The sequence below is a fragment of the Schistocerca gregaria genome, chromosome 7, assembly GCF_023897955.1.
Source record: "Schistocerca gregaria isolate iqSchGreg1 chromosome 7, iqSchGreg1.2, whole genome shotgun sequence".
NCBI classification, from domain to species: domain Eukaryota; kingdom Metazoa; phylum Arthropoda; class Insecta; order Orthoptera; family Acrididae; genus Schistocerca; species Schistocerca gregaria.
In genome coordinates, this window is record NC_064926.1 from 385,624,119 (window position 1) to 385,912,476 (window position 288,358).

Below are 288,358 nucleotides of genomic sequence, written 5' to 3' on the forward strand. Positions count from 1 at the left end.
ATATTAGGTACTGATTTCGCCTACGCTGTCACGATCTGCAACTTGGCAGCACCCTGTGCAGTGATGAACACACAGTGGAGCAAGCAAACCGGCTCCACGTTAGGGATCAAAAGGCACGAAACAAGCCCAGGGAAAAATGCCTCCGATAACATTGCAAAGACGACGTGGTTAAAGTATCGCTAAATTAAATCGAAATTTCATGCTTTGTGTGTTCGTATGTGCTTTGTTAGTACCATATTTAGCTGAGATCTGCTTGTTTTTCACCAAGTCTTTGAATGCACAGTAAAAACTCAAAGATCAACAACTATTACCTCATGCAGTTTTATGGGCAAAATGAGGGTTCGATCATAATATACGAGGTGTGTGAGAAAACTAATGAGACTGACATCTTTATCTACAAAAGTCTTTTCTTTCTCAAAAACCATTATCTTTCCCTTTCCCTTCTGCAGCTACGCACCAGTGAATACGTTATTACCAGTCTTGTTATCACCATTAAAAGGCTTCAGCAGGTGGTTACTCAAACACGTTGATCATATTCTTTTGAATGTTCTCTAGCGTCTCAAAATGACGTCATTTTAAGCCATTTTCCAAATTTGGGACATGAAAATAGTCACGACGATTCAGATCATGTGAATAGGAGGTTTTAGTACAACAGCAATGCTTTTAAGGTCAAATATTCCTTCATGGAAGTGGCCGTGTGACATGAGGCGTTGTCTTGACGCATGATGCATGTGCTAAACTTTGATCAAAATGTTATGTACGGTGTAATTGTATAAGTACAACAGGTTATTATTCATCTTTATTGTTAAACGTTTGTGTGATCTCACAAGAGCGTGCACACTTTAAACTTGAATGTCTCCCTGAACGAGGTTTACAACGTGCTCTCACCCTTCCATAAATTATTTATTTTTGCCTACGAAAATGTTCTCCATAGACCTGTTTCAACTTTCGAAACATCACAGTCACGTTCTTCCCAGGCTGAAAGCAGAACTTGATGGCATAACTTTAGTATAAATTCTGCTGCAAGCAACAGAAAGACAACTTCACTGAAATGTTACTGCATGAAGTTTAGCACTAAATTTGGACATCGGATTCTATATTAACTGACGTAAAAAAAAATAAACATAAATAATATAAATTCACTGTTTATGCTCCTCTACATATATTTTCTTTCCAATAAATAAAGAATATGATGGGGACCTTTAAAATAGTACAATTTCACTAGTCAAGCTCTCTGATTATTCGAGCAGAATAGACTAACACAAACAAAGCTTATCGTTGGCTTCACTTGGAGCAGTTCATAATTTACTTTGGAGGACAATGAAATTCAACACCGACCTTAATTAACTTAAGAAGGGAACCATTACATAACAGAAATCAAGACCACACTATTTTTAAAATTAGCTTGATTTATTTACATTTTTATCACCTGTGAAGCAGATATTTTTGTCAATAATTTTTACACAATCTTGCACTGTATTCCTGCAAAACTATACTTTGTAATAAACTAAGGATACTTTATCAAAATCCTGTCTAACTTCACTTTCGTGGTTTCACATTTAACTTCTACCAACACTTTTACATTTCATATAAAAATCACTTTTAAGCACTTGAATGCAAGAATTGTTCATTTAAATCACGATACTCGCTTTTAATAGCACTTAGGTGAGGAACCTGCATAGGTTAGTGATCAGGATAGAAAATATGTTTCGTAACACAAATTGGTTCTTGTGCTTATTGTTAAAACCACACACAAATTAACTGGTCAGTGCACACATACACACTGAATATATGAAGTTAGTGAAGCAGTGGCGAAAATTGGTGGCAATCTACATGACTATTAACTCTACTCACGGCTCTTGATATTCGAATGCTCTAAGTTCTGTTCCTGGTGTCGGATTTTCACCATATTAGAGTCATTCTTTTTTGCTGAGAATACCATAACCGAGGCAAATCCTGTGTAAAGCGGCGTCCAATTTCCGCTCATAGCCGTGCTACGGCTAGCCACATACTGCGTACTGTTCACACGAAGGAGCCGCTCAGTTCGACCGCCGAAACCACCTCTTACATCACGCTCTGCCACTTCCATTCCGGAGGGAATTCCCTTCACCTTTTATATATTATAAATATAAGTCCCCTAAGCATTAACCAGCTCTCAATAAACATTTTCTTTCTATGAACATGCACATAATAATTTATCATTTCAGCAAATAATTTTCCTTTTTTACATATATACAACACTCAATTTTTTCTGTTTCAAATCAAGGACTTAAAATACCAAAGAATATACACTCCATAACTGCAGATACACAGTTACGTAATATAAACCTACCTCTAACCGTTATACCTATTACAGTTAACGAGACCTTCTGTGTGGAGGGTAAAAGACAATTAGGCTAACCTGGCGCTGTCAAGAGCAACAACAGATAAATGTGGAGGCAAAAACGAGCAAAAAATGCTCAATAGTTTTCACAGGAAAGTAAAAGTAGTCAATGAAGTAAGCAAGAAAATAAAAGTAGAAGGCCGGACGGTGTGGCCGAGCGGTTCTAGGCGCTTCAGTCGGGAACAGCGTGACCGCTACGGTCGCTGGTTCGAATTCTGCCTCAGGTATGCATGTGTGTGATGTCCTTGGGTTAGTTAGGTAGAAATGGTTCTAACTTTTAGGGGACTGATGAACTCACATGTTAAGTCCCATAGTGCTCACAGCCATTTGAATCATTTTTTAAAAGTAGAAGAATGGAGGGAATATGGGTCAACACAATCGAGTAAGAAGTCGGCGACCTACAAACGTATAAAATACCGTAATGTGGATAGGTGTATCGCTATCACCTGCGAAGGTAAGGCACTGGCTTATTTCAGTAGAGGATCGATAAGAGCCCGCAACTAAAATTTACGTCTAGCGTGGTATCCACTTATGTACTCTATGTGCAATATTATTGTATGAGTTACAATTTACATACGGGAACTGTAAGATGATCAAACTATATGATTTGGAAAGAAACAAATACTAATAGAATACAAACTGAACTCAAGATGATGTGAAACTCATTTTCTTTCGACGACATGCTACCCAGTGCAAAGCAAATGTAGGACATTGGGACCTCCGCAGAAGCCTTATGACTTGGCTTCTTACCTTTTTTTCCAAATTCATTTTTGTTTTAGTTTATTTATTCGACGCTGAAATTCAGAAATAATTTGACATTCGGTACAGTTCACTGTACGTAAGAGTTACGTGGAGTCGGACCCTGTGAAGAGCGGTGCCTCTATCTGATGGCTCCTGCAGCTTTCTTCCCTTCCAGGGCTTGACGCGCTGCGTTGGTGCGTCTTGATGTTACGAAGAGCCAACCTGTTTGCTGGTGTTTTACAACCTTTTATTTATCGATCTGTTTGTCGAAATTATCTACAGTTCTTTTAAAGGTTTTGTGCAATGCAATGTTTCAAAATTCGAAAAAATTTCTCCGTATTCTTGTACTTCCTTTTTGTTCTCATGCTCATCTCGCATATAAGATAGAAATCACAATAATGGTGTGCTGGAACTGATACATCGATTGTTCGGCGTGGGCGACTCTCCATGTGGTGTGAGAGATCTCGCAGGCAGGCGACGGTTCAAACGTCTGATGTGATTGTTGTCGCGACGAAATGGTTCGGCGACGACCTTTCCATCATGCTGAGTATTGGTTTACAAATTTTCCAAACGCCTGCTACCGTTCGACCTTGCTCCAGAATTACAGGTTCACTGCGCGTCTCACGAGTCTGCCTTGATCAGTTGCAACACTTGCTTGTTTATCATTGGCCGGTACCGTCCTATGAGTAACCTTGTAGCACTTGCTGTGGACGTCTAATGATGAAAAATGCGTTGACACATTTTTTCCAAACGTTGTCCCACGCGTATTCTAGAGATTTTTACCCTGGTATCCTTCAGTGAATTGTCTCTGACTGCGTCGTACTTTTTCTTTGCAGTTTTCTCTGTGGGAAGGAGGAGACCTCCAGTTATGTAGCTTCATAGCATGTAGTATTGCCACATGTAGCCCAGTGCAATGGAATATTTGTGAGATCCATGTGTTGCCTCTGGTCTGTAATCGTCGAAAAAGACCGCTACAAAACTCTATAAAGCAAGTGCGACTCCTTATCAGACCATTTCGCAGTGTTCATTTGCCGAGGCGGCATTCTCCGTCTTTGCGTCCTCGGGTGGCGTGAGTTTTCAGCGGTGAAGAATTTAATAATCTCTCTCTAGACGGCGGGATGCACCCGGGCCGTATAGCAGACGTACGGGAATTCAGTCGGTCGGCATTTCTCCGAGACCTTTAATACAGCGACTGACTTCAGATTTGGCGAGTGAGAAATAGATGTGTGCGTTTCAGTATGCGGCTCACATTCAAAGGCACTTCGGAAATTCGGCGCTTCCCCCTCTTTTCACACTGCAGCAATTGTAACGAAGAAACGTAAACTTGATAAAATATTTGCCAATTTTTTTTATTAAGGAAACGCTTTGAAAGTCGATATGTCAGTTATCCATCGTATCGAGATGTTAAAAGTAAACTTTGTTTCTTAAAATAAGAGTAAAATAATGAAGGTTTGTCATGACTGTAAAGACTATAATATTCAGGACTTAAATTTAAAATGTTACAATATTTGTCCATGGAAAAAGCAAGAGATTCCACTATGGGTTCTCAAGCTGAAGCAGTGCGGCGGATGACCTTGGCGCGAGCACACACACACACACACACACACACACACACACACACACAGAGAGACGCGCACACACATAAATACATACACACACGCACACACACACACACACACACACACACACACACACACACACAGTTTTAGAAACATTGACAGAAACTATTTCTGTTCCTATACTTCATGCCAAGTATTCCTCACAGCTCTGAGTCTTATTTTGCACACTCATCCATCAACTAGCTGAGTACCTGGTGTTGCCCCAGTATGTATGTACTCCAATTTTTAGCTTACCTCCCCTAAACACCTCGGTTCATCCATTTTCTCTGCAATCCTTCTCCTTCTCCCCCCTCTTCCTATCCACTCGTTCACCACATCTCACTGTTTATCTCCTCCTCTCCCTTTCTCTGTCCATTTGCTACTCCCCCCTCTCTATCTGTCCATTTGTTCCTCCCCACTCTCTATTCCACCTGTCATGTTGCTCTACTCTTCATCTACTCCTATGCCCTCTGTACATCTCCTCCAAACTCTTTGAGCCCTCTTTCTGGTGGCCCTCCATCTTCACCTCACTCCCTTTGCCTCCTCCACCACACCCCCTGTGTCCATCTTTTCCTGCCCATCTATTTGTCCTCTTTCTCCTTTTACTCCTTGTCCCCACTCCTCCTCCTGTAGCAGTCCGTCTCTTTCTTTGCTCTATCTGTTCATCTCCTCTTCCCTTTTCTGTTTATTTCCTCCCCGCTGTCTCACTGCCCAGCTCCTCCTCCATCCTTCAGTCCATCTAGTCCTGCATCCTCTTTCAGTCCATCTCTTACTCCCTCCCTTCCCTCTCCATCTCCTCACTCCCCTTCTCTCTGTCCTTTTCACCCACATGATTTCTATGCAGTTTACAATTAAGTGCCTGGCAGGGAGTCTCCTCATTGTCTGTCTGTGCTCTCGACCACCTCTCTTTCTGCTTTTCTCTCCTGTCCCCTTCTCTCTCCATGTTACCACCCCCACCTGAAAAGAGGTTTCTGGTTATAATATCCACAGTAGGTCCTTCCAGACAGTAATGTGCGCAGAATGTTTAGTTTAAATCGATTCTGAGGTTTAGGAGCAACTTTTTTTGTGACTCTCAGAGTTCTCAGATTTCACATGTATTTCACATATATTTAATATACTTCACACATATTTGTACACATCCATCACCTGCTTCTGTAGTAAATTTCGTCCTGCAGTTTCGATTCCACGCAGTTCAATATCCATTTTGTTATGTCTCCTGAACAATATATAGAACAGTGATTTAATTTTAGGCTCCATTCAGTGGCATATTTTTATTCTGTATAATAAATGCTTTGCAAACAGAACTAGTATTAAAGACGAAATTAATTTTAAAATCTTGTGTATGATGCGGAATTTTTTCACGTGTCTCAGAGTTTAAGAAGGTATATCTTCTGAATTATGTGTCCGGAAACGATATAATTTTGTTGGTACATTCAGTGGTACAGTAGAATATTCTCCGCAACAGTGTCGTGAATACAGTAAGTAGTAAGGAAATAACAGACTAAAGCGTCGTGCATGATGTTGCACTTCTTCACATATCTCATTGTTTATGACGATATATCTCGTGAAATTGGCCTCGTATACTGATATTATATTTTATGTACGTTTAGCGTAATACCTTAATACCGTATGCGACCCTTGTGGCGAACAGACTTGATATCGGACAAGTAGTAAATTTACACATCATGCTTCATGCGGCAGTTTTAGTGGATGAACAGTGAAAATTAAGTAAACGATATACTTTTTTCTTTCATCATTTTGTGGTGATTGTCATCGAGCAAAACTTTTGTAAAACTTTGAAGTTATGTATAAGGTTTCTTGCAATCTACCAAGTGCTCTCTTTCTCAAACACAGAATGAATGGAAGTCTGTGAATTCGCGGGTCGGGAGCTGTACTACTCGTATTATTTCACTCTCACTCCCACTCCTCTGATAGGTAAGTGATTCTTACCCCTACATCGATTCACTCCGGACAGTAAATGATATGTGTACCATATTTGGTTGGAATCGGTCCAGTGGTTTATTAGGAGACGTGAACATACGTACATACGTATATATAAACGTACATGCATTTTTATAAAATGTGTCGATACCACGAATGTGAATCATTTCACTGAGCGTTACTGGCTCAGCTTTTTTTATTTATTTTTTTCAAAAATTACGGAGTAAAGCGAACCTATACCGTTTATTTGTGACCAGTGCGGAACCTATAGACGCATGCTTTCTAGAAAGTCAAGATTATGGTACCGTTTTTGTGAATGTAAGCGTAATTGGGCTTTCGCAGGACAGCCTATTAGCTTGACATTCGATTATTTGGAGGCTCATATTTCATATAAAGTACATATGAGTATTTTTTTATGTACAAAAGTACTTTTCCTTCAATTTAAACCTGATTTGAATAATAACAGTAGCTGAGTATATTAATACAAATCATATTTTGAAATAAAGCAAAAATTTCTATCTTCTGATGTTTAAAAATACATGTCTTAGCTTACATTTTCGTACCAACGTAACTTCGTTGAAGCCTATCTTGGCACACGTGTAGTTTTGGTCCTATGGTTGTGGATTGGTTCAAATGGTTCAGATGGCTCTAAGCTCAATGGGACTTAACGTCGTAGGTCATCGATCTACTAGACTTAGAACTACTTAAACCTAACTAGCCTAAGGACATCACACACATCCATGACCGAGGCAGGATTCGAACCTGGGACCGTAGGAGCAGCGCCGTTCCCGGCAGAGGTGCCTAGAAGCGCTAGGCGACAGCGGCCGGCTCTATGGTAGTGGAAGCCTGATCAAGTCAGCCTGTACGTGTGAGAAGGAAATGAGGTAATGTTCTCGTATCTCGAGACTAGCTGACTGTCGGCTGTGGACTGTTGTTGGTTTTCAGATCATATAGAAGAAAGTTTGATTTCACTGTTATTATGACGAAAATACACTCCTGGAAATGGAAAAAAGAACACAGAGACACCGGTGTGTGAGACCCACCATACTTGCTCCGGACACTGCGAGAGGGCTGTACAAGCAATGATCACACGCACGGCACAGCGGACACACCAGGAAACGCGGTGTTGGCCGTCGAATGGCGCTAGCTGCGCAGCATTTGTACACCGCCGCCGTCACTGTCAGCCAGTTTGCCGTGGCATACGGAGCTCCATCGCAGTCTTTAACACTGGTAGCATGTCGCGACACCGTGGACGTGAACCGTATGTGCAGTTGACGGACTTTGAGCGAGGGCGTACAGTGGGCATGCGGGGGGCCGGGTGGACATACCGCCGAATTGCTCAACACGTGGAGCGTGAGGTCTCCACAGTACATCGATGTTGTCGCCAGTGGTCGGCGGAAGGTGCACGTGCCCGTCGACCTGGGACCGGACCGCAGCGACGCACGGATGCACGCCAACACTGTAGGATCCTACGTAGTGCCGTAGGGGACCGCACCGCCACTTCCCAGCAAATTAGGGACACTGTTGCTCCTGGGGTATCGGCGAGGACCATTCGCAACCGTCTCCATGAAGGTGGGCTACGGTCCCGCACACCGTTAGGCCGTCTTCCGCTCACGCCCCAACATCGTGCAGCCCGCCTCCAGTGGTGTCGCGACAGGCGTGAATGGAGGGACGAATGGAGACGTGTCGTCTTCAGCTATGAGAGTCGCTTCTGCCTTGGTGCCAATGATCGTCGTATGCGTGTTTGGCGCCGTGCAGGTGAGCGCCACAATCGGGACTGCATACGACCGAGGCACACAGGGCCAACACCCGGCATCATGGAGTGGGGAGCGATCTCCTACACTGGCCGTACACCTCTGGTGATCGTCGAGGGGACACTGAATAGTGCACGGTACATCCAAACCGTCATCGAACCCATCGTTCTACCATTCCTAGACCGGCAAGGGAACTTGCTGTTCCAACAGGACAATGCACGTCCGCATGTATCCAGTGCCACCCAACGTGCTCTAGAAGGTGTAAGTCTACTACCCTGGCCAGCAAGATCTCCGGATCTGTCCCCCATTGAGCATGTTTGGGAGTGGATGAAGCGTCGTCTCACGCGGTCTGCACGTCCAGCACGAACGCTGGTCCAACTGAGGCGCCAGGTGGAAATGGCATGGCAAGCCGTTCCACAGGACTACATCCAGCATCTCTACGATCGTCTCCATGGGAGAATAGCAGCCTGCATTGCTGCGAAAGGTGGATATACACTGTACTAGTGTTGACATTGTGCATGCTCTGTTGCCTGTGTCTATGTGCCTGTGGTTCTGTCAGTGTGTTCATGTGATGTATCTGACCCCAGGAATGTGTCAATAAAGTTTCCCCTTCCTGGGACAATGAATTCACGGTGTTCTTATTTCAATTTCCAGGAGTGTAGAATGTATCATCTGTGTTCAAAATACAAAAAGAGATTTTTCTTGAATTCAAAAAACAATCAGACAACTGATAAAGTGCCGAGCCATAATTATTATCAAGTCATGAGAAAAAGCCATCCTGAAGGCAAAGTTACAGAGGTTAAATATCTCCAGTCATTATCTGAATGTACTGCTCTCGAAATTACGTGCAAAACAGGTGTTGTCTGTTCTAAAATGCCTTTGTTAACAAACTGCTCTCAAAATTATCATTGTGGCAACCACATACACCTCAACTGCCGTATATCTGATACAACAAACAACATTCTTCCAGACCGTTCAGAGACAGATTCCATTCCTGGCAGACAGGTATTATTGGCAACTGCCTTGCCGTAGCAGTGACACTGGTTCCCTTTAGTTTACCGAAGTTACGCTCTGTCGGGCTTGGGTAGCACTTTATGAGCGGCCGTGCGGATCTGCCGAGGTTTCTGGGCAAGCGGGGTGCACTCACCTTGTATCAGGCCAATTGAGCGACAAATTGATTGAAGAATAACGGCTCCGGTGAAGAAAGTTGACAATGACCGGAAGATGGTTGAGGTAAACACATGCTCTTCGATGACCGTATCGGGTAACGCTTTTAGTTCAGGATGACTCGGCGAACGGTCAGTGGCATTGTGTCTACCACGGCTTGTTCGAACGGAGTTTGGAAAAGGTATTACTGCCCCTAGCGCTGTAACAACGGTTTCAGCCTGTACTAACAACACATGTGCACTCGAAAGGACAGTTACAAGTGGGCACAGTTAAGAAGAGGACGTGTGGCCGTTGGTTATGTGGCCGTAATGTCAAAGCCGATTTGTGTCACAAATCGCAACTAAGCGAAGTCTCTTAAAAATTATTCCATACGTTCTCCGAAATATTTTGAGGATGATACAAGTGTACAAAAAATTTTTACGCACACATTGAACCCCAGACGAATCAAGTGTCATGTGGCCCCACCAGCAACTTCATTGATGTACAATGAGCGTACACCTCTTCTATAGAAAAAATCATTGACGATTACAATATTTGCCCTCAGTACGTACCTAATACCGACTGACAGACTGTCGAAATTCACACAAAGGCTCAACGCTTTGACGACAGAAGAGACATTAAAGGCAAAGTGACGCACGAGTCGAACAACAACAAAACCACAAAAAAGGGTTTTTCTGACAGTTTCACGTGGTTGTATGAACGGTGTGGGCGTGGCGTTATAGTGTAAGGAGACTATTCAGAGCCCCTGAAGCATTAAGACCAGCATCTTATTCTTTCTTTCCGTCTTATTAATCCAGTATCGAAACTTTTCGACTGGCGGCGTATTAACAAAAGTGACTCTTAAATGATACATTTCTAATGTGCAGTGGCATCAAACAGCAAATTTTCGTATCAACCATTCTTTAATTCGAAGAGCTCCAAAAATGCCCCATGAACTTCACCAAACTGTGACGTCATACGAATGTCACTGTGTGGTCACACAAAAAAGATGCCAGCATTTAATGTATAACTCCATTAATAGTGTGATGACTTCTTGTGGAAAGACGTTCAATGTCATCGCGAACTCAGTTATCACTAAATTTAACACTTCGGCCTATGATTTTTTTTTAATTATCAGTTTTCTAACTGGTTTGATGCGGCTCGCTACGTATTCCTCTATCGTGTGAAACTCTTCATCACAGAGTAGAAACTGCGTTCTACATCATCAATTATTGGCTGGATATATTCAATTCTCTGCCTTCCTCTACGACTTCGACCCTCTGTAGCTGTTTCTAGTACCATGGAAGCTATTATGTGATGTCTTAATAGATGCTATTCCATCCCGTACCTTCTTCTGGTCAAGGTTTCCTGTATATTCCTTTCCTCGCAGATTCTAAGGAGGGCCTCCTCATTCCTTACCTTATCGGCCCATCTAATTTTCAACATTCCTCAGTAGTACCAAATCTCAAATGGTTCAATTATCTTCTGTGTTTCACTACCAATCTGTGCTGTGCTTCAAATGTACATTCTCAGAAATTTCTTTCTCAAATTAAGACCTATGTCTGATACAAATAAGATTCTCTTGGCCAGTAATGCCCTTTCGGAAAGGCTGGTCTGCTTTTGATGTCCTTGCTCCGTCCGTCGTTGGTTATTTTGCAGCCTATGTAGGAGAATTACTTACGACCATCTACTTCGTGTTCACCAGTCATCATGTTAAGTACCTCGCTATTTCCATTTCTGCTACTTCTCATTCGTTTAGTATTTCTTCGATTTAATCTCGATCGATATTCTGTACTCAACAGACTGATCTTTCCATTCAGCATACTCCAAAGGTTGTTCTGACTTTTATATATGCCGAGTCAGTCCTCCCGGAAGTCATTTCTTCACGTTTTTCATGCAGCCGTTTCGCCTTAGTTCCCTGCACTTTTTTTTTCATTCATGAGTGACTTCTGTTTCCCTATTCCTGAATATCCTTAAAAACCTTTGTGCTTCTTTCTTTCTTCGATCAACTGATGTATTTTTTTGATTACTACTGGCTTCTTTCCAGTTACCTCCCTTGTACCTATGTATTTCTCTCTAACTTCTGTGATTACCCTTTTTATAGATGTGCTTTCGTCTTCAACTGAACTGCCTGCTGACAAATTTCGTCTCTCAGCATCTATGGCCTTGGAAAATTTTAAGCTTATCGCTTCGAACTTCTTCTTGACTTGTTTCTGAAACTTTAGCCTACACTTCATCACTACTACAGTGTGATTTGAGTGTGCATCTGCTCCTGGATAGGCGTTAGAATACAACCATGAAGTAGGGGATCTTTGCCTGATCATGATGTAATTTAATTTAAATGTAGCCCATTCTCCATGCCATTTCCAAGTATACCTCCACTTCCTTTTTCGAACATATGTTAGGTTTTTTAGCTCAGTACTAACGTATGTGCCTGCCATGCAGCGTGCTCGGGTTCGATACCGTGTCGGGTAGGAGATTTTCACAGCTCGTTGACTGGGTGCTGTGTTATCCATCCATCATCGTCACCGACGCACAAGACGCCCAGTGTGGCGTTAGCTGAAATAAGCCTTGCAACCTCGCAGGCGAACTTCCCCGGGACGGGTCCTCCCGGCCATCAATGTCAGAGCATAATTTCTCTTCAATTCTTCTTGAACATATTACGTATTACACGTTTAAATTTATTGCAGTGCCCAGTTGGTCTTTTTCCTTTTTCTTTCGTAGTACCATGCCCATATTGTCCCATAATCCTTTCTTTCATACCTTGCCCCACAACCGTATCCCCTATTAGACTTCCATTTCCATCTCCATTTACGTACCGAATTATCCTCATATACTCTATCTCTTTTCCTTCCGCTTGCGACATCGGCACGTATATCTGAAGTATCGATGTCGGTGTTAGTTTGGTGTCGATTCACAGTAGCGCAGTTTCTGCCCTGTCTGCCATACGTTCCTATTCATAACGAGTCTTACTCTCGTTTTACCATTTTCGGCTGCTGTTGGTATCATCCCCTACAAATCTCACCAAATATCCTTGTTTTCTTCCCACAACGATCAAACGTTTAACGTTCCACAGACCAGCTCTTAAGACGTTATCCTTTCCTTGGCTATTTAGTCTTTTCCTCATGGTAATCTCCCTCTTGACAGACCTCTCCAGGAGATCCGAATGAGGAAATCTTCCAGAATCTTTTGCCAATGGAGAGATGATCATGACACTTTTTCAATTGCAGGCCGCATGTGCTGTGTCTATGCATTATGTGTCTTTTAGTGCAGTGGTTTCCATTGCTTCTGTATCCTCATGCCGTTTATCATTGCCGATTCTTCTTCAACATTTTAGGGGCAGTTTTTCACCCCAAGGACTAGACAATGACCTGGACCTCTGTCCGCTCCTCCACCCTTTTTGACAAGGCCCTCGGCAGAATCAAGGTGACATCTTGTGCCGGAAGTCTTCGGCCGCTATTACTAATGACTTTTTTATCCAAAATGTAAGCAGTGGGGTCAAAGACGTACCTAGGATTTCATCAAAGGGGCTTAAAAAGGGGCATCTTTTTCATTTATTGTGAAAATATATTTATTAGTCTTTGGATTTTATGCGCATAATTTTCTTTTTGGTGTTGTTCATACCAATATTGTCTGGTCTATAAAGTGAAGCAAGATAATTTTTGTTAAAGGAGGTATAACATGTATATTCCCCAAATGCAGAATTAAATATCTCTTTATTCGGCAATAAAATAACTTTCCTTTATTGCCAAACGAACCAATATTATGTTTTAATGTGTACGCTTCATTGCTAGCAACACATAACTCATTCTTCTACTATACGGTTCACTATCACAGATCGGCGTTAGGATGATTAACTTATAAAGTCGACATAGTTAGTTAAGTAATAATGAGTAAAAGACATTTAGTGCCAGTAACTATATTAGCACTTCCAGGTAAAATTAATCGAGCACAACAACCAAGGAACATTATACACTCCTGGAAATGGAAAAAAGAACACATTGACACCGGTGTGTCAGACCCACCATACTTGCTCCGGACACTGCGAGAGGGCTGTACAAGCAATGATCACACGCATGGCACAGCGGACACACCAGGAAACGCGGTGTTGGCCGTCGAATGGCGCTAGCTGCGCAGAATTTGTGCACCGCCGCCGTCACTGTGAGCCAGTTTGCCGTGGCATACGGAGCTCCATCGCAGTCTTTAACACTGGTAGCATGCCGCGACAGCGTGGACGTGAACCGTATGTGCAGTTGACGGACTTTGAGCGAGGGCGTATAGTGGGCATGCGGGAGGCCGGTTGGACGTACCGCCGAATTGCTCAACATGTGGGGCGTGAGGTCTCCACAGTACATCGATGTTGTCGCCAGTGGTCGGCGGAAGGTGCAGGTGTCCGTCGACCTGGGACCGGACCGCAGCGACGCACGGATGCACGCCAAGACCGTGGGATCCTACGCAGTGCCGTAGGGGACCGCACCGCCACTTCCCAGCAAATTAGGGACACTGTTGCTCCTGGGGTATCGGAGAGGACCATTCGCAACCATCTCCATGAAGCTGGGCTACGGTCCCGCACACCGTTAGGCCGTCTTCCGCTCACGCCCCAACATCGTGCAGCCCGCCTCCAGTGGTGTCGCGACAGGCGTGAATGGAGGGACGAATGGAGACGTGTCGTCTTCAGCGATGAGAGTCGCTTCTGCCTTGGTGCCAAAGATCGTCGTATGCGTGTTTGGCGCCGTGCAGGTGAGCGCCACAATCAGGACTGCATACGACCGAGGCACACAGGGCCAACACCCAGCATCATAGTGTGGGGAGCGATCTCCTACACTGGCCGTACACCTCTGGTGATCGTCGAGGGGACACTGAATAGTGCACGGTACATCCAAACCGTCATCGAACCCATCGTTCTACCATTCCTAGACCGGCAAGGGTACTTGCTGTTCCAACAGGACAATGCACGTCCGCATGTATCCAGTGCCACCCAACGTGCTCTAGAAGGTGTAAGTCAACTACCCTGGCCAGCAAGATCTCCGAATCTGTCCCCCATTGAGCATGTTTGGGACTGGATGAAGCGTCGTCTGACGCGGTTTGCACGTCCAGCACGAACGCTGGTTCAACTGAGGCGCCAGGTGGAAATGGCATGGCAAGCCGTTCCACAGGACTACATCCAGCATCTCTACGATCGTCTCCATGGGAGAATAGCAGCCTGCATTGCTACGAAAGGTGGATATACACTGTACTAGTGCCGACATTGTGCATGCTCTGTTGCCTGTGTCTATGTGCCTTGGTTCTGTCAGTGTGATCATGTGATGTATCTGACCCCAGGAATGTGTCAATAAAGTTTCCCCTTCCTGGGACAATGAATTCACGGTGTTCTTATTTCAATTTCCAGGAGTGTATTTCACATGATGCACTTTGCCGCCGTCTCACGCGAAATATATTGTTTACACAATTTCAACAGCCCCCTTCTAACATATAATTTGTGGTTTGCCTCCACAATCTTTTCAGAGTTCTCTTTGTCCAAGGGTTTTCTCAGAAGGTCAGCCAATATGTCTTCTATGCGCAGGTAGTACACGGCGATGTTCACTCGCTCTATATGGTCCCGAATTAAATGGACCCTTTTATCAGTATGTTTTATCCTTGCACTAGTGACATCATTTATGCTAGGTTAAAGGCTCCTTTATTGTCACAGAAGATCTTTATAGGTTCCACGATTAAATCGGGTTCTATTTCTCATACGAGGGTCGGAACTTTGTTAGTGACCACTATTTATTTACTGCTCGTACAAAATAGATACGGGTTTCAAAGCTTGACTGACCTTCAAAGTAGTCACCATCATTGTGTATAACACGTTGCCGGCAATGTGGAAGCTGTAGGATACTCTTAGCAGTGTCAATTGCGTTGGCAATTCGAGCGGCGCGGTATACATCCCGACGAAATTGCAGCAGTTCTGAAGCGAATGAAGTGAAGGTTTCCTTCAGTTTAGAAATCGAGTTGAAATCACGAGGGCTTAAGTCAGGGCAGTCCAGTAGGTGGTATAGCGCTTCAGGCAAACAAGTCAGTAACAGCTTGCACTTTACATGCTTCAGCATTGTCCAACAAAATTATGATCAGGTACTGCGGAAAGTGTCACTACTTATATCTCTATGCTGTTCATTTTTAGAACATAACCTACGACCAGATTAGACATGAGTGATTACACTTTCTACAGGACCTGACCATCATTTTGCAGGACAATGCCCAAGCACTTAGAGTGCAAGGTGTTCCTGATTTGTTTGACTGATGGGGCTGCTATGTGCTGTACCATCTACTGAGTCCAACTCGACTTCTAAATTGAAGGAAACACCTCATGGCATTTGCTTCAGAACTTCTACAAACTCGTCGGGCAATAGATCGTCTCGCTCCAGCTGTTAACAAAACTGTCACTGCTGAGAATATTGAGAATATCCTATGACGTCCACTTCGCTGGCTACGGGTTATACACAATGCTCGTGACTACTTTGAAGGTCAGTAAAACTTGAAACACATCTCTATTTTCTATGAGGTGTACGTAATTAGTTTCAGCTATTAAAGTTCCAACCCTCGTATTAAAGTTCTTTGCCACAACTATTCCTTTGTGGTGTAAGATAGCGCCATATACTCGGCCTCTACGGTACTCAATGCAACAGGTTTTTGCTTTTGACAGGACCATGAAGTAAGGCCCTCCATTACTTAAAGCAGCAGCCAGTAGTGGAGTGCCTATCTCCCAATTCACTTCCCCATTCCGCATCGCTGTAAAATGCTAGTTTAGTATTACCTTCTCTATGGTACCTCAATTCGTGGTTTGAAGCTCCTCTTGGATACCGAAATATTCTTTTCACAGCTTTCCAGTGCTTTACCTTTGGGTTTCTGTAATATCTGCTCTGTGTAGGTGGTAAAAGCAATATCGAGTCGTGACGCTTGAGACAAGTATAACAGACTCCATACTTCTTCTAAATATGGAACATTCTTATCACATTCCACATCTGTCTCATTTATATTAAACTTCACTCCTTCTTCCATTGCAGTAGTTATGGGTTAGCATTTACTCATGCCAAATTTCTTTAAGATTTTTTCTGTATATAACGATTAGGTATTGCTAAATTCTTGTCTCTCTTTATCCTTCGTGATCTGCATACCTAAATAATGTTTAACCTCTCCCAAAACCTGAACCCTAAAGTTTGTTTGCAGCTGTTTCTTAAATATTTTCATTTGGCGTCAGTCTTCAGTCAGCATAAAGAAGTTTTCCACCAACATTGCTATTATTATTATCCCTTCTCTTCCCCTTTTATAGCACATATTGGTATCTGCCTTAGATTGCTTCATATGCATATTTATTAGAGTTTTATGTAAGCATCGGTTCCAGCAATTTACACTCTGTTTAAGTGGATAAATACTTTCTCACAAATGCCAAATCTTACCCTTTTGGGATTTGGTTTTCAAGACTTCTCTCGGTAGAATGACATACATCTCCTCCTCCAATTTCCCATATAAATATGCTGCTTTAACATCCATTTGATGAATTGTTATATTTCGTTTTGCTGCCAAGGCTAAAGGATATCTCAATAAAGGATACTTGATCGCAGGTGAAAAGTTCCTTTGTAACTACCTCTTGCTTTTGCCAATATTCCATTACTACAAGCCGTGATTTATACCTTGGTACGGAATTTTCAGGGCTCTTCAAAGTGGATACTCAAATAGTATGAAATGGTTTCTTATATGCTGGCATATCTACACATCAAAAGGTTTCGATCTGAGATAAAAATTCCAATCCCCTCTTCATCGCTTCCTTCCATTCTTGAGAGCTTCTTCTACTGTTGCTGGCTCATCTTTAAAGAACTAGGCTGTATACATATCAAAATACGGATATTCAATTTTGGTTTTGGTATGCGAGAAGAGCTCCTTACAGTGTTCCCTTCATTTTGTTCGTAATCAAACTCATTGTCATCATAATTGATCTCCATTTGCCTTTGAATGTCATCTTTCTGTTCTTCACTCTCTCTTTCTTCACATTAGGTTTCACTCTTGGAACTGCATGCAGTTAACTTAGTGACATTGCCCTCATCTCAGTCTTTTCTATTTTCAAAGAATACTACATCTCTGACTGTAACTATCCTTTTATCCAATGGACCCATTAATCGTCAGCCTTTGAATTTCCACATTAGCCTACAAAAATAAACGTTGTAGCTCTTCGGTCCCATTTCCCTCTTAGCTGTTTTCGAATGTGGGCCATTGCATCACACCCAAAAACGTTTACATTTCACGAGGTTCAGGCTGCCGAAGCCACGAGCTGCACAAGGTGGGCGTGCGCAGAGTGAAGATATTAAAGTACTTACCCGGGGTCAGCGTCGACTTCTAGCAGCAGGCTGATATCCCATCGGATGGTTGACAACATTCGTGTCGTACGACCGCTCGTAGCCTTGCTGCCATCTTGTAACTGGCCTTCATCAGCACCACTCAGTAACCTCTGCGACGCACCTTGTATTCATGGAACTGCTTCCTGATAAAAAACAGTAATATATTGTAATCCTCGTTGTGATTCTCCCCCCCCCCCTTCCCCCACCCTGAACCGTGGACCTGGCCGTTGGTTTGGAAGCTTGCGTGCCTCAGCTATACAGATAGCCGAACCGTAGGTGCAACCACAACGGAGGGGTATCTGTTGAGAGGCCTGACAAACGTGTGGTTCCGGAAGAGGGGCAGCAGCCTTTTTAGTAGGTGCAGGGGCAGCAGTCTGGATGATTGACTGATCTGGCCTTTTAACACTAACCAAAACGGCTTTGCTGTACTGGTACTGCGAACGGTTGAAAGCATGGAGAAACTACAGCCGTAATTTTTCCCGAGGGCATGCAGCTTTACTGTACGGTTAAATGATGGCGTCCTCTTGAGTAAAATACTCCGGAGGGCGAGCGGGCGCTACTCAAGAGGACGTCTTTATCAGGAGAAAGAAAACTGGCGTTCTACAGATCGGAGCGTGGAATGTCAGATCCCTTAATCGGGAAGGCAGGTTAGAAAATTTTCAAAGGGAAATAGATAGGTTAAAGTTAGATATAGTAGGAATTAGTGAAGTTCGGTCGCAGGAGGAAAAAGACTTATGGTCAGGTGAATACAGGGTTATAAATACAAAATCAAATAGGGGTAATGCAGGAGTAGGTTTAATAATGAATAGGAAAATAGGAATGCGTGTAAGCTACTACAAATAGCATAGTGAACGCCAAGATAGATGCGAAGCCCACTCATACCACAGTTGTTCAAGTTTATATGCCAACTAGCTCTGCAGATGACGAAGAAAGTTATGAAATGTATGATGAAATAAAAGAAATTGAGGTAGTGAAGGGAGAGGAATATTTAATAGTCATGGGTGACTGGAATTCGTCAGTAGGATAAGGGAGAGAAGGAAACGTGGGAGGTGAATATGGATTGGGGTAAGAAAGGAAAGAGGAAGCCGCCTTGTAGAATTTTGCACAGAGCGCAACTTAATCATAGCTAACACGTGGTTCGAGTATCATAAAAAAAGATTGTATATATGGAAGAAGCCTGGAGATACTGACAGGTTTCAGATAAATTATATAATGGTACGACAGAGATTCAGGAATCAGGTATTAAATTGTAAGACATTTCCAGCGGCAGATGTGGACTCTGACCACAATCTATTGGTTATGAACTGTAGATTAAAATTGAAGAAACTGCAAAAAGGTGGGAATTTAAGTAGATGGGACCTGGAGAAACTGAAAGAGAACCAGAGGTTGTAGATACTTTCAGGAAGAGCACAAGGGAACAATTGACGGGAATGGGGGAAAGAAGTACAGTGGAAGAAGAATGTGTAGGTTTGAGGGATGAAGTAGTGAAGGCAGCACAGGATCAAGTAGGTAAAAGACGAGGGCTAATATAAATCCTTGGGTAACAGAAGAAATATTGAATTTAATTGATGAAAGGAGAAAATATATAAATGCAGCAAATGAAGCAGGCAAAAGGAATACAAACGTCTCAAAAATGAGATCGACAGGAAGTGCAAAATGGCTAAGAAGTGATGGCTAGAGGAAAAATGTAAGGATGTAGACGCTTATCCCACTATGGGTAAGATAGATACTGCATACAGGAAAATTAAAGAGACATTTGGAGAAAAGAGATCCACTTGTGTGAATATCAAGAGCTCAGAAGGAAACCCAGTTCTAAGTAAAGAAGGGAAAGCAGAAAGATGGAAAGAGTATATAGAGGGTCTATACAAGGGCGATGTACTTGAGGATAATGTTTTGGAAATGGAAGAGGATGTAGATGAGGATGAAATGGGAGATATGATACTGCGTGAAGAGTTTGGCAGGGCACTGAAAGACCTGAGTCGAAACAAAGCCCCAGGAGTAGACAACATTCCATTAGAACTACTGACAGCCTTGGGACAGCCAGTCCTAACAAAACTCTACCATCTGGTGAGCAAGATGTACGAGACAGGCGAAATACCCTCAGACCTCAAGAAGAATATAATAATTCCTATTCCAAAGAAAGCAGGTGTTGACAGATGTGAAAACTACCGAACAATCAGTTTAATAAGTCACGGCTGCAAAATGCTAACGTGAATTCTTTACAGACGAATGGAAAAACTAGTAGAAGCCGACCTCGGGGAAGATCAGTTTGGATTCCGAAGAAATGTTGGAACACGAGAGGCAATACTGACTTTACGACTTATCTTAGGATCTAGATTAAGGAAAGGCCAACCTACGTTTAGAGAAAGCTTTTGACAATGTTGACTGGATTACTGTCTTTCAAATTCTGAAGGTGGCAGGGGTAAAATATAGAGAGCGAAAAGCTATTTATAATTTTTTACAGAAACCAGATGGCAGTTATAAGATTCGAGGGACATGAAAGGGAAGCAGCGGTTCGGAAGGGAGTGAGAAAGAGTTGTAGCCTCTCCACAATGTTATTCAATCTCAATAATGAGCAAGCAGTGAAGGAAACAAAAGAAAAATTCGGAGTAGGTATTAAAATCCATGGAGAAGAAATAAAAACTTTGAGGTTCGCCGATGACATTGTAATTCTGTCAGAGACGGCAAAGGACTTGGAAGACCAGTTGAACGGAATGGACAGTGTCTTTAAAGGACGATATAGGATGAACATGAACAAAAGCAAAACGAAGATAGTTGAAGATAGTCGAATTAAGTCGGGTGATTCTGAGGGAATTAGATTAAGAAATGAGGAGTTTTGCTATTTGGGGAGCAAAATAACTGATGATGGTCGAAGTAAAGAAGATATAAAATGTTGACTGGCAATGACAGGGAAAGTGTTTCTGAAGAAGAGAAATTTGTTCACATCGAGTATTGATTTAAGTGTCAGGAAGTCATTTCTGAAAGTATTTGTATGGAGTGTAGCTATGTATAGAAGTGAAACATGGCGTATGAATAGTTTGGACAGGAAGAGAATAGAGGCTTTCGAAGTGTGGTGCTACAGAAGAATGCTGAAGATTAGATGGGTAGATCACATAACTAAGGAGGAAGTATTGAATAGGATTGGGGAGAAGAGACGGTTGTGGCACATCTTGACTAGAAGAAGGGATCGGTTGGTAGGACATGTTCTGAGGCATCAAGGGATCACCAATTTAGTATTGGAGGGCAGCGTGGAGAGTAAAATTCGTAGAGGGAGACCAAGAGATGAATACACTAAGCAGATTCAGAAGGTTGTAGGCTGCAGTAGGTACTGGGAGATGAAGGAGTTTGCACAGGATAGAGAGCTGCATCAAATCAGTCTCAGGACTGAAGACCACAACAACTATACATGGTGATTTGTGCTGTTGTCTAACTGCCCTCATCACTTTCTGGTTTGTACCCGACCGTCATACATTTTACTCAGTCAGCTCTTTGGCCATAAATATATGCCGTAGCATTGTACTATGATATTAGCTGTCGTTTGAAGATTTGTCTCTCTGTTACATTGTTTTTCCTTTCTCGTTGGTACCCGATCATGAAGGTTCTACTGAATCACCTCCTGGATGTAAATACAGCCGAAACATTTGCACTAAGGCACAGGTTGTCATTAAAGAAAAGAAGACCCTTGTGATTAGATTTAGATGTTAACCGGTTCAGTTCCTTGATTGTAATTGCATTTTCGTCATATATTATCATCTGAACAAATGTTTTGTACTAAGGTGGCCGTTGCTTTGTTTGAAAGACGGGGTCATTATTGGTGTATTTTAGCTGTATCTCGTGGTTCCGCCAAGTGAGTTGTCTTGTAGTAAGCGTTCACAAGTATAGTTTTAAGACGTTCCTTCGGAGCGGTCTGTATAAGTGACAATCAGTTTCCGGTTTGGATCCAGTTGCAACTAGGTTGCCGATTGAAATTAGGAAGTTGGTTGCTTTGAATTCAGCCTTATCGTTTTCATATTGTCCCCTAATCTATTTAACATTTAAGCACAGGTGCGCATCTTAACCTTGAACCTTTCGACATACAGCTTGCAAACTAAAAGTGATGTCATCTGTTTTGAGTAATTGAATCACTCTTGTCATCAATGGAGCTTATACAGTTAATAAGACAGACTGTGTCCAGCGCGGTAGTAAACACCACTGTTTCACCCAACAACGGTCAGGCTGCAGGTCCAGCCATATTCTAATCAATGAAATATTGTTTAATGTTTTACAATACAGCACTTCAGACTTCTTTTGCAAAAGCTTATTCAATTTAAGGTGTAAGGTCAAAAGAAATTTGCAAATTTGATAAAGAAAATTTTATCGTTATATACTGGTAAACAAACAGGTTGTGTCAAAAGAAAGTTCTATTGATGGGTCATCCCTTCGACGTTTTCCTTAATTCCAATAAGTCCCAAGTATCACATAGCTCATTGGGGGTTCTATTCCTAAATGCAGCTGCAGGTTATCTATTGTTAAAATGTACTGCCTTTGATACCGCCTTTCCCTAAAAATATTTTGATAATGCATTATCATTTGGTCCTCTCAGAAATCCCATTTTGTGATGGGCTGTACCTTATGGTAGTTTGATGCCTGATTCCTATTTCTCTCAGAAGTGTCTTCAGTTTCTCGTTAATATATTCCCTCCCGTTATCAGACCTGATGATCTTAATCTTCTTTCCCATCCACCTTTCGACCATATGACGATATTCCTCAAAAATGTCACTCACTTGGTCTTTGGAAATAAGAAAATATGAATGAGTATATCGTGAATAATCATCAATAAACGTGAAGGAATAATAACTCCCACCTATGCATTCTTACTCCATTTGGCCACATACATCTGTATTGATGAAATGAATTCCTCTAACCAAATTGACATTATCTGCCTCTCTGAACATCAAGTGAACACTGGTATAGATATGTTGACATTTCAGGATTTAAGCTAGCTTCATGCTTCTGCAGAGCAGACATGGATGGATGAGGAGTTTCCACATTTATTAAAGACTGCCATAAATTCAAGAACATTGACATTAATAAATTCTGTTTAGAGCAGCATCTAGAAGCACTTGCAACAGATGTAGAGTTCCATAACAGATCCTATATAATAGTAACTATTTATGGAGCACCTGCAGGAAATTATAATCCATTCATAAACCATCTAGAAGCTCTTTTCGGTTATTTAACAGAAAGAAACAAAGAAATTCTGATTGCTGGTGACTTTACTGGAAGACTGCATTAGAATATCTATATTAAACGTTTACTACAGCTAGTAAAGTTGTCTTTCAATCTAACTCACACTGTAAACGTTCCAACTAGGTTCACTATATCCTCAAGGACAGCCATTGATAACGTTTTTAATGACAAATCAAAGGAACAAAACCATCTCATAAAAACTGTAATAAATGGACTTTCAAGTCATGATATGGATCTTATTGTTTTAGATATAAATTCTAAGCAGATTATGAAGAATGCTAAATCTGAATACAGAAGAGTATTCAATCAACCAAGAACTGACTGTTTCATAATACTGCTCAAAGATATGAACTGTAAAGATGTTTATAGTGCTCATGACATGAATAAAAAATATAACACTCATGAACAATGTCAGTATCATGTTAAGAAAACTATTTTCCTCTAAAAGTCACTCAAATTAAACAGAAGTCTACAATAAAACCATGGATTACACAAAGAGTAATTATTTCCTTTAAGACAAAAAGGGAAATGTATCTGATTACCAAGAAAAGCTCCAACGCTGATGATTTAGCTAAATACAAGGAATACTGTAAAATATTAAAGTAAAGTAAATCGGACATCTAAACACAGGCACTACGAGAAGAAGATAGCAATGTCAGGGTAGAAAATAAAAACAATATGGTATATAGTGAAAGAGGAGACTGTTAGAACCAGAAAGGTACGGGAGGAAATAGCAATAGGATAGATTACACATTAGTAACCGATGGGCATAGTGTGGCAAATCTATTTATCAAGTACTTTATATCTGTTACTGATAGAATGGCATTGTCAGGATCAGTAAATAATGCTCTTGAATATCTGAGCCTTTAGAAATAGCTTTGGGTACATTAATATGTCACTCACTTCACCAAGAGACATAACCTCCATAATGAAATCTATGAAAACAAAGCATTCTAGTGGTTACTAAACAGTACATTTAACTTTCAAAACCTTTTCTTAAAGAATTTACTTTATTTACTAGTGATTCATCAGTAACATTAACACATCTAATCATACTAGGTGAGCGTGGATGTAGTTTCCAGGAAGTAAATGATGGAAAAAGAAATTACTTTTAACAAATGTTAACTATAAGCAGAAAAGCACCCTCATAATATGATGTTACAATTATATTTAGAGGCACACCGAACACCACTAACAATATGACCCTTCAGGTTAAGAAGCTTGCCTGCTCCCTTTCAACACTGCTGTAGTCATGACCGCTCACAACAACCTCTAAAAGAGTACACTGGTGCAAATCTGCAACACACCAGACCACTTTAAACAAAAACTTTTGAACAACTCACATAAACACGTGCAGTAGGCCTCCCGTTAGAGGGATGGAAATGGTATAACACTCACATTATTTGCCTTTTTTTTAAGGACTCTTCCGGTGGAAGGGTGACTTCCGGAAAGCGTTCAACACAGTTCCGCACTGTCGCCTGATAAACAAAGAAAGAGCCTACGGAATATCAGACCAGCTGTGAGGCTGGATTGAAGAGGTTTTAGCAAACAGAACACAGCATGTTGTTATCAATGGAGAGACGTCTACAGACGTTAAAGTAACCTCTGGTGTGAAACAGGGAAGTGTTATGGGATCATTGCTTTTCACAATATATATAAATAACCTATTACATAGTGTCGGAAGTTCCATGCGCATTTTCGCGGATGATGTTGTAGTATACAGAGAAGTTGCAGCATTACAAAATTGTAGCGAAATGCTGGAAGATCTGCAGCGGATAGGCATTTGGTGCAGGGAGTGGCAACTGACCCCTAACACAGACAAATGTAACGTATTGCGAATACATAGAAAGAAGGATCCTTTATTGTATGATTACATGATAGCGGAAAAAACACTGGTAGCAGTTACTTCTGTAAAATATCTGGGAGTATGCGTGCGGAACTATTTGAAGTGGAATGATCATATAAAATTAATTGTTGGTAAGGCGGGTACCAGGTTGAGATTCATTGGGAGAGTCGTTAGAAAATGTGCTCCATCAACAAAGGAGGTGGCTTACAAAACACTCGTTCGACCTATACTTGAGTATTGCTCATCTGTGTGGGATCCGTACCAAATCGTGTCGACAGAGGAGATAGAGAAGATCCAAAGAAGAGCGGCGCGTTTCGTCACAGGGCTATTTTGTAACCGTGATAGCGTTTTGGAGATGTTTAACAAACTCAAGTGGCAAACTCTGCAAGAGAGGCGCTTTGCATCGCGGTGTAGCTTGCTCACCAGGTTTCGAGAGGGTGCGTTTCTGGATGAGGTATCGAATATATTGCTTCCCCCTTCTTATACTTCTCGAGGAGATCACGAATGTAAAATTAGAGAGATTAGAGCGCGCACGGAGGCTTTCAGACAGTCGTTCTTCCCGCGAACCATACGAGACTGGAACAGGAAAGAGAGGTAATGACAGTGGCACGTAAAGTGCCCTCCGGCACACACCGTTGGGTGGCTTGCGGAGTATAAATGTGGATGTAGATGTAGAACCTTATTGACTATTTAAATAAAAACCATAAAATGCAGACTTACATAAAATGTACAACATACTTTTTGTTACACATACACCACCTCTCAAGATGATAGGCAAGATAAAAACATATTTCAAGGTTTCGGCCTTTAAGCAATAAATTCGTTAACATAGAATCCGACAAACATGAAAGAGGAAGCTATTAACGTACGGCAGACCGACAGACAGACACTAACTGCCAAACAAAAGCGGAGGAGAGACAGATGAACAAGCAGGTGTCGAGAGACTGACCAACGAAACAAGTAGACTTTAACAAGTAAATGAAACAACATATCACGAATCACTTAACTTCTAAAAAAAATTGCGATGTTTGCCGAATACCTGGCGCAGCACCCTCAAACGCTCTCCCTAATCTACGGCTGGCAGCCGCTTCAATAGATGCAGGAAGGCGCGCCGATCTCCCGTCTCACGGCAACGCAGCTCGCGCCGGCCAGACCGATGTCGTAGGTTGGCTCCTGTTGCTCTCATGTCCCCTCGCTATACGGCGTAGCCGACTGGACTGACATGGCGACCTCAAGACTTGCAAGTCATCTTGTGTCGCATTGGGCGACCGACCAAGCGATCGATCCAGCCGCCAATGTCCTTTGCCTCAGCAACTCCAGCCAACTGGCGGCCTAACACATAGTAGCACTCCAGACTACAGACAGATACTGACTACCCCACACTGAGCCAGCTGACCAACAGGCCTGACTCGCCCGGGACTGACAGACTGACAGACTTCCACTCTGGCTCCGACTGACCCACTGCCGAGTTCTTTCTTCCTTTGTTGTTATTTTGAACACCTGTACATCAGGCGGGCTGGCAGCAACATCCTACGCTGCTCTTCAGCCTCAGTATTGGCAATGAAAAATGAAAAGAAGACACATAGACCGCACAAAACGGTGGGCAAAAACAGACACAGATACAAAAAAACGCGAAGCCTCTCACACGCAACGAGAAACACATGAAAAACTGTCGGCACGGCGCATAAACACTGATGATTTCGACGGCACATGTGAACATTGGAGCGTGACGGCGAACACTAAGCACAAACATGATGGCACACACGAGAAACGGATGGCGATGATCTCTGGCCCACGAATGTCCACGTAATATGTTCGAGTCCGGGGGCCTGCCAAGAGGGGAAGAAGGTGGAGGGGGAGGGAGAGGGGAGAGCAATGATGCCAATGGCAGAGGAGATGGTAGGTGGAGTAGAGGAATGGGGTTAGGGGAAGCCCAGGGAAGAAGTGTGGAGAAAGGGAGCAGGGAAGGAAGGGGGAGAGAAGGGAGAGAGGGTGCCCATAGAAACAAACACAGGAAGAGGGAGGGTGGACCAAAGTTTGTATGGAGAGGAGGAGTCCATCGTCAGAGAGAGGGAGCTGACGGAAGCGAGTGGATAGATGGTGAGCAGGTGGGATGTGGAAGTACAGGTGTGGCAGTGGATGGGATGGGAGAGGATGGGAGAGGCCAGCGGGTGAGGAGGATTTAGTTAGATGTAGAGGATCCGAATCAATTCGAGGAAAAGGAGGAGGTGGGAGAATGGAATAAGGTCGTATTGGATCCACATGGGGCAGGGGAGATGGATGCGATAGACAAGGTGTAAAGTATGGCGTTCTAGGATCTGAAGGGATTTGTAAAAGGTAGGTGGAGCGGAGATCCAGGCAGTGTGGGAGTAGTAAAGGATAGGGAAAATGAGAGATTTTTAGGTATATAGGATGGTGGAGGGGCAGACCCCATGTATGGCCAGATAGGTGCTTGAGGACAGTCACGAGCGTGCCTTGCCTTGGATCGTGCAGAGGTGGGGGGGGGGGGGGGTCCAGGGGAGGCTACGGTCGAGGGTGACACCAAGGTACTTTAGGGTGGGGGTGAGGGCGGTAGGATGGCCGTAGATGGAGATGGAGAAATCGAGGAGGCGGAACGAAGGGGTGGTTTTGCCTGCAATGATCATCTGGGTTTTGGGAGGAGTGACTTTTGGGAGGAATGACCTTAAGCAACCACTGGTTGCACCAAGTAGCGTACCGGTCAAGATGGAATTGGAGAAGGTGTTGGGAGCGTTGCAGTGTGGAAGCAAGGGCAAGGGAGGCAGTGGCATCACCGTACTGGAGAAGGTGGATGGGGGGAGAAGGCGGCGGCATGTCCGCCTAAACAAAAGGTACAGAAGAGGGGAGAGGACAGACCTTGGGGCACACCAGCGGAGGGGAGAAAGGTGTAGGAATCCGTGTTGTGGATGGTGATGAAAGGTTGTTGGGAAAGAAAGGAGCCAATTGGTCGGACGTAGTTAATAGGTAGGGCAAAGGTTTGGAGCTTGAAGAGGAGACCGGAATGACACATGTGGTCATAGGCTTGTTCAAGGTCAAGGGAGAGGAAGATAGTGGAGAGACAGGAACTAAGCTGTTCGTAGAGGAAATGAGTGAGGTGAAGGAGAAGATGATCAGAAAAGAAGGACGGATGAAAAACCACACTGAGTAACGGGAAGGAGGCGGTGCTGGCGGAGATAGTGATGGATGTGGCCAGTGACGAGGGATTCCACGACCTTGCTGAAGACTGAGGTAAGGCTGATGGGACGGTAGGAGGAAACAGCAGACAGTGGTTTACCCGGTTTAAGGAACATCAGGACATGGGAGGTTTTCCACAGGTCGGGGTAGTAGCCAGTGGACAGGACTACATTGTAGAGCCTGGCCAGGGTGGAGAAAAAAGAGGCAGGAGCTTCACGATGGTGGTGATAGGTGACACAATCATGACCAGGGGCGGTGTTGTGTTTTGTGCGGAGTGTAGTGAATAGATCCTGTGTAGTGACAGGGGCATTGAGTTCAGTGTTTGCTATGTTGTCCAAGTACTGGTAACCAGGTGTGAGGGGAGGGACAGAGGTGTCAGTTCGATCGTGGACATCTGGGAAAAGGAGTAATCGACCTGGGGATCGTCAGGGATGGTAACAACATCGGATACATAGGAGGCAAATGATTGGCCTTACTAAGGTTGTCAGGGAAGGGTTGGTTATCATGAAGGAGAGGATAGTAGGGGGAGAGGGGCTTAGATCCAGTAAGGCAGCGGAAGGCTGACCTGTACTTGGACGAGATGATAGGAAGTGTAGCATTAAGACCGGTGCATGGTTGTCGGCAGTCCCGGCACCTCTTAGCCGTGAGCAAGTTACGGATTTGTCTCTGGAGTTGCCCGTGGAGTCGTAGCGTGTCCTGGTCACGCGTGTATAGGAAGGCATGGTAGAGACGGCGGGAACAACGTAAGAGGAGGACGGCCTGTGGTGGTATGGTAGGACGGTGGAGGTGCATGGCGACAGTGAGGATGTTGGCCTCCACAGCCTCAGACAGGGTGTGCTGGAGAAAGGAGGCGGCATGGGTAATATCATCAGGGTGGCAGTGAGTGAAAGGGTGGCCATCGACCTGGGTGTAGAGGGTATCCCGGTAGGCATTCCAGTTGGCACAGGAATAATCATGGACATAATTTGGGGGAGGATCATGACGGGGTTTGGGGCGGGGGCGACGACTGTCTGAAATAGTGAGGTGGACTAGGATATGGTCACTACCAATGAGGTCCAGGGCATCCACTATTATGTGGCGAATGAGGTCAGGGAAGGAGAGGATGATATCAGGAGTGGAGTTGGGGAATGGGGACGAGGTCATCTTGGAGTAAGGAGAGTAATTGATGCCACCGCCGTAACTAGGTGGCAGAACGACTATGGATGTTGAGGTCGTCGGTGATCACATAGGAGGAGAAGGTATGGTCAATGTGGGAGAGGAAGTCAAAAACAATAGCGGTGTTAGGGCGGACATAGATGGTGGCGCAGGTGATGGTAAGGCCAGGGAAGAAGAGACTAAGGATCAGGTGTTCGGTGGGGTCGGGAAGGAGAGGTTGGAGGCGTACTGGGATCTGGCGTTGGTTACCAATGGCAACTCTGCTACATGCCATCGGAAAGGGATTGTCGGAGCAGTGACGGATGTAGGGTGAGGTGTGTTTGGTGTGGTTGGGCTAGAGAAAGGTTTCCTTGAGGAAGAAGGCATCCATGCAGTGGGTGGCGAGGGTGTGCATGATGAGGTTCTTGTTGGCAGGAAGGGAACAGATGTTGTTGAACAGGATATGGTGCTGTCGTGCCATGGCAGGGATTTGGCCAAGGGTGTCGAGGTGGGAGAATGTGAAGTGGGCCCAGTTGTGGGAGTAGGTGGCTTACATTTTATGGCGGAAGGTGGAACGGGCAGTGAGGGATATCTGCTGGAGGGTGTGAGGGCGCTGGAAAGGGTGCACATTTTGTAGAACGATGGTGAGGAACCTGATGATGTCCTCTGCGGTGGGGGGGGGGGGGGGGGGAATGAAGGGAATTGGCAGGGGGTGGGGGATTACAGAGGGTGGACAGGGATGGTGAGTTCAGGAGTGGTGGGAGGGGGTTGGGCTTTACATTTCTGGGAGTATTTGGGATGCGGGAGATTACAGGCATTACAGGAGGGAGGGGACTGAAGGTTGGGGTGCTGCCAGAGGAAATGTGCTTGCTTACATTGTGGGCACGTGGGGGCCTCGCATCACTCAGATGTTGTGTGTACATTTTAGTGCAGACACCTCTGGTAGCAGAGGGATTGAGGAGGGAATCGAAGGGGTCGACTTTGTATCTTTGGTTGAAGAGGAGGGCACCCTCCTTCAGGAGGGCCACCTGAATAAGGTGGAGCTAAAATGTGGCGGACTTCCTGGACCTGTAGCGAAAAATGTGACATGACCTCCGCCAACACCTCCTCCTCCGTGATCGTTGGTCTAAGCTGAGTGCTCACGGCGGTGACGGTCGGTGAGCGATGTGTGGGTTGGGGTTGGTCGGTAGGATACGGGGAAGAAGCACAGGTCAGGGAGGCGTTGGGGCCATATCGGGTGATGGGAATGCGGGAAAGGATGTCAGTATGAAGCGTGGGGATTGGGGAGGAGATGAGTGTGGAGTCTCTTTGGGGAGTGAGGAGGGAGATGGGAGCTCCAGGAAAGTGTTGGCAGAGGAGATTCTGGGGCGTGAGGAGGGAAGGATCGGGACGAGAGCGGTGGTATTTGTAGGAAGAGGGGGGGAAGAGGAGGAGGAGGTGGAGGGAGCAGGGCCAGGCGAGGAGACATCTATGGCATCCTGAGTGGGGAGGGGGAAATGAGGATGGGGCGCGGCATGTTTAGAAGCTGAGGAGGTGGTGGTGCCACTAGGGTGTTTGATGGCAACGGAAGGGTGAGTGGAGACATGCGAGACAGAAGCAACAGGGAGGTGGCGGGAAATGGCAGCTCCCAGCGTGGACGCTGGAGCCAGCACCGGAGATGGGGATGGTGATGGTGAAGGTGATGGCGACGACGGAGATGACGGCGATGGCGAAGGCGAGGGTGAGAGCTGGGCATGGGCAGTGGCCTGTCGGGCCACCATCCTAGGGGGAGCTGCAGTAACTGGCTGGGGGAGTGAGGGGAAATGATCAGAGGTGGAAGTGCGGGAGGAAGACGCTGCGGAGGGGGCGACGAAGAGTAAGGGCGAAGGGAGAGTGAGAAGAGAAAGGATGGAAGGAGGGGGGGTGACTCGGCACACCAAGCAATGGTGGTTGTGGTGTCAGAGGGGAAGTATAAACTATTGCGGTGGTGGTGGTAGTGGTAGAGGTGGTTTGGGCGACATCATGAAAAATAGGAACTAAGACAGGACAGGACGAAACGTATAGACGAAAACAGGGGATGGGCGAAGATGGACGAACATGGATGTCAACTGGGGCCAAAGTCCCACGCTGCTGGCGCTGGCGGGAGGCGATTGCTGGCAGGAACGCTGGCTGGCTGGCAGGAACGCTGCAGCTGCTGCTGCTGCGGACTGGACCGCCTCTGCTGCTGCTGCTGCTGCTGCCTGGACCGCTGGTGGCTGCTTGGATCGCTGGTGGCTGGCTATGACCGCTGCTGCTGCTGCTGCTGCTGCTATCGGCTGGCTGGCACCTGCTACATCTAACACTTCGATTAGCAACAGAAGAAACAATCGAAGGGCGGTACTCGTTACAAGGTACCGCCGGAGATCCACTGCCGAGCTGATAGCGCCCCTTAAATGCACATCAACAGGCAACCTTTCCACTTTCTCACCAGAGGGAGACACCAAAGCTTCGACTACCACAGTGGCGCCACAGCCAGAAACGGAGGGTGAGTGCTTCACACAACTAGCTGCAGCACGCTGTTCACAACAGCAATTTCTTGCCACGGTTCAGTTACAATGAAATATCAACAAAGTTAATTAAGGCATTCTCTTGTGTGTTTAGTACAATTCTAAGTTACTTATGCAACCAGTCAATTATAACTGGGACATTTCTTGGCTGCCTAAAATATGCAGACGTTAAGCCTCTGTTCAAGAAAAGGGATAAAGAGAAACCATCAAACTACAGACCAATCTCACTTTCACCAGCATTTTCAAAAAATTTTGAAAAAGTAAAGTACAGGCAGCTTCTCAACCACCTGACCACAAATAACATATTATCAACAACACAGTTAGGATTTCTGAAGGGTTATTATATCGAGATGGCTATTTACACCTACAGTGAAAATGTATTTCATTCATTAAATAGGAAATTACAAGCAGCTGGTATTTTCTGTGATTTGTCAAAGGCATTTGATTGTGTGAACAACAAATTTTTTTAAATAAATTAGAATTCTATGGTGCCACAGGTAGTACTGCAAAATGGTTCAAGTCATACCCCGCGCTAACAGTAAACAAAAGATTTAAGTGCAAGGGACTAGTGAATTAAGTCATCAATCGTCATCAGAACAGGAAGAAATTTCATGTGGTGTCCCACAAGGATCCATCTTAGGGCCATTGCTTTTTCTTGTGTGGATTAAATATTTCTCAAGAGTTATACTGCCAGAAGCAGAGTAGCTTTTGTTTGCAGATGATGCAAGTATTGCAATAAAAAGTAGGTCAAGTGTAGTTCTAGAAACATCTTCTAATGATATTTTCATGGCTATTAATAAATGTGTAGGGAAGCAGCCTACTCACGCCGTATAAAATTCACAGCGGTCTTTCCATTGCGTGCCAGCCAGCCCACTGTAGCTGGCGATGACGTCATACATGTTGCACAGTACTTTAAAAATCAAGTAAATAACCTTGAAAGTTTCTAGCATGTCAGGAGTAATACTAAATCAATGTGTGTTGAATAGCAGTTCAATAACTTTAACCACTTTTGAAATTTCTACATTTTTCTGTAAAAATCATTGGCGCAACTGAAAAGAGCTAGAAACTTTGCATGACAATTTAGTAGTAACAGTATTCTGAATCTCATAAATTAAAATTTTAGTTGAAATTCATGATTTTCGGTTTTGTCTTAAAAATTAAGGAAGCAAGAAAGATTAAGTAGGTGAATAAATAAAGCTAGGATGTTTAAATTTAAGAAGGGAGATCCGCTATGTTCATAAAGATGTGAGAAGTTTCAACTGACTAACTATAAAACTATAGCGATAGCGTATCTCCAATGGGCAAGTTCAGAGCTCGTATACTGCGTGTAGTGTAATTAAATTAGTTCTCTCGCCCAAAATATTGTACTTAGCCACGTGAGACATTTATTATGATTACTTACCTGTGTGCTGACTGCAAATTTAAATTGAGAGCTTCATTGGCCATCAGCAAAGGAAGCAATGATTTATTTGATAACTTAAAGTGGTGTATTACTAGCCCAGCGGCTAGTCGGGACAGCGAATTTAATCAAGCGTTCTCTTAGCCGTCCGCACCGCGGCTTTATATATAAGAACACTGCGCGAGAAAAAAAGGGCTCCAGTTCTCTCCAGACGCTGATCAGCGCACCATGTGTGCCGGGAGTCGCGTCGTGTCGGTATCATTGCTATAAACAGCCTCGGATGCCGTAATAAGTTACTCGGGATACGCATAACCATGAAATCGTTTTCAAGTGAAGTGTTAATTCTGGGATGACTTTAATGATCTATCTTCAGTTCGCGTATGTCGTATTTTCACGTGCGCCGCGGGACAGACATTCTACCATTATTTAGCGTGGCGTTTGATGAACATTATCATCAAATTATGGCGAGCATTCACTTAAGCATTTAATTTGAACAGTTATAGTTGGATCAACGCATTAGACTCTGAACTGATCTGTTAGTTGGATTGTGTGGATTCTTTTTGGTCTGTGACTTTCAGAATATAGTCAATATTTTTCAAAGAATCGTTTTTGATTATGAATCCCAGACAGTCTCCTAACTCCTCAGAGCTATAAGCTGTAGCTGTAAGTGTATTTCTCAGTTGAAGTGGGCACTAGGAATTCTAATTACAGGCTTCACGTTTTGCTAATCACTTTCTGTTTGCCAATATTGTAGTTAGAGAGCCAGTGTTGAGAACGGCAAACAACAGCATTAAATAAATCATAGGAACATTTCAATAACAAATATTTCCATACGCCACCCCACATATGGTGCATCGTTAGGAAAGACATTCCACATACATTCATTTCAATCACAAAAATTTGCACCTGCCGCCCCACATATGGTGCATCGGCAGGGAAACCAAACTGAGTAAAAGTGAAAGTGATTCTTAAATATGCGAATTCGGGAGTGAAATGCGACACTCATCTGCGTAATAGAACAGTGATAGTGTTACGTGTGTATGTGGACGACGCAACTGGATTAACAACGCATCTGGATTGACGGAGCTGGCACGGACTATAGCGGCGCTGCCGGCATTGCGAGAAGCCAGTGTCGCCTCACCGCAGCAACCCAAGCTGCGCCTGCAGTTGCGGGCCACGCAAACACACAGCAGCCGTCGAAGTGCCGTCTGCAGTTCAACGCGCCGCATCGCATCAGTAATCCTGGTACGGCGCGCCGGCAATGCCATACGTCGTGCAGAAGGAACTAAGTTAAGTGAAAAGCTGTTAAAACTTTTACTAACCTGCACTAAAAGACTATCGGTGATGGAACTACCAGAAGAAACCGCGGTTAAACTAAAATTAGAACCTATGTCTGTTGAGGGAACTCTAAATCCAGACCACGGTTCAAGTGTAAGTATGTATGAAAACAGTAATTTTAAAGTGAAATATGAAGTATTGTCTCCTGACAGTAGCGTGAAAAGGGGCAATGATTCAATAATAGAGACCCCTGTAGTAAAGCAGAAATCAGAAATTGTTAATTTATTGGATGATAGTTTCTCTGATGAATTAAAAATGAAACAGTCATCAGAGGTGATAGAGTTTAAACAGGAGAAGTTAGATATGACTGATCGGTCAGAAGTTTCATTTAGTTTTGAAGATTCTGGTGTTAGAGCTACTTTTCCGTCACCTGAGTGTAATAAAAAGCCAGCTAGTGAGCAACACGAAGATACTGAGTCTATGTATTTAAATGTAATATTACAAGCAATAGCTGCCAGTAATGCAAAAATGTCAATCAGTAATGGTAGAATGACAGCTGAATTAAAGTCTGAAATAAGTGAACAGGTCAAAAGCAGTAATGCTGAATTAAAGTATGAGATTGAGGCCAGCCAAAATAATTTTAATAAACCGTTAGAGGCAATGGACAATACATTAGAATCCAATAAAACTGAATTAGAAACTTTCTTCAGGCTGGTTGCAATAAGCTGAAAGAGGATCTGGACAGTTTGAATTATAAAATTGATTACAATCATGACGATATTAAGAAAAATGTTGCTCAACAATTTTCTGAAATGTATAAAACACTATAATCAGAAGTTGCTGAGGGTCGCAAAGACTTCCAAATGGAAGATGCGAAGCTGGAGCACAAGTTAACAGAAAAGATAAAGGCGGAATCTGAACTGTGCTCAAATAGCTTTAAAGATGATAATATTCTTCTCGGGTATGCAGCCGGATCGTAACGTCTTCAAGACACAATATTTTCGCGGTCCAATTGGCCGCCATCTTCAGGTGAGAGTGCTGGTGCACGATCTCGCCAGAAGATGGCGGCCAGTTGGACCGCGGAAATATTGTGTCTTGAAGACGTTACGATCCGGCTGCATACCCGAGAAGCATATTATCAATTATTACGCCGGGAAAGCCTTCGTAGCTTTAAAAATGTTAATATAAAAGTAAACATATGTCAAGCAGAAATAGATGCAATCAAAACTGGTACTACTCATATTGTGCAAAGAGTAGATAATGTTGAAATGAGAGTAGAAAATATTAGTACTAACATTGAGAGTAAAGCAGCTTCAGTAACTTCCGGTAATGGTAGTGTGCAACAAGTCGTAGCAGGAAACGCCGCTTTTATCGGGTGTCGGCAGTTCTTGCGGTTCGATCAGATAAAAATATCCACCCCCTAGATTTATGGAACGATTTTGAAGATGTGATTCCACCAACTTGGTCTGAACGAGAGAAAATCTCATTTATTAGAAGCCATTTGGCAGGTGACGCCATGCGTTGGTCAGCTGATGTTGTGTTGAAGTGTAAAACATTAGCGGAATTTAAAACAGATTTCATTAATGAGTATTGGTCTAGTAATAAGCAAAATGAAGTGTTGAGAGAATTTTAGAGTGGGAAACACTTCAATGTAGGGAAGGAATCTACTAAAGAGTTTGCCAGGTCATGGATCTCACGTTTGTCACATTTGGCCGAAAAGCTAAAACCTGAAATGGTAATACTAGGTCTTGAAACCAAACTGCCATGCTATTGGCAAACTAGAATTATATCTGCCCCTAGAGACAGTCTGGATCGTTTCATTGAATATTTGGAACGTGTAGAACGTGTTGGTGCCAATGAGGAGCAAGCACGTAATAACAGAAATGGTAATAACACTAGTAGTAATTTTAAGAACGAGCAGAATGGCAATGTAAACATCAGAACAGTAGGTGTTCGCCATCCTAAGAGAGGTAGGAATTCGAGAAATAATTATCAGAACCAACAATGGCATCCAAATGATCCTAATTTTGTTCCGAACAAAATTATGCACGTAAACAACAGTGCGGATAGCAACGCTGTCCCAGTTAACTATAATGAAAATAAAGAAAACAGTAGTAGGCCGAGGCAGGAAAACTAATTCCTGTCTATGAGGACACTGGCGACCACCAGGCGGTTACTTTTCCTTAGCCAGTAATTACAGTAATTGATAAGACAGATCAGAATACTCAGACTCAACATGTGGATGAGGGGTCGGTAGCATCTAAGGATACAGCAGAAATATTAGATCACTCACAGTATTTGATAGATACCATGTTAGAGACACTTTCTAAGTGGGAAGAGGAAAAGAAGGCCCAGCAATGTAACGGTAGGGAAGAGCTACAAAATACTGAATTGTCAGGTGAAGAAGCAGAAGAAACGCATGCTTATATTTACGATGAGGATGATGTGCTCTTATCTAAAGTGCCTCTGCAGCATGTTGATACTGTACTAATAGATTTAGGACAGGAGGTAAGTGACAATGTAGAGGATAGCCTGTTGGGGGTCGATGAACCCACTAGCAATTACCAGTTGTCACTTGAGAATGAACCCGATGATAATGGTGAAAGTGGTTTAGCTGTAACTAGTGATATGCCCGGTTTGGAGACACAGAATCGCTCAGACTACAATAATTAGGGTCTTGTTCAGCAAACTAAATGTAATGAAGTAGTGCGGTGTTTCGATTTGAAATTAATAGACCGACTGGAAAAGGCAGCTGAAAATATAGTTCATGAAACCCCTACACACTTTGACCTAAATGTAATGAAGACAGATGTCGATCACTTTAGTGGGAGACAGATCCAAAAGGAACTATTGGATGAGTTTGAGGAACCACCTATACAAACTAGAATCAGCCACCCTATAATAATAGTGAATATGTTGGGTATCAATGTATGTTGTCTCTTAGACAGTGGAAGTGAGGTGAGTGCGATATCTCAGTCCTTCTTTGATGCATTACCTGGTAAAGACAAGCTTACAGTAATGAGGGTACCAGGACTAAGAATTATTGGTGCTACTGGCAAGGTGTCAAAAACGGTAAGGCAAGAAGCTTTGCTACCTTGTAACGTTAATGGTAATTTAATTGATCATCCATGCTTAATTGTAAACAATCTCTTTACTGAGGTTTTAATTGGCATATATTTCGTGTCGAAATAACTGTGTTATTGACTTTGAAAGAAGCCAGTTAAAAATGGTCTTACCGATAAATGGAGTAATTACGGTACCTTTTATTGATAAACATGTAACTAATGATGAGACTTTGGGGCTGCCTATACGAGTTCTGAAAAATAGGAGATATTGGGACGAGGATGTTAATCTTAATAAATGTAAGCTAAACACAGAAGAAGCAATTATTTTGGACAAAATAGAAGCTAAATTGCAGGAAATCGATAAAATTTCAGCTAAAAAGAAGGAAGAACTGAGACAAGTTTTAAAAAGGCATAATGAGGTATTTTCAAATCGACCTGTCATAGTCAAAGGTTATGAAGGTAAATTAAAGGTGAAACCTGGCCAAGTTTTTTTCAGAAAGCCATACCAAATACATGTAGCTGGGAAGGAGGCGGTTTGAAAGGAGATACAGAGAATGCTAGAGTGAGGTGTGATTGAAATTGTGGTCAGTGAGTACAATAATCCTCTTGTTGTTGTACCAAAAAGAGACGGGAGTGTCAGATTGGTCTTGGACGCTCGTCGGTTGAATGAAATAGTGGTTAGGGAATGTGGTAGACCGCAGAACAGGGACGAGTTATTGCAAACTTCCGGGTAGTAAAATTCTTAACCTCTATGGACATCACGTGTGGATATTGGAATTTGCCAGTGGCGGAAAGTTCAAGGAAGTACACAGCTTTCTTGTACGAAGGAGTTTGTTACCAATACCGTATGGTACCTTTCATTCTTAATATTTCTGTTTGTGCCTTCGTACGTGTGATGTGCCACGTTTTGGGACCAGCGTTAAGTAATAAAATCACAGTCTACGTAGACGATATTTTAATAGCAACTCCTACCTAGGAAGAACACACAGTTTTATTAGAGGAAATGTTAGAGACTATTGAGAGAGGTGGCATGAAACTAAAGATTGAAAAGAGAGAGTGCGTTAAAGAGCAAATAGGTTTCTTGTGATATATGATAAGTGGAAAAGGTATTCTGCCTGACCCAGGCAAGCTAGCAGTCACTGAAAAATTTGAGGCTCCAAGAAACAAGAAGCTGTTGAGATTGGTGTTCGGTCTTTTCAGCTTCTATAGGCGTTTTGTTAGTGATCAGGCTTTTAATGCGCCCTGTTTTCACCTACTGCTGAAAAAGAATACCCCTTGGGTTTGGACAGCAGAATGTCAACAGGCGTTCGAGGTGCTTAAACAATCTTTAATTGATAGTACTATTTTACATCATCCTGATTTTGAAAAACCATTCTATATGTCTGTTGATGCTAGTGGCTATGGTATAGCTTTGGAGGTATTCCAAGTAGAAATAGTGAACGAACACGAAGTGCACTAGACTATAGCGTTCACAAGTCGATCTTTACAGGCTGCAGAGAGAAATTATGGCATCTCAGAACTGGAAGCATTGGCAATTGTATTTGGGGTACAGAAATTTGAGCAATATATATTAGGTCACAAGATAATTGTTTACAGTGACTATAAGGCGTTGACCTTTTTAAAGACGTGTAAGTTGAGGAATGCTCGTTTGGTAAGATGGTCATTGTATCACCAGCAGTTTGACCTTGAGGTTAGATATATTCAAGGGAAAGATAATTTGGTAGCTTTTGGGTTATCTAGAAGTGCGGAGCTCTGTGATGTCCGCGGGAATTACAGCTACAGACCTAAGTGAAGTACGAATGTTTGCGTTGCACGAAGTAAAGGAAGAAAGTTCATTAAAGAGGATGATTAAGAACTTGACACGTGAGCAGAATGCAGATGACCAGCTGAAATTAGTAAAGAGCCATTTGGGCGATGTGAACTACCATAAGGTTTCGCAATACTACTGTCTGCATGAAGGTATTCTGTTTAGGAGGAAAAAGGTAGGTGTTTCTGAGTGAAAGCTGTGCTGTCCCTCACAACATGTGGACTTACTAATCGACTATGTACACCTGAGGTATGGGCACTATCGCGCAAAGAAGTGTATTGCAGAATTAAATGAGAGTTGTGTTTCACAACATGTACCGCCGTGTTGCCAAGCGTCTAGCATCTTGTGTAGTATGCCAGAAAGTCCGTGCTGCTAACACCAGAATACAAGTGGATATGCATTCAGTAGAGCCAACTGCAACGCTAGAATTACTGGCTTGTGATTTGTTTAGCCCTCTTCCTGCTTCGAGAGATGGGTGCACCCATGTTTTTTTTTTTTTGTTGTGGATGGATTTAGTAAGTATTTTAAGCTATACTCAATTAAAAGAGCAAATCCAAAAACGTTGGTAGAAAAGTTAGAGAAAGATTTCTTCGTGAACGTTGGTGTTCCGAAAAATTTTCTGTCCGACAGTGGGCATCAATTTACTTCTGATAGATTTAAAGAATGTCTGGATAAGGCCGGAGTGAAACATCTGAAAATATCTGCGTATTTCCCCCAAGGAAATATGAGTGAACGTATTATGAGAGAGTTGAATACGCTTTGCAGGACTTATTGTGCTCGGAAACACTCAAGTTGGGCAGAGCACATGAAGTATTTTGAGAATGTAATTAACAACTTAAGGCATGATGAATCTTGTTTTGCGCCTTGCGAATTGATGTTTGGCCAAGAACCGCAGAATGTTATTGAAGATATGGTAGAATTCACTAATCGAAAGCAAATATCCACAGACGAAAAGAAGTTAAAGGATAGGGCAAATATAAGAAAAAAGGGCATTGGAAAGGAAGAAGCGTCATGACGCAAAAGCTGTACCCACTAGTTTTGAAATAGGTCAGTTAGTCCTTGTCAAAACCAAGGAAAAATCAAAGAAAATAAATGCAGAAACAAAGAAATTAATGTTCGTATACCAAGGACCTTTCAGGATCTTAGGAAAACCACATGCCAATGCATATAGGATAGAGTACCCTAAAAGTAAAAAGATATTAGGTCTCAGGAACGTGATCGACCTAAAGAAGTTCATAGTGAATGATTTCCGTAGGGAGGAGGTTGTACTTTAACCTCCACACAGTATGGAAACTGTGGGAGATCTTTCCTTTTCAGATTTCACTGACTCTTCATCTTTTCTATCCACCTAAAATTTCGACCTCTTCTTTCCAACACATTAAATTTTCACGTATGGCTTTCAAGCCATGAGTTCTGTAACCATTCTATCCACCGATTAGTGAAGAAAAATCTAATGTGAAAAACCTAACAGTGACATAAACAACAGAGAAGTATGATGTAATTAAGATACAGATGGATTTGAGTAAGAAGTATGTATATAACTCTGGTAATATTGTAAGTACAAAGTGTTGATTTATTGGAAGTGGTCCACCAACAGTATTTTAAAAAGATATACAAATTCATGTACGAGCAAGATCTGAAGTGGCAGTGAAGCCTATTGCATGCTGTAATAAATAGTAAAAGAGAGTGCTTTGTGTTATGAAAAATATGCAGGTAAGTTGCAAGAATGAAGTCACCTTGTGTAGCAAGGAATGGCAGTGTTATACAATTGAGTAGTGTTTGTGGTTGAGACGTGAAGGACACGTCCCTGAAGTATTTATAAGGTTGGAGTGGCCGTTATTTGGTGTAGTGTGGGACAGGACACACCTACTTGTATTGAGGTTATGAGTTGGAGGCGTGAATGCGACCATACGTACCCTTATGTTAGATGAGACAGAGCAGCTCATGGTGTCCTATAGGTTTAAGAAATTTAGCATTACGCTCGTCCATAATTACTTAATGCACTTTAGTGTTAGGTCGAGAGAGACTATCTGAGGTTTCAGCGTCCGATCGAGTGGAAAATGGATTGCCACATGAGCAAACTGATCAGCTGCAATACACAAGAAATATGAGATAAATGTACTATCCTATGCTTTAAATGCTAATAGAATGAGTGTTAAGAAAGTACGTACTCTAGCAACATGATTTAGTAACATAATGGCAGACGTGAAACGTTATTTATAGCTCAGCATGAATACACTTCCATGAAGTAAGTACATAATTGCACATGTGGAACTGACACAGCAGCAGAGGACCAATAAGTGGAATTAGTAGTCAACTAAACGTAGTGTGTTTTGAACACTCAGAACTGTACTATTACCACAAGTTAACCAAAGCGGCTACAACCACGTGTGTAAAAATTAAATTCCCTTTCAGGTTTATAAAAGACTGCTAAGATATGTTTATCTGTTTATGTATCATGAATACATGTGTTATTTTCTTTGAATTTGTGTATGTAAAAAGGTGTTTAAGATTTTCGTAGTTTTACATATTTTGGGTGTTTATCTGCCTAAGGCAATATGTATGCCAAAGTGTTTCATTGATTTTGCTTAAATTTTGAGTGATAATGTTACTTAAGAGGCAGTGAATATGACAGAAATTTAAATAATTTAAGTAGGTAATAAGTTTTCTTTTACTATTTCTATATGTTTACATTTAAATTTTATTTCTACGTATGGAGTTAAGCTGTACTCTTGCTTCCACTGTTGTAATTATTTTTTTTTTCATTTACAATAAAAATAATTAAGTAGAGGGTGATGTAGGGAAGCAGCCTACCCACGCCGTAATAAATTTCCATTGTGTGAAAGCCAGTCCGCTGTAACTGGCTCTTACGTCATAAATGTTGTGCAATACTTTAAAGATCAAGTAAATAACCTGAAACGTTTCTAGCATGTCAGGAGTAATACTAAATCAATGTGTGTTGAATAGCAGTTCAATAACTTTAACCACTTTTGAAATTTCGACATTTTCTGTAAAAATCATTGGCGCAACGGAAAAGAGCTAGAAACTTAAAAATTTATATTTAGATTCCTTTTGCATTACAATTTAGTAGAAACAGTATTCTGGATCTCATAAATTAAAATTTTAGTTGAAATTCATGATTTTATGTTTTGTCTTAAAAGTTAAGGAAGAAAGAAAGATTAAGTAGGTGAATAAATAAAGCTAGGATGTTTAAATTTTAGAAGGGAGATCCGCTATATTCATAAAGATGTGAGAAGTTTCAACTGAATAACTATAAAACTATAGCGATAGCGTATCTGCAATGGGCAAGTACAGAGCTCGTATACTGCGTGTAGTGTAATTAAATTAGTTCTCTCGCCCAAAATATTGGACTTAGCCACGTCAGACTTTTATTATGATTAGTTACCTGTGTGCTGACTGCAAATTTAAATTGAGAGCTTCATTGGCCATCAGCAAAGAAGCAATGATTTATTTGATAACAAAGTGGTGTATTACTAGCCCAGCGGCTAGTCGGGACAGAGAGTTTAATCAAGCGTTCCCTTAGCCGTCCGCACCGCGGCTTTATGTATAAGAACACTGTGCGAGAAAAAAAGGGCCCCAGTTCTCTCCAGACGCTGATCAGCGCACCATCTGCGCCGGGAGTCGCGTCGCGTCGGTATCATTGCTATAAACAGCCTCGGATGCCGTAATAAGTTACTCGGGATACGCATAACCGTGAAATCGTTTTCGAGTGAAGTGTTCATTCTGAGATGACTTTAATGATCTATCTTCAGTTCGCGTATGTCGTATTTTCACGTACGCCGCGGGACAGACATTCTACCATTATTTGGCGTGGCGTTTGATGAACATTATCATCAAATTATGGCGAGCATTCACTTAAGCATTTAATTTGAGCAGTTATAGTTGCATCAGCGCATTACACTCTGAACTGCTATTGTAGTTGGATTGTGTGGACCCTTTTTGGTCTGTGACTTTCAGAATATAGTGAACATTTTTGAAACAATCGTTTTTGATTATGAATCCCAGAAAATCTCCTAATTCCTCAGAGCTATAAGCTGTAGCTATAATTGTATTTCTCAGCTGAAGTGGGCACTAGGAATTCTAATTACAGGCTTCACGTTTTGCTAATCACTTTATGGTTGCAAATATTGTACTTAGAGAGCCAGTGTTGAGAACGGCAAACAATAGCATGAAATAAATCATAGGAACATTTTAATAACAAATATTTCCATACGCCCCCCTACATATGGTGCATCGTTAGGAAAGACATTCCACATTCATTCATTTCAATCACAAAAATTTCCACCTAGCGCGCCCACAAATGGCTTAAAGCCAACAAACTGACATTAAACTTCGAAAAGACTCACTATATGGAATTCAGAACCTTTAAGCGGTTTCCACCCAGCATATGCATAAAGTGTTAAGAAGAGCAGATAGAAGAGATTGACAGTATTAAATTCCCCGGTTTATAACTTGATAATAAATTCAGTTGGGAGGAGCACACCACAGAACTGCAGAAACCCCTTAAAAAATCTGTATCTGCATTTCAAGTGTACACAGACATAGGCGACATAAAAATGTAAAAGCTTGCATACTTTGCCTACTTTAATTCCATAATGTCATATGATATAATATTGTGAGATAACTCTTCAAGTCAAACAAAAGCTTTCAGAGTCCAAAACCGTGTAATATGTATTATTTGTGTAGTAAATTCACGGACGTCCTGTAGAAACTTCTTCAAAAACGGGGTATACTAACTACTGACTCTCAGTTTACTTATTCTTTAATGAACGTTGCCCTAAATAATATATCTCTTTTTCCCACAAACAACTGAGTTCATACATACAATACGAGGAATAAAAATGATCGGCACAACGACTTAAAAGCACTTTAATTCTAAAAGGGGTCCACTATTCACGAAAACTCATCTTAAAAAATTGCCAGCAAACATAAAGAGGTTAGTTACAAATAAAGATCAGTTTAAAAGGAGCCTGAATATACTTACTGGTGGCCAACTCCTACTCCATTGGTGATTTTTGTAATAGAAACAAATGATGTATACACTCATACTATTAGTATTGTTGTTTCAGCTTAAAAAAAATGACATCTTCCACATTCACGAGGATCTCCTCAGAACGGATCTATGGATCGAAAATCTAATCTAATCTAATCTAACTGTAAAACCTCTGCAGATTTACTTTTTTTTAGTTTCAAAATGTAGCCTCGCTTGTTTTCCTTTTATGCGTATCTTACAAGGGTCCTTTGATAGACTAATCTATATTCTCTTTACCATAGCCCTTAATAAAGACGTACTCTTTCTATTTAGGTGTCCAAATATGCAGTACCAACAAAATCATTCGCTGAGTATACTGAATAACTAAGAGTTCTATGTTTACAGTCAATGGTATCCAACTAAAACATACCCCTTTCGTTACTTGCTGCAGTTATAACTTCACCATTTTCGTCGATTACTCTTGTTCCGTGCATGTCAAAAGTGATTGTACACTCCTGGAAATTTAAATAAGAACACCGTGAATTCATTGTCCCAGGAAGGGGAAACTTTATTGACACATTCCTGGGGTCAGATACATCACATGATCACACTGACAGAACCACAGGCACATAGACACAGGCAACAGAGCATGCACAATGTCGGCACTAGTACAGTGTATGTCCACCTTTCGCAGCAATGCAGGCTGCTATTCTCCCATGGAGACGATCGTAGAGATGCTGGATGTAGTCCTGTGGAACGGCTTGCCATGCCATTTCCACCTGCCGCCTCAGTTGGACCAGCGTTCGTGCTGGACGTGCAGACCGCGTGAGACGACGCTTCATCCAGTACCAAACATGCTCAATGGGGGACAGATCCGGAGATCTTGCTGGCCAGGGTAGTTGACTTACACCTCCTAGAGCACGTTGGATGCCACGGGATACATGCGGACATGCATTGTCCTGTTGGATCAGCAAGTTCCCTTGCCGGTCTAGGAATGGTAGAACGATGGGTTCGATGACGGTTTGGATGTACCGTTCACTATTCAGTGTACCCTCGACGATCACCAGAGGTGTACGGCCAGTGTAGGAGATCGCTCCCCACACCATGATGCCGGGTGTTGGCCCTGTGTGCCTCGGTCATATGCAGTCCTGATTGTGGCGCTCACCTGCACGGTGCCAAACACGCATACGACCATCATTGGCACCAAGGCAGAAGCGACTCTCATCGCTGAAGACGACATGTCTCCATTCGTCCCTCCATTCACGCCTGTCGCGATACCACTGGAGGCGAGCTGCACGATGTTGGGGCGTGAGCGGAAGACGGCCTAACGGTGTGCGGGACCGTAGCCCAGCTTCATGGAGACGGTTGCGAATGGTCCTCGCCGATACCCCAGGAGCAACAGTGTCCCTAATTTGCTGGGAAGTGGCGGTGCGGTCCCCTACGGCACTGCGTAGAATCCTACGGTCTTGGCGTGCATCCGTGCGTCGCTGCGGTCCGGTCCCAGGTCGACGGGCACGTGCACCTTCCGCCGACCACTGGCGACAACATCGATGTACTGTGGAGATCTCACGCCCCACGTGTTGAGTAATTCGGGGGTACGTCCACCCGGCCTCCCGCATGCCTACTATACGCCCTCGCTCAAAGTCCGTCAACTGCACATGCGGTTCACGTTCACGCTGTCGCGGCAGGCTACCAGTGTTAAAGACTGCGATGGAGCTCCGTATGCCACGGCAAACTGGCTGACACTGACGGCGGCGGTGCACAAATGCTGCGCAGCTAGCGCCATTCGACGGCCAACACCGCGGTTCCTGGTGTGTCCGCTGTGCCGTGCGTGTGATCATTGCTTGTACAGCCCTCTCGCAGTGTCCGGAGCAAGTATGGTGGGACTGACACACCGGTGTCAATGTGTTCTTTTTTCCATTTCCAGGAGTGTATTTCCCTTTTTGACAATATCCCCTACAGACAGCGGGTTAACGCAACAGTTTTTACGTAATGAACATGATGTGCTGTAACCATACAGGGTTCACCATTTACACTTACTTGTAGTTTCCCAGCGAAATTACATTGGAGCTTGCTTTCATCAAGAGTATATTTTCCCATATGTCTTAGCTTTAACAACATAAAGGAGAGATTTGTCTTTAACACTATACATAGATGCACTTGAGTTTGAAATCCCTTCCAGCTGGAGATTACCCACTTCTCCAGATGAATAAAAACATGAGAGTGTCTTATCTTTATTATTGGTCTCTCTCTGGGCTATAAACATTATACCTCATTTTCTTTGTGTCTGACTTCGGGTTTTCTTTTTCTTTGCACGGAGGTGCAATATGCCCCTTCTTCTGTCATCTATGGAACTTCACCATTTTCTTCCTTTTGTTTCCTGAATAAAGAGCAGATGGAGTTTCCTTCTCCAATAGATGACAGCTTGAAGTACTTTTTACATCCCATAGGATTTTCACTTTAACACCGTCGCCATGATCGGTATACCTGAGCTTTCCAGGCCCACAACAAAAGGCGCATACCTCGTGGGCAGTCCTGCCAACAGTAGTGTCCGTAAATATTCGACAGCGATCTCAAACCCAAGGTTTCCCACTCGGTTCGACGTGGATGTTATTTTGCTGACGTATTCGTCTACACACTTCAATCGATCCAGCTGAGTGCAATTAACTCACGTAATGATTCTACTTTCCTTGTAAGGCGTCCGTCCTCAGATGCACTTCGTAATTCGTCCCAGACTTCTTTTGCTGCCGCAGCTTTTTCAATCTGAACATAATTCACTGAGTCAACCAGAAACATCAACTCAGACTTTGCTTTCATGTCCTTACTTGAATAATTCTATTCTGTGGCTTTCATTGTTCCATCCACCACATCCCACAGTTTGCGCTACCCATCAGTCGGAATTTGTACCGCGCTCATTTCAACGGTAACTTGGATCTTTCTTAACATAAAGAATAATACCAAAGAATAATTCAAAAGAGGTCCGTTTGTCATCTAAGGGACGGCCGGTCTGGGCGAGCAGTTCTAGGCGCTACAGTCTGGAACCGCGCGACCGCTACGGTCGCAGGTTAGAATCCTGTCTCGGGCATGGATGTGTGTGATGTCCTTAGGTTAGTCTGGTTTAAGTAGTTCTAAGTTCTAGGGGACCTATGACCTCAGAAGTTAAGTCCCGTTAGTGCTCAGGGCCATTTTTTTGGTCATTTAAGGATAACTCGTTCTACGCGCTAGTGCACTACCTGGAACTTTTCCAATAATTTCTCACAATTGTATTATGTATGCAGTTATTCCAAACACATCGCTGGGTCCATAACCTATTATAGTCGATGCAGTTTAATAGGTAATAGTGACTAAAGACATTTTGTGCCAGTAACTGTATTTCTACTCCCAGATAAAATACATCGAACACAACAAAGAAGGAACAGTATAATATACACAAACTCGCAGCGTACAACAGCACCAGAGAGGTCTATTATGTTTCACATCATGCACTTTGCCACCGTCTCATACGAAATATATTGTTCACACAATGCATACGCCTCTTCGCTAACTAATCGTAACTCATTCTTCTACTATAAGGTTCACTATCACTGAACAGAGGAGACTTGACGTTAGGACGAATAACTTATAAAGCAAAACGGCCTCAAACCTCTTTCCATGACGGGTACTTCCCTGTTACTACAATCATTTATTTAAATTCAAGCCTTACCTCAAACGAAGTCAGAATTTATTTAGCAATACATCCCAAGCTCCTCTACTCAGTCTAAAATTTTATATAAGTATATTTCATTTCACTACTATCCTACATTTTCCTTATGTAAACCAGAACTTATTTTTATACGACTGCGTGGCGTCAGCTCTTTTGGACATGCCCGGGTTCGGGTTCGATTGCCGGTCAGGCACATTTTTTCATTCGTTGTCAATGATTGTGTAATAAGTTCCGATGCACCTAATATCATTAGGTCCTGCCCTTTCTTTTCATTCCTCGCTCCTCGTTACTCCTCAGTTAAAATAATTTATTTGCAAATGTTTACTTCGAAAGTGGAGTTGAAAGTATAGCACCAAAATTTATCTATAATACAAGAGAGGACAGAAATACTATGAGCTACAGTTTTGGAACCTTAACGTTAACGGAAGCACTGATTACAACTAGACTTCTGATGTATACAATCTCAAAAATGATTTCTTACTTTTCCTTCATAATATGGTTACCAAGTCTTCGACGCTAAAGAACTCCTCTAGGATGTACACCATACATTCTCGTTTCTATGACGGTTATTTACAAACACTCAACGGCCATGCAACCTTGGTAACTCCGTCTCTGGCCGGCCGCGGTGGTCTCGCGGTTCTAGGCGCGCAGTCCGGAACCGTGTGACTGCTACGGTCGCAGGTTCGAATCCTGCTTCGGGTATGGATGTGTGTGATGTCCTTAGGTTAGTTAGGTTTAAGTAGTTCTAAGTTCTAGGGGACTGATGACCACAGCAGTTGAGTCCCATAGTGCTCAGAGCCATTTTTTTGAACTCCGTTTCCCATCCTATCACCGCAGTTACCCTTCTCTAAGCCTTAACAATACTGGGGCGGGTGACTCTCCGGGGAAAACTGGGTGTCGTTGTTTTTAAGAACAAACAAGTCATCGACGTGGTGTCCAGTTAAAAGACTTGCCCCAGTCCGTGCTGACACACGACGGTATTTTTATTTAAAAAGACATTAGAGTTGTGACTGTGGTACACACTATTCCAAGGATATTATGAATAAGACATTACACAGAAGTGAATAGAGCATAGTTTTTGTAGTAAAGCTTAATGACATGATACATCGCTGTTCCACGAATGAAAAATCCTTATCCACAAATATATAGTAGAAAAGGACGAACATCAGGTGACTTCAAATGAACATATCCCTGAACTACAAGTATTTTCAAAATCCTGTGCAAACAAAGTTTAAGATTAAATACTCTCTGCCCACGAAAGAAGCGACTATTGTACAAATCAAAATAAGTACTATTACAAAAATCAAGAAACATTTTTATATCGACATCTTGGGTTGTCGGGTGTTCTGCCGGATATCAGAGTCGTATTTGTGTAAGTATGACTGATATCCGGCAGAACACCCGACAATCCTAAGATGTAATTAGATCGCCGTGAAAGCCTGAAGAGTTACATTTTTTATGTCATTGTTTCCTCAATTTAAAAACAATGTAGTTAGAAGGCAATCGCAGAACATTTAAAAAAGCTTCAGTTTTTATATTATTACACGGGCGAAAATAGATTCTGACGTTTGTAGGAATTGTGGGGGGGGGGGGGGGGGGGTGCAGAATCGTTTAGAAACGGATGCCCTCCACAAACTCTTCCTCGCCCTGTCGGAACTCGTTTTCATAAATGAGTACTGTCTGGGTGACCGCAGTGTCCGATATTTTGCCGCTTGGGCAATAAACTGAAGAATTTAGAGCAAATTGTTTCAACAAATGCAAGCTTAGTAATATGGTCGATGTTTCTGTTGACGAACGCTGCTTTAAGGTGATACACAAATCCTAGTGTATTTTTACGCGCTGATTTTAATTTAATGGTATGTGTCATGGTGTTCACAGCTCATTTGCTTTGTTAAACAGATAAATATTGCAAGTCCAGAGTTTTACCACTGTGCAAATAGTAACACTAATGGGTTGGTTTGCTCCGGGGAGGAGGCCAGACAGCGAGGTCATCGGTCTCATCGGATTAGGGAAGGACAGGGAAGGAAGTCGGCCGTGCCTTTTCATAGGCACCAACCCGGCATTTGCCTGGAGCGATTTAGGGAAATCACGGAAAACCTAAATCAGGACGGTCGTAACACTAATGGTAACATTTAAATGCTACACATAGATAATTTGGGTATTTAGCAGTGCTTACACATTCTTAACTTACTCTATTGCTAGTCGACGAATCAATATTGTTTTCCTTCTTCTGCCTTGTTACGAATTTCTCCATATTAGAAACTACCTATCACAAAAGCACACAGCATAAAATCAATAAACGGCAGCATTTAGACTAAATTCAGTTGCAAATGATGTCTGAGCTGATTAAAAAAAAAAGAACAGCTGAGATCAAGTGCGGCCATCAACTAGAGTAATTGGTCTTGGCTTAAGTATGGATGGGAGGTAACAGAGAGTCCGATCGATATCTCGAACCCGATGTTCGACATACTGAAAATAACATTCAATTTCACTACACGGCACATAGATCGTGTGTAAATTTATTTAGGTGACGGGAGAGGGCGAGTCCGTGCCACCCTCCTCCCCTCTGGCTATGTCTTTGGTGGCAAGGTTCGAACTTGGGACCGAAGACGTTTTGACAGCTATGTAAGGACGGTAACGCCCACCTGCGACCCTTGATGCTATGCAATATTCATGGCGAACAACAGCATATCATAACATCATACATCTTTGGTTCTCCATTTCATAACCGAAAAAGATCTTCTAACCTAACCGGAACTTCGTACTGCTAAACAGATCAGTGAATCTCACAAAACACACTTAAAGGAACAGTATATATAATACTGAACGACAGCTTGGGAACCACAATCGCTTCCCTTGCCTAAAGCCACATCTGCATGCTTATACCTGAAAAGAAAAGGGAGTTATATGTAAAAAGAAGAAAGAAAAGGATGCTCCTACAGTCACTTGTAACGGTATTAAAAAATCACCACCCACGAAATTTACTTCATTTAAGACCGATATATGTGGATGGAATTGAAATGAGTATTTATTTGTTATTGTCATTTCTAGATATTGGGAGAACATTCCGTTTTTAACTGATATTCCATTTGTATTCAGATACACAGCTGAATATGTGGCTTTAACGTACGAAACCGGTGGTGTTCCAAATTAAGGATCATAGATACAATTGCTTATAGTTTTCACTCTACAAGATGTACATTCGCAATTGTTGTGGCCTTGAATACAAAATACTGAAAGAATATCGAAATAAACATTTTCTGTGTTCTGTTTTACTGGCATATTTATGTTTCCACCCCCTGCTACGACTGGCTTGTACAAGCAAAAGAAGCAGACATGTTATACGTCTCGGTGAAGCTTAAGTGGTGTATTTAGTGGCTTTCTTTTTTCTTCGTTCACATTTGCTACATGTGAAAATTGTTGAGCAGTGGCTTGAGTATCTCAGTTATACATATCCTTACTAGTTTCTACATCTAGGAGATCGGGACGCTGATGGATGAAGTTATCTCCATTAGAGGAATCCTGTTAAGGTATTTGGAGCGGGACAGACTCTCACAATTTACAAATCCTAATACCACCGAGGAATCAAGCCATTTAAAGATGATCAAAATGACTATTAGTCTGAAAGAAAGTATTACTCCGCTATGTAAAAATGTTCGAGGATTTTAAGGAAGGGCGTACCATGTTTCTGATCTGATATGAGGGCGGAGGAGCGGACAGAGGTTCAGGGCAAGCTCTCGTCCTGGGGGTGGGAAACTGACGCTAATGATCAATGGCATGAGGATGCGGAAGGCAATGGAAACCACTGCATTAAAGACACGTAATCGGTATCCACAGGAAATGTGACCTGTAATTGACGAAGTATCGTAGTGATCTCTCTATTGGAAAAAGATTCCAGAATAGTCCCCCATTCGGATGTCCTGGAGGGGAGTGATGATGGGGTGATTACCATGAGGAAAAGATTGAATAATCAACGAAAAGATAACGTTTAACGAGTCGGGGCTTGAACGTTGTAGGGAAAGTAGAAAATGTCAAAAGGAAAATGCAAAGCCTCAATTTAGATATAGCAGGAGATCAGTAAAGTGATGTGGAGGGAGGCAAGGATTTCTGGTCAGAGGAGTATATGGTAATATCAACAACAGTATAAAATGTTATAACGGGAATATGATTCGTTGTGAATAGGAAGGTAGGGCAGAGAGTGTATTACTGTGAGCAGTTCAGTGACAGGGTTGTTCTTATCAGAAACTACAGCAAACCAACACCGACAACGATAGTTCAGATATTCATGCTGAAAATGAATAGACAGAGAAAGTATATGAGGGTACTGAAGCGGTAATACATTATGTAAAGTGGGATAAAAAATCTAATAGTCATGGGGGCCTGGAATGTAGTTGTAGGGGAAGGAGTAGAAGAAAAGGTTACACGAGACAACGAATGAGAGAGGAGAAAGATTAATTGAGTTGTGTAACATGTTTCAGCTAGTAATACCGAATACTCTGTTCAAGAATCACAAGAGAAGGAGATATACTTGGAAAAGACTGCGTGATGCGGGAAGATTTCAGTTAGATTACATCATTGTCAGACAGAGATTCCGAAATACGATACTGGATTGTAACATGTACTCAGGACGAGATATAGACTCAGATCATAATATAGTAATGATGAAGAGTAGGCTTAAATTTAAAACATTAGTGAGGAAGAATATATACGCAAAGAAGTAGGGTACGGAAGTACTAAGGAAAGACGAGATACGGTTGAAGTTCTCTAAGGCTAGAGATACACCAATAAGGAATAGCGCGGTAGGCAATACAGCTGAAGAGCAATGGACATCTCTAAAATGGGCCATCACAGAACTTGGGAAGAAAAACATAGGTACAAAGAAGGTAACTGCGAAGAAACCATGCCAATAGAAAAATACTTCAATTGATCGATGAAAGGAGGAAGTACAAAAATATTCAGCGGAACTTAGGAATACAGAATTACAAGTTGCTGAGGAATGAAGTAAATAAAAAGTGCAGGGATGCTTAGACGAAATGACTGCAGGAAAAATGTGAACACATCAGAAAAGAACTTTTTGTCGGAGGGACAGACTCAGCATATACGAAAGTCAAAACGGTCTTCAGTGACATTAAAAGGAAGGGTGATAACATTAAGAGGGCATCAGCAATTCCAGTTTTAAATGCAAAGGTGGAAAGAATACACTGAAAGCCTGTGTTAGAGGGGAGATTTGTCTGATGTGATAGAAGATGAAACAGGAATCGATTTAGAAGAGATGGTGGATCCAGTATGAGAATCAAAATTTGAAAGGGCTTTTGAGAGCTTAAGATCAAATAAGGCTGAAGGAAAAGACAACATTCCATCAGAATTTCGAAAATCAATGGGGAGAGTGGTAACAAAACCACTAATCACGTTGGCATGTTGAATGTATGAGTCTGGCGACATACGATCTGACTTTTGGAAAAGCATTATCCACACAATTCCGTAGACGGCAAGTGTTGACAAGCGCGTGAATTATCTCACAATCAGCTTAGCAGCTCATGGATCCAAGTTGCCTATAAGAATAATATGTGAAAAATTGGATAAGAAAATTGAAGATGTGCTGGATGACGATCAGTTTGGCTTTAGGGAAGGTAAGACTACGATAGAGGCCATTCTGACTTTGTGGTTAATAATGGCTGCAAGACTAAAGAAAAACCAAGACAGCTTCATGGGATTTGAGGATCTGGAAAAAGCATTCGACAATGTAGAATGGTGCAAGTTGTTGAAATCGGAAAAGCGTGGGGATAAACTATGGGGAGAGACGGGTTATATACAGTATGTACAACAGCCATGAGGGAATAATAAGAGAATACGGCCAAGAACAAAGTACTCGTATTTAAAAGGGTGTAAGACAAGGATGTAGCTTTTCACCCCAATTGTTCAATCTGTACATCGAGGAAGCAATGATTGAAACAAAAGAAAGGTACAGGAGTGGAATTTAAATTCTAGGTGAAAGTACCGGGTGATCAAAAAGTCAGTATAAATTTGAAAACTTAATAAACCACGGAATAATGTAGATAGAGGGGTAAAAATCGACACCCATACTTTGAACGACGCGCGCAAGAGATCTTTCACGCGTCTAACAATACGGGGTGGAGCGCCATCCTGCGTAAACATCGTACGTTCCTGCATGTGTTTATCAGCCAGGCCGGGGATGAGGCGATTCTGTAACATATCTGCGTACCTCTCACCCGTCACGGTAGCTGTCTAGCACCATCTGTCGGACATTTTGTGAACGTTGTTTTTTTGTTTCTAATAAAACCCGTGTCATTCCACCAAGCATGTGTGTCGATTTGTACCTTTCTATCTACATTATTCCGTGATTTATTCAGTTTTCAAATTATACTGACTTTTAGACCACCCGGTATATCGATGATGCGATTCGCTGATGACATTGCTATTGTGATGCAAGTGAAGAAGAATTACATGATCTGCTGAACGGAATGAACAGTATAATGAGTACAGAGTACGGACTGAGAGTAAATCGAAGACGAAGATAATGAGAAGTAGTAGAAATGAGAACAGCAATAAGCCTAACATCAGCATTCATGGTCACGAAGTAGATGAAGTTAAGGAATTCTGCTACCTAGGCAGCTGTCTTAACAGATGTCCTATCATCCTGTTCCTTCTCCTGATCAGGCAGTAAAATAACCATTAACAGATAAAGCAAGGAGGACATCTAAAGCAGACTAGCAATGGCAAAAGGGTATTCCTGGCTAAGCAGAACAGTACTTAGGCATAAGAACAGTGGCTCGACGTGGTGGCGACCAGCAGCCTTGTTACAGACGCTGTAACTACGAAGCATGTTCTGGTATAGACCGCTCACACTACCTCGTGTGCCTTCGATTTATAGTGCAGTGCTCGGAACTCATGCCACCAGATCTTTCTTTGTTTCTGCCGGAAGCAGGATTTAAGTGACATGCTGTGACCATCTGACATAGTGCACTTCATCTTGTATATCTTATTGCATACCTTTACAAAAGAAACTAAGATTTTTCTCTTTTCCTCAACAGATGTGGACGCTTTGCATATCTGAACTGATAATGTCGTAGAATACAATTCGTACGCTTCCTGGCATCGGTTCATATTCCAAACATTATTTACTCACTCCCCTCTACAAGTCGTAGAAGTTGGCAACGGGTATTTCCGAACTCATCATGTACAGAAATGACAACAGCAGCACATAATGGTGTAATAGAACAAGATTTCGTCGTCAGTAGGAAGAATGGGTATAGCGTGAGTTACTGCGAACATTTCTGTGATAAGATTTCTCTAACCGGAATGACAGAAAACCATCGGCAACAGCAATAGTTAAGACATACATTCCACTTTGACTATCTGAAGAGATAGATCATGTGAAACAGCATGTATGAGAGCAGTGCACCGTTGATTCAGCATGTAGAGCGAGATGAAAATGTAATATTCATTGACATCTTAAGGCTTATGACAGAGGAAGTACGAGAAGATGGAATAACTGGAGAGAAGAGAAAGAACTGAAAGCTTTGTTTACTTCCACAATAAATTACTGCGGGTACTTGCAAATACACTGATGAGAAGAAGAGGAGAAATGGACTGCGAAAGGGCCTGCAGACAGTGGTGGAAGAAACATAGACAGATATACTGAAATGAGGTACTGGACGGTAGGGCTGCGTTCCCAGGGTCATAGACTAGGGATGCCAGAAGTTGTCCGCTAACTTTGTCACAGTGCGCGGCCAAGGAGGTTGGGGTCTATTCTGGCGAGGAGACTAGAATCTGCTCTAACATATATCTGCCTCCAAAAGAACATGTCGTGTACTGAACACTCTTTCCTCAGTCATTGAAATAAGCAGACAAAGGTTGACTAGTAAATGAGATACAAAGAGAAACGTTCTATTACGTACTTAAGAAGGAACATGCTGAGATTGAAAAGCTAGATTATAAACAATTTTAAATAAAAATTCAAAAAATCATATCTGTCAATTAACTTCCAATGATTGTCATTGGGTACATGTTTGAAAGATAAATATAAATTTTAGAAGAAGATTACGTGAACAACTAAACCACTAAACAGTGGAAACACATGCGTAACATTTGTTAACTACCACGTATAACAAAGTCACCGCCCTAACGTAATAAAAACACCAGTAGAAAGAAGTTTCACTACCGAAACTTTAGGTAACAAATTTGACATATGTTACTTTTATGTTTATAACAAATATAGATTGAGGTTACAATCTGAGACTAAACTTCTCGATTCAACTTTTGAATGTGTTACAAATTACGTCCTGCATACAGTATAGAGATAAGGCTCAAAGAGTTAAACAGCCACAGAACACGTTGTAGTTGTGGTCTTCAGTCCAGGGACTGGTTTGATGCAGCTCTCCATGCTACCCTATCCTGTGCAAGCTTCTTCATCTCCCAGTACCTACTGAAACCTACATCCTTCTGAATCTGTTTAGTGTATTCGCCTCTTGGTCTCCCTCTACGATTTTTACCCTCCACGCTGCCCTCCAATGTGATCCCTTGATGCCTCAGAACATGCCCTACCAACCGGTACCTTATTCTTGTGAAGACCTTAAGAGTCTTATTCCCTACTCAAATTCCCTCAGCATCACCCGTTTTAATTATAATATATTACGTTAACCTCGTTTTACTTTTGTTGATGTTTATCTTATATCCTCCTTTTAAGACACTGTCCATTCCGTTACGCTCCTCTTCCAGGTCCTATGTTGTCTCTGACAGAATTACAGTGTCGTCGGTGAATCTCAAAGTTTTTATTTCTTCTCCGTGGATTTCAATTCCTTTACTGCTTGCTCAATATACAAATTGAATAACATCGGGGAGAGGCTACAACCCTGTCTCACTCCCTTCTGAACCATTGCTTCCCTTTCATGCTCCTTGACTCTTATGACTGCCATCTGGTTACTTTACAAATTGTAAATAGCTTTCGCTCCTTGTATTGTACCCCTGCCACCTTCAGAATTTGAAAGAAAGTATTCAAGTCAACCTTGTTAAAAGCTTTCTGTAAGTCTACAAATGTTAGAAACGTAGGTTTGCCTTTCCTTAATCTATTTTCTAAGATACGTCGTAGGGTCAGTATTGTCTCGCGTGTTCCAACATATCTACGGAATCCAAACTGATCTGCCCCGAGGTCGGCTTCTACCAGTTTTTCCATTCGTCTGTAAAGAATTCGTGTTAGTATTTTGCAGCCGTGGATTTTTAAACTTATAGTTCGGGTATTTTCACATCTGTCAACAACTGTTTTCTTTGGGATTGGAATTATTATATTCTTCTTTATGTCTTTATTTCGCCTGTCTCATACATCTTGCTCAGCAAATGGTAGAGTTTGGTCAGGGCTGGCTCTCCCAAGGCTAGCAGTAGTTCTGATGGAATGTTGTCTACTCCCGGCCACAGAAAATTGATAATGCAATATAAGATAACGTTGAATTAATTATAATAATAAAGTGTAGGCCGAAAATCTTGTATGCCTCTTGCAGGGTACTTTGTGCTGAGAAATAACTATTAAGGAAACATTTCCATGCTTTTCGTCGTCTATGAGTCATTTAGCGCTGCAGTTTGTCACCAAGGCAAATTCACAACGCCTGCCAGATACAGTTAATGTCAGTTGTTATCACAGCAGAGAGACGGCTCATCCTTTGGCTCTGATTCGATCCTTACTACCTTCACATGTCCAAATTCTTTATCGGTGTAAGGAAACCAGGCGAATAACAAGTTTCATGACACCTCCGGCACACCGCTTGAATTTGCGCACGCGGTGGCCTGATTGGCTAATTTTAATCCGAATTAAGTCGGAAATGGCTCAATGTATCAATTTTTTCCTAACTATTATTTCTTGGCACAAGCAATCCTGCGACAGCTTTACTAATTTTAAAACTGTTTCTGACCACCCTGCTTTTTTAATCTGGTCGAAGCAATTTCTGACCACAGATTCCAACATAGAACTGTTATAAAATATTTCATTCTCACGAAGTCACAACATCCTTCTTCCTAGAACTAAGTTTAAAAATTGGTCAACAGTTCAAGTTTTGCGTGTGAGGACATCACCCCATTCGACCCACCGTCGTACGAAGTATGTATTTCCGGGCGTTGAGGTCGCTTGTACGAAGACCACTCACGAAATGGGTAGTGATCTGAAATATTCGGCGTTCTTCGGTCGATGTCTATCGCCACCGGAATGCCCTGACGTCGGTGCCACTGTGACAGTTTTTTAAGACCTACCGATATACTCTCAGTCAAGAAGAAAATGAGTGTTTATAATATGTGTTAGACGTTCTCTCAGGCAGAAGGAACAACGCTAACTAATGCCTCAGTAACGAATTCAGTTGAATAGAAGTGGGTATCATTGCTTAGAGCAATAATGGAAATTGGAAAATCCATATACAGTGTGACCCAGGCGTCGGTTAAGGTTTGAAACTGCACTGATTCACAGATTGATGTAGGTAGACAGGTAACATTTGACACACATATCTAAAACGATATGGGATTTTACTGTAACAAAGAACGAATTGAAACTCCTGCCAATGGATGGCGCTGAATCGATGAAGTCCACTTCATATTCCGAGGGTCTGTCAGCATTAAAAAATGCATAATTTGGGCTAAGTAAAATCCTAGAACGGTCATGGAAATCGCACTGTACGACGAGAAAGTCACGATGTGGTGTGGATTTACATCAGTCGTGATCGGGCCCTTTTTACGCTAGGAAATACGAAGTGATGTCTTTCAAACTGTGAACGTGACGGGTGTCAGGTATGCCGGTATGTTATAGAATCACACCATCCATGGCCTGGTCGATAAACGCTTTCTGTAAGGTACGACTTTTATGGAGGAAGGCGCTTCGACACAAAAAATGGTTTAAATGGCTCAGAACACTATGGGACTTAACATCTCAGGTCATCAGTCCCCTAGAACGTAGAACCACTTAAATTAAACTAACCTAAGGGCAGCACACACATCCATGCCCGAGACAGTATTCGAACCTGCAACCGTAGTGGTCGCGCGGTTCCAGACTGAAGCGCCTAGAACCGTTCGGCAAGCAGCAGTCGGCGCTCCGTCGCATATTGCTTCATGTGTGGAAGGTCCCTTGAGCACATCTTTTTTTGAGGATCCCGTGCTGAGCTGTGACTTTTGTCGTGCTTACCCTCCCAGGTTTCCAGACCTCTATACTTGTTATTAAAGTTTGTGGAATACCCGTAGTCTGAAGTCTAACGCGGTCGCCCAACCCGATTAGTCATGCTAACGGACCACATGAGACGGTGGTTGCTCTCAGTACCTAGTGACATACTGTGCAGTGCTGTTTACAACAGTGCCTGTCGACTACAGGTATAGCTGATGAATGACAGCCGACGTTTTGAGCAATTCTTATAAAGAATGTCATCTTCGCTGAAAATAGGTTGTTATGCTAATTATTGCCATTGTATCATGTTACATTAATTATTGCTGTTATATCATACGATTCACCATCTGTTCGTGAAATTAATGAAAATGTTTCTCACACGAAAAAGTTTTTCTCAAACGCTTACTTTTCCATTGTCAGTCAGCATTTTACACACTCGTTATTTCGGTCACCCTCAGGGGAAGTTATAAACTGACTGTAAACGCATTAAGCAGTCGGTATAGATTTCAATCTGGGCAATAAATATGTTTATACTTATACTGATATTAGTGCTTGCCACATTTCCGATGGTAGTGAGAGTTACGTAGCCGACACACCCCATGCTGCATCTGTGCGGCATAATAGTAAGTCGATCTTAAATGATGTAGTTTAAGGGTGGTAGTCAGGTGAGCTATACAGGGAGGTCCACTGATTGTGACCGGGCCAAATATCTCACGAAAAATGCATCAAATGCAAAAAACAACAATGAACGACACTCGTCTAGCTTGAAAGGGGAAACCAGATGGTGCTATGGTTGGCCCGCTAGATGGCGCTGCCATAGGTCAAACGGATATCAGGTGCTTTTTTTTTTAAATAGGGACCCCTATTTTTTAATACATATACGTGTAGTACGTAAAAAATTATGAATGTTTAAGTTGGACCACTTTTTTCGCTTTGTGATAGATGGCGCTGTAACCCCACAAACTTGTAAGTACCTGGTATCACGTAACATTCCGCCAGTGCGGACGGTATTTGCTTCGTGATACATTACCAGTGTTAAAATGGACCGTTTACCAATTGCGGAAAAGGTTGATATTATGTTGATGTATGACTATTGAGATCGAAATGCCCAATGGACGTGCGCTATATATGCTGCTCGGTATCTTGGACGACATCATCCAAGTGTCCGGACCGTTCGTCGGATAGTTAAATTATTCAAGGAACCAGAAAGTGTTGAGCCACATGTGAAACGTCAACCACAACCTGCAACAATTGATGATGCCCCAGTAGGTGTTTTAGCTGCATTCGCGGCTAATCCGCATATCAGAAGCAGAGAAGTTGCTCGATAATCGGGAATCTCAAAAACGTCGGTGTTGAGAATGCTACATCAACATCGATACACACGTACCATATTTCTATGCACCATGAATTGCATGGCGACGGCTTTCAACGTTGTGTACAGTTCTGCCAGTGGGCACGAGAGAAATTATCGGACGACGACAGATTTTTTGCACGCGTTCTATGTAGCGACGGAGTCTCATTCACCAACAGCGGTAACGTAAACCGGCATAATATGCACTATTGGGTATCGGAAAATCCACGATGGCTGCGACAAGTGGAAAATCAGCGACCTGGGCGGGTTAATGTATGGGGGCGGCATTATGGAAGAAAGGATTATTGGCCCCCTTTTTATCGATGGCAATCTAAATGGTGCAATGTATGCTGATTTCCTACGTACTGTCCTGTATATGATACTACAAGATGTCTCGCTGTATGACAGAGTGACGATGTACTTCCAACATGATGGATGTCCGGCACATAGCTCGCATGCTGTTGAAGCGGTATTGAATCGTACATTCCATGACAGGTGGATTGGTCGTTGAAGCACCATACCACGGCCCACACGTTCACCTGATCTGACGTCCACGGATTTATTTCTGTTGGGGAACGTTGAAGGATATTTGCTATCGTGATCCACCGACAACGGTTGGAAACATGCGTCAGCACATTGCCAATGCATGTGTGAACATTACGGAAGGCAAACTACTCGCTGTTGAGAGGAATGACGTTACACGTATTGCCAAATGCACTGAGGTTGACGGACATTCCTTTGAGAATTTATTGTATTAATGTGCTATTTACAGGTAATCACGCTGTAACAGCATGCGTTCTCAGAAATGATAAGTTCACAATGGTACATGTATCACATTGGAACAACCGAAATAAAATCTTCAAACATACCTACGTTCTGTATTTTAATTTAAAAAACCTACCTGTTACCAACTGTTCGTCTAAAACTGTGAGCCACAAGTTTATGACGACTACAGCGGCGTCTATCACAAAGCGAAAAAAGTGGTCCACCTAAAAATATCTTATTTATTTACGTACTACACTAATATGTAATAAAAATGGGCGTTCCTACTGAAAAAAAACGCAGCTGATATCCGTTTGATCTATGGCAGCGCCAGCTAGCGGGCCAACCATAGCGCTATCTTGTTTCCCCCTTCAAGCTAGTCGAGTTTCGTTCTTTGTAGTTTTCTCGTTTGACGCTTATTTCGTGAGATATTTGGCCCAGTCACGATCAGTGGACCACACTGCAGCTGACGAAATGAAGTACGACTCCTACGAAAATGAAGACATGTGATGAGAGTTGCAAATGTGACCTCTTTGCTCTTTGATACAATGATATCTGATTAATACATCGTACCTATCATGACACACCCATCCTCATGTATACTGATAAGCTGCGCTGTATGTCAAGCATGTCGTCAACCACGTTACACACAGTCAAAGGTACGCATACACTCAATAAGCAAGACATAGACATCTAGGATAGTTGATACAGAAGTACGACAAAAATAGTATCACTCACCGAGTTGCAACAGTGGGTTTCAGGTGGTTTTTCTATCGTATATTCAAATGTTCCAGCTATCAATCCAGTCTCATTTATTCCCAATGGAGGTTAGGAAACAGACACAACTGGCCAGGCTTGAACTGCCCACCCCACCCATTGGAGTAATGGTAATGGATAAAATGAAGAATAAAGGTGTCTAGGACGTCGTCCATTGTTCAAGAAATGAACTATATAAATTAGGAATTCCTCGATATCGAACAAGGTTTCCGTGAGATTTGCCACAAATGTCGGGTGGATATTTCAAAATATTCCTCTTGGAGAACTCCTTTGTCTTGTCTCCAGTGCGCTGTAATTTAACGTAAACTGACCCTAAGCTCTACCTCTACAACATTCACCATGCTCGTATCAGTGATGAATAATGAAAAAAACGAAAGTTGCAAAGAAAGTCTTCTACGTTCTAATCGAGAACGAAGGTGGCGAACAATATTTTCATAAGATGAATTCTTATGAATATTGAAACTCCTTTTATGTAGCGAAATAATTAAAATTCTACATAGAAATCATTATTCTCATAAATTTATGTACCAAATCAGAAAAAAACGCGTTAACGACTATAACACCGAACAGAAGGGACATAATGTAACTCTTCAGATTGCGTTCTCAGAAACTAGAAAAAAGGGCTCTCGATGCGAAATGAGCTACTACAGTCTTTCAGATTCACTCAAATTCTAACATGTTTGTCTGTGGCCTATTATGACTGCTGAGAATACTCTGTCCAAACAGGGAACATATAGAGCTCGGAGTGCCTTTGATGAGAAATTCCACGCCAGCCACACCAGCGAGTTAATGTTGGTTCCGTACAGACCCAATGGGGTTAATTGAAACGAGCTCTCAGTTCTCTATGGCTGTCACGATTCAATGTCCACAGCATTCCAGCACTGCAGCGTGTGATCATTACCTGAGTGCGCCTGTATCCTAGACCACTGCAAACCCTTTCACCGAACCGAGGCAATCAGGCTACGAACAATCAGTCCTCGGACTAAAGTGACACTCATGTCACATTCAAGTAGACCACCGCAAACTGCGTAGAGCTCAGCCAGGAAGACAACGCCTACGTGCGCTCATCTCTGTGTAGACTCACAAGGAAACATTTTCACCCGGTGAACAAGAACGCATTCACTTCCTTTTTCTCTCTTTAAGAATGAGCGGTTTCTGCCTAGGAATCAGCATGCATTTAAGAAGCATTGTTTATGCGACACTCAGATAGCCAAACTCGCACACTATCGTCTGTGAACCGTGAATGGTGGGCAACAGGCAGTTTCCACACTCGTATATTTCGAGAAAGCACGTGGCACAATGCCACATTGAGTATTACTAACTAAGGACTGAGCATTCGGAAAAGGTCGACTTATAAGTAGCTGACCCGAGGGTTTACTTATTTGATGGAGCGCAATTCCTTGTCCTGAACAGCAAGTGTTCATCACAGACAGAGAGGTTTTCAGAAGTGCTCTAGACACCTGTGATGGAACAGCTCATGTTCTCTGTGGGCATTAACGATCTGACGTACTGGGTAAGTATAAATCGGCTAAGACGCTCAAGTGTATGGGAAGGTATTGTCGCTGAGTGACTAAAACAACGAAGTTTATTTTACAGAAAAACTTATTTTGCTATTGTCAATATGCAGCCTACAAGCTTCCTATTGCGGCCATTGTCAGGGGAAGTTATAAACTGAGAGAAAATCCGTTCAGTGACTTAGTCGTAATTTAAATTTGGTGCGATATATAGCAATATCTTCTAAATGTGGAAAAAATGTAAGTTAACCTAAATTAAATGGGAAACAGTCCTGTTGTGTTGGTATACAGATACAGTAGTATGCTGCTTGGCACAGTAACAAACATAAAATACGTAGGAGGTACCTAGGAGGTACCTGCTACAAGGGAAGTAGCGACTATGTTTTAATTTTTTTATCAATTTTATTGTGCATGGTGCATGTTCCATTTTAGCGAGATTTAACAGGATCTTTTACTTTTTATTATTCTGATGATGGAAGCTTGACTTCCGAAACGCGTCAATCTTAGTATTTCACACTATAAACAAGTGGTTGAGCCGATATATTTTTTTAACATTGACATTCAGAACCACGACCTCTCATACAGTATGAATAAAATCAAAATACCTAGGAGTAACTACGCAAAATGAATTACAATGGTTGTTGTTGTCTTCAGTCCTGAGACTGGTTTGATGCAGCTCTCCATGCTACTCTATCCTGTGCAAGCTGCTTCATCTCCCAGTACCTACTGCAACCTACATCCTTCTGAATCTGCTTAGTGTACTCATCTCTCGGTCTCCCTCTACGATTTTTACCCTCCACGCTGCCCTCCAATGCTAAATTTGTGATCCCTTGATGCCTCAAAACATGTCCTACCAACCGATCCCTTCTTCTAGTCAAGTTGTGCCACAAACTTCTCTTCTCCCCAATCCTATTCAATACCTCCTCATTAGTTACGTGATCTATCCACCTTATCTTCAGTATTCTTCTGTAGCACCACATTTCGAAAGCTTCTATTCTCTTCTTGTCCAAACTAGTTATCGTCCATGTTTCACTTCCATACATGGCTACACTCCAAACAAATACTTTCAGAAACGACTTCCTGATACATAAATCTATATTCGATGTTAACAAATTTCTCTTCTTCAGAAACGCTTTCCTTGCCATTGCCAGTCTACATTTTATATCCTCTCTACTTCGACCATCATCAGTTATTTTACTTCCTAAATAGCAAAACTCCTTTACTACTTTAAGTGTCTCATTTCCTAATCTAATTCCCTCAGCATCACCCGATTTAATTTGACTACATTCCATTATCCTCGTTTTGCTTTTGTTAATGTTCATCTTATATCCTCCTTTCAAGACACTGTCCATTCCGTTCAACTGCTCTTCCAAGTCCTTTGCCGTCTCTGACAGAATTACAACGTCATCGGCGAACCTCAATGTTTTTACTTCGTCTCCATGAATTTTAATACCTACTCCAAATTTTTCTTTTGTTTCCTTTACTGCTTGCTCAATATACAGATTGAATAACATTGGGGAGAGGCTACAACCCTGTCTCACTCCTTTCCCAACCACTGCTTCCCTTTCATGCCCCTCGACTCTTATTACTGCCATCTGGCTTCTGTACAAATTATAAATAGCCTTTCGCTCCCTGTATTTTACCCCTGGCACCTTTAGAATTTGAAAAAGAGTATTCCAGTCAACATTGTCAAAAGCTTTCTCTAAGTCTACAAATGCTAGAAACGTAGGTTTGCCTTTTCTCAATCTTTCTTCTAAGATAAGTCGTAAGGTCAGTATTGCCTCACGTGTTCCAAGATTTCGACGGAATCCAAACTGATCCTCCCCGAGGTCTGCATCTACCAGTTTTTCCATTCGTCTGTAAAGAATTCGCGTTGGTATTTTGCAGCCGTGGCTTATTAAACTGATAGTTCGGTAATTTTCACATCTGTCAGCACCTGCTTTCTTTGGGATTGGAATTATTATATTCTTCTTGAAGTCTGAGGGTATTTCGCCTGTCTCATACATCTTGCTCACCAGCTGGTAGAGTTTTGTCATGACTGGCTCTCCCAAGGCCGTCAGTAGTTCTAACGGAATGTTGTCTACTCCGGGGGCCTCGTTTCGACTCAGGTCTTTCAGTGCTCTGTCAAACTCTTCACGCAGTATCGTATCTCCCATTTCGTCTTCATCTACATCCTCTTCTATTTCCATAATATTATCCTCAAGTACATCGCCCTTGTATAAGCCTTCTATATACTCCTTCCACCTTTCTGCCTTCCCTTCTTTGCTTAGAACTGGGCTGCCATCTGAGCTCTTGATATTCATACAAGTGGTTCTCTTCTCTCCAAAGGTCTCTTTAATTTTCCTGTAGGCAGTATCTATCTTACCCCTAGTGAGATAAGCTTCTACATCCTTACATTTGTCCTCTAGCCATCCCTGTTTAGCCATTTTGCACTTCCTGTCGATCTCATTTTTGAGACGTTTGTATTCCTTTTTGCCTGCTTCATTTACTGCATTTTTATATTTTCTCCTTTCATCAATTAAATTCAATATTTCTTCTGTTACCCAAGGATTTCTAGCAGCCCTCGTCTTTGTACCTACTTTATCCTCTGCTGCCTTCACTACTACATCCCTCAGAGCTACCCATTCTTCTTCTACTGTATTTCTTTCCCCTATTCCTGTCAATTGTTCCCTTATGCTCTCTCTGAAACTCTGTACAACCTCTGGTTCTTTCAGTTTATCCAGGTCCCATCTCCTTAATTTCTCACATTTTTGCAGTTTCTTCAGTTTTAATCTACAGGTCATAACCAATAGATTGTGGTCAGAGTCCACATCTGCCCCTGGAAATGTCTTACAACTTAAAACCTGGTTCCTAAATCTCTGTCTTACCATTATATAATCTATCTGATACCTTTTAGTATCTCCAGGGTTCTTCCACGTATACAACCTTCTTTCATGATTCTTAAACCAAGTGTTAGCTATGATTAAGTTGTGCTCTGTGCAAAATTCTACTAGGCGGCTTCCTCTTTCATTTCTTAGCCCCAATCCATATTCACCTACTATGTTTCCTTCTCTCCCTTTTCCTACACTCGAATTCCAGTCACCCATTACTATTAAATTTTCGTCTCCCTTCACTATCTGAATAATTTCTTTTATTTCATCGTACATTTCTTCAATTTCTTCATCATCTGCAGAGCTAGTTGGCATATAAACTTGTACTACTGTAGTAGGTGTGGGCTTCGTATCTATCTTGGCCACAATAATGCGTTCACTATCCTGTTTGTAGTAGCTTACCCGCATTCCTATTTTCCTATTCATTATTAAACCTACTCCTGCATTACCCCTATTTGATTTTGTGTTTATAACCCTGTAGTCACCTGACCAGAAGTCTTGTTCCTCCTGCCACCGAACCTCACTAATTCCCACTATATCTAACTTTAACCTATCCATTTCCCTTTTTAAATTTTCTAACCTACCTGCCCGATTAAGGGATCTGACATTCCACGCTCCGATCCGTAGAATGCCAGTTTTCTTTCTCCTGATAACGACATCCACCTGAGTAGTACCCGCCCGCAGATCCGAATGGGGGACTATTTTACCTCCGAAATATTTTACCCAAGAGGATGCCATCATCATTTAAGCATACAGTAAAGCTGCATGTCCTCGGGAAAAATTACGGCTGTAGTTTCCCCTTGCTTTCAGCCGTTCGCAGTACCAGCACAGCAAGGCCGTTTTGGTTAATGTTGCAAGGCCAGATCAGTCAATCATCCAGACTGTTGCCCCTGCAACTACTGAAAAGGCTGCTGCCCCTCTTCAGGAACCACACGTTTGTCTGGCCTCCCAACAGATACCCCTCCATTGTGGTTGCACCTACGGTACGGCCATCTGTATCGCTGAGGCACACAAGCCTCCCCACCAACGGCAAGGTCCATGGTTCATGGGGGGTACAATGGTACGGACACGTAAATGCGGTTGTAGGGATGGGGTGCGATTAATTACGGATTACTGAAGGAACTCTGGGAAATTTTCGCTCATCTATAAGGAATACGGCGTGCACGACACTTGTTCGACACCTTTCTGGGTACTGCACATGTGTTTGAGAGACGGCCAGTGTGGCCGTGCGGTTCTAGGCGCTTCAGTCTGGAACGGCGTGACCGCTACGGTCGCAGGTTTGAATCCTGCCTCGGGCATGGATGTGTGTGATGTCCTTAGGTTAATTAGGTTTAAGTAGTTCTAAGTTCTTGGGGACTGATGACCACAGATGTTTAGTCCCATAGTGCTCAGAGCCATTTGATACATTTTTTTTGTGTCTGAGATCCACAATATTTCGGTGTAAACGAAGATTTCGCAGAACTTCACAGGCGTGCTGCAACTAGTACGTTCGGTCAAAATGTGAATAACACGGGTATGATCCATGAATGATACGGAAATACATGAAGACAAAAAAAACTTCCTTTGCAAAACACTGTTGACAAGGATTGGACAATCGCCGTTTGTGACAGATCGCAGAGCCTTTGTGCTGCCATCAACTTGCATGATGTGTAAGGACGGCTATGAAACAGAAATAAGCGCTCGTACAGAAGCGTACAGAGAGTTTCGAAAATTAGTTCAGTTTACTGTACTGCAGCCTCAACAAATTGCATTACACATATATTGTTGCAATAATAATCCACCAGAGTTCCTTTTTCATATTTTATTTACTGATTGAAATGCCCTGGTTAAATACGCAGGACAGAAGAGATAGTTGGAAATGTGGAAAGTGGCCCAAAATGAGCAGCTGTCAGTTTCACTCGAACACATATAACCTTACTTAGTTGCCCAAACATTACAGAGAAAATTTTCGAGCTTAACTATCGACTGAATATGTCACACATCTACATCCATACTCAGCATGCCACCTGGCGGTGTGTGGCGGAGGGTACCTTGAGTACATCTATCGGTTCTCCCTTCTATTCCAGTCTCGTATTGTTTGTGGAAAGAAGGATTGTCGGTATGCCTCTGTGTGGGCTCTAATCTCTCTGATTTTATCCTCACGGTCTCTTCATGAGATATACATAGGAGGGAGCAATATACTGCTTGACTCCTCGGTGAAGGTGTGTTCTCGAAAGGTCAACAAAAACCCGTACTCTTACAGAGTCTTCCATTGGAGTTTATCTAACATCTCCGTAACGCTTTCGCGATTACTAAATGATCCTGTAAAGAAGCACGCTGTTCTCTTTTGGATCTTCCTTATCTCTTCTATCAACCCTAACACCCGTGAGCAGTATTCAAGCAGTGGGCGAAGATGTGTACTGTAACCTACTTCCTTTGTTTCCGGACTGCATTTCCATAGGATTCTTCCAATGAATCTCAGTCTGGCATCTGCTTTACTGACGATTAATTTTATATTGTCACTCCATTTCAAGTCACTTCTAATGCTTACTCCCAGATTATTGAAGGAACTAACTGCTTCCAGTTGCTGACCTGATATATTGTAGCTAAACGATAAAGGATATTTCTATGTATTCGTAAAACATTACACTTGTCTACATTCAGATTCAATTGCCATTCCCAGCACCATACGTCAATTCGTTGCAGATCCTCCTGCATTTCAGTACAATTTTACATTGTTACAACCACTCGGTATACTACAGCATCATCCGCAAAAAGCCTCAGTTAACTTCCGTTGTTATCCACAAGGTCATTTATATAAATTGCGAATAGCATCGGTCCTACGTCATTCCCCTGCGGCACACCTGAAGTCACTCTTACTTCGGAAGACTTCTGTCCTTTGAGAATGACATGCTGCGTTCTTTATCTAGGAACTCCTCAATCCAATCACACAGTTGGTCTGATAGTCCATATGCTCTTACTTTGTTTATTAAGCAACTGTGGGAAACTGTATCAAACGCCTAGCGGAAGTCAAGAAACACAGCATTTACCTGAGAACTCGTGTCTATGACCCTCTAAGTCTCGTGGACGAATAGGGCGAGATGGGATTCGCACGGTCGTCTTTTTGGAAACCCATGCTGATTCCTACAGAGTAGATTTCTAGTCTCCAGAAAATGCATTGTGCCCGAACCTATAGATATAGGTCTATAGCTCTGCACATCTGTTCGACGTCTCTTCTTGAAAACGTGGATGACCTGTGCCCTTTTCCAATCCTTTGGAACGCTTCGCTCTTCTAGAGACCTACGGTACACCGCTGCAAGAAGGGGGGCTAGTTCCTTCGCGTACTCTGTGTAAAATCGAACTGGTATCCCATCAGGTCCTGCAGCCTTTCCTCTTTTGAGCGATTTAAATTGTTTCTCTATCCCTCTGTCGTCTATTTCGATATCTACCATTTTGTCATCTGTGCGACAATCTAGAGAAGGAAATACAGTGCAGTCTTCCTCTGTGAAACAGCTTTGGAAGAAGACATTTAGTATTTCGTCCTTTGGTCTGACGTCCTCTGATTCAGTACCATTTTGGTCACAGAGTGTCTGGACATTTTGTTTTGATCCACCTACCGCTTTCACATAGGACCAATACTTCTTAGGATTTTCTGCCAAGACGGTACATAGAACTTTACTTTGGAATTCATTGAACGCCTCTCGCATAGCCCTCCTCACATTACATTTCGTTTCGTGTAATTTTTGTTCGTCTGCAAGGCTTTGGCTATGTTTATGTTTGCTGAAAAGTCCCCTTTGCTTCCGCAGCAGTTTTCTAACTCGGTTGTTGTACCACGGTGGCTCATTTCCATCTCTTACGATCTTGCTTGACACATACTCATCTAATGCATATTATACGATGGTTTTGAACTTCGTCCACTGATCCTCAAAACTATCTGTACTTCAGATAAAACTTTTGTGTTGAGCCGTCCAGTACTCTGAAATCTGCTTTTTGTCACTTTTGCTAAACAGAAAAATCCCCCTACTTTTTGAATATTTCTATTTACGGCTGAAATCACCGATGCTGTAACCGCTTTATGGTCGCCGATTCCTTGTCCTGCGTTACCTCATTCAAATAGTTCGGGTCTGTTTGTCACCAGAAAGTCTAATATATAATCGCCACGAGTCGGTTCACTGTTTATCTGCTCAAGATAGTTTTCAGATGATGCACTTCAAAATATTTCACTGGATTCTTTGTCCCTGCCACCCGTCAAAAACGTTTCAGTCTCACAGTCTATATCTGGTGTATTAAAATCTCCACCAAAAAATATAACATGGTCGGAGAATCTACTCGAAATATTTTCCAAATTTTCTTTCAGGTGTTCTGCCACAACAGCTGCTGAGCCAGGGGGGCTATAGAGACATCCAATTACCAGGTTTGAGATTGCTTTAATCGTAATATTCACCAAAATTATTTCACATTTCCGATCTCCGTCAGCTTCCTTCCATACTATTGCACTTTTTGTTGCTATAAACACTCCTCCACATTTTCTGTCCAGCCTGTGTCTGCGGTATATATTGCAATCCGACCAGTACACAAGGAACTCCAAAGCCAAAACGTAAAAGACGTAGCCGCCCACAACCAAGTATGCATAAGCTGTAAAAACTACACACACGTGCTGGACAGTGACAACACGGTGATGAAAGAACACTGTCTTAATTTGTACGTCAAGCGACCAGGGCAGGTAACAAGAACGCCAACGGCCACAAGGCAGAAAATTCCGCTGGTGCACTTGGACTTCAAATAACTAAAATACAGTTGAACTCCACCGGATAGTGGCCAAGCTTTCGCAAACTCGAACACTCGCTGTTGCTCACGGGAACACCCGCAACAGCCAACCATGAAAACCAACGGCACAATGTGAACAGACTGGCTTCGGTAATTAAATCACCACTCAAGTTTGATGTATTTCGTCGGTGAATCACGAACGTCGTAGGACTCGGAACAGTTCCCACACACTCCGACACTGCGTAGAGACCACCAGCGAGCCCGGCCCAATGCGTCCTGTGGAGATTTCCTGGCTCATCCACACCAACCGACCGACTGCCAAACATCAGCACGGAGACAGCACTAAAATAACTGAGCAGTCGTCATCCCAAGCTACACACAGTTTCACGAACACTTGCATGAAGGACTAGACAACAATAACGGCAGCTACTGTGCAATAACAAGGACGAATCACGAGTCGGCACACGCAGGCAACCCATAAGCGATCGCCGGCCAACATACTCGTCGTCCGAGAAGACGACCAACCGACGAACGACCAAAGTGGTCCGCACTCAACTGATACGTATCGGCAACCTTCGGGAGAGTCATGGCTGTCCGGACCTCACTGCAGCCGCACCAGGACTGAACTTCCATCGCGTCCTAAGTCAAACTCTGCCAGCTCCGAACTGCACTGCTAGCGCCTCCCAACTCACTGGCAGATCAGAACTAACTCCGAACACACGACAATCGGGAAGTAATAGCAGTGAGCAAAGATAATACGCAAGGGCTTATCTGGGTAAGCGCCGCTGCTGCCGCTCACGGGAAGGCAAGGCGGCAACTCAGTGACACCAGTAATTGAAATTAACATAACGAGGTGGTAGTGCAGTAAAAACAGAATGTCAAATGAGATATGGCACGAACTCGAGCCACGCACAACTCACTGACACCGGTTTCGAGTGACTATTAATTCTCAAGTGGTACGTTATACGGTCTTAAAAGTTATTTTTTAAACACTACCTACTTTTCTGCTGTGTGTGATACTTGAAAAGCATGAGAGTGAATCATCACTGGAAACCGGTAGCAGTAAGTAAAACTGTAGGGTGTATGCACTTGAACTTTCGACCAGCTTTGCCGTTTCCGAGGTACTCGTTCACAGGCTACTAGTGATAATAATCTGCCATTTGTCAAAGTCACTTATCTCAATGGATTTCCCCATTTCCAGTCCATATCTTCGCTAGGGTCATCCCTCGTCCATGTTTGTTTCGCTTACATACTTTCGTTGTGTTACTTACGTTTGTTCAAAACACAAAAATAAGTAAAGACTTATTATGGGTTAAGGGTATATTTTAGAGACTTTGGCACATTAAGCCACAATATTCGGAAGCGGCAGCAGTCGAAGAATAAACGCCGGCACGTTTGTCGACATTTGGCACGATACTGCTCAACCTGAGAAGCATAGATCAACGACTAAAGAGTCAGTTGCCGCTATAGAAACTTTGTGAAATTGGCAAAAAGACCGAATAAATACCTTTCAGGTGGTTCTTCGAGGGAGAAAGAAGACTAGAAGTACTGTCACCTGGACAGACGAACCGATGGTTAGGCAGCGGACGTCATATTTCGCTACAGCGGCTTAGCCGCTACGCTGCTCGGCACAAGAAGGTGTCAGTACCGCGCCAATAGGTTAACACGGAAGATGCCATTCCAGGTGTTACCACAAAGAAATTGTGTTACTCACCCAGGTGGCTGTTGAGGATGAAGGGACTGCGGTCACACCCAATGGGTCACCTGTGAATTTAGGGTTGAGGAACACCAGAAGACGCCGAACCTGAGGGTCGCTGGTTCGATTCCGGGACGGAGTACTCCGAGCCATGTCTTAGCTGCTTGTTAATAACGCAGAGAGTGAATTCACAAAGAGAAGGCCGCACCGCCTCCTCAGTGAGTCCCGGGTATTGTGCATAATGGAAGAACGTGCAGGTGCAGCTGCAACACGAGTCGTCACCGCATCAGCGATCACTGGAATCTACACGCTACGACTCCGACGCTCCGCGACTGAGGGAATTTAACGAGTTGAAGCACACTGCATTACTCCGTTTGTTTGTAGGGTCATATGTTTCAGTAAATGACGTTTCACTCACACCTCATCCAGTGAGCTAAGGAAAGAGCCCACTCCACCGCCCACAAAGGGCCGTTTCCTTCCCTCCATCCATGACAAAATAATGACCTTCACTCAGGTCTGAGACTGACACTCAGAAACTACTGTCACTGAACCCTGACTCGGTACATTTGGTGTCTGATAATCTGGCTCTATTTTGAAGTGTATATTGTAGCGAAATTCCTGGCGCCATCGCCAGCAACGGGCCGCGAACAACCTACAGACAGCAGACGACAACTTGCACCCATTGGACGGTATTTCAGTACGTTGGTGAGTGCAATTTGAGTCCAGAAGTTTTTTCCTTTTCAAGTAACGTTATCGCAGTGTAAAAAACCAACGATGTAAGGCTCTCATTTTTAAAAGCAATTGATCTGTAGAGAATTTCATTTCTGTTGGTGTTAGGTGTTCTTGTTATTTTTATCGGAATTTTAATCAAATTTCTAATGTTACTTGTTACATAGCTGAGTCTATTTTTTTTTTTTTTTGTGGTCACAGGAAGTATGTTTGCGAGAATAACCACCGGTCAAACTGGAAAGCATTACAGTGACAAACAGTAACCCACGAGGCTATTCAGAGCCTACTTAATCAGGTAGCCCAATTGAGGTTGAAAATAATAAATTTTCGAATCGATTATTCAAGTATAGGTCGATATCTAGTGGAACCCCTCCTATGCTAGATTCGTCAGCAGCCACCGATGTGACTCGCATCTCTGGCAATTCAAGAGAGGATACATAAGTATTTTTTACTGATTTCACATTTGCCAATCAGATCTACTCACAAGACGACAGGCTTCCACTGGGGTCACCAATCAGTCGACTCCTAGCCAACATTTTTCTTGCTCACATTGAAAACAAAGCATTTGAAACAATAGTAAGACCCTAACCATTCGTAATATATTGGTATCGTGTATAGATGACATCATGTGCCCTATAGTTGAAACACCTAACCACATCCAACAACTCCACAGTGATATAAACAAAGTACACCCAAACATAAAATTCACCAAAGAAACAGAACAAGACAAAATGTAGCACTTTCTTGGCCTCCCAATATACAGACACAACAACCAGCAACAATTCTCCATGTTCGGGAAACTGACCACCAACCGTATTGCCATTCACAAACATTCTAATAATTAAATTGCGCACAATATATCCAGCTTCCAATGTATGCTACACAGACTGAACAGAACTCCACTTACTGAAAACAGCTATAAGAATGAATTAAATGAGTCAAATAGTTGTAGAAATGGATACGACACAACCATTGTAGATAAAGTGAACCACAAATTTAAAACAAAATTAAAAAGGACACCAAACGCACCACAACTCAAACCTCCTCACCAACTTACAAACACACACATATGAGCACACATGAACAAGAGACACACACAATGACAAACAAGTGGTTCACTCTCACCTACAACAACGAAGCAGCCCACAGAATAGGCAACATTCATAAAACAAGGGCTAAAAGTAGCCTAAATGACAGACAACTCAACACAGAGAAAACTAAGAACAATAAACACAACCACCAACTAACGTGAAGGGGCTGCAAATCAGTTTATATAGCAGAGACAAGCAGAAACTTTAATACCAGATACACAGAATGCAGAAGAACATCAAAAAGTAACAGCTGTCATTCCACATTTGCTGAACACCTTACAGTCAAGAAATACACCTCAACAGACATCAAAACTGATCCGAAAATTCTCAAAGGCAGTAACAGCCGCACACAAAAACTAATAATGGAAGAATATTATCAAATACGAAAAGGGATAGTGGAAGAGATACCAGTGATGAATGTATATTCAGCTCTCTGCAGTGGAACTCTGTTCTCTTCCCCAAAGAATTATCAAATAATACGAACGTATTGTCACACGACCAGTTTCGGGTTTGCGCCCATTCTCAGATGTTTATATGTCCATGTACAAGTTTATTTGGCAGGAGATCACTGTATAGATACAAAAAAAATGGTTTGCTGGTACCTAAACAGATACAAGTAGGACAATTGTAAGAGGAAAGGCAGCATGTAACCGTAAAATATGCAGCTAAACTTTATAAAGCTCAAATATCGACGTTAAAATGATAATAAGCCTGCAACTATGTGGAAAACTGTCACCACAGCGTAACTACAATAATGATGTTTCATCTTTACGTAAGTACAGATATATTTTCGACAAATGCTACCTTTCCACTTACAATTGTCCCACTTGTATCTGTTTAGTCACCAGCAAATATTTTCTTTTTTTTGTGTTTATAAAGTGATCTCCTGCAATAAAAACATGTAAATTAATGTATAAACACCTGAGGATGGGCGTAAGACCGAATCGGTCGTGTGACAAATAAATTACCTTTTATTGTGACTGGTAGCGGATTTTTTTCTACACCGATTAAGTAAATTCCACAAGAAGCTGAGAAGAGGGCCTTAGATACACCTTACGAGACTTGCCACCCGAAACGTCGCGCCTTTTTAGGGCAGAATTTCCGAAGAATTTAACTGATGCAGTGAACATTGCTACAGCACCAGAGGAAATAGATGCCACGACGCGGTACAAGAAAAGAGAAAAATATATATTCTACAGCGGTTCGTTGTTTCAGAGGCGATCGGCAAGGACACGTCGCAAAAAACTGTCGCGAACCACAGTGTAGCATTTGTAAAAGTGTGGGCCCTACATGTCTTCAGTGTAGCAGTACAAGGAAATTCGCAAACAGCTTTTCGTTAAGAACGAAAGGGAACCCTGGAAACACCACCAGGCGTTCTCATTAAAATTCCAAGCTATTAGAGCGCACGCAAAGGTGGAGTGACCCTTACCAGGAACTGTTAATGGTAAACCACGTAAACTATTTGTCGACAATGGGACTCACGTGTCAGTCATAGAAAAAAGTGCACTGAGGTCCGGAGATATGAACCTCCAAGATGTAATTTAAGTGGTATATTTATGGATTATTCTGCCGCTTCCTGATAGAACAATTTCATATTGGGTTGAATAACACTTACGAAGTTTCTTGTTCTACTGATTTTTATTTGTATGAACTAGTTTTCGGCATAAGTAGGCCATCTTCTGATAACTACTGGCTTTTGTTTCCAAGGAGCTTCTGTTCCTACGAACAAAACATTCTCGACTAAGATATAACGCACTTACATACGATCTTTAATTCTAGTATTGTATTTGGAGCTTTCAAACGGGACTTTTGACTTTTTCTTCTGTAAAACTGTTCTGTAACATAATAAATAACATTTAAGGTTTGTCGGTACGATGTACGACAACAGTTGGATTTATTTACACTACACATTATTACAAATTTACAATTTTTTGGTACTTGTTGTGAACAGTTGTACTGGACATTAATTTTGGGCTGTACAGGAGCGATGTTTTCTTTGGCGGTTGCATTTTGTTATTCGAGAATTGAGGATTAATATATACCAAATATTACATTGTTATAGTTGAGTTACAGTTAGAAATTAAACACATATGGGATATTATATTATATTGGGGTGTGAATTTGTTTACTATTGGGACACTTTGTGGTTAGTAGCAGGTTTACTTTATTGTGTAAAGTTTAAGACCGATGACGTTTCCAGTTGCAATTAGTCATTTAGGAAGAGCTGGGAATTTAGGGTTAAGTGTTTGTTAATTTCAAGTACTTCTAGTAGGCTGAGTTTTCTGCCTTTGTTGGCTATATTTACAAACATACCTACACAAGAGTGCCTTGTTATTCACACAGAACCATTATACAGAGCAGGTGTCAATGCAATACAAGTGGAAGACATAAATTTTGCTAGCCAAACATGTCTGAAACGAATTTATTTCCAAATTTAAGGTACCAATTACAAACAGATAGAAGGATTGGCAATAGGGTCCCCTCTCTGTCCCCTCTTAGCTGCAATATTTTGCTAGCCAAACATGTCTGAAACGAATTTATTTCCAATTTTAAGGTACCAATTACAAACAGATAGAACGATTGGCAATAGCGTCCCCTCTCTGTCCCCTCTTAGCTGCAATATTCATGTCCAATTGCGAAAAACAGTCGCTGGAAAATGAACCTCCCAGTAAAAATATCAAATACTGGTACAATAAGTAGATGGTGTACTGTGTATGTAGACAGGTACCAACAGACAACTGAACACATTCATATAACATCTAAATTCACGACACAAAAACATACTATTCACCACGGACCTGGGTGAAAAAGCCATTACCTTTTCAGACCTTAACCTAGATATCACCACAAATGCCTGAACTTTCAAAATTTACAGAAAACCCACAACATCAGACAAAGTAATACTCTCATATTCACAACACCCAATAACACACAAACATGCAGCCTTCCATTCCATGGTACATCGCCTCACATCCATACCAATGTCAAAACACAATTTCCAAACAGACTTAGTCACAATTAATTACATATTTTATATAACAGTGGCTACAATCCTGAATTAGTTGACAAAATCTTGAACAAGAAACAAAGACTGAGAATCTTACCCTACATTTATGCACAGTCTGCAATAAAACTACACGAAAAACCAAGTGGTGTACTATAGCATATCTAGGTAAGCTACCAGACAAACTATACAAAACACTGAAAGCCCAAAACTATAAGACATCATTTTATGTAAGAGGTACTACAGTTAATCTCCTATTTAACAACAAGGACAACAAATCGTTAACTCTTTTCTCAAACATCACAGAACTGGATATAGGGATCTACTTTTGAAACAAGTGCACATATGAAGAAATAAATCTACAAATTTTCCTTCTTTTCTACATCAGTATCCGGTATCAGATATTGAATAACATTGTGTCGCCATAAAACTGCCGTTCTGACAACAACAACGAAGTATGTTGTTATACAACGGGTATTAGTGTACACAAATAGGCAAATATTTTCTACGTCAGGTACTACTGTACCCTTTCAAACGGTAATCAAAAAATGTGATCTTATCCTAGGCTTAGATTTGCTAAATAAACAGCCCGCCTTAATAAACCTCGGGCAGCAAACAGTGGGGCTAACCGGAACATAGTTTCGATTAGGTGACGGCTGCCAAGGACGCTCGGCAGAAAGATCCCCTCTGGGGTAAGAGGAATCAACTGAACTGCGAGCAATGCCCTTGAAGGCAGATTCGCGGGATAAAATACCATTCGGTGCATGACAGCTACTCTGGGTGACATTAATGCTACTGCAAACACGTTATGCATAGTGGAGCTATTAGAGGAAAATCATGAATCAGACATAGCACACCATTTTGTGTGCAGTAGTATAATTCGCGCCGCAACAGTCGACGGAGAACAGAAGATACAAGTGCATATAGATAATTTTGGGACAGAAGACAAGGAGTTACGAAAGGGAATGTTAATAGCTACCGTAAGTGCCTTAGAGGAAGTTGATTTTGATCAGTTAGGCCTAGACAATAGTAAGAAACCAGCCGCCTACAAAATAGCATTGCGCCAGAAGATATCACACTTAAAATTAAAGGAACGGGATATGGTAGAAGCAGCGTTGGACGAGATTCGGGATCTGTTTAGTTCACAGGGACCGCTGCCAGCAACGAATATCACGCAATAGAGGATTCCAACGAGAGGTAAACCCCAGTTTATAGGAGACCATACAGAGTTCCTCACTAGTTACAACCGTTTCTTGAGTAATTCATAGATCAGCAATTAAAGGATGATATAATAGTGTCTTCGGATTCTCCATACAGTGCAAATGTCGTAATTGTGGCAAAGAAATCTTCTGATTGAGCAAAACGTTATAGATTCTGTTGTGATTACAGGCATTTAAGTAGCAAAACAATTTCGGACGTGTATCCATTACCGGATATCGTACGTACCATTGTCCATCTTGGCACCAGTAAATATTTCTCCAAAATTTGCTTGAGGTGTAGGTACCATAAAACAGAAGTTACACCACAGGATAGACATAAAACACCTTTCTGCACCGCTTCCGATCATTGGCAACTCTTAGCGACGCCTTTCGTATTAAAGAATGCCCCCATAACCTTCCAATGATTGCTAGATGGTGTGTTACGTGGATTAGAACCTCGAAAATTCGTGATGTACCTCAATGACGTAATCGTAATCTCAAAGGACATCAAAGACCAGGCAGTTCTCTTAAGAGAAGTTTTCCGACGTCCCAGGTACGTTAAATTTGGGAAGTTGTCACTTCGCATTGAAGGAAGTAACATAGTTAGGCCATGTTATCACCGAACACGGAATCCAAATCGATCCACGGTAAACAACCGCTGTTAAAGGTCTTCCAACATAGCAATCTACGAAGGAAGTATAGAAATTTCTAGGCCTCTCAACTTATTATCGAAAATTAGTAAAATAATATGCAGAAATAGTACGACATCTCACGCAGTTGTTAAAAAAAAAGGTACTAAATTCCACTTCTCAACAGAATGTGACAGAGCATTTGAAATAATGAAATACAAATTAACACACAGTCCTGTATTAATCTATCCAGATTTCAGCAAGGATCTCATCCTGTCCTGCGATACATCTGGACATGCTGTCGGAGTTGTTTGGGTCAAAACATTAACGGTGCGGAACATTCAGTAGTCTACGCGTCCACATAATTAAATATGGCAGAAAGAAATTACTCAACAGTGGAAAAGGAGTTACTCAGTGTCATCTATGTTATCAAATATTTCAGGAACTATCTGTACGGGAACAATTTTACTTGCGGACCATGCTGCTCTAAAGTAGTTACTTGGCCTAAAGGATCCATCAAGTCGTTTGCCTAGTTGTTCTCTATGCCTCTCTGATATGGGCATTGAAGTCATTGGTAAACCGGAGAATAAACATTCCATCGCAGACTGTCATAGTAGGAGGGTAGCGGTATTAGCAGCAATAGGTTGCGATGAAGAAGAATGGCAAAAGGCACAGGCTTCAGATGTAGATTGCAAAAGATCTGCGCACAACGGCAGTTTTGCTTACAGGATGCGGCCTTGTGTCGAATAACTAGACTCAGACCGAGAATCGGGGTTCCCAATCACCTCCAACAGGAACTCATGTAAGAGGCCCATGACCACATTCTTTCAGGTCGTGGTGGTCAATGAACTATTGGAAAACGCGATGCTGAACGGTTCTCGTGAGAGACAAGATAGCACGATGTAGCAGAATACGTGCGCAATTGCATATCGCGCGCCCAGCGAGCAGACTATTGCTGTTGTAAGTAGGCTGTTTAGATTTTCTTATTGGTAACGCCGCCAAGCGCTCGGTATGAAAAATCACTGGCTGTGCTGTGCGCTGTCTGTGTTTAGTTTGCATTGTTGTCTGCCATTGTAGTGTTGAGCAGCGGCAGCTGGATGCTAACAGCGCATAGCGTTGCGCAGTTGGAGGTGAGCCGCCAGCAGTGGTGGACGTGGGGAGAGGGATGGCGGAGATTTGAAATTTGTAAGAATTGGTGCCATGAACTGATGTATATATTATGACTATTAAGGTAAATACATTGTTTGTTCTCTATTAAAGTCTTTCATTTGCTAACTGTGCCTCTGTAGTAAGTGACTTCCGTAGTTTGAATCTTTTAGTTAGCGGGCGGTAGTGGCGCTCGCTGTATTGCAGTAGTTCGAGTAACGAAGATTTTTGTGAGGTAAGTGATTTGTGAAACATATAGGTTAATGTTAGTCAGGGCCATTCTCTTGTAGAGATTATTGAAAGTCAGATTGCGTTGCGCTAAAAACTATTGTGTGTCAGTTTAACCACAGTCGTGTATAAATTGTCCTAAGGGGACGTTTCACTGTCAACCCATACCATTACCAAGACTCCCGGAAGCGTGACACCTTTCCAACAAATATATGGTCCATATTATAAAACGCAGTCCGAGAATAGGTACGTACTAACGATTATAGATCATTTCTCTTGATATCTAACCATGGTAAATCTCCCTGATCAACAAGGAACACCACTGCACTGGCTATGGTGAATAATTGGATTTTAAAATTCGGCGTATCAGAAGCACTTGTAATCGACCAAGGTAGTAACTTTATGTCAGACCTCATGAAACAACTCTGCCGTTCGCTGAAACTTACGCACCACCCTATTACACCCACAGGAAAACGGACAGCAGAAAGGATCCACCGCACTGTGGGGAAAATGCTTAGTTATTTTATCGATGATTAGCATAGTAATTGGGAAATGGCCACTCCACACTGTGTATGCGCATACAACGCCAAAACACACGAAGGAACGGGCATGCCGTCTTATGAAGTTATTTATGGAATGAAGATGGTGTCGCTATTCAATGTTATTAAGCCCAAAGAAGGAAAGACTGGAGAAACAACTAGGGAATTTGCTCGAATCGTTAATGTCGTATGGAAGAAGGTACAGAAAGCAAATACAAGAGCATTAGAACTGCAGGAGAAATTAGGCAATATACACGCTAAGTATCTGGATTTTAAAATTTGGCAATGGGTTGTGGTATCGAAGACAAAAATATTTGTCACAAATTACCAGGCTCGTTACCAAGTTTCTGAAATCACGTCACCAGTTGACACCAAGTTAACAGTTACACTAAAACTACTATTGTACATTCCAGCCGATTGAAATCTTTTAAGGGAGTAACAGATGTGATGCCACCAATGGCAGCAAATACTGTACCGACTCCTACTGGACTGCGGGGACGGAAGCCATTTGATGCATTATCACAGAACACATACTCGGCTTCATATAATTTTCAGCCGCGCACAGTCAATTACGCATTCACAGTACAAAATCTACCATTATAACGCAAATGTAAATAAGCTTTGTATTTTATTGATGCTAGCGATAAAGTACTAACAGGGAATCAGGTACACACAAGAGCATTACAAAATTATAATGACGCTGAAATCGTTCGTTGTTGTCATATAACGGACAGTCATTACACTGCACAGGACACAGCGCTCTGTATTTCTAGTAAGACGCTTGTGGCTTACAGATCACAATGCGAAATCTACATCTACATGACTACTCTGCAATTCACATTTATGTGCTTGACAGAGGGTTCATCGAACCACAATCATATTATCTCTCTACCATTCCACTCCAGAAAAGCGCGCGGGAAAAACGAACACCTAAACTTTTCTGTTCGAGCTATGATTTCTCTTATTTTATTTTGATGATCATTCCTACCTATGTAGATCGGGCTCAACAAAATATTTTCGGATTCGGAAGAGAAAGTTGGTGACTGAAATTTCGTAAATAGATCTCGCCGCAACGAAAAACGTCTTTGCTTTAATGACTTCCATCCCAACTCGCGTATCATATCTGCCACACTCTCTCGTCTATTACGTGATAATACAACACAAGCATCCCTTTTCTGCTCCCTTTCGATGTCCTCCGTCAATCTCACCTGGTAAGGATCCCACACCTTGCAGCAATATTCTAACAGAAGACGAACGAGTGTAGTGTAAGCTGTCTATATAGTGGACTTATTGCATCTTCTAAATGTCCTGCCAATGAAACGCTACCTTTGGCTCGCCTTCCCCACAATTTTATCTATGTGGTCTTTCCAACTGAAGTTGTTCGTAATTCTTACACCCACGTACTACGTTGAATTGACAGCTTTGAGAATTGTACTATATATCGAGTAATCGAATTCCAACGGATTTCTTTTGGAACTCATGTGGATCACCTCACACTTTTCGTTATTTAGCGTCAACTGCCACCTGACACACCATACAGCAATCTTTTCTAAATCGCTTTGCATCTAATACTGGTCTTCGGATGACCTTATGAAACGTCCCCTTAGAACAATTTATACACGACTGGTCTATATGAAACGTCCCCTTTGAAAAATTATACAAGACTGTGCTTAAACTGACACACAATAGTTTTTAGCGCAACGCAATCTGACTTTCAATAATCCCTACAAAAGAATGGCCCTGACTAACGCTAACCTATATGTTTCACAAATCACTTACCTCACAAAAATCTTCGTAACTCGAACTACTGCAATACAGCGAGCGCCACTACTGCCACCTAACTAAAAGATTCAAACTACGGAAGTCACTAACTACAGAGGCACAGTTAGCAAATGAAAGATTTTAATAGAGAACAAACAATGTATTTACCTTAATAGTCATAATATATATATCAGTTCATGACACCAATTCTTACAAATTTAAAATCTCCGCCATCTGTCTCCCCACGTCCACCACTGCTGGAGGCTCACCTCCAACTGCGCAACGCTACGCGCTGTTAGCATCCAGCTGCCGCTGCCCAACACTACAATGGCAGACAACAATGCAGACTAAACACAGACTGCACACGGCACAGCCAGTGATTTTTTCATACCGAGCGCTATGTGGCGTTACCAATAAGAAAACCTAAACAACCTACTTACATAGCCCCCATGCTCCCCACAAAAAAATTTTACAAATTGTTTTGGGCAGTGGCCAATAATGATTTGATAAAATTTTTCATAATTACTATAACAAAGATATCAAATACTCACACTTATTGATACAATGTTGGTCAGAAGCTAAAATTTTCTCACAGTCCATAAAGACAGTCCTGATCGTTTATCACAGTAAAATTGCAGTGTTTTTTTCAAAGTCTGAGCAATAAAAGAAATTGCACTTGGAAGTAGTGGATTTCCATGCAGTCTTGAGGAAGTGTTGTCCTTCCAACGCAAAGACAGTGCTGACTCGTGACATGCAGACAGGTAATGGGCCACAACAGAGCAAACCCACAGCAGAGTCAGTCGATGTTTTGAAGAATATTGGTAGGTAGGTCATCACAGAGCAGACCCACTGTAGTCCTGGTAGAGATTACGGTATTGGTGGGCCACCAGAGATGCAGACCCATTGTAGTCCTTGTAGAAATAATGGTTTTGGTGGGTCATCAAAGGTGTAGACCCACTGTAGTCCTTGTAGAGACGGCCAGCAGCCATCTGTTGCAACCATGCAGGTGCACAATCATCATCGAAGAGTCTTGCAGATAATATAACAAGTCCACAACCACCACTTATGCACTCACAAAAATTGTTTTTGAAATGTTCTTACAATCAGCAATGCTGTTATCCAGTCCCTTACTGAATTATTAACACACGTGCAAACACTATCAGTCCCTACTTCTCACATATTGTCCATATACTATGACCAACAGAAACGTGTGCAGTGAAATGTAATTTACAAGTTACTTAATTTGATGAACTGGTGTCAGTTACAATTTTTATAACATAAGAATGCAATAAGGTACAAAATACATCTTTAAAGAACATGACAATACAGAGAACATTTGCAGTAGTACAGGCTTTACAAAAGAATCGAAATAACAAATTCATCAGTGTTGCAAAAATTATGACATAAGTACATACATAAAAGATCAGAATAACTTTTGAAACATCAACTTCACACATGAGCATTAAAACAAAACACAATAAATAATGTCTGAACATATTTACAAAGAAAATAACATTGTATTTGAAAAATTCTACAACATAAATCTTATTAGCTAAACACATACAGACAGGAAAAAGACAAATACACAAGGGTACATAAACACATAGAGGGATAATACGAAAGGAAAGGACAGGGTTTGTTTTACTGCAGTATTTTGCATAGAGATCTCCCTTAGTACATCATTATTCCCAATAAGTCCTATCTAAGCCTGATTTCTGTATTCTGTTCACATCCTCTTTCAAAAATAGTTTTTCTCCACTGTACACTACTTTTTTGGCCAAACCATTTTCTTAAAGCTTCTCAATGCTTTTCTTCCAATTCATCATAGTTAGTTTCTTATATAGTCTACCCCCTCTTAAGCTAACTTAAATCTACTGAGCTCAGATGCTTAACTAAGGGACGAGGCAATGCAGCAGCACAAAACAATTAATATAAATAGCAATGATAAAAAAATGGAAATTGGCAAAAAAAAGGCTGCAATATTACAACTAATATAAGGCAATGCGCAGCAAACAAGAAAAATAAATCAGTAATAAAACTAGCTTAACAGAGTAATACAAAGTAAAATTCAGTAGCACTATGCCTGGCACACAGTAGAAGCAAATGCAACAGCTTATAACTAAACAAGACAAAGCTCAAGCAGAAAAAATATTACAGTAAAGACAACAATGCAGAAAAGGGAGATGTCGATTCACATCTTAATGTCTATATAATTAAAGTGGTGCACCACAAAAACTAATGCTACAACAAATTACCAAGTATTTGAAAAGAAAAATATATATACAATTACTGTTATTAGTCGCTTCTTATTGCTCTTTCCTTTCCAAGTGCTCCTTTTTTTTTTTTTTTTTTTAAAGAATGAGGATCATAAAATTATTATTTAACATATCTGTTGACAGAAAGTTTTCGCATTAGCAAATGCATTTAATTTTATTTTATAAAACCAATGCTGTAACACAGCTGGAAAACAGATATCAAATGAAACAAGCAACTATGAAAGGCAAAGCATAAAAATATCATTCAATAGTCATGTGACATTTCATAAGTTAGTACAAATTCTCTCAACTCTCGTAGAAAGACGCTTGTCATTGTCAGGTGTGCAGATGTAAGAATGTTTCCAAGTAATGAGCGTGTCGTATTTGCGGTGCTTTCTACAAAGGAATGTCAATAGCGAGGATAATGGCATCCTGTTTTTTTTCACCTGTGCCTCTGAAAGGCACACACTAATGGCTTTCTTTTGTCAGGTGGTTGTCGCGCAGCTGGGTGCCCACGACGCATTACATGCAGGTGGTCACTTAACTTTCTTAACGAAATATTTACGACACCAGTTCCGCTACAATGGCAGTCACATATAAATAATTTCACAGGTCAAGAATTTGTGTTATTCATCTGTAGAAACAAAATCCTATTGATATAACAGTGTCCAAAGAATGTTAGTCGGCATTGTAATACATTCAAGCACTTACATACATTTCATAACTCTTAAAGTACGATTCTTGGTTTCCAACATCCTTTTTCACAAACCAGAGTCCCTAACCACTACTCATTATTCCTTACCTTATTAGACATATACATATTCGTAGACACTTCTTCAATTTTTCATCATAATAGATATGTAGCATAATCAAATAACTCATATAGCATCAGCTTAAACATACCTCAGCAGCATAATTCACATCGTCGTCGTAATAATAACATCATAACACCTCAAATTCTAAAAATCGTCGTAGCTTCCTCCAATAATTTCAAAACCTAAAAAAAATTCTCTGCTCATCTCAAAAGTGTCATCTGCCTCAAACGTACTTTAAAAATCATGACCCCATACCAAATACGTCATTAAAAGCTCTCATAGTATCACAATGGTTCCGAAAAAGTTTGAACAGTTCACAAAGTACAAACAAAATACAATTTCATAAGTGTGAAGTTATCCAACTGTGTAATTACGTAAACATCTCTCACTGATGTAGTAAAATGAATGTTTGTCTCTCCCTGTTAAATGATCAGATAGCTGTGTAAATAATGTGTTAGAGAAATATGGTACCGATGTGTAAAGTTGTATAAGCAAATACCATATTAGCTAGGGCTCCTTGTGCTTGCCAAACACATGGTACACAAAGTAAGCGTGTACCCCCTGAGGATGATGTAATTATATCTTCAGGTGTTACAGATTACAGCAATGGAATGAAATGTATCATGGAAAACTTTCTTTGTAATTCAAATATGTTGAAAAATAAATAGTTTAATGCGTGTCCTGTAGCGCTAAATGTGCGTCTTGCTGTAAGACAATCTCTGTGGAAGTGTCGTAGTTGTTGTCCTCCGAAAGCTCAGTTCTGCAGAAGTCAATGTTCTTACCTCATGATAAACGAAATTGAAATGCTTTGCGTATAGATATCTTAGTTATTACGCTTATTGCCGTGATGAAGTAAGTACTGTACTGTACGTATTGTTGTGCTACAGAAAAGGCTGTCTCATTGTAGCTATACCACAAACGTTACTACTAAAACATGTTTTACTTTCCAGAAAAATTCAGAAAAACTGTGCAGATATAAAACAGATAAACTGCAAAAGCAACGTTGTAAATTGTCACTCATTAGTAGCGTTGTGATAAAATCGTCTAGCTGTCACATAAACTAACCACTGTATCATCTGGTATCTCACAGAAAGTACTTTAAATCCAGAACGTATTTTCAAGTAAACCAAAATGTTGCATTAAAATCCCATTAGCAATACTGGTAAATGTTCTAAGTATGTGAACCTTATGGTCGTTACGTAATCGTGCAACTAACAAGCAAGAATGTACACGCACAATAACACAGTGACGTCTGTTCAATATAACAATGCATTCGTAATTTCTGTTTAAATATGTTCTGTAGGTTCTAGACTGGATAGTAAACTTCAAACATTGTTGCATGTTAACAGTTTCTCAGTGTGACAAAGCATACTAGAAATGTGAAGTGAAATGTTTTATGGCAAAGACAAAGTTAAAAAGCAGATTATCTTTCAATAAACGGTTTTACATGTGAAATGTGGTGTAAACCTTTACTCTTCCAAGTACGCAGAGTTTCAACTTCAACGCAATTATCATGTGGTATATGTCGGATTCTGTAAGGTCCATTGTAAACTAGAAAGAATTTGTGACTCAAGTGTTTCTTCTTATGTGACAATGGATGAGCTTTAATGAGAACTTTCTGACCAATATATAATTTCTTTGCATTTGCTTTACCGTGTCATTTTTTCCTTTTGTCTGCAGCAGAATTTATATTTTTAATAGCCAAATCAATTATGTCTTTGTGTCGAAGTTTACGTGTATTCGGAAAAGGTACAAGCTCTCTGATTCTGTTTGGTGGTTCTTTATTCTTCAGTACAAGAACAGGTGGTAAAACAGTGGAGTCATGAGGCATTTCATTCAGCACGTTTTGAAATAAGTGTAAATATCTGTCCCAATGCTGATGCTTTCTGTGACAATAAAGTCTGCAAAGCTTATTGATTTCTTTCATAATCCGTTCAGACCCGTTACAATGTGGTGAGTACAATGAAATAAAAACAGATTTGATTTTATGGTTACGAAGCATGCGTGACCAAACAGCAGATCTGAATTGCGGTCCGTTATCTGAAATTACTTTACTAACGTGTCCAACTTCACGTAAGAAATTTCTAACAAAGGCGTTGGATACAGACCGTCCAGTGGCTTTACGTAACGGAGTGAAAGAAACAAATTTTGAAGTAAGTTCAACAGCGACTAGAACGTACGAAAATCCATTAGATGTTCTGACAAGCGGTCCCAAGAGATCAACAGCAGCAGATTCTTTTAATTTAGAAGGAATGATAGGAAACAATGGAGCACGATGAGTGACAGTAGATGGTTTCGCCTCTTGACAAAGTTTACAAATAGACAAGACTCTTCGAATTCTCTTTTCCATATTGTTAAAATAACAAGTCGTTCGAAGAATATGATAACATTTTCGTGGACCAAAATGTGCATAGCTGAAATGAATGTATCAAATGAGTTTATTAACAAAATCGTCTGGAATGCAAAGTACCCATAGCTTGTCATCAACAGTGCATCGTTTGAACAGTATGTTGTTTCTAACCAGATAATAATGCCGAATCTGTGTGTGTGTCTTTTCATGCCATAATTACGTTTGATGTCTTTCCAAGTCGGATCTCTGTCTTGTTCATGAGCAATGTCCTTTAAAGATGTGGTGATGAAGTTTTCAAAGGCGACTTTCTGGATGTAAAGAATACTGAAATTTCTCTCGAGGTTGCTTTCTGTGTTACTTATCTCAAGCCCAGCCGGTGCGCTTGACAGTGCGTCCGCAGCAATGTTCTCCTTGCCGGGAATGTAGACTATTGTGAAGTGGAATTCTTGCAGAAACAATGCCCAACGTTTTAACCTGTCATGATTTAATTTTGAAGACATAAGAAATTGTAATGCACGATGGTCACTGTATACTTTTACGTGCTTACCATAAAGAAAGAAACGGAATTTGTTAAATGCCCAAACGATAGCTAAAGCTTCTAATTCAGTAACGGAATAATTTTTTTCAGATTTTGTTAGCACTCGGCTAGCAAAAGCAATGGTTTTCTGAACAGTAATGTCATTTTCTGTGGCTTCTTGAAATAAATGGGCACCAAGACCGACTTTAGAAGAATCCGTGCTAAGGCAAATATCTTGTGAGAGATCTGGATGAGCTAGTATTGGCGCGTTAAGTAGCGATTCTTTCAAAGAATTGAATTCCAACTGTGCTTGTTCGTCCCAGTTCCAAATAGTATTTTTTCCAGTGAGAGAACAAAGTTTTGGTGTAACTAGAATTTGCATATTCAGAAATCGACGGTAAAAATTTACGAAACCTAGAAAACTGTGGACTTGTTTTTTTGTAGATGGAACTGGAATGGCTCTGATTGCTTCTAACTTTTCAGGATCCGGCTGGATGCCTTCAGAAGAAATAATATGTCCCAAAAACTTCACTTTTGTCCTACCGAATTCAGACTTTTCCAAGTTAACTGTAATTCCAGATTCTGCAAAAATATGTAACACGCTGTTGAGGATGCGATTATGTTGTTCCCATGAGGCTTCTGCTATCAGAATATCGTCGACATATAAGGTGACGTGACGTTTTAAGAGCTCAGGTAATATGGAATTTAGCCCGCGAATGAATGCTGCCGAGGAAATGTTCAAACCAAAAGGAAGTTTCCGAAACTGATAACAAACGCCGAAACAAAGGAAAGCTGTATATTTTCTACATTCTGGATGAAGTTCGATCTGATAAAAGCTGGATCTGAGATCGATGGAAGACAACACTTTTACACCATTAAAATTTTGAAGAAGTTCTTCCAACGTTTGCGGCCTGTCTGTTTCAGGAATAATGATAGTATTGATTTGTCTCGAATCTAAGACAAGCCTGATCGATCCATTTTTCTTCTCAACAACATGTAATGGATTGTTGTATGAGCTTACTGCAGGCTCAATAATGCCGTCGTCAAGCATAGATTGTATTTCTGTTCTAACACGGTCCTTATAATGTGCTGGAATTACGTATGGTCTAACACAAAATTTAGTATGCTCACGAACACGAAATTGGTATTGAAATCCCTTGATTGTTCATGTTTTGTGAGTAAAAACTGTTGAATGTGCTTGTTAAATCTGAAAAAGGTCCTGCCTATCAGTGTCATTACAATTCTCAATTGTTTGAATTTTATTCTGAACTAACTCATTAGTTTCAAATGTGCCTTCGATATCATCCCTGTCAGTACTTGCAGAGCGACTGTTAGTGTCTAGTTCTGTAGAAAATTCCGAACTGTTGTCTAACAGAAGGTAAAGCCGATTAATTTGCTCGTCATGGTTTGAGAACCAATCTTCAAGTTTCAAAGCTATTGACTTACCTTCTTTCTCTAAACTTATTTCAGCATCGTGAAAGTTTAAGATTGCTTTGTATTCATTCAAAAAGTCTACTCCCAGTATAATTTCCGTCGACAACAATGGAACAATAAGAAAGTTCATAGAGAAGCTGTGGCTCTGACAAAAGAATTCTAAGTTGGTTTGTTGGCGTACATCTACACTTTTTCCAATGACTGCACCTTGTAATTTAATCTTGCGTAACGGAAGTGTGGGGCAATCTTTCGATTTGCTGCATTTACTAAAAGCTGTTTCACTAATTACTGAAATGGGACTGCCTGAGTCAAGTACTGCCGTAAATTTTACGTCATTTACTGTAATGTGAATCATAGGATATGCAATGTTGTTATGTTTTACGTCGTGTTCCTGGAGTAATATGTCCCTAATGTCTTCCATTTTAACGTAATTACTAGCTACGGCAGCTGCGTCGTCAGTTTCATAAGTACGTTTTGAGGCTGCCAGCGGTATGAGTCATTGCCTATTGTGTCTTTGTTGGCGCGCGTCGTTTTTGGTATTTGGAGACCTAACTTCTACAAATTCACCTTGTCGAGAGGGCCCTGCTCTGTTTGATTCCCGCCAGTTCTGCTGCAATTCAGGTCTGTCGTTACGATCATATCGTCTGTCGTCATGTCGGTAGATTCCATAGTTTCTTTCTTGTCGGTCACGTGGTGGAGAATTTCTCTCTGAATCGTAACTGCGCGCTGGACCGTTACGTCTAAAGTTATTCTGTCTCCCTTGATAGTAATTATTTTGGTTCCCATATTGTCTGTTTCTCTGATTGTCTCTGTGATAGTCATTACCGCTGGGAGGTGACCTTTCCCTGTAATTATTACTACTCTGCCAACGGTTGTCATACGGGTGGTGTCTGTTTTGGTCACGATTTGTATTGTGAGAATAGGCTTGTCGTGTCCAGTTATTATTTCTTTCATCGCGGAATTGCGACGGATGTGACCTGTAATTGTTGTGTTCCTGTTTTCGCGTTCCGCGATTGTCAGTGTCAATTTCTAATTCTTGTAAGAGTCCCTGAAAAGCTTCAATGTCGTCTTTGCAACGGCCTGCCAAAATAATATGCCGTAAATGTTTAGGCAATTTGATTAAGCAAATGCGGATGAGTTCTGACGGGCTGTATGGGTTTGACAGGTACTGATTCTTGTGCAACATGTCTTCAAAATATTTCACAAGACTGGAAAATTCAGATTGTTCGAAATGTTTCATCATCATGATGCCATGTTTTAATCGGTCTTATGTGGCTTGGGACCAATATGCTGAGAGGAAGGCATGGTAAAATTCTCCTTCACTGTGGCAATCGTGAATGACCGATCGCATTCTTACAGCTGGTTCATTCTCTAAGTAGCCACACATAAATTCTAATCTGTGCTCTAGTGACCAGTTGGGAGGAAAACAATGAGAGAATTGATGGAGCCACGCTTGTGGATGAATGTCGTTGCCAGAATTCTTAAATGTTTTGAATTTACGTGCAGTAATGAACAGCTTATAGTCAAAATCATCGTCTCGGCGGGTAGCATATCGGTCATTGTTACGTCGTGTCGGCGGTTCCATCTCAGAATTCGGTGTAGCTTGCCAATTTCTTTCATAATTTCCGAAGTGCCCTGTGTTATTATTTTGTGGCTGTTCCGTATTTCTATGTCCCTCTTTCCATATTGGAGCGCGAGTGTCCTCTGAAATACGTAATTGTTGTATTACCTTGTCAGCTGATCTTGTACTTCCTGGATTTCTCTTTGGTGTTGCGTACTAATTTGATTCAGACTTTGTTTGAATTTCCTAATTTGTTCGCACTCTTCTGTGTCATTAAAGACTACCGGTTTTGTGTCATTCAAATTATCATCTACCTTCGTAGATAAATTAGTGAACTGATCCGAAAGTTAGGCTACTTTCTCCGATAGTGAACACATTTCCTCAGTGTGTTTTTCTGAACCAAATTTCAGAGTGTCCATTTGTGTTGAAATCGAATCTACTGTGTCCTTTAAGTTTTCCTGAGTTCTTGCAAGTTGCGTAACCGAATCGGTGGATGCAACTGAGTCCATTTTAGCTTGCAAGGTGTCGTGATTTTCACGAACAACAGTTTGCAATTCTTTTATGGCTGCTTCGTGATTCTGTAATCAGTTTTCATGCCGCGATAAAATAGGTTGAAGATGCTCACAAATTTGTGTTTTTACGTCATTACAGATTTTTTGACATTTCGATTCAATGTTATGTAACTCAGTAGTTAAATCTTCACGTGTTTGTACAAGTGTGGTGTCTAACTTCCGAAGATTATGTTCCATTGTGTCCAACTGTTGCTGTGTTTGTCTCTGATTTTGTTCCATTGTGTCTAACTTTTGAAGATTATGTTCCATTGTGTCCAACTGTTGCTGTGTTTGTCTCTGATTTTGTTCCATTGTGTCTAACTTTTGAAGATTATGTTCCATTGTGTCTAACTTTTGAAGATTTTGTTCCATTGTGTCTAACTGTTGCTGTGTTTGTCTCTGGTTTCGTTTCATTTGTTGCATTAATTGCAATAATAATGTATTAGTGTCTGGAATCTGATCATCTATGCTTTTCGGCAGTGCATTTGCACCGGCAACATTCACAGTTTGACAAGCAGAAAATGTGTCTCGGCTTATTTGAGAAAACGGTGAGGACGCAAAACCTGAATGTACAGTATTTGCAAGATTGTGTCCTGTCATATCGGATTCCTGACACGAGCTGTTGCCAACCAATCGATCGATAATGCTTCCCTGTTCACTAACTGTTTCACTTCCTACACCATTATTTGCAGCCCGCTCCATTTCCCTATGCACTATTACCAAATTACTACTTTGAACATTTGTGAATTCATTACATGGTGGCGCTAACACATTGCTTCCGTCTTCACTGTCATTTCTCAGTTTACTTTGTAGCCTAGTATTACGTTTTTCACACGCCATTATTGTCACAATATTTCACACGATAACACAGAAAAGCACAATTTGAAGAGCAAAAATAAGAGAACACATTAACATAGCACTGAAAATAATATCTAGTTAATCGCAAGCGCAGCTGCGAAATACTTGGTGCAACTCTACATGCATGCCACAACTGTTGTACTGTACAACAATGAAAGACTACAACTACAAAGGAAATTCACTCTAAGATTACGCGCTAGCAATAAACAAAAGCTACACTAATTACACAAACTACAAGGAAAAAATCAGAAGATTCCAGTGAGGTATCCTCGGCTAAGGGTCGACATATGAAACGTCCACTTAGAACAATTTATACACGACTGGTCTATATGAAACGTCCCCTTTGAAAAATTATATAAGACTGTGCTTAAACTGACACACAATAGTTTTTAGCGCAACGCAATCTGACTTTCAATAATCCCTACAAAAGAATGGCCCTGACTAACGTTAACCTATATGTTTCACAAATCACTTACCTCACAAAAATCTTCGTTACTCGAACTACTGCAATACAGCGAGCGCCACTACCGCCACCTAACTAAAAGATTCAAACTACGGAAGTCACTAACTACAGAGGCACAGTTAGCAAATGAAAGATTTTAATAGAGAACAAACAATGTATTTACCTTAATAGTCATAATATATATATCAGTTCATGACACCAATTCTTACAAATTTCAAATCTCCGCCATCTGTCTCCCCACGTCCACCACTGCTGGCGGCTCACCTCCAACTGCGCAAAGCTACGCGCTGTTAGCATCCAGCTGCCGCTGCCCAACACTACAATGGCAGACAACAATGCAGACTAAACACAGACTGCACACGGCACAGCCAGTGATTTTTTCATACCGAGCGCTATGTGGCGTTACCAATAAGAAAACCTAAACAGCCTACTTACACTTACTAGACGGTAAATTACAGCATCATCTGCGATCAACCTAAGAGAACTGCTCAGATTGTCACCAACGTCATTTATATAGATCAGGAATAGCAGAGGTCCCAGGACGCTTGCCTGGGGAACACCTCATATCACCTCAGTTTTACTCGATGATTTGTCGTCTATTACTACGAACTGCGACCTTCCTGACAGGAAATCACGAATCCAGCCGCATAACTGAGACGATACCCCGTAGGCCCTCTGCTTGATTAGAAGTTGCTCGTGAGGAACGGTGTCAAAAGCGTTCTGGAAATCTAGAAACACGGAATCAACTTGAGATCCCCTGTCGATAGCGGCCATTACTTCGTGCGAATAAAGAGCTAGCTGCGTTGCACAAGAACGATGTTTTCTGAAACCATGCTGATTACGTATTAATAGATCGTTCCCTTCGAGGTGATTGATAATTTTTGAATACAGTATATGCTCCAAAACCCTACTGCAAACCGACGTCAATGATATAGGTCTGTAGTTCAATGGATTACTCCTAATACCCTTCTTAAACACTGGTGCGACCTGTGCAATTTTCCAATCTGTAGGTAGAGAGCTGTCGGTGAGCGTGCAGTTGTATATGATTGCTAAGTAGGGAGCTATTGTATCAGCGTAATCTGAAAGGAACCTAATCGGTATACAATCTGGACCTGAAGACTTTCCCGTATCATGCGATTTGAGTCACTTCGCAACCCCTAAGGTATCTACTTCTAAGAAACTCATGCTAGCAGCTGTTCGTGTTTCAAATTCTGGAGTATTCCATTCGTCTTCCCTGGTGAAGGAATTTCGGAAAACTGCGTTCAATAACTCCGCTTTAGCGGCACAGTCGTCGGTAACAGTACCATCGGCACTGCCCAGCGAAGGTATTGACTGCGTCTTGCCGCTTGTGTACTTTATATACGACCAGAATTTCTTCGGAGTTTGTACCAAATTTCGAGACAATGTTTCGTTGTGGAACCTATTAAAGGCATTTCGCATTGAAGTCCGTGCCAAATTTCGTGCACCTGTAAATTTGAGCCAATCTTCGGGATTTCGCGTTCTTCTGAACTTCGCATGCTTTTTCCGTTGCCTCTGCAAAAGCATGCGGACCTGTTTTGTGTACCATGGGGGATCAGTTCCATCTCTTACCAATTTATGAGGTATGAATTGCTCAATTGCTTTTTCTACTATATCTTTGAATTTGAGACACATCTCGTCTACATATCCATAGTTAGTTCGAAAGGAATGGAGATTCTCTCTTAGGAAGGCTTCTAGTGACACTTTATCCACTTTTTTAAATAAAATTATTTTGCATTTGTTTCTGGTGGATTTGGAAGAAACGGTATTCAGCCTAGCTAAAACGACCTTATGATCACTTCCCTGTATCAGCCATGATGCTCTCTATCACCTCTGGATTGTTTGTGCCTAAGAGGTCAAGTGTGTTTTCGCAACCATTTACAATTCGCGTAGGTTCGTGGACTAGCTGCTCGAAATAATTTTCGGAGAAAGCATTTAGAACAATCTCGGAAGATGTTTTCTGCCTACCACCAGTTTTGAACAAGTATTTTTGCCAAAATATGGAGGGAAGGTTGAAGTCCCCACCAACTATAACCATACGAGTGGGATATTTATTTGTCACGAGACTCAAATTTTCTCTGAAGTGTTCAGCAACTATATCATCGGAGTCTGGGGGTCGGTAGAAGGAGCCGATTACTAACTTAGTTCGGCTGTTAAATATAACTTCCACCCATACCAATTCGCACGGAGTATCTACTTCTACTTCACTACAAGATAAACCACTACTGACAGACACAAACACTCCACCATCAATTCTGCCTAATCTATCTTTCCTGAACACCGTCTGAGACCTCGTAAAAATTTCTGCAGAACTTATTTCAGGCATTAGCGAGCTTCCTGTCCCTATAACGATTTCAGCTTCTGTGCTTTCTATTAGCGCTTGAAGCTCAGGGACTTTTCCAGCACAACTACAACAATTTACAACTACAATTCCGACTGTTCCCTGATCCAAGCACCTCCTGTATTTTCCATGTACCTTTTGAGATTGCAGACCACCCCGTACATTCCCGATGCCTTCTAACCTAAAAATCCCTCCACGCCACACAGCCTCCGCTACCCGTGTAGCCGCCAGCTGAGTGTAGTGAACTCCTGACCAATCCAGCGGAACCCGAAACCCCTTTCAAGTAACCTTGTTTTCCATTCATGTAAGAGGTCATAGGCTGCTTTATTGCAGATTAGCTTTGCGTTTTAAACGACATTGAGACGAATGTGTAGGACTCTCAAAATTCTGTGAAATGTCTGGGTTCCTCCCTAAAATTTTATGCAGAATTTGCTAATCACGTTTGGCTCATCCATGTTTGTTCTAAGAGAGAAACCTTCCACGTGTCTTTGTAAAATCACTGTAGCATTTTTGTAGTGCTGCATGTGTTTTAAATGACAGATTAAGAACATTTGACCAAGGTTAATGTGTTTTAAAGAAAATGAGATGCGGGTGAACGTGAACAGCATGTATAGTTCTAAGAAAGACTATATTTTACTTCCTCTACAATATTTTAGACTCTTAAGGCTTAAAACTTCGTGGTTGAACGTCCATCCAGTATTCCTTAATTGTTCCGTCAGCTCCCTCAAAATTGTTTCAGAAGTGTGACCGTGAATACTTTTCTGTGCTCGTCGATTACTCACCGCATACACAGAAAGCATAGAATATTAGAACAAAGTGGCTCAAATGGCTCTGAGCACTATACGACTTAACATCTGTGGTCATCAGTCCCCTAGAACTTAGAACTACTTTAACCTAACTAACCACACATCCATGCCCGAGGCAGGATTCGAACCTGTGACCGTAGCGGTCACGCGGTTTCAGACTGAAGTGCCTAGAACTGTACGGCCACACCGGCCGGCGAATATTAGAGCAACTGGTCTTTATTTGCGTAAGTAATGTCCTCCTTACATCGTTTTTGTGATACGTCCAACATTATTAAAACTATCTTTTCTTATTTCATTATTGGTTTATGGGATATGTTTTGTAGCAAATGTAACACAAAAGACGTGAAGATGAGAAAATATATAGTAAATGACAAATGATGTACGCAGCTTTCAGGTCAGAAGAGTAACAGCAACAAGGCGGCATTTACTATATCTTGTTTTCACAGGCAATAACAAGGTGTAAGGTTGGTCTAAGGCAAATGAATCTTTTGAAAGAGGCTCGTTTTCAGCATTGCAATGTGTGCAAGCTGCGAAAGAATCTCTTAGGAATCATACTCATTTGCATCTACGTACATTGGTAGAAACATCTAAAACTCAAAACATTATCATTCTTATACGGTGTAGGGAAACAGTTAACTTCCAAAAAATGTTCTTGCCCTCTCGGAGTGAATAAATGCCGGCCCTGAGTAGTTTTTCAGAGAATATTGTGCAATTCTCACAGCAACAAAGTGGCAGTTACATGTAATGATGATGGAGGTGAACATTGATCACCCACCATTCTCTCTAAATTAGACGAGAAGGCTCAATGGTACTGAGCTCTGGTAGTAGTGGTTGCCATAGAGATGCAACAAGTCTTCCTCGTTGTCATAGGACCAGTTCTGGACGATGAGAGCAGTGTAAAAAGGTGCCCCGTCTTCTACTAACACAACGTCACCACTGGGGAACAAACATTTTTGTTTGGGATGGATGGGATTGGCCAAATTGGCCACATAATCCTTTCAGTAATGCGACATTGCAGAGAAACCATGGTGCCCATGGAATATCACAATATGACTACCAAAATCATCATCGAAATTCCGCTATGTTCTACTATTGGCACATCAACTTGGCCAGAAATTCGAAACATCTTGACCAAACGATTTCCCTACAATGCTCCATAGTGCAGGTTTTATGGTTGTAGCACCAAGTTTTCGTGTTACGGGCATTTCTGTCACTGACGAGTTGTTCTGGTATTCCGGACTTCCTTGAAATTCCCTTCTTGGATAGTTCCCATCGTGCAGTTTTTGTGCTGTCAAGGTTCACAAGTGCGGCTGTCAGTTCTGCAGTGACTTCTACAGCTGTCGTCCTCGTAGTTTTCGCCACAATACTCGTCTGTCACGTTTCCTCAACACACATTTTGGTCCGCGTTTCGACAAAGCGGATGATATTTTTCCGCATTCCCAGTATGCGGTATAATTTTTCTAGACTGTGCTTCTAGGAACGTCAAACCATTCGGCTACCTTGGTTACGAAATTATACAACATACCAGCAACAGCTACTTGCGCACTTTCCATTTCACTTAGCTCCTACGTTACGCTCTCACAGGTTCACAAAACACTATTCGGTCAGCGACAAACATTTTCTAATACTGACTTCTTGCACGGTTTGTGATCAAATTGAACAGCAAAAGTCGTAGACTTGACTAACATTTGGACTTACTTTGAAGCACCCATTTCTCACGGTGTTTCCATAATTTCGATGGTGAAGTGAACCTTGTACGACTTCTAGCAAATTCGCTTGACTGTTACATTCGAATATGGAGGGAGGGGAAAACAACTTCTACACACACCAAAAAAAGTTTAGCATCACTACTGTTCCCAGAACACCTGAAGACAGGCGTTGACTGTGGATATTTGATCACAGACACAGTCCTTTTGGCTGTTCAGAGATGTCACTAAATCCGCTAAAAGATGTAAACAACGACGCATAAACATCGCCTATTAGACGGAGGAAATCCGACAGCCGATCAGTTTCAGTCATTCCACCTGGAGGGAGGTATACGGCTCGTGTTGTCTGTAGTTCAGTCATGAATAAGTGGTCAATACCACGGTTCGATCGCGTCCGCATTTTTAATTTGTGCCAGGAAGGGCTCTACACAAAGGAAGAATCCAGGCTTCTCGGAGTGAACTAAAGAGATATTTTTCAGAGATGGTGATACAGAGACACAGGAATTGTCGATGACATGCCTCGCTCAGGCCGCCAAAGGGTTGCTACAGCAGTGGATGACCTCTACCTACGGATTATGGTTCGGAGGAACCCTGACAGAAAGCCACCATGTCGAATAATGCTTTTCGTGCTGTCAGAGGACGCCATGTTACGACTCAAACAGCGCGCAATATCCTGCATGATGCGAAACTTCACTCCCGATTTCCATGGCGAGGTTCATCTTTGCAACTACGATACCCTGCATCGCGGTACAGATGGGCCCAATAACATGCCGAATGCACCGCTCAGGTTTGCCATCACGTTCTCTCCACCGATGAGTGTCGCATATGCCTTCAACCAGACAATCGTCGGAGACCAGCAGGTCAGGGTGAACGCTTTGGACACACTGTCCATCAAGTGCAGTAAGGTGGAGGTTCCCTGCTGTTTTGGGGTGGCATTATGTGGGGCCGACGTACACCGCTGCTGGTTATGGAAGGCGCCGTAACGGGTGTACAATACGTGAATGCCATCCTCCGACTGGTAGTGCAAACACATCGACATGAGTTTTACCTGCCTACGTTTACATGAACCTCCCACCACTATGTTTTGCCCTCGTCGATATTCTGAAAAGGGAAATCATTATTTCCAGCTACACTAAAATAGTCCACATGCATACCATTCCCATGTTCTTTAGTTTTACGGAGCACACTGAAAATAAGTTTCAATATCAGGAACCAGTGACAGAATGTCGGAACATGGCTCTTCACCAGGCCATCTCACACTTCCTCAGAAGTGGGGGAGGAACCTGTTACCGTATTGGTCATCCACACTCCAGGCCCTCTATTGCTCCAGAGCACTTCCGTTGTTTGGTTTTGCCACAGATGACCAGAGGACGGTCTCAAAGATAATTATAGATTCTACATTTACTATCTATGGTCAGCAGATAAAAACCATTAATTCCTTTCTCAAACGTCACAGACTGCATATAGAGATCTACTTTTGAGACAAGTGCACATTTGAATAAATAAATACACGAATTGTCCTTCTATTGAATAACATTGTGTCACCATAAAACCACCGGTCTGACAGGAACAACGAGTAATCGAACTAACGAAAAATGACATTTTGTCAGAAGCTTCTATTCAGTCGTTATTTCAGAATCTATGAATTGAAATTAATTTAAAATTAAAGTAATCAGCATTTATAACAATTTCAGTTGTAATTGGAAGTAATTGCACCTCCACATTTCTACAGCCTCCAAAAAGGATTCATTTGTTCAACACATTGTCATACTTGTAACACGGAAACTTAAATTGGTTCGAAAGAAATCACTCCAATAGGCATCAAAAAATCTGAACTAATCGGTTTAAACCTAAGGGCACGTTGCTCTCTCATTTCATCCACAGTCCTTGAATCCTGCGTGTGGACCACATGCCTTACATGAAGGGAGAAGTATAATAAGTATAATGGCATGAAGTCGGAGTGAATAAACCATGGGATATTGCTGTATCTGCGGAAGCAGAGAGAGACCGAGTATGATGTCCCTCAATCTGTTTTTATTTGGAGAAACTGGTACTAGGCGCTTCAGTCTGGAACGGCACTGCCGCTACGGTCGCAGGTTGAATCCTGCCTCGGGCATGGAAGTGTGTGATGTCCTTAGGTTAGTCAGGTTTAAGTAGTTATAAGTCTAGTTTACTGATGACCTCAGATGTTAAGTCCCACAGTGCTTAGAGCTATTTGAACCATTTTTGAAAAACCAATAAACTAGAACATTGCTGATATCTATACTGTAGTAGGAACCAAAACACAAGTTAAGCAATAAACGTAGTGTGTATCCTATTTCGGATCTTATAACAGACTTTTTTTTGTGGGTCATCAGTCTTCTAACTGGTTAGAAGCGGCTCAAAGTGAACTCCTCTCCTGCGTCAACCTCTTCATCTCAGAACAGAGCCTGCAACCTACATCCTCAATTATTTGTTGAATGTAATCCAATCTCTGTCAGCCTCTCCCTTTTTTGTCCTCTACAGCTCTTTCTGGTGCCATGGAAGTCAGTCCCTGACGTCTTAATACATGTCCTATCATTCTGTCCCCCTCCTTGTCACCGTTTTCCACATACATTCTGCGCAGAGCATCCTCTTTCCCTTCCTTATCACACGACGTAATTTTCAGCATTAGTCTGTATCACCACATCTCTAATGCTTCGATTTTCTTCTCTTCCGGATTTCCCAACTTCCATGTTTCACTGCCATATCATGCTGTGCTCCGAACGTACATTCTCAGAAATGTCATCCTCTAATTAAAGCCTATATTTCATACCAGTAGACCTCTCTCGGCCAGGAATGCCCGTTTTTCCAGTGCTATTTTGCTTTTGGTGTCCACTTTGCAGCAAAGGCTTTGCTTCTTCCGTCGTTGGTTATTTTGCTGCCTAGGTAGTAGAATTTCTTAACTTCATGTACTCCGTGACCATAAATACTGGAGTAATCTTTTCGCGGTTCTCATTTCTACTATTTCTTATTACTTTCGTCTTCCTTCGATTTATTTTCAGTCCGTGTTCTGTGCTCATTAGATTGTTCATTCCATTCAGCAGCTCGTGTAATTCTTCTTTACTTTCACTCAGGATAGCCAAGTCATCAGCGAATCGTATCAATGATATCCTTTCACCTTGCTTCTTCGATGTAAATATGGAACTGTAGGGACGAGAAACCAAACCCCTGTTTTACACTCTTGTGAATCGGAGCACTTCGTTCTTGGTGGTCCACTCTTATTATTTCCCCTAAACTCTTCTACATATTATGTATTACCCGTCTCTCCCTATAGCTTAACTCTATTTTTCTCAGCATTTCGAACGTCTTGCACCATTTTACATTGTCGAACGCTTTCTCCAGGTCGATAGATTCTATGAAGACGTCTTTATTTATCTTTATTCTTGTTTCAATTATCAACCGCAACACTAGAATTGATACTTTGGTGCCTTTACCTCTCCTGAAGCCGAAGTTGTCGTCATTTAACACAACCAAAACTTTTGTTCCCATTATTCCTTGGTACTTCCGTATCTCATTTCTTTGCTTACTGATTCTTCCTTACAAATCTCTTAAACTTCAGCCTACTCTTCATCACTACTGCATTGTCATCTGAATCGATATCAGCTCCTGGATACGCCTTACCATCCATTATTGATTTCTTAAATATTCCCGTATCATCCGGTCTTTTGATTCTTGTACAGATTATTCGCTATTACTATCTGATATTTATTATAGAACTCAACAAGTCTCTCTCCTGTCTCATTCCTTTTATCAGGCCCACATTCTTCTGTAACCGTTGCTACTAGTCCTTCCCCCACAACGGCATTCAAGTTACCCATGACTATTACATTTTCACCTAACTTTACATACTGCATTACCCTTTCAATACCCTCATATACTTTCTCTATCTCTTCAACTTCAGCTTGGAACGTCGCCCGTATACCTGCTTTATCGCTCCCGATGTACATTTGTTGTCGATGCTGATAAGAACAACTCCATAACTTAACTGTTGACAGTAACACACTCTCTACCTAGCTTCCCGTTCATAACGAATCCTACTCCCGTTATACCATTTTCTGCTGCTTCCCCTACACTCATCTGTCCAGAAATCTTTGTCTTCTTTCAATTTAACTTCAGTGATCCGTACTACACAGGTTGTAAATTTTAAGTTGACAAGCCAGAATAACTCGGAAAACAAGCTTCATAAGAAAAAATGTGTAGAATCCAAAGTTGATTATTTTCGAGGGGGGCATCTGTTGGTGCTAAAATTAGTTCGCCACACCAGTCCCCAAGGGGTGGGGCAGGAGGCCACTTTAAAATTTCAAATGGGAACCCCCACTTTTTATTGCAAAATCAGATTCAACATAAAAAGCCACGTATTTTGTTTTAAACATTTGTTTTAATTCTTGATAGTTGGCTCTGTAATTCCTAAAGATCCATGATCTCACTTTCGAGTGGAATATGTCCTGGGGTGGCGGGCTAATTTTTGCACTAGCAGATGTCCACGTCGTTGGTGAGAAGCTTTTTTTCTGGTTATTCTGGTTTCTCAACTTAAAATTTACACCCTATATCTAGACTAAGACTTTGCATTTTCCTTTTCAGATTTTATAGCTTCCCTAACATGTTCGAGATTTTGACATTCCACGCCACGACTCGTAGAACGTTATACTTCCGTCGGTTTTCTCAATGTCACCTCACCCTTGGCTACCCCTCCCAGTCATCGAAATGGGGGCCTATTCCGGAATAGAGATCATAATGTAGAGATCATAATTACACTTTTTAAATTGTGAGTCGCATTTTCTGTGGATACATATTATGTGCCTGCAATGCGATGATTTCCATTGTCTTCTGCATCCTCATGCCGTTGATCATAGCTGATTCTTTTGCCTTCGGGAGCAGTGGTTCAAATGATTTAAATGGCTCTGAACACTATGGATTTAACATCGGAGGTCATCAGTCGCCTAGAATTTAGAACTACTTAAACCTAACGAACCTAAGGACATCACACACATCCATGCCCGAAGCAGGATTCGAACCTGCGACCGTAGCGGCCGCGCGGTTCCAGACTGTAGCGCCTAGAACCGCTCGGCCACTCCGGGCTGCTCGGGAGCGGTTTCAAACGCCAAGGACAAAAGAGTTTCATGTATGCTCTGAATCCTTTGACGTCAGCTGAATTACAGAAAAATTACTGGTTGGTGACACGTGAAAATCTGTGCCGGGCTGTGAATTGAGTCTGGATTATCCACTTACCACGAGCGGATTTCGAATATCAGTGCGCGGTTTATGGATCGACGTAAACCTCTATATGTCACACCGCCTACCCTCCGATTACTTTTAGCACTAATTGGATTCTCACAAAAATACTAATGAGACAAACGTGTTAAACGTTAGTAATACAAACGTCGTTCCGGTCGTCTATGTTCGTAAGTCTTGTTTTACGAGGTTTATATGTATTCATCTCTGAATGAACAGACATCATAAAATAAGTATCTGAAGTAAGTTTGTGTTTCGTATTCCGTGAAGCACGTCTTCGAGACCAGCCCATCTTCTGCCTCAACAAATGTGCGAAACCACTGTCAGGCTGCCCAGTACAGCACATCAACATTCGTATTCGAGGCTATCGCAACATTCTATTCGCAAGCTACCGAGCTGCACGTGACGTTATGCGAGCGGGGCTCTCAGTGACAGCAAGCACAACACAATAATTGCTCTCTGCAAAAAAATTTTCCTGTGTGTTCTATTGTCACATTGGTAATAAATGTTGTCTCACTTTATCACGAAGTAGACGACTGTAATGTTGCAAGAATGCTTAGCTTCACTAGTCTCTGGTCTACATCTACATCTACATGTGTACTCTGCAATTCACACTGAAGTGCCTGGAAGAGGCTTCATGGAACCATTTTCATACTACTTCTCTACCGTTCTACTCTCGAATGGCGCGTGGGAAAAAGGAACATCCAAATCTTCCCGTTCGAGCTCTGATTTCTATTATTTTATTGTGATGATCATTTTTCCCTACTTAGGTGGGTAACAACAAAATATTTTCGCGTTCGGAAGAGAAAGTTGGTGATTGAAATTTCGTAAATAGATCTCACAGCCTTTGTTTCAGTGACTGCCACCCCAAAGCGCCTATCGCATCAGTGACACTCTCACCCCTAACATAACATAACATCACCAACCTTTGCTCTTTCTCGATGTCCTCCGTCAATCCTACCTGGTAAGGATCCCTCATCGGGTTACCAATACTCCAGCAGAGGACGGACAATTGTAAAGTAGACTGTCTCTTTAGTGGGTTTGTCGCATCTTCTAAGTATTCTGCCAACAAAGCACAGTCTTTGTTTCGCCTTCCCCACAACATTATCTATATGGTCTTTCAAATTTAAGTTGCTCGTAGCTGTAATTCCTAGCTACTTAGTCGAATTGACAGCCCTTCGATTTGTGCTATTTATAGTGTACCCAAGATTTATTGGATTTCTTTTAGTATCCATGCGGATGACCTCGCACTTGTTGTTCAAAATGAGAACAGATTGCAAAGGTCTTTGATGTGGTAAGCATAAATCCAGCTGCTAAAAGTAGATACGAATACATACACTGTTCTTTCCTGCGGCTTATTCAGCATATTTGTACGGAATATACACTCTTCCTCCTTATCTCTGCCCATCTCTGTCTTCTCCTCCCCCTCTCTCGGTCAGTCCCCTCCTCAGCCTTTCAGTCTACTCCTCCTCCATTCTCTGCCCATTTCCTCCTCGTCCCTCTATCACATCCTACACCATCTGCTCCTTCTCCTTTCTCTGTCAATCTCATCCGCAGAACACTATCCGTTTCTTCCTTCCACCACCCCACCACCCCCCTCTCTCTGTCCAGCTGTGCCTATTCACTTGCATATATTTTGCAGCATACTCCAACACAACCTAACTACTTAAAAGTCATGAATGCCTGGGTAGATATTAGGCATTACCGACCGTTTTTGATCCCCTCACTCACCTCTATCAAGAGTTATACACTACTCACTCCCAGAGTAACTATTTCATGACATGAGCACCAAATTTGATTGAAATATATGTATCAAAGAAAACTATGTAGTTATAGAAACATTTTCAGGTCTCAGAAGTCTATATATGCAGATAAAGCGACAAAAAAAAATTTGCGTCAAGGCCGGGACTCGGACCCAGGTCTCCTGATCGCTAGGCAGATGCGCTGACAACTATGGCCACCATGGTAGAATGGCTTTGCACAACTGGACGGGCTACTCTCTCACGCCTCCCATCCCATTCCAAATTCCCATTCACTCCTCGGCCCACTTGGTATTCCCGATAAATCGAAGAGCATTGCTGAGGCTCTTCTGTTAATATGTCAGGATTGGCGAGGAAGGGAAAACATTTAATAAGAGGCATGATGGCTTAATTTAGTAAAATGTGGTTGAAGGTAGGCCTAGTGTAGCCGCCGAAACTGAATGGGCTGTAATTTGTCATGTAAATTAATTAGTTTTAAGTGGTGCAAATGAATATTAACAAGGTTGAAACAGAATCAAGTTGTGGTTTGAATGGTTGAGAACTTCTCTGTCGTCACACATTTTCAATATTTTTGCTAGTAGTATCACTCAACCACAATGTGTCACAAACCTGTTACAGTAATTATTAACAAACTGTTCTCTATAGTAAAACTACAACTATAAGAACTCAAGAACAAGACCAGGGCCGGCCAGGGTGGCCGAGCGGTTCTAGGCGCTACAGTCTGGAACCGCGCGACCGCTACCGTCGCATGTTCGAATCCTGCCTCGGGCATGGATGTGTGTGATGTCGTTAGGTTAGTTATTTCCAAGTTCTAGATGACTGATGACCTCAGATGTTACGTCCCATAGTGCTCAGAGCCATTTGAACTATTTGATCAAGACCAGGACTGCCTTTTTTGATTGTCAGCTGGAAATGAGGATTGGTTACAACCTTATTTTCTCCTCTAAAAGGCAAAGTTCAAGAAAAATGTATGTCCCGTCAACTATTCTTAGCGTTTACAATTTATATTATCAGGGAACTGCCATATGACACAAAATAAGCTTGTAAAGCACAGTTATAGACATGAAGAAACATACAGGCAAAACTCTAGCAAAGATAATTAAAATGTTTGTCTGCCGTGACAAAACAGCTAGCAATATCCTCATTCTGTTCATAAAACGTCACATATAAAGGGAAAGAATGAAGTGAGTTTATAATGAGTTCATTAAATACGAAATGGTTCACACCTAAAATGTGGTTATGTGAGACACAAGCGCACACACTGTTTGTAAATAAACTTTTGCTGACGGGAGAGGAGCACCTGGCTTGTCTGGCGGGGAAGGAGAGGCATGCTTGTGTGTCGTCGACAAACTTTAATGGCGCTTCTCTCTAGTAGGGTGATGGAGGGGGCATTATCTGTGGCGTAACGCACGTTTTGCGGAAGGGGAAAGAGCGCAGATGTGAGCGTAAAGGGTGATAAAGGGCGAGAGGGGTGAAAGGGGAGTGGCAGTGGCACTTTCAGCGCTCCTCACAGCACAGGTGTGCATGCTAAGACAGTCTTGAGGCAAACGTGCTTTGAAGCTCAGCTGGAGGCGTGTACCGGCGGTATAACGCAAACCATACATAAAAACAGAGAAAGACAATGCTGGCTAACAGATGGCCAAGCACCGGTAATGATCCGCACAGAGCGACCCCAAATTGGTACGTGAAGAGATCCTAACTGTTATAGCAAAATGAAATGCATGGAGGCACAGTAAACAACGTTTAAGAAGGCTCAGGTAACATCGTTAGTACAAGTTAGTCCAATACTTGCATTAATTCGTAAACAGATATTGGGAGACAGAGTCCATCTCTGTGTTCATTTTCAGCAAACACACAACTCATAAAACGTTGGCCATCCGCTTTAGGGATTTGTGGTCTGCTTAAAGACTACAAGAGAGTCGCCTCCAGACGATGAAAATTCTGACACATAATGGTTGAAGCATATGACAGAGTACTGCAGGACTTAATATACCTCGCACAAGAGGTAGGTAAGGAGAAAGTAAATCTTAATTTCACTGGACACAGGTCAGGATATTTTTGCAATGAGAGACTAAAAGGAAACAGTCAATTCTGCAGACATGAGAGTTAAACTCAAGTAACCATTTAACTCTTCGTGACAGCTTGACAGAAAACAGAGAAATAAACGCTTGTAAACCGAAAATGAATTTAGTTCATCTGCAAAGATCCAGAAGTTATATGAAACTTTGAAGTATCACCATCCATTGAAGAGCTGAGAACAAATAGAACAGACACCGCAGGGAGGCGCTCCACATTCTAGGTTTGACAACAAAACGAAACGTTCAACGATGTAAGATGTTAAAAAGTTGCATTGTAGAAAAACTTTAGTAAGGTAAATTTGATAGTTCTTTCGAATGGCAAACCAAAATTATTGTCAATAAAAGAGATCTACAAGAGAAAAACACTACAAAACCAATATTCTGCAACAAAGCTTAATAATGCAAGTAGCTTAAGTCACCACATTACAAAAACCTATACAATAGTAGAGAGAGAGTACCTTAAAACACATTAAATTCTTCAAAATACCTAAACATACCACATAATACAAATACTGTCGGAGTGCACTTGGTACATCCTTCTCATTCAAAATAGAAACTATTACTTACAACAACTTAATATATACAGGCTATATAATAATCTCTGTACATTGTCACTCAAAACATATATAATAAATGACATATCAATCATATGAAGATTAGACTTAATAACGGCAGACAATACGAAGAATAGGCAGAAAAGTGGTAGCGTTTGGGGCCGTGACTAGCTTATCGCAAGTCGACAGCTGTGCCAGTCTATCTGTGTGCACCACGCTCTGTTTATAGTAAGCGTTCACTGGTGACATAACATGTAATTTAAACGACTCCAAATCTTTGTATCAACTGGACACATGGTAAAAATGAATCATGGCTAACGGTTCTGCTCTGACTTGTGGGGTAGCTGCATAAAACAGACCATTTAACATCACCTACAGCAACACACACAGGAACCCTTTCCTGTACGTATTTATCTTCAACGACATGGCCATATGACCTCGTGTCTGCTCACAAATCACCTCAATAAAACAACGTATTAGATATCTTCATATCAACAAAAGTTCGCTGCCCCCTAGGGATTAACAGCCGGTCATCGATCCTCTCTTATCAACTTACAGGGGTAGAACAGATCAATTCTTTTTCATCATTGTAACTTTTATTATGGTACATCACGTAATACATCATTCCTTCGCGCATTGAGTTAACCAATGAAGGAAATACAACTTACGAAAAACAGAAGGTGTAGACAGAAAAAAAAAAGTTTTGCAAAGAGGATGCAGAGACACGAGAGAGAAAAGAAAGAGAAAGTAGAAAAAGTTTATTCCTCTCGTTCCGCAATCCAGAATGTCACACAACGTCCTATCGGTTTCGGCAACACAAGTGCTAATCGTGTAATTACGACTGTGTATGCGCTTGGAACAGAACGTCGCCCAGTACCAATAGTAAACAACGAACATCACCTGGACCGTCAGAATCCAGTGCTTCGTCGCTTTCCTCACAAGGCTTAAAAGCTGATTTTGCGTCGGTTCCTGGTCTAGTAATAGAAACAAAGTCCCACCAAGGTAAAAAGATTTAATGCGCCAACGATTTCAGAGACCATGCAGACGTGGCATGATGGCACAGGGCATTACAGAGTCCATAAAGCGCTCACGTCTGTGGAGTAACGAGAAGGAACCTACTTTCATCATAGGGCAGAGAAATGATGCTTATAGGAAATATGAAAGCAAAAAGAGTTGATCATGACACGAAAACGAAACGGAAGAAAATGCCATGAACGGCTGGGAGACTCTATGTTTGCCAAACAAATTGTTCAATTAGTCGAAAACTCTCAGACAAAAATATCTTAAGAAACTTTTTAACTATCCAAACAACAAACAGGTGAAGTGCTTATCTACGAACAAATACACATTCAACATACCTCATAGTAAACAAAGTCAGAAAAATTCAAAGTTCACACCGTCCTAGGGAAGGCACCTCCAAAAAACAAGCAACAACTGAATAAGACCCAAAATTTACATGTTTTCTGTAATTTACCGATTTATTCTCTGAACAAATTGCTGCAAGTGCCTCACTACATGGCAACAAACACGGGCATTGCGTCGTGACGTGCAAATGCGGTGGTGGCCGTGGCACTGCAGCTAAGGGCCGTACGAACTGGTACTCACGTAGCTGGGCGGCTGGCTGCACGAAGCTGAAAATACGCGACCCGAGCGTTGAGGCCAGGGGCCCTATTCTGTATCGCTCATACCGATCATTGAAGTAGTTTAGTCTCGCTAGTGGCGTTATTTTCGGTTGTTTATCGAAATGTCCTGTTCTGTAATCTTCTGAGACTTGTTACCGAACGGTCCTCCAACCGATTTTACGACAATTGTACCGAGAGGTTTTGGTTTTCGGTCTGGCCCTGTCGGTTGGTGCACTGTGGTTTATGTACTCCTATAATTTGTTTTTTTTAAGCATATTTACCGGCTTTAGATTTGGAGTTAGTGATTGTGTTACTAAAGACCCACCAGAGGACGCGTCCGCTTGGAAAGTGAGTTCGTAATAGACTTTTATCCTTTGTTAGAAATACGGTTAGGTTAGGTTGTTACTGTGAATGATTACATAAAAAAAAGTTTTCTGTCAATATTCTCTCAAAATCCGTTTTATTTTGATGCAAATAAGAGTTTAAACATTATTAAATATCAAGACATCGGCTCTGCTTACGTATATTACATGAGTGTGGACTGACGCTCCTAGTGCCTTTGTGTACTTTTTCCCTCAAATGGCTTAGTTAGTAACTATCGAAAAGTGTTTACAACTTTCAAGTATCAATCGAAAGCAATTATGTGAAGCCTGATATTGGAAAACTTCCAAACTATCATGTATTTATGACTTACGCAGCACCGTTTGGAAACGAAGTCAGCCTATGTTCGTTTACACGATACTACCAGAATTGAGCACTGCCTGTCTGTTACTTGGTGTGCCTAAGTGGTTAGCGCGGGAATACAATACGAAAGGTTCCGGGTTCGCGCACGGGTGGATGGTAATTTTTTTTTTCTCTTCATATACTCCTGTAAATTGAAATAAGAACGCCGTGAATTCATTGTCCCAGGAAGGGGAAACTTTATTGACACATTCCTGGGGTCAGATACATCACATGATCACACTGACAGAACCACAGGCACATAGACACAGGCAACAGAGCATGCACAATGTCGGCACTAGTACAGTGTATATCCACCTTTCGCAGCAATGCAGGCTGCTATTCTCCCATGGAGACGATCGTAGAGGTGCTGGATGTAGTCCTGTGGAATGGCTTGCCATTCCATTTCCACCTGGCGCCTCAGTTGGACCAGCGTTCGTGCTGGACGTGCAGACCGCGTGAGACGACGCTTCATCCAGTCCCAAACATGCTCAATGGGGGTCAGATCCGGAGATCTTGCTGGCCAGGGTAGTTGACTAACACCTTCTAGAGCACGTTGGGTGGCACGGGATACATGCGGACGTGTATTGTCCTGTTGGAACAGCAAGTTCCCTTGCCGGTCTAGGAATGGTAGAACGATGGGTTCGATGACGGTTTGGACGTACCGTGCACTATTCAGTGTCCCCTCGACGATCACCAGAGGTGTACGGCCAGTGTAGGAGATCGCTCCCCACACCATGATGCCGGGTGTTGGCCCTGTGTGCCTCGGTCGTATGCAGTCCTGATTGTGGCCCTCACCTGCACGGCGCCAAACACGCATACGACTATCATTGGCACCAAGGCAGAAGCGACTCTCATCGCTGAAGACGACATGTCTCCATTCGTCCCTCCATTCACGCCTGTCGCGACACCAATGGTTGCGGGCTGCACGATGTTGGGGCGTGAGCGGAAGACGGCCTAACGGTGTGCGGGACCGTAGCCCAGCTTCATGGAGACGGTTGCGAATGGTTCTCACCGATACCCCAGGAGCAACAGTGTCCCTAACTTGCTGGGAAGTGGCGTTGCGGTCCCCTACGGCACTGCGTAGGATCCTACGGTCTTGGCGTGCATCCGTGCGTCGCTGTGGTCCGGTCCCAGGTCGACGGGCACGTGCACCTTCCGCCGACCACTGGCGACAACATCGATGTACTGTGGAGACCTCACGCCCCACGTGTTGAGAAATTCGGCGGTACGTCCACCCGGCCTCCCGCATGCCCACTATACGCCCTCGCTCAAAGTCCGTCAACTGCACATACGGTTCACGTCCACGCTGTCGCGGCATGCTACCAGTGTTAAAGACTGCGATGGAGCTCAATATGCCACGGCAAACTGGCTGACACTGACGGCGGTGGTGCCCAAATGCTGCGCAGCAAGCGCCATTCGACGGCCAACACCGCGGTTCCTGGTGTGTCCGCTGTGCCGTGCGTGTGATCATTGCCTGTACAGCCCTCTCGCAGTGTCCGGAGCAAGTATGGTGGGTGTGACACACCGGTGTCAATGTGTTCTTTTTTCCATTTCCAGGAGTGTACATGTTCTGAGACATTGTTATTCGTGTAAGTTAACTTTTCTCTGCAATTTTCGTTACTACTTACATGTAAGAGCGCACTTCCTCATTAATGATTTCGTGATTTCTGTGTGTTTAAAATATAAAATATGAAATTGCTGTGAGTTAAACAACCGACAGTGACCCTTATATTTTTTCTTGTCAGAAATAATTCACCATTTTATCCGAATATGTAGCGATTTCCGAGTATGCGGTTAGACAGGAATCTAAGAGCACAACTTAAAGTACTGGGAATGTAACTAGCATCAGTCTTCTTCATAATCTTTCTTGTCACAACTATATATTTGCAACAGAATCCTCAACCCCAGTAGACAGAGATGAGAGATTTCTGCCGGAATATTTTTAGACTGTAGCACCATATACGAAATATCTTCATTCTTGAGAGGCACGTTATAAACTTCGACGAACTGCAGGAGCTCTCTAAAATGCGTTTTTTATTATTTCATTTTTAAGACCCTAATCGTTGACACATCATATAAGTAAGTTGGCTACTCAATGATTTGGATCTCTGATTATCTTCTTATTGTTTGAAACTCTCAGAATCAATTTTTCCGGTGTTTTTATAGATGTATAAGTACAATGTGGTACTACACACTATTCCTCACTCATTTTCCGAAACGGAAAATCCAAAACACGATGTCAGTGTGAATGAGAATAAGATGACATAACGCGGCATTTACGGCAACCTGCAGAATACAGTCAAATACGCTATCGTTATTATGCATGCATGGAAACATGCTGTCAGAGAAACTGTAAAAAATTTTATGCACTTCAGATGAGAATCAGGGAAATAGATATATTTATTTATTTATTTATGCATTTATTTTACCTGGCAAGGTTAGGGCCTTCAGGCCCTCTCTTACACCTAACCAGGCATACTCAGATTGAACGAGTTACAGTTTCTACATAACATTAAGGACATATAACGTATTATGCAGTATTGATGTTAAGGAAAAAAATAGATTTATAACAGTAGTACAATGATAATTATAACAATAAAAAATAATTATAACAATCAAGAATAATAATGATAATAATAATAATGACTATGTATATGAAAGTAAACATACTTTTCTTTTGTGAATGTCATTCCCATTGTTAGTTGGTAATTTTCTCGTTATGTTCTGGCAGTTTGTGACTTATACTCATCGAGCAGAGACATCAGACGATAGAATGGGGTGAATGAGATATATAAGAGGTAGATAGGTTAGAGAAAGAGAAATAGAATGGTAAAATTCGAAGCTGTGATGGAGAGGAGAAAGAAAGAGATGGGAGGGGCACAACAATGGTGCCTATACCGAAACTAATATGTAAGTTTTGAGTTCCCTCTTGAATGTTGAGTAGTTCTGGATAAGACGCAGATCACAGGGGAGCGCGTTCCATAGTCGTATGGCTGAGATGGAGAATGCCACGGAGGAGGTTTTTGTGTTATGTAAAGGTACAGCCAAGGTGATAGACGTATCCGACCTGGTATTGCGATTGTGGAATGATGATAGGTGTTTAATGTGAGAAGATAAGTATTGGGGCCACCAGTGGCTAAGGAATCGATGAAGTAAGCATACCGTGTAGAGATCGCGTGCCTTATGTGGGCGTATCCAACCTAGCCGGGAGTATGAAGGACTGATATGATCATAAAACCGAATATTGCACACGTATCTAACGCGAGCATTCATCACTAGCTCGAGGCATCTAGAATTTTCACTATTTGTGCCGTGTTGAACTACATCGCAGTAGTAAAGATTAGGCAAGACTAGTGTTTGGACTAATTTTTGTTTAACATGGGTTGGAAATATTTTTGTAAATTTTTGAATTGCATGTAGGGAGGAGAGCGATTTCCGGCAAACTGTGACTGTTTGTTCTTCCCAGTTTAGGTGTTCATCCAAGATCATTCCAAGGTCTTTTACTGTTTTTTGGTATGGTAGTTGGGTACCATTGAGGAGTATTTTAGGGACTGTGTCGCGAAAGTACCGGCTGATTAACTTTGGATGAGAGATATGTATGACCTGGGATTTCTTGGGGTTTAGTTTCAGACCTAGGTTTTGTGCCCATCGAGAAACAGAGCAAAGATCTGCGTTCATACTCGCTACTGCGCCAGCAATGTTTTTGGGGGTAGCACTTATGTAAAGTTGGATGTCCTGCGCCTGATAATGTTATGGAGGAGGCAAGGGCGAAGAAGGCGGGCACGTCAGCTCGATGGAATGCGGCGTCATGCGTTATGGCGACGTAAACACAATTTTCGGTACTTGGAAGAATGGCGCGGCTGTGTCGTCTGCTAACCGCTTTGTGTTAGTGGCGCTATGCGCGCTGCAGTGCGCATGCGCGGATCTGCGGCCGCTTGCTTTTGATTTGCTTGCGCGACACGAACCGATAAAAGCGCTACAGTTCTCTATACCCGAACAGTATCGCTACCGTGATGCATACTAAATATCTCAGGGACTCTAATTCGAGTACTAGACCGTTCGGTGCTATTGAGTACCGAAACGAACGGCCCAATGTAGGAAAGATACAAAATAGGCACCCAGGACGCAGACGCAGATGGCAGCGGGGAGCTGACCGGCGGCAACGTGGGGCGGCAGATGGGCGGCGGCAGTGGCAGGGAAGCTGCGCCGACCGTGAACCGCGCGCCCTTGCGCTCAGCGAGCCACTGCACCGGCGAGGACGCATCGCGTGTTTCCCTTCGTGCTTCCGCGCCCAGCCCAGACTTAGCTGGCGGTGACCGAGAAACTGGGCCAGTTGAACCGTCAACTGAGGCCGAAGCACACAAACTAAGCACGTGGGCTGTGAGGCGCAGCACGCTGTGTTCAGCGCGCACATGTTGGTGCGGCGCGACGTGAGAGGCAGGCAGTAGACTCGGTCCGGGCTTTGGTATGTGCGGAGCGGCACCGTAGGCGATGCGCTGCAGCATCCAGGTTCGTCTCGCAGCGGAATGACAGTGGCGAATACTGACTTACCACTCAACGTCAGACATGAACCAAAAGTGAACGTCCGTCCTATGGACCCAACGGTGGGAACGAATCGGGGTTCTGAAACCAGTGTACTGTATACAGGCAGGGAAGGGGGAGAAGGTTGTTACATATGTCTCGAGATGACAGTGTGCAGGAGGTCAAGCGGGCAGGACTTGAGACTGGGCATCCAGGACTGCCATTAAATGACAGAACAGGAAACTAAGTACAATAAAGAGAATTTATTTCTGTGTATGGCATACAAGAGGCGCGCCTAGGGTCGGAAATTAACAGGTTTAGTCCACTCTAGGAAGTCGAAAAATTAATTGAAATGGGCAGCGGAAGGGGAAGCATTTCATGTTAACTTACGTTGGTGGCCGGTCGTGAAAAGCAGAGCTAGAGGCTCTGCCTTGCGAAAGGTCGTCTGTTCTGCTCTACAACAGAGAAAGGCAACTCTGTTCCGATCCGCACAACACTCCAGCGTCCACACACACGTGACCTGTATCCCACGCACACTATTGGCTACAACCAATGCTGTGAATTCGCAAGCAGTTTCAGCAGAAGACTCAGGAGGTCTCTTGTGAGCAGCTTTAAGTGGAGGGAACTGCCTCGGTTTTGAAAGACAGGCAACTTGCGTCACTTAGGCACAGCGTACGTTGCTCTAGAAGTAAACTTATAAAGATTTGAGTGGGCCTTTGAAATACTTTATTTTAAACCATTCCCTAAAATCTTCCTTGACTGGCTGCCACCACCAACATTCCAGTTTTATTGTAATAGCACCTCAGCATCGAATAGAACGGTGGATCGTGCCGGGAATTCTGGCGTAAATGATTTTAATCAAATGAGACCATAATGTTTTAGTGACCTTTTCGAGCCTCAGATATCTATCATGTATTGAGTACATTCAGACAGGAGCAATCAGTGTATATTTGCACCAGGTGAAGGACTAGAATCGTTTTCCTGCCCAGTAGGCGGATGCGCTACATGCTGTGACACCCTGCCACAGTGCTTTCCAAAACTGCACAGGTACCAAGCGTGCTTCCCTCCTCAATCCAAACTCGTAGTCACACCTCATCAGACTTGGTGCTCCCCCTAAAATTGAACAGCATTGCGGAGGCAGTCCAACAACTGTATATTGGAGCAGCATCTCAGCACTGAACGAAATAGAAGATGGTGCCTGAGACACTGGCATCGACCATTCAAATGAAGCAGTAAGTTCGGGCTCGACTCCCAGCGTTGGCTCGAATTTTCGTATATATATATGAACTTATAACTATTGAAGTTCCATAGCTCTGTAAGAAAAACCCCTACTGAGAATGACAGCCATTTATAAAGGAATATTATGGAAGCATGGGAAAGTTTTAAGGAAACAAAAAGAATGTAACAAAATTTTTTTCACTAGATGACCTTGTAAGATGCAGAATATGGAAAATAAAGGTCGTGGAATAAAAGGCTATTCCAGATGCTCTAGATGACTGTCTCAATGCAGAACCAAGGGTTGCTCGTAGAGCTCTCTTACAAGAGCGGTCACTGTCTGCTAGCAGCTCTGCAGGAGTTCCGTCCACTCAGTCGTAAGAAAAGAAGTTTTGGTTCGAATTCCGTAAGGGTGTGGCGAAAATGATTATGGAATTCGAAAAAGAAACCAGATTCTTTGGAAGTAAGAGGAAAGCAATTGTTCGGATTCCAGTAGATTTGTTCTCATTGTTGCAAGAGGAGTCGAACAGTTGTGTGCAAAACATGCAGAACAGGGAGAATATCTCGAACTTTGAACATAGGTATGAGCAGGGACGTAAATATCTTCGAAACATCCTGCGTTGCTATCCATGCAAAATTACCCATGTTCAGGAGTTTCTTCATGCTGAAGTAACAGGAAAACGGTCGTTTACTCTGTAATTACTTACTTGCGTGGAATTGGACACTGAATGCCCTTGGAAAAATCCGTGGACAGATAGACCCATTTCAATATCCAAGGGCACATTAATAGACATAACTGAGGATATACGCAACGGAAAACCTGCTACCAAATCACCCGGTGCCGCTTCATTCTGCAAAGATAACTATGTGGTGCTGATTGACAGCAACACTTATATCAATGGCATATTTTTGGAAGAGATGATTGCTGCGGGTCTTGTTACCTGTACCGTCACTGCTAATCACTATCACCGTCATCCCAGTTCTTCAACAGCGTGGCTGTATCTGTAATATGATTTGTAAGCGAAACGGTGTGCATCTGTACAATATTCAACCGGTGATGCAGCTGCTGCGGAGGCATTTAGAAAATGCTATAATTATCTGCGGTCGTTTTCCTGCAGTCCGGCCGCCCTCATCACCAGGTCTAAAACCGTGTACTTCTGGCTGGGGGGTTATCTGAACGATGCTCTGTCGAGTGCAGTGCTTATAAACGTAGCCAAACTGAAGCCAGGCATAGCGGAACGCATTCTGAATGTGACACCCGGAAATACTCCGATCTGTTGTGCAACATACTGTTTCTGAATTTCAGTTTAGGACATTAAACGTTGGGCAGCACACTGAAGTTGTCTTTTGCAGGTCTGAAGACAGTTGAAAACCTATTGCATTTTTGCTTTTTGTTCTGTTCTGGGCCTCATGACAATTCAAAACCGATTTCTTTGCTTGCTTTTTATGCAATTTTGGCCTCAGAGCAATTAAAAACTGTGTAATTTTTTTGTTTTTGCAAAAGTTTTGGCCATAGGATGATTGATTAGCGTTTTTTTTTTTTTTTTTTTTTTTTTTACATCCGATGAGTGCGACCTGCTGTGGTGAATGTTCTTCCCTAACTAACGTTGCGACAAATGTTGACTGCGAAACATAGCGGTCATGCACATTACACAATAAGATTTTTTAATGTGCTACTCCCACTATATCTGCCATTTATAGCAGAGACCATTTACCTTGTGACGCCAGAAGGCTTACATATCCCAAAAAGTGTGAAAATATTCGTTAACACCGTTTTTCGATCATATTCCCGCCATCTTCGATAGTGAAGTTATAATTAAATCTAGACCTTTCGCTGCTTACAAGCGTTGATAAATATCAACGCGGACAGTTGAAAAATTTGTGCTTAATCCAGAACTCGAACACGGGACCTCCCGTTTACATGGCAGACGGTCTATACCATTTTTTTTTATTATTTTGTTGTTCGTTGTGTTTGGTCGTTGCGGAAGTCACACGACATCTGTTCGCTTGTTGATCCATTCAGTTTATTATAACAGAGGCCAACCAGCTGTCTGACCGAACACGTCATCCGCAATGAAGACGATCATTGTTAGTCGTAAGTCCTTGCAGTCACACTATAGTATGTGTCATCGCTGGCTCAGTCGAATAGAGAATCTGTCATGTAAGCAGGAAGTCCCGGGTTCAAAGCCATAGTGTTGCCTTGCGCGTCGAGCGAACAGGTTGTCGTTAACTTCCGCCTGTGCCGCAGCGTCGCTTGTGTCGAAGCAAATCAGTCTTATTGGTTTGTGCGCCGGAGTTGGATTGTAGTTGCATAGCGGAGTTTTTTGTCGTTTTCCTCTTGGCGGCGGTATTTTCGACCCGCGCCATGGTGTCTGTCGAGTCGCCAAAATCTATTCCTCGTCGAGCTACTGTTCGTACCAGTTTTGACAAGAGTAAGTGTCCAACCTGCCTCCTTAGAAATTCATGATTGGTTGGCTGATGTTATCCGAGTTACACCTGATCTACTTTCACTCTGATTTGTATGCATTCTTTGTAAAGTTTTATGATCCCGCTCAAGTACAAAGACTTCTCTCCTGTGTGGGTTCTAAAGTATTGTTTGCACACTGCGATGGTTCCGTTAGTCAAGTCCTCCTTGAAAATGTGCCACTCGAGTATACTCCGGTTAGAATTCATAACCTTCCTTCTGAAGTGGACGATTCATTTCTTAAAACAGCGGTGCTTCCGTTTGGAGTCATAGGGCATATCCGGTGGGAAAGCTGATCAGCACAACATATATAATGGTTTAAATGGTTCAAATGTTTCTGAGCACTATGGGACTCAACTGCTGTGGTCATCAGTCCCCTAGAAGTTAGAACTACTTAAACCTAACTAACTTAAGGGCATCACACACATCCATGCCCGAGGCAGTATTCGAACCTGCGACCGTAGCAGTCGCACGGCTCCGGACTGCGCGCCTAGAACCGCGAGACCACCGCGGCCGGCATATATAATGGTATCCGGCCTGTGGACATGTGCGTTAAAAAGAATATTCCTTCCCACTTAACTGTTTGTGGTTACCGAATCCATGTTACGTATACAGGGCAAGAAGGAACTTTTTTTCTCTGTAACAAAAGAGGTCATCTCAGATCTGATTGCCCGCGCCGTCTTATCAAAAAACGTCTTCCTTTAATGTTAGCCGATATAGTAACTTCGCCGTCAGCTGTCAGTCAGTCTCCAGCTTTAAGCGATGTAGGGGCAACATTACCCCCTACTCCTCGCGGATATCCACCGTTAGCGGCGCGTACCAGTGTGGCCTCTGTCCACGAGGGGACGACGGCTCCTGCAGCGCACGTCAAACCCCGGCGGACTGGGGACGGCACAGATTTCGAGGGCGCCCCATTCCAGTCTCGTTCTTCTGACACGGCATTGACAGAGGGTGCACCTTCTGGCGGTTATGAGCCGTCTACTGAATTGTGATTCCAGTATTACCAGAGAGGATGTAGCTGCTTCTGTTGATGTTGAAATGTGGTTCAATGTGGGTCCCCCACTTCACCCGTCGACGTGACGGTTCCCGTGGTTTCCGTTGTTCCCGCAGAGACGTCGCCTGCTGGCCAGCCTTTACAGTGTTCTAGTGCACTGCCACCCCTCCCCCACGCTGAGACGGTCGAACAATAGGATTCTACGGGTTGTCTTCCTGATGTTCAGGAGATGCCACCCGACACCGGTACTGCATTACCTGTCTCTTCTGTACCTGATATTGTTGTTGGTCGTTCTGAGTTGTGTTCCCCGATCTCCGATAAGTGCGGTGACGATGGCTCCTCTGTCAAATCGAAGCTTGACGTGCCCCCAACCCCTCCACATTAAGGGTGTATGTTTTCACGGAGTGGTGCGAACCAGCGTTTTCAACTTGCTCGTGCCGCGGCGCGTCGTAAAAAGAAAAGCGAGGATTCCGTGGCGTCAGGTGGAAAGGACTAGCGTTATACCTTATTCTCCCCGCCTTCGGGCGTTGGAGAGAGGCGAACGTGATAATACTTTTTCCTTCATATTATTTTATTGACCTTACATGTGTTAACGGATGCAAGCGTACACATTTCTAACCCTCAATGTTAATAGGACACGTTGCCAATTACTGGCTTTCTGCGTTGCGCCAGTTTATTTACGATTCCCAAGCTGATATCGTGTGTTTACAAATAGTATTATTTGATTTCTTTTGTCTCCCTTAAAAATTCTATGAGCAAGCAAATGGCTCTGAGCACTATCGGACCTAACTGCTGAGGTCATCAGTCCCCTAGGACTTAAAACTACTTAACCCTAACCATCCTAAGAACATCACACACATCCATGCCCGAGGCAGGATTCGAACCTGCGACCGTAGCGGTCGCGCGGATCCAGACTGTAGCGCCTAGAACCCCTCGGCCACTCCGACCGGCCTTTGCCTCATCGAGATGGAAACGCTAGATGATGCTCGCGGTATAAGCTGTAGTTTTTATTACCACACCTTAATTTTTCTTTACGCTCCGTCTGGATCCAGTCGTTCATTCGATCGCACCCGGTTTTATAAGGAAGAAGTTGTTTATATACTCCGACGAAAAATGCGCAAAGTTTTGTTAGGGGGCGATTTTAACTGCGTCTAACGCCGTGTTGATCAGACTCACTATTGTACATTTTGTCGTGAACTTAATGATATGGTGACGTCCTTGCATCTCCAGGATGCTTCGGTTTTCAGATATCCTACATTGGTGCCGTTTACGTTTTCTACAGCTAGTTCAAGTAGCCGATTGGACCGCTTTTATTTACATACCCCTATAAGTAATCAGCATCTATCGATTGATGTAATTCCTGACAGTGTCACTGATCACAGTGCTGTTTCAATTACTTTTAACCACGTCCAGCAGCGGGTCCATCTTTCGCGCCCTTTATGGAAGCTAAACACTCAACATCTCACGGACCCCTCTCTGGAATACATCGTCGCAGACGTATGGCGGCGGACAACCCAGTCCCAAACGCGTTATTCCTCACTTCTCGAATGGTGGGTTACCTTTGCTAAACCCCGGATTCGAAATATATTCAAGCATTTTAGAGCTGAAAAAGCGGCTGAAATTAGGCGCACTAGGGAATTTTGTTATGCAGTCCTTCGCGATCTTTACGATAATGCTCGTGATGCTCCCTTGAGGGTCGTCTACGTCTACAGTTTGAAGGCAAAACTTCTCCAACTCAAACGTAGGCAAATGGGTGGGGTCCGACTGTGCTCCCAGACTCGTTCAATCGTACAGGATGAGTTGACCTCTCTCTATCATCATCTCCGGCTTCACAAGTGATCTCAAAGGACGTGTCTTTCTACCATTCGTTCTCTAGATTGGCGTGAGTGATCCTCGCAATCTGATATCATGCGTGAACTTCACCAGTACTATTCCGAGCTTTATGCTGAAGTGGGTTCAGACGGTCCACCGTCTGTTTATTTCACCTCCCTCCTTGATCGTGTTGTTACACCAGCTCTCCGGGAACAGTTTTTCTCTGTATTCCATCGCGATGATATACTTCATATTGTGGCTCGTTCTCCCTCCCATAAATCACCTGGCCCCAATGGCCTTCCAAAAGAATTTTATATTCGATTTTTCACCCTAGTAGGAGATACCATAACTTCCATGGTGAATGAAGTGTTCCACGGAGGCCTTCTCCCTCCCAGCTTTAAGGTTGCTAAAATAGTCCTGATCCCCAAAAAGCCGAGAGGTTGGCGTGTGGATCAGGTCCGCCCGATAACCCTCTTCAACTACGATTATAAAATAGAAGCGCGAGCGGTCAGTTGCCGACTATTGGTATTGTTGGCTACCATCATTGCGAGCCATCAAAGTTGTCTTCCAGGTCGTACTCTCCTGACTCCCGTTACTGAATGTCGTGACTTAATTTCGATTGCTTCCACCATTCCGGTGCCGAGCGATTTGCTTTACATTGATTTTCGCCAAACGTTCGACAGTGTCAATCATGGATTCCTTATGCGAGTATTGACAACTGTTGGTTTTAACGATGACGCAGGGCGGTTGTTTAGCTCTCTCATCACTGGTATTCGGGCTTCCATTGACGTAGATGGCGGTCTTATTTCCCCCATTGCGGTGTGTCAGGGCGTCCTTCAAGGGAGTCCATTATCAATGTCGCTCTACGTGCTGTTTCTGGAACCATTATTGTGAACTATAGCTGGTGGTTTTAGTGGCTGGTCGCTGCTGGGAAAAAGGTTTAGCGTTCGTGCATACGCTGATGACGTTATGGTTCTTCTGCGTACCCATGATGATATACGACTGCTGAAGGAAGTTTTGAATGCCTTTTTTCGTCTTACGGGAGCGCAGGTTAATGACCAGAAATGTCATTTACTCAATTTGTGACGATTTGACGCTCTTGGAATTCCATGGGCTTCGAAGGTCACCCTATATCGATCGTTGGGTGTTATAATTGACAGCTGTCCGCTAAAGATGCGATAAACTGGAAGTCTGTCACGGATAATATTCAGGGTGCAATCATTGAACACGAGCGTCGCTCCCTCTCACTTCTTCAAAAGCTTCGGGCCATGGAAACGTTTGTGTTAAGTAAATATTATTTTATTGCACAAATCTTTCCATTTCCTGTGATGATGTCCCGCAAGTTGCAAAGTTTAACAGGCAGGCTTATCTGGCGCAGCTCCGTATTTCGCGTGCGTTATGGGGTCACGGCGCGGCCCCGTTTGCAGGGAGATTTGAGCCTCCCTGACATTCGGGTTAAGGGTTCTGCCTTATTCATCCGTCGCACCGTGTTAACGAGTCAACGCGTCCCCCAGTCACTTACAGCTCGCCTTTGTGACTGTATCCGACCGGTGAGTTTAACACCTCACATAGCTATTGGTAGGTCTGGTTATAAATCACGGCACGTCGAGAAATATTTTCTTGAGATAACTTATTTAGGAGTAAATATCCTCCCCCAAGCGAATCTCTCCCTAAAAATCCTGTTAAGCCGCTGGCCAGTTCCTCATAGTATTCCCTCTGTGGAAGCCCTGTCGCCAGAAACGACCTACAAGATTGTTTGGTCTAACATCAGCCTCCCGATTTTCCCGATGGAAGTGGCGTACTCGTGGTACAAAGTTGTTCATGATATTGTACCTACCAACGTGCGACTTCTTCGTATTGGCCTCAGTGTAACGGATCGCTGCAATCGTTGCCATGAAACTGATACATTATCTCATCGATTGATTTCCAGCGATCTTGACCATTGGAGATGGCTTCGCCAACAACTGGCTTTTCTCCTCAGGACGCCGGAGGCGGCTATCTCGGAAGAGATTCTCGTGCGTCCCGATTCAACTTTCTTTCCTCGATCGAAGAACAATACCATCATGTGGCTTGTTGGTCATTTTGTCCACTACTTGATGGTGAGTGGATATGACGCAGATCAGTGTGATTTTCCCCAATATATGGCCACCGCACATTGGACGTGGCTCAGGATACCCCGTTATCGTGAATTTTTTTCTTATATGTTGTATCTTGTTTTCATCGACAAGGCGTTGGATGAGTTTCCATGCCTCCCTTTTTTATTTTATAATAATAATAATAATAATAATAATAATAATAATAATAATTATTATTATTATTATTATTATTATTATTATTATAATTTTTGGTGGACACTTCTATGAATTTAGATGTTCCATCATGTTGAAGTGAAGGAAGGGCACGTTAAAATTTACGTCCCATTCCTTCATATACCTTTTTCTGATTTCACAGCTTTGTTTTTGTCGAAGTGACTTCTTTTATTTCATTTTTATTGATTGACTTCAGTAAGTACCTTGGAAAAAGAAACACAGAATATTTTTGTTTTTGAAGGAATACACTGTGTTTCCTGTGTCGAAAAAAAAGTGGATATCGTCGCAAATTCTAAACTTACAGCCGAGTTTTCGTGTCCAATTGTTTTTTTAACCACATTTCGGAAAAAATAGAGTATCTGGCATATAAGCAGGAAGTCCCGGGTTCAATTCCCGCTCGAGGCACAAATTTTTCAACTGTCCCCGCTGATGTTTATCAACGCCTGTAAGTAGTGAAAAGGTCTAGACAATATTAGCTTCATTATTTGAGAGCTGCAAGACCACCAGTAATATCTGTACAGCTTCATCTTCGATAATATTCCGTTGAAATGCTAAGTCATTCTTAGCAGTCGTTTTGGAGTGGCTTCAGAATGATTCAAATGGTTGTAAGCACTATGGGACGTAACATCTGAGGTCATCAGTCCCCTAGACTTAGAACTACTTACACCTAACTAACATAAGACCAGCACACACATCCATGACCGAGGCAGGATTCGAATTTGCGACCGTAGCAGCAGCGCGGCTCCTGACTGAAGTGCCTAGAACCTCTAGACCACAGGGGCCATTGGAGTGGTTTCAAATTTGTTGTATGCTTCTTGTATAATTAAATCTGAGGCACCCTATCTAGTCACAGTCAGGTTATTCTGTGCATTGTGTTAAAGTTATTCCCCTGTGGTCGTCATGAAGTGCTTGTGTCATCCATTCAAATTTTCTGAAATAAATTAAGCGTGGGTAATGTCATAGACACATGTTACAAACAGTTCTTTGTAATTATCTGAGGATAAGGCTCGGCATTCGTTGATAAATGAATCCAGTTGTCACATACCTTATTTGAGTAAAATGACGATAGCAAGGAATATCGACATGCTATTTTTTGTGAATGGATTTCCAGCAGAAATAAACACAGGGGATGACGTGTGCTTGATGTGAAACCCTACGAAGAGAGCCACTGCTTCCGTGTGTCAGAGAACGTCCACGAAGCGCTATTTCAGATGGAGGACTGCTGACGAAATTTCCCCGGCGTCCCACTGAACCGTTCACCAGCCGCAGTTAGCCTGCTGTGCTGCCAGAAGCAGCTCCCCCGGTCTTTCCATCTCCCTCATGCATTATGCATTCAACTGTGAGTGCTTCAAACTTCGTTGCAGGCAGCAAGAAGCAAGCAGACTCTTGCGTCACATTTATTACTCTTAAGGCGCTCCTGTTGTTCATTACCAAAGGCTCTCGATGAGACTTAGAAGTTTCCTCAGGTCTTACGCCTCAGCGTCTTCCTTACGAGCACAAGTTTTCCGCTGTGAGGGTTCTAATGGCTGGATGGTTTTCAGACTATGCTCTTTACCTTACAGGAGAGCCCACGGGCTGTAAAGCCGCCAAGAAACACACATTAGGAAAAAAGAGAAGGGAGAGCACACGAAGAGTAAGACTGAGTGTATCAAAAATCCTATTAATTTACGCCGAAGAAACAATGTTCTCCTCTTGAAGATCTACCTTCATTATTGGACATAAAAGTTGTTTCAGTGTAGGGGCACGTCAGTACCTAAAGGTTTCCTAAAAGCTTTTGAAATATCATGGTTGCATGTAGATGTTCTACTCATTTTTACGCTAACCGTTTCATTCATTAACAGACAACCTTCAGGTATCTATATACAATGAAAAAGCAAAATATGGCACAAGGAGTCATTACAGACAAAATCGTAAATACAGTTCTAAACATTTTATAGCCTACAGGAAACTTAAGTTGTATTATTGTAAATGGAAGTGCTCTTTGGTTCTGTGTAGCATCTCTTGCTATCAATCTAACATCTTTCGTGATGTATTTATTACTGACGATCAGATGTCCCTTCAGTATTGTATGTATTTCGCCACAGAATTATTAGACACTACTGTGCTCAAGTTTTGCAGTCAAATGGAGGAGTTGCCTTGTGCCATGATGGTCGTTAAAAGTTGTCACATTTCTGATTCAGATTTCACAACGTACATTTTCTGTACGCTACAAATATTCAATAGTATGTTTATGATTGTTTCAGGAATGAATCTGTATCTTATTTTGTTTTATCGTTCTATATAGAAACCTGAAGACAGTCGGTTAACGATTGAAACAGGTTTTGTAATAAAAAATGAGTGTGCAACCATGATTTCTCAGTAAACTAATTATTACTAAGTGAATAACACTGACTTTCCGGCCATGGTTGTGGGGTCTTCCTCTGGATCAACTACTACAGATACACCGCAGTATACAAAACACTATAATCTCACGTTATAATGTCAGATACAAATTTTTTAAATGTGTAAAATTGTTTCGCAGTCTTACAATAAACTTTCTAGTCTCTCCTTCTACTGTCTGCTATTAAATATCTACTATCAACTACCACTACATTTAGTTGATAATGACCTCAGTTTTAGCAACATTCGTCAGTATTATCGGCAAAGACCTCGATACTCACTGCCTGATTAAAATTCTGTTGTGCCTCCACCAGTAGCTCGTCTCCCACTTTCCAGACTTCACAGGGCTTCTCCAGCATATGTCGCGGGACTTGCACTCTTCGAAGAAAGGATAATACGAAGATATGGTTCAGCCACAGACTAGGGTTTGGAAGGAACACTTCATTAACATTAAAAATATCTTGCAGCAGAAAAATGGCAAATTGTTCGTGAAAATCTGCTCTGCTTCACTTGGTTTGGGACTAGCGTGGTATTGCAAATATTGTGATCTGCAACTGACAGCTGCAGGTAAGAGACTGAATAACAGTTGAAGGCAAGTAATTTGTGGAATACTGGCTGCAGAAAATATGAATGACTTTGGGATATTTTAACTAACGGAACCCAGTGCTTTGCCCTAGACAGCGAGTGTGATACGGAGGCAAAACGGTGTCACGAGTGGCTCAAGGAAGTGTGATAGGACCGTTTTAGTTCTCTACATACATAGGATAGGGTAAGCAGCAATCTGTCACTGTTTGTTGGCGTAGCTATAGTGTACTAGTATACAAGGAAGTATCATCTCTTAATGACTGTAGGAGGCTGCAGGATGACTTGGATAGAGTATCGTATTGATATAATTAATGGTTTTGAAAGTGAGGAAGTGTGAACTCATGTATTGAGTAGGAAAAACAGTTAGTGGTTCGTTAACTGATAAAATTAGGTTCATTATATTTCTTGGGGTGACGTAGCAAATAGATTAGTAATGGAACAATCACATATGGTTGGTTGTAGCGTAGACAAACAGTCGACATTGATTTATTGGGAGATAAATACGAAAGTATAGCTTATCTACAAAAGAAATAGCACACAGAATGTATTTACCATCCGTTACTACCAGCCAAGGAGGAAGAAGGAATCGATTAATTTCAGAGGCGTGCTACTCGATTTGTTATCGGCTGAATCGATCAAGACACGTGTTTCGGACATTTTTCGTGAAGTCAGATGAGAATGCCTGGAGGGAAGGAATTCTTTTAGTGAGAACATGTATTTGCCGCCTACTGGAGAACGATCTAACTACTGCCAACATATATCTGGCGTACGGACTGTGAAGACAAAAAGAGGAAACAGAGTTGGTACTGAAGCCTATAGAGACTTGCGTCTCCACTTTTCCCTTGTTGTGTGTGAGAGGAAAAGGAAAAGGACTGACTAATAGTCATTCCTGACCGATTGAAGTACTCCGTAGTGAAGCCACTTAATAAAAATGGAGACATTGATAATTTTGACAATCTTAGACCTATTTCTATGCCATAGGTTCAAATGGCTCTGAGCAGTATGGGACTCAACTGCTGCTGTCATTAGTCCCCTAGAACTTAGAACTACTTAAACCTAACTAACCTAAGGACATGACACACATCCATGCCCGAGGCAGGATTCGAACTTGCAACCGTAGCAGTTACACGGTTCCGGACTGCGCGCCTAGAACCGCGAGACCATCGGTGTTTGATGAAGGTATCGAGAAGGTTGTGTATACAAGGTTACTGGAGAATTTAAATTCACATAATTTGCTGTCATATGTTCAGTTTGGTTGTAGAAATGGTTTAACAACTGAAAATTCTATATTCTTTTTTCTCTGTGAGGTTTTGGACGGATTAAATTAAAGGTTGCGAACGCTAGGTGTTTTCTTTGATTTAGCGAATGCTTTTGACTGTGTTGACCACAAAATATTACTGCAGAAGTTGGACAATTATGGAGTAAGGGGAGTAGCTTACAATTGGTTCGCCTCTTACTTTAACAACAGAGAGCAGAAGGTAATTCCCCGCAATATTGAGAATGGTAGTGATGTTTAGTCCCAATGGGGCACTGTTAAGTGGGACATAATCCAAGGGTCAGTGCTGGGGACGCTGCTGTTTCATGTTTATATAAATGATATGCCTTCTAGTATTTCAGGTGATTCAAAAATATTTCTGTTTGCTGATGACACCAGCTTGGTAGTGAAGGATCTTGTGTGTAATATTGAAACAGTATCAAGTAATGCAGTGCGTGAAATACGTTCGTGGCTTGTGGACAATAATTTGATGCTAAATCACAGTAAGTCTCAGTTTTTACAGTTTATAACTCACAATTCAACACGAATCGATATTTTGATCAGACAGAATGGGCATATTATAAGCGAGACGGAACAGTTCAACATCCTAGGCGTTCGGATAGATTGTAAGCTGTTGTGAAAAGCCCATGTCCAGGATCTTGTTCAGAAACTAAATGCTGCTTTATTTACCATTAGAACAGTATCTGAAATAAGTGACACTTCAACACGAAAACTAGTGTACTTCGCGTATTTTCATACGCTTATGTGATATGGTGTTATTTTTTGGGGTAATTCTTCCGATTCAAAAACGGTATTTTTGGCTCACAAACGGGCTGTTCGAGCTATATGTGGTTTAAGTTCGAGAACCTCTTGTCGACCCCTATTCAATAGTATGGGAATTCTGACATTGCCCCCACAGTATATATTTTCTTTAATGTCGTTTGTTGTTAGCAGTATTAGCCTATTCCTCAGAGTTATCAGCTTTCACTCAGTTAATACTAGGCAGAAATCCAATCTGCATGCGGAATGCCATTCCTTGACTCTTGTGCAGAAAGGAGTGCAGTATTCTGCTGCATCCATTTTCAATAAGCTACCACAAGAACTCAAATATCTTAGCAGTAGCCCAAACTCTTTTAAGTCCAAACTGAAGAGTTTCCTCATGGCTCACTCCTTCTATTCTGTCGAGGAGCTCCTGGAATAGTTAAAAAATTAAGAAAATTCCTGTGTTACGTTGTTGATTTTCTTTATTTAAACTAACGACTTTTCACCTGAATATGTTTTTTTTATATTTCATTTTATCTGCTTCTAATATCGTGTTATAACTTCATGTATTGACTCATTCCATGATCATGGAGACTTCTCCTTAACTTGGTCCCACGGAACAATGAATAAATAAAAAGTAACAGTCGTATAAGGTACCCTACTACCCACCATCGGTGGCATGCGGTGTATGTACTGTACGTATTGTAAAAAGTGAGCCGCGCGGAGTGGCTGAGCGGTTTGAGGCACGATGTCACGGATTGGCTGGCCCCTACCGCCGAAGGTTCGAGTCCTCCCTCGGGCATGGGTGTGTGTGCTGTTCTTAGCATAAGTTGGTTTAAGTAGTGTGTAAGTCTAGGGACCGATGACCTCGGCATATTAGTCCCTTAGGAACTCACACACATTTGATAATTTGATTATATTTTGAACATTTGTAAAATGTGAAACACTCAGAAGCAAAGATCTGTAACAAGTGATGATAACAGGACTTGTAAAACAGCGTCAGCATAGTAAGTGGTTTAAGTGGCACAGAGGTGGCGAGCAGACAGGTCCAACAGCGCCCTTTTTTGTGTTACGAAACGCTTCGTCGGTGCAAAGCCGTCATTTGAAGTGGGAACGAGTAACTAAGTGGCACTACGCTTCGCCATCGCAGGGTGGAGTACCGAGTGCATTCGGAGGGAGCAGAATTGTTGGTTTCCAGGAAGCGGGTCTGTCGCTCCGTGACACTGCAGCTGGTACTGAGGACGCTGTTTCAAAAGCGCTGCGTATCTAAAACCAATGCAGAGACGAATGCCGTAGGCAGCGCTAACAGGGCACTGGCAATATAAAGTGACTACAGCGGGAGATGATCGCCACACCTTCCATTTTGCCGTAACGGACAGAACAGTTCGTCTACAGATTTAGTACGACGAAGCACTGCAACGAGTGTGGACATTTCAGCGTCGGCAATTCTACACCATCTTCAGCAGGCTGCCCAAGGGACACTCATAAACCGCTTCCATTGACCAGAACCTACCGCTGGCACTGGCTTGCTGAATGGCAAAATGTAGTGTTTTCGGACGAGTCCCACTGAATTCTTCGACGACGCCTTAGTGAACACAATGGGGCGGACTGTATTGTTGTGCGGCATAGTGTGATGGATTGGGGTGCCATTGCCTGCAACGTGCTGTCTTGCCTTCTACGTCGTGAGGGCAATCTGACCATCCAGCGGCACGTCAGGGAGGTTTAATAGCCCGAGGCATTGTCCCTCCTGCAGGCCGTTCCACATGCTACAATCGCACCAAGAAGTATTGGCACAGTTACATTTTAGTCTTTGTAGGTTAAAAGAAACATATATTTCAGAACAGAACCCAGACACGTGCCACCTTACATTACATAGTTATAAATATGTCCAAATCACCGGTCCATAAGGTAACATACGTTGTTATGAAAATAAACATCGTTCTTCTCAATCCAATAAAGTATTGGCACACACGTATGAATCGGATAGTGTGTTCGTTTTCTTCATTGATGTTCACCTTCCTATAGCTAGTGTGCATCCCTTTAGCATCTATAACAGCACGTAAACGACAAGGAATGATTTGTATTAACTTACTGGTTATATCTGGGTAATTTTCGACCATTCCTCCAGGAGCACTTTCTCCAAGTCTTTTTTACCAGACGGACGATTTTTTCTAACTTGTGTGTCAAGATGAACCCACAGGTTCTCAATGCGGTTCAAATCAGTGCTCTGAGGTGGTGTTAGAACCCTTCTGGGGTCATTGTACAGTAACCACTCCCCTGTTTTCAGGGTGGTATGTTTTGGGTCGTTGTCTTGCTGGAAATGAAACAGCCCAGTAAGTCCCAACGTCTGAGCATTAGCGTGTAAATTACCTCGCAACACGTCGATGTATCTCATATGATCGATTGTACCGTGGATTACAGCTAGGTTTCCAACGCCAGACGCCGTCATACAGCCCCAAACCACGAAACCGCCCCCACCCTGTTTGACTGTGGGATGCATGTGTTTGGTGTCGAGGTGCGTATTCGGCTTGCTCCAAACTTTCTTTCTTGCATCAGATCCGAACACATTGAACTTCGATCGTCGATAAATATCACAGTGTTCGAAAACTCCATAGGCTTGCTGATTTAGTCCTTGGCAAACTGCAGGCATTTCTGCCCGTTGATTTCCGACATGTATGGCTTTTTCCTGGGAGAACGTCCATGCATGTCAGCCTCATTCAACACGTTTCGTATAGTTTGAACACTAACCGTCTTGTCGGACGTTGCCTGAACGACCTCAGCAGTATTTACTGCACTTGTAGCAGGTTCCTTCCGAGCATGTGCGGTGATACGGCGACGCTCTCGGGTTGTAAGCAATTTTGGGCATCGAGGAGGACACTTATTCACTGTTGTTCTAGTCTCTTTATTTTTATGAATGATTGCTCGTACCTTGGTGTAGCTAGCAGAAACCTCTGCTCCGATTTGTCGATAGCTTCTCCCTTGTGAATGCAGCAATACCACTCTCTTATGCCACGCCATTGAATGTTCCTTCTTCTTCGGCCCTATGCTGACCACTATCGCGAAATACAGCAACATGCTAGCGACTGGGCCGTCAATAACACGCAATGTCTATTGCGTCAGCAGATTGCATTCCGGTACCTGAAAACCCCGCAATATACCGAGAAGCCGCGCTCTGTGCCAATACTTTTTGTGTGCACAGGAGATACACGTTTGCCCTTAGCACAGCATTTTTTTGTTAATGGTAGGCACTGTGGACAGAATTGTAATGTCTGGTATGTGAGGTAGCACGTACGTGTGTTGTGTACCGGTAGGTGCGATGTTGGTAACCAGCAACGATAAATACGCATGTGTGCCAATACGTTTTGGTGCGATTGTATATTTCAGTGGGACAACCTCTGGCCGTATCTGGTAGCATTTGGCGAAGAATGTGGATGCCACCCTGAAGAAAAACGACTGCCAGTGTTTCCCTGGCTTGCCCGTTCGCCTGCCATATCACCCACCGAACACGTCTGGGATATGGTCCGTCGGAAAAGTGTTTATTCACGTCCTTCTGCAGCTACAGTTTACGCTTTATGTACGCGCATATTCAGGCGCTCTTTGATTCCATGCGCCGGCCGCGGTGGTCTAGCGGTTCTAGGCGCTCAGTCCGGAGGCGCGCGACTGCTACGGTCGCAGGTTCGAATCCTGTCTCGGGCATAGATGTGTGTGAAGTCCTTAGGTTAGTTAGGTTTAAGTAGTTCTCAGTCATAGGGGACTGATGACCATAGATGTTAAGTCCCATAGTGCTCAGAGCCATTTGAAGCACTTTTTGATCCCCTGCTATGACGTCTACCCGCTCTCAATTTTAGTATTTGGTGGCAGGGATATATAGGTAAGTAATTCTAAATGGTTGTCATTATGATCACATCTCTCGGTCTTGATGTTTTATACATTCTGCAAACAGCTTTCTGTGTAGACTTAGGTACGGATAGTACAGGGCGATTCACCGCATATATACTTCCGATATCTAAGGCACTTTCGGTCAGTGGTTTTCACAGAACTGAAATGTATTCAAGGGCGAGTATTTGCAGTCAGTACCCAGATTTAAAGTCTTTGACGGAGGTGCGGCTTTCTACAACAGTTACAGATTTTTACCTGGGGAAATGCATATTGACAGTAAGTTCAGAAAGTATCGTAAATGAGGATGTCGGCAGTGTTTGTTCCAGAAAGCTAGTGCTGGTTATAGTATTATGAACACTATGAACATCGACAGCTTGTTTGTTCCATCTCATTGCTTACATGCTAGGCGACGATGTTCTCTATGAACATCGACAGCTTGTTTGCTCCATCTTATTGCTTATATGTTAAGCGACGATGATCTGTTTGTTGACATTCTGTTGAGTGGACGCTGCGACTGCATTGCGACTGTTCTGTCACCTGCAAGTGTTGTATTGGACGTAGTAGGACGTGCTTGGAAGATGATGTTTCCCAATGCGCAAAACAGATCACGTCCTCATGGTTAATGTTGAATGTGGAAAGTATGGCGTTGGTCGTGTGCTGTGTACGTCGAAAGATATCCCAATAGACTTCAATGTCATCAAAAACTTATACAGGGTGTTACAAAAATGTACGGCCAAAATTTCAGGAAACATTCCTCACACACAAATAAAGAAAAGATATTATGTGGACATGTGTCCGGAAACGCTTAATTTCAATGTTAGAGCTGATTCTAGTTTCGTCAGTATGTACTGTACTTCCTCGATTCACCGCCAGTTGGCCCAATTGAGGGAAGGTAATGTTGACTTCGGTGTTTGTATTGACATGCGATTCATTGCTCTACAGTACTAGCATCAAGCACATCAGTACGTAGCATCAACAGGTTAGTGTTCATCACAAACGTGGTTTTGCAGTCAGAGCAATGTTAACAAATGCGGAGTTGGCAGATGCCCATTTGATGTATGGATTAGCAAGGGGCAATAGCCGTGGCGCGGTACGTTTGTATCGAGACAGATTTCCAGAATGAAGGTGTCCCGACAGGAAGACGTTCGAAGCAATTGATCGGCGTTTTAGTGAGCACAGAACATTCCAGCCTATGACTCGCGACTGGGGAAGACCTAGAACGACGGGGACACCTGCAATGGACGAGGCAGTTCTTCGTGCAGCTGACGATAACCCTAATGTCAGCGTCAGAGGAGTTGCTGCTGTACAAGGTAACGTTGACCACGTCACTGTAGAGAGAGTGCTACGGGAGAACCAGTTGTTTCCTTACCATGTACAGCGTGTGCAGACACTATCAGCAGCTGATTGGCCTCCACGGGTACACTTCTGCGAATGGTTCATTCAACAACGTGTCAATCCTCATTTTAGTGCAAATGTTCTCATTCGGATGGGGCTTCATTCCAACGTGATCAGATGGTAAATTTTCACAGTCAACATGTGTGGGCTGACGAGAATTCGCACGCAATTGTGCAATCACGTCATTAACAAAGATTTTCTGTGAACGTTAGGACAGACATTGTTGGTGATGTCTTGATTGGGCCCCATATTCTTCCACCTAATGGAGCACGTTGTCATGATATCATACGGGATATTGTACCTGTGCTGCTAGAACATGTGCCTTTACAAGAACGACACAACATGTGGTTCATGCACGATGGAGCTCCTGCACATTTCAGTCGAAGTGTTCGTACGCTTCTCAACAGATTCGGTAACCGATGGATTGGTAGAGGCGGAGCAATTCCATGGCCTCCACGCTCTCCTGACCTCAACCCTCTTGACTTCTATTTCTGGGGGCATTTGAAAGCTCTTGTCTACACAACCCCGGTAGCAAACGTAGAGACTCTTCGTGCTCGTATTGTGGACGGCTGTGATACAATATGCCATTCTCCAGGGCTGCAGCAGTGCATCAGGGATTCCATGCGACGGAGGGTGGATGCAAATATCCTCGCTAACGGAGGACATTTTGAACATTTTCTATAACGTGCTTGAAGTCACGCTGGTACGTTCTGTTGCTGTGTGTTTCCATTCCATGACTAATGTGGTTTGGAGAGGGATAATAAAATGAGCTTTAACATGGAAAGTAAGCGTTTCCGGACGCATGTCCACATAACGTATTTTCTTTCTGAACGTTTGGCCGTACCTTTTTGTAACACCCTGTATATGATATGAAACGGACTGACTATTACTGCTGTTCGCGCTGCAGTTTCCGCTGAAATGCTAGAAGGTGTGCAGCAGTCGTTGCATGACAGATCGCAAGCTTGTACACACCTTCGTGGTGGTTACTCTGAACATACGCTTTGAGGGTGCAGTGCTTCTTTACGTGTCTGACACCGCACAGGTACTGCATTCACCTTTGGTTATGTTTCGTTTCTCCTAGACAACGTCGCACTTGATAAAATGACACCACCGCAGGCTTATTAACGTATGTGTAGGACTGGACATACACACCCACGTGCTGCAATATGTATCAAACAACTGCCGATGCACTAAGCCTCGTGCAACAGACGTCACTGACGATCGACTTTAATGTAATTTGATTTTGGTGTTTTCAATAGGCATTGTGCCGCTGAAATATTCTTATCGATTTCAAAATGAATACGGGTTTGAAGCATAAAATGTCTCTGTACGGGCTGGAGGATCCCTGCCTACTATTCCAGTCTGTGAAATTTGCATGTCAATAGGGCATTCCATTTTCGAAATATTTGCTGTGCAAATTTTAGATGATTTACACATCATAAGATTATGTTCAAAATACTATCCGCGTGGTTAATTTATTGCGTGTATATATTCAGAGAGCAATGGCAAAAAAGTGTGAATATCACATTTCATCTTCTTGAAGAGAAAGAAACGGATACATGAAGGGCTTTATTAGAACCAACACTGTCTCGTGTTTTACATTTGCCAAAGTAATAAACGAAATTTGACAAGAAAAGCAATCCTTCACATTATTTTTTTTTCTCCAGCAATGTCGTAGGTATGAGAAGATATAGAGAGATAAATATTGCCTGACGATTATTATACTGCTACCGTCTTCCTCGTTCATACGTAGGACTTTCTGACTGCAATTAAGTACATTCTTTACACATGGGGAAAATTATAATACTTTCGTCAAACAAGCATGGTTATTTCCCGCTACTATATGGATTTAACAATGAAAGTTACAACTTTTTCTTGCCTTTAACGATTTTTTGGAGTGCAACATGTAATATTATTGCCACATTTGTACCACATCATCTGCCACATTTTTTGTCAGTATTTGTTGCTTTAACTAAAACTTTCTCGTTTAAAGGTGCCAGTATATCTCAACCATCATCTCCGGTTTTATTACTTTCCACGGATCTGCACGAACCAGAAGCTAAGCGTATTTCATCCAGGACAATGAAGAAGTATATCCGCACAAAGAACTGCCAAGAACATTAACAATTTGGTAAGTTATTGTTAATAATTGAAATAAAATAAACTCATCACGATTCGGCGTTGTCTGCTGCAGATTACTGTTATTAATGCCTATGACTACGGTCAGTGCACTCGCGCTGGAATATTTGCGGATACCCTGTTATTCAATATGAACGATGAGCATATGGTTCAAATGGCTCTGAGCACTATGGGACTCAACTGCTGTGGTCATTAGTCCCCTAGAACTTAGAACTACTTAAACCTAACTAACCTAAGGACATCACACACATCCATGCCCGAGGCAGGATTCGAACCTGCGACCGTAGCAGAACGATGAGCATAACCAGGACAGACGCTTATTGCTAGTAAAATGCATATCGTTGTTGCGATGCCTCCCAGACTTGAACGGATGTACGGGGACAAGGCATAATTGTCTGTACACGCTATTGTTGAGTCCCAGGAAGTGCTGGTTGTAGGGAACCAATGGGATCACACAGCGAGAGTAGCCATCTGCAGGTTCTTTGACTACAGAGAACGGACATCACTGGCACTTAGATGAAATAGCTTTTCTATTTTCACTGTTGCTAAGTATCGGTGCACAGAATTCGCTGTTGCTAAGGGACGGTACACAGAAATCGTTGCCTGCCATGATGCTTGTTGATCATGTCCTCAATTTTAGCAAGGTACTGTTTCTGTCGTATTCTCGAGGCTGCTACGGTCTCAGGTTAGGATCCTGTCTCGAGCATGGATGTGTGTGATGTTCTTAGGTTAGTTAGGTATAAGTAGTTCTAAGTCTGGGGACTGATGACCTCAGATGTTAAGTCTCACAGTGCTTAGAGCTCTTTGAACCACTTTTTCTGCCGTGTTGTATTGGAGCCTCCCAAGACGTAATTTCCTGTCTCAAATAGCATCTAAAATTAGACAAGTTGACAGAAAGAATAAACAGTTTATTCTTCAGAGACATGACGCGTACTTTAAGCTACTAGAAACCGGATAGCTCTTGTCTCTGTAATTTTCAGTGGGAAGATTATTTTGCTGTTAAGTTTTCCTATCCGGTTGGGAGATCAATTGAACGGAACATATTTTGTTAGGTTATTATGAACAACACATTGTAATCGAATTGGTTAAATGTTGTCGAAGGAATTTGAGACATGATGGAATTAGAGAAGAGGTATTTTAAATTTAGTGTCAAACTAATCAATGCGGAAGATTGAAGGAAATATAAAAAGCACCATGGCAACATTAAGAACAACGTTTATGTAAAAGAAAAATTTGTTAGTAATAAATATAAATTAGAATGTTCGGATGTCTTTCCTGAAAGCATTTTTCCGGAATGTAGTTTTCCATGGGAGTGAAACATGGACGATGAAGAGTACACGTAAGGTGAGAAGCTTTCAGTTTTTAGTGTTAGAGATCATTTTTGATACTTACCCGCCAGGTTAGCCGAGAGCGTTAATGCGCTGCTTCCTGGACTCGGTTAGGTGCGCCGGCCCGGTTCAAATCCATGGTTTTTAGGCGGTTTTCCATATCCCACTAGGTGAATACCCTTCTGATCCCCATGTTCCGTCTCAGTTACACAACTCGCAAACATCTGAGCATGTTCTCACTATTTCATGGATTACACTAGACGCGGACAGCTGGGTAGCACTAATTCCATCCCGAGGGGTTGTATGGGGTGGCAGCAGGGAGGGCATCAGGCCACTACTTAAAATTGCCAAATCAGTAGGGGTATGGCGGAACATCACGACTGTAGGTAAGTTGAACTCAGATAAGTAGCACCGAACAATCAAATTCGTCTTAAGCCAGTCAGACGCAATCAGAGTTCTACATCAAATCCCAGATTTGGAACGCGAGGTAACTGTTGTCTTTCACAATCGTCGTATTAAGACTTAAACATGAGCAGGCATATATTTTCTGCAGTGATTCAACGGCAATCCACATGCCTTGTGGTCGGTGCGTCCCCTTTTTGTCACGATGGCTGTATAACGGTAATATCAGTTACACACTCCCAAGGCTACTACAAATTATTCATTAGTTTACAGAATTCTATTTGCGATACTACCAGGGTTGCCCAGAAAGTAATATACCGCTTTTTTTTGTCAGCCAAAAACAGTGCTACTAACGCGAACGTTACGTGTATATTATTTCAAGTCTCCTGAGTGAGTGCACCATGTTTCTGTCATTTCAGAGAGATAGCATAGCTGCAGGACAGTTTGAAAATGGCCTTTGCAGCTGACCTACGTTACACGTTACATGCCGTCATTGAATTTTTCACTTCAGGGAAATAAACTATAGTGAATATTCACAAACGCTTGTGCGAAGTCTATGGAGTATCTGCTGTCGACAGAACTAGAATTAGTCGCTGGGCATGGAGGGTGAGGGCATCACAAGTCGGTTCGGTGGAGCTCCACTATTTGCCGAGGCCGGGGAGACCATCCATGGCTGTCACACTCACATGTTGCAGCGAGCTGATGTTGTCATTCGCGAGGACAGACGCATTATGACTTCGAAGTTGGCGCTGAATCCGTCAATCAGCAAAGGACGTGTAGATGTAGTTATCCGCGCTCTTGGATAGTCCAAAGTGTGTGCAAGATGGATCCCGCCTAATCTAAAGGTGGTTCACAAATCGCACAGAAAAAAGCATTGATTTGTTGTAACGTTTAGAAGATGGGGGGGGGGGGGGGGGGGGGGGAGGGCGAGGCATTCTCGTTCCACACTGCGATAGAATATGAAACCTGTGTTCACCATTTTGGGCCCGAAATAAAACTACAGTCGATGGATCGGTACCATTCCCACTCGCCACAGAAGAAAAGGCCATGAGCGCCGTGTTCTATGACGGTGAAAGAGTGGTCCTTATTGGTGTGATGCCAAGAAGTGGTACCATTAATTCAGAAGCATATGTCAACTCATTAACAAAACACAAGACGCGCTTGTTGCGACTTCAGCGCAGCAGCAATCCAGGAGATGTTTTGCTGCAACACGATTACGCCCGGCCCCACTCAAGTCTCAGGACTGCTGAACACATCGAAAAACAGGGACAGTGTTACCTCATGCACTCTACAGCCTATACCTAGCTTCTTCGCATTTCCACCTCTTTGTATCGTTAAAGATGCCATTCGCGGAATACATTTAAAGGACGATGAGGAGAGATTGTTACCGAAAGGGGATAGACGCCCCTGTTTCGAACTGGAGTAAGGCCAAAGAACGGGATGGAGATTACTTTTAAAAATAAGATGCGTAGATAAAACACCATTCTTTCTTGTGCTTAATTATTATTTTGTTCAGTGCGTAGCTCGTGGTCTAGTGCCTAGCGCTCCTACCTCTGAATCACAGGGTCCCCGGTTCGATTACCGACCGGATTCGGAATTTTCTTTGACCGGGGACTGGGTGTTTGTGTTGTCCTCATCATTTCGTCATCATCATTCGTGACAGTGGCTGGCTTCGATTCTGCAAAAGCAGGACTGCGTAAAAATTTTGACTTATTACGGGTGCTGATGACAGCGCAGTTCAGCGTCCCACATACCAAATATATTCAACATCATCATTATGTTTAGTAAAGAATTATGGAAGGAAAAAATTCGGTGCATTACCTTCTGGGCAACCGTCGTACTTCCCTCAGTGATACCATATTATTTATACAATTACACTATAGCGGCCAAATTTGTCATGTCCACAGCTTAACGTTTTACTCGAAGTTTTAGGGTGTTTTTAACATGAAAACAGTATCTGAATTTAGATTTTTTGAAACATTTCTCTATTTGCTGGGGATATAATGAAGGGAAATTTCATGGGGATGCCTTCAATTTTTTTAGTTAGTTATGTTTCCTGGTAGAGTGTGTGTTGGCCTACTATTTGCTTTTGGTTGCTTTGGGCTAATGTACGGACTCATAGCTTCATTTGCAAAACTAAGACTGGCTGTTGCAATCAGCTTTAAAAAATCGAGTTCTTCACGCATTTCGTTGTGGTTCGAAGATAAACGAAAGGGCCGATGTATCACTGAGGTGAAGATGGCTTTGTTATATAATGGTGGATGGCACGTACTGGCACTGATGACAATAGCTGTGAAACTTAAAATGAATGTTCGTTGTCAGGTTTCTTAAAAATAACCTCTGGGTGACAGATGGAGTTTTCATCTCCTACTTTCGTAGTAAAAATTTATTTTGGATGCATGCTTCCTACTGCTTGGGCAAATACGTTTATCTCACTGGTGTCACCCTCTAATAGTAATGAAATGCCGCCGATGAAACGTTTACTGTTAACAGTTTTATCTTTTAGTACTGAAAACTTGGGAAAAAGTTTACGTCTAAATCATTCACAAAAAAATCTGCTGTAGCGCCAGCCAGACTGTTGCCCATCCCAAGACCATCTTTAAATAATGTATTTTGCCAGTCAACGTGAAAAAATTAGAAACTGAAACAAACTCTAAAAATTAAATTATTTCTGTACATTTTGCAGGGTAATCTTGTTATGGGTTACCAGATTACGTATGATAATTGCAATAGTTTCTTTCATTATGACATTAGGGTAGAGAGTTTTTACGTCAAGGAGTGTTAGTTTTGCATTATTTGGTACATATGTGTCCTTGATTGCATTTGTTATTTCAGAACTGTTTTAACCCAAAATACATACTAAACGTGTAAACAGTCTTATGTTCGTTGTTCACAACATTGTTTAGTTCATAGCATGGTGATGGAAACTTGTTCAAAATCGAGCGAATCAGATTCCTTTGTTTTTCAATCTTAGCTAGAGATCTAAGTTGGGAAAATATTATTTTAAGGGATTTATTTTCACATTCATTAAGAAGAAGTATGGAGCAGTCTACCTTCTTACGCAAAACAGTCTGGAACCTTTCAGTTGGGTCTCTATGAACTATATCGTTTCCTGCAAAGAATCCGTTTGGCTTCCTAAGACTGTCATCTTCATATAAAACTCCAGCTGTATTCGCCATATCTGCCCGAATGACGATTGCCTTCTCTTCATTGGGATTTTTTTTTTTAATTCGACTCTCGTGATCAACAACCTTACAAAGGCTATTTTGTCTCCATAAGGCTTTGTTTACTTTAAACCCTGCGTCCGTAATTTCGAGATCTGTCACCTTAGCTGCTTTAAACACTGTTGTAGTCTCAACTATTACTCTCTTAATATTTTCCGTACTAACATCTGGGGTGATATTATCTTGTAAACCTTTATTCAGCAAAGCATTTTCATCTTCATTCAATTCAACGTTTGTTAAGTTCGCTACATTGTTATTAAACCGAGTTTTTTTACAGTATTTACTTTATGAGGTTTTATCATTGTAGTAATGTTTTGTTATACCTCTCTTCAATTTGTTTCAGCGTTATTCCTGACCCTATTCTTGATACTTTTATCTGACACTCAGTATTAGGTATTGCGTTACTTAGCTGCAGAAGTAGTTCGAAAGTTTGTCTCTTTAACTAGTCTGAACCCTAATTCAGTTGACCTTAATTGATAAGGCAAGGGCTGAATGCTGTTTAAGTTTCACTTTCGCATACTTTAGAGTGATATCTGTTGCAAGATATTGCATATTGAACTTAATATTCATTATCTCGGTGCTAATTTGTTGCTTCGGCTTACAAAGCCTTTTGACCCTGTCGTAAGCTAGGCATGGCACTAGCTTCCCAAGCGGATGAACATAAAGATCCAGCAAGTGTGGAATGAATCTCGTTTATTTCGCCAGTGGCCACAAGAAGTTTGGTCCTTGGACTACCGGGATGTGTCAGCAGTGACTGTCTTCAGACATGCATCAAGAAATGGGAAATTAAATACAGCTGTTGGATAGATTACACCTTAAAACAAATAAGTACGTCATAAAGAAAATTTATTACTCTAATGAGTTTGGAAACATGAGCTTAAAGTACGACAAGGAATACCTGCTTTATAATGTGTACTAATATAACAAAGCCATAATAGCATCATCACAAAATGTATACAAAATGAGGTTAGCATCGTGACACGTATTTAAACCGTGATGTAAACTAGGCCACAGTTCTGACAGAGTCATACTGCCAGTAGCACTAGTGCCCATAACAAACGACAGTACACCAGCCACAACATTTGTTTCTGGCATGGGATATTTAGAAGCCGCTACTTTAAGTTTACGCATATTCGTCAATTGTAAAATTACACAGAACGCAATAAATGACGAGGCCATAGTAGGCTTGCCAAATGTGTAAGTTGTTACAGAGAAAAAATATAGTAACGAAATAAACGAATAATATTAGATATAAAATTGTTAAAAGGAAATGGTTAAGTGACAATATGTGGTTCAAATGGCTCTGAGCACTATAGGACTTATCTTCTGAGGTCATCAGTCCCCTATAACTTAGAACTACTTAAACCTAACTAACCTGCGGACATCACACACATCCATGCCTGAGGCAGGATTCGAACCTGCGAGCGTAGCGGTCGCGTGGTTCCAGACTGTAGCGCCTAGTACCGCTCGGCCACTCCGGCCCGCGATAATATTTGATTCTGAGAGATCTTATGATCATTTTAGATAGAAGCAGTAACATATAAGAGCACAGGCTTATGGAGCTAATGCAACAATACAGAGTTGCGGAAATAACCAGCGAAAGAATCGGAAAAAATTGCAAATAAAGGTCTGAAGTAAATAATCAGCGACATGTGTTGGCGTTTCCCCCAAAATGCAGCTTAGAGGAGAAGACAGAGGAACCTAACCGCCAAAGAGCCTCACGTTCGTTGTGACACGCCGTTCCAAGAAATCTATGACAAGTTATTGTAACAGTTATTCAATAAAATTATGTAGTTAATGAAACGTATTTCATAAAGACAGCTGAGAGAAACAAACGCGAGAGTAAAACATTTGCACTGTGCACACCAATTGGCTCTACGATTGCAGTGCCTTGACAAAACAGTGACAAAGGACGAAAATAATATTTAGTCATGAAAAATGCGAGATTTTTGTGGTCATCCAGAAAGTGATGGAGAACTTACTGCCCATAGTTCCCAGTCTGCACGTCCACATTCTTGTCCAGCCCACTGAAAGAAATGTTTCTATTCTCTTTCTGCTTAGCGGAATCAGGACTATGATTGTAAAAGAAGGTTTAGAGTTAAAGTCCATACATATATTTATTAAAGGATATTTCGCACAACACTTTGAAAATCACTACGTTCAATTGACAATAAATCCTTGTATCCCAAACAGCACTATTATCAGTTCAGAGGCTACCTCTACGGTAGGTTCCTACCAAATGGTCTTTTGTGCTGACTACAAATACTGAAATAAATGTTCGAAACAAATGCTCGCCACTTAAGTGGAAATATAGTCACCACTTGCCATGCGCATTGGTAATTATCGCGGACGGCACACTAAAAGTTACCTTAGAGAAATCTAAGCAATCCAGGACGGTGTACAGTCCTCGCGAGTTCACTATCAGTTATTGCATACAAGTTTTGTCACAGTCCGTCTCTGCCGTCATCCGAGGCAGAGCGTAATTCGACGTTTAACAGACTCGGATCTCACAGTGGCTGAGTGCTTCGTGAACGGTTCTGCTGCCTCTCGGGCTTTATTTACATACAGGGTGTTTCAAAAATGACCGGTATTTTTGAGACGGCAATAAAAACTAAACGAGCAGCGATAGAAATACACCGTTTGTTGAAGTATGCTTGGGACCACAGTACATTTTCAGGCGGACAAACTTTCGAAATTACAGTAGTTACAATTTTCAACAACAGATGGCGCTGCCAGTGATGTGAAAGATATAGAAGACAACGCAGTCTGTGGGTGCGCCATTCTGTACGTCGTCTTTCTGCTGTAAGCGTGTGCTGTTCACAACGTGCCAGTGTGCTGTGGACAACATGGTTTATTTCTTAGAACAGAGGATTTTTCTGGTGTTGGAATTCCACCGCCTAGAACACAGTGTTGTTGCAACAAGACGAAGTTTTCAACGGAGGTTTAATATAACCAAAGGACCGAAAAGCCATACAATTAAGGATCTGTTTGAAAAATTTCAACGGACTGGGAACGTGATGGATGAACGTGCTGGAAAGGTAGGGCGACCGCGTACGGCAACCACAGAGGGCAACGCGCAACTGGTGCAGCAGGTGATCCAACAGCGGCTTCGGGTTTCCGTTCGCCGTGTTGCAGCTGCGGTCCAAATGACGCCAACGTCCACGTATCGTCTCATGCACCAGAGTTTACACCTCTATCCATACAAAATTCAAACGCGGCAACCCCTCAGCGCCGCTACCATTGCTGCACGAGTGACATTCGCTAACGATATAGTGCACAGGATTGATGACGGCGATATGCATGTGGGCAGCATTTGGTTTACTGATGAAGATTATTTTTACCTGGACAGCTTCGTCAATAAACAGAACTGGCGCATATGGGGAACAGAAAAGCCCCATGTAGCAGTCCCATCGTCCCTGCATCCTCAAAAAGTACTGGTCTGGGCCGCCATTTCTTCCTAAGGAATCATTGGCCCATTTTTCAGATCCGAAACTATTACTGCATCACGCTATCTGGACATTCTTCGCGAATTTGTGGCGGTACAGACAGCCTTAGACGACACTGCGAACACCTCGTGGTTTATGCAAGATGGTGCCCGGCCACATCGCACGGCCGACGTCTTTAATTTCCTGAATGAATATTTCGATGATCGTGTGATTGCTTTGGGCTATCCTAAACATACAGGAGGCGGCGTGGATTGGCCTCCCTTCTAACCAGACATGAACCCCTGTGGCTTCTTTCTGTGGGGACACTTGAAAGACCAGGTGTACCGCCAGAATCCAGAAACTATTCAACAGCTGAAGCAGTACATCTCATCTGCATGTGAAGCCATTCCGGCAGACACGTTGTCAAAGGTTTCAGGTAATTTCATTCAGAGACTACGCCATATTATTGCTACGCATGGTGGATATGTGGAAAATATCGTACGATAGAGTTTCCCAGACCGCAGCGTCATCTGTTGTTGACAATTGTAACTACTGTAATTTCGAAAGTATGTCTGCCTGAAAATGTACTGTTGTCCCAAGCATATTGCAACAAACGGTGTATTTCTATCGCTGCTCGTTTAGTTTGTATTGCCGTTTCAAATATACCGGTCATTTTTGAAACACCCTGTATATACGTGTTGCAGCGGACGGCCAAGGGAGAATCTGCTGTCATCTGCCTTACGCACACGGCAGTAGTCCCTGAACGATCGCTTACTCGGACACATAATCTTTAATAACAAAGTTATGAATTAATTTAGAATCGTCTTAATTTTTACATGCATTCTGGTAAACTGGTTGCAATCACAGAAGAAATTTCAGCTTGTTTGAATAAAAGCTTTGCCTTCTGGAATTTTTACAGTACAACTAACTGTAGATCGTTATATCTGAACTATAACTGTAAGAGACCGTGTATTGGTGTGGTATTAATGCTACCACTCTGTTACTTAATAGGTTTTATGATATGCTGTAACCAAAATTTTCTATCGTTAAAATTATATGTACTTAATCTACTACAATTGGTATATTTTAGTTACAAATTTGATTTTAATTAAATTGCTCGAAAACTATAAGAGGTAGTTTAACTTAGTCTCTTATTTATTATTTTTAGATTGACCTGAATCATCATAGAAATTTTCACACTTCTAAGTCTAGTATTTAGCGCCTTCAATTTTTCTTTAAAAATGGATGCCGGATGTAACTTATATTCTATTATTTTGAAACTTGCACAACATATTTATGGTCTCCGTAGGAACATTATGACCAAATTCTTGCTTTCTAGCTTTAATATTTAGTGCCGTTTATTTTTTTAGAACTATATTTTATTGTAAACTACTTCAAGACCTGAAATTTCAAACGTTATTACATTAAAGTACATGTTGACAAAGTTATAATATGAGATTTTGAATTTTAATTTTATACTTAATTACCGGGCAACACTTGTGCCCTACGCGCAGACGCGTAAAGGTGACGTGGCGCTGCCAGCAGTGAACTGGGTAAGTCCCGGCCCACTCGCTCTGCTCTCTGTCTCACTAACGATACAGCGCTTGTTTCGCTTCAGAGTTATATCTCCAAATCTAGGGTCTTACCATTGGCTTCATTACACTACCAAATTGTTTTCAAGACTGTTTCGCTGCCATTTCACCACTTCGCTGGGATAGTGGAACGCTAGATTAATCAATTGCCGGTAGCACTACAATTGTAAAACATCGATCTTTATTTTCTGCATGGCTTGTGTCTGTGGTCTTTAATGCGGAGGCTAGTTTGACGCATCTCTACAAGCTGGTCTGTCGTGTGCAAACTTCACCCTCGAATAACTACAACAACCTAGATCCATTAGAACCTGTCAACTGTATTCATCTATTGGTCACCCTCTCCTTCCCCAAAGTTCCCTCCAACACTAACTCGTTTGAGTCTCAGAATACGTCCTTCCTTTTTTTCAAGTTGTGCCACAAATTTATTTTCTCCCCAGTTCTATTCAGCACCTTCTGATTCGTTACCAGCTACCCATCTTATTTTCAGGAATTCTTTTCTACCAGCTCTTTATTTTAGTGAAGTAGTGAAGTCTGATGGCATGGTATCTAAGGCTGGTTCCATATTTCTGAATTTCCAGAAGGATTTTTTTATCTTTCCTCACAAGCAGCATATAATAGAATTGCATGCCCCAGTTGTGCGACTGAATTCGTGAGTTCACGTCTCGAAGGTCACAGTTTAAAATACTTCACGGAAATTCGTAGAGTGAAAAAGACCTGATATTGTCCAGGGAAGTGTTGGAAAAAATCTGAGCAGCCTTCATACATTGTTGGCAAATAACGCTGTTATTTCCTGTCGAGTAAAGTCATCTGAGTATCAAAACCGTTTACAATAGGATTTCAACAAGACATCAGTATGCTGCGAAATGTGGCTATTGACTCTAAATAATGAAGTGCGTGAGAAGGGCCGCACGAGAACTAAAAGGAATCCATTATATTTCGCTTTAACCGTAAATCAAACAAATCTAAAGGCTGTCATTTCTACTGAATACCTACTTATAAAAATTAAAAATTACTTAAAGTGGGAAGATACCGTAGGTTTTGTTGTTGAATAAGGCGAAACAAATACCGAGTCCATTTGCAGAAGATTTAGTTGCTGCACCATATCCACCAAATACTGTCTACACTACGCTCACCCTTATTAGATAGGTAGGTTACACGAAGTACATATAAAAGGTCGAAGAAGAGCACCTCGTCTTTTATGGTCACGAAACAGTGGAGAGAATAACACCAATATGACATGCCAGTTGGGGTGACGATCAATAAAGCAAAGGCGTTTTATGTATCTTCATCATTTAACGACGCAATGAGAGATCCATAAAATTTTGAGCGCGCAGTCACGTAAATTCTTCTTATTCTATTGTTTCAGCTGTGTACCACTCCGTCTTCTTCAGAATGAGCAGAAAAATTGACGTTGCAGTGCTCCCTCTGTCCTTTTAAACACGCGGACCGTCCAACTGCGTGTGTGACCATATATGCACAGGCGCCAGAGACGTGTGTATGTGTGTGTGTGTGTGTGTGTGTGTGTGTGTGTGTGTGTGAAATCTTACGGGACTTAACTGCTAAGGTCATCAGTTCCTAAGCTTACACACTACTTAACCTAAAATATCCTAAGGACAAACACACACACGCATGCGCGAGGGAGGACTCGAACCTCCGCCGGGACCAGCCGCTCAGTCCATGACTGCAGCGCCTTAGAAAGCTCGACTAATCCCGCGCGGTCCAGAGACGTTGCTCGGCGACAACGAAGTACACATATGGTTGGTTGGTTGAATTATTTGGGGAAAGGGACCAAACAGCTTGATCATTAGTACCATCGGAATAGGGAAGGATGAGGAAGGAAGTCGGCCGTGCTCTTTCGGAAGAACCATCCCTGCATTTGCCTGAAGCGATTTAGGGAAATCACGGAAATCCTAAATCAGGATGGTCGGACGCTGGTTAGAACCGTCGTCCTCCCGAATACGAGTACGCATATACATGAATTGGATTTGTAGTTACTTGGTTGATGCACACTGGGAAATGGATGTAGCACTGTGAGCTGTGTTGTGGTGACATTTTGGAAGTTTATTGCAGATATCGCCGGATTCCATGAGTTGTCCAAGCTGAAACCACAATCTGCGTTAGTTAAGTTCTTCACCAAACGGATATGAACTCCTTTCTCCACCGAGCCCCAAATAAATGTATTTGACTCTAGGATTTCGACGTTTTGGTACAGTACTGTATGACCACTGTTAATGCAGTCCTATGCCGCAACCCGTGAACTGAACTATAAGTGCCAGGCGTAACAACGAGATTCCGACCATCTTTCATTGGTCGTACAAGTCGTCTGCCCGATGTATGAAAAGTTACAGTCACAGGTGAACTTGAAACGCCAACGTGCCGCTGCATCAAAACTTCTTAAACAGATAGAGCGCATTTTTAAACAGACTACCGATGTCGCTTTAAGCAGTCCCTTGTCACCCTTGGCGCTGTAATCTGCCAGTTGTAAGCCAGGATTATTTTAGATATATGTTCATGACACGCCTGTAATGTGGCCCCGTGATGAAGAAATATGACAAGAATATTTAAATCATATTAATTAGATCTACGGACAAAACCAGTTTACAGTCGAAATAAAAAAAGGGGATACCTTCCATTTCTTGATATTTTGGTATGGCTCAAATGAGGCGGTACTTCATGACATGCAGTGTTTCGAAAGCTGACGCGTAATGATTTATATACAAGTACAAATAGCTGCCACCATCCTTCCTACATGACCAGAGTTGTCAGAACATTAGTTCACAGTGCAAATATCATTGCTAATGTGAGCTCTCTGCCGGATGAGCTCCCACACTTACAGTTTTGGAAGCCTCCGGGTGTTGTCCACACCAGATGCATTGGTAGCTACGAATGAAATCAAAGCTAAGTAAAAGGTAAGCAGTAGATGATGCAGAACATTAAAATCCATGACTTACCCGCCGTATGTCGGAAGCCTATGGTTAAAAAAAAACAAAAAAAACAGGACGAATCATTAGGAAGTACGTAAAAGTGACTTCTCACTCTACACTGAAAACAGTACCACACTTCGCTTCCGTTAAAGATGGTTTAATGCTCCGGAACGCTGGGTATGACGAGATCCCCTACCAGTGTGGCCTGTCATAGATTGGATAGGCGACTCGTACAGCCCGTGGTTATCGCAGCTGCTGCAGTTCAATAAATGGGTTGGAGCTGAGCACTGAAATGAGACGGGTCACTCTGTACTATACGAAAGCGTTTGAGGTCTAGCGTCAGCTTCATCTTTTTGGGACTTTGTGGAGAAAGAAGCAGCTGAAATTCGATGGTGGATATTGCACTTAATAAGTTAGCGGTCTCGGCTTGGGCAAGTCAGTGAATCTGGCTTTCTCCTCAATAAACGTCCAAAAGACGTGGCCATAGTCCGATCCTCAGTGATATACAGACTTCCAAGCTTGGTACGATGGCGTAACCACAGATTCAGTTGATGTATGTAAAGAATCAACAATGACCATCGGCATGCGGTTGCAGAAGGCAATGGAAAAAAATGGTTCAAATATCTCTGAGCACTATGGGACTTAACATCTGAGGTCATCAGTCTCCTAGAACCTAGAACTACTTAAATCTAACCAACCTAAGGACATCTCACACATCCATGCCCGAGGCAGGATTCGAACCTGCGAACGTAGCGGTTTGGCGGTTCCAGACTGCAGCACCTACAACCGCTCGGCCGCTGCGGCCGGCCAAGGCATAGGAAACCACTGCATCAAGGACACATAACGCTTATCCAAAGAACATGTGGCCTGTGATTGGAAAAGCGTCATCACAAATTTCCGGACTGGACCCCATTAGAATCTCAGGAGAGGACTCACAAGGGGGAGGTGAATAGGTCAATGTGAGAAAATGGCTAAATAACCAATGAAACGATAATGTTCTGTGAGTCGGGGAGTGGAAAATTTGAAAGGGAAAGCTAAGGCTCAGTCTAGATACAGTGGGTGCCAGCGAAGTGAGAAGGATATAAGACAAGGGATTCTCGTCAGATGCGTACTGGGTAATTTCAACAACAGCGGAAAATAGTGTAAAGCGATCAGGATTCGTTATGAACAATGAGGTAGGGCAGAATATGAGCTACTGCGAACAGTTCAGTTTCATAATAGTTCTTCTCAGTATCGACAGCAAACAACCACCGACGACAATCATTCAGGCATATATGCCGACGTTACAAAACAAAGATAAAGAGGTAGGGAAAGTATATAAGGATACTGAACGGATAATACAGTACGTACAGGGAAACGAAAATATAATAGTCATGAATGCCTGGAATACGGTTGTGAGGGAATTAACAGAAGAAAGGATAGTGGGAGTATATTGCCTTGGTAATAGGGAATGAGAGAGAAGAAATGCTATTTGAATTCTGCAGTAGACTTCAGTAAGTAACAGCAAACACTCTGCTCAAGAATCACGAGAGTAGGAGGTACCGGCCGAAGTGGCCGTGCGGTTCTAGGCGCTGCAGTCTGCAACCGCAAGACCGCTACGGTGGCAGGTTCGAATCCTGCCTCGGGCATGGATATGTATGATGTCCTTAGGTTAGTTGGGTTTAACTAGTTCTAAGTTCTAGAGGACTAAGACCTCAGAAGTTGAGTCCCGTAGTGCTCAGAGCCATTTGCACCAAAGAGGAGGAGGTGTACTTAGAAAAAAGCCTGAGAGATACGGGAAGATTTCAGTTAGATTACATCATGGTCAGCCAGAGATTCCGAAATCTTATATTGGATTGCCATGCGTACCCAGGGGCATATGTATTGTCAGATCACAATTTAGTAGTTTGATGGAGAGTAGGCTAAAGCTTAAGAGACTAGTCAGGAGAAATCGCTGGGCAAGTATATGGGATACCGAAGTACTAAGGAATGAAGATCTCTGAGGCTCTAGGTTCTGCGTTAAAAAATTGCTCAGTAGACATGTCAATTGAAGAGGAAAAGACATTTCTCAAACCGGTACTCACAGAGGCTGGACAGAGGAACTTAGGTACAGTGGAACGTATCCACGAAGGAACTGTGGATAAAGAAGAAATAACTCAGTTGCTGCACGGATGCAGGATGTAGAAAAATGTTCAGAAAAATTCAGGTATAAAGAAATACATCTCAATTAGGAATGAAATAAATAGGAAGTGCTGGGATGCTAAGGTGAAACGGCGACATGAAAAAGGCGGAGAAATCTGAAAACAAATGACTACGGGGAGACTGACTCAGCACATAAAAATCAAAAACAAACTTCGTGAAATTACAAGTAAAGGTGATAACATTAAGATTGCAATTGGGGATTCTACAGTTATATGCAGAGGAGAGAATGGATGTACGAAAAGGGTACGTTCAAGGCTTGTATCAGGAGGAGGACTCGTCTAGTGAAGTTGTAGAACAAACCGAAATCGATGGGAATGAGATAGGGAATCCAGTATTAGAATAAGAATTTGAAATAGCTTTGGAAGACTTGAACTGAAACATGGCAGGAAGGACAGATAAAATTCCTTTGGCACTCCTAAAATCGTTGGGGTGTAACAGAACGACTGTTCACTTTGGTGTGCTTAATGTATGAGACAGGCGCTATACAATCAGGATTTCGCTAAAACGTCTTCCACACAGCTTTAAGGATTTCAAAAGCCAACAGGGGCAAGATTTATCGTACAATCAGCTTCACAGCTCCTAAATCCTAGTTTTTGACAGAAACAGTATGTAGAAGATAGGGAAAAAATGACAAAGTGTTGGACGACGATAAGTTTGGGTTTAGGAAAGGGAAAGGAGTCAGAAAGGTAGTTCTGAAGTTTCTGTTAATAATGAAAGCAACAATGAAGAAAATCAAGACCTTGCATAGGATTTGTGGACCTGGAAGGAGCTTTAGACAACATAAAATAGTGCAAGATAGTCGAAATTCGAAAAAACACTATAGGGGTAAGCTACACGGAAAGAATGGTGATATAAAAGAATCAAAAGGAAACAATAAGAGCACAATGTGCTCGGATAAAAAAGGGTGTAAGACAGGGATGTAATCTTTCGTCCCTACTGTTCAGTGTATACATCAAAGAGGCAATGCTGGAAACAAAAGAAAGGGTCAAGAGTGGGATTTAACATCCAACTTACCAATAACAATTTGCTACCCACAGTGAATATGGAGAAGAATTACCGGATCTTCTGAATGAACACAATAATAAGTATTGAATATGATTCTAAAGTAAATCGTAAAAAGGCAAAGGTAATGAGATGAAGCAGGAACGAGAATAGCAAGAAACTTCGTATCAAAATTGGTGCTTAAGACGTGGATGAAGTTAAGGGTTTTTGTTACCTAGGCAAAAGAATATCGCTTGACGGACGTAGCAACAAGGATATAAAAAGCAGACTAGTACAAGCATAAAGGGATTCCTGGCCAAGAAAAATCTGCTAGTATCACTCACAGGCTTTATTTTATGGAGAAACTAATGAAAATGTACATATAGCGGACAGAACTGTATGGTAGCCAAACATGCTCTGTGTAAAACCTGTAACAGTAGAGAATTGAAACATCTAAGATGTGGTGCAGCAGATGTTTAAAATTAGGTGAACTGATAAGGTAAGAAATGAGGAAGCTCACCATAGAATCAGAGAAGAAATAACATATATGGAAAACACTGACAAGAAGAAAGGTAAGGATGATACATTACCAAATCACTTACACTGTACTATAAGAAGCTGTAGAGGGAGACAGAAATGTTTGCTGCTTCAACGCTTCTGGTGTTGGTGTACCTATGACTGCATGCGCAGTAGCGCTATCAGCGAGTTTAAAATAACGGACCGAGCGATGCAGCGTCAGTCTTTCGGCTCACTCTGAAGATCGCTAAAACGAACACAGCAGAAATATTAGCAGAAGTGGAATATAGAGGCCGCACACCCGATACTTAATGGAACAACGGCATTTTTCGTTGTGATGTTTTCAGGAACTTTTAGTCATCAACTTTATCTTTCGAGTGCAAAAAACATTACATCGCGAGAAATCCTCTTGGTAACAGAATAAGAGAGATCAGAGCTAGCATGGAATGATTCAAGCGCTCGTTTTCCCTACTCCTGCTTGGAGGGTGGAACGGTGGAGAAATACGGTAGTGTGAAAGTGGTTCGACGATCCTCTCCCAGACACTTAAACGTGAATTGCAATGTAGCCATGCACGTGTATATGCAGACAGGGCACCAGATTTCCAAAGCTTCTAGCCTACCCGTGTTTGAAATGCTTAACGTCCACGTTTCTCTTCGGGACCACGCGACACTCCTGGCGAATACCTTCGGAAAAGACTTCCTGACACATAAATTTATAATGAATATTAAGAAACTCCTGCTTTTTCAGAAAAAAATTTCTTTGGTGTAGACGGTCTGTATTTTATATATTCCTTGTTTAGAACGTCATGTATAATGGTATTTCTCAAACAGCGTAATTTATTTATTACTTTTAGTTCGGTTATAGTACATTATACATATTCTGGTTTTGCTGATGTTCATCTTTCATCTTCTTCGTCAAGGTAATGTTTATTTTGTTCAACGCTCCTCTCCTAAGTCCTTTGCAGTTTCTGATAGAATTACACTGGCATCGCAAACCTGAAAGGTTATGTTTCTTCCCCCTGATCTTTAACCCCTTTACCAAAATTTGTTTTGTTTCCTTTGCCATTTCTTCACTATACATATTGAATAACATTGTGGATATGTTACAGCCTTATCTTCTTTCCTTCCAAGTCGCTGTTTGTTTTTATTGACTTTCTGCTCTTGTAACTATCGTCTGGTTTCTGTACAAGTTGTAAATACCCTCCGCTCCGTGGGTTTTACTTATTGTACCTCCTGAATTTTTCAGAATGTTTTCCAGTCACCATCGTTCAAATCTCTCTCTAAGTTTATAAATGTTATATACGGTCATAAGTATATCTTCCCTTGACCTATACTTCAAGTCAAGTGTCGGGAGCAGTATTACCTCGCATATTCCTACATTTCTCTGCAATGAAAACTGAAATTCTCTGAGATCGTCGTCTACCAGTTTTTTTTTTTTACTTCCGCAAGTGGTTGTCAGTATTTTACAATCACTAGTTATTAAACTGGTAGTTCTTATTCCACACTCATAATGAGAATAGGTCGGCCATAAATCTTAATGTGTTTCATTAGCCTCATCTTAACCATTTTGATGGACAGATACTTTCTTTACTGAATTCTGACATAACTTCATTTGTAATAAACGTAATGTATTTCAGACTAGTCACTTATAATGAACGTAACGTATTTCAGTCTATTCTTTATATGCTACTATTATTCGGTCGGAACCAATGAAACTTTCCAAACTGACCATTTATCAGCATTCTTGAACCATAACTGGGCACTTGGTAACTCCCTGAATTTTTTTGACATTGTGTTCCCTATAGAGATTGGCGAAAACTAACGACAGAGTTAAGACACACAAAGTTTCTATCGATGTCCAGCAACAAGTTTTAGATAATTTCGTAGGCTTCCACAGCCAGTGGCAATTTGAATAAAAACTTTTTGGGTATTAGACGACGTCGTTATGAAATACTAAAACAACTAATCGTCTACTTATGTATGTTTGTGAATATACGCTGACGAAAAGTATCCAACACCAAAAGATATTTTTTTTTTTTGTCGTCAGTGTACTGACTTGTTTGATGCGGCCCGCCATGAATTCCTTTCCTGTGCTAACCTCTTCATCTCAGAGTAGCACTTGCAACCTACGTCCTCAATTATTTGCTTGACGTATTCCAATCTCAGTCTTCCTCTACAGTTTTTGCCCTCTACAGCTCCCTCTAGTACCATGGAAGCCATTCCCTCATGTCTTAGCAGATGTCCTAGCATCCTGTCCCTTCTCCGATTCTGCGTTGAACCTCCTCATTCCTTACCTTATCAGTCCACCAAATTTTCAACATTCTTCTATAGCACATCTCAAATGCTTCGATTCTCTTCTGTTCCGGTTCACCCACAGTCCATATTTCACTACCATACAATGCTGTATCCTGACATACATCCTCAGAAATTTCTTCCTCAAATTAAGGCCGGTATTTGATATTAGTAGACTTCTCTTGGCCAGAAATGTCTTTTTTGCCATAGCGAGTCTGCTTTTGATGTCCTCGCTGCTCCATCCGTCATTCGTTATTTTACTGCCTAGGTAGCAGAATTCCTTAACTTCATTCACTTCGTGACCATCAATCCTGCTGTTAAGTTTCTCGCTGTTCTCTTTTCTACTACTTTTCATTACCTCCGTCTTTCTCCGATTTACTCTCAAACCATAGTGTGTACTCATTAGACTGTTCATTCCGTTCAGAAGATCATTTAATTCTTCTTCACTTTCACTCAGGATAGCAATGTCATCAGCGAATCGTATTATTGATATCCTTTCACCTAGTATTTTAATTCCAATTCTGAACCTTTCTTTTATTTCCATCATTGCTTCCTCGATGTACAGATTGTAGAGTAGGGGCGAAAGGCTACAGCCATGTCTTACTCCCTTCTTAATACGAGCACTTCGTTCTTGATCGTCCACTCTTATTATTCCCTCTTGGTTGTTGTACATATTGTATATGACCCGTCTCTCCCTATAGCTTACCCCTACTTTTTTTCAGAATCTTAAACAGCTTGCACCATTTTATATTGTCGAACGCTTTTTCCAGTTCGACAAATCCTATGAACGTGTCTTGATTTTTCTTTAGCCGTGCTTCCATTATTAGCCGTAACGTCAAAATTGCCTCTCTCGTGCCTTTACTTTTCCTAAAGCCAAACTGATCGTCACCTAGCGCAATATCAATTTTCTTTTCCATTCTTCTGTATATTATTCTTGTAAGAAGCTTCGCTGCATGAGCTGTTAAGCTGATTGTGCGATAATTCTCGCACTTGTCAGCTCTTGCCGTCTTCGGAATTGTGTGGATGATGCTTTCCCGAAAGTCAGATGGTATGTCGCCATATATTCTACACACCAACGTGAATAGTCGTTTTGTTGCCACTTCCCCTAATGATTTTAGAAATTCTGATGGAATGTTATCCATCCCTTCTGCCTTATTTGACCGTAAGTCCTTCAAAGCTCTTTTAAATTCCGTTTCTAATACTGGATCCCCTATCTCTTCTAAATCGACTCCTGTTTCTTCTTCTATCACATCAGACAAATCTTCACCCTCGTAGAGGTTTTCAATGTATTCTTTCCACCTATCTGCTCTCTCCTCTGCATTTAACAGTGGAATTCCCCTTGCACTCTTAATGTTAACACCGTTGCTTTTAATGTCACCAAAGGTTGTTTTGACTTTCCTGTATGCTGAGTCTGTCCTTCCGACAATCATATCTTTTTCGATGTCTTCACATTTTTCCTGCAGCCATTTCGTCTTAGCTTCCATGCACTTCCTATTTATTTCATTCCTCAGTGTCTTGTATTTCTTGGCAGCTACCTTCTTTGTACTTATGTTTTCCTTCCCAACTTCTGTGATGGCCCTTTTTAGAGACGTCCATTCCTCGTCAACTGTGTTCCTACTGCGCTATTCCTTATTCCTGTATCTATAGCGTTAGAGAACTTCAAACGTATCACGTCATTTCTTAGAACTTCCGTATCCTACTTCTTAGCGTATTGATCCTGACTAATGTCTTGAACTTCAGCCTACCCTTCATCACTACTATATTCTGATCTGAAAAGACAATTAATGAAGATAAATGAAATTTCTGGAATATATTTGTCTATATAGCATATTTAAGTGATTAACTTTGCAAGATCACAGGTTAATGTAAGTTGCAAATGTGAAATACTAGTACATTAATAATAGGTGTATCCGCAGAATGTTGAGAGGAAGAAAGCAAATGCGCATACACTGTTTTGTACAGGTGCCGGATGTAAGTTTGTGGGATGAAGTGCCAGTTGCAGTTGGTCTGTCAATGTACAGATGGTTAAAGCTGTTGGTCGATGATGCTGGAGTTGCTGTCCGATGATGTTTAATATGAAGGGCTTATTTCAATAGTGGCACAAGTCCATTTTTGTTCATTCTGAGATAGGGAGTCCTAAAGTTAAATGAGCGCTGAAAAATCTTCAGTTGAGATACCTGAAATATTCAAGCCTATGGCTTCTTGCTAGAGATGAATCTTTCTTTTTGTTTGTTTGGTCCATTAATGTCAGAAGCATTATAGACAGAAAAGTGGAGGTAATGAACTTGTACCACTATTGAAGTAACAGCTTCATATGTGCTCCAATGGAGGCAGATCTGGTGATCGAGCTGACCAAGGTAATATTTAGACACCCGTAGACGATTCTGGCGTAAAATAGCGGCAAGTGTGTGTGGTGCGTACTGTATGACCTTCGGTACACACCCCATCAGATTATTTGACTTGTCGCTCTGACGAGGTAGGCGAGTGTCAGCTGTATGTCTCGTTGTCTTATCGTGGCGTGTTTATGTTCTGCCATTAGGTCAGACGACAGAAATGCCACTTGCACGCTTAGAGTAGCAGATTGACGGTGACCAACTTTAATCATATCTTCATTAATTTTCTCACATATTTATTAAAATAATAAAGAGCATAGACATTACGTAACTTGATTCAGGATGCTGTTTACAAATGACAAACACACGTTCCTTTGGTCTTGTTATGTTAATCTTATTCTCACATATCTCTGATACTTGGCACAGTGTCTATTAATTTATCTTAATGGCTATCTACAGGAATATGGTAATCCTATGAGGCACAAACTGAAACTATATACTGGTACAGACTAATGCAGACTGGTTCAGACTAACGCAGACTGACTAATTGGAGGTCTGTACACTCATTATAATACCTCGCACATTCAGGTATCACTGCGCGAGTGTGATACGCGAGGAGAAAAGGTTCTACATTATCAGCAATCTCGTTGGCTGCGTTACATATTAATATGCAGATCGGTGGAAGCAGAATTTGGTCCGGCTCTAAGGCAGCGCCATCTCGTAGTGCGGAGATGAACGAGTACTGCACCTGCGCTGTTGAGCTTAGCGGTGCGCGCTCTAGTGGGGAAGTTGTGTACGCGCTGACTACGGGGAACTATGTACACAACAGTGGGTGAGCGTTATCTTGTAGAAGAAAATCCTTTTACAATGCTACTTGTGAGTGGCAGTACAGCAGGTCAACGTACAGATTCGCCGTAAGGTGTGTAGGATAGCAATGAGGATGCTCCTTTTGTCATACTAAATCGCACCCTCTGCTTTAACTCTATATGAAGCTCGAGTGTGTCCAGCACTCAAGAGTTTGGTTTCAAGACCTCAACTGACTTCCCTATCAAACGGCCATCACTAGCAATGCGGCAAAACCATCTTGATCAGAAAACACGACAGATTTCTACCTTGCCCTATAATGAGTTCTCGCTTGACACAACTGAAGTCGATAATGGCTGTGGTTTGGGATCAGTGGAAAGCATGCTGCAGGGCTTCTGGATCGGATCTGTCCATAAAGTGATTGATTTGTAACAGTTCGTCGTGTCTCTATGTGGCCAGCTGCTGCTCAGGCTGTGCTGTAGATGCAGTACAGTGCACCAGAGCCACAGACCGACTACTATGGTCTTCCCTCTCGGTAATGTCAAGTGGCCGTCAGGAGCACGGTCTTCTCGCGACCGAGACATTCTCGTGAGCATCACTGCCAGCAGTCATGTACAGTGGGTACTTTCTGACAAGTCTTTCTTAAGTATCGCAGTAGGAACATCGAGACCTTTTATACGACCTCGTTCAAATACAGTGAGGTACTGATAATGGCGTCTTTCTCGGCCTAGACAAATTATTGACTAACATAAATTTATCACTTTACCTCTAATGTAACTAACGCTCAGGATTGTTAAAGTATGATTTAAAGCAAGCTTGGTCTGCATACTCATAGTGGAGCTAGTATCTTAACTCTTATGCCACTGGGTCGAAATCTGAACAGAAACGTACCGTGCGATTACCAAAGCCGCTCTACCGAAGCCGAACATCAAGAAAGCAGAAAGAGCTGCCATTCGAGAACTACGAAATGATCCTAAAATAGTTATTTTACCCGCAGATAAAGGAAATGCAACTGTACTGCTTTTCTTATCAGAGGACAATCACAAAATATACGACCTACTCGAGGAGCCAGCTAACAGAGAACTGGAGACCCGACCAACAGGGTGAAAAAGAAGACGACTGAGCTGCTACGCCAGTGCCTGCGAAGGAAATCGTCTAGAAGCTCCGACCTCAAGCTGCTGCACCCCCAAGGCTCTATGGGTTACCAAACGTGCGCGAAAAGGACATTCCTTTGCGCCTTAGCGTTGGCAACATAGGCGCTCCAACGTACCACAGCTAGCCAAATATTTAACGGTGGAATTAAGCCCTCACGTCCGGAGATGTCAACAGCAGGAATTCTGTACATTTTCGTTCAACGGCTGCAAGAGCCGCGCCTCCGTAACCAGGACCTCTTGGTTAGCTTCGATGTGGTCTCGCTTTTCACCAGAGTGCCGCTTGATGACTCTCTTAAGTTGTTTAGGGAGAACTTCAACCCCACAATGACTAATCTTTTCGACTTTGTCCTCACATCAACATTCTGTCTCTTCGAACAAACGGATTGTATACCCATGGGGTGCCCCCTGTCACCGGTGGTAGCAAACGTGTTAATGGGGGACTTCGAAGAGAAAGCACTGGATACTACAGCACTGAAGCCTAATTGCTTCCACAGATATGTTGATGACACATTTTTGACATGACCACATGGAAGAGATAAACTTCAAGTTTTTCAAACATCTGAATTCTCTGCACCCTAACATCAAATTCACCATGGAGGTGGAAGAGAATGGTGAACTCCCGTTTCTGGACATCCTAGTCAAACGCAAAGCGGATGGCACCTTGGGACACAGTGAATACAGGAAAGAAACCCACGCTGATCTGTATCTCCACGCTACCAGCTGCCATCATCCTTCACAGCGTGAGGGTGTACTGCAAACACTGGTACACAGGACCCGCGCAATATCGGATGAGTAAAGCCTACAAGGAGAACTTAACCACCTTAATGACGTTTTCAAGAAGAACGGATATAACGAGAGTCATATTCGACGTGATTTCAGGCAGAATGCACAAGCCCAGCAGGTAGAGAACGAAGAGGACGAGAAGACAATGGCGTACCTGCCTTACGCCAGCAAAGTATCCAACGAAAGTGCCAGAATTCTGGCTCGGTGTAACACCAAATGTGTCTTCCACCCACCTCCGGAAACGCGTTCCCTGCTCGGTACAGTAAAAGATGACCTGGGGCTTCGCAAAAAGGGCGTTAACCGTATTCCGTGTAAATGCGGTAAGGCATACATCGGGAAAACTGGGCGGACAATCGAAGAAAGATGCCAGGAACACAGAAGGCACACTGAACTGAAAAAAGCTACAAAATCTGCGGTTGCGGAACATTACATGGATACTGGAGATACTAATGAGTACGAGAATTCGGAAGTTTTAGGTGGGCCTAATCTTTTTGGGACTGTGTTCTGAAGGTGGCGATGGAAATACTAGTAGCTGATGCACTGATCAACAAAGACACTGGGTTCAACCTCAGCAAAGCCTAGGACCCAGCACTCAGCCAACTAAAAGCAAAGCGTCTTCGGCGCCTATCAAAGGCCACAGGACATCTGATGGTCCACAGTTCGCATCCAGCAGCTAGCAGCTCGCCCCTCCCCCCCCCCTCCCCCCCACCACCACTCCACGCAGCGCCTCATGCGGTGAGACGCGGGGAAAGGGGTGGGGATCGATCAGAGTATAAAGGGGAGGAGATTCAGCGGAGACGCTCAGTCTGCAGGTATCACCTGAAGATAACGGCAAGGAACGCTGTCGAAATATCGTGGTTTCAAAACGACTGCACCCAGGTGGAGTCCCGGGGACCGAGAACAATCATCTCTTTTATCTCACACAACTCCTTCTTGGCGTTGCACATTTTTTTCCCCTCAGGGTACGGACAAAAATCACTGTAGTATATGAAGGTGTTCCTTTTTTAAAGTCGTCTAATTATTGTGAAATCGTCCAAGTAGTGCTACAATTTCGAACTTCTTCGTCATAATGACAACTATAAAAATATTCGGTCTGTCACATATTCTGCGCCACAAGCGAACTGAAAAAGGTGGTTTGCACCAAGAGGTTGATTAGTGTAAGCGTCAAAGTCCTTACCCATCTGAGGACGGGTCTGTGAACTTTGGCTACGGAATGATTTCGGCGTGCATGTCCGTTGGAATCATAGAAAGCGTTCTAGTCGTATCGTGTGGGCATTTACGGATGCTATGGGGCTAACAGTCTTGGTTGTTTCTTCGGCAATTCTTGTAGCGGACGAGAGATATAATAAACTGCTCTAAAATTGCTTTCTCATTACCATTCTCATTCGGGCTGTAGGCCCAATATAGGTTGCAGCATTTTCATATTGTTGGCGTGCCTTTATACGTGATCACACTTAACGTTCGTTGTTCAGTGCGGTTGTTAACTTTCGGTGCACAGGGTACAGAACCAAGTTTTCATTACTCCATTCGAGTAAAAGGCTTATTCGAAACCTCAAAATCTGGTGTAATTAAATATTTCCAACATTCTCCAATCCATCTACATTTTTTCATTTTCAGTTTTGCCTGAAATTGTTGTCCAGAGTGCCATGATGCTTTCAATTTAATGTATTTCCATTTCCATACTCATCTCCTACTCCTTCGTCTTCTTCTCTTCAGCTATTAGCCAAATTTCCTGTTACGGTATCCATTGTTGCTGGAGTCTTCCTCTGCCAAAAAAAATAAAAAAAATTATAATAAAATAAAATAAAAATAAAAACCTTATGAGGTCATCAGTCCCCTAGAACTTAGAACTACTTAAACCTCACTAAACTAAGGACACCACACACATCCCTGCCCGAGGCAGGATTCGAACCTGCGACCGAAGCGGTAGCGCTGTTCCAGACTGCGGCGCCTAGAACCGCTCGGTCACACGGGCCGGCTCTTCCTCTCTCTCTTCTTCCTTGACACTCGTAATTTCTAGCCTTTAAGGGGAGTCTGTAACTCTCCTTTGTTTGTAGGTGCTCGTTCCATTCTCTCGTGTAATCTTCAGTTTCTTCGCTTGGACTAAACATTTTTCGTTCTTCTCCAATATCTTCATTCCTTACTCTGTCTTCTACTGAGAAACCTTTTACTCGTCTGAGGAATTTCATTTATTATGCACAGAGGCGGCTTTCTTTCCTAGTTTTGTTCTTAAGGTTTCTGTTATTTTTTTGACATAAACACCTGAATCTACCATGCATAATCCCTATATCTTTGCGGTAGCCCTACGTCACCTCACATCCTCGGTAACTTTTTAAGCGATTTATGTGCTCTAAGATCATCTGATCGATCACTAGTTTGGTTCAAAAGTGTTCATTGCTCATTAAGACCATTGACTTAATTTCTTGTGCTGAGACTTCCATGTCAAAGTCCCCACTTATTTGTTTGAGAAAGTGAATTCCTTTTTGAAGGTCCTCTTCTCCTTCCGGTAGAAGCACTTCATAGTCATCGCATAGTAAGTTATTTAAAAGAGGCATATACTTTCCCGAAATACTGTTTCCCATATGTATATGTATTATTTCATTCAAGTAAATGTGAAACAAAATTGGGGAGATACAGTAGCCTTCCCATGCAGCTCTCTTAGATAGTGTCTCACCGATCAGTTTTTTCGTTAGGTTCTAGAATGATACTCATATTTTGATACTTGCTTTTTATTGCATTTATTAAATTTTTTGGAATCCACGACTCGTCATTATCTTCCAAAGTTTCAGTCTATTTACGTTGTCAAAAACCATGTGTGTTTCTTTTTTATACTATCTGCGTTTTTCTATTATCTGTTGTAAAATAAAAACTGTATCTATCGCAGATCGTCATTTTGTAAAGCCCATTTACCCTTGATGCTGTACTACATCTGTTCCCATACCATCGTTCGAAACAAGTTTGCCATCTGAAACTTTGCATTTGAAACAATCGCATAATATTGAGGAGAGAGCTAGACAAAGACTAAAATTTATTGGCAGAACACTCAGAAAATGCAACAGGTCTATTAAAGACACTACTTACACTGCGCTTGTCCGCCCTCTTCTGGAGTACAAATGCTCGCTGTCTGATCCATGTCAGACAGGATTGGCGGAGTACGCCGAAAAAGTCCAACGGAGAGCAGTCCGTTTTGTAATATAGCGAAACCATTTCATCCATTGCTTTTTTCTTTCAGTGTGAAGCAATTTTGCTAGCGCCCGCCTAAGCAGAGAGACAGGATTATCATTTCCCACGCGCTGTTAGAGAGTGGAACAGCAAGGACGTAATCTAAGGTGGTTAGATGAAACCTCTTCCAGGCATTTAATTGTGAATTGCTAAGCAATTTTCCTCTCCCCCCACCCCCTACCCCACATGAACCATGGACCTTGCCATTGGTGGGGAGGCTTGCGTCCCTCGACGATAAAGATAGCCGAACCGTAGGTGCAACCACAACGGAGGGGTATCTGTTGAGAGGCCAGCAAACGTGTGGTTCCTGAAGAGGGTTAGCAGCTTTTTCAGTAGTTGCAAGGCAACGGCCTGGATGATTGACTGATCTGGCCTTGTAACACTAACCAAAATGGGTTTGCTGTTCTGGTACTGTGAACGGCTGAAAGCAAGGGGAAACTACAGCCGTAACTTTTCCCCAAAGGCATGCAGCTTTACTGTATGATTAAATGATGATGGCGCCCCCTTGGGTAAAATATTTCGGAGGTAAAATAGTCCGCCATTCGGATCTCCGGGCGGGGACTACTCAAGAGGACGTCGTTATCAGGAGAAAGAAAACTGGCGTTCTACGGAAGGAAGCGTGGAATGTCAGATCCCTTAATCGGGCAGGTAGGTTAGAAAATTTAAAAAGGGAAATGGATAAGTTAAAGTTAGATATAGTGGGAATTAGTGAAGTTCGGTGGCAGAAGGAACAAGACCTTTGGTCAGGTGAATACAGGGTTATAAATACAAAATAAAACAGGGGTAATGCAGGAGTCGGTTTAATAATGAATAAAAAAATAGAAGTACGGGTAAGCTACTACAAACAGCATAGTGAACGCATTATTGTGGCCAAGACAGACACGAACCTCACGCCTACTACAGTAGTACAAGTTTATATGCCAAATAGCTCTGCAGATGACGAAGAAATCGATGAAATGTATGAGGAGATAAAAGAAATAATTCAGGTAGTGAAGGGAAACGAAAATTTAATAGCCATGGGTGACTGGAATTCGAGAGTAGGAAAAGGGAGAGAAGGAAACATAGTACGTGAATAGTAGGTGAATATGGAGTGGGGCTAAGAAATGAAAGAAGAAGCCGCCTGGTAGAATTTTGCACAGAGCATAACTTAATCAAGAGTCATGAAAGAAGGTTGTGTACATGGAAGAAGCCTGGAGATACTAGAAGGTATCAGATATATTATATAACGGTAAGAAAGAGATTCAGGAACCAGATTTTCAATTGTAAGACATATCCAGGGGGAGATGTGGCCTCTGACCACAATCTATTGGTTATGAACTGTAGATTAAATCTGAGAAAACTGCAAAAAAAGTGGGAATTTAAGGAGATGGGACCTAGATAAACTGACTATACCAGAGGTTGTACAGAGTTTCAGAGAGAGCATAAAGGAACAATTGAGAGGAATAGGGGAAAGAAATACAGTAGTAGAAGAATGGGTAGCACTGAGGGATGAAGTAGTGAAGGCAGCATAGGATCAAGTAGGTAAAAAGACGAGGGCTAGTACAAATCCTTGGGTAACATAATAAATATTGAATTTAGTTGATGAAAGGAGAAAATATAAAAATGCAGTAAATGAAGCAGGCAAAAAGAAATACAAACGTCTCAAAAATGAGATTGACAGGAAGTGCAAAATGGCTAAGTAGGGATGGCTAGAGGACAAATGTAAGGATGTAGAGGCTTATCTCACTAGTATTAAGATACACGCTGCCTACAGGAAAATTAAAGGGATATTCGGAGAAAGGAGAACCCCTTCCATGAATATCGAGAACTTTGATGGAAACCCAGTTCTAAGCAAAGAAGGGAAAGCAGAAAGGTGGAAGGAGTATATAGAGGGTCTATACTAGGGTGATGTACTTGAGGACAATATTATGGAAATGGAAGAGGATGTAGATGAGGATGAAGATGAAATGGGAGATATGATACTACGTGAAGAGTTTGACAGAGCACTGAAAGACCTGTGTCGAAACAAGGCCACCGGAGTAGACAACATTCCATTAGAACTACTGACGGCCTTGGGAGAGCCAGTCCTGACAAAACTCTACCATCTGGTGAGCAAGATGTATGAGACAGGCGAAATACCCTCAGACTTCAAGACAAATATAATAATTCAAATACCGAAAAAGGCAGGTGTTGACACATGTGAAAATCAGTTTAATAAGTCACAGCTGCAAAATACTAACGCGAATTCTTACAGACGAATGGAAAAACTGATAGAACGCGACCTCGGGGAAGATCAGTTTGGATTCCGTAGAAATGTTGGAAAACGTGATGCAATAGTGACGCTACGACTTATCTTAGAAGTTAGATTAAGGAAAGGCACTACGTTTCTAGCATTTGTAGACTTAGAGAAAGCTTTTGACAATGTTGATTGGAATACTCTCTCTCAAATTCTGAAGGTGGCAGGAGTAAAATTCGGAGTTCGAATGGCTATTTACAATTTGTACAGAAAGCAGATGGCAGTTATAAGAGTCGAGGAACACGAAAGAGAAACAGTGGTTGGGAAGGAAGTCAGACATGGTTGTAGCCTCTCCCCGTTGTTATTCAGTCTGTATTTTGATTAAGCAGTGAATGACACAAAAGAAAAATTCGTAGTAGGTATTAAAATCCATGGAAAAGAAATAAAAACTTTGAGGTTTGCCGATGACATTGTAATTCTGTCAGATACAGCAAAGGACTGGGAAGAGCAGCTGAACGGAATGGGCAGTGTCTTGAAAGGAGGGTATAAGATGAACATCAACAAAGGCAAACGAGGATAATGGAATGTAGTCGAATTAAGTCGGGTGATGCTGAGGGAATTAGATTAGGAAATGAGGCACTTATTGTAGTAAAGGTGTTTTGCTATTTGGGAAGCAAAATAACTGATGATGGTCGAATTAGAGAGGATATAAAATGTAGAGCGGCAACGTTCCTGAAGAAGATAAATATACTAACATAGAGTATAGATTTTAATGTCACGAAGTCGTTTCTGAAAGTATTTGCATGGAGTGTAGCCATGTATGGAAGTGAAACTTGGACAACAAATAGTTTAGACAAGAAGAGAATAGAAGTTCTCGAAATGTGGTGCTACAGAGGAATGCTGAAGATTAGATGGGCAAGTCACATAACTAATGAGGAGGTATTAAATTGAATTGGGGAGAAGAGGAGATTGTGGCACAACTTGACTAGAAGAAGGGATCGGTTTTTAGGACTTGTTCTGAGGCATCGAGGGATCACCGACTTAGTATTAAAGGGCAGCGTGGAGGGTAAAAATCGTAGAGGAAGACCAAGAGACGAATACACAAAGCAGATTCAGAAGGATGTAAGCTGCAGCAGGTATTGGGAGGTGAAGAAGCTTGCACAGGATAGAGTTCCATGGAGAGCTGCTTCAAACCAGTCTCAGGACTGAAGACCACAACAACAAGCAGTCATGTGGATTTAGATGCAGTCCTTTAAAAAGTGCTATTCGTTAATTGCAATAAGTCAATGACGTTATGTGGGTCTTTTTGGAGGGACATAGCTGTCTGCGCCATGAGTTACAGCCTTGTCAACCGTGGGTTCGTACGCAGCTCCTGATCTAGCGGCTACCGTTGCTGCCCCTGGATCACGGGATCCCGGGTTGGATTCCCGTACTCGTTGGAGACTTTTCTCTGACCAGGGACATGGTTTTTGTGATGTCCTCATAATTTTATCATCATCAGCATTCGTCACATTGGCTAAACTGGACTGTGGAAAAATCATGACTCTGCACGGCCGCTGATGACCACGCAGTTGAGGTCCCCACAAACCAAATATCATCATCATCATCATCATCATCATCATCAATCATCATCATCACCAACCGTGGGTTCCTTCACATGAGCAACAGAGCCCCCGCCACAGCAATATTCGAAATACTTCCAACTCGCAATCCGAGCTAAGCTCTTCAGTCCCCAAGGATTTTTTTCTAAACCAACCACAATCAGTTGGTCCGCTTTAGCATATACAATGAAGGGGTAGCGATCGGAAGCAGCAACTTTGCTACGGTTTCCCGTGACAGTATGTTAGCTTGTTTTAGAACTTCATTGTAATGACTAATTTTTACATAGTGACATGACATTATTTTTCTCCTTTGCGGACCAACTATAGAATAGTACTATTCTTCTCTAATTTCTTTGGTGTTTCGATGTCAATAAAGTTCGTACCGGCAGACCTGACTAATTCTACGCACTGTAACATAGTATACTATCATTCTGAATAAGGGTTTTCCGTCCTCGTCTAGATCCAAGAGACAGGGTTATAATAGTCATTACTCAAATACCACCAGTCAATCATTGCAATCCTACAACTTAAAAAAATTTCTTAGATCCGACAACCCGGTTAGAAAAGGAGCACCACAAAAGGCGACTACACTGTATACAGAAGCTTTCCACAAACAAAGTATAATAGTCTAAAGTTAAACACGAGATAGACACACAAAAAGTACCACAATTTGACAGGAGTGGAATTTATTGTCTCTTGTAAAACCTCGCCAAAGCCCCCTCGTTGTTAGCGGAGACAGGCTCTACGTCTGATATGGGGCTTCTGGCAATCTGACAGTATTCGCTTCACGACACCTCAAAAATCTCAGAGCTTTTCGTCTTGTGCATAGGAAACACGCCTGACAACTCTTCAATTTTTCTCTAGCAGGACAACTATATCGATCACTGAGCATCACTCGCAGCCGGCTTCACACAGAAGCTACACTTTATAGCACGAATGTTTCAACTGGTTTAACAAGCTGGGGACTATACGATTTAGATGGTATTCACGCTTCTAAACACAGGTGAACTGACAACACTACTTTTGGATATTTTACCTGTAGTACAAAACTTTTTCTCTCAAATTTTGAGCCCAGAAGTTTCACATTTAACGCGTCGCTGCATATTGGCTTCATTTTAGTGTAATACGACCTCATAATATTAATAAAAAGAATCTACGATATTCTTGAATACAGAGCCCCATTTCTTTCAAGCTGAAAGTGTGTAGGCGGCCGAAGTGGCCTAGCGGTTTAGGCGCTACATTCTAGAACATCAAGACCGCTAAGGTCGCACGTTCGAATCCTGCCTCCGTCATGGTTGTGTGTGCTGTCCTTAGGTTAGTTAGGTTTAAGTAGTTCTAAGTTCTAGGGGACTGATGACCTCAGAAGGTAAGTCCCATGTGTTCGGAGCCATTTGAACCATTTTTGAAGTGTGTATTGGTATGGTTCAAATGGCTCTGAGCACTACGGGCCTTACCTTCTGAGGTCATAAGTCCCCTAGAACTTAGAACTACTTAAACCTAACAAACCTAAGGACATAACACACATCCATGCCCGAGGCATGCCGTAGCAGTCGTACGGTTCCAGAATGAAGCGCTTATAAACGCTCTGCTACAGCGGCCGGCTGTATTGGAGTGCCCTTTGTGCCTAGTATCTGCAGCAAGTCAATAATATGTTCTTTTACAGTACCTAGCGGCGCTTGTCAAGGCCACCGCATTCAGGATGGGGAGGTATGCCGGCCCTAGATGGAATTCGCTCGGCGTGTTAGTGCTGAAGGGTTGGGGTGCACGCCAGTCTGGATGTGCTCTTCAAGCAGTTTCTCACATCTCATTATGTGAATACTGGGCTAGTTCCCCAGTTGCGTCTCAGATAAGCGTTAAAGCAAACATTCAGAACACTTGCATACAGAATCACTCCATACACAGACCGATTCTTCTGCCCAAGGGAGTAAATAGAAGACTGACAGACTTAATTGTTTAGTCTCCTGAAACAATCTGAATTAATATCTTCGAGGAGAACCCTTGTTGAGCGTGTTGCCTCTCTCAGGATTTGTCACTGTAAATCCTTAAAACAGGATCCGTGAGGCGGTGATAGTGTTAAACAGGGTACTAACAGCTATATTAGTTTTTGAGTTACGAATTATTATTATAATCACTTAGATTGTAGACACCAACTATTAATGTACTGTGCTGGTAATAACGGCTCGAACTTCGCCAGTCACGTAAGACACACCACCGAACATAGAAACGAACACAGTACTTCGGCTATTCCTCACTCGTGATACTATCACATTTCTTGCACCATCTTGCCTACATTTGCTGCAATTCGTCACTTCTTGGATCACACAGCCGACCGTCACCGTGCGCGATTCTCTCTTCCCATCCCCTGTGACCGACCGGATATCTAAGGAAGGAGAAATTAGCAGTCTGAAATTATGGACATTTTTCAAAATGTGTCCCTGAACCACTAGTGGAATTATTACCAAACCGTGTGTATGCATCCGCAAGAAATTTCTGAATTCCGGTCAAAAAGTTTATGCTCTCGCCTTTATGACCTTCAAGAACCTAAATTTCTTTCTAGTCCATGGGGATTCGTTTGACAGTCTTCTGTATCTTATACGTCTACGTGATTAGTCTGCTGTTCACAATAAAGTGGGTGGCAGAGAGTTCAACGAGCCACCCTCAAACTGTCTCTCTGCCGCTCCACTCTCGAACAGCGCGCGGGAGAAACGAGCACATTTTTTTTTTTTTTTTTTTTTTTTTTTGTTCGAGCCCTGATTTCTCGTATTTTATCGGCACGATCATTTCTTCCAATATAAGTGAGTGCCAACAAAATGTTTTCGCAATTGTAGGAGAACAATTGTGATTGAATTTTCATGAGAAGGTCCTATCGCAACGAAAAAGGCCTTTCCTTTAATGATTTCCACTGCAATTCACGTGTCATGTCTGTGGCACTATCTCCCATATTCCGCGACAAAACATAACGAACTGTCCTTCTTCGTACTTTTTCGATGCCATCCGTCAGTCCCACCTGATGTGGATGCCATGCCGCACCGAAATGCTCCAGAATAGGGCGGACAAGTGTGGTGTGAGCAGTCCCTTTAGTAGACTCCGCTTCCGAACCCCTACAGTGATGCTCTCGACAGCAGTGATGCACTATGATTTAAAAGTTTCCAAAATAGTAATACCTTAGTGAATCTTCTTCAAATAACGGGTATTTTGGGGGACCTCTAGTGTAGGTCGACTATGCTGTCTGCAAGATGCTGAATTCCCTGAGGTTGAGCATTTTTTCGAACATCTGTTAGATGTAAATTTGAAAAGACCTGGCCGGACTCAACTCCTGGTAGAATAACCGCAGCAATGGGAGCAATGGGTAGCCAATTCAGATGCTTACATTGCACACAACAGAAAATTTGTTTCGAGGCACGAATCTTGTGTTTTCCACATTGAACAGAAAAACCATTCATTGGCGTTTGAAGAGACACCTTATGGCAATGGTGGATGCACATCGCGATGTAGGTTATAAGAATACAACCAATATAGATCCTGCATGTAAATTAATTTTGTGTGTGCTTGTGTGCAAGAGCAAGCTCCATCTCTGTGAGATGAATTCGTTATTTGGTTACAAGCTTAGTACAGTGGATCTACTCTCGCGGAAATCCAATATTTTTTTCGCTGACATGAATAGTTCGTAGTGCAGAATCAACTCCTGTGAGTGGCATATATTGCTTTTCAAATTACTGGCTTAGGCCAACACAAATTCGCAGCATTGGCACCATTTAGTAGAGCCGCTTTGTGACTGGATTTAAAGTTTCCAGCACTCGATGGTAGTGTTATTCGACCATTGCTTTTCACACTATATACAATTGACCTATTGGATAACGTCTGAGGTTTCATGAGGCTTTTCTCGGATGACTGTCCTATACATGGTGGTCCATTGATCGTGACCGGGCCAAACATCTCACGAAACAAGCGTCAAACGAAAGAACTACAAAGAACGAAACTTGTCTAGCTTAAAGGAGGAAACCAGATGGCGCTATGGTTGACCCGCTAGCTGGCGCTGCCATAGGTCAAACGGATATCAACAGCGTTTTTTTTAATAGGAACCTATATTTTTAATTACATATTAATGGAGTGCGTAAAGAAATATGAATGTTTTAGTTGCACTACTTTCTTCGCTTTGTGTTTGATTGTACTGTAATGGTCACAAAAATATGGCTCACAATTTTAAATGAACAGTTGGTAACACGTAGGTTTCTAAATTAAAATACAGAAGGTAGGTTCGTTTGAACATTTTATTTCGGCTGTTCCAATGTGATACATGTACCTTTGTGAACTTAGCACTTCTGAGAATGCATGCTGTTACAGCGTAATTACATGTGAGTACCACATTAATGCAACGAATGCTAAAAATGATGTCCGTAAACATCAATGCATTTGGCAATACGTGTAACGATATTCATCTCAACAGCTAGTAGTTCGCCTTCCGTAATGTTCACACATGCACTGACAATGCGCTGACGCATGTTGTCAGGCGTTGTTGGTGGATCACTGTAGCAAATATCCTTCAACTTTCTCCACAGAAAGAAATCCGGGGACGTCAGATCCAGTGAACGTGCGGACCATGGTATGGTGCTTCGTCGACCAATCCGCCAGTCATGAAATATGACATTCAATACCGCTTCAATCGCACGCGACCTATGTGCCGGACATCCATCATGTTGGAAGTACATCGCCCTTCAGTCATACAGTGAAACTTGTTGGAGTAACATCGATAGTTACGTAGGAAATCAGCATACATTGCACCATTTAGTTTGCCATCGATAAAATGGGGTCTAATTATCCTTCCTCCCATAATGTCGCATCATATATTAACCCGCCAAGGTCACTGATGTTCCACTTCTCGCAGCCATCGTGAATTTCCGTTGCCCAGTCGTACATATTCTGCCGGTTTACGTTACCGCTGTTGGTGAATGATGCTTCGTCACTATATATAACGCGTGCAAGAAATCTGTCATCGTTCCGTAATTTCTCTTGTGCCCAGTGGCAGAACTGTACACGGCGTTCAAAGTCATCGCCATGCAATTTCTGGTGCATAGAAATATGGTACAGGTGCTATCGATGTTGATGTAGCATTCTCAACGGCGATTTTTTGAGATTCCCGATTCTCACGCAATTTGTCTGCCACTGATGTGCGGATTAGCAGCGACAGCAGCTAAAACACCTACTAGGGCATCATCATTTGTTGCAGGTCGTTTCACATGTGGCTGAACACTTCCTGTTTTCTTAAATAACGTAACTATCCTGCGAACTGTCCGGACACTTGGATGATGTCGTCCGGGATACCGAGCAGCATACACAACACACGCCCGTAGGGCATTTTGATACAGTGGCCATACATCAACACGATATCGACCTTTTTCGCGATTTGTAAACAGTTCATTTTAACACGGGTAATGTATCACGAAGCATATACTGTCCGCACTGGCGGAATATTACGTGATACCACGTACTCATAGGTTTGTGACTATTACAGAGCCTCTATCACAAAGCGACAAAAGTCGTACAACTAAAACAGTTATATTTCTTTACGTACTACACGAATATGTCAAAAAATTTGGGGTTCCTATTTCAAAAAACGCAGTTGATATCCGTTTGACCTATGGCAGCACCATAGCGCTATCTGGTTTCCCCTTCAAGCTAGACGAGTTTCGTTCTTTGTCGTTTTTTCGTTTGATGCTTATTTCGTGAGATATTTGGCCTGGTCGCTATCAATGTACCACCATCTATGTAGAGAAGTTGATACACAAGAAAGTTTAAGCAAAAAGCAAGACGACCTACATGGGATCAACGCCTGATACAGAGATTGGCAGTTGACCATCAACAAAATCAAATGTAGCCTATTACGCTTAAATATGCAAAAAGATAGCTTATTGAGTAACGCTACAATTGCAGGACCATCACATTCACAACTTATCTAAGAATATACGATTTAAACAGGGACAACCACACATAACAAATCGTAGGTAATTCAGACGCCATGAAACGTCCCCTTCGAAAAATTTATACACGACTGTGCTTAAGCTGACACACAATATCTTTAGCGCAACGCAATCTGACTTCCAAAAATCCCTACGAAAGAATGGCCCTGACTAGCATTAACCTATACGTTTCACAAATCACTTACCTCACAAAAATCTTCGTTACTCAAGCTACTGCAATACAGCGAGCGCCACTACTGCCAGCTAACTAAAAGATTCAAACTACTGAAGGCACTATCTACTGATAGGCATAGTTAGCAAATGAAAGATTTTAATAGAGAACAAACAATGTATTTAGCTCACTAGTCATAATATATATAGCAGTTTATGACATCAATTCTTACAAATTTCAAAACTCCGCCATCTCTCTCCCCACGTCCACCACTGCTGGCGGCTCACCTCCAACTGCGCAACGCTACGCGCTGTTAGCATCCAGCTGCCTCTGCTCAACACTACAATGGCAGACAACAATGCAAACTAAACACAGACTGCGCACAGCACAGCCAGTGATTTTTCATACCGAGCGCTAAGCGGCGTTACCAATAAGAAAACCTAAACAGCCTACTTACAGCCAGACTGAGATTCATTGGAAGTATCTTCAAAAAAGGAGGTAGTTTGCAAACCACTCTTTCGACCAATACAGGAATATTGTTCGTCAACTTGGGATACATTGAGTTAGGATTAACGAAGGACATAGACAGGAGCGAAAAACAGGCAACGCGTTATATTACAGACTCATTTATTGGGAGCAAGTGGTTTACGGAGATGATCAGCAATAGACGCTGCAAGAGTGACGTTCTGTATATCGGTGTGGGTTACTGTTAAAGACCAGAGAGCGTACTTACCGAGAAAAGTCTGCGAATATTTTCATTCGTCCCACGTATAGCTTGCGAAGAAACCTAAAGGTAAAATTAAAGAGATTCCATTGTGCACGGAAGCTTACCAGCTTCATTCTGCGAACTATTTGCGATTGGAACAGGGGGAAAGAGAGGGGGGGGGGGGGGGGAAGAGACAGTGGTACACTCCGTAAGGCTGCCTGCACCATGTAGGTGCAGATGTAGGCTTGTGGCGAACCGGCCGGCCCATTCTCTCTAAGCCAGACAAAATCTTCCCTCCGTCAGACACCAGCTTACGGTCTGTAGCCAACACAACGAGTGCACAGAAGCAGCCCTCAAATTACATGTTGCATATGTACTCACAGGATGCTGAAAAACGTAAATTCATTGATGGTTCAACATAAATTCAGGTCAGTGAAACTTTTATAGACGTCTGAATGCTTTCCAACAGCGGCAATGATTTGCCTCCACTTCGAAGAGCATTCATCATGAAAATTGGATGAGCTAACATAATTCAGATGGCATGTGTATCTTGACGGAATAGTTAGTAGAATGAAAATGATGACTTACTAAGAACTTTATATTTGTAGATATACTCTACTCTCCTGAAGTACATCACTTTATAAGACCTGAGGGGACACTACACCCAAATATTTAACGGTTCTTCGACTATCCTGATTTCAGACAAATTTTAAAATCGTTTCTACCGTGTGAGGCTGTAGCACTATCTTATTTCTAAGTCCAGAATTTAATAGGATTTTGTGATATTTAGATTTAATTTGATATTCAATGGAATTCGTGAAAACTACTTTTGGTACCCAGACTTCAGTTTTCATTTTCCAAATTTTTAGATATATTCACAAGACATAATTCTCAACAGTTGTATGAAGCCATTTTGAGAAAATGGTTTTAAAAAACCTTTACAATTTTTTCAAATATCTAACTTCTTTAATTATCGTTACATAAATGTGATAATAAAAAGACAAAGATCAGTGTCGACAAAATTAATGCATAGAAACATACAAACATATCAAGATTACTTCTTACATAAGTTTCATTGAGATTATCAGTATTTATGATAGAAAGGTTTGTACTCAATTAAGAAAAAATGTGCAGGAAAATGGATTTTATAATTTTATTGGAAAGGGAATGGCAGTGCAAGACATATACCCATTAAATATCATCAGCGCGGTCCATTTTCCTTTTCTGCTCCTGTTAAGCTTCTTCTTACTGTAAGTTTAAGACAAGGTATCCTTTCTACTGAAATTTTCCTTGTGGACTAATTTGTTCATGTCTTCATAAGCAGATCTTCTTCTGGGAGGATGATAAAGGAATGCTGTGGTTACTGCCCACTTCAACCTGTAATCATCTCATACTAAAATGAGTAGCAGCATCTACAAGACCAAAAAACATCTTCCTCTAAGGCACAAAAATTTTATTGGGACTCTTGGATCAAATGATAGTCCGAAAACTTTCATCTGCATTTTGTTTCTTGCCATCTTTGCATTTTGTCAGCAGTTCATGAGATGCAATTCTCTGGCAGGCAGGCACTATCCTGATTACCACATCTGTACTAGGAGGGGCGTGAATTTATCTCTGAGAGGTCCTGGTAACTGACATATAACTGCAATTCGAGTATAGCAAAACACGAGCGTAAGTCAATTGTTAGCCGCAATGTAGTTTAAACTTTCATTGTAATGAAATAGAAAACTTACTAGAACATCATTTTTCACATAGTCTTCTTGCGTTTCAACGCACTTGGCCCATCGTATTACAAGCTTCTTGATGCCCTCATAAAAGAAGGTTCTCTGTTGAGCTGCCAACCAGGAATACTCAGCTTCTTTCACTGCTTCGTCCGACGAAAGCGACGGTCCCTTAATGCCTGTTTGAGTGGACCAAACAAGTTATAGTCAGAAGGAGCAAGATCGGGACTGTATGGAGGATGATCTAGTCATTCAAATTTGAGTTTCTGGAGTGTTCGAGCAGCGTGGGCAGCAGTATGCAGACGGGCATTGTCGTGAAAAAACACAGCACCTTTTGACAGAAATCCTCGGTGTTTGCTTCGAATTGCAGGCTTTTAGCCTGGCAGTAAGTATCTCACTGTAACCTACACAGTTTATGACTGTTTATTGTTGTGCCCCTCTCCCCCACAACGTTCCAGTACTGGACCCTGTGCGTACCAAAAGAACCGTAAGCATCAGTTTCCTTGAGGACGGTAGGGTGTTGAACTTTTTCTTGTACGGCTAATTTGGATGTTTCCATTCCGTACTCCGCCGTTTACTCTCCGGCTCGTAATGATGGAGCCATGTTTCGTCACCAGTAATAATCCTGTCTAAGAAGTTGTTCCTTTCTTTACCACAGCAATGCAAATGTTTTTTTGCAGATGTCCAAGCGGGTTTATTTATGCAACTGTGTGAGTTGTTTTGGGACCCATCTTTATGAAACCCAAGTCTGTTGTGGATGATTTCGTAGGCAGAACCATGACTAATTTTCAGTTGAAGTGCCACTTCGTCAATAGTTAATCATCTGCCTAAAGAATCACTTCACGTGAACGCTCAATGTCTTCTTCATTTGTGGCGGTAAACGGTCGTCCGGCTCCTTCATGGTGCGTGAGAATTGTGCGAGCATTTCGGAATTTTTCAATACATTCGTAGACACTCCGTTGCGGCAAAACACTCTTCACGTACTGTACAGAAGGCGTTCCATGAATCTCGGCCCCTGATATGCCTTCCGACCACAAAAAATGGATCACTGAAAGTTGCTCTTCTTTAGTGCAAATAGACAGCGTAGGATCATGGCAGCGATAACGAAACTAACCTAGCAGCTTGAAAATTGCAAAGATATAACAACAAATAAACAAAGCGTGCCTCATCACCGTAAAACTACAGTATTAGCAAACTGAACAAAAATTAAGAAAATTACGGGTAATCATTGACTTACACTCGTAGTTTCTACGAGTAAACATTCTAAATATGAGTAATAATCATCAATATTTTCTGAAAAAGAAGTTAAGTTTTATGGCGGACGCTCTCCTTAATAACGATGTTTAGAGTGAAACAGGTTGGCAGTAAAAAAATTGTTCAAATGGCTCTGAGCACTATGGGACTTAATATCAGAGGTCATCAGTCCCCTAGCACTTATAAATACTTGAACCTAACTAACCTAAATACATCACACACATCCATGCCCGAGACAGGATTCGAACCGGCGACCGTAGCGGTCGCTCGGTTGCAGACTGAAGCTCCTAGAACCGCTCGGCCCCTGCCGCTGGAGTTTGGGAGTATCTCCTTAGACTACAAACGTACATCCAGTGCAGTGCCCAGTTAGACACAATGTCGTGACGTAGATTATTCTTTTCTGCTACCGTACTGGTAACGTACTTACTCAGGGAACGTGCCACACGACAGAGTTTTCGATAGCGAATGCTGACGGGCGAATCGAAATGGCTGGGTTTCATCCGGAAGCCTCTGCCCTACGGACAATGAACGATCTGATCTCTCACTTCGTCCCACGTGCAGATCGGCAGGTCTGAATAGCGAGGCGCTCCACAATATCTGGCGAAGAATGGGTAACGGTCGCATTTGTTCGTCCGTAACAAATGAAAGAGTCACGTCTACTGCAGCGCGTTCTGTTTTGTGCCCTCTCGCACCGCGGAAGTCGGAATCGTTTACGCATCAACTATGTCGCTCCAGTGAATGACTGCCATGGAATGCGGAACGTCCGAACAAAGCAGCCAAGTGAATAGGACGATTCGCAATAACCAGCCAGTTATATGGAACGGAGGGTAACCTTGAAAAAAAATATATATTGAGGCACGAACTTGCATTTTCTGATATTTAACGACGAGTCAAGCATTTTATTTAATCCTGATTCTTTACAGCAGCGAAATTTTACTCACGTTCTGTATGCGATGCTGTTCATTGACATTACAACCGCCCATTCAGAATGAATTACAGCAACAACCCCTGTCCGGTGTCAATACAGTTACAGTTAAAGAGCGGAGCGATTAATTTAAAACACACAGTGATTTCGACTCCGTTTGTCGGAGGTAATTCTCTACAGAAGCCAGAATATCCCAATGCATTGAACTTCATTCAAGTTAAAACGAATCTGCTTACGTAACACTGAAAGGGCAAGCGATTTTCGTAGAAACGTTACGAAACGAAGTATATTTACTGATCAGCACAAATTTGTTGGAGTACACGTAATTTACTGAATACTAAGTAGCACAGTCGTTCAGGTTTAATGAAATTGGTTATGTCAGCCTTCGTCAAGCCTCATGTTACAAATGATTCACAGATATAACAACACACTAAACTTAGTTATCTCCTACTGTATACACGCTACCTGTTTTTATACTTACATTCCTTCATAGAATAAAAATACTTGGGCGGAAGAAATGATTTCACTTTAGGTTTTAATTTTGTGTTTAATTTTGCTTCTCCGTATGTCATACATTTTATAATATTGAAAAAATGATGACAGAGCATTGTGACTACGAATACAACGTAGTTCTCAGCCATTTACAGAGTAAAAGACAACTAATGGTGGGTTACATTTTCTTGTGTAATATTGTAGTTTGCACAAGGCAGAAGAGCGTTTACTTGCAACTGCAACAGAAATAGAATCGTCTCTCCTAGAACAAGGTCCAATAAACAATACTATTCGCAACGACAGAGCCAGATTATAGTGTTTGTCAACGCAGTTTACAGGTTGATGCATGATATTTCTCAATTGCGTTCGTAATTAAGAAGTAACCTAAATCGACAAGGAAATGTGTTACTAGTTGGCTCCGTATTTGTGAATATGCCGAACCCTAGTGTCAGTTCATCATATAATTTAGCCTCTTAATCGAATATCAAAACAATGACTACCTCTGTGTCAGAATGCATAGTATCACTTCCTTCGGCGCAAAGGTACCCATGTTAGATTTGCGATAATTTCTCGGAGCTTTCTGTGTCACGGAGGTCCGGCACGTGGTGGCCTCACAGCTTCGTGAGGCTGGACGAAGGACTGCATGAACAAAGTACCTGAGACATCAGCAGGATTCATCTACTGACAACATGCTGTTAACAACTGTCCCACGAACATTTGTCGCTCCTCAAACTGCCTTGTAGCCAGCAGTCAGCCGGTCTGTAAGGGATTAAGGGCCTGTTCCGTGAATGGTTACGTACAAAAATAAAGTAACAGGATGACGAAAACCTTTCGCCGGCTTCCTATAAAATTAACAGTAATTAATTCTGTATAAACTACATGGGTGTTCTCTCAGATTAGTTGCTGGCAGTTGCTGTTAATTCTAGGGGTTCTAAGCTTTCCGAATTGTCGAAATTTCAGATGTTTGCATACGGAGATCTCCGAAAGCCATCTTCTTTCGAAAAATGTCTCCGTTAACTGCATGGCAAACGGCGTGTCGCAGTTGTATTGTTGATGTCGTCTCTAGTAGTACGGAGATGGAAGTTACGCATAGTGTTTCTAGACGGCGAATGGAATACCACCAATGAAGTCACACGATCTCTCCCAATGACAAACTACAGAAATGATTAGAATGTAGTATAGATTACTGAAAGAGTGATGGTGATTTTGAGCTCTACGACAACTCCCTGAGCGATAACGTTTTCACGATAAAATCTTCTTTCACCCTTGGGATTTGAATCGCTCACCTTCTAGCCGAGTGTGAAACAATTTCTCATCGAAATTTGACTTTCTGTCATTTGTCTTCAGGTTGTTCAAATACGGCAGTAAAGATTCCGTCCTGTGGTCCTAACTCTTCATCTCACAGTGACACAAATTCTTTCCCTGCGACTTATCAATGGTATATCAGTCTTTCTTTTCTTCTAATTAGTATTTTATCCTTTATTATTTTCTTCCTTTTCTTCCACGATTGTTTTATCAGTCTACCTAAAATTCAGATATTTTCTGTGACGCCACGTCTCAGACGCTTCGTTTCTCCTCTGTTCCGTTTTTATCACGGTCTGTGATCACTTCCATACAATGTAGTGCTTATGACATACGTTCGTTGGAAACACTATTCTCGAAGTAAGGCTTATGTCTGATACCAGTTCCATTATTTTGATGTGGAATGCTCCCTTTACCTAGGATGCTCTGCTACATAAATTCTTCATTTTTCGTCCATCATGCGTCACCTTACATTCAAGTAGCTACATTCCTTCGTATATAACGTCATCCCGACTACGATGTTAAGCTAATCGCTAATTCTTCTTGCTCCTCAGTACATTTGCCTACCGTTGCAGTTGTCTCAGTCTGTATTCTGAGCTTAGTAAATTCCTCGCTCTGTTCATCAGATCCCGTAAATCTACGTCACAGGAATAAAAATATGTGTTATAGACTGTAATTTTTCTGTTAAGTAGGACGGATCACTGTGGTAACTGATACAATTATATTTAAAGAAAATTCTTGTTAATTTAGTACACAACAAGTGTTTGCAGGTTTCCTCCGGAAACAATACGTCAGTTTTTGCAAAAGATATGCATTACAAGCAATATTCATCGCAACGCATGAAGCATGGACATGCACCATGGGCTACACCTTACCCACCTTATGTTCCTCTTGGATGAAGTCGGAAAACATATCTCACGACTATACAGGAACTGTAGATATACGAAAAAATCTTCAGTCTTATCTGCCAACTACGACCATAGCCACAGGAGGAAGCACGTTTCAAAGACATAGTTCATCTACATCTACATCAACATCTATGTGCTTACTCTGCTATTCACAATAAGATGCCTGGCATAGGGTTCAATGAACCAACTTCAAGCTCTGTCTCTACTGTTCCACTCTCGAAAGGAGCGCGGGAGAAACGAACACTTTAATGTCTCTATGCGAACCCTGATTTCTCTTATTTTATCGTCATGATCATTTCCCTCTAAGTAGGTGGGTGTCAACAGAACGTTTTCGCAATAGGAGGAGAAAACTGGTGATTGAAATTTCATGAGAAGTTCGCGTCGCAACGAAAAACACCATTCTTTTAATGATTGCCACACAAATTCAAGTATCATGCCTGTGGCACTATCTCCTCTATTTCGCAACAATACAAAACGAGCTGACCTTCTTTGAACTTTTTCGATGTCATCCTTCAGTCCCACCTGATGCAGATCGGACACCGCACAGTAACACTCCAGGATAGGGCAGGCACATGTGGTGTAACATGTCTCTTTAGTAGGCTTGTTGCACCTTCTAAGTGTTCTGCCAATGAATCACAGACTTTGGTTCGCTGTATCCACAACTCTATCTATGCGATCGTTTCAGTTTAGCTTATTTGTAATTGTAATCCCTAAGTATTTAGTTGAATTTACAGCCCTCAGATTTGTGTGACCTATCGTTTAATCCCAATTTAATGCAATTCTTCTAGTACTCATGTGAATAACTTCACACTTTTCTTCATTCATGATCAATTGCCACTTTTCGCACGATACAGATATTATCTAAATCATTTCTCAATTCGTTTTGATCATCTGAGGACTCTGCAAGGCGGTAAATGACAGCATCATCTGCAAACAATCTAAGTCGGCTACTGAGATTGTCTCCTATGTCGTTAATATAAATCACGAAAAATAGAGCGCCTATAACACTTCCTTGGGTAATGCTGGATATTATCACTATTCTAATCCTTGACTTTCCGTCTATTACTACGAACTGTGAGATTTCTGATAGGAAATCACGAATCCAGTCGCACAACTGAGGCGATATTCCTTAGGAACGCAGTTTGGTTAGAAGAAGCTTATAATGAACGGTGTCGAAAACCTTCTGAATATCTAAAAGTAATAAAAACACTTTGACATCCCCTGTCCATAGCACTCACTGCCTCATATGTATATACAGCTAGTTGTGTTTTACAAGAACGATATTCTCTGAATCCTTTCTGACTATGTGTCAATAAATCGTGTTGTTTCATGTAATTCGTAAAGTTCGAACACACTATATGTTCCAAAACCCTACTGGAGATCGACGTTAGTGATACGGGCCTGTAATTCAGGGGATTACTCCTTTTTACCTTTTTATGTATTGGTGTGACAAACTCAATTACCTATGCTGAAGATTAGATGGGTAGATCACACAACTAATGAGGAGATGTTGAATAGGATTGGGGAGACGTTTGTGGCACAACTTGACTAGAAGAACGGATCGGTTGGTAGAACATGTTCTGAGGCATCAAGGGATCACCAATTTAGTGTTGGAGGGCAGCGTCAGGGGTAAAAATCGTAGAGGGAGACCAAGACATGAATACACCAAGCAGATTCACAAGGATGTAGGCTGCAGTAGGTACTGGGACATGAAGAAGCTTGCACAGGATAGAGTAGCATGGAGAGCTGCATCAAACCAGTCTCACGACTGAAGACCACAAAAACCTCAACTGACGTCAGAATCATAGACAATGTAATACCAACAAGCCTGTACAATGGAGAAAACATGTTGGTTATACCAAGTATCCTCCCATGATCATTGCGGGTCGCTGCACGGGAGTTGATAGCACCAAGTAGCATGTACAGCACTTACGACAAGTAACACTTCCAGGTAAACTTTACCATCAGATTGCTATCTCTGACGACAAGTTCGGCATATTACAGGTTCGTGACAGCTGTTGTTGTACCCTGACACATAACGGGTACTCAACGACAACGGTAGCATACCAATGGATGCCGTCACATACGTACTGCAATGAAAGGTTCTCGCTTCCAACGCCCGGGTTCCCGGGTTCGATTCCCAGCGGGGTCAGGGATATTCTCTGCCTCGTGATGGCTGGGTGTTGTGTGATGTCCTTAGGTTAGTTAGGCTTAAGTAGTTCTAAGTTCTAGGGGACTGATGACCTAAGATATTAGATCCCATAGTCCTCAGAGCCATTTGTACCAATTTTTTTGCAATGAAAGGTAACAATCGGCAAGCGTAGCTCAAGCAATGCCCCGTTGAACGTTCAGTCTGATATACAGGTTTTCTGTGGAACATTCTTTACAGTTTTCTACAAGCTCTGACCACCAGAAGCTTCCATTCTACTGTCTCCAACGTAAAACTAAACTAATGAGTGTGTGTATCCATACTACCGCATTCTGTGGATCCTTAAGCAGCCACATGAAATTTACGTAGCAGAAATAACTGTAAATATTTCTATGTGGTCGCTGTGTAAGAACGTACTGGTAGTGTTGCGCTGAAAATGTAGCTAATTTAAACAAACACATTTCCAGACCATTTGGTCACTGAATAATCTAATGCATGTGCGGCCAAGAGTTCGGCTTGAAAGCTGGGCCCTGGCAAGAGTGCCATAGCGTTCACGAGGAAGACGTAGTATATGCCCAAGCCAGATTTCTCAGATATTTCACTCAGTAGAAGAGGGGTCAAAATAAGACACGTGTATCGGCTTGGACGTACGACAGTGTCTGGGGAAGAGAGAGTCAAAGTTTTTGAGGAGCTTTGTATGCTTTTTCATGAATAAGCAGTTCAACCGAGGGGGTACAATGGCTAGCTTCACACTTTTGCGCCTTGAATCGGAAACCCCATTATTATTCTTATTTTGTTTTTAAAAATCCTATCCATGCCCATAGAAGATTATTACACCAATCTCTTCCAATTTACAATAAAATACGTGGTCCTCATTCGTCTACTAGCTATATGTCTGGCTAGTGGAAAAATTAAGAAGAAAATTATTTGAAACAATTTTCATTGCAGGTGCCAGTTTTCGGTAAAGTTATCCGTTATATATGGTTTGCCACGAAATAATTACCAACGTGTGAAATCTTTACAGTTGTTACCGAAGTTTCATTCCCAAATGGGATTCATTTGAAACAATGTCGCTACCTTTGCACGATGCTGTTGGTGTTCGGAATTTCTATATTTCGAATGTTTCTCAGATTGGTGTCATACAAGAGAATATATTAAATCTTCGTGAAGGATAAACATAAGAACAAATGATTTAGAAGTAATATAAGAATTGAGGTAAGAATAAAATATAAGAACGTGAGAATTTAAAAAGACTGTAATGCACTGAAAATAAAATAGAGAGTTACATTTTACGAGGGTTATTCTGTAATTAAAGAGACAAATTGGTCTGGAGAAAAAAGCGTTTATTTATACAAAACAATACTTTTTCTGCATTTCAGCATAATGCCCTTGAACGTGTGTGCACTTGTTCCAACGAGCTACAGGCTTTTTTATTCCGTGTGCAAAGAATTCTCTATCTTGATGATTCAATCATTTTCCCACAAACTTTTTCACGTCCACGTTGTTCTGAAACCTCTTCCCACGTAATGCCTCCTTCAGTGCACCAATCAAATATAAATCACTAGGAGCTAAATCAGGACTGTAAGTGGATGAGGCGGTACTTCCCAGTCCACTTTGTCGATGGTGTGACGGCCTATTATTAAGTACTGCTCGAGCGTTAGGGATCCCTATCAGGTCGGATTGAGGGAGGACATAGAATCAGAGGCGGGCTCCAACATTTGTTACTGGTAGGTTTGATCATCACGCCAGTGTTACGAAAATGCTTCAGGAACTCGGGTGGGAGTCTCTAGAGGAAAGGAGGCGTTCTTTTCGTGAATCGCTACTGAGGAAATTTAGAGAACCAGCATTTGATGCTGACCGCAGTACAATTTTACTGCCGCCAACTTACATTTCGTGGAAAGACCACAAAGATAAGATAAGAGGTATTAGGGCTCGTACAAAGGTATACAGGCAGTCATTTTTCCCTCGTTCAGTTTTGGAGTGGAACAGGGAGAGAAGATACTAGTTTTGGTATGAGGTACCCTCCGCCACGCACCGTATGGTGGACTGCGGAGTATGTATGTAGATGTAGGTCTGAATTTTAGCTTAATAGGTGAGCTGGTGTGCTTGCACTCCATGCTTTGTCTTTTTGATTCTGCTCATATTAGTGAACCCAAGTATCATCAAAGGTTACAATTTTTTTGAGGAAGTGCTCACCTTCTCTTTCAAGACTTTCATTTATCTCTGTGCAGTCTCTCAACGTTGTCTTCTTGTGTAGGCGCGTCAGCTCCTTTGGGACCCAATTTCCACATGTTTTACGGTACTTTAGCTTGTTACAGATAATGTTATGAACACTACCAGTAGTAACGTCAACCTTATCAAATATCATTTCCAGAGTCACACCGCGGTCGGCACGAATAATGTCATCAATTCGACTTTCAACTAAGAGAGTTGAAACTGCAACAGTTCGGTCAGAGCGGTGTTCGCAAGTCACTGAGTCGCGATCATTTTCGAACTGCTCTACCAACTTGTAAACATCTGCACGATTCATACAACCTTCCCAAGAACCTTTAGACATTCTACAGTATGCATTCATTGCTTTTCGCCTTCAGCAAGTAAAAAACGAATAACAGAACGCTGTTCAACTAATGTGGACGTTTCAAGAGGACTCTTCATCTTCAAACGTATTTTTGACGTTATAAACCCAACATTATTGATACATCAACTGATCAGCGATCATCCCAGTGATGCCAACTTTAAGCCATAAAAATATCTAACTTGTCCTACAAAAAGTTTTTCCCATACGAATTTGTCTCTTTAATTATTAAATGACCCTCGTATAATAAACGAATGACACTTATTGTGAAACACAGCTGTAATTTTACAAATAATATAATGCCCTTGTATAATTTAAAGTATTCATATGGGCTAACCTTCTAAGAACGTGGGTATATAAATGAAAAACTGAAATAATTTAAGCAAATAAAGACAATAATTGATTTTCCCATACAGTGCACAAAAATTAGAGTCTGCGACGCTAGCCACTGTGCTACCAGCCGCCTCAGATAATCCTACACTAAGAGGCATCTAAACTGCGTTACCAACTACGACTGCTGTCTTCTTGGAAATGATAAGTATCTACGGATAAGCCGAGACACGTGCGGCTTGTTTTGTCTCCTCTTCCTCTGAGCGACGATTCTTGGAAATCGGATGATCGCACTTGTGTTCTACTTGTCAGCCTGAGTACACAATTGCCCAATCGCCACAGCACCCTTTCTGAGCCTAAGGAGAGAGAAGAGGGAGAAACTGCAAACTCCCCGCATGTAAACAGTAACGCAGTCGCATTTGTACGACTTGTTTTATATTTCACTTAACTACGTATATCACAAAAGTACTGTCAGTATAATTTATCGTTGGCGCGCTGCAGACATAACACAATTTTTACGGAACAGATTGTCGGATAAAGGCCAATGCTGATAATTCGACACATGTTCGCACTGAAGTTGGCGGGTAATGGTAATTTTTTTTTATAGTTTCATACTCGACATAATGCATTCACAGACATTTGTGACTGAAATACTGTAGCATTTTTGCAACATCTTTGCGGAAACGTGGATTTCTAACGGAGGAAAGCAATACAAACGTCCCGGACAGTTGTAACATAAAATCATTTGTCCTTAAAACAGAAACTGGTCTGAAAATTAGTCAGTTACAACCGCACATTCACAGGGGCGTTTCCAACTGCAACAGGAAACGGTCTCGAGGACAGTTCGAAAACAAATGTAAGATAGACAGCGTCCTTAAAACGTTCAGGAATCAATCCACCTAATTCTTTCAAAGACACATTGAATTATTCAGCCGGTCGGGGTGGTCGAGAGGTTCTAGGCGCTACAGTCTGGAACCGCGCGACCGCTACGGTCGCAGATTCGAATCCTGCCTCGGGCATGGGTGTGAGTGATGTCCCTAGGTTAGTTGGGTTTAAGTAGTTCTAAGTTCTAGGGAACTGATGACCTCAGAAGCTATGCCCCACAGTGCTCAGAGCCATTTGAACCATTTCGAATTATTCTGACCTCATGTTGTCTTTAACATCAATGAACTTAGACAACTGAACTGAGTTTTGCATGCATCACCATCAAATAACGTCGCAGTGTTTTACTATGGGCAGTGTACAGTCAAGACCACTTAAAATGTCAGTTCTACAGTCCTCTCCGCATTTTCCAATTATCGTTCCTTCACTTCCTTTTCCTTCATAAATTCCACAATAGTAAGTTCTAAATCGAAAAGTCGTTCCAGGCGTGTACCATGACTTTGCAGTAACACATAAAATCTCCACATGCGTCGTTCAGTTCTATCGAATACTGTTGCAAAGGACAGTGGAATGATACGTAGACTACAGAAATGTTACTTTTCGTACCACTAATTTCTTCTCGTGCTACATGCCTGCAAATTTAGCACTAAATCCTTCTTGATGTACAGAACAGTGAGCACCGTCTGTCGCTCGTTGGAATTTTTGCTCTTTCGTGGTAAACTAAAGCATTAAATTCTCCTTCCATGGTGGTGTAATGTCTTTCGTAGCAAATTTACAGATCTGTCAATTAAGCGACTGCTCTGCCATTACCATTCAGTATTAAAGCATTGTGACGTTAGATCACTATACTCGCTCTTTTTGTGCAACCAGCAACTTAACCTGTGAACGTCATTTATACACGAACAAGCAGCAGAGGGTAAACAACACTGACACCACGAATCTGTCTTAGTGAAGAAAGTTGTGTCCACCTAAAACTGCCACACTGCAGTTCTAAATGACATGTAGCCCTGTACCGAGTACTTCTGGGAAGAACTGAGCAAAGCTGACATAGGTCGAACTTCTGCCCACATGAGTTCCACACACCTGGTATGCGTGCAGTTTGTCACGCTGTGACTGGACCTGTTCTGCTGGTGGTAGCAAAAAAATCTCTTACTTACATTTTCGCATTACATTAACCGTTTTGCGACACCATGGGTGGCGGAATGTTTTCCGCAAATCCTCAATAGATAACGCGTGTTACAATTATATTTAAGCTCCAAAACTATCTTCATCAGGCTGTCTCTCTGGTTTTGTGTATGCTCACTTCTGTTTTATTCTAGTCCTGATTTTAGAGACGTGATATATCATGCCTAAAGACTGGAAGTATTCACATGTACTACCTCTCTGGTTTTCTGGGATTTGAGTCCCATAAGCTTCTCGGAAAAGAGTTATCTCTTTCTTTATTGTCCATTGTGTGACTTCCACTTGTCCACGGCAAATGAAATTCTATGTTAATTTTACTGTAAATTTTTGAACCCAGCAAGCCTGTTTCAAAAAATCTGAGAACAGAGTATTTATACTAGGAATATAGATTTGGTGTGCAGAGTGACAAAGTTGAAATTACGTACAACGTAGACAGAAGCGCCTAATTGTCACCCTTTCTGATTAGCAAATGATCCTATTAGAATGGAAGTAGTGGGATTTGAGATCTGCTCTTCATAATACAATCTTGTTGTTGTTGTCTTCAGTCCTGAGACTGGTTTGATGCAGCTCTCCATGCCACTCTATCCTGTGCAAGCCTCTTCATCTCCCAGTACCTACTGCAACCTACATCCTTCTGAATCTGCTTAGTGTATTCATCTCTTGGTCTCCCTCTAAGATTTTTACCCTCCACGCTGCCCTCCAATGCTAACTTGGTGATCCATTGATGCCTCAGAACATGTCCCACCAACAGATCCCTTCTTCTAGTCAAGTTGTGCCACAAACTTCTCTTCTCCCCAATCCTATTCAATACCTCCTCGTTAGTTATGTGATCTACCCATCTAATCTTCAGCATTCTTCTGTAGCACCACATTTCGAAAGCTTCTGTTCTCTTCTTGTCAAAACTAGTTATCGTCCATGTTTCACTTCCATACATGGCTACACTGCATACAAATACTTTCAGAAACGACTTCCTGATACATAAAATACATAAATAATACATAAATACATACAATCGTATAGTCAGGAAAAAGAAGCCAACCGAGTATCTGTATTCCTGGGGCGACAAAGATGTCGATTTTTAGGTAAAATGGAAAGGTGAACACCACTCCGAAAGACCGATTACTGCCTATAACACACTACAAGAAGCGATATATGATCGTGGTTCATGTGATGAGCATGTTGCCAATCCCTCCACCCGGTGGCCTGTAGATGAATACTGATGATGCCGCTGCTTCTTTATTCAAGCAGCTCCTCATTTGCTCCGACCCATATCCCTCACCTCCCTTGTGTTACAGGACCTGTCGTCCGACGAGATATTGGATTCCACCTGCCCTTTGTGTTTTTACACCAGAAATTAACAAATATAGTTTGCGTTATCTTCACTTTCAGTCTGTCTTATGTATTTAGGATTAGTTTTATTCATACACTTCCATCACCGTTGCCTTCTCCACAATAGTTAATGGCACCTGGTCTCTGGGGTTGCAGCGTAACTATCAGGGGCCTTCATAAGTAGTCTTATCTGACGCCTTGCTCTACTATAGAATTAGTGGAATTTGTTGATATCGTTTGTGGAGTGATTAAAATCCGGTAATTTAAGCGAGGTATCCCTGAAGGGAAATCTCCTGGTGAATGGAAATTGGAAATTTGTGCTAAGTCCCTATGGGACTAAACTGCCAAGGTCATCTGTCCCTCGTAGGGACATCTGCGACATCTGCTGTGAAGACGTTGTAACAAGCACCTTGAGAACAAATCCTTACTAGCCAGGATATGCTTTGTCATTGAAGTTTCTCTTTCGGTACTTATGTGGAAGGTCCTGTCTGCAACTAGGATTTGAGGGGCATTATGATGAAAGGACTTACTGTTCTAATAGTTTAAATAGGAATCCCTCGAGAAAAACGGTGTCGAACGCTTTGGAGATGTCCAAGAATAATACGCCTAAGTACTCTTCGTTCTTTAAAGCACTTAAAGCTCCCTCCACGAGATGCATAGTTGTTGTGTGACCCCTTCTAAATCTGAGCTCCTCGTATAAAGTTGATGATCAGCTTGCATGTACTGTAGCAAGTGAAAGCATTATAGTCTATAAAGAATTTTTGAAGCGGCTGCCCGAAACTGATGGGTCTGTTAGCAGGCAAGGATCCTTTTTCTCATTCAGAAGGGCCACCACGTCTGTATATTTCCATGCAGTAGGATATCAGCCATTGTCGAGGACCTGACTGCAGATACCAGTGATTGTAGTTGCTATTTCTGGTGACACATGTTTCAGCATGAGTTTTGTGATTTGATCCTAACCAACTATTTTCCTACACATGAGTCTATTTATGTGGTTGATTGGTTGACCATACCTTATGGCGTCACTGGAGGGATAGCCTCATAATCTTCTTTCACATAAGGGTCTCTACAGAGTCTCAATTCGACCATCTGGATATGTCGGTTGGGTCCATGACAGGTGAGAAATCTGGTTCGATAAGCACAGCATGCCCAATTTGGAAAGATATTACCTTGTTGAAGTGACACAGGAATACCCCTGCAAGCTGATAGGCAGTCTCGTCATCAGTCACAGTTAGGCGACCTTTCTTGAGAATTATCGTTATCATGAGCATCACTTCATGCCTTTGTGAAGGGAGTTCAGATGTTTGGTCGTAGAAACTACAATGAGCCGCTTCTGTCAGTAGACCAGTGGATGATGGGATCAAGAATGCGCTGAGGCAGTGGCCTTGAAGCGTCTCGCTGTGGGTGGTGTCACCGGAGTAGACGCCACCTTAATTGCGTTGATGACTTTAAGTGCCATTCAGTGGCACCGATGTTTTCAACAAGTACTGGGATGGTCTCGAGAGCTGAGCTGAATTCGGCACATTATGTATCCCAGTTAACACCTCTGTGGTATACATGTCATTATGATCCAAATCGATATTACAAATAACAATTGGATGGTCGGAGGGTAGTCATTCTGTGTTTAGAGCTGTCGTGTGTTTTTGGCTGTCGTTAACGACTACTTAGTCAACGACATCAGGTCAGACTTTAGAGGAGTGGATGGTAATGTCAGAGGTTCCTATTATACCACGTCAGCTCTTTCAGCAGCTTTTTGAAGTAGTATTCCAATGATGTTAATGAGCCAGAAGTTCCAAGCAGGACTTTATTCATTGAGGTCTTCCACAATGAGTAATTTGCCGTAGAGAGACAGTAAAGCCTCAGTTTCAACTGACTGAAGTGCTCCATCAGGAGGAACACATAAGGTTATGAAGTTTATGCAATACTGCGACCTTATTGCTGTGATTTTCGTTTCCTGCAACGTCTCAAGAAAGCTAAATCAGTAACGTGATGACGGAAACTGCTTCGTGCCTATAGGGCAGCCTCTCAGAATTCAGCAGTCAGCCAGTTGTTCCGGTAATACCTTAAATCTGGTATGTTGACCTGGACTCCAGGCTTCACGTGTGGAGGAGGCTGGTATCAATGCATTCCTGATAAATTGTCAGAATTCAGGACCTTGTGTGTGGATGCAATTGCAGGTGTATCTGCCAACACTCAGGCTGTGGTCTGGAAGCAACGTATTTCAATGGATATTTGCTACAAATGCCCCTTAATGACAAGCTTCACGCAATGTGGTTATGGATGGGTAGGCTGAAGATTACTTCGGCGGAATGAGAACCAGTCTCTGAGTGGTCTAGGTCATTGTAGCTGCAAGGCCTGGTCTGACATCTACCGATGGACTTCATAGGTTCTCTATGTTCTTCTCTAGTGGTCTTGTAGATTTCTGGGTAACAGATGGTTTACGATGTGGGCAGAACATCACTACCTGCTCGGTAGTTGTAGTCCCTATTTTGCTGCTGTTGTTGGATGGCCGTGTGCTGCCAGGTCTGTGGCGTACGTTCTGCGTTTTGCGTCAAAGTTCACAGCCGTCTTTTAAGCGGAAATACAGGTACATCTTGCAGGCATCTGTTATCCTCTATGTTTGTCGACAGCTTTCTCGGAGTAGGAACATCTTCGGTAGCTGGCCACATTGTTGTCGCCACAGTTGACACGTGATGCAGGGTTTTCATTCCTCTCTTTCGCCTTCGCACACAATTCATATCGAAATAGCATATTGCATTAATCAACAGCTTGGTTGAGACCCTTCCCCATGAAGGATTTAGGAATGCCTCCTCGATTTGATGTGGCGTTCTCGGTGGTAATTTTAACCACTTACCGCCAAGTGTCGCTAATTCGAATCATACCAGAGCGACAGTTGAAAGTTGGAGGTTGCTTATTTTTGAATGGCAGCGACGGTAGGTGCAGAATGCTCTAAAGGCTTCTAACGCCTCTGACATGTGTTTTCGTCTCCTGACTGTTTCGGCTACTTCTAGAGCGACTTCCTATTCGCAGCTTTATCCGTGATACACACACACACACACACACACACACACACACACACACACACAGAGGCACGAACACAGGCGGTAAGTTACCTTTACTATTTTGAGGACTAATGCAGTATAAAGAGGTGTGCGCAATTCTGTAAAATTATTTATTTGCTCTATTGTATCTGTAGCGTAACGTAAATCACATTTCGATGTAATAAACTAATCGCACTACAAATAATTTCGATAATACTGTTGTGTAAAATATAAATTATTAGATATTTGTGTAATTTTTTGGGCGCATGAAAGAGTTGAATCCATGTGATATGAATGCAATAATTACTGTTCATTTCTAGCTACGGAATACTTTAATGACCATTTGTGTTAATATATATTTCCAGTAACTGATACGAACACCGCTTTGAAAGCAGCTTCCACTGATGTGAGCGTGTGGTTGATCTGCTATTCTGTTACTCTTTGCAACGGGTTAATCTGAGATGTACCCTTTACCCTGTGGCTCCTGCAAGATGCAATTTCCACCCCCACACTACTACACAAGTCAGACAGATGATCCTAACGTTCTAAAGAGAGATGCCTGAGAAACTTTCAGCAATAAATATCTTCTGGAGTCGTCCACCGTAAGGAAATGACACAAAAATTCACAAAATTACTTACGTAACTAGTGGGATACTTCGGTACTGGAGTAGTGCTAGTTAGTGTAAGAAAAACATGAAACTAACCAAAATTATTATACATTTTGCAAAAATGCTGAGAAATCACAGTGGCACTTTTGTTATGAATTGAACAAGTTATATCCTGGTTCTTTTCGGAATGTGAAGTTATCTCTTAAGGATAGGATTCGCTAATGAAATTTCTATAGAAAGTTTAAGATTGTTATTGACTTGGCAGAATGGCTGAGATGCGCGCCTACTCAACTAGAATAATTATCCTTTAGAATGTTGCTAGGTACGGTCGAGGCTGTTGCGTGTGAAATGCAGTGAAGTGTACTGTTGTGGAGGAAATATGGGGCTCGCAATAGCTGTAGCGCACATTACTGTAAGCTGCGATGACTGCTGTCTGCGCCACTCGCTGCTGACAAATAAGGTAGCTCATTCTATCTGGATTGCCCTTCGCCAATCGAACACTCCCTAAGCCCTGATGACGTCAAGGATTCCTATTCACACCTAGTCTAACTATTGGCGTGGTACACTGGTCACATAACCAGTCTAGTGCGATGCCACTAAAAACTTCACTCGCAGGCGCTTAACTATAACACTGTCTGTCCACACCGCACAATAAGTGTGTCGGTCAACAATGTGAACAACGCTTAATCGCAAGGACTCAATATAGAGTCGCACTTCGATTCGCTCTCGTCAGAGGTGCTCTCCCAGTGAAGTACTGAGGAGAGTTGTTCCTCGCTCCAAGAGCGACAACGGAACGGCCCCTCTCCACGTCAGACGTGAAGGGATATATCTTTTGGTCTCTTCCATCACTCCTTCAGCTCAATGCGTCTGAAATATCGTCTGCCAGTCAGCATTGCTCTTCTAAAACGGGAGAATAACGTTCCATTTAAAGCGTCCAATCCGGAAATCTGTAGTATCGCCGTTTGGCGTTTGCTGTCTCCCTATGAAAATCTCTGAAACTGCGTGCTATGTGTAAAGAATGCTTGGGTTGGACGCTCCCACACAATGTAGCGGAATTTGCTTTTAAGCCGAACACAGGGTCTTTCCTCCGTTCCTTTGGGCACACGCTTGCTCCACGGGCGGCCGAGGTTGACTCGTCCTCTGAAAGGTCCGGCCTCCCTGTGTGTGGTGTGCCTCTCTCGAACTAAAAGCTCCTGTGACCGTCGTGTCTGGAATGTATGTGTGTACACCAGACTCGAGGATTTCAGTCACAGTGCGCAATTGCGATTTATTAGTTATTTGCATATCGTTTACATGAATTCATACAACATTGACTTTATCTTATCGAGTTTGGGTCCGAATGAAGCGTCTTGATGTGCAGAATATGATTGTGAGGGCGGCATATGTAAGCAGTGAAGGTCAGGAGACCACGACGTGTTACACTGATACCATTTCATTTTTACTACGATGTGGAAATTCTGAAGTACTGACAATAACAGAAGCTTTCTTTTCATCGGCTATGGGTCCCTGAGATCTCGTTCCCCAGCTAAATACAAACAGAGATGTCAACGCTTGTGTACTACATTGCAAAGGGACTGTGACAAATCCATAATCCCCATAACACACAATGTGACCTATTCAAATTCAAATCGACAATAACAGAGGCACACAGCAAGCAGAAAACAGATATGAATAATAATGCCGTGAGAAAGGCCTTCAGTTATTATAAAGGCATAACATCTATACAGTGTGGTCCATTGACCTTGACTGTGCCAAATATCTCACGAAATAAGCGTCAAATGACAAAACTACAAATTACGAAACTTGTCTAGCTTGAAGGGGGAAACCAGATGGCGCTGTGGTTGGCTCGCTAGATGAGGCTGCAATAGGTAAAACGGATATGAACTTCGTTTTTTTTTAAAATAGGTACCCCCATGTTTCTTATATTGTCGTGTAATAACATAAGGAAATATGAACCTTTTAGTTGGACAACTTTCTTCGCTTTGTGGTAGACAGCGCTATAACAGTCACAATCACATGGCTCACAGATTTAGACGAACAGTTAGTAACAGGCAGGTTTTTATATTAAAATACATAACGTAGGTTCGTTTGAACATTTTATTTCGGTTGTTCCAATGTGATACATGTACCTTTGTGAACTTATCATTTCTGAGAACGCATGCTGCTACAGCGTGATTACCTGTAAATACCACATTAATACAATAAATGCAAAAAATTATGTCCGTCAACCTCAATGCATTTGGCAATTCGTGTAACGACATTCCTCTCAAAAGCGAGTAGTTCACCTTCCTTAATATTTGCACATGCATTGACAATTCGCTGACGCATGTTCTCAGGCGTTGTCGGTGCATCACGATAGCAAATATACTTCAACTTTCCCCACAGAAAGAAATCCGGAGATGTCAGATAAGGCGAAGTGCGGGTTATTGTATGGTGCAGCGACGACCAATCCACCTTTCATGAAATATGCTATTTAACACCGCCTCAGCCGCACGCGAGCTTTGGGCCGGACATCCATCATGTTGGAAGTACCTCGCCATTCTATTATGCAGTGAAACATCTTGTAGTGACATCGGTAGAACATTACGTAGGAAAACATCATACATTGCACCATTCAGATTCCCATCGATAAAATGAGGGCCAATTATCATCCTCCCGTAATGACGCACCTTATATTAACCCGCCAAGGTCGCTTATGTTCCACTTGTCACAGCCATCGTGGATTTTTTCTTTGCCCAATAGTGCATATTATGCCGGTTTACGTTACCACTGTTGGTAAATGACGCTTCTTCGCTAAATAGAACGCGTGCAAAAAATCTGTCATCGTCCCGTAATTCCTCTTGTGCCCAACAGCAGAACTGTACACGACGTTCAAATTCATCGCCATGCAATTCCCCGTGATCTAGGACAGCCGGCTCGGTAGCTCAGCGTGTTCGGTCAGAGGGTTAGCAGCCCTCTGTAATAAAAAAAAAAACTGAGTTAACCGATCAAAAACGAACTTCAACGGATGTGTTACGACGTCCGTCCCGAGCAGATGCAACGAACAAATGCGAACAAAACGAGGTTTAAAAAAAAGGGGGTAGCGTATTTGATTCATAATCAAAATGTATTCGATCCCGGGTTCGATCCCCGCCACTGCCAAAATTTTTTTAAACAAACAGCATTGGAGGCCGAAGACTTCCGGCATAAGAAGTCAGCCTCTTTCTGCAACGGCCTTGTCAAAGAGGGCGGAGGAGCGGATAGAGGTTCAGGGCACTCTTGTCCTAGGGGTGGGAAATTGCCCCTGAAGGCGGAAGAATCAGCAATGATAAACGACATGAGGATGCAGAAGGCAATGGAAACCACTGCATTAAAGGCACGTAAAGTGTATCCACAGGACTTGTGGACTGTAGTTGAAGAAGTGTCATGATGATCTCTCCATTGGCAAAAGTTTCCGGAATAGTCCCCCATTCGGATCTCCGGGAGGGGACTGCCAAGGGGGAAATTACCATAAGAAAAAGATTAAATAATCAACGAACGGATAATGTTCTACGAGTCGGGGAGTTGAATGTCAGAAGCTTGAACGTGGTAGGGAAACTAGAAAATCTGGAAAGGTGAAATGCAAGGATCAATCTAGATATAGTAGGGGTCAGTGAAGTGAAGTGGAAGGAAGACAAGGATTTCTGGTCAAATGAGTATCGGGTAATATCAACAGCAGCAGAAAATGGTATAACAGGTGTAGGATTCGTTATGAATAGGAAGGAAGGGCAGAGGGTGTGTTACTGTGAACAGTTCAGAGACCGGGTTATTCTGATCAGAATCGACAGCAGACGATCACCGACAACAATAGTTCAGGTATACATGCCGACGTCGCAAGCTAAAGATGAACAGATAGAGAAAGTGTATGAGGATATTGAAAGGGTAATGCAGTATGTAAAGGGGGACGAAAATCTAATAGTCATGGGCGACTGGATGCAGTTGTAGGGGAAGGAGTAGAAGAAAACGTTACAGGAGAATATGTGCTTGGGACAAGGAATGAAAGAGGAGAAAGACTAATTGAGTTCTGTAACAAGTTTCAGCTAGTAATAGCGAATACCCTGTTCAAGAATCACAAGAGAAGGAGGTATACTTGGAAAAGGCCGGGAGATACGGGAAGATTTCAATTATATTACATCATAGTCAGACAGACATTCCGAAATCAGATACTGGATTGTAAGGCGTACCCAGGAACAGATACAGACTCAGATCACAATATAGTAGTGATGAAGAGTAGGCTGAAGTTCAAGATTTTAGTCAGGAAGAATCAATATGCAAAGAAGTGGGATACCGAAGTTCTAAGGAATGACGAGATACGTTTGAAGTTCTCTAACGCTATAGATACAGCAATAAGGAATAGCGCAGTAGGCAGCACAATTGAAGTAGAATGGACATCTCTAAATAGGGCCATCAGAGACGTTGGGAAGGAAAACAAAGGTACAAATAAGGTAGCTGCGAAGAAGGCATGGGTAACGGAAGAAATACTTCAGTTGATTGATGAAAGGAGGAAGTACAAACATGTTCCGGGGAAAATCAGGAATACAGAAATACAGGTCGCTGAGGAATGAAATAAATAGGAAGTGCAGGGAAGCTAAGACGAAATGGCTGCAGGAAAAATGTGAAGACATCGAAAAAGATATGATTGTTGGAAGGACAGACTCAGCGTACAGGAAAGTAAAAACAACCTTTGGTGACATTAAAAGCAACGGTGGTAACATTAAGAGTGCAACGGGAATTCCACTGTTAAATGCAGAGGAGAGAGCAGGTAGGTGAAAAGAAGACATTGAAAGCCTCTATGAGGGTGAAGATTTGTCTGATGTGATAGAAGAAGAAACAGGAATCGATTTAGAAGAGATAGGGGATCCAGTATTAGAATCCGAATTTAAAAGAGCTTTGGAGGACTTACGGTCAAATAAGGCGGAAGGGATAGATAAAATTCCATCAGAATTTCTAAAATCATTAGGGGAAGTGGCAACAAAACGACTATTCACGTTGGTGTGTAGATATATGAGTCTGGCGACATACCATCTGACTTTCGGAAAAGCATCATCCACACAATTCCGAAGACGGCAAGAGCTGACAAGTGCGAGAATTATCGCACAATCAGCTTAACAGCCCATGCATCGAAGCTGCTTACAAGAATAACATACAGAAAAATGGAAAAGAAAATTGAGAATGCGCTAGGTGACAATCAGTTTGGCTTTAGGAAAAGTAAAGGCAGGAGAGAGGCAATTCTGACGTTACGGCTAATAATGGAAGCAAGGTTAAAGATAAATCAAGACACGTTCATAGGATTTGTCGATCTGGAAAAAGCGTTCGACAATATAAAATGGTGCAAGCTGTTCAGGATTCTGAAAAAAGTAGGTGTAAGCTATAGGGAGAGACGGGTCATATACAATATGTACAGCAAACCAAGAGGGAATAATAAGAGTGGACGATCAAGAATGAAGTGCTCGTATTAAGAAGGGAGTAAGACAAGGCTGTAGCCTTTCGCCCCTACTCTTCAGTCTGTACATCGAGGAAGGAATGATGAAAATAAAAGAAACGTTCAGGAGTGGAATTCAAATACTAGGTGAAAGGATATCAATGATACGATTCGCTGATGACATTGCTATCCTGAGTGAAAGTGAAGAAGAATTAAATGATCTGCTGAACGGAATGAACGGTCTAATGAGTACACAGTATGGTTTGAGAGTAAACAGGAGAAAGACGAATGTAATGAGAAGTAGTAGAAATGAGAACAGCGAGAAATTTAACATCAGGATTGATGGTCACGAAGTGAATGAAGTTAAGGAATTCTGCTACCTAGGCAGTAAAATAACCAATGACGGACGGAGCAAGGAGGACATCAAAGGCACACTCGCTATGGCAAAAAAGGCATTTCTGGCCAAGAGAAGTCTACTAATATCAAATACCGGCCTTAATTTGAGGAAGAAATTTCTGAAGATGTACGTCTGGAGTACAGCATTGTACGGTAGTGAAACATAGACTGTGGGAAAACCGGAACAGAAGAGAATCGAAGCATTTGAGATGTGGTGCTATAGACGAATGTTGAAAATTAGGTGGACTGATAAGGTAAGGAATGAGGAGGTTCTATGCAGAATCGGAGAGGAAAGGAATATGTGGAAAACACTGATAAGGAGAAGGGACAGGATGATAGGACATCTGCTAAGACATGAGGGAATGATTTCCATGGTACTAGAGGGAACTGTAGAGGGCAAAAACTGTAGAGGAAGACAGAGATTGGAATACGTCAAGCAAATAATTGAGGACGTAGGTTGCAAGTGCTACTCTGAGATGAAGAGGTTAGCACAGGAAAGGAATTCATGGGGGGCCGCATCAAACCAGTCAGTAGACTGATGACAAAAAAACAAAATAATCGACGTTCTTGAGATTCCCGATTCTCGTGCAGTTTGTCTGCTATTGATGTACGGATTAGCCGCGACAGCAGCTTAAACATCTACTTGGGCATCATCATTTGTTGTAGGTTGTGGTTGAAGTTTCACTCGTGGCTTGACACTACCTTTTTCCTCAAATAACGGAACTATCCGGCGAACGGTCCGGACACTTGGACGAGGTTGTCCAGGATACCGGGCAGCATAATTAGTACTCGCTCGTGGGGCTTTGTGATCACAATAGCCATACATCAACACGATATCGACCTTTTCCGCAATTGGTTAATGGTGCATATTAACACGGGTAATACCGTTCTCACTCGAGGAACGTCACGAGATACCACGTACTTATACGTTTACGACTATTACAGCGACATTTATCACAAAGCGAAAAAAATGGTCCAACTAATACATTCATATTTCTTTACTTACTACACGAATATATAATAAAAATGGGGGTTCCTATTAAAAAAACGCAGTTGTATCCGTTTGACCTATGGCAGCGCCATCTAGCTGGCCGACCATAGCGCCATCTGATTTCCCCCTTTCAAGCTAGCCAAGTTTCGTTGTTTGTTGTTTTTTCGTTTGACGATTATTTCGTGAGATATTTTGCTCGGTCACGATCACTGGATCACCCTGTATACGAGACAACCAGTTCAACGAGAGCCTACCAGAAATGATGTAGGATACTATTGGCCTCAGATTACAGACACAACAAAATACGTAAAGTACCAAATTCTAAACAACAGTCTTTGTTCAAATGTAGTTACTGTAATGTTCATCTGTATGTAAACAAGAAAATAAACTGCTTCCGAGAATTTCATGGATAAGACTTTATTGTTTTATAAATAATTATTGGAACTGTATACTACTATAGGTTTTTCATTTTCAGTCATATAAATGTATACATGTATCACTCAAAATATTGTTGACACTAATTTGCCACATACCCTGTTATACATGCCAGGTATAAAGTATCTTAGTGGCATCAATTTGTGTGACGTTAGCGACGTTACTTGTTTTACGGTTTCAATTCCATTACCTTCTGATTCTAAGTACTCCTTAACATCAGTTAGCTTAATAGCGAATGAACAATCTCTATTAAAGACCCAACCTTGCCAGGCGTGATTAATAAGGGTATCTTTTACTATCCAAAAGCTGACTGACTACATTGTTGAAGCGAACTATGCGCTGGGAAATCCTCAGATAGTTCCATACAAGACCCTCTTTACAATGATTAAAGGTTATTTGGTTCCTGCTTATCTGGTTATTTGTACTCCTGCCTATATTTTATGAATTCTTGTTGAGCCATTGTATACTACTGCCTGCGTTTTTAGTGTTACATTTTCTGTCTGTATTTTATTAAAAAGTCTTTTAATCGTCTCTTCTTACTTAAATAATCTCAGTTTGTGTTTTGTTACTGCTCTAAAATTACCATAATAACTTCAGATCCTCGACACGAAATTAAATAAATAGTGAACGATGAAGGAACTGCTTTCTTCGTTGTATTCTGGAACTGCATTATGGAATACCATATGGTTAACCGAATATTTGAAAACAAATGGTGACAGCTGTGGTCTAGTAGGACCCTCTGCAGCGCAACTATACAAATATCTGGGAGCGGACGGCGTAGGGAGCACTTCGCTAGAGCTATATGTGACCACGACTAGCTGCTACCAAATGTGTTGAATTCGTTCTTAAATCACTTACTGCTATCCTAGCTTGGATTTCGGAAAACTGACATGTTCTACTTTTGGTACAAAGCTACTATCCGGCGGATATGACAAGTTATCAGATCACTATTTTAGTAAGTAATGCTAACAAAAATAAAAAACTGGACAAGTGCTAGTAGAATTCGCACTCTGATGATTTCATATGAAATTGTGTAACATGTAGTTCAGCTATAAATTTTAATAGTCGAGTTTACGAGTCTGAAAATATGCGACATGAATGGCCCTATCCTTTGACTGTACTGACTTAGGAACTTAAATTTTTACAATTCCAATATACCGTAGGCCTTAGTAAAAGAAGTAAATTTGAACGTTATACCCCTAACCGTTCCTGAGCAAAGGGATGTTAACAGACAAACAGTCAGACGGCCACAAGTGTCAGCCTATAATCTTTCTGTTTAGACCGATTGAGATAAGGAATCCCTAAAACGGTGTTACTAACAGCTTTTAAGCTCCAATACAGAGAGTATAAATCTTTACTTTTCAGTTGAAAATCGCACTCTAATTACTAGATTGCATAAAATTTCTAAAGGTTAGTTAACTGACCACGATTATATTGTTCAGAGTAGAATTCCACGTTTTTGTCTCAATAATCTTGAAAATAACAAAAAAGGGTGGACGTTTTTATGTTGCAATGCACAAACTTCGCTGTCTTCAAAGTGGCAGGTCTTCTGGCAGTAGACACAAAATTATCAAAAAAAAAAAAAAGGATTGTCTTAATGGAATTCTATGTAAGTAATGTCAATCATAAAATTATGTAATTGCACAGGAATATTTACAGAATTCACTATAATTGTTGATTCGCGATATACAACTTATTTTACGCGAAGCGTTCTTACGGAATCCGTACTAGCTAGCGGAATGACGTGTTGAGTCGTGGTGCTACTCAGAACGCAGCAAAATCCAATAGCCACTACACTCAGTGCTCATTAGCAGCTAGGTTACGGAATGGAAGCCGTACTTTCTTCCTTTGGGTGCACACACACATACAAAGTAACCACCCTTAGCCCAGTCAGACTGTCGGAAAATTATTGTATCTTGAAAAAGTTCGATTGGAATATATTTGAAGCGGTAGGAAATGATCTGTGGAGCGATAAGTTCGTGGGCCAGTTAAATCTAGATTACGTTTAATAAAATTTATTTAGAAAAAGCACAAAAGACAAATTTGCACGAGGCATGAATATCAAAATTTAGTGGAAGCTTTTACGAAAATGGAAATACAACTTAAGCTACCAAACGACGAGAATATGGACTTCGCAAAACATACACAACTCTTTGAATCATTTCAAGACTTGTTATAAGTATAAACTGCCCCACCCGTGCAGTTTCAAAGAATTGCGAATGCATGAGAAGTTCAGACAAATGGTTACCACAAGGAACAAGGGCTCATTAAATAATCCACAACATTACGTTGTAAAGCAGATCGGAAACTGTTATTGGTGGAAAACGTGCTTACATTATATATTTTCAAAAATAGACAGAAGTTGGGAAATCATCAAATTAGTCCTTTAAAATAAGTGGCGACACAATATTTTCCACCAGCCACGGAGGCCGTGCGGTTCTAGACGCTTCAGTCCAGAACCGCGAGACTGATACGGTCGCAGATTCGAATCCTGCCATGGGCATGGTTGTGTGTGATGCCTTAGTTAGGTTTAATTAGTCCTAGGGTCTAGGGGACTGATGACCTCAGATGGTAACTCCCTTTGTGCTCAAAGCCATTTGAACCAGCCAATATTTTCCAAGCTGATATTTAGTTTGTGGTGGAAATAGTCCCTCCCATCTATCGCCTCCACACCGTCCAGAAAGAACGTTAGTTAAAATCAAAACACCAACGAAATGTATTAAACCTAAAATTCCACACTGTTAGTCTGCCCCTAACAAGAATATTTACGTGATAAAACCGCCCCAGGTGCAGTGACAAAGTGAAAAACTGTTAACCGCTATCTCAAAGAATACACAAACTAGAATTAGTACTATGGCGTCAAATTTAACTGTTACATGGATGTATTTCTACAGAAACCTTATGAATAAGAAAATCACACTTAGGCATCATGACCCAAAGATAGAAGGGGGCTAACTCTGGTGTAGCAAAAGCAGATGAATAAAAGATAGTTCGGTAAATATGCCTCAATTTTAATCAACAGCGGGCGCCATTATTGGCATGAATCCAGTCTTCCTCACTGAATGCATTACAAACTACACACAAACTAGGCAAACTGCAGGTGGGAATAGACAACCAAGCTACAGAACAGATTTTCTTCATTCAAGTAAGTAACAGATTTAACAGTTAATTTTCAGCAAGGGCAGTTTAGTGTTAACACGTAAGACTAGCCAATATTAGAATACAGCCCATGCACGGTATATGCCACGTTCAAGCTTACCAATTAACCTTCAAGACATTAATGATAAAGCGTATAGTTTAAACAGCAAGCACAACTTTCTGTTGCGTGTTACCAATCAAACTAGGCATTCAATTACAGTTTCCGTTACTCAGCAGAAACGAGCTTAGTAGTGGCCAGATATTCACAAATTGTAGTTAGGTAATTCGTACATCGAATAACACGTAACACGTAACAATATTCAAGAAAGGTAGTAGGAGTAATCCACTAAATTACAGGCCCATATCGTTAACGTTGATATGCAGCAGGATTTTAGAACATACACTCCTGGAAATTGAAATAAGAACACCGTGAATTCATTGTCCCAGGAAGGGGAAACTTTATTGACACATTCCTGGGGTCAGATACATCACATGATCACACTAACCGAACCACAGGCACATAGACACAGGCAACAGAGCATGCACAATGTCGGCACTAGTACAGTGTATATCCACCTTTCGTAGCAATGCAGGCTGCTATTCTCCCATGGAGACGATCGTAGAGATGCTGGATGTAGTCCTGTGGAACGGCTTGCCATGCCATTTCCACCTGGCGCCTCAGTTGGACCAGCGTTCGTGGTGGACGTGCAGACCGCGTGAGACGACGCTTCATCCAGTCCCAAACATGCTCAATGGGGGACAGATCCGAAGATCTTGCTGGCCAGGGTAGCTGACTTACACCTTCTAGAGCACGTTGGGTGGCACGGGATACATGCGGACGTGCATTGTCCTGTTGGAACAGCAAGTTTCCTTGCCAGTCAAGGAATGGTAGAACAATGGGTTCGATGACGGTTTGGATGTACCGTGCACTATTCAGTGTCCCCTCGACGATCACCAGTGGTGTACAGCCATGATGCCGGGTGTTGGCCCTGTGTGCCTCGGTCGTATGCAGTCCTGATTGTGGTGCTCACCTGCACGGCGCCAAACACGCATACGACCATCATTGGCACCAAGGCAGAAGCGACTCTCATCGCTGAAGACGACACGTCTCCATTCGTCCCTCCATTCACGCCTGTCGCGACACCACTGGAGGCGGGCTGCACGATGTTGGGGCGTGAGCGGAAGACGGCCTAACGGTGTGCGGGACCGTAGCCCAGCTTCATGGAGACGGTTGCGAATGGTCCTCGCCGATACCCCAGGAGCAACAGTGTCCCTAATTTGCTGGGAAGTGGCGGTGCGGTCCCCTACGGCACTGCGTAAGATCCTACGGTCTTGACGTGCATCCGTGCGTCGCTGCGGTCCGGTTACAGGTCGACGGGCACGTGCACCTTCCGCCGACCACTGGCGACAACATCGATATACTGTGGAGACCTCACGCCCCACGTGTTGAGCAATTCGGTGGTACGTCCAACCGGCCTCCCGCATGCCCACTATACGCCCTCGCTTAAAGTCCGTCAACTGCTCATACGGTTCACGTCCACGCTGTCGCGGCATGCTACCAGTGTTAAAGACTGCGATGGAGCTCCGTATGCCACGGCAAACTGGCTGACACTGACGGCGGCGGTGCACAAATGCTGCGCAGCTAGCGCCATTCGACGGCCAACACCGCGGTTCCTGGTGTGTCCGCTGTGCCGTGCGTGTGATCATTGCTTGTACAGCCCTCTCGCAGTGTCCGGAGCAAGTATGGTGGGTCTGACACACCGGTGTCAATGTGTTCTTTTTTCCATTTCCAGGAGTGTATATTGTGCTCGAACATTATGAATTAGCTCGAAAAAAAAAAACGGTCTATTGACACACAGTCTACATGGGTTTAGAAAACATCGTTCCTGCGAAACACAACTAGCTCTTTAATCACATGAAGTGCTGAGTGCTATTGACAAGGGATTTCATATCGATTCAGTATTTCAGGATTTCCGGAAGAGTTTTGACACTGTACCACACAAGCAGCTCGTAGTGAAATTACGTGCTTATGGAATATCGTCTTAGTTATGTGACTGGATTTATGATTTCCTTTAGAGGGGTCACAATTTGTAGTAACTGACTGAAAGTCATCGAGTAAAAAGGAAGTGATTTCTGGCTTTCCCCAAGGTAGTGTTACAGATCCTTTGATGTTCCCTATAAACATAAACGATTTTGGAGACAATCTGAGCAACCGTCTTCGGTTGTTTGCAGATCACGCTGTCGTTTATCGACTAACAAAAACATTTGAAGATCAAAACAAACTGAAAAACGATTTGGAAAAAAACTCTGAATGGTGTAAAAAGTGGCAGTCGACCCTAAATAACGTAAAGTGTGGGGTCATCCACATGAGTGCTAAAAGGAAATTGTTAAACTTCGGTTACACGATTAATCAGTCTAATCTAAAAGCCGTAAATTCAACTAAATAACTAGGTATTACAATTACGAACAACTTAGATTGGAAGGAACACATATAAAATGTTGTGGGGAAGGCTAACCAAAGACTACGTTTTATTGGCAGGACACTTAGACTACTGCTGCACGGTGTGGGATCCTTACCAGCTGGACTAACGGAGTACATCGAAAAAGTTCAAAGAAAGGCAGCACGTTTTCTATTATGGCAAAATATGGGAGAGAGTGTCACAGAAATGATACAGGAGTTGGACTGGAAATCATTAAAAGAAAAACGTTTTTCGTTGCGACGGAATCTTCTTACGAAATTCCAATCACCAACTTCCTCCTCCGAATGCGAAAATATTTTGTTGATACCGACCTATATAGGGAGGAACGATCACCACAATAAAATAAGGGAAATCAGAGCTAGTACGGAAAGATATAGGTGTTCATCCTTTCCGCCGCTATACGAGATTAGAACAATAGAGAATTGTGATGGTGGTTCGATGAACCTTCTGCCAGGCACTCGACTGTGATTTGCAGAGTATCCATGTAGATGCAGAACACTTAATGATAAACGGCTTAATGAATCAATGCTAAGGTTCGTTAAGGAAAAGGAAGAATCGCGCAATACGACGAACAGATTAACCACGCACTAAAATAGCTGAATTTTCCTCCACTTGCCGAATAACCTAGAACTGAACAATGAATAACATGTATTGATGCCTCTAATAGGGCAAAATGCTTGCTGCAGCTAACAACCTAGTCACTGTCCCACAAAAAGGCACTAGGTAGGTAGAGCAGTGAGACACAATCCTGAAAAGTTCACCAAGATAGCTGCTCAACGTTAACTGCAAGTTATGATGAATATCTACGGCGTCGTCCTTATAATATTTGAGTGCTCATCCCCTTTCAAAAGTAACCACCGTAACGAAACCTACGGCACTCGATCACGACTGCAGCAGTTCCGTTATGTGGTCAAAATTAGACACGGTCGCCACAGCGGTGTACACCAAGCGTTGTCCGCTGACTACAGGCAGCGCTCTCTCGTTGCGGATCGACAACTTCCCCACAACATGGCTCGTGCCTGTCACTGTTTCGGCGCACCGATCCACAGCTCCGCCACCCAGCGGGGTACATACAATGGACAATGGTTTCCAGGTAGCCCGAAAGAGGCAGAGGGGCTCGATACTGAGACTGTATCAACAACAATGCAACTCATCAATGTAGCTCACGCATAGCGCAATTCATTTTTTAACAGAATTTTGTCATCGTGAGATAGCAGAAGGAAGTATCTGTGTTAATTGATAAAACATTTCTAAATCAGAGACAGCATGAATATTTAATTATTTACACGTAGCCAGTTTCGACACAGTATTCTCACATCTTCGGATTTTCATAATTTTTATGTTGAAAAATGTGTTCGAGTTAGACAACACGCTAAGTTCTCATGTACCTAAGAGGTAAATCATACTGCCTTGCACGCCGTCAAAGTTGGACCATAAATGATTAGAAAATGTCCAGCTAACGTCAATAGACGTGCCACTATGTACACTAATAGTCACTAAAACTGCTACACCACGAAGATGACGTGCTACAGGCGCGAAATTTAGCCGACATGAGGAAGATGCTGAGGTATGCAAATGATTAGCTTTTCAGAGCATTCACACATGGTTGGTGCCAGTGGTGACACCTACAACGCGCTGCCATGAGGAAAGTTTCCAACCGATTTCTCAACCACAGACAGCTGTTGACCGTCGTTGCCTGGTGAAACGTTGCTGTGAAGCCTCGTGTAAGGAGGAGAAATGCGTACCATCACGTTTCCGACTTTGATAAAGGTCGGATTGTAGCCTATCGCAATTGCGGTTTATCGTATCGCGACAAAGCCGCTCACATTGGTTGAGATCCAATGACTGTTAGTAGAATATGGAATCGGTGGGTTCAGGAGGGTAATAGGGAACACCGTACTGGATTCCAACGGCGACGTATCACTAGCAGTCGAGGTGACAGGCATCTTATCCGCATGGCTGTAACAGATCGTGCAGCAAAGTCTCGATCCCTGAGTCAACAGATGGGGACGTTTACAAGACCACTACCATCTCCACATACATTTCGACTACGTTTGCAGCAGCATGGACTATCAGCTCGGTGACCATGGCTGCGGTTACCGTTGACGCTGCATCACAGACAGAAGCGCCTGCGATGTTGTACTCAACGACGAACCCGGGTGCGCGAATGGCAAAACGTCATTTTTTCGGATGAATCCAGGTTCTGTTTACAGCATCATGATGGTCGCATCCGTGTTTGGGTGTCATTGCGGTGAACGCACATTGGAAACGTGTATTCGTAATAGCCATACTGGCGTATCACCCGGCGTGATGGTATGGGGCCCCATTGGTTACATGTCTCGGTCACTTCTTCTTCCCATTAAAGGCACTTTGAGCAGTGGACGTTACATTTCAGATGTGTTACGACCCGTGGCTCTACCCTTCATTCGATCCCTGCGAAACCCTACATTTCGGCAGAATAACGCACGACCACATGATGCAGGTCCTGAACGGGCCTTTCTGGATACCGAAAATGTTCGACTGCTTCCCTGGCCAGCACATTCTCCAGATCTCTCACCAACTGAAAACGTCGGGTCAATGGTGGCCGAGCAACTGGCTCACTCAGAATACGGCAGTCACTACTCTTGATGAACTGTGGTAACGTTTTGAAGTTGCATGGACAGCTGTATCTTTACACGCCATCCAAGCTCTGTTTGACTCAATGCTCAGGCGCATGAAGGACGTTATTGCGGCCAGAGGTGGTTGTTCTGGGTACTGATTTGTCAGGATCTATGCACCCAAATTGCGTGAAACTGTGATCACATGTCAGTTCTAGTATAATATATTTGTCTAATGAATACCCCTTTATCATCTGCATTTCTTCTTGGCGTAGCAATTTTAATGTCCAGTAGTGTAGAATTTTCTCATGGCGAGACAGCAGAAGGAAGTATGTGTGTTAATTGGTAAAACATTTCTATATTAGAGATCGCATGAACATTTAAATATTAACGCATCACCAGTTTCGACTAAGTATGCTCGCATCTTCAGGTTTTTATAACTGTTATATTGTAAAATGTGTTCGTGTGGGACCACACGCTAAGTTCTCATGCACGTTAAGGGTAACTCATAATGCCTTGTACGCTGTGGACCATTAATGATTAGAAAATATCCAGGTAATGTTAATAGATGATATTAACGATATAGAACGAAGTTTATTTGTAAATGGTGAATATTTAGTCTTGTAACATTGAGAAATATTTTCAAATGTTAATGTATGTAGTGAAGGTTCGAAAAGATTTAATATATATATTATTTATTAGGAGTAAAACACAGCCTGAATCAGAAGCGATAAGAGGTTGTATTGTGTTAGCACCCATCTTAGTGAAATATTGCAGCGGCAGGTTTGAATTGATTTTCCATACAAACATAAATGTTGCTGGTCATAATTGCGATACTAATTGGGTATTGGTGGCTGAGGACCCACTCTGAGGTAACAAATTCCAATTAGACTGTGAAGACATTGAAATTCTATGAAAGCAAACAGCAAATTACATATAAATTCTAATCTGCTGAATTATGAAGCCTGGTTATTTCGCAACAACTTCAATGAAGTGTTTTGGGAACAAACTACCTTACTGGTGTGCACGTGTGGTACTGAGTGAGAAAACTTCACTTTTCTTAAAGAAAAGTTTTGCCACCTCGAATAACAGTAACGTGAAATTCCATAAACGATCTACAACTGCCAAAGAGCCTTTTAAACGACAGAAGTGAAATTACTTAAAGTCATTCTTCTTGTTCACTTCAGATCACTTAATACGTTTAGCTAGTTTGCCGATTATAAATGTTTACTTTGGTGAATGAAATTAGTGATATTTATACTGCTTGACAGACAACGTTGCTACACGTTCCCAAGTGGAGATTTCTTAAACATAATATCGATAATTGTCCTGGAAAAGCAGTGATAAATTAAAATATCAGCTTATATTAATAATAAGTAACTAGTTCTTTGTATTCTTGCTGAAACAGTACAACACAAAAAACATGCAATTACACCACACACCACAATGGACAGCTCCGCATGCATAAGACGTGATATATATACAAGGTGCTTTTTCGATTTAAATGTTTCATTTATGACAAACTTTCATAGTATGTGCTACATTTTAACTGCATAAATTAAAATAAACTTGTTTCATAACATAAAATTTCTGCAAACCTGAAGATACTGCACAGTCTGTCGAAACCATCTGTTTGTAAATAAAGATATGTTTAATGATCATGGCTTTAAAAATTTTTGCCATTTAATTTTTCACCTCGGTAATATTGTTAGAAATGCTGTAAAACCAAGTTCTCCCAACAAAATTTAAATTTTCTGAACTTTCTTTAAACTAAAAGCTTTGAAAATTTCTTGTAATTTTCAGATTCTTTTTAAAAAAATCTGATTTTTCTTTGCTCCTAAAGCTTTGACATGTAGTTTCTTTTTTTACAAGAACACAAAACTGTCTGGAAATATTATTACTGCAGCTTTGTTTCTGCAACAAATACCAGTAGTACTACACTTCGTTATAAAAACAACGATTTTTCAAAATTTGTGCAACGTTAAAATGTACCTCGTTTTTGAGCACTTTTAGATAAGTTTCTGTTTGTATAATAGAAATATATTATAGGTCACGTTTTACATTCGACTGAACATCTCACTCTGTAGCATGGGCAGCACATATAGAGTCGTTGATCTCACGAAGTAGGGGAAAAAGAAATGAATAGAATACGTGGTGAAGATTTCGAGAACGTAAAGTTCCATGGAAAGGATAAAGTTGTAACTATATGATTTGAGGTAAAAATTATAAACTCTGAGAGCACCAAAGCTATACCTATTCATCCTTCAACTCTTTTCGAAATGATTTATTTAATAAAACAGGTTGAAAAAGTATGAAAAGTTCTTCTGGACTACGAACTTGCTCCTTATCCAACATCTCTTTTCCTGGAAAAGACATGCAGAAACGAATAGAATATTCAGTTTACAATGCTTTTGTTCCAGTGAAGGAGATCAACTTCTCAGCATCGAATAAAGATTTTGTTTGAGATAGAGGATACCTTATATACAAAGTAGCTCTGCCTCCCAATGATTCCCAAAGATATCATTTCACCGGCAACGTTATTTTGAATGTCGATTTGCTGTTGTATTGGATGGACACCCTTGCGAGGAAGAGTAACGTAGCACAAAGTGTGCTAAGAGAATTCGTATGTCTGGAAAACATTCTTCGGTTGAACTTTTGGTTTAACCAGAAACGGAGAACAGAAGCTCACCGGACAAGCTTTTGTCCTACGAACGAAGCAAGAAACGCTTGACAATATTTCTTGAAGAAGAATCTAGAGAGTGTAGCATTGAAGTAGATCGACACAAGGCGATGCTGACGTTATGATCGTAGCATCTGCCCTTTTAAGAGCAAACCTCATTGTGCTCATGATTGGTTTAAGACTAGGCATAGAAAACTTACTTTTCCTAAAGCCAGGAAGAGCAGGTGCAGAAGACAACTGGTTCTGCACTGCATCCTACAAGCTTGACGGTGAACATATTATATCCTCTCACCCTGTTAGTGGACACGATATAGTATCCACATTCTTCCTGTCAAAGAATACTGAAGTATTGAAAGATTGTTAAGAAACATGGACACCTAACTCAGCTTTTGGCACGTTCAGGAAACCACATGTTGCTCATGAAAAATAATAATCTGTGAAACAGTTCGTTATAGCATTTGATAGTGGAGGTAACAGAGTTCCCATACGCTACACAATTTGCGGAACGGGCTATTCAACAAGTCTGCCACAAGCAGCCAACTGAATTTAGCAAGTCTGCCACGCATGGAAGATGTTGGGCAACATCATTCGTTAGAGCACCAGCCAGTGGTCTAGGGGTAGCATCTTTGATTCATAACCAAGACGTCATCGGTCCCGGATTCGATCGCCGCCCGGCGTAAGAGGTCAGCCTCATTCAGCCAACGGCCTTGTCAAAGAGTGCGGAGGAGCGGATAGAGGTTAAGGGCACTCTTGTCCTTGGGGTGGGAAATTGCCCCTAAAGGCGGAAACATCAGCAATGATCAACTACTTGAGGATGCAGAAGGCAATGGAAACCACTGCATTAAAGACACGTAACGTGTATCCACAGACCATGTGGCCTGTAGTTGAAGTGTCATGATGATCTCTCCATTGGCAAAAGATTCAGGAATAGTCCCCCATTCGGATCTCCGGGAGGGGACTGCCAAGGGAGAGGTTACCATAAGAAAAGCATTGAATAATCAACGAACGGATAATGTTCTACGAGTCGGGGAGTTGAATGTCAGAAGCTTGCACGTGGTAGGGAAACTAGAAAATCTGAAAAGGGAAATGCAAAGGATCAATCTAGATACAGTAGGGGTCAGTGAAGTGAAGTGAAAGGAAGACAATGATTTCTGGTCAAATGAGTATCGAGTAATACTAACAGCAGCAGAAAACGGTATAACAGGTGTAGGATTCGTTATGAATAGGAAGGTAGGGCAGAGGGTGTGTTACTGTGAACATTTCAGTGACCGGGTTATTCTAACCAGAATCGACAGCAGACGATCACCGACAACAATAGTTCAGGTATACATGCCGACGTCGCAAGCTAAAGATGAACAGATAGAGAAAGTGTATGAGGATATTGAAAGGGTAATACAGTATGTAAAGGGGGACGAAAATCTAATAGCCATGGGCGACTGGGATGCAGTTGTAGGGGAAGGAGTAGAAGAAAACGTTACAGGAGAATATGTCCTTGGGACAAGGAATGAAAGAGGAGAAAGACTAATTGAGTTCTGTAACAAGTTGCAGCGAGTAATAGCGAATACCCTGTTCCAGAATCACAAGAGGAGGAGGTATACTTGGAAAGGGCCGGGAGATACGGGAAGATTTCAATTAGATTACATCATGGTCAGACAGAGATTCCGAAATCAGATATTGGATTGTAAGGTGTACCCAGGAGCAGATATTGAATCAGATCACAATATAGTAGTGATGAAGAGTAGGCTGAAGTTCAAGACATTAGTCAGGAAGAATCAATACGCAAAGAAGTGGGATACGTAAGTTCTAAGGAATGACGAGATACGTTTAAAGTACTCTATCGCTATAGATACAGCAATAAGGAATAGCGCAGTAGGCAGCATAGTTGAAGAGGAATGGACATCTTTAAAAAGGGACATCACAGAAGTTGGGAAGGGAAACATGGGTACAAAGAAGGTAGAGCAAAGAAACCATGGGTAACAGAAGAAATACTTCAGTTGATTGATGAAAGGAGGAAGTACTAGTATGTTCCGGGAAAATCAGGAATACAGAAATACAGGTCGCTGAGGAAGGAAATAAATAAGATGTGCAGGGAAGCTAAGACGAAATGGCTGCAGGAAAAATGTGAAGACATCGAAAAAGATATGATTGTCGGAAGGACAGACTCAGAATGCAGGAAAGTCAAAACAACCTTAGGTGACATTAAAAGCAACTGAGGTAACATTAAAAGTGCAACGGGAATTCCACTGTTAAATGCGGGGGAGAGAGCAGATAGGTGGAAAGCATACTTTGAAAGGCTCTATGAGGGTGAAGATTTGTCTGATGTGATAGAAGAAGAAACAGGAGTCGATTTAGAAGAGATAGGGGACCCAGTATTAGAATCCGAATTTAAAAGAGCTTTTGAGGACTTACGGTCAAATAAGGCGGAAGGGATAGATAACATTCCATCAGAATATTTAAAATCATTAGGGGACGTGGCAACAAAACGACTATTCACTTTGGTGTGTAGAATATATGAGTCTGGCGACATACCATCTGACTTTCGGAAAAGCATCATCCACACAATTCCGAAGACGGCAATAGCTGTCGACCTGGAAAAAGCGTTAGATAATATAAAATGGTGCAAGCTGTTCGAGATTCTAAAAAAAGTAGGGGTAAGCTATAGGGAGAGACGGGTCATATACAATATGTTCAACAATGAAGAGGGAATAATAAGAGCGGACGATCAAAGACGAAGTGCTCGTATTAAGAAGGGAGTAAGGCAAGGCTGTAGCGTTTCACCCCTACTGATCTATCTGTACATCGAGGAAGCAGTGACGGAAATAAAAGAAAGGTTCAGGAGTGGAATTAATATACAAGGTGACAGGATATCAATGATACGATTGGCTGATGACATTGCTATCCTGAGTGAAAGTGAAGAACAATTAAATGATCTGCTGAACGGAATGAACAGTCTAATGAGTACACAGTATGGTTTGAGAGTAAATCGGAGGAAGACGAAGGTAATAAGAAGTAGTAGAAATGAGAACAGCGAGAAACTTAACATCAGGATTGATGGTCACAAAGTCAATGAAGTTAAGGAATTCTGCTACCTAGGCAGTAAAATAACCAATGACGGACGGAGCAAGGAGGACATCAAAAGCAGACTCGCTATGGCAAAAAAAGGCATTTCTGGCCAAGAGAAGTCTACTAATATCAAATACCGGTCTTATTTTGAGGAAGAAATTTCCGAGGATGTACCTCTGGAGTACAGCATTGTATGGTAGTGAAACATGGACTGTGGGAAAACCGGAACAGAAGAGAATCGAAGCATTTGAGATGTGGTGCTGTAGACGAAAATTAGGTGGACTCATAAGTTACGGAATGAGGAGATTCTACGCAGAATATGTGGAAAACACTGATAAGGAGAAGGGACAGGATGATAGGACATCTGCTAAGACATGAGGGAATGACTTCTATGGTACTAGAGGAAGCTGTAGAGGATAAAAACTGTAGAGGGAGACAGAGATTGGAATACGTCAAGTAAATAATTGAGGACATAGGTTGCAAGTGCTACTCTGAGATGAAGAGGTTAGCACAGGAAAGGAATTCGTGGCAGGCCGTATCAAATCTGTCAGTAGACTGACGAAAAAAAAAAAACAGCAAGTTCAAATTTGAAAGGAAACTGGAAACCTTCTTGGAGATAGGGCTGGACGCACGTTAACCACGGCGTGACCCCTATTGTAATGGGCCAAGATTCAGCCCTTGAATAAGTTCTTCACGTTTGGCCGTGCTTAAGTAAGGTGGGCTGTGGCGGAAACTGCTCCTGTAGCAAAGAAAGTCTATTGTCTTATATTTGCAACGAGAACAGTGAAGTCAATTCAGAAAAGGTGTCACAATATTTCTGTGGATAAAATGAAGAAGAAGTAGATTTTATGGAAGATGTTGGGAAACATGCAACGAGATGGAGGACTGTTGGTATAACAGGTCGATCTGGGGACTGCTCGAGTATCTTTATCTGATACTACTCATTTCTGGTGACACCGAGGAGCTTGGCCCATCAAATGCTCAGAACTGGCTGACATATCCTAGTACGCCGATACAATGTCAGAAGTATTATGCATCCAGCAGTGATTTTAATGTCAATGCACTTTTCATTATAATAAAGCAACCGATGTTTCATTTGAACTGCGTGGTCTCTTTATGCGGGTAAGGTATTGATGCACTTTTATAGTGCAACACTTAACGACCAGTCTTTGAAATATCTACCTCGCAGAAGCAAACAGACTGAGCCGAGTCGGTTGGTGAATGGCTTCAAGAGTGGCGTTCCCAGTTTGGGGAATAAGTCTAGTGATTCGACGTTCTGCGTCCATTACCTGAGGACGAAGGTTGCCCGTTTTGCGAAGAAGTTAGTTCAGGCGACGATAAACATCTTATCGGAATGGTACCGTTGTGGGTACTGGGCAGCATACGCGCTAGCGGCAGGAGAAACTTGGTTATCGGTTGCACCCAGAACCAAAAAGACATAGTTGTATTCATTGTTCGTGTACTCCTTCGAAAAGCCGTCATACGAAAACTTTAGTGGACCGCTTATGGTTATGCACTGTGCGGTCAGTAGCTTGGTTGGTTGGTTGATGTGGGGGAGGAAACTAATCAGCGAGGTCATCGGTCACACCGGATTAGGGAAGGACGGGGAAGGAAGTCAGCCATGCCGTTTCAAAGGAACCAGCCCGTCATTTGACAGAATCAATTTAGGCAAATCATGGATGACCTGAGTCAGGATGGTCAGACGGGGGTTTGAACCATAATCCTCCCGAATGAGAGACCAGTGTGCTAACCACTGCGCTACCTCGCGCGGTTGCTGGTTAGTAGTCACATGCGTACAGATTAATGAATCCCACAGGCATGTGATGGGCTATTGTCATGTCGCAGAAGATTCCTACTTATAAACGATGAGAATTATAGAACAGACGTCTCAAAAATAAAAGAAGGAAACTGACGGGGATTCGAAAAAATTAGCTCCATGCTGGGTGTGAGACTGAGGTCCGAGCAATCTACAGTGTCAGCTACCGTGGATGGGTGAGTTGGGTTATACACCTTCCTCTGTACATTCCGATGCGCTGCACAATGTGACCTTGTTGCTACCTCTTCGTTCTCATACATGTGTTTTCAAAATGCGCCCGATCTTATTCTGCTAGATAAACTTCTGTTTTGAATCTGCATGAGGAGTCGCATGCCGACAACTAAGTGCGGCAAAATATACTGACGGAAAAAAAATCACAGAACCACGAAGGGGTTATGTGACGAAAACGCCAGGTTGGAAGGCGTGTTACTTCATCTGAAAGATGACGTCCATCCAGTTTTCGCACCAGTCTCATAAGAATGGCGTTAGTAAAGCCGCTATGAGGATCCACATCTTGTTTGGTTTAAATACACCCTCTAATTGTTGTGTGAGTTAGTTACCTTTGGTGAGCTGAATTTCGTGAAGAATGCTTTAAGGAAGCAAAGATACCATTATCAGCACCTCACTGAGTTTGAACGAGAAGCTGGATGTTCATTCTTCTATATAGCAGAAAGACCTGGAGAAATGTAGTCACTGTACATGGTCGCTTACAGTGAGGGTCACGAGAATGTGTGGTAGCAAGAAAACAGACTCCAGAGGGCCACGTGGCACTATTGAGGGGAAGACCATTATGTTCGTCGTACGGCTGTAGCGCATCGTACTGCATTATAGCAGCAATTGCAGCAGCAGTTGGCACCACAGTGACACAACTAGCAGTTACAAGACGGTTACCACAAGGACAGCTCCTACCCAGACTCCTCGTGTTGTGTGTTCCACTGACCCCAGACCACCGCCATTTGCGACTTCAGTGATGTCAAGCGAGAGCTCAGTGGAGGGGAGCGTGGAGGACTGTTGTACTTTCTGATGAAATCTGTTTCTGACTACGACAATAATGAATGTTTATTGGTTGGAAGGCGGTCACTTGAGGGACTGCAACCAAACTATCTGCGCGCTAGACACATTATACTTACTCATGGAGCTACATTCGGAGATGCCATTTCTTATGAGAGCAGAAGAACTCTCGTCATTATCCCACGCACACTGCAAATGTGCTCGTCGGTTTGGTGGTTCGACTTGTTGTGCTGTCATTCATGAATGCCTGCCTACTAGTGGATGTTTTCCAACATGATAACACACACCTACGTACGCTGTTGTAGCCCAACATGCTCTACAGACTGTCGACATATTGCCCTGAATTGCTGGATCACCACATCTGTCTCCCATCTGGCACATATGGGACGTCATCGGATGACGTCATTCATAAACAACATTAACTGTCCCTCTAACAATCGACCAAGTGCAACAGCCATGAATCTCATCCCACAAACTGACATCCGGCATCTTTGTAACACACTCCACGCACGTCGGCATGCTTGCATTCAACATACTGGCGGTTACAGTGGTTATTAATGTGTCAGCATTTCACGTTAGCATTGCCTTAACTCTCTGTGATCTCATAATGTTAATCACATAAATGCATTGCCTAAATTAACGTATTCTCCAAATTTCGATACTTTACATTAATTGTTTTTTGATGTTGTGATTTTTTTTCCTAACCACTTGCCGCTGGATGACAGAACAGCACTTATTTACCCATCCATCTCTATCCGCCACCTTAGGAGGCACCCAAAGAAGGATCTAACAATCCCTCACGGGTTGCGAATGAAACAGCTAACATCATAAAACCCATGTGGGGTTGTTAGATCCCCACTGCGTGAGTGCCCACGTAGCCGACGTATGAGTTTGTGTCCGTTCTTGCATCCAGCGGCTGCTGGTCAGCACTTGTTAGGCAGATTGCTGCCCCTGTTACTAATATATCTTGAACCCATCAGAAGGTCGTTAACACTTGTCATCTCCAACAGAGACATACAGAGATCAATAAAACCATCCTCGAGTTGAAGAAATCGTGATGGAACAACGGGAAAAGTATACATTATCCCAGGACGCACTAAATGTATTGGACATTCATGGTCATCGGATCCTGGGGGGCCAGGACCCTCATCAACAAGGGAAGTGTGCGAGCTTCTCGAGACCTCTTCGCTAACACTATATTGGCACCATGCTACTCAAGTTATGCAAACTTAAACAGTTTACGGATGTTCTCGAAAAATCGTCGCTATTCTAGAGACGCGTTTCGGACACAAAAACAACTTCGACACACGACACTACAGGGTACACGAAGGAAAACCTGCTGTCAGAAGAGTGACACCGACAATTTTGGCACAGGATCTGAGGTACGAAAATTCGTCATAGGCAACATCCTAGACGTCAGTTCAGTATCAGAAAGACTGTGCACAACCGCCTACACGTCAAGTGTACATTTGTCAAAGCACATGCGCAGTCACAAGAGAAAGAAACCACAAGAAGCCAAAGACTTTTAGGAAGACGTGGAAGAAATACGGAACAAAATGCCAGAAGGGCATATTAAAATTATTTTAGGAGACAGTAATTTTGGAGAATATTTCTTTTATAGTGCAACTGTTTTTATTACTGTAAAATTAACATAAACAATCTCGACCGCAAGGTTACCGGTTTCTGTTACGACTCTACGAACGCTAATAGCTGTTAGCACTCGTGCAGTTGTAACGCCTGCTCCGTTCACGCCACCACCTTCCATCATGTTATGGGGACTGAACATGGCCTAAAACAGACTGAAACCAGTAATCAAAAAGGAAACAAATGTTTCTTGTGGTAAAAATCATTTATGTTTCTTTAAATGTGTTAGCAGACTTTAAAACACAAATATCCAATGAGAAAAAGTACAAGCGGATCACAGGCCCAAACACAGCCTACAAACACACCAACAATACCGGGGAAAACTCCTACATTACAGTCAATATTTTAACTTAAAAAATTTATCAACGGAATTTCAAGAGCCAAAATGAAAACTCAACATGGAAAACGGCCAAAATCCTATTGGAAGAAATCTAAATAGGTGACATAGCCATAACAAACAAGGATCACTGAAAAATTCTGAACATGAAAACATGCAAATTACTCTTAGAGTCCCTAAGTAAAGGTTAAGCCAAGAAACAGAAGGACAACACGGAGCTAAAATTATAAGACTAGACGCAGATTACTTGAAGGTAAATAAAGACAAAATTATTGAAGAACTTAATCAAAATACAACGGAAAATTGGTCAGACCTCGAAAAGGCACTTCAGAAAGCAGTGCGTTGGAGATAACCTCCTAGGCAATGCAAACGTAGATGGCTCAACGCAACTTGTGATAGTGCCACTGAACGTAGAACATCGGCATGGAAGAAGTTTAGCAGGAATAGATCAACAGGAATCTGCTACGATTTCTACAAAGTCAAGAAAGAATCACAGAAAGATGTTAAAAGGTTGGAAGGACATGTGAGAAAAGTAGACACAATGAAATGGAAAAAAACTTCAAGAGGGATAACACGTTAGCCTACAGAATGTTTAAGGAAGATATAAAGAATTATCAGTCTCGAAATATCTGCTTCAAAAGAACACATGGATCGCTGGAAACAAATGCCAAAGTAAACGGCAAAACTCTTACAAAATACTTTCATAATCGAACCAATTACTAGAAGCCTTAAGAAAAACTACACGATATCAATACTAAAACCAGATACTAAACCACCAACAGTCACAGAGACAGAGGAGATGAAATAAAAAACCACACGGCTCTGGAGGAAGCGGAATTATCTCCGTAATATGGAAACTCAAAGGCCAAAAAGTCATAAAAAAATTTATGATATTCCAACTGAAATACTGACTGCAGTAAAAATTCCACAAAAATAAAAAAGCAGAATTATCTCGTTATTAACAGTCACTTGCAAAATTCTTTCCAACGCATTACTTAGAACCAGAAGGTTGTACTAATACCAAGCAATCTTCAGAAAATGAATATCCTTCACTGAACAGATTTGAAAACTGAACGCTGATGAATGTCAGAGAGAAGGCCTACGACTTCTTAGTGAGGGAGACTTCCTTTGATAGGCTAGAAGAACATGGAATATTCAGAATAAGTAGGGCACTCATACAACAGGCACAGAACAACTTAAGAATTAAAATATGTGAGAGAAATCTCAGAGCATTTGAAGAAACATACAGGGGTTAGACTAAGGGATGATCTTCCACCGCTCTTATTCAACATGGACATCAATACAGTTATCGGACAAAGGAAAGAAAAGTAAAAGGGATTAAGTTAGGAAGGACATGTGTAAATCAGAAAATCATAAAATACCTAGCATTTGCAAATGACATGGGAATACTCAGAAATATCAGAGAAGAAGTATTAGAATAATTACATAAAGACTGCAAACAAAGGTCCACAGATATCACATGAAAAACGCGTTACATGGGAAGAAAGGACAACACACGAATTTGGAAGCTTTAACAGAGTGGAGAAATTCAAGTATCTTGGACAATATATCGAAACACGTGTATCAAACAAAGCATCCAATATACAACGAACAGGGAAACTTCAGAAAGCGTACCAAGTGACATGAACATACTATAATAAAAGAAACATTTCGAGGCAGGTCAAACTCGGGCACTAAAGTACAGTTGTACCAGAAGCACTCTACACTCCAGAAACTACCAAACTACGAAAAACGAAGAAGTAAAATTATTTTTGGAGCAGTACAGAGATGATATAAGGGCGAAGAGATCAGTCAAAGGATTATGCCAACACTCAGACTAACTCTTATATATCGTCAGAAACCACCCACTAACGTTCTGTGGGCACATACGTAGGACACATACGTAGGATGAACAGTAAAAGGATTTTTGATTTAACAGCCGGTTCAATTAAGAAAAACCATTTTATTTCAAGAATTAGAAGAAGACCTTCAACAGGGAGGAATCATTAGGGAAACAATAAATGAAAGAGATAAATTCGTAATCAAAGTAAGGAATGCGAAATCTGAAGTAAAGAAAAGCTTAAGACAAGGAAATGCGGGCAGGAAGTAGTAGCACGCCCTAAAAATGAAATTACAACGACATCTAGACCTTTAGCTCCTTACAGGCGTAAATATCAACGGGGACAGCTGAAAATGTGTGCCCCGAGCGGGACTCCAGCCTGGGATCGCCTGCTTACGTGTCAGACGCTCTATCCGTGTGAGCCATGGAGAACACAGAAGATAGGGCGTCTGCAGGGACTTGTCTCTAGCACACTCCCCGTAAGACCCACATTCCCATCATACTGTCAACACACTACATTTGTAGTGCCCCTGCCCACTATACTCATTACTCGCGGCAGTCAATCTACAGATTCCCGTAAGAGTTCGAGCAATTTTAGTGCATCCGGACTGAAAATCATTGGCCGGTAAGCCTTATCTACACTCCTGGAAATGGAAAAAAAGAACACATTCACACCGGTGTGTCAGACCCACCATAATTGCTACGGACACTGCGAGAGGGCTGTACAAGCAATTATCACACGCACGGCACAGCGGACACACCAGGAACTGCGGTGTTGGCCGTCGAATGGCGCTAGCTGCGCAGCATTTGTGCACCGCCGCCGTCAGTGTCAGCCAGTTTGCCGTGGCATACAGAGCTCCATCGCAGTCTTTAACACTGGTAGCATGCCGCGACAGCGTGGACGTGAACCGTATGTGCAGTTGACGGACTTTGAGCGAGGGCGTATAGTGGGCATGCGGGAGGCCGGGTGGACGTACCGCCGAATTGCTCAACACGTGGGGCGTGAGGTCTCCACAGTACATCGATGTTGTCGCCAGTGGTCGGCGGAAGGTGCACGTGCCCGTCGCCCTGGGACCGGACCGCAGCGACGCACGGATGCACGCCAAGACCGTAGGCTCCTACGCAGTGCCGTAGGGGACCGCATCGCCACTTCCCAGCAAATTAAGGACACTGTTGCTCCTGGGGTATCGGCGAGAACCATTCGCAACCGTCTCCATGAAGTTGGGCTACGGTCCCGCACACCGTTAGGCCGTCTTCCGCTCACGCCCCAACATCGTGCAGCCCGCCTCCAGTGGTGTCGCGACAGGCGTGAATGGAGGGACGAATGGAGGTGTCGTCTTCAGCAATGAGTGTCGCTTCTGCCTTGGTGCCAATGATGGTCGTATGCGTGTTTGGCGCCGCGCAGGTGAGCGCCACAATCAGGACTGCATACGACCGAGGCACACAGGGCCAACACCCGGCATCATGGTGTGGGGAGCGATCTCCTACACTGGCCGTACACCTCTGGTGATCGTCGAGGGGACACTGAATAGTGCACGGTACATCCAAACCGTCATCGAACCCATCGTTCTACCATTCCTAGACCGGCAAGGGAACTTGCTGTTACAACAGGACAATGCACGTCCGCATGTATCCCGTGCCACCCAACGTGCTCTAGAAGGTGTAAGTCAACTACCCTGGCCAGCAAGATCTCCGGATCTGTCCCCCATTGAGCATGTTTAGGACTGGATGAAGCGTCGTCTCACGCGGTCTGCACGTCCAGCACGAACGCTGGTCCAACTGAGGCGCCAGGTGGAAATGGCATGGCTACCCGTTCCACAGGACTACATCCAGCATCTCTACGATCGTCTCCGTGGGAGAATAGCAGCCTGCATTGCTGCGAAAGGTGGATATACACTGTACTAGTGCCGACATTGTGCATGCTCTGTTGCCTGTGTCTATGTGGCTGTGGTTCTGTCAGTGTGATCATGTGATGCATCTGACCCCAGGAATGTGTCAATAAAGTTTCCCCTTCCTGGGACAATGAATTCACGGTGTTCTTATTTCAGTTTCCAGGAGTGTATATGAAGATGATATTTGCTCTTTTGGGCATGTCCTCGATGTATCAGACGGATAGAGCGAGGATACGTCCGAAAGAACAGATACTATCTTCATCTAGATAAGGCTTACCGACCAATGATTTTCAGTGCGGATGCACTCACATTGCCCGAACTCTTAAGGGAATCTGTAGATTGACTGACGTGAATATTGAGTGTAGTGGGCAGGGGCACTACAAATGTAGTGTGTGGACAGTAAGATGGGAATGTGGGTCTTACGGGGAGTGTGTCAGAGATAAGTCCCTGCAGACGCCCTATCTTTTGTGTTCTCCATGGCTCACACGGATAGAGCGTCTGCCACGTAAGCAGGCGATCCCACGTTCGAATTCCAGTGACGAAAACATTTTTAACTATTCCCATTGATATTTGTCTATGACTGTAAGCAGCTAAACGTCTAGATTTCATTTTAAGTTCACTCTTCGAGACCTGCAATATCACCAATGTCCGAAAGAACAGATACCATCTTCATAAAGAATGAAGACGTTTGGGAACAGAAAAAGAAGAACTAAACAAAAAAATTAATAATAGTGTAACATTCTCGTTAATCTGTGCCTTAAGGGCAAATATTTGTAATAATAATAATAATAATAATAATAATAATAATAATAATAATAATAACATAATGAGAAAATTGTGTCGTTTTGTAAATATGGAAGAAACAGGGCTGAAATGCCCTCAGATTAAATTCGACTACCTTATGCCACAACCATACGCCGATTGGCGGGGGAGGAATTTGGTGTCACCGCAAGACACTACATTTGCTAGGTGGTAGCCTTTAAATCGGCCGCGGTCCGGTAATATACGTCGGACTCACGTGTCGCCACTGTCAGTGATTGAAGACCGAGCGCCGCCACACGGCAGGTCTAGAGAGACTTCCTAGCACTCGCTCCAGTTGTACAGCCGACTTTGCTAGCGATGGTTCACTGACAAAATACGCCCTCATTTGCCGAGACGATAGTTAGCATAGCTTTCAGCTACATTATTTGCTACGACCTAGCAAGGCGCCATTATCAGTTACTATTGATACTGTGAATCATGTAATGTCAAGAGCGACTTTTATCATTAATGGATTAAAGTTAAGTATTCCACCAGCTACGTCCGTTGTTTCTAAACTCTAATTTCCTGGTCCTGTTCCAAACCTCACGCCAGCCTGCGTGAGCTAAGCCGCGTGCCTTTCGGCCTCCTCTAGTAACACGGTGTTGGCCCTCCTGCCAACCACAACATTGGCGACGAGGCACAACCACGTTCTTCTGGACTTTGTCATGATTTACTTGTGTAATGGCTTCGCCACAATCTCCAGATGTACTGTCCGAATTTTACAGAATCAGCAGACGCAGTCCTTACTGGATGCCCTTGGGCAGCTCGTCCAGGATCAACATGCGATGCAAAACGATGCGGCAGCAGCCGCTTCACCGCTAACGCCGCCACAACACGCTTTTGCACCAACTTTTCGACCTTTTGATGCTGCACTGGAAAGCTGGACGGAGTGGTCACGCCAATTTGGATTCCATCTCGCCGCCTACAGAATCCAAGGTAACGAGCGGCAGCCTTATCTCTTATCATCGGTCGGAGTACAAACGTACCGTGTGATAGTCAAATTATTTCCCCGACGCGACGTAGCAGCTCTGTCCTACGAAGAAATTTTGTCTGCATTAGATGCATATTTCAAAGAATCAGTCAATGTAGTGGCCAAACGGTATACCTTCTTTCGTACAAAACGGCAGGTCAGACTAATCGGGAGCACATGTTCAGAGTGTTTGCCAGAAAAAGTTCAGATCGGAAACTCAAAACCGTTCCAGGCCCTTTGCTTCTCACCGGAATCGGAATCGAACCAAGGATACTCAGGCAAGCGAAAGTTCGCCCATGGAAATTCATGTAGTTCATTCCACTCCGCCCAGTGCCACTCTCTCCAGCAGTGACTGTGTTCGTCCCAAAAATGGTGTGCGTCGACATCGCCGGAACTCCCGTCATGTCGCAAGTGATTATGTACCATTGTCAAAAATGGTTCAAATGGCTCTGAGCACTATGGGACTTAACATCTATGGTTATCAGTCCCCTAGAACTTATAACTACTTAAACCTAACTAACCTAAGGACAGCACACAACACCAAGCCGTCACGAGGCAGAGAAAATCCCTGACCCCGCCGGGAATCGAAACCGGAAACCCGGGCGTGGGAAGCGAGAACGCGACCGCACGACCACGAGATGCGGACGTACCAGTGTCAGTTCACGTTGCACGAGACAGTCGCTCTTGTCGTCAGCAGGACGAACTTTTTGTAGACTTGGACAATAACGGCAAAGTGATACCATTCCAGCTCGATACAGGAGCTGCAATTTCAATGATCAATCAAGACACTTGCAAACTGCTGGGCACACCTCCGTTGCGTGCCGCAAATGTTAAGTTAACTAACTATTCAGGTCAAGAGAGCCCTGTGTTAGGACAGTGCAGCCTTCTTGCAAACATACAAAGGACAAACAAAACTTGTGTCATTTTACGTCCGTCGTTCTTCTTCTGCAGTGAACATATTTGGTTTCGATTTATTTCAGTTGTTTAACTTGTCTATAGTAAATCAGGTCCTATCAGTGAACCAGACAGTTTAGACAATGTTTCTCGTCTATGAGAAGAATTTGCGGAATTTTTGCACCGGGCCTCGGTTGTGCTAATTACTATACAGCACATTTGGAACTGAAAGTACGCGCAACCAAAAATTTTTCAGAGCACACAATGTTCCCCACGCATTGCGTGAAGAGGTCGCAAAAACATTACACGATTTGGAATCACAAGGTGTAACTGAACATGTGCAGGCTTCTCTCTGGGCAACACCCTTACTAATTTTGCCAAAACCTTCCGGAAAGTTGAGACTGTGTGGACTTCAAGGCAACAGTGAATCCACAACTAATGATTGCAAATTTTCCTTTATCCCGCCCGGAAGATCTTTGACAAACTGTGCCCGAGTAAATATTTTTCGAAGTTGGACTTCGCAGATGCGTACTTTCAAATACCGGTGGACGAAGAATCCCAGCGCGTTTCGGTGGTTAACACGCATCTTGGTTAGTATCGATTCAAACACCTGCCATTCGGGTGTGCATCCGCCCCTGCATTGTTTCAGCAATATGTACGAACTGTTTGTGCGTCAGTCCCTACTGCAGCAAATTATCTGGACGATATTGTGATCTCTGGAAAGACGGAAGAAGAACATTTGGCTAATCTCTGAACATTATTTCAGGTCTTCCGACAATATGGTCTGCACTTGCGGAAGGACAAATGTGTTTTTTGCTCGTGACTTGCCATACTTGGGCCATGTACTCAATGCTCAAGGCATACATCCCAGTCCCACGCACCTTCGTACCATACAAGACTTGCCTTCGCCGCAGAATTTGAAGCAGCTACAGAGTGTGCTGGGAAAAATAAATTATTACCATCGCTATGTGCCGCATGCCTCTTCCATTTCAGCTGCGCTTCATTGCTTACGCCATAAGGGTGTTCCGTTCATCTGGACGATGGAATGCGAACGCGCCTTTCGCCAGTTGAAATCGGCGTTGCTTTCCACTACTTGCCTTACGCCATTCGATCCCCAGAATCCCCTTTTGTTGATGGTGGGTGCATCGGATTCCGGGATCGGTGCTGTGCTTGCGCACGAAGATGGATCGCACGATCGCCCTATTACCTTTTCGTCCAAATTGCTCTCGTCTGCGCAAAGAAATTATTCACAGATCGAGAAAGAAGCATGGCTCTCGTCTTTGGTGTTACGAAGTTTCATGATTTCTTGTATGGTCGTTACTTTACCATAATCACAGACCACAAACCTTTGACATCGCTTTTTCATCCGACCATGCCTGTACCTCCACGTACAGCGAGGAAATTCATTCGCTGGTCTATTTTCCTCTCGCAGTACCGCCACTATATCTTGTATCCGTCCACTGCTAAGCACGGAAACGCCGATGCGTTGTCCCGCTTGCCTGTTGCTGTGGATAGCGCATTCGATTCCTCCCAACTTGCTTGCATGTTCGTTGATGCGGAAACCGCTGACGTGGTCGAACCGTTTCCGATTGATTTTCATCGTGTAGCTACAGCCACAGCTGCCGACCCTGTCCTTGCTCCCATTCTGCATTTTGTTGCTACGCAATGGCCCTTGTCAAAGTCACCGGTCGGAGACACGTTGGTTCGCCGATTTTTTGCTCACAAGAAGAGACTTTTTGTTCGACGTGGTGTTTTGCTGTTACGTTATGATAATGATCAGTCCAGGATCGTGGTCCCACGTTCGTTACAGTCCTCTGCCTTACAGCTTCTCCACCAAGGACATTGGGGTATAGTGAGAACGAAACAACTTGCTCGTCGGCACTGTACTTGGTTCGGAATCAATGCCACGATTAGGAATATGTGCTCTTCTTGCATGGTGTGTGCCGAGCAACAATCAGCACCACCGCGGAAATTCTTTCCATGGCCAAATGCCACATCCCATTGGCAACGCTTACACATTGATTTTGCTGGTCCATTCTGGAATGATCGATGGTTGGTTGTGGTAGATTCATTCGGTAATTTTCCCTTTGTTGTCCGGATGTCTTCCACGACGTCATCTGCCACCATCCAACCGTTATACGCTATCTTTTGCATTGAAGGTGTTCCACAGACTATTGTTTCCGACAATGGCCACAATTCATGTCCGCAGAATTTCAGTCATTCTGCAAGGCCAATGGTATTCAACATCTGACATCCGCGCCGTTTTCGCCACAGTCAAACGGTGCCGCTGAACGATTGGTCAGGACTTTAAAGTCACGGATGTTGAAGTTGAAAGAGTCACATTTTCGGGAGGACGTGTTATTGCTCTTTTTGTCCTCGTATTGCTCTCAGCCCCGAGATGGTCGCTCGCCGGCCTAGTTGCTTCACGGTCGCCCTCATCGAACCGTGATGTCTTTACTACATCCATCGCATCAGGTTCCTGTGCAGCGGCAGACACCTGCTTTTGCTCCAGGCGACGTTGTCTACTATCGCCACTACTGAGGTTCACGGCGTTGGCTCGAAGGGCGCATTCTTCGCTGCCTCGGACGCGCTATGTATCTGGTTTTGGGGGCCTCTGGTGAGGTGCGTCGGCATCTCAATCAGCTACGCCTCTGTCGTCGCACAGGATCTGCCGTTCGCCGTCTGCTTTCAGCGACGGTGCCGTCCGGTCAGCGCCCCGGGGACCCATCTACTGGCTCGCCTCAGCCCCAGGTGTACCAGCGCTGCCTTCCATTTAGCCCCATGGCGCCGCGCCGCGCCGCCGCCGCCGCCTGTTCTCCCGCCTACGACGCCCGCAGTGGACGCGTCGCTGCAACCGCCGGGCGCCTCCCTGGGTCACGCGCCGCCGATTGTTTCCCGTGACAAGTTGTCCTAAGACATGAAACACTTGCCCGCTCCTGGCCATATGTCGTCTTAGCCCGTCGGGTGCCCCGGCCCGATGGGGGTCGACCATTCGGCCCCTCCTGTCTCTCTACGCGTATATACACCGCATGTTGGCGTGCACCCTGGAGCAGGTTTTCAGGCGTTTCCTAGCTCCCTGCGGTCCGAATGGCAGTGTCCGGGTGGCACAGCCTCGCCTGTTAGACTCCCCACCTCGTCGGATAAGTCAACATGGGGTCCTCCCCAGGGCGGGCGGATGCCTTATGCCACAACCGTACGCCGATTTGCGGGGGAGGAATTTGGTGTCACCGCAAGACACCACATTTGCTAGGTGGTAGCCTTTAAATCGGCCGCGGTCCGGTAATATACGTCGGACTCGCGTGTCGTCACTGTCAGTGATTGAAGACCGAGAGCCGCCACACGGCAGGTCTAGAGAGACTTTCTAGCACTCGCTCCAGTTGTACAGCGGACTTTGCTAGCGATGGTTCACTGACAAAATACGCCCTCATTTGCCGAGACGATAGTTAGCATAGCTTTCAGTTACATTATTTGCTACGACCTAGCAAGGCGCCATTATCAGTTACTATTGATACTGTGAATCATGTAATGTCAAGAGCGACTTTCACCATTAATGGATTAAAGTTAAGTATTCCACCAGCTACGTCCGTTGTTTCTAAATTCTAATTTCCTGGTCCTGTTCCAGGCCTCACGCCAGCCTGCGTGAGCTAAAACGCGTGCCCTTCGGCCTCCTCTAGTAACACGGTGTTGGCTCTCCTGCCAACCACAACAGAAATGGTTTTCTCGTTTTAAGAGCCATGCTTTAGGAAGACGTTCGGGGTTCGATGAAGACCACTTACAAGCATTAAACCACAATGTTCCACTCCAGTGTACTCGAGATCAGGCAAATGCAGTGAAAAGTGGTAGCTCTATCGTGTGCCATTTTCCATGCAGTGGGGGAGGATCAAAAATCGGGTGTGTGTCTACCGCATGATCTAAAACAAAATTAGAAAAACTAGCAAATGGCCGTGTATGCATCGCTGTCAGCTCGTCATTAACCAGCTCTTCAGCATCACGGACCATTCCTATTCAGTGTCATTACAAGTGACGAAAAACAATGTGTTTATGCTGCCACAACTAACAAAAAAAGCACACAAAAAAGCAGCAACTCGCCGTACAAAGACCTGAGCCCGTCCACAAAATATAATGTTACGCGTCTTCTGAAACGGCGGTGGTTTGGTGTACAACGAATTGCTTCCCCGTCGCGTCTTGATGACGCAGCCCAAGAGCAAAAGCCAGGAAGCCTGGCTGAAGTTACGTTACTCCACGATAACGTCCATCTGCATTGTGCTAGACTGGCAGAGAACATTATACAAGAATTGGCATGGGAAGTCATTCCGCACTCACCTTAGTCACCTCATCTTTCTCCCTCAGATTTTCACCTTTTCCGCACTCCATCGAACAGCCGTCAAGAAATTACATTTCCGATTGAAAATGTTTTCCTAAAATGGCTCGAAGAGTTCTGCACCTCAAAGTATCACATTACTACATTGGTAAAATCGTAAAGTTAGCGTTTGCAGACTGTTGTAAATAGTGAAATGGAATAGATTACTAACGATAAAATCTTTACAAACTTACGCACGAACTCAGTATTTCGAAATGAAGGGATCTGCTGCATGAAGTTCAAATAAACTGCAACGTACCATTCCCTGGAGGTTGTTACAGAACGCTCGTTGATGAAATGCTTACAGACCTTTTGAAGGATATTCACTGACGCCTGCTCAACAAAATACGGGCTTAAGGAATATCGGATGAGTAACCCAACAGACAGGACAGCGTAGGCCTCTCTCAACTGAAATACATAATAAGTAAATGAAGTGTTTATATGACAACAGCCCCCAAAAATATAATAAAAGTATATAATCTCCACTGCAGGCTGTATAAATATATCATTTATTTGCCGTTCTATTTGCAAATTTCGACTACAGTCACATTGCCTAGCATATACGAGTAGACTTAACAGTATGCACCATGCAGCACCAGATGTGACATACGAATCACATTATCTATCCACATATGAAGCCACACGTCAATAATTATACACTCTGTATCGCGTAGTTATAGCAGTGAAATATCTAAAAGATCCACATACAGTATAACTTGGAATGACGATTTCGTATTTCGTCTCCAGGACAACACCGTATCATGTGGGAAACAAAATGTCAGTCTTTGTAGTTTATAGTTTATATCTAATTTGCAGTTTATAGGATGTGATCCTGTAGTCATTAAGTTACTACACATTTTACTCCTCTTTCGTTTATATTGGATACAGAGCATCTTGTCTTTCATTTAGAGCTTCACATGTGGACTGACAATTAGCTTCGTATGCCACATCTCGCGTGACGTGTTGCATGCTGTTAATAGACATGTGTTTCGCAATGCCCTGGTTGTCGAAATCAGCAAATTAATAATATAACTACACAGTCTACAGAGGACAATGTTTTCTTTTAAGAAGTAAATACATCGTCCAGTGTGCCTTAAGATAGTGTGACAGAACCTTGTCAAAGAGGGAGGAGGAGCGGACAGAGGTTCAGGGAATTCTCTTGACCTTGGGAAGTTGGACTGCCCCTAAAGATGGACGAATCAGCACCTACAAACGGCATGAGGATGCAGAGGTCACTGGAAACCACTGTATTATAAACGCATAACGCCTATACAAAACACATGTACCCTGTAATTGAGAAAGTGTAGTGATCATCCTTCCCCTGGCAAAAGATTCCGAAACACTCACGCATTCGGATCTCAGGGAGAGCTGACCATGAGAAAAATGTTGAATAACCAACGAAAGGGTAATACTTACGTGTCGGGGTGTCAAATTTTCGCGTTCTGAACGTGGTAGGGAAGCTATAAATTCTGAAAAGGGGAATGCTAAAGCACAATCCAAATACAGTGAGTTCAGTGAAGTGAAATGGATAGAAGACAAGGATTTCTTGTCAGACTAGTACAGGATAATATCAACAGCAACAAGCAAAGGTATAACAACAGTTGGATTCGTTTAGAAGTGGAGGGTAGAACAGAGAGTGGGTTGTGGCGAATACTTCAGTAATAGGGTTGTTCTCATTGGAATCGCTAACAAATCAACACCGATAACAATACTTCTGCAATATATCAAGCATATGAAGAAGAAGAGACAAAGAAATATTATGAAGATACTGGAGAGATGTTTCAGTTGAAACGTCTCCTTAGAAAAATTATACATGACTGTACTTAAACTGACAATATTTTTAGCGCAACAAAATCTGACTCTCAAAAATGCCTACAAAAGAATGGCCCTGACTAACATTAACCTATACCTTTCACATATCACTTACCTCACAAAAACCTTCGTTACTCAAACTACTGCACTACAGCCAGTGCCACTACTGCCAGCTAAATGAAAGATTCTAACTACTGAAGAGACTAACTATTGATAGGCATAGTTAGCAAATCTAAGATTTTGATAGAGAATAAACGATTTATTTACCTTAATAGCATTCAAAGGTCATAGTATATAACAGTTCATGACATCCAGTCTTACAAACTTACCGTCTCTGTCCAGATCATCCGGTCTCAAAACTCTGCAGTCTCACTCCCCACATCCACCACTGCCGGCGGCTCACCTCGAGCTGCGCAGCGCTACGTGCTGTTAACAGCCAACAGCCCAACACCACAATAGCGAATATTACAACAGTGCCACCCAGGAACAGACTGCACACGGCACAGCCAGTGATTTATATACAGAGCGCTACGTGGCATTACCAATATAAAAACCTAAACAGCCTACTTACATAGCCCCCATGCTCCCCACAAAAAAATTTACAAATTGTTTCGGACAGTCGCCAATACAGATTTCAATAAATTTTTCATAATTACAATAACAAAGAAATCTAATGCACACACTTATTGATACGAAGTTGGTCAAAAGCTAAAATATTCTCACAGTCCATAAAGACAGTCCTGATCATTCATCACAGTTTTTTTTTTTTTTTTTGCAAGTCTGGGCAGTAAAAGAGAATGCACACGGAAGTAGTGGATTTCCATGCAGTCTTGAAGCAGTAGTGTTATCCTTCCAACGGAAAGGCTGTGCTGATTCTTGACATGCAGACAGGTAATGGGCCACAACAGACCAAACCCACAGCAGAGTCAGTCAAAGTTTTGACGAATATTGGTAGGTAGGTCATCACAGAGCATACCGGGTAAAGATTATGGTATTGATGTGCCACCAGAGGTGCAGACCCACTGCAGTCCTTGTAGAGACGGCCAGCAGGCATCTGTTGCGACTGTACAGGTGCACAATCACCATCAAAGAGGCTTTCGGAGAATATACCAAGTCCATAGACCACCACTTACGCACTCACAAAGTTTTTGGAATTGTCCTTAGAACCGGCAATTGTTAACTAGTCCCTTACTGCATTATCAACACACATGCAAACACTAACTGTAACATATACTATGACCAACAAAAGTGTGCAGTGAAATGATTCTTAATTTGAAGAACTGGTGTCTATACAATTATAAATTTACAACATAAGAATACAATTACAAAGGTAAAAAATATATCATTAAAGAACATAACTGTACAAATAACATTTGTAGTAACACAACCTTTACAAAAGAATAGAAATAAACATATGCATCAGTGTTACAGGAAGTGTGACGTAAGTAAATATATAAAATAATGAGAATACTTTTCGAAATAATAATTTCACACATGAGCATTGAAATAGAACAGAATTAATAATGTCTAAACATCTTTACAAAGTAAACAAGATTATTAATGCTGATTATGTTTGAGGGTAGCAGTATTCCTCATCATAGTGAATGTAGCTTCGTAGTAGAAAAATTTTACAACATTAATCTTATTAGCTAAACACATAAAGACAGGAAAAACACAAATACACATGGGTACACAAACACCTAGTGGAATAATACAAAAGGAAAGGACAGTGTTCGTTTCCAGTGTAACATTTGGTACTGCAGTCTAACCCAAAACTTCATTCCATAGATTTTTCTTATTATTCCAACTTTGCTCCTCTAAAAAAGTCCTATCTATTCCTATTAAACGATTATTTCTCATTGTACAATACTCATTTTTTGCCCAAATCTTTTTCATACAAATTGTCAATGCATTCTTTCCCTATCCTTCATAGTTAGTTTCTTATATAGTCTACATCCTCTTAAAGTAACTTAAATTTACTAAGCTCAGATATATATATACTAAGGTACAAGGCAATGCAGCAACACACAACAAATTAACACAAGCAGCAATGACAAGAAGTACAAATTGGCAAAGCAAGCAGCAGTAAATCTAAATTAGCAAAGCAATTGCAATATTACAACTAATATAAGGTACTGTGCAGCAAACAAGAAAAATAAATCGGTAGTAAAACTGGCTTAACAGAGTAATACAAAGTGAAATTCAGTAACACTATGCCTGGCAAACAGCAGCAGCAAATGCAGTAACTTAAATCTAAATGTGACAAAGCTCAAGCAGAAAAAATATTAGACTAAAGATGGCCATGTCTAATACCTATGTCACATCTTAACACTTGAGTGATGCATCACTGTAACTTACTCTACAGACAAGTTACCAAGTCACTGACAAAAATTATGTATGCAATTCAAGTGGAAAACTCTTTTTGTGCTCCCTCGGTTTTTTGGAAGTAGATCATGAAATTATTATTTACTTATTATTTACTGGATCTGTAGGCATAAAATAACTATATTAGTACATCCACTAAATTTTATTTTAACCAATGCTGCAGTGCAGCTAGAAACCAGATATTAAATTAAATGAGCAAATATATACAAAGCAATGTGTGAAACGTCATTCATTAGGCAAATGGCGTTTCCAAAGGAAGTAAAAAATCTCTAAACTAGATAGACAATAGATGTAAAATTGTTTCTCATCATTTTATTAGGTAATTTACTAAATATCAAATTAACAGCTCCACAGTGTATCATATCTTTTCAAGTTTGGACGTGTCACATTTGCGATACTTTCTACAAAGATATTTCAATAGCGTGGATTATGGCCTCTTTTTTTCTCTCCACCTGTGCCTCTGAAAGGCACACACTAATGGCTTTTTTCCAGGTGACTGTCGAACAGCTGGGTGCTTACAGTGAATTACGTCAAGGTGACCTACCTTCATTACTGAGATATTTACGACATCAGTTTCTGCACAGTGACAGTCTGATACAAATAAAATTTCGCGGGTCGAAACATTTCGTTACAAATCTGTAGAAACAAAATCTTATAAATATAACAGTGTCCAAAAAATTTTCACTGGCGTTGTGATACATTCTCGCATTTACACACATTTCATAACTCTTAAAGTATGATTTACGGTTTCCAACATCCTTTTTCAAAAATCAAAGTCCCTAACCACTTCTCATTATTCCTTACCTTATTATTCATATACATATTCATCGACACTTCAATATTTCATCATAATATATATGTAGCATAATCAGATTCCTCATATATCGTCAGCTTATTGATCATAAACATACCTTAACAACATTATACACATTGTCATCGTAATGATATCATAAAAACTCAGCCAAATCTCAAAAACGTCGTAGCTTTCTGCACTAATTTCTAAACCAAATATAATTCCCTGCGCATTTCAATAGTGTCATCTATCTCAATCATAATTTAAAAATCGTGATCCCATACCAAATATATCATTCAAAGCTCTCATAGTATCACAATGGTTCTGAAAAAAAATGAACATATCAGAAAGTACAGACAAAATACCATTTCATATGTGTAAAGTTATCCAACTGTGTAATTGCGTAAACATGTGTTACTGACATAGTGAAAAATATGTTTGTTTCTCTGTTAATTAATCAGATAGCTGTGTAATTCTGTGTTGGAGAAATATGATACCGATGTGTAAAGTTGTATAAGCAAATACCATATTAGCTAGGGCTCCTTCTGCTTGCCAAAAAAAAAACACATGGTACACAGAGAAAGCCTGTACCCCCCTGAGGATTAATGTAATTATACCCTCAGGTGTTACCGATTACAGCAATGGAACGAAATGTATCACAGAAAACTTTCTTTGCAATTCCAAAATCTTTAAAAATAAATGTTTTAAGTACAAAATTAATCAAATACATATACTGCAGCGCTAAACTGTGCGTCTTGTTGTAAGATAATCTCTGTCAGTACTTAACGATAAAAATTTTGTAAGTGTAGTAATTATTGTCGTCCATAAGGAAAGTTCTGTAGAAGTCAATGTACGTACCTCGTAATAAACGAAATTGTAATGCTACACGTATAGATATCGTAGTTATTATGTACAGTACCGTGATCAATACTGTACTCTAATGTAGTATTGTGCTACGAAAAACGCTGTCTCATTGTAGCTGCACCACAAAAGTTACTACTAAAAGATGTTTTACTTTCCAGAAGAATAAAGAAAAACTGAGCAGAAATAAAACAGATAGACCGCAAAAGCAACAATGTAAATTGTGTCACAAATTAGTAGCGTCGTGATATAATCGTGTAACTGTCAAAGAAAGAAATACTAAGTAATCTTTAATCTCACAGAAAGTACTTCAACAAAGAATGTAAACCAAAATGTTGCATGAAAATCTCATTAACAGTATATGTTCTAAGTATGTGAGCCTTATAGTCGTTATGTGATCGTGCATCTAACGAGCAAGAAGGTACAAATAACAACACTCTGTTGTCTGTTCACTATAAAAATACATTCGTAATTTCTGTTTAAATAAGTTCTCTTGATTCTTGACTGGATATTTAACTTCAAACATTGTTGCATGTTAACAGTTTCTAAGTCTGACAAAGCATACTAGAAATGTGAATGAAAAGTTTTATGGCAAAGACAAAGTTGAAAAGCATATTATCTTTCAATAAACGGTTTTACATGTGATATGTGGTGTAAACCTTTACGGTTTTACATGTGAAATGTGGTGTAAACCTTTACTCTTACACAGGGTTTCAATTTCAACGCTATTATCATGTAGTATACGCCGGATTCTGTTAGATTCATTGTGAACTAGAAAGAATTTCGAACTGAAGTGATTCTTCTTATGTGATAATGAATGAGCTTTAATGAGAACTTTCTGACCAATATGTAGTTTATTTGCATTTGCTTCACCATGTAGTTCTCTCCTTTTGTCTGCAGCAGAATTTATATTTCTAATGGCCAAATAAATTATGTCTGTGTCGAATTTTATGGGTATTCGGAAAAGGTACAAGCTCTCTGCTTCTGTTTGGTGGTTCTTCATTCTCCAGTACAAGAGTAGGTGGTAAAGCAGTGAAGTCATGAGGCATTTCATACAGCACATTTTGAAATAAGTGTAAATATCTGTCCTAATGCTGATGCTTTCTGTGACAAAATCTGCAAAGCTTATTGATTTCTTTCATAATCCGTTCAGACAGGTTAAAAGTGGTAAGTACAATGAAATAAAAACAGGTTTGCACGAAGATCACTTTTCCAAATTAACTGTAATTCCAGATTCTGCCAAAATATGTAACACACTGTTGCGGATGCGATTATGTTGTTCCCATAAGGCTTCTGCTATCAGAATATAGTCCACATATAAGGTGATGTGACGTTTTGAGAACTCAGGTAATATTGAATTTAGCCCGCGAATGAATGCTGCCAAAGAAATATTCAAACCAAAAGGAAGTTTCCGAAACTGATAACAAACACCGAAACAAAGGAAAGCTGTCTATTTTCTACATTCCGGATGAAGTTAGATCCGATAAAAGCTGAATCTGAGATCAATAGATGACAACACTTTTACACCATTAAAATTTTGTTCTTCCAATGTATGCGGCCTGTTTGTTTCAGGAATGATGATAGAATTGATTTGTCTCGAATCTAAGACAAGCCTGATCGATACATTTTTCTTCTCAGCAACATGTAATGGATTGTTGTATGAGCTTATTGCAGGCTCAATAATTCCCTCGTCAAGCATAGATTGCATTTGTATTCTAACACGGTACCTATAATGTGCCGGAATTACGTATGGTCTAACACAAAATTTAGTACGCTCACGAACAGGAAATTGATATTGAAATCCCTTGATTGTTCCTGTTTTGTGAGTAAAAACTGTGAAATGTGCTCGTCAAATCGCAAAAAGGTCCTGCCTATCAGTGTCATTACAATTCTCAATTGTTTGAATTTTATTCTGAATTAACACATTAGTATCAAATACGCCGTCGATATCATCCCTGTCAGTACTTGCAGAGTGATTGATAGTGTCAACTTCCATCGAAAATTCGGAACTGCTGTCTAACAGGAGGTAAAGCCGATTAATTTCCTCGTCATGGTTTGAGAGCCAATCTTCAAATTTCAAAGGTATTGACTTGCCTTATTTCTCTAATCTTATATTAGCATCGTGAAAGTTTAAGATTGCTTTGTATTCATTCAAAAAGTCTACTCCCAATATAATTTCCGTCGACAATAATGGAGCAATAAGAAAGTTCACAGAGAAGCAGTGGCTTTGACAAAAGAATTCCAAATTGGTTTGTTGGCGTACATCTACACTTTTTCCTGCGATTGCACCTTGTAATTTAACCTTACGTACGGAAGTGTAGGGCAACCGCTTGATTTGTTGCATTTGCTAAAGGCTGTTTCACTAATTACTGTATTGGGAGTGCCAGAGTCAAGTACTGACGTAATTTTACGTCATTTACTGTAATGTGAATCACAGAATATTCAATGTTGTTATGTTTTACATCGTGTTCTTGGAGTAAGATGTCCCTAATGTCTTCCATTTTTACGTAATTACTAGCTACGGCAGCTGCGTCATCAGTTTCAGAAGTACGTTTTATGGCTTCCAGCGGTATGAGTCATTGCCTATTGTCTCTTTGTTGGCGCGCGTCGTTATTGGGATTTGGAGACCTAACTTCGACAAATTCACTTTGTCGAGAGGGCCCTGCTCTGTTTGAATCCTGCCAGTTCTGCTGCAATACAGATCTGTCGTTACGATCATATCGTTTGTCGTCATGTCGGTAGATTCCATAGTTTCTTTCTTGTCGGTCACGTGGTGGAGAATTTCTCCTTGAATCGGAACTGCGCGATGGACCGTTGCGTCTTAAGTTATTCTGTCTCCCTTGATAGTAATTATTTTGGTTTCCATATTGTCTGTTTCTCTGATTGTCTCTGTGATAGTCATTTCCGCGGAAAGGTAATCATTCCCTGTAATTACTACTACTCTGCCAACGGTTGTCATACGGGTGGTGTCTGTTTTGGTCACGATTGACGTTGTACGAATAGCCTTGTCGTGTATTATCTCTGTCATCGCGGAATTGTGACAGGTGTGACCTGTAATTGTTGTGCTCCTGTTTTCGCGTTCCGCGATTGTCAGTGTCAATTTCCAGTTCTTGTAACAGTCCCTGAAAAGCTTCAATGTTGCCTTTGCATCGTCCTGCTAAAATAATCTGTTGTAAATGTTCAGGTAATTTGATTAAGCAAATGCGGGTGAGTTCTGAGGGGCTGTATGGGTTTGAAAGTACTGATTCTTGTGCAAGATGTCTTCAAAATATTTCACAAGACTGGATAATTCAGATTGTTCGAAATGTTTCATCATTAGGATGCTATGTTTTACTCTGTCTTGTATAGCTTGAGACAAATATGCTGAGAGGATGCCATGGTAAAATTCTCTTTTACTGTGACAGTCGTGAATGACCGATCACATTCATACAGCTGCTTCATTCTCAAAGTAGCCACACACAAATTCTAACCTGTGCTCCAATGACCAATTGGGAGGAAAACAATGAGAGAATTGATGACGCCACGCTTGTGGATAATTGTCTTTGCCAGAATTCTTACATGTTTTGAATTTACGTGTAGTAATGAACAGATTATAGTTAAAACCATCGTGTCGGCGAGTCGCATATCGGTAATTGTTACGTCGTGTCGGCGCTTCCATCTCAAAATTTTGGTGCACTTCTCCAATTTCTTTCATAATTTCCGAATTGCCCTGTGTTATTATTTTGTGACTTTTCCGTATTTCTAAGTCCCTCTTCCCGTGTTGGAGCGCGGGTGTCCTCAAATATGTAATTCTTGTATCACTTGTGCCAACTGACCTTGTACTTACCGGAGTGGGTTGTGGCGAATACTTAAGTAATAGGGTTGTTCTCATTAGAATCGCCAACAAATCAACACCGATAACAATATTTCTGCTAAACATGAAGCGTCTGAAGAAGAAGAGACACAGAAATCTTATGAAGATACTGGAGAGATGTTTCAGTTGAAACGTCTCCTTAGAAAAATTATACATGACTGTACTTCAACTGACACACAATGTTTTTAGCGCAACAAAATCTGACTCTCAAAAATGCCTACAAAAGAATGGCCCTGACTAACAATAACCTATACCTTTCACAAATCATTTACCTTGCCAAAAACCATTGTTACTCAAACTACTGCAATACAGCCAGTGCCACTACTGCCAGCTAAATAAAAGATTCAAACTACGGAATTCACTAACTACTGATAGGTATAGTTAGCAAATCAAAGACTTTGATAGAGAATAAACAATGTATTTACCTTAATAGTGTTCAAAGGTCATAATGTATAACAGTTCATGGCATCCAGTCTTACAAATTTACTGTCTCTGTCCAGATCATCCGGTCTCAAAACTGCCATCTCACTCCCCACATCCACCACTGATGGCGGCTCACATGCAACTGCGCGGCGCTACGCGCTGTTAACAGCCAACACCCCAACACTGCAATAGCGAATGTTACAACAGTACCATCCAGCCACAGACTGCACGACTGCACACAGCACAGCCAGTGATTTTCATACAGAGCGCCACGTGGCGTTACCAATATAAAAACCTAAACAGCCTGCTTACGCAGTACGTAAAGGGAGATGAAAAACTTATTTGGAATCGGAATGTCGTTGTAGAACAAGGAGTAGATGACGCGGTTACAGGGGAACATGAGCTCAGTTGTAGGAATGAGAGAGGAGAAAGACTAATTGAGTTCTGATAATTGTGGATACTGTGTTCAAGAATCATAAGAGAAGAAGGTAGTCTTCGAAAATGTTGGGACGTACGGGAAGTCTTGAGTTAAGTTTCGTATTTTCCGCTATCAGGTATGGGATTCTAAAGGATACCCAGGGGGCAGATGCAGACTCAGATAACAATTTGATAATGATGAGTAACTGGCTGAAGTGTAAGAAACTAGTCAGCAGGAAGCAGTGTGCAAAGAAGTGCGATACGGAAATAACTAAGTAGGCAGTTCTGTGGAAGAGACAAACGTAGGTACAAGGAATGTAAATACGAAGAAACCACGGGTAGCTGATACTTCAGTTCATCGACAAAAGAATGAAGAGAAAAATAGTCAGGAAAATTTAAGAGCACTGAAATACAGATCACTACGGACTGTGGTAAAGGGGAAGTGAAGGAAACTAAGGCGAAATGGTTCAAATGGCTCTAAGCACTATGGGACTAAACATCTAAAGTCATCAGTCCCCAAGAACTTAGAACTACTTAAACCTAACTAACCTAATAACATCACACACATCCATGCCCGAGGCAGGAACCGAACCTGTGACCGTATTGGTCATGCGGTTCCAGACTAAAGCGCCTAGAACCGCTCGGCCACACTGGGCGGCCTACCAGTAGTACTCCATGCATCAGAAACGACCATAATCTGAGGATCAGCTATCAAACAGACAGAAAAAAGGACGTGAAATTCTAAGAATGCGTTTTTGGAACAGTACACAGATATGACAGTAGGGTGCTGGGAGAAATCAAAGAATCACACGAAAACACAGACACATTCTTAGACAACATCATAAAACGCCGACTCACATTCTATGGATGCATAAATAGAATGAATAGCAAAAGTTTCACGTAGAGGATTTTTGATCTAGCAAACAATTCAATTGAAAAACCAACTGTTTTAAGGAAATAGAAAAAGATCTAAAACAAGCAGGCATCAGTAGGGAAATGACAAATGAAAGATTAACTTTCAAAAAAGAGATGTGAATAGGAAATTTGAGGCACAAAAAAAAGCAAACATGGAAAATATGGATGGAGCAAAGGAGACCGAAAAACATCCAAAGAAACAAAGAAGTATTGGGAAGAGAGTAACAAGAAGGAAACAAGAAGAATAATGAATAATCGTGTAAAATGCAAGATACTCACTTTTTAGGGCAAACATGTATGATTACATGAACATAATTATCAAATATGTTGTTTTATAAATGTGGATGCGTCAGGGTGAAATGCCCTTAGTTTTACTTCGATTATTGATTTAAGAGTGACAATTTATGGTTGTCGCGGCAATCACTTGACAGGAAAAGATAAACGAAGATCTTATTTGATGTAGCAAACTGTTCAGTTAAAAAAAACCAGCAGGTGTGAATACTACAGAGTAAGACGTTCAATTTTAATATGTTAATCATGATATATTTGTACTTCCTAAACAGCATCTGAAATTAAAAGTGCTCAAATAGCAGATATTTTGCCAATTCGCTAGATATTTGAAAAATGCTTGTTTCTTTAGGAAGAGTAGCGCCGTTGGTACTGGATGCAGGAAAACGTTGCAGTAATGAAATTGGTACAGAACATCCTGCTCTCTTAAAAACAAAATAATCGCCAAAGCGCGAGGAGCACAAGGACGGGAGTTATTACAATGTAAGAAAAGTATAAAATTTTCAAATTTTAGATAGCAAAATTTTGGTTGGGAGACAGATTCTCTGATTGGAACAATCATGTGAAGAGTCGTAAACAAATAAGGTCTTCCATCCCACGTTTCGCACTGTGTGGCTACCATTTGACTGGACTGTTTACGCGCACAGTGAAGGCCAGCGAGAGAGGGCTTGAAGCACAGGAAGGAACAGCCCATGTTCATAACGCGGTGGCTTACAGTCGCAGTCGGGTGGCCCCACGGATCACAGCGGACAGGTGCCACTTGTCGTGCGAATGGGTTGTCAAGTGAACGATGCGCTGCACTGCGACGACAGGATGAAACGGACATCGGCTACACATAAACAGTGTTCACGTGATTTTGTAGAAACTTCTCGGTAACGAAAACATTGTTTCCCTCTCCTGTTGTGGACTCATTCGTCAGCGTTAAGATGAGCTGCTCGTAATTTCATTATAGGTCCCCGTTACTCTAATATTAGCTTGGTGCATAAGCTCGTAGCGTTTTTGTTTCGCACGTTGATATTGAAACTGCTAAGATTTCATGTAAGCTACGAAGGGTTCATTTACCGATTGTCATTTTGTCATCTGGAGAGAGTGAGCGCAGCTGTGGACGATATAAAATTGGAGTGCTCATTGGTGAAATCGGGACATTTCCGACATATTGATCTTACTTCATTTGAGGGGTGACAGCAACGGAGGCGGCCAGAAACATTTGCACCGTATATGGGGATAACGCTATAGGACGGAGCACGGCAAGAAAATGTTTTTCTTCTTATTAACGAAGATCGTGCTCTGATTAGCGACTTTCCACGTTCAGGAAGATGTTCGGGGTTTGATGATCAATTAAACGCATTAATCCGCAATGATCCAAGTTAGTGTACTTGAGATATGGCAAAAGAGATGAACTGTGATCATACCTCCATCGTGTGCCTTTAGTATGCAATGTAGGAAGCTTAAAAATCCGATGTACGGATGCCGCATCATTTAAGGAAAAATCGTGAAAAATCTGTGGGTGGCATTATGTGCATCTCTGCTTGCTCTTCATCAATTGGATCGTAAATAATACTGATGAATCTTTTCCTGTAAAGTTACTGGTAACGAGAAGTGGCTGAGACCAAGAAATGCAGCAAGTTCCCGTACAAATACCTGTTCGCCCCCACAAAAGCTAACGTTATGCATTCAGATTTTCACCTTTTCCGCTCTGTATCAAACAGCCTTCAAGAAAATTCCCTCCCAGGTAAAAATGCGCTCCAAAAGTGGGTCGACGAGTTTTTCATCTTGAAAGCACTTGACTTCTACACCCGCGAAGTCGCAAAGTTACCCCAGCGTTGGCAGACTGTTGTAAATAATGAAGGAGAATATATCGTTGATGACTGAGGCCTCTGTTATGTGTATATTTTGCATTTGCTCAGCTAATGAAAAAATGCTTCTAACATATGCACCAAATCCACTGTGTCGAAATTAAGTATCTATCGCACGAAATTCAAATTGAACGTAATGTCACATTCCGTGGCTTTTGTTGCATATGACAGTGTGGTTGAACATACGCCACACTGATGCTGTGTTGCCAGACCTCCTTAACGATGTTCACTGACACCTGCCAAGCAAAAGGAATGGAACACCACTGAGCTGATCTTTCTTAATTTTGAAACTTAGTGAGAAGTAAATTGTAGTGCTTCTGTGTGGGTCTAGAGCCTCAAAATAGTTCGTCCGTTAGATAAACATTAGCAATAAGCAACGTGTATCACGAAATGCGGCGTACTAATCAAATTATCAGTCTACAAGCGAAGCCACACACGAAAAAAAATGTGATCTGTATCAAATACAATTGAAGGAGCAGTGAAACATGTGAAAGGTCCACATACAGTATAACTTCAGCGCGAAGATTCCATCTTTTCACTGCACTGTCACATCACATCATGTGCGAACCGCAACTTACCTTCTATTAACATCAGTGAGCTTTCTATTTCGTATATGGCAGGGTGTTGTGCTGAAATGGAAAGACTGAGTCGTCGTCCTCAAGTTGTACTGTGTTAAAATATTCTACAGATTTTCCAGCTCTTTCGTTTGTATTAGATACATTACATGCAGTTACTCTATCCATTTAGGGCTTAACATTTGCACTGATATGATTCGGATGCCATATTTCGTGCGGCGTGGTGCTTATTGTTAATTTATTGTTAATATATGTGTTCTTTATAATGACATAGTTGCCGAAACTGACCAGTAGCACAATAAAAGAGTCATAAATATACGGCCTACAACGTAAAATGCTTTATTTTTTGGAAGGAAATGTATCGTCCATTGTTCCTACAAGACAGTGTGATGGAACCATTGTTGCTCTAAACATGCTACATTGAGGTTAAGTAACAAGGCAGATAAGCCTTTATCTGTTCGAAGCAATACGAAGACCACTTACTTGGTTGCAAGAAGGTCACATCTCTTATAACAGTTTAATAAACACAAGGAGACCTGCTAGTGATTGACTCATAGTATTCATAAAAGTAATGCGATGCGTGTGAGTGCACAACCACACGTACCATTTGATACAAGAACCGAGAGGAATCATGGGAATCAGTAGCAACCATCAAGTGCCTTGGAAAAGAAGATGGACTGATTTGTTATGAAATGACAACATGTATTTATTTTTAATGGAGTAGTACCAAGCAGATTAGATGTAACATCCCTATCTAATATAAGCCACATATGCTTTACGTCGCTTCCAAAAGCACCGTTCGCCCTGCTCTTGAAAATTCATCGTCAAATTAGGACCCTAACAAATTAGAATAAGATAGAAACAGAGTTGAGTTATTCGGCAAAAGTTTGCTTAGGCTGCTCAGTAGGTTCACGCAATTGGCGAACAAACTACTCCAGGAAACGAAACAAAATGAAAAAGATGTGGTGCGTCATAGAAGATCCTTCTCTTATACTCAAGAGTCCATATTTCAAAATGAGTAAGTGATGACATATTTCCTCCATTTTGCCTCTCACAAAATCACAACGGTGGTAAAATGAGAGTAATTTGAAAATAAATCGAAAAGTCGTGACTAGAAGACTATCTATAATTTCTCTTCCTCCACTTTGTCTGCAAATGGCCAGGCAGGGAGAGGTGATATTTTTATCCTCCATAATTATAACCATTGTACACAAGAGTTGCGAGGACGCAAGGCATTGCGTTTCTCATCCTTCACAATCAAAACTTTCTCATGTCGGATTGTTCATTGGGGAAAAATTTTTGGAAAGTTTCCACAATGTGAGGCTGAACATCCATAACGTATTTCATAAAATGTCTTTTAACCATCATCTTCTTATTTGTCCCATTAACATCTACCGTTTTCGGTTATTAATTATCATGGAGTAGGTAGGGTACAACAGATCAGTTAAAAATATTCTTTTGAATATTGTCTATTTTCAAAGGAATATAGGATGCTTTTAACTAATCTGTTGTAGCCTACATCCTGGTTGATGTTTATTGACCGAAAGCGGTTCATGACTAAAGTGACAAACACATGATTGTTAAAATGCATTTTATAAGAGAAGAAGCTTAGGCTTTATCACTCCGTCGACGATGAAAGTATCGTACACAGAGACCAACCTAGTATTGGTATAAAATATAAAAAGAAATCAGCCATATCAATTTTAGCTACTATCTTCTGCGATTTATGAGAACTAAGCAAAACTTGTAGCTGAAAGATGGAATGGGGATTTGAACAGATGCTTTCTCCTACATGAATCCTGTATCTTAAGCAATGCTCCAACTATATCGGTACATTTTTTCTCTGTTATGAACTCCGACAAGTGACTGAATCGACGATCATACATCAGTATGTAAATTGAATCTATTGGACATTCGAACGTACGGTAAAACTGGAAGAGCTCTACCTACAATTTTGTTGCCGAAAAAGGCTTCGGCATGATAAAGTGCTGAAACTCTCCGGACTTGTGCCATAACTTCGTAGGATTCTCGGAACGCTTTTCTCACTTTTGGCGACGTCCATGAAAAATGTCCGCCGCTGTTTTCTTGCTCCTTGAGAGCACTTGTTGTGTGGAGTTGCTTGCAACTAGTCCAGGACAAGTGTTCTCTGTTCCCACGAGGCATATAGAAACGTACGGCCACGACGGGAGCTTTGCCAAGCTCTTCCTAGGAGGAAGGCTCACCATTGTGCACAGCGTCACAGATGAGAAAAGTTTTCTCGCGTCAAGCTCACGGTAACTTTCCCGCTTCTAAGACACCGTGGCTGCGGCGTAATCTGGGCATGCCTTTTACAAGGAGACCGAAGGATGATTTCTTCAGCACTCTACTGATGTCGCTGCAATTTGTGCTGCTCTTACTCGATTAATGACTGAAATAGTGATTTCCGAATTTTGAGGAGCAGTAGAAGCTGTTGTAAGATAAGTCCCGTTTTAAAAAACTGAAAGTGAACAGCAAATGAAACTTAAAAAATTCCACAATGCCAATAGATGCCAATATCATATTTTTAATGAGTAATTTCTCATATATGCAACACTAATAATTGAAAACGTTAGGTCCTCACATTATTTAAACTAAATTTTCAAAAGAAACTGCCAAAAGTACCCACCTCAGTATCAATGCCTCAAAAAAAACAAATGGAGAATGGCAGGTTTTACGAAGTCCTCACAATTCATTACGTACCTCTGTTCCATGAAAAAGTCATAATGAGACAGAGTTCATGAATTTGTACCGTAGGTGCGAAAAGATTTATAGGAAATTGCTGTTTGGCAGACAAAACTAATTTCATGACAGAAAAATATACATAGCTGAGAATAATAGCAAAGAACCCTGGGATGTCTTAAGAAAGGAAGCAGGGAGAGACAATCAAAGGCATAATGACACACTGAGAAGGGAAGAAGGTAATGTAATAGACGATCCACACCACCTAGTAAACAATGTGAATGAGCATTTTTTCAATATTGCTGAGCAGTTACGGCATAAAGTCCCCGAAACAGGTATAACACCCTGCAAATAATTGTGTTGCACCAACCACAGAATACGAATTTAACAAAACTGTACAAAAACTAAAATAGGAAGTCAGTAGGCTTAGATGAAGTAACAATGTGTATTCTAAGCTCTCTTAACATACACAATAAAGAAACCCTCCAAGTCAGGGAAATCTCGGGGAAGTTTTTAGAGTATTTAAGACAGGTAAAAGTTTCATCTTTCCGGGATTGTTCCTTTGAAAGGGCATGGCCGACTTCCTTCCTCCCCCTTGGCTAATACGATGGGACGGATGACCTCACTGTTTGGTCCCCTACCTCTAAATCCACCAACCAATCTGCTGAAGAAAGATAACGCAGAAGATATAGAAAATTACCCTTCTCAAAAATAGCCGAAACAGTTAAGAGCGACAGGTTAAAGAATTAATTAAATAAAGTTAACCTTTAAATTGGACGTTGGTTTTGTTTCTCAAGTAGTAAAAGTACGAAATCAAACGTACTGGTATCCCCGAAAATGAAACTTGATGCTTGTGACAAAGATGAGTGTGTCACAGGCATATTTTTAGAGTTTTCTAGGGCTTCTGCTACTGTTGACCACTTGATTACACAAAATAAATCTAAAGCATTATGAGTAATGCGGATAGCTAATGACTGTCGACATAAAAGTTTTCTGTGTGTGGTACAGCATCATAACATATAAAACTCTCTTAAATCTGTATAACCTGCCACTGTAGCAACAATAACCGAGACAACAACTGCGCCAAACACTTGTCGTATGTAGGCGTTGCCGACCGCAGCGCAGTATTTTGCCTGTTTACATATCTCGGTATATGAATACGCTTGCGTATACCAGTTTCCGTGGTCATTCAGTGTATTTTTGATAACAACGTCAATACATGACCTTTTCAGCCAACGGTGGGACAATTCTCGCTTTGCTTCCGAATTGTCTAGACAATGTTTTTCGGAAAGTAAGGTGTTACAACGCCAGACGCATACTTTCTACACAACACCGTGAATAGTCGTTTTGAATCTACTTGCCCCAAAGGGTTATATCGTCCCTCTCTTTTCTTTGGTATTAAAGTGCTTTGATTTTAACTTAAGATGTGGTCACCATTGCCGGGAAGAAGTTGAAGGATATTTAATACAGTGTTGGCTTCGCGTATGTTCTGCACGCTCGTAAATGCGGCTTACATATACGCCGACGATAGTCAAAGTTCCTACGCAGGCACAAATATTAGTAAGAATGGGAACAGTTTTTCCTGTAACGTTTTAATTAAAGTATCTACACTCGAGGCGAGCTTAAAGATAATCAAAATTAGCATGAAATTATCATTAATTTTCCCCGTTAAATTAATTTTGCTAAACCGAAGCGCCTTAACCACCTAGGTAGTGTAAGGATTTACAATCATGATAAATAATTTCATTGTTTGCAAGCTGGCTTCATTTTAGGTTTAGTACTTCCCTGAGAGAAATAAATTTAATTGAAAACTCGAAGGAATCGTGAAGCAAACCTAAGCCTTGTTGTCGACTGCAGTTAAATCTACCCATGCAAATCTGTAAAAATTCCGATAAAACCAACTTCGTAAATATTAATGCATGAAAATTATTATTAATATTCAAAGTATTTGTAATGAGCACTTCAGCGTTAAGCCCAATATTTAATATCTGAGTAGTTATTACTTAATGGCAACGTGTGTGCCAGGACGACAAAAGAAAGCCCAGTTGGCAATCTCCTACAAAACTCACTTATGTAAGAATTTTTCACCAAAATTTTTCGATGGGAAGGGATAGGTTTTGAATATTAACAGCAGACATTCTCCTTATACCATATATTTTTGAAGAAAACACGTTTGTCAAATACTTAGTAAGTCAGAACAGCTAAGCAACTTAATTACTCAACAGCGGAGACAAAAGTAGAATTTCATCTTTGAACCAAGTCTTTCTTAACTTTAATAAGATAAGATACCCATGGTTACAAAGAATGTCTTTACATTATATAATTACTCTCTGATACTAAAATACATGTTTTATCAACATTTTGACACGAAAAATATCACATTAATGAGGTGTAGGTTTTCTAGTTATTTGTCGCACTAGCTACGGTGTTTCTCTACAGACATACACGCATCTTCCTACTTTTGTTTTTACACTTCGCAATTACACGTCAGGTATAGGTGTAGTTAAAATTTTATACGACTCTCCAGGAGACGTCACACGGTTTACAAATTCTGATAGAATGTTATCGATCCCTTGTGCCTTATTACATTTCAGCCTTCCAAAACTCTCTTAAATTCTGACTCCAATTCTGTATTCCCTATATGTTGTATGTCGACTACTTTTATCATGTCATCAAATTAGCACTCCTTCTCAAAGAGTTCTTCGATGTATTCCATCCACGTATCTGCTCTCTCTCCTCTGCATTTAACGGTAGAGCTCCTATTGCATTCTTTGTGTTACCACTCTTGCTTCTTGATTTTACAAAAAGTTGTTTTGGCATTGTTCTGAGTCATTCTTTCCGACAATTATTTCCTTTTCTATATCTTCACATGATTCAGAGGCCATTTTCCATTACCTTCTCTGCATTTGTTATTTATTTCATTTGTAAGCGACTTTTATTTCTGAATTCCCGGTTTTTCTTGAGCAGTTTGCACTTCCTTCTTTTGTCGATCAACTGAAGTAATTCTTCTGTTACTCACGGTTTGTTGCAGAAACTGTCGTTGTACCCATGTTTCTCTTTCCGACTTCGCTGATTGCTCTCTTTGGAAATGTCCATTCCTCTGCAACTGAACTGCCTACTAAACTATGCCTTGTTGTAGTGCCTCAAACCTGGGAGAACTTGAAGCGTATCTCTTCATTCCTTAGTGGTTCCCTATCCTACTCCCTTATACGTTGATTGTTTCTGACTAGTCTCTTACACTTCAGCCTACAACACTACTAAATTGTGATCTGAGTCTATAGCTGCTCCTGGGCATGCCTTTCAATCCAGTATCTGATATCTGACTCTCTGCCTGAGCATGATGTAATCTGAAATATTGCGTGTCTACCTGACTTTTCCAAGTATGCCTTCTCCTCTTGTGATTCTTGATCAGAGTAGCAAGACACACGCCCCTGGTTTATTTACGAGGGTCTTTCGGTGTCACCCACACCATGAAAATACGTGGGGAGCCTTCTGCTTCCGGGAGAGTCCCGACGGGATCAGACATAAGCCGACAAGATGAGTCGAGACTCATGTTCCACCCCTTGCAACGGTAATGACTGTCTTCGTATCTTCATTTGCGACAAAATTTCAGATGGTGCTGTATTTGTTTCGAATACATACTACAGTTTCGAAACTTGAACCATCGTATTCAACTTGCTGGAAAAAAATGGAAAAAACAGACACTCGTGATAATGTACTGACCAAAAGTTTCTAGCTATTTACCTTGGACATTCAGAAGAATACCACACGCACAACACTGGAATAGAGAAGAATATTAATAAGAGATTTACTATTCAGTAAGCTGTACAGTTAATGTGCCCAATTTATTGACTTTAGAAAGTGCAGAAATACAAAAAGAAGCCGGTGGATCTGTCTCGGGTCTATCGGTTTTGCATTAGTGGAGGTAGACTCACCTCATGGGCAGATGTTCAAGTGTAGGTTCGCTGGCGAGTACGCAGTCTGGGGGCGAGGGCAGGCTCTGGCCACCTCAGACTAAAGCTGACATGGACGGTCGGAATGAAAAAGACAGAGCTGACAAAAGCAGGTGGGAAGTAATCGTAAGATGGAGGACACCAGTAATATGCTTTTCAACGAGTAGGGAAAAAGGAAAAATCGAAGAAACCACACTTCATTTGCGAATACGGCTAGTAATGACGGAATGAGTGCAAGCAACGAAATGTGGCGTAATATTAACTGCACGAAATTCAGAGCTATGCTTTCGAAACGCCATATACCGTAACCGAATACATGAAATTGAAGCGACAGTGAGAGAAGTCCACTAAAAGCCTTTTAACGTAGAATTAGTGTTATAGAATCTACAATGATTATGAAAATATCCGCAGCAAACTCCTGAAATTTATTTTTGTTTTTCCAGTCTTTGATCACAAAAAACATTTGTCCTTAGACTATCGACTTCGGGGAAACCAAATGTCACTGCTGTACAGGGTACGTCATGTACGCAGTGAATCATGGCATAATAATATTAATACTTTCATACATATAGAAAACACATACTCAAAACTGTGACGAAGTATACCATTTAAAAGTAAATCATACTACAAAAAAGCCAGAATGTCATCCGGAAAATGGAGTAAAAACTATTCACAGACTGCTAGGTATTAAAAGTATTTACTGTAATGAAATGATTATACGCCTCTCTTTACCGTTATCGCATCCCCATGTAGCGTGCGGTAGGTGGACAGCTAAACAGTCAACCCTCTCTTCAGCCCAAGGACGTAAAACACAAAAAAATGTTAAATTAAAAGGATTGATTCTTACCAGAATACTCAAAAAATTGTAAATATGAATTAATGGAAGGTTGTAGGAAAAACTATCTAGATTTTCTTTCTCTTTTATTTAAAACTGGTACACAAAGGTAAACCGAAAGCCATACAGATACATTTAAGACATTTAAAATACGACATAAAACAGTGAAATCAAAAATTAGGTTCTTCACTGTCACGATACGTTGATGAATGTGCCCTGGGAGGAACAAACGTTCAAGAAGAAAACGAGTCAGAGTTCTGTAGAGTGAGGAGGCTGGCACATAAGGATGAATTGACGGGGAGAATCAATGAAGAAGAAGTAGATGTTAGGCTACACGAACGGAGGAGCCTTTTTTTACTCAGATACGAAAAAGACGACGAATCTTTCAGGTTACATTCGTTTCAGATGCGAGGAAAGTCGAGGAAATTGTATTGCATTTGTAGACCTCAAAAAGACATTCAGCATTATAAAATGGAAGAATATCGTTTCATGATTGGTAGGGCACATAAGTCACAATAAAGTAGTACGGACGACTCACATTTGTCTGATGCTCCCATCATAAGAGTAGTCTTCGGTACTTCAAAGAAAATGTGCTGCGGACCATACAGACGGTTGCCAGCAATCAAGTACCATAACGTGTGTTTATAGCTAACAGGGAGTGTAATTTACGGAACTCAAAGAAAAGCTTCATAACCCCTTTCCAACAATATCTTAGTGTATGTCGATATTTTGTGAAATCATTAGTCAAGACGTCATACAGGAAAATATATAATTAATTCCGACTGTTGCCAGTCACCTTCACATCTGGAAGATACTGAAATGGATCGTTGGAAGACATGAACTGCGTTCGACATCGATAGTATTTACAAACAATTTCGACATAATTATTGCACAGTGCATATCCGAATATAAAGAAACAGTGTCAGATATGTGAACCCACGATATGTTGAGTATTACCAACAAAGGAAATGTCAATAATTCTACATAGGCCATAAATGACAAGATTATAGCGTAAATGTTACGTAAGAAAGAACGTTAATAGCATACCTTTGAACTCGGGCTTGTAACCTGAGGGCGTAGTAAGTGTAGAGAAGCACTGCGGTCTTACATCGAAATTGACGTACAGAACAGTCATGCTGCCAGGCAGCGGTGACAATGAAAGAGACTGAACATTGTTAAGTACCCAGGCTCACAGGCGATGAAAGCACCAGCAGAGGGCAGCACACCGCAACATAATTTAGAACAGTATTACATAATGTAGAGTTCGCTTGTAGAATGATACTAAAAAATTGAAATTACGATTACTGTAATGAAATAATTTGAGTAAAATAGACAAACTACATGAGCTGCACAGGCTGAAGTTTCTGCAGATGGAATAATGTTATAAAGCTTGTTATTACAGCAGGAGCACCACTGGTACACTAATTTATACGGATCTACATACAACATGTGTTACACATACAGAGAAAATCAAATTGGCGCTGACTGTATAAACATTATACAAAATACGCTCAAAGAAAAAAAAACACCACGAAGGAATTATCCGAATTGGAAGTAAATCGGCAGATGTACATATACAAACTAACAACTTATTGCAATTTCAGAAAAAGAGTATTACAAATTGAGCCAGTCAATAAGGCGTTGATTCGCCTGTGGCCCCTATGCTAGCAGTTATTCAGCTTTGCGTTGGCTAATAAGTTGTTTGATGTCCTGATGGATATTACCCCAAACTCTGTCCAAATGGCGCGGTAGGTCGTCAAAATCAAGAGGTCGTTGGAGGGCGCTGCCCATAATACCTAAGACGTTCTCAACTGGGGAGAGAGCTGCAACCTTACTGACTAGGCAGCATGAAAGCAAGCAGTAGAACTATGGCCGTGTTCGGTAAGACGTTATCTTGCTGAAACATTAGCCCAGGATGGCTTACCACGAAGGGCAGCAAAACGAGGCGGCGCAGCCAAATGCAGGTGGTGGCTCGTGGTGGTACCAGTGACATGTGTTTGGAATTGTGGAAGATTCTATCTGGTTTCGGACGGCTAGAGGAAACTGTCTTGCTTGTGAGATTCTACATCTACATCTACATTTATACTCCGCAAGCCACCCAACGGTGTGTGGCGGAAGGCACTTTACCTTCCTTTTCTGTTTCAGTCGCGTATGGTTCGCGGAAAGAAAGACTGTCTGAAAGCCTCCGTGCGCACTCGAATCTCTCTAATTTTACATTCGTGATCTCCTCGGGAGGTATGAGTAGGGGGAAGCAATATATTCTATACCTCATCCAGAAACGCACGCTCTCGAAACCTGGCGAGCAAGCTACACCGCGATGCAGAGCGCCTCTCCTGCAGAGTCTGCCACTTGAGTTTGCTAAACATCTCCGTAACGCTATCATGGTTACCAAATAACCCTGTGACGAAACGCGCCGCTCTTCTTTGGATCTTCTCTATCTCCTCCGTCAACCCGATCTGGTACGGATCCCACACCGATGAGCAATACTCAAGTATAGGTCGAGCGAGTGTTTTGTAAGCCACCTCCTTTGTTGATGGACTACATTTTCTAAGGACTCTCCGAATGAATCTCAACCTGGTACCCGCCTTACCAACAATTAATTTTATATGATCATTCCACTTCAAATCGTTCCGCACGCATACTCCCAGATATTTTACAGAAGTAACTGCTACCAGTGTTTGTTCCGCTATCATTTAATCATAAATTAAGGGACCTTCGTTCTATTTATTCGCAATACATTACATTCGTCTATGTTAAGGGTCAGTTGCCACTCCCTGCACCAAGTGCCTATCCGCTGCAGACCTTCCTCCATTTCGCTACAATTTTCTAATGCTGCAACTTCCCTGTATACTACAGCGTCATCAGCGAAAAGCAGCATGGAACTTCCGACACTATCTACTAGGTCATTTATATAAATTGTGAAAATCAATGGTCCCATAATACTCCCCTGTGGCAAGCCAGAGGTTACTTTAACGTTTGTAGACGTCTCTCCATTGATAACAACATGCTGTGTTTGCTAAAAACTCGTCAATCCAGCCACACAGCTGGTCTGATATTCCGTAGGCTCTTACTTTGTTTATCAGGCGACAGTGCGGAACTGTATCGAACGCCTTCCGGAAGTCAAGGAAAATATCATCTACCTGGGAGCCTGTATCTAATATTTTCTGGGTCATATGAACAAATAAAGCGAGTTGGGTCTCACACGATCGCTGTTTCCGGAATCCATGTTGATTCCTACAGAGTAGATTCTGGGTTTCCAAAAACGACATGATACTCGAGCAAAAATCATGTTCTAAAATTCTACAACAAATCGACGTCAGATATATAGGTCTATAGTTTTGCGCATCTGCTCGACGACCCTTCTTGAAGACTGGGACAATCTGTGCTCTTTTCCAATCATTTGGAACGTTCCGTTCCTCTAGAGACTTGCGGTACACGGCTGTCAGAAGGGGGCAAGTTCTCTCTCGTACTCTGTGTAGGTCCAGTGGACTTTCTTCTGTTGAGTGATTTCAGTTGCTTTTCTATTCCTTGGACACTTATCTCGATGTCAGCCATTTTTTCGTTCGTGCGAGGATTTAGAGAAGGAACTGCAGTGCGGTCTTCCTCTGTGAAACAGCTTTGGTAAAAGGTGTTTAGTATTTCAGCTTTACGCGTGTCATCCTGTGTTTCACTGCCATCATCATCCCGGCGTGTCTGGATATGCTGTTTCGAGCCACCTACTGATGTAACGTAAGACCAGAACTTCCTAGGATTTTCTGTCAAGTCGGTAAATAGAACTTTACTTTCGAATTCACTGAACGCTTCACGCATAGACCTTCTTACGCTAACTTTGACATCGTTTAGCTTCTGCTTGTCTGAGAGGTTTTGGCTGCGTGTAAACTTGCAGTGAAGCTCTTTGCTTTCGTAGTAGTTTCCTAACTTTGTTGTTGAACGACGGTGAGTTTTTCCCGTCCCTCACAGTTTTACTCGGCACGTACCTGTCTAAAACGCATTTTACAATTGCCTTAAACTTTTTCCATAAACACTCAACATTGTCAGTTTCGGAACAGAAATTTTCGTTTTGATCTGTTAGGTAGTCTGAAATCTGCCTTCTATTACACTTGCTAAACAGATAAACCTTCCTCCCTTTTTTTATATTCCTATTAACTTCCATATTCAGGGATGATGCAACTGCCTTATGATCACTGATTCCCTGTTCTGCACTTACAGAGTCGAAAAGTTCGGGTCTGTTTGTTATCAGTAGGTCCAAGATTTTATCTCCAAGAGTCGGTTCTCTGTTTAATTGCTCCAGGTAATTTTCGGTTAGTGCACTGAGTATAATGTCACTCGATGCCCTGTCCCTACCACCTGTGCTAAACATCTGAGTGTCCCAGTCTATATCTGGTAAATTGAAATCTCCACCTAAGACTATAATATGCTGAGAAAATTTATGTGCAATGTATTCCAAATTTCTCTCAGTTTTTCTGCCACTAATGCTGCTGAGTCGGGAGGTCGGTAAAAGGAGCCAGTTATTAACCTAGTTTGGTTTTTGAGTGTAACCTCCACCCATAATATTTCACAGAAACTATCGACTTCAACTTCACTACAGGATAAACTACTACTAACAGCGACAATCATGCCACCACCGGTTGCATGCAATCTATCCTTTCTAAACACCGTCTGTGCCTTTGTAAAAATTTCGGCAGAATTTATCTCTGGCTTCAGCCAGCTTTCTGTACGTATCACGATTTCAGCTTCGGTGCTTTCTATCAGCGCTTGAAGTCCCGGTACTTTACCAATGCAGCTTCGACAGTTTACTATTACAATACCGATTGCTGCTTGGTCCCCACATATCCTGACTTTGTACCGCACCCTTTGAGGCTGTTGTCCTTTCTGTACTTGCCCGAGGCTATCTAACCTAAAAAACCGCCCACGCCACACAGCCCCTGCTACCCGTGTGGCCGCTTGCTGCGTTTAGTGGACTCCTGACCTATCCAGCGGAACCCGAACCCCCACCACCCTATGGCGCAAGTCGAGGAATCTGCAGCCCACACGATCGCAGAACCGTCTCAGCCTCTGATTCAGACCCTCCACTCGGCTCTGTACCAAAGGTCCGCAGTCAGTCCTGTCGACGATGCTGCAGATGGTGAGCGCTGCTTTCTTCCCGCTAGCGAGACTGGCAGTCTTCACCAAATCAGATAGCCACTGGAAGCCAGAGAGGATTTCCTCCGATCCATATTGACACACATTATGGGTGCCGACATGAACGACCACCTGCAGATGGGAGCACTCTGTACCCTTCATGGCATCCGGAAGGACCCTTTCCACATCTGGAATGACTCCCCCCGGTATGCTCACGGAGTGCACATTGGAAGGCGGAGCTCAGCATCTGCAGATTCGTCGACAGAACCGACTGTGGTCCATTAATGCAGAGCCGAGTGGAGGATCTGAATCAGAGACTCAGGCAGTTATGTGACCGTGTAGGCTGAAGATTCCTTGACGTGCCCCATCGGGTGGTGGGTTTCCAGGTTCCGATTAATAGGTCAGGAGTCCACTACACATAGGAAGTGGCTACACGGGTAGCGGGATCTGTGAGGAACGGACTGGGCAGTTTTTTTTTTAGGTTAGAGAGTCTCAGGGAACCACAGAAAGGGCGTCCGTCTAAAAGGGGGCAAGTAAGACGCAGTAAGGTAATTCTAGAAACGATGTGTGTTGTATTTGTAAATTGTCGTAGCTGTTTGGTATCGAACCATAGCTCCAACACCTAATAGGAAGCACTGAAGCTAGAATAGTGCAGAAAACTGGCTAAAGCCGGAAATAATTTCAGCTGAAATTTTTTTCACAAACCTAACAGTGGCCATAAACAATAGATTAAGTACAGTTGGTAGTGCAGTGTTTCTTTCTGCCAGAAGTAGTTTACCATGTAGTGAAATTGAAGTACATAGTTCCTGCAAAATGGTATGGGTAGAGGTTATACTTAACATCCGTACTAAACTATTAATTCGATAGCTTTACCGACCCCCCCCCCCCCCCCGACTCAGAAGATGTAGTTGCTAAACAATTCAAAGAAAACTGGTACCCTACTCATACAATTATATTCGGTGGTGACATCAATTTACTCTCGATATGCTGGAAAAATTATATACGTTTAAAGCCGGTGGCAGGCATAAAACTTCATCCGAAATTGTACTGAATGCTCTCAGAAAATTATGTTGAACAATTAAACACGCCCGATAAACCCGCAGGGCGGAACAGGTGAATAGGATTGTGGAAAGCGCCAAAAATGTGGCGGTCAGTTTAACTTCAAAAGTTTAATTTATTGTAATTTAATAAAACATTTAAAACAAAATGACACATAGCCGAACCTTTACAACTACGAGTTTCAAAATCAAATCCTTTCACGGCTGAAGGTCTCCAAACAAGAAATCTTAAAAATCAACAGGATAAATTTCAAGTGACTTAAGACACGTAGATAAAATTGCAAATAAAATAATTAAAATATATATGTATATATCACAACTAGGCTGAAAGCCTAAAGGCAAAAGTGGATAGAACCAACATAAACAAGGCGCAATACTAACAGCTGAAGGTCATAATTAAATTTCAAAATTTTAAATATATTACCATAATCTTTTAAGGCAGAAGGGCGCAACATTTCCGCTTAAGCGGAAATTTGAAGGATAAGGCTTTAAGCGGCTGAAAGCCCAGAGTTGATTGTCCAATAATTTAAAAAAAAAGGCCTAAAACTAAGTTTTACGTGGCCGACAGCGCACTAAATGAAAAGATTGCACAACAACAGTAACTTTTAGCAAAATATCCACTTGACAGAATTCAAACTTACTTACATGGGCTGAAGACCATTGATGTACATTAAAAAAAAAGAAAAAAACTTTTTCCTTTAAAGCAATGGCAATAATAGATTACTGACAGACCATTAATCACCCATGAAAATGACAGTATAGACAACGGCACTCTGACACCTCAAGGGGATGGGGGTGGAGGGCGCCTGCTCCTGTCCTCGAAACATTAACGCTCACGTAGGTGAGGCAGGTGGTGGGCCCACTACACTTGACCTGTCGGTAGCCCAAGCAAGAGACAGTCACGGACCGACCGACCAAACGACTTGCTAGCCACCAATCAGTATATGAAAACTCAAAGACCAAGGTGTTTCGGACGTGATTATCCACAACGAAATACGTATTAAGCTGTCAAAACTACACATGGTGTTGGACAGCGACACTGCCTGAATTTACGTCAGTGGCCAGGGCAGGCAACGAGAACACTAATGGCCACAAGGCAGAAAATTCCGCAATAGAACTTTAATTGTAGTGAACCAATAGTGGTAGTTCCACCGCATGGCGGCTGGACTTCACCACTACAAACACTCTGTGTTGCCCACAGGAAAAGCCCCCATCAGAACAGCGAACCACCGAAACGAACGACACAACATGAACGGACTTAGCCTGGGTACTTAAGACACCACTCAACTTTGGTGTCCTGCGTCGGTTAGCCACGAAACTATTGGACAGCTCCACACACGCTCCGAAACTTCGCAGGGACCCCCAGCCCACTGCGCTGCACGGAGATATCCTGCTAGGTCCGCACCAACCGACCGACTGCCCGCACACCCCCTAGCCGGAAACCATATGCACAAAACCAAAGATGGTACACGGTGCAAATATCGATACACATCACTGCTGCCACACGTAGGAGGAGGAAGAACCATGGCATAACCGCAACAATGGCGGGAAACCAAACACAGATAGATAGTCAAGTTCAAGGAGACGCAAATTTCGTGAGCCTACTCGGAGCGTAAATCTTCGCGATCTCTTAGCAACAAATAACCCTGCACAAATCGGGAGTATCATAACGAGTACAGGGTTAGCGACCACAAAGGAGTGGCTACCAGGGTGATTGTAACACTCACAGCCATCAAAAAGAAACGCAAAGTACATCTATTTAAAAAAGCTGATAAAAATGCAGCTAACTCATTTTTAAGAGGCAGTTACCTCTCCTTCCGATCCGACCACGTAAGCTTAGAAAAGGTGTGAAATGATTTCAAAGAGATAGTATCGACGGCAACTGAAAGATATGTCCCACGAAAATTAATGATGGTACTAACTCCCTATGGTACACAAAACGGGTCAGATCGCTGTTCCGGAAGCAACGAAAATAGCATGCCAAATTTAAAAGAATCCTAAATTCCCAACATTCTCAAAGTTTTGCAAAAGTTCGAAATATACCGCGTACTTCAATGTGAGATGCTTTTAGTAATTTCGACAACGAAACTCTGTCTCGAAATCTCGCAGGTATCCCAAAGAAATTCTGATCATACATAAAGCACATCAGTGGCCAAACGCAATCAATACCTTCACTGGCCAATAACTGCGGTGAAGTCACTGATGACAGTGCCACTAAAACAGAGTTATTAAACACGGTTTTCCAGAACTCCTTCACCAAAGGAGACGAAGTCAATATTTTAGAATTCCAATCAAGAACAACTACCAAGATGAGGAACATAGAAGTAGATATCCTTGGTGTTGCAAAGCAGCTTCAATCATGTAATAAAGGCAAGAGATCCGATCCTGAGTGTATACCAGTCAGTTTCCTTTCAGAGTATGCTGATGCAAAAGCTCCATATTTAGAAGTTATACACAACCGCCTCACTGACAAGAAGTTCCGTTCCTTAAAAGTATCTTCAAACTGCGAGCATATGGAATGTCGCCTCAATTGTGCAACTAGATTCATGATTTCCTGTATGAAAGGTCACAGTTTGTAGTAACAGACGGAAAGTTATCGATTAAACGAAACTCAGTCGGAAGAGACCTTGGAAGGACAAACGGTACCGACCGGCAGCCGTGTCATCTTCAGCTCATTGGCGTCACTGGATGCGAATATTGAGGGTCCTGTGGTCAGCACCCCGCCCTCCCGGCCGTATGTCACATTACGAGACCGGAGCCGCTACTTCTCAGTCAAGTAGCTCCTCAGTTTGCCTCACAAGGGCTGAGCGCTCCCTGGTTCCCAACAGTGCTTGGCAGACCGGATGGTCACCCATCCACGTGCTAGCCAGCTCGAAAGCGCCTAAATTCGGCGATCTGCCGGGAACAGGTGTTACCACTGCGGCAAGGCCGTTGGCACACCTGTAATACAATGATTATTCTTTGCTACTGTAGTGTTATCTTAAAGCTGTGAAAAAGGAGGACAGGCGTTCCAAGAGGCGGAAGTAGAGACGATCCTGAGGGCAGACGAAACGAAGAGAGATATTGTTACATGAAGTAAACTGTAAGAGGAGAGCCTTGCGAAATTGCAGACGCCCTCAGACTCGGTCCCAGGGCATTAGTTACCCTTCAAGGAATGCACATGTAACTTCATATGTCGTCTAGCGCTGTGGTAGGTTGCCACCGTAGTGCTTTGTAACCAACAGGCACGTAGTAGTGTATAAAGCCAGCTTGATACCAGCCCTGAAAACAGCAACGTCAGTAGGCTCACAAGGGTTAGAAAGAGAGCGGAAACACCAAAAACTGTTGACCTAGCAGTCCCTATCAACTAAAGTGGCCGAGCGGTTCTAGGCGCTACAGTTCGGAACCCCGCCACCACTACGGTCGCCGGTTCGAATCCTGCCTCGGTCATGGATGTGTGTGATGTCCTTAGGTTAGTTAGGTTTAAGTAGTTCCCTACTCCATGCAGCCCGAGGGGCGGGGCTAGATGACACGCCCCCCCCCCCCCCCCCCCGCTGTTTCTAGGTCGCGCCTTAGCATTTCTCTTTTCAGCTCTTCTACTTTCTACCCATTCGTTGAATATTCAGTATTTATCTCGTTATGACCTACTCCTTGTCAATAACCTCTCGGAGACGAGAATGAGGGCTAGTTAGTAATATTTTGCCAATTGACAGATTATGTTGAAACTTTTTACACTTACAAGCCACAGCTTCTTTAGATCATAATTATCTGTCTGTACTGTAGAGGTTTCCATTGCCTTATGTAGGATCATACCGTTGATCATTTCTGATTATTGTGCTTTTTAGGAGCAGTGTCCCACCCCAAGGGGAGGAAAGTGTCATGAAACTCTGTGTGCTACACGCCGCCTTTGAAAAAGCTGTTGACAGAACGAGACTGACTTCTTATTCTAGAAGTCAGCGGCCGCTATTGCTGATGATATTTGTTAAAAATTTAATCAGAGGCCATATTCTAACCCCGAATACAGCACGTTTTGATTACTGATCAAAGGCCCTACTCGTTCCCTTTTGTTTCTTCATTTTGTTCGTCATCGTTCTTGTCATCTGGTCTGTGCGGACGTCACATTATGCCCCTTTAATTTCATCGTTCAACACTTCACTCTGTATCTGTATTTCAGAGGGCAGCCAGACCAAACATGCTGAGCTACCGTGCCGGCCCTTTGGCCACCGATGCCTTTATACCTACACTGTGCTGTAAAATCCATGTTGAATGGTAATTCCCTCTGAAAGTTGGTGAGTAGCTTCGAATTATTGGAGGAAGGTAGGGACATATCACTACCAACTGGGTCACGTGTTTTAAAGAACTATAGTCATATTTACAACATACCAAAATTAACCCACCTGCAAACCATATATAAGTTGAGGTGTTATGTTTAGGTAGCAAATTACCCTAAAAGCCATTGGTTATAACTTAATGTAAGTTTTTAAATGTAAAAATAGAACAGGGACTGTTGAAAATACTGTATAAATTATAAAGTAATAGTCAGGTGCGTACAGTATACATTTTGAGTAGAGTAGGTATTGAATCATTAAAGTGAATTGAAAATACTTAATTAATTCTGGATATGTCAGGGGTTCATTCGCTGCCCTATATGCGCTTGATTACATCCTGATTTAAATAAATAATAAGTTTATACTGACTAATTATTGCACGACTTGTTATAACGCACGAGCACCAGTGACTGCGTTTCGCTATACAGATACGACAGGATCGCTGTTCAGTGTGGTAGATCATCCGTTCTTAAGCCAGAAGTATTGTAATTAATGTTTACATTGGAAATGTTAGTCGTATACTTTCTAATGTAAGGACCAACTTCCTTAAATGCGCAATATGGGACATAACATTCATAACGAAGTCAGTGACAATACTTATGACTTAAGTGTTACATAATTTTTCTGTATATATCAAATAACTGCCTCGCAATTCTTCTTATGATGTTATTTAGGATCACAAAATCATGTTTGTACATAATAAGAAAGTCTTAAATTATCCAATACATAAGGCCAAATAGGAAATGATATCACAAGAAAATACTGCCATGCCAAAAACGGAGGGATAATAGATGGCACACTTTGCTTATCTCATCAAATAATTCCACGCAGTACTTGGACTGGTCACGTGCTGATTTAAATCGTTGTTAGTACTGGAGTTCTAAGTGCGCTTAGTCTGGAATGACAATGCAATGTCCAGACACGTCACTACAACCACAGTTTACTCGTTGACAAATGTAGAAAATCTCACTTCTCCTTACCATTTCTCTACTGACCTTATGCTGTGCTATAATAATTTAATTAAATATAGAGTTTGTTAAAGACTGTTTTACAAAAGAGAAAAGCAAAGTGTTATACTCACGGCTGAAAAGTACAAGTTGTAGGACAACAAATAATTTTTTATCGTAAAAAGATCTTACGTTTTCGTTTTTGTGTTATAAAGAGTCCTACAAAACGTGGGCAACCAGGATGTAAGATAAATGCACGGATCAAATGATTTTAAACAAAATATTATTAATATGAAAGGGGGCTATAATATAAGAAAATTCAGGATAATGCTGAAGATAATAAATATTATTGACATGTAAGGCGGCTGGACTACAACCGAAGATCATCAGAATGCTAAAGACAATAAGCAGTTTTAAGTATTAAGGTAGCCACAGAGTTGGTAAAATGAGCGAGGATAAGTCCAGTGTTGTGGACTGCATACATTACAAGTCAAGGCGCAACTGTTACGTCAGTGCTTTTCTGCGTTCTCATGTTCCTACAATAGTTCCGCAATGCTGGCGCTGCGGTCGCTTGCTGCTCAGCGACTCGGTCCCTGTTAGTAAAGCGTGCAGGACTGTAATACTGTAACATAGCATGGAAGTTCGTTGCACGAACATTATGTTGCGGTGTAGCACTGGCACAGCCCAACTGACCGGCAGTGGGGATACAATGGCGTCTAACAATGCTATTTTATTTGAGACTGTAGAGGATGTAAGACAAAAACTAAGTGATGCAGTATCCATTTATTCCGGCTACAGGCGTACACAAACACTTGTTTATATTTCAGTATCTATTAAGGTTCAAAACCTTATTGGTCCAACACTGTACACAGGAACTAAAATCTTTGTATGCGTGTTTGTACAGTTACATGTAAGCAACGACTGTAACTCGACAGATATCGAAACTGTACTCCACTTCTCACCAAATGTTCACAACCATCACAGATGTTACTATCTCCACTGCAGGATAAATCCGTTGCCTCAACTCTACCACATCTTGAACCCTTGTTCTGTAAATAATATCCTTGATTGGCATGTCCATCGAATAACTTAGGGTATGCCGTGCTGGGTAGCCGAGTGGTCTCAGGCGCCTGGTCACGGTTCGCGCGGATACCACCATCGGAGGCCAAACAGAGATTGGCATGTCCATCGAATCGGAGGCTCGATTACTCCCTCAGACAAAGGTGTGTGTGCTGTCCTTAGCGTAAGTTAATTTAAGTTGGATTAAGTAGTGCGCAAGGCTAGGTACCGATGAAAAAAAACGGTTCAAATGGCTCTGGGCACTATGGGACTTAACATCTGAGGTCATCAGTCCCCTAGAACTTAGAACTACTAAAATCTAACTAACCTAAAGGTGGCCGGCAGGGACTCATGACCTCAGCAGTTCGGTCCCATAGAAACATGCCACAAATTTTACACACTGAGGGTGTAGGTTTCAAGTGCTGTTCTGAGGTGAAAGGTTTGGCACAAGGGAAGAATCGTGGCACGTTGACCTCATATGTTAAGTCCAATAGTGCTCAGAGCCATTACAACCGTTTTTGGAGCCATCCAGCTAAGTAATGCGTAGGAAGGCATTGTCGAACTGCACAGTTCGCCAACATGTCATTGTCACTACCACCGTCAATGTCACTGGTGCCATGCAACTCAGGGCAGCGTATGAAATGGTGAGGATCACGTCTTCGAGAGAGTCTCTGTCGACTATGTGTTTATCCAGCATAAATACATGTCGAGTTCTTTCAATGTAAGGATTTTCTTGTGTAAGACATTTAGCCCAGACACTCTGTATATTTCTATGTCTCTCTCTCTCCCTCTCTGTCTGTCTGTCTGTCTCTCTCTCTCTCTCTCTCTCTCTCTCTCTCTCTCTCTCTCTCTCTCTCTCTCTCTCTCACACACACACACACACACACACACACACACGCGCGTGCGCACGCGCGCATACACACACGCACAGACTCACTCACTCACATACATGGGTGTGCGTGGATGCATCCAGGGTGTTACAAAAAGGTACGGCCAAACTTTCAGGAAACATTCCTCACACACAAAGAAAGGAAATACGTTAAGTGTACATGTGTACGGAAACGCTTACTTTCAATGTTAAAGCTCATTTTATTACTTCTCTTCAAATCACATTAATCATGCAATGGAAACACAAAGCAGCAGAACGTACCAGCGTGACTTCAAACACCTTGTTACAGGTAATGTTCAAAATGTCCTCTGTTAGCGAGGATACATGCATCCACCCTCCGTCGCATGGAATCCCTAATGCGCTGCTGCAGCCCTGGAGAATGTCGTATTGTATCACAGCCGTCCACAATACGAGCACGAAGAGTCTCTACATTTGGTACCGTGGTTGCGTAGACAAGAGCTTTCAAATGGCCCCATAAATGAAAATCAAGAGGTTTGAGGACAGGAGAGCGTGGAGGCCATGGAATTGGTCCCCCTCTACCAATCCATCGGTCACCGAATCTGTTGTTGAGAAGCGTACGAACACTTCGACTGAAATGTGCAGGAGCTCCACGTGCTTGAACCACATGTTATGTCGTACTTTTAATGCCACATGTTCTAGCAGCACAGATAGAGTATCCCATATGAATTCATTATATTGTTCTCCACTGAGCGTAGGTGGAGCAACATGGGGCCCAATTAAGACATCACCAACAATGCCTGTCCAAACGTTCACAGAAAATCTGTGTTGATGACGTGATTGCACAATATCGTGCGGATTCTCGTCAGCCCACACTAGTTGAGTGTGAAAATTTACAATTTGATCACGTTGGAATGAAGCCTCATCCGCAAAGAGAATATTTGCACTGAAATGAGGATTGACACATTGTTGGATGAACCATTCGCAGAAATGTACCCGTGGAGGCCAATCAGCTGCTGATAGTGCCTGCACACGCTGTACATGTTACGGATATAACTGGTTCTCCCGTAGCACTCTCCATACAGTGACGTGGTCAACGTTACCTTGTACTGCAGCAACTCCCCTGACGCTGAAATTAGGGTTATCGTCAACTGCACGAAGAATTGCCTCGTCCATTGCAGATGCCCACGTTGTTCTAGGTGTTCCCCAGTCGTGAGTCATATGCTGGAATGTTCCGTGCTCCCTAAGACGCCGATCAATTGCTTCCAACGTCTTCCTGTCGGAACACCTTCGTTCTGGAAATCTGTCTCGATACAAACGTACCGCGCCACGGCTATTGCCCCTTGCTAATCCATACATCAAATGGGGATCTGCCATCTCCGCATTTGTAAACATTTCACTAACTGCAAAACCGCTTTCGTGATGAACTCGAACCTGTTGATGCTACGTACTGATGTGCTTGATGCTAGTACTGTAGAGCAATGAGTCGCATGGCAACACAAGCACCGAAGTCAACATTGCCTTCCTTCAATTGGGGCAACTGGCGGTGAATCGAGGAAGTACAGTACATACTGACGAAACTAAAATGAGCTCTAACATGGAAATTAAGCGTTTCCGGACGCATGTCCACATAACATCTTTTCTTTATTTGTGTGTGAGGAATGTTTCCTGAATGTTTGGCCGTACCTTTTTCTAACACCCTGTATACTTGCGTGTACATGTACATGCACACTGATAAACCAAAACGATATGACACCTACCCATCGCATCGTTCGACGCCACCTGGTGGCGTTGCGGTAACAAAAGTATGTTGGCGGAGCAGACACAGACGGGGGATCACTCTAATGAAGATATGTGCTGCAGATAGGGAAATTCGTTGTTATATGCTACTCTGACAAACGGCGGAATATTATTAAACGGAACCTGTGATCGAATATCACGAAAACGGCGAAGGTGGTCGAATGTTCACGGGCTATTGTCATGAGATCTAGAGTAATATGTAGACTGATAGTGAGACTACGAGTAGCCATTATATGGTTGTACGTCCAAGAATCTCCACAGATGGCGTTGAGACTTGTCCGCTCTGTAAAAAAGGATGGATGATGATCTGTGTCATCTCCGTCGACGATGCACAATGCTGGTGCACCTACAAGTGTTTCGGAGTACAATGTTCATAGTACGTTGTTGACGCTTCGCAGCAGCCCATCCCTACGTGTTTACATGTTGAACCAACGACCTCGTCAGCTACGACTGCAGTGGACAGGGGACTAACCGGATCCGGCAGTCGATTAGTAGAAGCATATTGGCTCTTCTGGTGAATCACATCTTTGCTGCACTAAGTCGATGGTCGTCTCCACAAATGGCTTCATTGGCTTGAACGGCGGCTCGAAACGCGCAGCACGCCTTGGGTACAGGCTGTTGGGAGCAGTATTATGCTATGGGAGACATTCTTATGCGCTAGCGTGGGATCTGTGGTAGTAATCCAAGGCACGCTGACAGCTATGAACGACCTGGATTCCTTCATGCTGCATGTCTTCCCCGACGGCTATGTCACGCTTCAGCGCTATAATTGTTCATGTCTCGGAACTAGAACCATGCTACAGTGGTTAAAGACCTTTGTAGTGAATTCCCGTTGATGTCTCGCCGACCAAATTCGCCTGATGTACATTCTGTGGAACCTATCTTGCTCGCTATCGGGCGTCATCACAACGTATGCAAGTGAGCGACACCTATTTATCTGAATTACATGACTTGCGCGGAAACATTTAATACCACACACCTCCACAAACGTATTAACAAACAGTCGGGTCCCTGATACGCAGAAACAGAGATGTTTCTCGTTCCAAAGATCACCAAACAAGCTATAGAGCAGGTGTGTGTGTGTTTGTGCGTGTGTGTGTGTATGTGTGTGTGTGTGTGTGTGTGTGTGTGTGTGTGTGTGTGTGTGTGTGCACATATGTTTGTGGGTGTAGAACTATATGTGCACACACACACACACACACACACACACACACACACATACAGAGTGTAATCGTTAGGTATAAGTGCAGACATTTCTATTGGTAGCTGAGGTGCTGTACTGAGTAATATCAGTATTTTTGTTATTTGCTGTTTAATAACTATAACTATTAGGAGTAATATAGTTTTAAATTGAATGGTAGCTCCAAGTACTTGCTCCAAGTACATGTGGCAAGAGCACTCGTTCAATGCCTATTTTTCTCCAGATAATAGGTCAGGTGTTGAAGAGTGGAAGTGTGGCCGCAAGATCGTTAATCTAAACTAAGTGGGGTCAGGTTGATGTGCAGAAAACATGTTATGTGGACTTGTGTCCGGAAACGATTAATTCACATGTTAGAGCTCATTTTAATTTCGTCAGTATGTACTGTACTTACTCGATTCACCGCCAGTTGGCCCAATTGAAGGAAGGCAATGTTCCCACGAATTACCTTATTAGAACGGTTGTAGTCGCCAGTGCAAGAGTTACAGTAAATTGATGGAAACACACACTGAAATTAGTAAGCCTGCGGAGTCAAGGGCGGCCATTCTAATTTGGGAGTTCACCACAATCAACCTCCCCCCATGAACCATGGACCTTGCCGTTGGTGGGGAGGCTTGCGTGCCTCAGCGATACAGATGGCCGTACCGTAGGTGCAACCACAACGGAGGGGTATCTGTTGAGAGGCCAGACAAACATGTGGTTCCTGAAGAGGGGCAGCAGCCTTTTCAGTAGTTGCAGCGGCAACAGTCTGGATGATTGACTGATATGGCCTTGCAACATTAACCAAAACGGCCTTGCTGTGCTGGTACTGCGAACGGCTGAAAGCAAGGGGAAACTACAGCCCTAATCTATCCCGAGGACATGCAGTTTTACTGTGTGATTAAATGATGATGACGTCCTCTTGGGTAAAATATTCCGGAGGTAAAATAGTCCCCCATTCGGATCTCCGGGCTGGGACTACTCAGGAGGACGTCGTTATCAGGAGAAAGAAAACTGGCATTCTACGGATCGCAGCGTGGAATGTTAGATCCCTTAATCGGGCAGGTGGGTTAGAAAATTTAAAAAGGGAAATGGATAGCTTAAAGTTAGATATAGTGGGAATTAGTGAAGTTCGGTGGCAGAAGGAACAAGACTTTTGGTCAGGTGAATACAGGGTTATAAATATAAAATCAAATAGGGGTAATGGAGGAGTAGGTTTAATAATGAATAGGAAAATAGGAATGCGGGTAAGCTACTACAAACAGCATAGTGAACGCATTATTGTGGCCAAGATAGACACAAAGCCCATGCCTACTAAAGTAGTACAAGTTTATATGCCAACTAGCTCTGCAGATGATGAAGAAATTGATGAAATGTATGATGAGATAAAAGAAATTATTCAGGTAGTGAAGGGAGACGAAAATTTAATAGTCATGGGTGACTGGAATTCGTCAGTAGGACAAGGGAGAGAAGGAAACATAGTAGCTGATTATGGATTGGGGCTAAGAAATGAAAGAGGAAGCCGTCTGGTAGAATTTTGCACAGAGCATAACTTAATCATAGCTAACACTTGGTTCAAGAATCATAAAAGAAAGTTGTATACATGGAAGAATCCTGGAGATACTAAAAGGTATCAGATAGATTATATAATGGTAAGACAGAGATTTAGGAATCAGGTTTTAAATTGTAGGACATTTCCAGGGGCAGATGTGGACTCTGACCACAATCTATTGGTTATGACCTGTAGGTTAAAACTGAAGAAATTGCAAAAAGGTGGGAATTGAAGGACATTGGATATGGATCAGCTGAAAGAACCAGAGGTTGTACAGAGTTTCAAGGAGAGCATAAGGGAACAATTGGCAGCAATGGGGGAAAGAAACACAGTTGAAGAAGAATGGGTAGCTCTGAGGGATGAAGTAGTGAAGGCAGCAGAGGATAAAGTAGGTAAAAAGACGAGGGCTGCTAGAAATCCGTGGGTAACAGAAGAAATATTGAATTTAATTGATGAAAGGAGAAAATATAAAAATGCAGTAAATGAAGCAGGCAAAAAGGAATACAAACGTCTGAAAAATGAGATCGTCAGGAAGTGCAAAATGGCTAAGCAGGGATGGCTAGAGGACAAATGTAAGGATGTAGAAGCTTATCTCTCTAGGGGTAAGATAGATGCTGCCTACAGGAAAATTAGAGAGACCCTTGGAGAGAAGAGAACCACGTGTATGAATATCAAGAGCTCAGATGGCAACCCAGTTCTAAGCAAAGAAGGGAAGGCAGAAAAGTGGAAGGAGTATATAGAAGGTTTATACAAGTGCGATGTACTTGAGGACAATATTATAGAAATGGAAGAGGATATAGATGAAGAAGAAATGGGAGGTAAGAACTGCGTGAAGAGTTTGACAGAGTACTGAAAGACCTGAGTCGAAACAAGGCCCCCGGAGTAGACAACATTCCATTAGAACTACTGACAGCCTTGTGAGAGCCAGTCATGACAAAACTCTACCAGCTGGTGAGCAAGATGTATGAGACAGGTGAAATACCCTCAGACTTCAAGAAGAATATAATAATTCCAATCCCAAAGAAAGCAGGTGCTGACAGATGTGAAAATTACCGAACTATCAGTTTAATAAGTCACAGCTGCAAAATACTAACGCGAATTCTTTACAGACGAATGGAAAAACAGGTAGATGCGGACCTCGGGGAGGATCAGTTTAGATTCCGTAGGAATGTTGGAGTGAGGCAATACTGACCTTACGACTTTTCTTAGAAGAAAGATTAAGAAAAGGCAAACCTACGTTTCTAGCATTTGTAGACTTAGAGAAAGCTTTTGACAATGTTGACTGGAATACTCTCTTTCAAATTCTGAAGGTGGCAGGGTTATAATACAGGGAGCGAAAGGCTATTTAAAATTTGTACAGAAACCAGATGGCAGTCATAAGAGTCGAGGGCCATGAAAGGGAAGCAGTGGTTGGGAAAGGAGTGAGACAGGGTTGTAGCCTCTCCCCGATGTTATTCAATCTGTATATTGAGCAAGCAGTAAAGGAAACAAAAGAAAAATTTGGAGTAGGTATTAAAATTCATGGAGAAGAAATAAAAACTTTGAGATTCGCCGATGACATCGTAATTCTGTCAGAGACAGCAAAGGACTTGGAAGAGCAGTTGAACGGAATGGACAGTGTCTTGAAAAGTGGATATAAGATGAACATCAACAAAAGCAAAACGAGGATAATGGAATGTAGTCAAATTAAATCGGGTGATGCTGAGGGAATTAGATTAGGAAATGAGACACTTAAAGTAGTAAAGGAGTTTTGCTATTTAGGAAGTAAAATAACTGATGATGGTCGAAGTAGAGAGGATATAAAATGTAGACTGGCAATGGCAAGGAAAGCGTTTCTCAAGAAGAGAAATTTTTTAACATCGAATATAGATTTATGTATCAGGAAGTCGTTTATGAAAGTATTTGTTTGGAGTGTAGCCATGTATGGAAGTGAAACATGGACGATAACTAGTTGGGACAAGAAGAGAATAGAAGCTTTCGAAATGTGGTGCTACAGAAGAATGCTGAAGATTAGATGGGTAGATCACGTAACTAATGAGGAGGTATTGAATAGGATTGGGGAGAAGAGAAGTTTGTGGCACAACTTGACTAGAAGAAGGGATCGGTTGGTAGGACATGTTTTGCGGCATCAAGGGATCACAAATTTAAAATTGGAGGGCAGCGTGGAGGGTAAAAATCGTAGAGGGAGACCAAGAGATGAATACACTAAGCAGATTCAGAAGGATGTAGGTTGCAGTAGGTACTGGGAGATGTAGCAGCTTCCACAGGATAGAGTATCATGGAGAGCTGCATCAAACTAGTCTCAGGACTGAAGACAACAACAACAACAACCACAATCAAACCTGTGGGAAACAGAAAAGTATGTTAGCAACAAATAGCTTATTTGCCAGAAATTTCAATGACTATCAATATTATTTGTTCTGTACAATCACGTTTGTAATACTCAAGTAACGTCTGAAAATCGTAATCAACCACTAGGACACAGAGCCTCCAGTAGCATCTAAATGAAGTATAGAATCATATGCGTCGATTCTTCATTGCAAAAACAGACACTCTTGATATATGTCAGTTGCAGAGCCATGTAGCACGAATGGGAATTAATGATTTGAGTCAATGTAAAGTCGTGCTCAAAAGTATCCGAACAACATGAATTGCTTGTTGAATGATTCGCATACAACCCTCATAAAATAGCAAGTCCTCTAATCGCTCCTGGGTACAGTCGTTTGACTGTTGAAAATGGTTCCAACAAATCACCAACAGAAAACACTGCTCTGTATCGCTATAACTCATGATTTAAAGTAATACCACTATACCACAAATATCAGGGAACATCTCATCACAGACAAGACTGTATGAACTTCAAATGACACTACGGACCGTCTCGTTCTGCATATGGATTCAAACCCAGGACATGCAGACTAAGCAAAGATTTCGTGGCTGACGTAAACTAACAGTCATTCCTGACTATGAATACAGAGAGTGATATACCTCGATTTTAGACAGTATTACTTGGGAAATATCAACTTTAAATTACATAACGTAATCATTTGTAACGGACACGAATTCCTACCTAGCATCTATTGTCCAAGTTAACGAACTACGAGAGATGTTAAATATTGCTTCTTCACAAGTAAATTACTGAAAATGCCGTGAAGTAAAGCTTTGTGTTGGACAGGGATTCAAACTCATAATCCAATCGGATTGTTATCGAAGCATGATTAACTGTGACATTTCAGATTTTCTCGGCAGTAGCAAGATATTTTAACTGAACAGATGAGACGACACATTATTTTTTTCGTTCCCAGGACTCCAACCCGGCACCTATCGCTGTTATAATCTAGAGAAAACGAACGTTAAATATGGGTTTGTTACACCAGAAGCGACATGTGAGCATGGTTGAACTACAAATAATTTGACGAAGAGCTCAGTGCTGACTGGTAATCGAACCCCACACATATCGGTGACTGCACTCAAAGAGACGTCAGCTACTGAATTTTTCTCCACCAGCAGCTCCGAATAACATCCTTGAAATTACAGTGATCCCGCAAATAGTTTTGTGTCTCACTGGGAGTATCAAACGTCAGATATCTTTAGTATTGACAACGAATGAAACAAAATAATTATCCACCAGCACACAGGTGTTCTTATGCTACAGCTTGATAATAAATAATGAAGACCTTAGTGCCGTGCCAGGATTCAAACCCATTCACGTGCAATATGTGGAGATGTTAAATAATCTGCAGTTTTGTACAAACTACAAGTTGTAGTCGAACTGTATTTTCATAAAGGGATAAAATTCCGCGTTAAGGGCGATATGAGTTGCATTCCCAGTTCTAAACCAATTTTATCGGCATAGAGAAGCTCAAATAAAAGAGGGAATAAGTGCGATATTACTCTATATAGCGTTTGTTTCGTCACCAGATCAAAATAACTAGTATAAGAAAGGTTACTGGTGATAGAGTTTCTACATGTCACCACTCCTGGCTTTATTGTGTTTGGTAGAGAAACAATATCTTGTTTAATGTGAATTTCAGACCACAATGCATTATACCTTCTTCACTTGGCGTAGCCAGAAGAGAATAGAATTTGTCTCTCGCTATCGAAAATCATCGGCAGAAGTTTGAATTTAACCCAGACAATGAGTATATGGATCTATCAGAAATCCAACAGAACACCAAATCCTCTGCTCTGTGGCTCCTTTTTGTGCTTCAACGCCGTTGTGCCACACCGGCTAAGAATTTTGGCATATAGGATCCCTGTAGTGGTTTGCAGCATGTTCAGTACATTCGTCTACACGGTTGACCCAATTGCCATGAACTAGTTGCTTTGGCTTCCCAGTGCCTACATTCAACTCTATTTCGTAATCACCGAAATAAAATCACGTAACTGCCACCAATCCAGAACTGCCAGCAGTGTAGTATGCAGAAATTTAAGTAGGAAGTGTTCCTTTCCGCTTGAGCTACTCTACTGCGCAATCTGTTTGTTGAAAACGTCGTGCAGTGCAAAAGAAAAGCTGTAACTGTATGTCTGACAGAAGTCTACATCTGCCATATGCATTATCCCACAGCACTGTGGAATGCGTTAGTTCTGGAGAAATTGTCGTTGACTTTTGGAGCAGCTGGAGCTGTGGTTCAACTAGCAGTGTCACGGTAAGTGTAGTATTATGTATGCCTAGAAACCCAGAATTTGCTTGTCAGCAACGGAAAGAAGCATTACCTGTTGTGCAGCATTGTAAGTTTATCACCATTGCACTATGAGCCGTAAGTATTTTCTTGCGTTTCCTTGTCGATGTTTGATCTGACTGCTGTATCTATTTCACAGAAGGGATAAAAGCGCAGCAATCAGCTCGACTGGAATCACTAACCAGAATCGCCGCTTTTTTCACAGGAGAGCACGTTACCACATAGTTAGCGCAGAGGTACGAGCCTGGGATGCCTATTACGAGGCTAATACTGGCTATAACTCGTAAATCGCTATTTACAGGACAAGATTAGTTGCGATTTGCAAGTGCAACGACTTCCCTGGGTGGTAAACAGTAAATTTACAATCTTTTGTTTCACCTCAAGTGATAATAACTTAGATTATTCAATGGAAATGACAGGAAAAAATCAAGTGAACTTTGTGGCTTAATTCCGTGCACACCAGGAAGTAACTCGTCGATCACAGAGTTGCCAAACATACCTTGCCTTGTTGCCAAATCTCAGCAGGAAGAAAACAACAGTGGGCTGGGAAGTGACGATAGCAGGTATCTCAAACACACGGCTAGCACAGTCTGGAATACGTATTGCTTCTGATTTGCATTTCTGTAACAAGGTTTAGGGACTGGAGCGTAGTTACTAATAATACTCAGAACTGACTGTAAACTAAGCATCATAAATCAGTAACTGTCATAGTTCTTTTTATATTACTTTCGTAACTGCACTCAAAACTAAGAAACTCATTCATGGACGTTTTCGTGCCTGGCCAATAGTCGAGCACAATAAACAAGTTAAGAAAAACAGTGTTTGTGTCTGTGGGAAGAGAGAGAGGGAGAGAGAGAAGGAGTGAGAGAGACAGAGAGACAGACAGAGAGAGAGAGAGAGAGAGAGAGAGAGAGAGAGAGAGAGACCGAGAGAGAGAGAGAGAGAGAGAGGGAGAGAGAGAGAGAGAGAGAGAGAGAGAGAGAGAGCGAGAGAGATAGAGATAAATATGAAATAGAAAGAGAGGAGAGTAAATACTTGGTGTAAAGATATTGCATCATGGTGTATAAAGAATTCTTTCATTAAAATGACATGTTTCACATCGTTACAAAATGTCATATTCATGATCTATGGAACAAATATTAATCGAATAAAATGTAATCTAATGTAATTATATTGCTGACCGTGTCTGCCCAGTTGGTAATGAAAGAACGTGATGTTTAATGCGGATTCTGTGTTGTAACGTCTTCCATACTGAAGTATGTTCATTTCTTCGACTTAATAGTCTCGACTAAAACGTATATCTGTTTAACCTGAATTTTGATAAACAGATATAAATTGTCATCTAATACAGATTCTTAAAATAGTTCTATTATGGTTCAAGCTCTTGTTATTTAAGACATGCGGTAAAATCAACAGCTGCGTATTTCAGACTATTGATTTTGGCAGATATACCCATAAACTGATCCCACCTATCTGTTATAATTGGATCGTCTGCAACAATAAAATGTAATCTAATGTAATTATATTGCTGACCGGGTCTGCCCAGTTGGTAATGAAGGAACGTGATGTTTAATGCGGATTCTGTGTTATAACGTCTTCCATACTAAAGTATGTTCATTTCTTCGACTTAATAGTCTCGACTAAAACGTATATCTGTTTAACCTGAATTTTGCTAAACAGATATAAATTGTCATCTAACACAGATTCTTAAAATAGTTCTATTATGGTTCAAGCTCTTGTTATTTAAGACATGCGGTAAAATCAACAGCTGCGTATTTCAGACTATTGATTTTGGCAGATATACCCATAAACTGATCCCACCTATCTGTTATAATTGGATCGTCTGCAACAGCATAGATTTAATGATATTGCTCTAAACGTTCCAATAAAATCGTGAATGTAATCTGTGTGTCACAATGTTGAAAGCTTGAAATTTTAAATGTATTTGCCTTCGGCGCTCGTGCGAGTGCTCTGCGTCCTGTGTGGCACTTCGTTTCCTGTTGCCTTGTGAGTCGCTTCGTGCTTCCGTAAAGGCGACATGTCACAGATCAGTGACTTTGATAAAGGTCGTATCGTAGCGCTTTATGAAGAAGGGTACTGTATCAGTGCCATTTACCGTGTTCTGGGATACAGCAAATCCACTATTCATCTCTGGGTGAAGAGGATGGAAGATAAAGGCCACGTAAACCGTCGTCTTCGCTCTGGACACCCACGTACTACCACAGAGGATGAAGACAAGAGTATAATCCGTTGCATTGTTGAGTATCCTTTCAGGAGCAGCAGAGAAATTAAAAACATCCTGAATCTAACTGAAAGCAGGTCGACCATACGTCGTCGGCTCAACGAGGAAGGAATGTATGGACGGAAATCGGCTGTTAAGGAAATGTTGAAAGAGCAACATATGGATGCCTGGTTAAATTTCGCTCTGGCCTAGAGAAGGATGCCACTTCCGTACTGGGACCGAGTCATATTTACCGACGAGAAGGTATTTTCAACTGGTCCCAGTAGCTCAGTCTATCTGTATCGAGCACGTGGAACCAGATACGACCGTAAATATGTCCAGCAGAGCCAAAGGTGTGTCCGAGTGTCTGTCACTGTTTGGGGCTGGATATCAGCAAATGGTTGCGTCATGCTGTGGGAACTTGAGCGTCCACTTTGTACTGCTTATTACTGCAAAATACTGGAAGAAATCATGCTTACTTGTGTTCGTCAGCGATTCCAGCATAACTCTTCCCCAATCCATACAGCCAATCGTGTGAGACACTGGTTTCAGATGAAAGGAGACAATGAGTTGTTGGACTGGTCTCCAAAAGCTGCTGACCTCAATCCCATAGAGCACGTATGGGCAGAGATGGAAAAAATTATTAGGAGCAAAAGACCTACACCAACATCCAAGGCATCGTTGTTTGACGCAGTTCACGCTCCGTAGGAAGAGATGTCACAGAGTGACAGATTCATCAGAAAGCTTGTTGTCTCTGTTCCCTGGCGATTAAATGCAGTTGTCGAAGAGGACAGGAACTGGACGCGGTACTGAGTCTACTGTGTTAACAGGAAGAAGACTTTGTTTAAAGCACATATTGTTTAATTTCAGTTCAACTTGTTTAAAGCACATATTGTTTAATTTCAGTTCAATTTCTCCTCAGAGATTAAGATGCTGTGAACAAAAGGAAAACTTCTGCTATTTTAATTTTGATAGTAAAATTTTAATGTAAAACATCGCAAATATTTGCATAACAAGACGAAGGCGTTTATTTTAATGAAGAGTCTGTTTTTTCTCATAAGAAGCATAATGGCAATGAATTTACGGCATCAAACGCAGACCATTTATGTTGTTTACGTTTTCTCATATTCTATTCATGCCAACTTGAAGGCACTACGTTCAGTTCAGTTCTCTTTACTTTGGTGCAGGGAAGCGCAAGTGCCAACGCAGGCACAAACAAGAGTTTCTTAATTTTAATGCCAAGCAGAAGCTACAGTGGTGGCTACAAAGTGGCAAAGTGGTAAATAGCAATAGTATGAGTATGCAGGTATCGAGTTCTATCCCTGGTCAGTCCCACGCATTTTCTATCCCATTTTACACTTATTTCCCCTCGGGCAGTGTTGGTTGATGTGAAAAATATCGAGTTGCACTGTGGTCTGAAAGCCACGTTAAACTGTAGGTTCCCCTACTAACTGTCTAGGCAAGTCAACTCAAAGGTCGGAGGAAAGCAACGGCATATCACCTCCAACAGAACCGTGCATAATAAAGCACCGTGGTGTTCAAACGAATCTTCTAACTGATGAATGCTTTACTTTACTATGGGTTCCAAAGTTAACGATCTTCAGGTTATCAACATTTTTGTGTTTTCATGCTGTAGCTTTGATACCAGTAAACGTAAGTAACCGGCCGAGCACTGTCCCGTTCGAGTTGTCAAGGTGGTAGACGACGATGCACTCGAACCCAGTTTACAGTCTTGGTCATGGCTATGTTTCAGTCGAATACCTATATGTGCCTTTCGGTGTATTTAAAGATATACTTTTTTACACTTGGTATATATCCACATTGATATCTGATGGAGCTGTATTTAGTAACATGGATCAGATATGTTTTCCGAGCAATATATCCGACAACACGTCAGTGCAGCGAGATGTCGTTTGTGTGTTGCGTATGGTGCAAGAAATATTTGTGTTTTGCTGGCTTCTGTGATAGGTTTCACTCCACTGAATGCACGCAAGCTCACGAATAGACTATCATTAATTATAATTACGCAATAATACACATAAATTGTGTATTTTTGCATTATATTACCCGATGAAAATAACTGTACATAGATTATATGCTTACTTGCTTATTAGTCGCGCTTCTCTATGCTTTCCTCAATATATATATATATATATATATATATATATATATATATATATATATATATAGAGAGAGAGAGAGAGAGAGAGAGAGAGAGAGAGAGAGAGACAGACAGACAGACAGAGAGAGAAAATAGGAATATATTTCAAAAATGAGCTCGGTGACGCCATGTTCGTCTCGTGATGTAAAGCAAGGATAGTTGATAGGTAACATCTCGTTGTACTAGCGATATGTATTGATACAGGGTTCTTTCCTTTCCCTCTGCAAACAAGCAGAACGGAATTCAGTAACGAAGTGGTAAGAACACCTATGCAGTGCGCAAATTAAACACTCAGCCTTTCCTGGTTATTTTGCTAATCGTTAACAACTGTCTGTAATTAAGTAAACTGATTTGTTATTACAACCTTTGTTATTGTCATTCGGCACCTCACGTCAGCTCTCCTATTACTCATTGTTGCTGATGCATGTAACGAATGGATCAGGATGAATGGAATGTGGCATGTTTCGTCACGAAGAACATGCACATTTATGTCGGCGTCTGGTGTTCAGGGTAATATGAAAATCTCAGTAACAGAAGACAACAATGGGATGCCGGTGATACAGGCAATAATACCCAACTATTCTGTCGACTTAACACCATGACGACAGACAAATTGGCATCTCAATGTTTTTTGATTATAGTTCGATAGCCTTCTTGCGACCTCGTTTTAATACCTCGTGGGAGTAGGCTTTTCGAACACCGAGCAATATCACACAAAGGTAGTAGATGGAAGGATGCAAAGAAACAATCAGACACTTGAGTGTGGATCCAGTTCATCATTAGAAGACTACACAAGGGGGAAACATTACGAAAGCAATGAATACGTTGGTTGCTATACATTATTTGTAAAGATCTGAAGATGAAAAATCGCAGATCTGCACAGTGCCCGAATCTGCATTTTAGTTTCCATCTTAATGGGCATAATTTTTAGTTTCTTCTCTTCTATTTTTTTAAATGAACTGATTATTACGTGGCACAGAATTATTAGTTAACTGTGTTTCTTATAGCTTCCATTCCCACCAACATTTTTCTACATTTCGTGCAATTCATGAAATTCTACTTGTATGATCACAAGACTGCACATAGATGCTATCGATTTCGAGGTGCAAAGTTTTTTATTATCTTACATTTCGTGACATGTGGGAAAAGTTGATTTACAAAGACTTTTTATTGTACTGAAACAATCTTTTTTCACAAAGTAAGAGAGTAAGTGTTTCCTGAATAATATTTTCACTCTGCAGCGGAGTGTGCGCTGATATGAAACTTCCTGGCAGATTAAAACTGTGTGCCGGACCGAGACTCGAAATCGGGACCTTTGCCTTTCGCGGGTAAGCGTTTTATTCGTATTTATTTGGCGGGAAACTGTAATTGTGCTGGAAGTTTATACACCTGAGTGTTTGACACAACTGGTAGGAGAAAATGCTGCACATTAAGCAAACCCCAAGTCTACTTTCCTTATCCTCCTAAGACACGAGTACGGGATTCATCTCACATACCGCTACAGTGCTGTTCCTAGCACAACCGAGAATTGGCTACATCATCTCAAAAATTTGGAAAGTCTGTAACAATGCAGTCACTTCCACGTATGATACTGAATTGAATCGCTAAATTCACTTGATAATCCCTTTCCATTTGAATGACTCGTGCTATATAACCCATAAACACTGAGACAGAAAATTCAGGTTTTTGGCAAAGAAATGCTATTCTTCACGTAAGTGACAACTTCTATTATCGTTCATGATGAGGCGTTATGAGGCTGACCGACCAACACCATGTTGAGACTGGCGTGCTGGCAGCATTGTATCCGTAGCCCTGTGTCCCCGTCCATATCTCGTGTTGCAACTGCTCAATGAGTCGTCAGTTCTAACCGTGGCAGTGATCAGCGTGTGCGAGCTTTTCTTTTCTGATGTATTTTATGGAGCTGCGAATTTCAAGAAAAAAAACTTCTGTAAGGAAATTGGAAGAAAACCTGTACACATCAAGTCCTCTTGTTAGCTCGACACAACAAGTTGTGTTAATGGTCATAGATCTCGGCTTTCTGAATGCCAAGCTGCTTTACAGTACAAGCGCCTCTGTAGAAATTCGATTCGACCGTCAACGATACAAATTTCAATATTGTTCTTCAGTTAAGACTTACATGCCAGGGTGATAAGTATGAAGGAAATGAACCTCTTGATTAATATAGGGCCTCTATGCTAAATTTCCCACAGTATCAATTAGGAACCCTCTCCAAACATTTTGCTAACAGCAGCTCTTGGAACTTACGTTTTCTCTGGGTTGCTTCAAATATAGGTGATTTTATTGCCTTCAATTCAATTGAATATTTTAAATATCACTTCTGAACAGCGTTCACTTCTATATTAATTAATGTATGGACCTCAAAAGAATCAATTTGCCTGAGTAGCTATAGAGCAGGTACTGAAAGGTGTTGACGCAATGTTTTGCATCAATTTACCATAGAGAATCAAACAAAGAACCAAACACATTACATTGCATTTACTCTTTGTGCCGTGACTACCACATTTTAATCCATGACAAAAATAAATTATTTGAAGAATCTCCTGTGAAAGGAAAAAGAACAGGATGTCTATATCTACATCTACATCTACCTCCATACTCCGCAAGCCACCTGACAGTGTGTGTTGGAGGGTACTTTGAGTACCTCTATCGGGCTCTCCCTTCTACGCTTTAATCATAGCACACTGGATAAGGAATAATGAAATTAATTCTGTGCCACTTTGATGTATTACGTACTAGTGTAATAAAATACTTACCAAATAAAAACGGTTTTGTGCTTCTGTTGCTATCGAGTGTGAAACACAAATCGTAGACAGATTTTATGGGTCACCACTCAACAACATCAAAGCATGTTACACCGTCGAGAGTGAGGAGTGGAGCAGACGTTGTCGGCAGAAGACGAGGCAAGTGCAATGACTCAGCCCCCACCGGTGGCCAATAAACGGGTCCCAGGGAACTCAGACGCATGCGGTGTTCAGAGGCAGATGGTTGGCAAAGAAATCTCTTGCTAAAATAGTGTTGAATCAAACTGTAACTACCAATGTGACAGGAAGCGAAATATATTGTAGATTCGGTTGAATTTGCACTAACAGCTTCAGCACCGAGAGGAAAGGGGCGACATAAGTTTGGTCGACGTGTGTTTTCTGTTGCCAGATGTCGTATTAGCTAGTCTCGTGTTTTACCTCAAGACTACAGTCATAGTCAAGACTGATGTACTCGGACTGCAGTTAAGACTTCCTCCGGGAAGTGCCGTGTCTACAATGTTTCCAGATTACGCATAATGCCGGACATAGAATTCTGAGGGGAGCACGACTCTATTGTCCACCTTACGTGAATGACTCGGCGGTCAAATATTTGTCTAAGACTCTATCAATAACACATATTGCACGCTGACGATCCAGAAGAATTAAAAAAAACAGAGTTACGTTATGAGAGCAACATTAACTATATTGTTCAAAGTAGTCATAGTATCGGATACGTGGGTGTAAACGCCATCCAATGCCCACTCAAGGAAGACAAGGATACACAGTCTAGCTTAAACGTTATAAATACACCTCAGTTTGTGAATGAACTCAGACTTAGATAGATAATCATATTGAATATTTAGCCGTTCTGTACCCATTGGCGTTAAACTCGTTTTCAACCAATGATTCCAACAGCTACAGGAACACTACTTGTGATGTCTCTTAGACAAAATTCTTAAGCAGTGCTATCAGACGAAAATATCAACCTGACTCAAATTGTGGAAGTTTGTTTGAGAACCTTCCCTATTTGAGATATCTGTGAATGCTGCTGCATAAGACGATTTAAGAAGAAACTAAATTCCTTCAGCTACTTTTAAGAGGCACAAACAGATTTACTTTACCTCTGGTAACTTCAAGAGAAAGGCGTTATAAATCAGAATCCGCATGAAACATCACGTTCCTTCATTACCAACTGGGCAGACCCGGCTTACGTTGGGAAATGACATAGGCAGAAGTCATCGTAAACGGAAATACTGTCGCCAGAAGCTTATTGAGATTAGAAAATTTTATTTTATTTGATGAACCGATAGCCATTTAAAGGAACAGGGCTTTTATTTTACTTGTACTTGACTGAACTACAGACGGTGAAAAATTTGGTGCTGGACTGTGATTAGAATTCGTATCTCCCTTCTCGAGGATCTGAATCTCTCGGACCAGTTTAGTTCAATCACTTCGTTCCTTTTCCCAAGACTGCAATCTTCTGTAGGTTTCCTTGTAAGGTAACTATGTGGGTTTGAATACTGAACCAGTACAAAAACATTCATAATTTTACTTCATGCCCTATCACGTGCACATCAGCCTTCAAGTGAAAATTAACATCCATTTTAATGTGTTGCCAACATTCGCAATAGGTGTCGTTATTTCTGGTCAAACACGCACACATCTTACTGTTGAGCTATATTCGTGAATGATAAAGAAGGACAGTAGGTGTGCGGTTCGATTGCCACTCAGGCACAAAAATTCGTATCCTGATTTAAGATTCAAACACCTAGCAGCTGGTAAGAAAAAGCTACACAAACATCTGATTTTACTTCGTTAACAATCCGATTACGTGTTGGGTTCGTATCTCCGTCACAGAACTTCACATCATGCGCTTCATCTTTAAATGCATGCGCGCCTTGTTACTTCTGAATGGAGGTATATCAGACATCTTTCGAGGTTAGTTAACAGGGACGAAAGGGTCTTGATAGGAGTACCGGTCTATTACAAAAAGTGTGGTCTTTCATTTTCAAGTTTAGATTTGGTTACAGATATTGGCGAAAGTTCGGTAATTCATGACTCTTCATGGATAGTCAGAAATGTGATTAGATTAGATTAATATTTGTTCCACAGATCATGATTATGAGATTTGTAATGATTGAGAACGTGTCATTTTAATGAAAGATTTCTTTACATACCATAATGCAATTTCTTTCCGACAATTATTTACTCTCTCTCTCATTCTAGTTTATATTTATCTCTCTCTCTCTCTCTCTCTCTCTCTCTCTCTCTCTCTCTCTCTCTCTCTCTCACTCTCTCTGTCTCCACCCCCCCCCCCCCTCACACACACAAACAATGCCTTTAATTTTTATTTGTTTGTTGTGCTTGACTATTGGCCAGGCATGAAAACGTCGTCGATGAATGAGTTTCTTAGTTTTGAGTACAATATAAATATAAAAAGAACTATGGGAGTTACTGATTTATGATGCTTGGTTTATGGTCAGTTCTGAGTATTATTAGTAACTACGCTCCAGTCCCTAAACCTAGTTACAGAAAGGCAAATCGGAAGCATTACGTATTACAGACTGTGCTAGCCGTGTGTTTGAGATACCTGCTATCGTCACTTCCCAGCCCACTGTTGTCTTCTTCCTGCTGAGATTTGGCAACAAGGCAAGGTATGTTTGGCAACTCTGTGATCGACGAGTTACTTCCTGGTGTGCACGGAATTAAGCCACAAAGTTCACTTGATTTTTTCCTGTCATTGCCATTGAATAATCAAAGTTATTATCACTTGAGGTGAGACAAAATATCGTAAATTTACGGTTTACAACCCATGGAAGTCGTTGCACTTGCAAATCGGAACTAATCTTGTCATTTAAATAGCGATTTACGAGCTATAGCAAGTGTTAGCATCGTAATAAGCATCCCAGACTCGTACCTCTGCGATAGCTATGTGGTAACGTGCTGTCCTGTAAAAAAAAAGAAATGCGTTTTTATCCCTTCTGTGAAAGAGATACAAGCAGTCAGATCAAGCATCCATAAGGAAATGCAAGAAAATACTTATGGCTCATAGTGCAATAGTGATAAACTTACAATGAAGCAGTATTTGGCCCTTTTTCCAACATGCAACTATTTTAAGTTGAGAAGTGAAGGAAATTATTATGTTCAAAGTTCCATTACATTGATAACTTCAGGAGTCAGAAGAACTGCGTTTTAAAAAACGTAGCAGGGAATGTAGTTGACAAGCAAATTTTTGGTTTCTAGGAATACATAACCTTATTTCTGAAATGCTACACTTGGACACCTCTGGAATGTGGCACAGCATACCAATTAAACACAGACCCAATCGAAATCCAAGCTACTAGTATTTTATTAATTAGGTCCCATGGAGTCATGTTTGTGTACATACTCAGCTTTATTAAAACAGAGATTTGTCGTAAGGTCACCATGGCTAATTTTATTTCATTTTTTATAACACAGTGCACAATTTTGTAGGGTTTCTTTTAATGTTGTTTAAACAATTGTAGGCACGAGAGAGAAATTATTCATCAACAATATATGTGAATTCTCTGATGTTATTCATAACAGTCTGACAATGCCCATGCAGTTTATTGATTACATTCATGTAGAAAACTCGTTCTGCGTTAAAGCTGTCAAACAAGATTTGAAGAAGAAGAAAAGGCCACTACCACACGACAGGAATACATAACCTTATTTCTGAAATGCTACACTTGGACACCTCTTGAATGTGGCACAGCATACCAATTAAACACAGACCCAATCGAAATCCAAGCTACTAGTATTTTACTAATTAGGTCCCATGGAGTCATGTTTGTGTACATACTCAGCTTTATTAAAACAGAGATTTGTCGTAAGGTCACCATGGCTAATTTTATTTAATTTTTTATAACACAGTGCACAATTTTGTAGGGTTTCTTTTAATGTTGTTTAAACAATTGTAGGCACGAGAGAGAAATTATTCATCAACAATATACGTGAATTCTCTGATGTTATCCATAACAGTCTGACAATGCCCATGCAGTTTATTGATTACAATCATGTAGAAAACTCGTTCTGAGTTAAAGCTGTCAAACAAGATTTGAAGAAGAAGAAAAGGCCACTACCACACGACAGCTAATGTAGAAAATACTTTTCTGACGTACTTTGGCACGATGCGCTCTCCCCATACATAATACAAATTTTTCGAGATGCATCTCCTGCCTGGCCGTCTATTAAACCCGAAATGAAGCAGTATTTGGCCCTTTTTCCAACATGCAACTATTTTAGGTTGAGAAGTGAAGGAAATTATTATGTTCAAAATTCCATTACATTGATAACTTCAGGAGTCAGAAGAATTGCGTTTTCAATAACGTAGCAGGGAATGTATTTAAACTCGCGACGTTTTGTCAGCCGTGCACTACACTTTCCGTTACACTGCTACCTGAACCACAGCTACAGCAGCTCCAGAAGTCAACGACAATTCCTCCAGAACTTCCGCATTCCACAGTGTTGTGAGATAATGCAAAGGCCAGATGTAGACTTCGTTCAGACATACAGTTACAGCTTTTCTTTTGCACTGCACGATGTTTTCAACAAACAGATAGCGCAATAGAGTGGCTCAAGCGGAAAGGAACAATTCCTATTTAAATTTCTGCATACTACACTGTTGGCAGTTCTGGGTAGATGATAGTTACGTGATTTTATTTTAGTGATTAGAAAATAGTCAAATGTATGCACTGGGTAGCCGTGGCAGCTAGTTCATGGCGACTCGGTCAACCAAATAGATGAATGTACTGAACAGGCTGCAAACCACTAAAGGGAACCTGTATGTCAAAATTCAGTTACAGTAGAAAAAGGAGTCACAGAGAACAGGATTTGGTTGTCTGTTGTATTGCTGATAGATTTGTATTCTCATCGTGTGGGTTCGATTCCTACCTCTGCCGATTATTTTTGATAGGTAGAGAGAGATTCTATTCTCTTCTGGCTACGCCAAGTGAAGAAAGTATAATGGTATTGTGGTCTGAAATTCACAGTCCTTCTCTAACAGGTAGACATTTGGTTGAACCACAATAAAGTTAGGAGTGGCGACATGTAGATAGTCTATCACGAATAACCTTTTTATACTAGTTATTTAGTTGTAGTGATGAAACAAACCCTATGTAGGATCACAGAACACTTATTCGATCTTTTATTTGAGCCTCTGTATGTCGATAAATGCAACTCAGAGCGACCTTAACGCGGAATTTGATCCATTCGTGAAAATATAGCTCTACTACAATTTGTTGTTTGTTCAAAACGGCAGATTCCTCAACATCTCCACATATTGCACGTGAATGGGTTCGAATCCTGGCCTGCCACTAAAGTTTTCATTGTGTATTATCAAGCTCTAGCATGAGAAAACCTATCTGCCGGTGGATAATAATTTTGTATTTTAATGTATTTTTATTCGTTATCAACACACTATATCTGACGTTTTTGTCTCCCAGTGAGACACAGAACTACTTGCGACATCACTGTAAGTTCAAAGATGTTATTCCGAGCTGCTGGTGGAGAAAAATTCGGTAGCTGACGTCCCTTTGTGTGTAGTCAACAACGATATGTGAGAGGTTCGATTACCAGTCAGCACTGAGCTCTTCGTCATATTATTTCTAGTTCAAACGTGCTCACATGTCGCTGCTGGTGCAACAAACCCATATTTAACGTTCGTTTTCTCTAGAATATAACAGCGATAGGTTCAGGGTTGGAGTCCTGGGAAGGGATAAATGAATGTTTCGTCTCGTCTTTTCCGTTAAAATATCTTGCTACTGCCGAGAAAATCGGATATGTCAGAGTTGATTGTGCTTCGATAACAATCCGATTGGATTCTGACTTCGAACCCCTGTCCAACACAAAGCTTTACCTCACACCATTTTAAGAAATTTATAGGTGAATAAGCAATATTTAACATCTCTAGTAGTTCGTTATCAGGGACAATAGATGCTGGGTTGGAATTCGCGTCCGTTACAAGTGTTTACGTTATGTATTTTAAAGTTGATTTTTCCTAACTGATACTGTCTAAAATCGAGGTATAATACCCTCTGTGTGCCTAGTCAGGAATGACTGTTAGTTTCCGTCAGTCACGAAAAATTTGCTTAGTTTGTATGACGAACGAGACGGTCCGTCGTGTCATTTGAAGTTCATACATATTCTCAACTAGCAGCTCGTGAGTAACTCATATTTTGAATTTCATTTTGTGTTAAATAATGAGTACGGTATCATACTTTGAAGAAGAAATCCGCCGGCCGGTGTGGCCGTGCGGTTATAAACGCTTCAGTCTGGAACCGCATGACCGCTACGTCAACCCGATCTAGTACGGATCCCACAATGATAAGCAATACTCAAGTATAGGTCGAATGAGTGTTTTGTAAGCCACCTCCTTCGTTGACGCACTAAATTTTCTAAGGACTGTCCCAATTAATCTCAACCTGGTAGCCGCCATACCAACAATTAATTTTATATGACCATTCCACTTCATATCGTTCCGCACGCATACTCCCAGATATTTAACAGAAGTAACTGCTACCAGTGTTTGTTCCGGTATCATATAATCATTCAATAAAGTATCCTTCTTTCTATGTATTCGCAATACATTACATTTGTCTATGTTAGGGGTCAGTTGCCACTCCCTGCACCAAGTGCCTATCCGCTGCAGATCTTCCTGCATTTCGCTACAATTTTCTAATGCTGCAACTTCTCTGTATACTGCAGCATCATCCGCGAAAAGCCGCATGGAACTTCCGACATTATCTACTAGGTCATTTATATATATTGTGAAAAGCAATGGTCCCATAACACTCCCCTGTGGCACGCCAGAGGTTACTTTAACGTCTGTTAACAACATGCTGTGTTCTGTTTGCTAAAAACTCTTCAATCCAGCCACACAGCTGGTCTGATATTCCGTAGGCTCTTACTTTGTTTATCAGGCGACAGTGCGGAACTGTATCGAACGCCTTCCGGAAGTCTAGAAAAATAGCATCTACCTGGTAGCCTTTATCTAATAATTTCTGGGTCTCA